Source organism: Channa argus, chromosome 21, assembly GCF_033026475.1.
Source record: "Channa argus isolate prfri chromosome 21, Channa argus male v1.0, whole genome shotgun sequence".
NCBI classification, from domain to species: domain Eukaryota; kingdom Metazoa; phylum Chordata; class Actinopteri; order Anabantiformes; family Channidae; genus Channa; species Channa argus.
Window position 1 is genome coordinate 7,573,270 of NC_090217.1, and position 242,009 is coordinate 7,815,278.

At 40.6% G+C, this 242,009-nt stretch overlaps 4 protein-coding genes across 5 annotated transcripts; 2 read left to right on the plus strand and 2 right to left on the minus strand.

Moving 5' to 3' along the window:
• Window positions 1–35,856: 35,856 nt before the first annotated feature.
• snd1 (staphylococcal nuclease and tudor domain containing 1) lies at window positions 35,857–195,474 on the minus strand. Its single transcript, XM_067489517.1, has 24 exons — window positions 195,143–195,474; window positions 192,521–192,670; window positions 191,686–191,806; window positions 191,066–191,147; window positions 186,590–186,750; window positions 185,346–185,437; window positions 184,223–184,381; window positions 184,029–184,135; window positions 183,423–183,513; window positions 177,886–177,990; window positions 168,444–168,545; window positions 161,087–161,187; window positions 159,565–159,675; window positions 157,996–158,068; window positions 153,797–153,938; window positions 142,913–143,022; window positions 94,720–94,908; window positions 73,686–73,827; window positions 60,802–60,925; window positions 59,098–59,167; window positions 57,142–57,255; window positions 52,632–52,835; window positions 38,564–38,608; window positions 35,857–36,808 (listed from the first exon to the last, which is right to left on the minus strand). The coding sequence occupies exons 1-24, from the start codon at window positions 195,215–195,217 to the stop codon at window positions 36,743–36,745; spliced, it is 2,736 nt and encodes a 911-aa protein (XP_067345618.1). The 5' UTR covers window positions 195,218–195,474; the 3' UTR covers window positions 35,857–36,742.
• lrrc4.1 (leucine rich repeat containing 4.1) lies at window positions 117,228–122,419 on the plus strand. The gene is made up of 2 exons (XM_067489516.1): window positions 117,228–118,604; window positions 118,730–122,419. The coding sequence occupies exon 2, from the start codon at window positions 119,001–119,003 to the stop codon at window positions 121,863–121,865; it is 2,865 nt and encodes a 954-aa protein (XP_067345617.1). The 5' UTR covers window positions 117,228–118,604; window positions 118,730–119,000; the 3' UTR covers window positions 121,866–122,419.
• A 4,328-nt stretch (window positions 195,475–199,802) lies between the features above and the next one.
• On the plus strand, window positions 199,803–203,810 carry pax4 (paired box 4). The gene is made up of 10 exons (XM_067489518.1): window positions 199,803–200,096; window positions 200,254–200,384; window positions 200,523–200,735; window positions 200,837–200,918; window positions 201,073–201,213; window positions 201,319–201,401; window positions 201,477–201,540; window positions 201,652–201,710; window positions 201,845–201,950; window positions 202,346–203,810. Exons 1-10 carry the CDS (start codon window positions 200,063–200,065, stop codon window positions 202,666–202,668), a joined length of 1,236 nt encoding a protein of 411 aa, XP_067345619.1. The 5' UTR covers window positions 199,803–200,062; the 3' UTR covers window positions 202,669–203,810.
• A 1,120-nt stretch (window positions 203,811–204,930) lies between these two features.
• On the minus strand, window positions 204,931–224,078 carry hgfa (hepatocyte growth factor a). 2 transcript variants are annotated; one of them, XM_067490986.1, is made up of 18 exons: window positions 223,812–224,078; window positions 220,248–220,410; window positions 220,002–220,114; window positions 219,301–219,415; window positions 215,896–216,038; window positions 215,633–215,753; window positions 215,324–215,442; window positions 213,133–213,304; window positions 212,864–213,015; window positions 211,930–212,023; window positions 210,669–210,808; window positions 209,621–209,653; window positions 209,333–209,441; window positions 209,174–209,248; window positions 208,164–208,301; window positions 207,845–207,951; window positions 207,601–207,734; window positions 204,931–207,469 (listed from the first exon to the last, which is right to left on the minus strand). In XM_067490986.1, the coding sequence occupies exons 1-18, from the start codon at window positions 223,873–223,875 to the stop codon at window positions 207,293–207,295; spliced, it is 2,169 nt and encodes a 722-aa protein (XP_067347087.1). In that variant the 5' UTR covers window positions 223,876–224,078; the 3' UTR covers window positions 204,931–207,292. The 2 variants fall into 2 exon arrangements, with proteins under 2 accessions (XP_067347087.1, XP_067347088.1); XM_067490987.1 differs by having other exon boundaries at window positions 212,864–212,997; window positions 223,812–224,072.
• Between the last annotated feature and the right edge of the window lie 17,931 nt (window positions 224,079–242,009).

Here is a 242,009-nt window from a genome sequence, read left to right on the forward strand (position 1 = left end):
TTTTCAGATCATCTGAGGTAGAGAAAATCAGATGAGTGAAATTACACTCCAAATGGAACCCCATTCATATTACACTGTCCTCCTTGCCAGCGATCTACTGTGTCCACATTAGAGCCTCTCTTGCTACTGAAATATTGATTTTCATATGGAAATGCTACCCTTTATTAACATAATAACATAAACAAATTGTGTATTTGATTTGGGTCCAAGGAACGAGGCAGTGGGGCACTTTTGGCAAGCTTACTACTCAACAGCTGTGCATCTCAGCCCAGCATGATGTATGCTTATACTGCTTGAGTCAAGAAGCTTTCGCAGCTGTATTTTTGTTTGCAAACGAATATGTGTTTTAGCGGTTTCTTGTGGGGGTGAGTGGAGTGTGATTATGTATCTATAAGCTTGTTGTCATAGTAACAGTGCCAGGCAAAGCTTACTTTTTTAAAATAGTCTAAGAAAAACAGCCCCAGGGAATCAAAAACCAAGGATTAACTGAGCTGCATCAGCCATTTAACACCTTTCAAAATTGCACGATAATGAGTGTAGCATCACGGGGGGTTAAAAATGGCTACTATTTTAACCTGTTCTTTTTACTGAGGAGGATTTGTTTTTACGCACATATCTTTTTCTAACATCTGTTCACTTAGGTGTGCACGTCTGGGTAATTGTGGTGCATAAAGCAATCTTGCTACAATTCAACAAGCATACTACATATTTAAGAGGTTACTACTTTGCTTAATAACCCTTAATTTAGCCCTTGATTCCACTCACTCCACTGGAGGTGAGCTAGCTGTTAAAGGTTACCCACTAAATCCCTCCTTGTATGGGCAAATGGTGGTGCTGGGGAAAAAAATGGTGTAACAAGTCTAATGTCACTCCTTCAAACTGCATGTTTTTATCTTTTATGGTGATGTTATTCAGCAGCCATGTCCCTCTCTCATCACTCTGTGCTTTTCACCATGTAAGTTAGAAAGAATGGGGATGTGGTCAGCCAGTCATGTCTAAGAAGACCTTGGAGAACCAGAGAGCTTTGCCACAGGGACTTGACAGCACAGAGCTGGTAGATTGGTTTGCCCAGCAGAAAAGCTCAGGCAAAAAAAGCAAGACACCATGACCACACCTGGGATATTAAATCACTCTGGAATATTATTAGGTTGATTCCTCTTGGGGACAGGCTCTAATAGGTCTATTTCACACTAAAACAACTTAGGGGAAGAGTATATCACATCAAGGTAAAACCAGGGTGAACTGCACGAGCGTGTCGTGTGGATTCCTGAACAGAAAAATGTTCAAATGTTATTGCACTGAAGATGTACAGAGAAAGCTGCAAACTGCATTTGTCTGCATAGTAAAGGCATGATGAATGCAAAGTCCCATTGAAAACGATAATGGGGTAATACGTTATAATAGAGAGGTTCAGGGTCCAAGCTTAGATGGATTATTGAACAGTCCTGCCGGGCACAGTCTCAGCCCAAAAAGGTCAAGGAACTTACTGTCTTTTGCTTGACTGAGCTCAGCTAAAACATGACTATAAAGACAAAATGACTATAAAGATGCAGCCACTAAAACAGGATGCAGGGTGATTTTGTTCATTTTGAGTCAAAATCAAAGTCTCTAAAATTAGACTCAAAATGAACAAAATCATGCAAAATATATCGCAGAAAAGACATTTCCAGGAATAACTATAAATTTACCAAAGAACAGGCCAAAACAACCCAAAAAAAGTTGCTTTGAATCTTCCCCTGTCTGTGCCCAGGGACCTATTCTCTCATAACCTATTCATGAGTCCAAGGTTAACATATAATGAAAAATATCAACAAAACTTCACCGCCGAGAAGGTAAAACTCCAATACATCTGATGTTTGGTTGATTATTTTTTCCGTTGGAATTTTTGCAAATGTCATGCCATGAAATATAAGTAAAATGCAGCAACTAAAAATAACATAAAAGACATGACACTTCAAAGAGAGATAAATTCTTTGTTGCAAAAAATGCAGGAGAAATCGCAGGGGCGCATTTGACTCTTGTGTCTCCCATTTAGAGAAGACCGCGTTGCTCCATTGTTTATCGTGAAATCGGATCAGTTTCATAAGCTGTGGAGGAGTCTGCGACATTCCCCATACGCATCAGTCCCTGTGGTGTTTCATGGAAGGAAGAAAAGTGAGAGATCAGATTTGCTAATTAGGCAGATGTTAGCATGTTCATTTTAATGCGTGCAAGTGCTATGCCGTACGCTCCATCCAACAGCTAAATGACCTGTGCTGAGGTATTAATTGCAATCTCTTAGTTATACATCTTAATTAACCCAACCTCAGCCTACACGACCACCAAAATAGAGCCTTTTTTTCTGATAAGATTGAATTTGTAGCTGGAAGTACCTCTTTTGTTCTGTCAGTGAGCGTGTATTCCAATTAAGTGGGGAATGCTTGAGAGAGACTCTGCATCAAATGTAATAAATATAACAGCAGGGAATAGTTTACTCTATCCTCCAGGATTATAATGAAATGAATATAAATGGCTTGAAAAAAAATCTAATTTGACTAATAAAATTAGTTTCCTCTTAATCTATCTGATTACATTCTAAAAAACCAAACATGTTTTCCCTTATTACAAAATGCAGAATAACTTTTATACTTGGTCTTTTGTATAAACCAAGCAATATTAGAGTCGCCTAAAGAAGTTACACAGCAGTGGCATAAGTTGTCAAATACATCAGTTATATGAATTACCTGAATTACTTAGTATGAATTAATGCAGTGTATGCAATCCTTAAAATAGATTCTGAATACGACTCCAGCAAGCACTTTCAGACATGCTGGAGCTGAAGAAGGTTTAGCACCAAAATTGGACTAATTACTCGAGTTAAGAGTTGGCAGTGCACAAGCCAGATCGTTTCAGATTTGGAGGATAATCAAAGGGCCAAAGAGATTAAGGATTCCCTAATGTAACCTCATTATTCCTGACACAGGCAGGCTAGAAGAGGCCTTTAAAATTTGGAAGTAAAACAACAGACTTATGCTGTGTGATTACAAAAGAGATGTTTCCTCATGCAGCAGGACAGGTCAAGGCCTCTGTCAAAACAGAATGTGAGGGCTGGTATTCAAGCTGACAGTATGAGCTTGTCTTGACACTTTAGAAGGATCTGCATTGTTGCCTGAATGTTTAATGACATAGCCTCAGTGTGGCTTAAATTACACAGAATTTTACAATTTAACATGCATTTACTTTATAGGATACAAATGTACTGTATGTCTATATATGGATTTTTGCCCATCAATCTTCATTTGAAAACCCATAAAGACTAAAAGTAATGGGTTATTCTGAATGTAATATCTTAGGAATGCCCAGGGAAACTTGCCCAGGGTTTGTAGGTCAAAGTTCAAGGTACCTGTGACCTCACATTTGTTCTTTCTTTTGAATGTGATGCCACAAGAATGTCCTGACAGTATTTCTTTAAATATGTTATAATTATTTAAAAAAAAAAAATGTATGATCAATGGTCAAGGTGACTGTGACCTCACGTCACGTCATTCTTTTTATTGCAATATCAAAGAAACTATTTGAGAAAATTTCTTCCAATTTGTCACAAATGTCAATTTAAAATTGGTATGAACTTACATTTTGTTAGCCAGAGGTGTAAGGTCAAGGCCACTTTGTTCCCATGTGTTTTTCATTTAAATGAACACAATGTCACAGGAACTCACAGGAATGTCTTCAGCTTTAAGCAAGCCTCCACTTGGACTCAGAATAAAATCTTAGGGCTTTGTGACCTAAGTTCAAAGGTCAAGGCCATAGGTACATCACATCTCTCCATTTTGGCCCCTTATAATACCAATTTCAAAACAACATCCACTTAGACTTATGGAGAATCTGATTACACTTTGGGGATCAAAGGTCAAGGTGTGATCTCAAATCTGTCCCATTTTTGTGAACATAGTATCACAGTAGCACCTTGAGGAACTTTGTTTAAAATTGAGACAAATGTCCTATTAAACTCAAGGATGACGTTTAATATCAGCTTAACATACGCTTAACTTCATATTTGAATGAGGACTTTGTTCCCACATCACTTTTGTTAACCATCATTTAAGGGACTCCACAAGATAAAGTTATTTTCAATATTATTTATAATATTGCAAGAAATTACCCCTATTACATAATGCAGCAGACATGTATGGGTCCACAAACGTTGACAAACAGCAGTTACAGTATATCTGTCTCCTTCAGCTAAACACCAGATCTCTACCTGCGCTTCTCTTGAACTTCTACGGTATGAACCTGTCCTCCCTCCCGGTGCACTGAGAAAGTGAGACTTTCTCTGTGGGATCAATAAAGTATCACTTTACTTTTATGAAGGTTGCCCTGGGCTTTTACACTGGCAGCTTGTTTTCAGGATCAGATGTAATGGAATGTTTGCTTCGTCGCTCACATTTGTCTCATGTGTAACTACATTGGGAGTATGCACAGTAAAATCCCTAACATAAATGCCTTAATCAATTTCCCCTCTATTGCTTTAGACTTTTAGCTTACAGATTTACCAAGTATATTGTTGTAGAGTGGAGAGTTAAAGGACATATCTGTAAAAACAGAGCACAATTTGAGATAGTAACAGTATTGTAAGTTCACAATAACAGCCTTAACACTATATCTTGATGTTTGGCCAGTTTTAGCCCACATAGACAAGTGTAGCAATGATTTTCTGACCCTACATTTAAATGCAGAGCTTGCGTGGATATTGTTTTTAGGATATTGGTTATTTTTCAAACTCATCCTTTGTATGACAAACCCATAGTTTACTATTTTATTTATTTTATATGGTTTTCTTGGCAAAAACTAGCAATGAACAGCTTGCAGTGTTGGTCCACGTATGGCTCAGCCTAATTGCCTTAATTGAACTTATTAGCATAAGTGGTTATGTTTAATGGTGATGATGGCAGCACATTAGGCAGCTAAAGTGCCCCTGTTCAATCCTGTGAGTAATACCTTTAATATTATGCCTTGCAGAAACCTTTTATTATTTGTAGTAGCTTATGTTATTAGTCACACATAAAATTGGAAAAGATGGCAGTTTTGGCTACTATAGTTTGATAAAAAAAGAAAGAACAATTATATTATCTGAAAGTGAGTAATTATTACCAAATGCATTCATCTTTGAGGCATATTTCTGTTTGGGTATTAGCATGTAAGCAACACCGTGCCTCCTGCTCATTTTCATTTTTTAAAATTCTGGTTACCATTGAATAACTCGTGTTTAAAAAAATTAACTTTCTCTTTGTGACTCATTTTTGTGCAGCCTCAGGGTTTGTTTATAGTTGTCATTCTACTTTATATGGTGGATACACACATGCACATGGTTGTGAGTGTATTTCTTTGTTGAAATGAAAATTCCTTACTCCCTAAACAGTGTCTCTCCTGCTTAGATCCTATCTGAGCCTATATGAGCTCCAAAGTGAGCATCGCTGGCCTATTCTACACCCTCGGTTTCTTTGGAAAATGGTTCGCTCAGTTGCGGTAATTGCCTCCCACCCTACCAGTGCATGTTTGGAACCAAACAGATTCATACCACGGCTCCTATTGGATTATGCTAAGCAAGGTGGGGTGTCCCAGCTGCCACCCTATACCTTGCTCTCGCAGTTTTAGGCTCTGTACTTAAATATGTTTCAACACAGGGCTCTAGAAATAAGGTCTTTTTCCAATGAGACGCATAGTTAGAACAGCAATGTTTGCCTATTTAAAAAGGGAGGTCATTAGCAGGAGACATAAAGGAGCTCTGACAAATTAAGTCAAGCCCAGTTAATGTTCCATTCTTGGAAAGAGGAGGAAGCAACTAAAAGAAGACGAGGGGGGGAAAAACTGCCCTAACTGTATATCTCGATTTCCCTGATAAGAATCCAGCTTATGAAGCAGAGCAGGCATCTTGACAATGGAGGAAATAAACAGAAATAAGAAACACAATATTTTTCTTTCATATGCCTCAAACTGCAAGCATATCCCAAACAGCCCTCAGGCAACAACTCATTTGATTTCCACCCAATATTGTATTCTCAATATATGGTGGAGTGATGCTTATTTTTGCAATTCCCTCTTAGACAGCTGTTTGTATGGATGAACAGATGGGGAGAGTACTCAGGAGGGTCTTGGTTAGTGAGAAAAATGGTTGCGTGACTTCGATCCCCCAAATACTTTAGCTTTCTCTGTACTTCTTGCCCTGGAGGACACCAGTGCGTAACTGGCACGTGGCATCTACAGAACAGTTATACACTGTACCACACACTCGCATACGCATGTTTTTATTTACATTCACTGTCATACTGTCATGCACAGAGGTCAAGGTCACTTCCTAGCTGGTGTTGTATCGTGAGTCAAACACATGAGAGTCAAAGATGTGTGAAACGCATGATTTCTTAATTTATGCAAAAGATCAAATGATTAAAACAAATAGTGACTTTATGTATGACAGGGAGTGAGAGAAGAAGGTGTGCGTATATATGAGGAGAAACAATGTCATTGCCCCCAACGATGCGTGTGTGATTATACTAATCTGCAGATCTGCCATATAGAAGTGACTGCTCACCACATGTCATAATATATAAGAGAGCTGAATGGAGATGGACTGTGTGTGCAGTCGTACGGGACCTCTCCAACAGCTCATCAAAGTAGCATATTAAAATGAAATGACTCAGACTAATGATGATGCCGCGAGAGTTGCTGTGCCAGCAGAAGAGCAAAGGATAACATGCTTTATCTTATTCACATCTCTCTTTGATTATTTTGGTCAAATGAGGATTAGACTTGCTTATTCGACTTATATACACATCCACATCCAGAAATATCACAATATCCTGGCTACATTTCACAGACCTTGTCATTTTGCTACTTGAAATCAGACCTGTATGGATCTTTAAAGCGATATGAGATCAGCAGTTTGTAAAATGAGGGTTAAATGCTCTATTCTTATAGATTTTAGTAGTACAGCCAAAGTTGGAATTGTATATTTGTGACAAGCTGAAGGTCAGGGGGTTCACATTCATTTTTACATTATCCTCTGCTGTCACAGAATGGGATAAAACTTATTAGACAGCTATTAAATGTGGTCTTATATATATTTTTATCATTATTATCAGCATTTTAACAACCACTCACCCTTTAATTTGTCATCTGATTGTAACTGGGGAGGCAGGGTGGCAGCTCGGCAGCAAGCCAACACTGATACCGTGGGAAAATACTTATTTGTTGTCTAATTGTGAGTGAGTTTGACAAGATGAATCAATATCTGTTTAATCTCTGTCCTTTTAGTAATGACACTGGCCACATGTTTAGCATAGCACAAAGACTACAAACAAAATGGTTGCTGTTTCTCTCTTTTTTTGTTTGATGTTTCTGACAACAAACTTAAAGCTCTGCTGGACAAAATTCTTCCTTTTACTTTCGTATGACATTTTTGTGAATTCACCACCAATATAGCTGGACGGGCAGCCGTATATGGCAATTTTATGGATGGAAGTCTGATCCATGGCAGGGGCATTTCAGCAGATTCAACAAGTTATTTGTATTGGCGCATTGGTGAAAGAGACCACTCTGATTTGCGATCAGTGCACAGGTAGAGATCACAGTAGTTATAAGGCAAGTACAATTCTAATGACCTCGAACAGAAGTAGTTATAAACTGTCCGGTAAATAAGAGCAGTGCGAAGTTGGTAAGCTAACGCTGCTTTGTTTACAACTTGTAAATACATTGTCTCATGTCTTTTGCTTTCTCTCTGTCTCAAGCAAGCTCAGAGCGTGCAGCGCTACATGCTTGTCCGCTCTTGTCTTTGCTGCTGTGTACAAGCACCACTTGTCGCGCCATATGAATGTGTCAGGATCTGACGCCGCGTTTGGTATTAGTCAGCGTTAGTTCTTTCATGTTGGCTTGGTGTGTCATGGACCTTACATTTGTTGAACACCACCTTCGGGCAGAGTATTTGTACTGTTGCTTTCAGTCTTGGGCTAAGCTTAATGTCTTAGAGCTATCTGTACTAAAAGCCTGGTATGGGGTCTGTATATTCTCATCTTATCCCTGATAACAAAGCTATAAGCATATTAAACCATATACCAAGCCATGACTCTCATCTCATCAAGTTTTACAATCTGTGTAAAGCACAGAAAATAATCCATGGTTACATAACATCAGCTGTTCGGGAATGTCATGGTAGTGATAGATATGGAATTAGAGTGTGAGATTAATCAATATTTAATTATATTTACATGTACCATCGGAGACAAGTATAAAAGACAAATGGTCAGCAACTGGTGACCCTGAGGTTGGTTCAATTTTAGCAAAATCTAAAGTTTTCCCACAACCTTTTAACCAGATTTTGAATTTTAAAGTTTGAATCTCACACTTTTGATTACTGCGGGAAATCATCACCAACATTTTCTCACGTTATATCTGCATATCTGCAGATTAGCCTTCTTCATTGTTGGAAGAAGAAACTGTGTTTTCCAAAATGTTTATTTATTGCCATTTCAGGAGAAAAATGTCACATCTCATGTGAAAGAGAGATACATAATTTTTGTTTTACTATTAGTCTGTTTTTTACAAGAGAATAAATCCCCCACATTAGCTCTACGTTCTTGTCATTATTAAGCTTTATTAATGATTATTGGAGTTCCTAGCAAAGCTAACACAAAAATATTCTTAATGCCCTATATTGCCTTAGAAAGACCTTTAACCATGGCTGTAGACCCAGGATGACGGGCATTAAGCACCACAGTGCGTACAGCTGTTCCACACTGATAGCGCTGAATATATATGACCTTGACATGACAAAGGGAAGTGGAGGGCTGCAAGTAGTCACGTTGCATTAGCATTGAGCAGACTTGACGGCCTGATAGGGCAGTCTCACTAGAGCCAAGTAGCGGTAAAGGCGGTGTGGAGGAGGTGAGGGGCAGAGGGTCTACCATCCTTGGGGCATTACATGGGACAGTCGGATGGGGTCAGTCAGCAAAACCAAGCAGCCACCCATTAATAATTGAATCAGTCACAGTCAATATATTTTGGCATGAGTGCCAGAGCACTTTGATGACAACAGAGGACCCCCACAACTTGCATCAAATAGGATAAATCAAACTGCTCGTTTGATAGAAACCGATCTAGGTGCTACATGGATGCAACGGTGTTCTGTAAAAACCTGCCTTAAAACACGAGTGCGGATTTATGTACACATACAAGAAGCCCCTCTGTAGCTGTCGACCTTTTTTCATTTTCGAATGACAATGGGCACAGCGAGCAGTCCATTGCTCTTTATGGAGAGGATGGCTTTTCACCAGAGCTGTGGCTCCTCTGTCGAATTAGATTAAGGGCTGCTTACTCATTATTGACAGAAGCCGCTTGCAGTAATGACCCATAGTGAGAGAGCCATTTACTTTGATGGTAAGAACACAGGCTACACTGGACATTTCCCACAGCAATCTCTTTAAGGGAAAAGGAGCCCTTTGATGGTTGTTAGATTTTTGTGAATTAATCTAGTATGCCTCAAAGCTCATTCTGCATCTGTCCAACTTTGATCTAAAAAGCTTCTGTCTGATGTGTTTCGTCTTCCTAGTCCCCTTCTTTGGTGAACCCTAAAGTCAGTTGACAGAGGTTAGCCTTCTTAAAAGCCCCTGGGAGTGTGTGTTGGCATTTGGTTTATTAGGGTAGGAAAGATGACAGAAGTCATATTCAATTACAGGGTTCTTGTGTCAACTGAAGAGATAAGGGCGTATGTTGTGAATCCATGATGCAGAAAGACTGAGCAAAGTCTGTTCTCTTATATTCCAAATGAAAACATATCTGGCCATTAGGATTCACTACTAAGCACAGTGTTGATCGTGTTTGTATTTTCCACATAGACTGCAGTTGTATGTGCAGTTCTGTGTGCATGCACGCATGCATGCATAGATGTGCCATTAGGTGCATGTTTAGATTATCCGTTTACACACCTGCTTCATTGTCTTTTGTGGATTGCTGCCGGAGAACATTCCAAAGCCTCAGAGATATGCAGCCACCCTGTTAGAACAGGAGGGTGCCCAATCAGATGCTGAAGAGGAAGTCTGATATTATGTGCAGCACTGTGTGATTAACACTTCCCAGACTGCTAGAGGAGCCAGCTATCTGCCTTTGATTAGCCATTACACGGAGAGTGAACTCTTTAAACATATCAGTTCACTTTTTCATGAAGAGTCAAGTTTGACAAAGTGGGAACTATTTTTCTCTATTGTTAAACTCTTATTCACATCAGATCTACTAAAATAGTACAGTGTGGGATCTCAACTGGTTCTGACAGTTAGGCAGAAGAAGTAGTTGCTAATCAGAGTCCAGAATCCAGAGCTGAGAGTTTGCTTAATTACCACTGACGGAGACTGATTTGCTAAGGAGCCTTGGTCCCCACACGGAATGTCTCTGCAACTGTATATTTAAATGTAAAATCTGAGATGTCTTTCCTTTAAGCCTTGGCCCGCCCAACATGCCGTGATGACTTGAGCTCTGAGACTTGAGTCATGTGTCATCTTTCCTTATCTCACTGCATATGTTACCACTGACCTTTGCATGGCGACCATCACGGTAGCATTTCTCGCGACAGCATGGAAACATGTACATGATATATTTGCTTACTGGTGACATCTGTCTTTTTTGCCCCTAAGGTGTAGTGATGTAATCTAGAATGTACGTACACTGCGGGAACTTTTCCCATTGGATTTTAATTAGATCTGGCTTTACTTATGTCTTCAGTAGCAAGTAAAAATGAGTAGATAGTTTGAGGATTATGCAACTATCTCCTTTAGTGTGAGCAGCTTGGTGTGGTCTACATAGTTGCCGTCGTTTTCACTAATGTACATTTAGATAGTTTTTGGTGCTCATTCCATATCCAGAGGATTGTTGATATTATGTTTAGAAGCAAATAAAAATACATTTGAAGGTAACAAATACTGTACCTAATTGTCACAATCGCATGTTGATATTATATCACTGAAAAGGTAATGCCTGTACACTAAGCCCAAATCAAATATCTTTTTCAAATATGACAATGTTGTGATCCAAATAGAACTTTGTTAGAGCACAGTATTTCCAAATGTCCATCACTTGGTGTGTTGTTCAGTGTTACACTGAACAACTTTCTTGTTATTATTTTGAGGTGGAATCAGATTCTTCAAGAACAGAAAAAAGCAGTCAATTGATAGATATAGACTATAGAGCAAGTGAACTCTCCCCATTTTTTGCCCCCAGCCTCAATAGCTGTACCTGTCTCTCTACATGTTCAAAGCGGTCTGCCAGGTAGAGTTAGAAATGAGCACAATGTTGTCAAGCAGAAATCTGATTTTCTCTAATCTCCATTAGCCTTAGCTCTTCACTCTCATGGAGGCCACATTAAATGACATCTGCTATCATCAGAATAACCTATGTCAGCTCTGTGACAAGACTGCAAATGCTGGGCTGCTGAGGACACAGAGGAAAGAGAATAGAATGAAAGAAAATACAGCTAGGCCAGGCATGCTCACAGTTACATCAAAGCTTGTTAGATTTATCCCAGGATATAATGAACATATAAAATCGATGCTAGTTCATAAACCAGGCACAGTACTGAGAGCGGGATGTATAACTTCGGTTCATATCGCTACTCTAATAACGTACTGTAGGACATGAAAGTGTGATCAGAAATCATACGTGTTTTAACAGGAAAATGTCTGGGGAATGTAGTGGGTTTCCATTGCCCGACCTAGTCTGATAAGGGGGTCCACTGAGTGACAGCAGACTGAGCGGATGTCAAAAGTATCGATGCGTGACCCAGATCTGGAGCATCAGCCTCAACCAAATAGCTCTCCTTATCTTCTGACAGTGCCTTTTGGAGAGCTCAGACTTTTCTATCTCTCCCTCTTGCGCTTTCTTTGCCATTGCCCCTCCCTAGTCCTTGGCAGTGCAAATTTGCCACTTTTGTTGACTCTGTAATGAGAAGATGGGTCTCTTTGTCAAAGAGTTTCTTTTCCTTCTACTACATTTTCGGCAGCTCCCTTTTGTTGACTTTCGGAACATCTGTTTCTATCTTTGTCTGTCTGTAAAAGAAATATTTATCTCATTTCACCTCTTGAACAGCAATAGCTATCTTAGCCAAACAGGTTTTTATCACAGCAATAGCCTTTAAGAAATTACATCAGGCTCTTTGAAACATGTGCATTGTGTTTCTGTTTTGAATCATGTGAGCTGCTAACCTCTGGAAGCGCTGTTTGAGCAGTCTTAGCAAAGGCTTCCTCATTGTAGTTATTGTGCTGTATAGTATCCACGCTCTTTGGCTCTCTACTTGATATAACACTACCTCCAGGCTTCTATCCAAGACTCTGCCATTGAATAGTAATCATCTGGGAAAATGTGAATTCTGCTTTACGGGCAGAAATCATTATAAAGCCTGACAAAAAAGCAGGCTCCAAATAGCCAAGGCTGAGACAACGTTGGACTAGGGCATCTGCACAGGCTCCTGATTAAAAAAGAAGCATGGGCATTAATTGGCCAGCTGATGTTAGGTTGTCAGCAGTAGCTGATGGCTCATTATGCTGCTGGCGGAGAATAGGAGGAGGGTGAGATATGAGCACGCCCCCTCACACATTCCATTTTGGTCATCCGTAAACCGAGCACACTCTGTAATTTTATCATCAACACGTCACTCAAAAGGTCTGGGGTGTTAGATAAATAAAATTAGTCATTCATATTGATAGAAGCTGGCTGCAGAGGCTGTGATGGAGTGATGTGTATGATGGTGCATGTGTTTCTTTCTGTTTGTGAAGCAGGGATTCGTGGGGATAGCTTGTTTGGCTAATGGGGTTGGCCCGCAGCACAGTGCTCTCTCAGGCGAACACCTAATTAGCAGGAGCAGATGAGAACATGGTGAGTGTGTGTCTGGGATCCAAAGACACACTGCTCAACCAACCAGAAACCCACAGTTTCACCTCTATCCAATCAGAGGCCCTGAGCTGATATTTCCCTTCTTTGTTTAGTGCCTATCCAGCCAATCATAGGCATCCTTTAACCTTTAATGGACTCTCCCTCCTCTCCATTGAAGCATCCATTTACCATGACAACAATGTGTCAAATGACTACTTAGCCCTTAGGGAAGCTCACAAAATCAGAATCTGTCAAGTTCAGGGTCATTTAACGTTCATATTCCTCATTTTCTGTGCCACAAATGAACAATTGCAATGTGAGGAGGACTGTCCTTGAAATGGAATTGAGATTTTTGTGCAGTAAGCAATGACACAGGACCAACAAAGGCTCAATGTATATGCCGTCACTCGGTCATGATGTACCCCCTGCTTCTACATTGGAGCTAGAGGAAGAAATATTCTTACAATTTTACAGGCTTGTGCTTTACTCTAATCGACCGCACTTAATAAAACAAAGGAAAAACTAGTCTGTCAAGTATCTACAGTCTTCCAAATTCATGTCCCTACACTGAACCCCGGGATTTCATTTAGCTGTGACCACCACTCTCCAAATTACTGCTTGAGTACTTTTAAATGAGACTTCTAATACTGGCACAGCAATGAGATGGTGGGTCATGTCTCAACATCTTTCAGACAGTGATTATAATGACACAAGAGCAAAAGGTGGAATATATCTCATATTTCTTGGGTAACCATGGCAATGACTGCTGTTACTATGAAAAGCTGAACAGTTTGTACAGACCAGTGCCTGCTGCAGACATGTATCATTTTTTTCTTGGTTAGAGGAATGTGGATAATGTTTTATTATGTAATTATTCAAAATAATCGTCTTTGCTGTAATTGTTAACATCTTTCAAAGAGGAGGAAATCAAACTTTCTTCAGTGTCAGTCGTACACAGCTGCTCTTTGGGCATGGTGTGAAATTACTCCCGCAGGTTTTATTTCTCTTCTAAATCACGGCGATCCTGAGACAGCGACCAAACTGACAGTTGTAGTATGGGTGAGGGTTGCACACAAGACCCTGGGTTTAACAGCACATTTATCATTCATCCAAGGTTAGCCCTAGCCATTCAGAAAGCATGGGAGAATGAGATTTTCCATGGCCTCCTGACATGTTATCGCTGCACAAGTCACATTTATTTATCCCTTTGCAGATATAAATGCAGCTCATCACTACATCTTTATTGTGTTGCTTGTGTGGGCATGAGCTGGGGTCCGTAGTTTAGTGCATTTTTTAGGCTTGCGCATATGAATCAGGAATGTGGACATATCTTTCCATTTCAAAGATAATAGATGAAGAAGGTTCAATGATTCCCCATGTTATTGGGGGTTCTACTATTAATAGGTTTGATGCACTATCTTGCCTTGAAATAACGCAACATGAGGAACGTCCTATTCATCCTCAGCCTTCTTCACTAACACACAGCTTTGGCCCAGGACAAAATCCCATCGTTACATTTTCTCCCATGTTTAGCTCTCCTCTTTCCTGTGCGCCTCTCATATTTCCAGCCACCAACAGTATACATTGCTACCTGCTACGCTGTGAAATTTTGAAGCACGTCTGAATAGACATCTTTTTCTACAGTCGTTGATTTCCGTAAGCCGGTACAAAAGATATTAGAGGAAAAGTCCCAGTTTAGATGGAAACTAGATGTAACATATTGGTGAGTGCTGGCCCACTCGTGCATCAAGAAGTATAAAAGATGAGACAGACTCATTTCAAGTGAGGTAAACCAAGCGGAATAAATCTCAAGAGAATCCCCCACAGGGTACAGTGACACATAGGGGAAATGAGAGCAGCATCAGTGTCACACACACTTACACAAACGGAGCCATGCTGTCTTCACATAGCACACATACTGTACGCTACATCTATATTTACCCAACTGACATCCTGTTGTATATTTCAGCTGTGAGAGATTCTTGATGGTAACTTTCGTAGCACAGCGGTCAAAGCAACATCACCCAGCATGTCGTCCAATCACAAAGCCTAGTTTTCACTCCCCTCCCCCTCACACACTACTGCGTGAAAATCAGAGCTGCTTCATTCTACCGTGAACACAGAGAGAGAGGGATGCACATCTATTATACATGGTATACGTGGCCTCGTGGAATGAACTGGCCGCGTCAAATTGGGCACATTTTGCTCCAATGTTGTCCAGTCTCAGAGGGGAGCCAATTACTACGTTGATCCTTGAGAGCGGGGCTAAAATAACCAAAATTCCAACATGTTCCCCTGAGCGGATACATGGAGCAATGAGGAAAATGTCCACTCTCTTGTTACCTAGTCGGTTTCATACAGACTCGTGCCGAATTCACACACCCCCTGCATTCATTACCTGCTAATGACTCTCCCTACCTCAGAGACCATTCAGAGGGAGAACAGTGAGGGAATAGAAATGGGAGGGTTTAGTGGTAAAAGAAGTATAGATGGAAGGAAAATGGGGTCCATCATCACAGAAGATGGATTGTTCCCAGGAGCAGGTGATTTCCAGACTGGAACAGTGAACGTTGGAGACATGGAAATATCTGACATCGTGTTGTCATGTGGCTGACGAGGATCCAGAGAGGTACAGAGAAAGCCGGGATGCAAACATCCTTGCTGACCTTCATCTTGATTTAGAAAAAAAACAGCGAGCAGCTTAATGTTTCAAGTCACAGAACACATTATTGTGTAATTTAGAGAACATGCGCTGAAATTCACTAACACATTTACAAACGCTTTAACATAATTTAAACCGCTGCAATAAAGAGAAAATCAGTCCACCGATAGATGCTTTTTGCTTTAGCCGGGCCTACCGCCTTTAATCCACACTCAAACTGAAGCAAACTTCTTTCAAAATGATGATTCTGTAAAGTTCTTCACACTTCTGCTGCAGTAAATAGGACCTCTACAACACAGAAAGAACTAAAGACCAGCCATACCCCTGTAGTACATAATAATGGGGTACATTGTTAACACCACCATAGCAATTTAACATTATAATACAAGGAAGGGAATAATGTAACAAAGTTTCAGGTCTATGTTTGCCCTCTTAACTGTGAGTCTATTGTTTTTCTACCTGCTGGATATTAATTCTAAGTGCGTCCACTCCTATCGCTTAGTTTTCCGGGCACGGCGACTAACACTGCTCATGTTAATTATCCACTCTCTCATTTTTATATTCCAAACAGAAAAGCCATGGAAATACATGTGCCTTCCGGAAGGATTTACAGCTCATGTACATGGACTTTAATGAGTTATCTTAGCTGAAGTGATATTGAAGTGTGGCAATGAGAGGGGTAAGAATAATGAATAATGAAGTGGAAATTTAGGTGTATTTTATTTTGAGCATTTAATATTTGAAGGTCAACAGAGGTGCCACCAGACTCCTTAGAGAAACTGTGTCTCACTGTATTATCAGCCACGCCATAGCAGATTAAAAATTTAAACTGCTTGTTTGCCTTCAATCAGTATATGTTGACTTGTCAGAAAATATACTGTACCAGTGCATCCGCAGGTGGATTTAATGTTATGGCTGCTGATCAGCGTATAGGGACACTATATGTCTTCCCCATTGTCTCTCTAGATTGAAAATAAAAGGGAGCCAAAAAGCACTCCATCTTTGCCAAAGCCAGCCAGCTGTGTTTTTTCTACAGGAGCATAAATGAACTGGCAGATTCTAATTACTCTCCACTCCAAAAAAAAGTATGAGCCACTTGCTTACAATTATAGTTTAAGTCCAATCCCCACAGATGACAGTATTATTGCCATGGATTTTCTCTATCATCAAATGAGTGTGTTTAGGGAGCAAAGTGTGTGTGCGTGTGTGTGTGGTTGACTCATACCCTATTCCCTACAGCAAGAGATAAGGCAGATGTTCACTGCGACATGATGAAATGATTGTATCTTTTCTGTAAGAGGTCCGCAGGGTGACTCAGAGAGACATACAAGCATTTATTCTCTCTGTCTGACTACCTATCTATTTTTCCTTTTTCTTTGCTTTCCTGCACATGCACATCTTAAGAACTGTGTGCGTGAGGGACTGTGTGAGCATACACACAACAGTGTGTGTGTGTGTGTGTGTGTGTGCGCGCGCGCGCGTGTGTGCGATGTAAAACCGGTCATCTTCAGACTAAAAAGTTTGCCCCTGGTTTTCTCTCTTTCCAGTGTCATTTACTGAGCTCTATCGTCAGAAAAAAGAGGCTCTTCTGCCACAGGGTCCACTTCACTGTTGAGTCTAAACACAGACTGAATTCTTTGAGAGCATTTTCTCTGAAATTACAAAATAAGTTTAACATTTTTTTCACATTTACATTTGTGAAACTGGAACATCTTAGTCCATTCAGTTTATAAAACTACATCTCTCTAAAGCCCCATGTATGCATTAAACTATCACAGCATTTTAGTGCCACACTAGGAAAAAACAAAAATAAAACAATAATAGTTAATAGATAATTCTGAATATTATGAAGTTGATGTTTAAATAATCCGAGAATTTTCTGAGATTAAAGAGAGAAAGTTTATCAGTTTATTAAACAACATTAAATCAGAAAATGTCAACTTTATTCTCATAATTTCAGAATATTTTATCAGAATATTCAAATTGTATTCTGAGAATATTCCAACTTTAAAGTCAGAATGTTCTCATTTCATTCTCAGACATTTTAGACTTTAATATGAGAACATGGCAAGAGTTCAGGGTCGCCACAGCGGATCATTGTCCGCATGTTGATTTGGCACAGTTTTAAGCCAGATGCCCTTCCTGACGCAACCCTACCCACTTTCTACCGGCCTTGGACCGGCACTGCACAGCTGGGGATGGGAACGGGCTGTTAGGGGTTCAGTGTCTAACTTCGACATATAGCCAGGAGCAGGGATCGAACCACTGACCCTGTGGACTGCCCTACCCACTGATATACAGCCGCCCCCTAGTAAATCACTGTGATATGGGACACATAGCATCCTGGCTAAAATGACATATTTTGTCATAGAAAGTGGCAATACTAGACATTTACAAAAATCCTTTCCTTTTTTTATGCCTTACAATTCTCAAATTTTTAAAAAGAGAATCCTGCTACCTGTTTAATCATGCCTGGGAGTGCACTCTATGATTACACTCAAGCTAAAGTGATTAGTTGAATAGATCTGCAATACTGATCTGCAACAAATATGAAGAGTTTCATCTTTAAGAAAATTCAAAACCCAAATGTGAGTTGCTTATTTTAACAGACACAAACTGAATAAAAATGGAAATCACACAGTCACACTTACTGCTGGCATATTGATGAGACAGTGGGTGAGATAGCATGCGGGGAAATTTTCATCTTTATATTATCAGATATTAAATATGTTTACTTTATTCATTGTTTAGACAAGATAAGCAACTTGATTTGCTTATCTGTTTTATCTGTTCAATGTTTTTCTAATATATGATACTTTATAGAACAAATGATGAAATATTTTGGTTAATGGAGAAAATCTATAAATCTATAAAAATGTCCATTTTATTTAGAAATATGTTTGATAATATATGTTCCATTGCCATTTGTTTTAGTGGTTAACATTCATGTAGAATTTGGTGTAAAACATTTTGTCTTGCTAATACCACTTTTTAAAATTCTTTTTTATTCTCAAACATAAAGCTTTCATAAGGTTTACACTAACAATATGTAAGACTAAAGGCAGAGCACATCTTTTATTCCCTTTTCAATCTTTTTCTCAAAGGAGCTGCAGTTCCAAGTGCAGCAGCCAAGGTGAAACAGAATGTGGCCAAAAAAAGAGGAATTTCTTACACTCCTACTGCTACCTTGATTTTCACTGAATTAAGCCAATCTGTTTAAACAATATGCAATTACCAGCATTAAAACAGCTAAACTCGTTAAAGTGATTAGACACTGTTTACCACAAGCAACATTTTATACACAAGATAACGCTTCTCATTTGCATATGCTAATGTTTGGTAATTAGCTATGCTCTGCAGGATAATTCCTATTCATTCTCAACCTACAGGCATTTTTGGAGCAGATTAAAAACAGCAAAATAATAAATTAATTCAATCAATCATGTAAAGGCTAATACATGCATAACAAATGGCAAGGGGACAGTTTTAATGTCAGAAATCAAGAGGCAAAGATCCAAGGCTAGTCTAAGGCATGAAAGATGGAGCTGTCACCAAGGTAGATTAATTGTGTTTCTCTAACAAATTATACCATAGCAAACACCTTGTCTTCCGGATTGTTGGATCATGTCTGTAAGATTTTAAGTTAACATTAATGCCACAAGTTTCCTGCAGCTGTCACTTAATGTTAAAATTGTTACATTGTACACTGTAAAATATGGGCTGGGCTCTGTCGCAGCTCCTGGAGTCGAGGAAATGCCTATACTAACGTAAATTACAGTCACTGACCACTTTGTTAAGTACACCTGTTCAACAGGTTAGCACAAATATCTGATGGCAGCAGCTCATAGCATTTAGGCATGTAGACATTGTCAAGATGATCTACTCATGAAGTTCAAACTGAGCATAATAATTGGACAGAAAAATGATTTTAATAACTTCGAACATGGCATCGTTGTTGGTACCAGACAGACTAGTCATGCACAACCATCTCTAGGGCTTTCAGCGAATGGGCTAAAAAAAGAGAAAATATCCAGTGACTGACAGTTCTCTGGGCGATAATGCCTTGTTGATGCCAGAGGTCATAGAAGAATGGCCAGACTGGTTCAAACCGATAAAAAGGCAACTGTCAGTCAAAGAATCACTCATTACAACCAAGGTATGTAGAAGAGCATCTTTGAACACGCAGCATATTGAACCTTGAATCAGAAGACTCCAATGGGTGCCATTACTGTCAGCTAAACGCGAAGAAACATGAAACTAAGGCTACCGTTAGCAACGGCTCACCAATAGAAGATTGCTTTCCTTCTCCAACGATTCGGACGATAGTCAGAATTTGGCGTAAACATGAAAGCATGGATCCACTCAGCTTTGTATCAGTGCTTTAGGCTGGTGGTGGTGGTGTGATGGTGTGGAAGAAGATTACTTGGATCACTTTGAATCTCTTAGTATCAATTTAGCATTATTTAAATACCACAGTCATGTGATCTATGTCAGCCATGCGATCACCTTAATTCATTTCACATGTAAATGAATTGACAGACAAGCAAATTGGAGATTGTGTTCCCCACCGTGCAGTACACTGGAGCCTTCATCAACCTGAGACCAGAAATATGATCAAGGCAATTCGGGCCCTTTGGTCCACATACTCCCGGCATCCCACCGTAGAAGTCCGATGGGGAAAGATCATTTAGATGGAGAAAGCAAACCCACTGTTAATACCGTGACACTGAACTGCTAGAGGAGCCTTCACCTACAAGATTGAGCGTGTTGTTCCGCTCACGTATGGTTCCTAGCACATTTTCTCGGTTAGTAGACCCTGTGGCCAGGGAAGTAGGATGAAAAATACTAGCCAAATTGCACTGCCACAGCTTAAGGCATTGACACACCCAATTGATGTCAAAGCACCAGTGCTGACAAAGATAAAGTGCTGACTTGGATCATGTTAGCCTCACCCGGGCCAACAAGCGGAGCTAGAGTACGCCTCAAGATGACAACTGAAAAGCTTGTAGCACTGCGCTTGCGTAAAAGGAAGAGAAAGCAGAGGTCCTGAAGCCTTGGATATTCAAACCCTAAACAAAACAGGGTTAACTTACCATTTAGCACCACTCTGGCTCATCACAGATGGTTTATAACTACTTTTAATAATCGAGTATGAACTTACAGCAACAGCTCACAGTGTACTGATGTTGTTAACTCTGATTTGCTAAGCTGAATAGCTAATCAAAATAGTCCACTTACTGACAGGCCAACGTTGCCTGATGCTGATTCAACATGTCAAACTGGCCAATCCAGCTGAAGGGGGCCCAAATAGGGCCAACAGTGCAGGACACGCCACAAAGATAGATAACGCTGACCGATGCTCCCCGACAGCCGAAGTTGTCAGTCTGCTCGGTGTGTACAGCCCCTCAGAGCCTTAATTTCATGACTCAGAGACACAGTGAAAAGTAGAACATTTTACCGTTGGTAAAGGTAATGGCAGGTATAAATTATAACCCATGCCGTTAAAAAACGGGGGAAACTTTGTTAAGGTACGGAAGAAAGTCTCGCAGAACTAAGTGGAAATTGGTAGAGAGACAGTCAGAGGGAGAGAGTGTTTGTGTGTGTCTGTGGGAGGAAGGTCTGGGATTACTGGTAAAGGTTGGAGGGGTCAATGACAATTAGCGAAACTGGCGAAGGTAAAGGGCATGCAGAAAATGAACAGTAAAAGTGAAAAATGAATGCCTTGACAAATGGATTTTACCGGACAGAACGAGTTACGAGACCAAATAACAGATTTTAGACCAAATAAAATTCGAGTAAAGAATTGTCATTAGTGATAATATTAATAAGTTGTGGCAGTTTACAAACCCTCCCTGCTTGGAGTACAAAGCATGGCCTTTTGTGCTAATACAAAGTGAATGGGTCAGCTGATTTGGAAATATTGCATATAGTTTTTCCACTTTCACATAAAAGTTGAGTAAAAAGTGATACCCCTACAATATACTTAATAAATGCTAAAAAATAAATTATTGACCACTACAAATGGCAGAGTCGGATTTCATTTTGATGTTAGAAATAAACCAAAGCTAAATGTATCTTTTTTTTTTTTATATGAATATAGATCCTCACAGCTTCTCATTCCACTCTCACAGTGACACAAAAGCAAATCTATCACATCTTTAAATGTGTATTAAAGTTCCGCCAACAAGCAGAGAAGAATCTGACAAACCTTGTTGTCATGGCAATGGATAATTCCGAAAAGACCACTCGCACAGTTTCTAATAATCTGTGGTTCTTTTCACTGTCTCACAACACCTTAGTCTTGTGCTACTTATTGACATGAATTGTTAACCTTGCTGTGCATTTTTATAGTATTTAGGTATTGGTATTTACATTATTGTCGGGCAACCACCCCTCACCCTACAGTTTAATAAAAAAAGACCTTTTAGACAAATTTGTGGGTTTGTATTTGCTTGTTAAATTGTGGAGATTTAGAGCATTTGACAAAACTCTTGAAGGTTGAAAATGTGTTTTGTTCATTAACTTGAAATCGAAGCCATCAAGTTTGAAATTGACTCGTACTCAAAATAACCTGTGTGTTTCTGTATCTGCGTGTTTGCATTTGTGTGCGTATGTGTGTTTGTGATTATAATTAAGCAGAGGAACAGAAGAATGCAGCAGATCTGCTCTGTAGGCGGAGGTTGCCTTGGAGAATCACCTGGTGTTGCTGGGGAAGCAGACAAGCTGGTGGAATATCTATTTATGTAGATCTGTTCTTGCCATGGGTGGGGCATGCATGTCAGTACACACCTGACAACAGAGAGAGTGTTGCTATGGTAACTAAGAATTTAAAGTGGATCAGGGAAAGGGGATTATTGCGGCTGCACACGAATAAAAATAAATAAATAAATAAATGTGACCAGCTGTATTTGGTAGGTAGGTCTTTGAGTAATGAGAGAATAGAGAAATTCTTAATCCCTTTTTTATATGCTAAACTGATTTGATTTAGCTAAAAGTATCGGGATGTGTGCAGACGGAACAATTTAAAGCACATCCCCGGTACCTGCATTTGGTACCTGCATCTCAGTCTGTCAGCGACAATAGCCCTCGGTATTTTATCATTGATTCAGACAGCGTGGCCGGTCGTATTAGCACACGATGAAATTAAAAGGAAGCGACCGTGACAGGATAAATATAATAGATCTAATATACTCTTTGTCCAATTCATGGCAGGCAAATGAGTTCTGGAGACTTTAACAGTAAACATCAAGTTTTTATTTCAAACAAATGTAGGATATGTGAAGTCTCATATTACTGCCAAGACATGGTCAGTGATAGCTCAGATTGGTTTTAAGTTGCTTGAAGTCTGGAGATTAGAACATGGCCATATGGGCACTGGCATTTGTTGTTGAGGTAGCGATCCCAGAACTGGAAAAAGAGAAAGTCCTCAAGTTTTTAAAGATTAAAAACACCAACCAAAAAATAACTTTGCTCCAAATCTGCTGTGTTCAGGTCACACTTCCTCGTGGAGTAGCACAGAAGAACAGTGTGAATCAGAGCAATTCTGCTGACAAGTGTTGTGCAAAACGTGTTATGCAATCATACGTGGTCGGCGCGATACATTTCAACATGCAGACTTCAACTAACAGGCTCACTTAAAGGCCTGCGATGTCCCTAGCTGCCACCTGCTGTGGCAAGCTCCCATCTCCAGAGTTGCAGGGCATTAGCATGGCATAAAGCTGGCATAACACAACATGAACTTGCATACAACCCTCTGGTAGGAGAGGGAATGGTGTTTTGTTTTTTATTTATTTATTTATTTTTTTCATTTTTGGAGAGCTACTGGGAGAGTTCTTGGGTAGTAGGCACCCCCAGAGGAGTGGGACAACAGAAAACCACAGTAGACATCAAGGAGGGTAGTTTTGCCCCTTGATAACACTGTGTCCCTTGGGTGGCTTGTGGGATTGGCAAACACATTCAAGATTGGGGCAACGGCTCTTTGATGGGCTGAGTACTTTAAAATAGATGTGTGTGGACAGAAGTGAGAGGAGACATGCACGTATGTACATTTAGCACTTGCAGTACACGTAAGTTGATAAGCTGAAGGGTAAAGAGAGTTTATGTGTACTTGTGATGCAGTGTGACTCTGCTATAAGCATTTCAGATGTGTGTGCAGAGATGTCATGTACATGTGCGAGCGTGTCATGTACTTTGCTTTTGCATGCTTGGCTTGCTCGCGTACCGGAAGTACCGCGAAGATCAGGGAAAGAGGTGGCTGGCGAGCTCTGGCGACAAGGCTCACACCCTCTGGTGTGTGCTGTCACTTCAGTGGAGAGGTTCTTCTAACAAGGTACAAAAGGAGAAGACAGGAGAGAACAGGCACTGTTTTCTCCCTTTCGTGCCTCTGCCATTTCTACCCCCTCAATCCTCCCTTGTTTCTCGTGGGTGTTGTAGCCTTAAACACAAATGCTTACAGCTCTCTAATCAAGCACAGCTTAATTTGTGTTCTCAAGCCTGAATGTCTGTACAGGTGCAGCAATTTAAATTGCCTAAGGTATATTGTGTTAAATTATACATGAGGAAGATAATTACGGCTTTGCCTCACGAAATGTCATGGAAACCTTTCTAATCAGATGTGTTTCATCTGGCCACTAATTTGCTTTTAGACAACTTTTATTATTATCACGAGTATTGAGAAAAGAAGGTGCTTGATTTTTAATTGACCGAGTGAAAGGTGAGTGTGGATAGTGTAACAGATATATTTAAATGCCCTGAAATAAGATCTTAATGGGGTCACACATCAAGACAAAATATTCTATTCAAATATTCAGTTGAAGTTGAAGCTGTTGTGATTATTTCAGTGTGCCCTTTTAACGTTTCCTTTTTTCATCTGTAATTGATTTTATAGAGATCAATCTCAAGGTTGAATTTAGACTGAGCGTTTGTGAGTAAATATGTTAATGCAAAAAAAACCCATCAAAGTGTTTGCAAGTGAGCAGTATCTCTTTCTGAGAAAGCACCAACAATCCTTCAAACTATTGGTTACTGCTTTTCTTTTGGGGTCATAAATACTATGTTGGTAGTATCCAAATGCAGACAGACCTGGACACAGGCAGGTAGTATACAATTAAAGCCGCAGTTAATTTAGCACAAGCAAAATGAGAGTCCCCACAAAGAGTGTGTATGAGGCAATCAGTCCAAAAACCAGGCATGAAATCTGAACACTTGATGATGTGGCAGTTTGTGAATGAAGGTGACTGAATGGAGTGACAAATTTCAAAGCCCAAATATGTGGATGTGGTAGAGAGTGGCAGAAATCAAGGTGGGTAAAACTTGAGCTCTGCTTTTTGTATGTGAATTATTAGGTCAGCTGCATAGTATTGTTGCCAATTTGACATGATGTTATTCCAAACCTACAATCTTAACTCAGAATATCTTTTGACTGTTTTTGTCGCTAACGCTATTGGTTGTTATTTTCAATTTTTCTGTAACTGTTAAACATTTTCTTCCGTAGCTTTATGACACCTACATCTTTGTTTACTGAGCCAACAGCACTTATGCACAAACTGCCCATAAACACACGTGCGCACACACAGCAACCAACGAAACCACTAGTTGTACACCGTTCAAGGTTGTTTAGTTTGTTCCTCTTGTCTTTAAATCTCACCTGTTTTCTTCTTTTTCTGGTTTCCTTTTGTTTTGTTTTCTGTGTCTGTATAAAAAAAATGACATGATCTCTGATCCGTTGTTGTTGCAAAAGTCACGTTGAGCTCGTTTTCCTGGCAAAATATCTGCAATGTCAGGCCTGCTCGGGAGCAGTTTTTATTTTTTGTCTCAGTCAGTGTAAACTACAAAACATGTTGGATTTAAATTGTGTTACATATGATAAGTTTACAATACAAGTATATAAATATAATATACAAGGAACTTAAGTTTAGGATGCAACAAAATCGCAGGTCTAAATAAGACAAGTAAAAAGCTCTTTTGTCACTGACAGCGCTTTGACGTGTGTGTCAAAAACAAAAAAATGTCAGTGTCAATAACTTGTTAATTGTTAGGTTTCATCTTTGCTCGTGATGTCAAAATGTGAACTTTTTAAATACAAATTGACCACATTTACTGGTTTTTGCGGTTAATCAGCTTGTCAGAGAACAGCATGCTGAAACATTGAACAGTTGGACACGTGCATTCAAAAGTCGAATATCCATAACTTTTTGTGAGTCGTGTAAATGTGTAGTCAACCAGACCATCTGTAAAACTGTATCCAGGGTTACAAAATCCGGCATTCTTAGTGTTATTTGGCGCTAGATCAATATAGCAACAGGGCCCAGATGTGAGTGGAAGAAACACAAACTAAGTCAAAACCTACACTTAAACACTCAACGTACAAATCATCTGTGTCAAAACCTGAAGTTTCCAAATCGTTTTGCCAAACTTACTCACCAGAGACACCGACTTAAATTACACTTGAACATGTCTCAGAAACATTGCGGTATTCGAAAAATAGTTTCAGGTGAAGCTCAATTTAACGTTTGGATGCCTTTTGAAAATACAAATATGCATATTAGGTCTTCAGTAAACAATACAATATATTGCCGATAGTATGTCATTTTGTCAAAGTCATGCCTGCCTGCAACAGCTAAACGAATAGATGATATTTATTTCAAGCTACCAACTAGCACATCTTTTGAATATAATATTGCGTTTCATGACATCCTTTTAAAGCAGGTTCTTCAATAGACAGAGGCTTTTTAATTTCTAATATACATTAAAAGTCTTTGCTACACTATTTATTTAAATACATTTCTTTCACAGAGGACAATTCAAAAAACACTTTATTATTTAGATTATACACACTGACGTGGACACATACAGGGATAGATAATAAAAAGAAAACCCTATACTGGGATGGGTAGAAAAACAAAGGCATATAACAACATTGCATCCTGTGAGTGCTGATATAGTACAGCATTCAGTATATCACATTGAAAGAAAAGGGCCACTATTGAAGCACCGCTGGGAAATATGATGTCCAGGTGAAAATGTCCTGACATATAGGCATAAGCTTGAAGTCAGATACTGTATACATACACACTTACAAAACCTTTTAAACTCACAAATGAGTTCAACAAAGGTGACTGAAAATTGTCAGTTGAGTCGGAAAAGCAATGCAACGTGATAAATTATATCAGGATTATTATTGCTTATCGGGGCCTCAGAGGAATCTTTGCCCTATTGGATACATGATTAATCTGTGAGCAAATTATTGCTCGGCGTCCTCGGAGGCTTCCTTTTAAATTACAGCGTAGTGCTCCTCACAGAATGCCTAACCTGGAGCCGGCATATCATTCGTAAGAATCGGGCTTGCATATTCACCTTTTCTCTCCAGAATGGAGTTACTCCCTCACATACTGAAAACCTTCTGTTTCTCCCCAATAACCAGAACCTAAAACTGCCTCCGTCACGCTGCATTGACAGCTGATGAAACATAAGTGGTTTTACGTAATGTCCGACCAACCAACAGCATAGTGCATTAGTGTCGCGTCCATGTAGTGATACTACAGTGAGACTGCGGCACTGTATGTTCAAGTAGATCCACGTGTCTGCAGGGATCAACAATTAATTGATAGGTGAAAACTCTGTTCTCTTCTTTTAAATTCGCGTCCTAATAATACAGGGAGTGGGAATGACAGCATGGCAGCAAATCTGTGTTTTTCCTATTATTCTTCTTCTTTGCACCTCTATAATTCGCCAGCTAGTGGTGACTTGGCAGCCAAACATTTTCATATTTCCCATTGCAGGTAGAAAACATTAAATGCCATCAGCATTTTGTTCTTTATTTCAGTTTTTACTGCTAGGCTGTTAAATGACAACTCTTTTGTAGTGCCAACCAGTTATACAGTAATCCTAAAATTAAAACTGAGGTAATTATGTCATTATGTCATTTCTGTTGATCAAGTAACAAATCATTTCATCTCTATTATCCTGTATCCAAAGCTGGTTTCAAATCTGCTCGGATTCACGGCCTTGTTTGCATATTCTCCGATCGTATCTTTTGATGGATTTCGTTTTTTAGGATCAGTGCTCCCAATCAATTTGCATGATCAAACAAACATTTTAACAAACATTGTAAGCGGCGATCAAATTGGATGTGTCACACATAATATTGTTACATATTGTTTCATTTCATTTTATAGAAGTCGCTGCTTTGAAAATGTCAAAATCCCAGCCCCGGCCTCTCTAAACTCTACAGAATACCGTCATTTCATTAGGTGACTCAATATCACCTTGCATACATAACATTTAGAATCATTGGAAAATGGTTATTTTATTCAATTGGGTATCTCATACATATGTCCTTCCTTTATGTAAAGATAACCAGGGCTGAATGAGCAGATGTTTATTGGACTTTGAGTCATTCTACAGTGTTATAAGCTAGAAATCATGTACAATATGCAATAAAAAGGTTGAAGGAGCATTAGACATTATTGTGATTTGCTTAATGCTAATGGCTGCATAGGATGCTTGCACAGACATCCTACTGTACCTCTCTCAGAAGTTCCATGAGTTTCCCGCATGTTAATATTGCCTCCGTGACATCCACAAATTGTGTGCAGTCTCCCAGAAATCAGATATTTCCTCTGTTGTTGTAGCAAATAGACCTGTTTATGCCTTTTGCGTGCATGTGTTACATTATCAAAGTAGCACTGCATAGCATAATCAGCACAGATGCTCATCAACGCTGCTAGTGGCGCATTAAGTGACAGGAAAGAGTGTAGGTCATCTTTGTTTTTGGAAAATAAGCCCCTTGTTCCCTGCTCCCTATGAACAGACTTGACATGTCCTTGAAATAAATGTTTTTAATATATTATTTTATTCTCTCTCTCTCTCTCTCTGAGTAACACATCCAAAATGCAGGGATAGTGTTGCCATAGCTCCACTAACTTTTCCTCTTTTTTTTAAAGTTCCACTTGCTAGCATGATCAACCCTCCTTATGCCATGTTGTACAATTGGGTGCTTAACTGCCCCCCTTTTGTTTCCACTGTTTAGTGCCAAGTTGAAATAAATGCTTGCTAATCTTTGTGTGGGGACATCACGAGGCATTTCCGACACAGTTGTCAGACCGATGAAGCTATTAGGGCTTACAGTACAACACGATACTTCCCATTCGTCGGCTCAGTCGTAAGCTGCTTGGCTACCGGCCGACCGATAACGTTCAGTTACATTCAAACAGATGAACAGAGCTGACTGTTTGTATTATTCTGCTAAATTTGCTTAAACTCATTTTGACACCCCATTCTCCACCTTTTGTGATAGCGTTTAGTTTTAGGGAACCCAAGTAAAACCTTAATTTCAGTTTTGACAGTTGCGAGATCACAAACATTATAAATTCCAGCCCTGGAATATAGCTTTTGTCTACAATAAAAAGATCAATTATTTTTCCTTTTTCGATATTTCGCTTTTAATGGCCCTCGACAAACACAACGCACGACACAGACAAGTGCATTTACATCTAAAAACTCTTCAAACTGGACTTGCAGTTTAATCAAAAAAACGCCCACACCAGCACTCACACCAACACAGCCCCTTGAAATTGTTTTGCTTCTGTGTGGTGGTAAAAGGCATTGAGATGGGTCAGTTTACTGACTCTGAGTTCAAATGTCAGCCTCAAACTGCAGCGATGATCTCACCCTCCTGTTTGTTAGTGTTACTAAAAGAAACACAGTACAGTAACATTGATTTGACAGTTTGGCATTTTACTGGTCGTCTTTAGTTTTGATCGTTTGAGGTATCGGTCTAGATTTCTGCTCTGCGCTCGCGATCACATTTCAATACAGTGTAATGGGGAAAAAGCAAATCTCAGCTCAATGGCTGTAATTAAATTAGCCTGCAGGATCAGATCCACATTTCTGTGCGCACTAACAATATCATCACTGTTTGAGACCTACAATGGAACGGACCCGAGGTTGTAATAAGAGCTTACAGAAGAAAAATACTCTGGGGTAGCAAAATGTTAAGAAGCAGGATTAGACTGAAAAACTGAAAAGGAATTACATGTAAATCTATATATTCTGGACAATGCACCTAATTAAACTTGAATTCTGGCTCTCTGGGGTGTCTTCTACAAATGGGTAATTCTTCAAATGAGGACTTCTTGCACAGTGTTTTTAAGAATTATTTTAAGGCTTAACCTGTATCTTCACTCCTTCCTTTGTGTATTCAAAACAGTAAATGCAATTTGTAACAGAATAATGAGCAACTGAGCAACTGAAGTAGAATAGCAGAGAGAGGTGTCGTATTAATAAATCCACCGCTACGAGAAGCAGTCAAGACTAGTGCGGGTCTGAATTCATTTAAATACGATGAACGATAAGGTGTAAGACGAGCTGCGGAGCTCTGTGGCCGAACGCGGACTGCGCCGGCCCAGCGGGAATATTAATGGCGGACTCGGATCCCGAAGGCCACGTCCAGCGCCTCATACTTTATTATCATTATCGGTGCGAGGATGTTCCGATATAACGGCCGGGATAAAAAAGTACACAAATGTGTCGCTGGAATTTTACCGATGAGATTGAAAAGGCAAACACCTCTCGTACTATGGATTTCAGTCCCATAGTTGCATTATTTAAGGAAATGTTATTATAAATATATTAAAATATTTAATTCATAAAGATTAGCCACAACCAGTAGAACCAGCCTGCTTGAAGCAATAGGAACGTTCGTTTGCTAATTTATGCAACAGTGTGCTACAATGAATATACAACAAATGACAAAATTGAAAACGAGCTCACTGAAAAGTATGAACAATTAAGAAAATACCAAAGAAAAGCGTCGGCCGTACTCGCAACACAAGCCATTACATGTAGGCTTCAAGAGAAATCCCACCGCGTGAAGATTGAAGAAGATTGTGTTTTTGTTCTCAAAGAGTAACGATACGATATTCAACGAACGGCGTAGCATCGGCTGCCCGCACGAGATGACATTTATCAGCGGATCTAGCAGTCGAGCCAGCGGTAGCGGGACGCAAACATTGGTGGAAAGCCTCTCGGTTTAGGCACATTGCATTCAATTTGAAATTGAGCTTTCGAGAACTGTGGACATCTGCGGAGAAGCAGTAGCGTCGGCTACCACGAGCTAGCGTTAGAAGGATACACTGTCGGTAGGGGCGAGGGAACTGTAAATATAGGCATTTTAGATGATATCTAATATGTTCATTGAAACACCACAGGGAGGTTGGTGATTCACATGCCAGACATCAAATAGCTCTTTGTTGCTGGCACTTACAGTCAGTGATTAGGATGACAAATCCTGTGTACGGGGAGCTGAGGTTATTTTGAATTCAACAAGCTTGACAGATACATGTGTTACACAGCAAGATGCTGGTTTGCATCCACTGTGATCTAACTTGTCACGATAGTGGAATATTTGAGACGATGAATAGAATGAACACTTAACACTTTGACTCTACGTAGACTTAAAATCACACGGAAACTCAATCTAGAGACACGGCAGCGTTTACGTAGAAGAGAAGAAACGAGACAAATACAAAGAGGCACTTGAAGATATCTCAGTGACACGCTGAACTGCTTGCAATACACTAGGGAAGCGGTTTAAATCCACTCCGATTTGTACAGTTGTGCGTTATCGTTTTCTGTGCTGTAATACGATGATGTGCAGAGCAAGTCTAATGCTTTTGAAATTGCTCTGGGATAAAGCGGCTGGCATCCCCCACAAAAAGCTTTTTTCAGGGTAGATTTCATCCCTGATGGTGGAAAAGTTATGTTGGTGAAAACATTGTGCATTATGTTCTACAGCAAAGGCACGCGCGCACACACACGCGCACACACGCACGCACTACTCCAAGGATAGTTGGTGTAAATGTGTAGAAACCCCTGTAAAAGTTGCTTGGCTTTCATTCTCTGTAACCTGCAGTTGACGTGGAGCCATTCATTCAATCGAACATTCGGATTCTGATCTCCTCTCTGAATTTGTCATTTTACAGAAGCCAGAGTTGTCTGTGAAAAGGAAAAGAAATTCTTAACGTGACAATTTTAGTAACCACATTCTATTTTTTTAAACCCGGGCACCTCTGTCTGTTTTCGAGGCGTGGGCCAGGAGTTTTTGCCGATTTCCATGCAGTTACACGCAAAATCAACTTCTGAATAAGACTAATATTAAATTCATACCACAAACAAATTCTGCAGTTTTTGCAATAAAGAGAGTCTGTATCCAGACTGTTGAGCTGAGAGTAAGCTCTCAGAGAAGAAAATTCTTCTACATAAAACAGAGTAGCTGCTCACAACGAGAAAAAAGTTAACGTTATTTTGGATACATGGAGCCGTATAATAATACACAATACTCATACATTTGGCTATAACAAATAAGCCAGCCTGACCACGGTCAAATATTACTAAACCACGATTTACTTCAGTGTGTAGTAAGGTCCATTTGGATCAGCACTTTGGATTGGCCTGGTCAGTTTTTTTCTATTGGAGAAAAAAAAACTTTCTAAATGAAATAAGTTAGTTATGTTGTTGCAACATCTGCGATGATCTCCTCCTCTTACTGATGATGTTTTTGCTTGAGATGACGGAACAATATTACACGCACATTTGTACACTTTATTGTTGTGGAGTTCTATGTATCTATGTATCTATCTATCTATCTATCTATCTATCTATCCAGTGTATACATACATAAATACATGCATCTTAAGCTGCATCTTAGCAATTTGAAAACTGTGTTGTTACAAAATTGATTTACAAATGAATAATTGTTCTGTCCTACTGGTATTAACAGCTGCTGCACAGACAGCGGAACTCCTTGACACAGGTTTTCATCCTTATAATTATAACTAGATCAGGAGGAGGTCATTGCATGTGAGCTGGCCGTCAGCGTTGCACAGTCTGAAATCCTGTAGGGCAGAAATGGGTAAATTTTGGACACAAACTGCCTCACTTGGGGACAGAGGAAAGGATACGAGCAGGTGTTAGTCGGAGATAAGGAACAACAGCGGAGGAAGGTACAAAATTTTAAGAGGGGAGGCATGAAATTAAGTGGCATGAACAATAAATGAACAATTCAGAAAGGAAATTGCTATTATAAATGGAATTAAATTAACTTTATCTTCCAAAACCATGTACTTTACCTGTAGTGTTAAAATGAGACTTAATCAAATATCAGTTACTTTAAGTGCTTGTAAAAGATATCAGCATTTTACAGATAATCCTGCATCAGAATGATGTTTTATATAAATTTGGTATCCTTTCTCATTTGTTTTTTTTTCCAATCCAAGTTCAAAAGTGACTCAAGACAAAGTGGTTCTTTTGAACAATAAATAAATGTGAACTGTTTGTGTACTACCAGTAAATGTGCCACTGGTAATTTATTATTAAAGTGGGTTTCATTTTCTCCTCAAATCCTTTAGCATGCCTAAGGCTCACGGAAAAAAAAGAAACATCACTGTAGCTCGTTTTGTTCACAACAAATCGTTTATTTATTTAATTTTCTTTTTTTTCTGGTAGCTGTGTTCGTAACACGTGTACGCACACGGATAGATAACAGAAAAACACAATTTGCCTGATTGAAAAGAGGACCTTTGTGAATGCTTCCTTTCTTATATAAATGCATCACAATGAGGAAACATTTCAGGGTTTAATTGTTGTGATTTTGATTTGGCTGCCTCCGATGTTGTGGAAGGCGACGAAAAATCGACATTTCTAAGCAAACAATCCCGACAACGCTTCTCTTCTGGACCTCGTTTCAGCTACGACAGCTTTAGAGAACAGAAAGGAGATGAAACCAGAACTCAAACACAGAACCACTTTTCAAAAACACCTCCCATCATCGCTTTCTGCTTCGTCCTCTCTCTCTCTCCCTTTAGTAAGCGTGCCCACCAGCTATGTGATCAGCTCAGATGGGGAAAGCACGAGGCAAATAGGCAAAGAAATGGGTGGAGGGCGGAGTGAAAGTGTAAAAGACGATGGATAATGTGCGACAAAGAAGAAGACAGGAGAAAGGACATGGATCTAAAAGACAAAGTCGTGTCAGCCAGTCCATGAGTCAGCTCATAGGAAAGACAGGATTCTTAATTGCCCTTAGAGCATATTTCTCATCCAACCTCTGGTAATTGGACATGAGCACTGGTGATAAATCGCTTTGATTTGGTGGCTCCTGACTGCTCTGTGGCACCTGGAAATAGGACGGGCATCCGGTTTGGGGGGGGGGGGGGGGGGGGAATGTTGGCAACAGCTTCTCTTCTTTTTTTTCTTTTTTTTAAACATTTCTACCCACCACATGGCAATGTTTCTTATTATTTTATATTTTATTATTATATTAAATATATATATATATATATATATATATATATATATATATATATATATATATATATATATATATATATATATATATATATATATATATATATATATATATTGTTAAATAACAGTAGCTAATTGAAAATCATGTCTTCCAGGCTTAGGTGTTTTGAAAAACACAATTTGAATCTTAAGTAGGTCCATTTCTACTTTGGTTACCCTCTTTTAGGGCAGTTTGCAATACCAACTGCTGGTCGCTGCTTCGGAGCACCTAATCTCGGGAATCAACGGGAATCAACCAGGCATTCCTTTCTGATAGAACTCTTTTGCATATTGATCTGCAAAAGAATACATATCTGCTCTTTAAATTTGACATACTGTGCTGTTTTGAGACAGGAAAAAAGTTAGTACCCCGGAGATTGAAATCATTTTTGGTTTTCTGATCCCCAAACTCCCCCCACCCCCACCCCCCGAGAGCTTTTTAGGTAGGGGCTTGCTTTTGGCCAGTTAAACGTGTGCACACTTTGCAAGGTGTTCAGCTGGAGCAGATTAAATGGGTTAATCTAATTACACATTCAAGTGTAGTTTAGGTGGTTGTAAAGTCCACTCGTATACAGTACACTTCAATACTAGAGGTGGCAACGCACTGATCCACGATTCGCACCATAAGTCCAACTTTACAGCAAACGGTGTTCGTTAGTGTCCTAACTTATTTCCCTCCGGGCCTTTCAATCATAAAAACATCGTGGCAATAAAGTGAAGAATGACTGACATTGGCTGCAGAAAGGGATGATTTCAGTAGGACTTCAAATGAAGGATTAGATGTGCAAAGGTTTAATTTAGCATGTATGAGCATTTTTAGTGCTAAATCAGCAGCTAATGTTTGCCCACATAGTACATAATGTGGTGATTTCTTTTGTCGTGGTAATTTGTATTTATACGCTTGTCTTGAGTTCAATCTCATGGGACTCAAATGTTTGTGTATTATAGCAGTCTGGTGACATATAGTGTATTACTTTACACTGTAAGCAATAATTCAAATATACACATTTATACTAATGAATGGCCATTGTGATTGAAAACCATTTGCCATGCAACAAGCAGTGTCTCAGAATCTGTTTTATTTCTCCGCAAGTTATGTTCCATCAAGGTGACCTCGATAAAAGAACTAACGTGAATACAGCAGCGTAAGTTTAAATTAACAGTATCATAAAGTGTTGTCGTCGTCGTCGTCGTCGTCTTCTGTCACGTCCGTACCGTTTCTGGGTTCAACCAACTGAAAATGGTTTAAAGCCTCTAAGTGATGAATACGAGGAGGCAATGATCTGGTTTATGTCAGATTTGGCAAAGCACGGGTGCTTTACGTTTACCAACCATTTATTTACCGTATACGACGAGCCATATTAAATGTTTACGAGCACTTCGTTGCAGCTCTGCTTTTTAACTGCAGAGAAGTGGATATGACTGCAAAGTTTGTTTAAAAGAAAATAAATCAAAACCAGTGCTGGACTAAACTTAAATGCATGCCAACTAAAAAAGAATTTATACCAACCACTTTAGGTTTAGTAGCATACCTAGAATCCCCCAGTTTAACTTTGCAACAAACACTAAAACCAGTTCTAGTTAATACTTGCATGTTGATATCCACCACTCAAACGATCTAAACTGTTGCTCTGCATCGAGATAACGCAAATGACACGCACTTAACGCCAAACAAAATTAGCAACTACTATCCACTCACGTTAAATTGTTTGATTTACGCCGCGGTTCGACGGAAACTAAAGGCCGCAAGCAGCCGATTCTGAGGCGGGCTTTGAAACACACCGATCGTTCCAAATTCATTGACGCCGACAGCTGCATTAGTCAAAGACCTACGTCGAACTAGTTAGTCCGTGTACAAATTGATTACAAACATCCAAACAGGAATGAGTCGACCTTTTACGCAAGTCCCGGTACTAAAAACAGTTTATCATCAATTTGAGAAACAGAAAACACCTTTAACTTGCTTATTGTTATTCAGCAGATTTTTTAATAGAATGCAAAGATCCATTATGTGGAAACAAATTCAAACACTGTTTCTGCAGTAGCTTACAGAGAGGAGACTGTCCGAGACAGGATCATAACCATTATTAGAATGTAAACTTTACAGAAGGAGATACAGATGAAAAAATGCCACAAGGGCATCCATATTTTACTGGTCATAAAAGTGTGACAGTGAATAAACGACAAAACACTCCCCACAAAACATCTGCAAATGTCATTATCACACAGATTTGAACATTGAAGACAAAAATAAACTCATCCTTTTTTATTTTATTTATTTATTTATTTTTTTTGTCGTCATCTGTGCGGCTCCACCTACAGTATTTCTCTAAAATAAATCCATTTACACTTCAACAAATCCTCACATTTACATGAAATTCATCAGGGAAGCATTTGTTTGCAAAAACACCCATAAGCAAAGAACACGATTGGCCGAAATACGTCAGTATCGCAGTCGTCATTCACACAGGAAGTTGCTGACAGGGTAGCGTGGCAAAGAACTCAGATTGGCAATAATGCAGGCTGCTTGATCTGGCAGTGGCCTATTAAGAAAATAAAGGATGAATGAAAAGTGCATGAATATTTGTTTTCTTTTAGCACTGCTAGCGTGATCTGTTTGGAGCTTGGGAGAAGGGGGCGATCTGGGTAGAAAACGTATGAGCAGAAGTAAGGTCGAGACCAGAAAAACGAATGTCAAAAGGAACGAGCGAGTCCATGCTTGTCGTTTAGTTTATTTTGTCTTTTGTCCAATGTGTCACTCTCTGTCCGCGTCGGTCTTTGGAATGGCGTTGATTGGATGGTCGATTTTATTTCCTTTTTTTCTCTCTTTTCTTTTCTCCTCTCCTCCTTTTAACGACTGTACCCGAACTCATCGGCATCGTCTGCACGGAAGTCCCCGTAGCGCCAAATGTTCAACTGGTGGGAAGACAGAGACAGATTTTATTCAACATAATGAAATAAACAGCCATAAAATACGGCATCATTCCCGGTCGCTTTGAACCAGGCTTCCAAGCCTCTCTAGCACATTACATGTGAAATGGTCAAGAGAAAGCACAAGGGAGACAGAAAGTCACCGTGCAGCGTTAATACCCAGAGATCCCAGCCTCACACAGCCCAGTGTGAAGGCATCATCATCACCATTTAATCAGACTCTTTGTGCGTAGCCATCCAAGCTGGAGGCCCAAGGTGCTTCAAATACCACCCAGTCTATTACTTCTCCTATTCCATTACATTCACAGGCACCGGTTCATAAACCATCACAATGCAGTTGGCAGAATGCGAGCGTGCGTAGATTAGAGTTGCAAGCAGCGTGTTGCCGAGTATTTAAACGCAATAGAATTTGTGCAGTCTAAGGGGTGTTTTGCGCGCGCACGTACGAGGGTTAATGTCTGTGTGGGATGTCTTTTTTGGCTTTCAGAGGCACGCACGCACGCTCAGCTGTTAATGGTGTGATTCATAGCTAATTAGCGACTGTGCTAATTAACACTAGTTATTAGAATGAATGAATGAATCAAGCCATTTGTTTGTATTGCTATTTTCTGTCTCTCACTCCACTGACTTTTTTTTTTCTCCTCCTCCTCCCCGACACCCTGAAAACACGCTAGCAACTCCGATCGCGATTAGAGTCTATTCCGCTTCCGAGCAACCCGCCGTCTGGGCACGTCGTAACACCACTAAAAGAGCCCAGGAGAGACGGTCGCCTCTGGGTTTCTGTGCCATCACGCTTGACATTTGCATGAGTAAAAACAAAATAGGATCCAAGCATCTACACAAGCTCCCGGGGAACTCGCGAAAGGCACCTCAGAGTTGTAAAAACATTTCCCGTCAAACTGTACGGCTAAAGACCGGAAGGGATCCAGCTTTCGCTCACGGGGCAATACTTGGAATCCCCAAATACATGAATTGTTATTCCTTCAATTCATGTTACATATTTTGTACACTGTTGTATATATTTCACACAGAGAAATAGGTTAAGATGGCACTTTGATGATGTCTTGTCCTTGACATGGATTTTTGGCTCAGTTTAACTGGAAGAGGTTTTAGATACTCATTCAATACTTAGTAGGATACATGCATTATTGGTTTTACATTTGTCAAAGGAACACTTCCTAATAGGAAAATCTGAACTATCCAGTGGCTGATTCTTTAATGAGAGTTGTACTAATAGTTATTAAGAAATCTTCTATGACACTTAATCATCTAACGTAGGTTTGAATTCCTCACGGAGCTTTCCATTCTCTTGCTTCTGGCCGGCCAAAGAGTTCACCAGTCTTTGCTTTAGACAATAAGTCAAAGCTCTATTGACTCATCTTAAAAAATGAGAACACTGCATCGAACGGCCATTTTTCTCTTCTTTCTGTCTATATTCCCTACGCACGCTTTTGCTCATATCCTCCCCCCCCCCACACATATTTTCACAGCATGGACCTGCACAGGCTGCTGGCATCGGTCCATATGGGGCCATGGTGACAGCCAATGTAACGTGTCACATCTTGAGAGAGAGAAAGAAGCAGCAGATAGGAAAGACGCTTTCTCGCTGGTGGCAGTTGGTGTAGAAAAGTAATAAGTGTTGTAATGTATTCTTGTTTTGGCAACATACGATTTCTCACATAGAGGCAACGAAGGTGACAAAGAGACACAAAGGCGGTCGGCCGGTATGAACCGTCTTACCCTGGCACTCTTGGCAGATTCTTGACTGTTCAGGTACTCCGTCACCTAAGAGAGAGAGAGAGAGAGAGCATTAGCATATCACATCACATCACTATGTTTTTTTTAAGGTGAACGAACGCATCCTTTCAACCCGCTCTGCCCCCGGAGACATTTCCGATACCCGCTCGCTCGGAAATTAACAACCCGTTTGTACAAAGTCCACTTTTTTCCCTCGAAAAGCACTTGCTCAACATCACAGCCACACTGGATCTCAGGAACGCAGTGTTCTCTGAAGATCAAGATAACACCCATAAACAGAATGGTTATGTGACTGCAGGGAATGTTGGACAGAAGCCTACAGAGCACCAAGTGCCACATTACGGCTCGCTGTTTGAGGTCATCCATTGTGAGAAAGAGCTTTATCACTTCACGCTTCACGCCACAACTCACATTAGCAAAGCCGGCGGCAAGAGAGTCGCATCTTCTCCTCGTGACCGCTAGCCTCGGGCCAACACATTGCCGGTGCGCACAGGCAATTTACAATCAAGTTCCTTTGCTGGACGCCTCAAAGAAAGTACCAGCCACAAGGCGGTAAACCCAGAGTTCAGCTTGTGTTTCATGTTGATAATCTGATCTCTATTGTACAGTAGAGTAGAGTAGAGTATAGTATAGTGGCAGGATAGGCCAGATAAGAGAGAGCATAAATGTATGAGTATTGTAAATAATTTGCCAACATCCTTCATTTAAATAAGGCCGCGCAACATCTCAAAGAGCAACAATATACCCGTTTTATGATATACAACATTGACATTGTTTCTAAGATAGTATATAGTATTAAGGTTTGTAGTCTTATGTAAGCTACAAACATGTTACAGTCATCCAAATGTGACACACACACACACACACACACACACACTCATATTTTTGTAATATAAATGCAGCATCTTGTTTTGGACAAAATAAAGATCTCTAAATCCAGAAAGAGAGACTAACAAGCCAATGTGTAGCGTTGAACATATTGACTGCTCCTGCTAGAACAGCCATTTAGCCTCATTGAACGAACAAGCGATGAGTCACAGGGCAGGGAGAACGGGCGCAGTGCAAAACTCCGACAGCACAGCGCCGGTCTGTGCCGGACGGGTGCGGTTTCTACTCCGTGAGGTTTGACAAAGAGCAAGGATTGGTAAACGTAGTAAATACGACGTACACATTTTTGGAGTTATTAAGATACAAAGATGACATTTAATCCTTTGACCTTGCCAACACATGCACTTTGAGGTGAAACAAATGTGGGCGCAATCTATGGCAAGTCTATGGGAAGTAAAAGGTGAAAACCCAAGCCGCCGTTGACCTTTCCTTTGTGACCAAACGGAGGTTGCCGGCATCTGCTCGGCGGTCGCGCACAAGCGTAAAGGCGGCTTAAACGTCGGGGGCGAGCGGGGCGTGACGTTTTGACGACGCGTCACTTTTGTTCCCCGCCACCGAGACGCTCTCTGAGGACCGCTACATTAGCACAGCTCAGGTCTTGGCAAAAGTACCGTAACCTGTTAAGGGCGGTGTAACTTTTGGGCCAGGCTAAGCATCTGTGTTTCCCAGACTTTTATGTGAGACTGTGCTGGGTGGACCTCAAACCTTCTACGGTGGTCCAGGGGCCTGCTCCCCCAAGGTTAAGAGGCTAGATCTACGATGAATTGCGTGACTTAAAGTCTACGCGCTTACATTTATATACAGACATAGGTGGGCTCGCGGGATAAGCCGAAAGGACAATCAAACCAAAAAAGGGTACTCCAAAAAAGGGAGCGGTGTTATTTATCCAGTAAATTCAGCATTAAACGTGTCGAATTAATCTGAGAACAACCAATATTAGCAGCGGCTAAAACGGGAAGCTGAGCTAAGCTAGTTAGACTGCGGAGGGCCGTCAGTCTAGATAACTAACGGGAAACACTCCATCTTGACAAAGTAGGCCGCCAAAAAGAAACTGACCACCTTCGTCAGCTATCTTTGATCATCCTATCGGTTCCTTCAGGAGTTTCCCTTTCCCTTTTCATTGCAGAAACCTGCTCGTAGGACAACAGTTCTGTGAACATGTTGTACATGATGCAAAACAACTAAGCAAAAGCACATTGAGACTTTGTTGACTACTACTACTGTGTAGAAAACAACACGGGCACCCTTCACATCCCTAGTGTCATACATCATATTACGCAGCACGCCTTTATTAAGAGCATGCCATGAGCTAGTGGCTTTAGTGTTTAGTGTAAATATGTGAAGCCAACTAAACGGGTCAGCGCAAACAACAATATGCTGGCAAGTATGTGTGAAAGAGCCAGTGACTTTTGATTGTGAACGGTCATGATATCAGATGCTCTCGCGTGCCGCTTGATAGTGATTTTTAAGGATCTCCCTCCCCTAGTAATGTAAACGGCACGCCGGCGCGGGCAGCGAGAGAGGCGGCGTTCAGACGGAAGGGCTCAGCGTAAGTGGACGCATGGACCTCCAAGCTTGAGTTGCGGAGCTGTTCTCTGCACGCTCCAATTACTATGTCAGAGTAGATAAAGAGTGATCAGGCTCCACACAGGGCCTTTAGATACAGCTCACCTCACCTCCACCAACTGTAGCCACCCACACTCACATTGTGTGTGCGAAGGGTGGTAAGCAAGACATATGCAGGAGATATTTTGAACATTGTGTGCAGCATAGCTTGTTGATTTCTAAACAGAAAGAAATACTAGCACGACGATTAAGAGAAGAGTACCTAAAAGACACCGTGCAAATAAAGAGACGTCACGAGCTCGTAACGGATTTGATGGCGCGCCACGTTTTGTAGCTCGTTACAGCAGCAGATGAGCTGGCTTTCACACTCAGGTGCACGCGCGCGCACACACAAAAACAAGGACGCCAGATGTTAAAACTGTCGAGTCTGGATGGGGCTCTGGAGTTTAATTGCTTAGCCGGCTCATGCACATAGGTTGATTTGATAGCTACACTGCACACGGCACTGCCAAGATAACAGAGCGCACGTGCGAACGTGCGGCCGGTGAAAGTGCGGCGACTGCACAAGACATCCATCAAAAGCCAACTAAAGGAGAGGCGTTTTGGGAAGGCACTGTCATACGGCACGTCCGTCCCACCGGACAGCCGTGCAGACGATGCCGATGAGTTCGGGTACAGTCGTTAAAAGGAGGAGAGGAGAAAAGAAAAGAGAGAAAAAAAGGAAATAAAAGGCGTCACCGCGCGGAAGTTGTGCCATTTGGGCATCGGAGGGAAGCCGTCAGCGCCCGTAGCTGTTCTGTTTTACACTTGGAAGGTTTCATATCTGCCAAAGTGGATTTGGCTAAATTGAAACCAAAAAGAGAAAATGACATTGCTAAGAAAATGGCAAACTAGGCACTGCTCAAGTTTAAAGGAAGCATCTTCTTATTTTCCAACTGTTACATGGCTAAGAGTCAGCCTCCACATGCAAAGTGTTCAGTGCAAGATGCAAAGTCAAGAGCACTACAGCACAATATGCACAGATGATGGCTGCTGTATTGGGACTATCACGGTGAGCCTGTTTTTGTAGTCTAGATGGGGGGGGGGGGGGGGGCTTTCCTGGCTCGTCCCCATCTTTTGCTCATTTCAGCTTAGCCAATCGGGATGCAGGGCGATGATGACTGCATTCAGATTTTGAACAGCTTTTCTATCGGCTCCAGTGGGGAGGCACAATAGCGCATTTCCAACACAAACGGGCACAAAGCTCATCTAGAGATGACTTACAATAGCAAACAAACCGACATGCTGCTAAATACAGGTGGAGGGAAGAGGATGAGAGGTTTGACGCAGAGGTTTTGGCAAAAAGGAAACACGAGGTGTTCCAGGTGCAAAGTGAGGAAGAGAAACCGGGAAAAAGATTTTGAGGTGACATGACATTCAGTGTTTAGTGCGTTAGGGTGGCAGAAGGAAGTTGATGACACGACGCTTGCCCGGACGACCCTACAGAGCTCCCATATGCCAGACAGATGCCATGTTTGGTGAGCAGTGGCCATGAATGCTGCCAATGGTAGAGGATATTGTGATTGGATGAGGAGGATAGTCTGTGGATGGGTGGGAGTTTCCCCTGAATGCATGCGATTAGCTCACAGTATCCCATTTCATTTTGTTTACAGTCTGTAACATGCACTAAAACAACTGCTAAAAGGTTTGATTACAGGTTGATGTATTCCAGCTCAGAGCAGAAAAGAGCTTCTCTGATGTATATGTTCTAATACATAGTCAATATTGAGTAACTTTGTAGTTGAAGCCTTAAGTGTGGGTAAGTGTGATGTTGGTTTTTTTGAAAGGCAAACTACAGCCGGCGTGGGTCCGGTGCTTGGCACTAGTCAGCGTGTCCGCGTAGCTGTGAATCCGTCTGCCTGAGAGCGAGAGAGAGGCCGCGTATTTGCCCGCGCCGGTCGGCACGCCTCGCCCGGGCGGCGTTCTGGTACGCGCGGTGTGAAGCTGGCGGATGTGAGCGGGAGCTAACGTTGCAATGTTTTGACAGGTTGTGCGCGTCTGGCGCGTAGGTGAGCTGCCACTTTATGATTTCACAGCATGCAATAGCGCTAAGCGAAACCAGATTTTGGACGGCACACATCTGAGAAGCAAGCGACAAATTTAAGTTTCAGCACCTTGCACGCTCTCTTGGTTCTGGCTGCCAAGGTGCGACGGCAGTCGATGAAAAAAACGCTAGAGTGGAAAGAGAACAATGAGGCTCGTCCTCCACGCACGTTGAGCTTTTCTCATTAACGGCAGTGATGAGCTCTCTCACACACACTCACACAGGGCCAGGCACTACCACCCTTTTGTTAGCGCTTGTCCTGTAGACTCCACTTTAGAAAAGTGAAAGTAACTTGCACCCAAGACAGATCAGGGCCAGCACGCTTATGGGAATATGATGTCTTGTATGTGCAACTCAAATTGTTCCAAATTGAGTGCACTTGGCTGAGCTGCGTACGGTATTTTAATCCTAAGAGAAATCTATTCTTCACCTTCACATCCATGAGTACTGCGTGGCAAGCAGAGAGGAGGCCACAGTTTGTTAGGAGTCCCTTCAGTTTGAAGGTGGTCAAAGTAATAGGAGAGGGCAAAGCTTGTCACATGTCAGGTTTGTTGTGGTATCTGTGTTAAAAGAAAACCTTGGAACAGTAAAGTGCAACCACTTTGTTTTTGTCTTGCAAATGATCCAAATATGTGTAGGACAACATCTTTGTAATGCACGTCTTTAGATACGTGTGTATCCCAAAGTCAATAAGGAGCCTTTTATACCTATCCTTAGTATGACTAACTGTTGCTCTCCTAGGTTTTTTTGTTTACATGTAGCAAGCTGGGACAGGAGATCAAGTCAGCAAGTCAGTGCTGTTTGCAATGTTGGTTTCAGAGGTAGCTGAGTTTGTGTTCTTTCTCTTGAGTCTGCTGATTTAGTCTGTCTTTTTTCCCCCAGAGTTGAGAACGGTACGTGGCAGGTGTTGCTCTGTTATTGGTGGCAGTGTGAGCTTAGTGATCACAGAGGGTTCACCCCTTTGACCTAATAAGGGCGCCCAATTGAGGCAGGTCGTAACGAGGAGGCGGTGTCAGGTGTTGGCAATTCGGCTCCAGGTGAAAGTGCAGCAGTGAGGCTGGAGCGTCAGCGGAAGCGTCAGCCCTTGCGTGAAGCCCGACGACGTAAAGACCTGCGAGTCTACCTGCGCGAGTCCACCCAGCGGGGGACACCGGGGACACCCCACTATCGCCTGGCCCACGCTGCTGCCGACAAGGCCGGGGCCCCGACCCCACCTTCTGCTACACGCTCTGCGCTAACTTGTCGCTCGCTCATCAGCTCGGGGGGGAAACTGGACTTCTCAACAATGAAACCCAGCACTTTTCCTCAACAATCTGTCATCTCTGCAATATCATGCCATCCCAATCGCAGCACCAGTTCCGCTCAGGTAATTGTGACAACTTGTGCAATGAACTGCACGTGTTGCTGTCCCACTTCCCTCAACATCCACCTGGACAAACCACAGGCAGCTCACATGTTTGTTCTTCTAACTATGCAAATGGAGCTGGTTTGCAACATATGCTTGTGTCTGACAATTGCAGCTAAATACTGAAGGGAACTGGCACCGCCGTGACTCCGCTCCGTGTTGTCCGGGTGAGCATCGCCGTCTCTTCCCCTCCGCTCTGATCTCCCTGCCCATCAGCCTACATTTCTTACACCTGTTAGCTCGCTTTCTTAAACCCTGGTTACCTGTTGTTCTCCACCACATTATCTTCCCGTTTCCCCGAGTGACCGCTCTCCGTGTCTACCTAAGATTTCTATGTGTACATTATTTCTCTGTTTACCTGCTCTGCCTATGCCTTTGAACATTTTGTGGTATTTTTTGTCCTCTTGATACTTAGACAAATTCCTGCTCTTGGACAGTGTACCTGAAATGCCCCGTTGGTCTTCGGAGCGGTAAGTGACTTTACATTTTGAATTTGGACTAAGCACCGTGAATTATTCTTAGAAGAGGAGTTTTGCACAAGCCAGACAATGACAAGTGTGTTTTGTTGATACTTTCAGTTGATTTCAGACAAAGTCTGTCTAGTTGTTAATTTGTTAGATTCCTGCTGTATTTTTCAGCCCGGGTTTTCTCCCGGCCACCCTTGGTTGTCCCGCACCTTTTGAGCTCCACATCACCCCCGCCACCGCTCTGCACTCTGGCAAAATCACTCCACCGCTTCCTGGCCAGCTCCTTCACTCACTTCACAACTTCCTCAATGTCAACCAGTCTGGCTCCAAAAGACTCCACAGAAACCGCACTCCTGACTGTTGGACAATGTCTTCGAGCTGCAAAAGCCACAGGTCAGTCTTCCGTCTTAATGATTCTACTTCATCTATCGTCACACTTTGACACTGAACCATCTAATCCTCTTGTCCACACTCTCTGACATTGTTCTTGCCTATCGGGACAAACCTCTCTCCCGGTCTGCCGCAAGGCTCAGTTCTCGGGCCTCTTCTTGTTTCTGTCTATACTGCATCCCTGGATTTCATCATTCCCTCACGTGGTCTTTTCTATCCCCGCTATGCAGATGACACACGGCTCTTCAGATCTCTACGCTGGCTTCCTGTAGCTGCTCGCATGACATTCAAAGCTCTGTCTGTTTCTTACAGGGTGATTAACTCCGCCGCAGTCCGCCAACAAACCGTGTCTGTCGCTCCCAGCGCCGCAAAGAAGACGCCGAGCAAAACTTTTTAGCGCAACGATGCCGCGATGGAGGAACGAGCCACCAGACTCTGCACGCTAGTTCCCAATATTCCAAAAACTGCTGAAAACAGAACTCTACCTATGCACTTTAATCTTAATTGTTTTGAAAAACTGCCTGTTCTTTTCTTTCTCGCACTTGCATCTCATGAAACGTGAACATTTTTCTGATAGGACTTTGCTTTGATGTTTTCTCCTTGACTTAGATTTTGGCTTGCCTTGCACCTCGCTTGTAAGTCGCTTTGGATAAAAGTGTCTGCTAAATGACTAAATGTAAAGTAATCTCAGATTACGCCCTGTTGCGCGCCGGTCCCTCTAGTGTTGCTGTCGGAACAGATAAAGCACTTTTTAGTGGCAACGTTGCGCGACGAGCCCGCCGATACAAGTTTGTGCGGTTTAGAAAGACCTACGCGCACCAAATATGCACGCATCAAATACAATAATTGACACTTTCTAAGAAAGATTCTCCAGTTCTTTGCCAGGGGCGCTGGTAAAAGAAGAAACCAAATAGCACTGAAGTACAACACGTGCCCAAGCTTACAAACACACTTACTTCAATAAATGCTGCAAGAACTTTTCTCATTCTTTTTCTTCAGTGGCCGTTTTTATATTCTGCCGTGAGGTCACGCAACTCAAAATGCTTTTAGTTTCAACTGAGAGCGATAATCTTCCCCCGTCTGGTCCATTTACGCCCTTAAGGTGTGTTGGAGGGAAGATGTAGTCTGTACATATGCGACAGTGTGTGTACATGCGCATAAGGTGGAGTGACGTTTTCATTACCGGCGCGTGTCGGCCGGGACAAAAGGGCCCTCGGAGCATGCGATTGGCGTAAAGCGGACCTGCTGTCACGCCCCGCCCCCCCCCCCCCCCCCCCCCCCCCCCCCGAATCTCAGCGGGTGAGCGTGTGTATGTGGTGGAGGTTCTTGATGGGCTGTGGCAGGCATTGGGGTTGAACAGAGAGGACAACGACCTCAAAGTGAGTCAGTCAATTGGTGGACCGGATCCAGCTAAAAGCCATTTATAGATGACGTGGTGAAAAACTTTTTAGGTTGGGGGTGGAGGTCACAGAGACAAGTTACATCATGTCGGGACGGTCCAGTGGCTCTGCGTGAACAGAACACCCACTACCACATCATTATTTGGGTGGGTTTCGTATTGCGCTCGTGCAATTATTTTTTTTCCCCCTTAAAAATGAGTGCGTCGAAAGTTTGCCTTGGAACAACTCCTACGCAATTCCAACACTGCATCTACATGGAGCCTTGTTTACTAATTAGGGCCATTTTGTTACAGCGATCTTTATTGTATTAAATCGCATTCTTGGAAGACGTATAATCGTTGTCCAAACCGGTGCTTTGACAGTATGTTGGCAGATGACCACATCAAATGAGCCTCAATACTGTATGTGATACAAAGAGCACAACCGTACTTGTATTGACAAAATGGAAGAGTCGATCCCCGGAGACGCCGTGCGCATGTCTGAACGTCGTCCTTTATCTCCTGTACGCTGCGGGTGTGCCCACACCTTTCATTAGGCCGTTTCGTCTCCGTCTACACTTTCACTTAACTGTGCAATGCAAGTGCTGCACTATTATTTACTACGCTGGGAAATAACAACAAGGTGTAAGACCACTTTATGTGACAACACACACGCGCAAAATAAATAAATAAACAAATTATACTGTAGAAGCCACAGCTCGACTCCCCTAGCAGTCCCTCAAAGCTTGGAGGTCCTCTGCTCAGCACTCGTTCATAAAAAATAAAAAGCAATGCCCCAGCACACATACTACAAAAAGTGATGATAAAAGAAGAAGGATGAGGGGGAAAAAAAACAAACAAAACAAAAAAACACATTTCCCCAGGGACCACTGATCTGCAGCTTTTGCTGTTGGGGAGCCGCCTTACAGCCGTTTTCCCTACAGTCTAGTGCACGCACAATATCTGTGATATTTTAATAAGATCTTAACTTTGTCTTCACAAATAATTGTCCAGAGTGTGGGAATACATTGCAAGTTGCGTGTAGGTCCGTTCAGCGGGCTGTGTGGCCGTTGTTTATTGGAAGTAAGAACACTCACCAGGGACTGATGCAGATACTTCTCCATTTGTAATTCACTTGTAATTAGCAAAGACGTTATTCGTTGGTATTGCTAATGAACTCTAGGCTACGACCGCTGTCGCTTAGCTGACATTACGTCGGTAAAAAGCGGCAAAGCACGCGATGCGGTGCTCCTAACCGCACGGCAATCTTCCCAATTGAGCTGTCACGTCAGATTCAGCTTGATGTGAATTAGTCAAAGATATCTGCTGCTGGCTCTCCGTGTATTCCCATCTGGTACAAAGGATACAACTCGTCTAGTAGTGGTCGATCTTTGCCGACGTCTGCGCTCGCGCTGGCCGATTGAGAGCCGCGCCCGCAGATCTCGTAGCCCACGCCGTCGCCGTTTCGCTTGCTTGTGCAACTGCGTCCGCGTCTCAGATTGGCACGTTTTATTGCCTCTTGGCGAGCGGCGATTGAGACCTGACCTGAAAATAGAGTTGGAGCATTCGTGCTGCTCCTCACCTGCCACATACCATTCAGAGCACAGGTGAGGGGACAGGTCACTTGTTTACAACTGTATGGCACTACATGCCCATCAAATTAATTTTAATTCCTGGGGATTATTGTTCAACGTGACATAGTGCTGAAAGAAAAAAATGCAAATTAGCACATGTCAAAGCCAAATGTGCTGCCTCCTCATCACTGTCTAAATGAAGTGCTCGAGCTCCGTTTGGATAACGCCAATGCCAAAGGTTAAAACGAGAAATGAGGGAGAAGAAGGAGGATGTGTGAGCGAGTGGAATAGAAACCAAAAAAAAAAGATGAAGCGCGGTAAGACAAATGGAGACTACAGAAGTAAACGGGAAGGAGGTCATTAAGTGGACAGCATTGGAAACAAGCAACAGGATGATAAACTGATATTAACAAAGTGATGGAAAGAATCGCACTCAACGATGAGTACACAGAAATGTTACTGTGGAGGAGGCTGGTAGAATAAGTGTGGCACGTTGCCATTCTAGCCACTAGATAGTTGATGGTGCCAGGACAATTTAAGTGTGGCTTTGTTTAATCTACTTTGCCTGAGGTGAAGAATGCATAGTCAGTGTTTGGGTCTAAGGTCTGAGGAAACCTCTAAATGCTGTGTCAAAAAAAGACAGCTCGTTTGGACGCAAAGAATAACCCGACAGTAGTCTTGGCAATCATCCGCCGCTTCTTGTTTGCAAAAGTTGAAAGGTTTGTTGTCGGGGTCGAGTCTTTATAATAATACTATAGCTGGGACGGTTCGGTGTAACTAGACCCGAATTTTAACTTGGACTTATTCGCCGTACGGGTTCCCTAGGGTTGATGCGAGTGCTCTCTCATTTATGCGGATGCCCTATTGATCGCACTCTACTCTTCCCATCGTTCTCCTTTTTTCTAACTGAGAAAAATCAATGCACACTTTATTCATGAATTTGGTAGATTTTTTTTTTTACTGAAGGGGGAAAAAATATAGATTTCTATTTCCAATTCAAGGGTAGCAGTTGCCATAAGGGGTAATCACACCCAATGACACTGATCTAAATCTGGCTGCCCAAGGCAAACATTATTGTTGAGCTTCGCTAACAGCTCATTTACATGAGTAGAACTTGCACATTTTATTTGGTGGCTAACTTTACCTACCACTTCAGAGTGTGTGTGTGTGCGCCTTAGGGATTAAGAAAAAAGAAAATACAGTTTTTAAGGTTTCAAGTACATTTGCACTGAAATAAAATGTCTGAATGAAAATACAGAGTACGAGCACACGGACAAGAAATAATGGCTAATGTGATGTACGACACTGACAGAAAACGCGGTGGAGGGTGAAAAAAATGATCGTAATAAACCAACCTGCTCTACGTATGGTGACGTGCCCCTTTTTTACGGTTACCGTTTTTCCGATAGAGCGATCGTCACCTGCGGGCCACACAACTGGCACGACGTGCGACACGCTTTCTGCTTTAAATTCTGCTTGATTATTAATTTCCATACCTGCGAACGCTATGAAATATGCATATTTTGACTCGACTGTTATCTGTTCATTTGTGCCCGCTTTGGCTCATTTCTAGACTGTGACAAAATGCGAGTTGCGCTTCATTCCCCTCTGTTGCTGCCCGTCCAGAGCTCTAGATGACTGCCGGTTTCCCCTGGTAATTTACGCTGCGTCGATTAATACCGGTCTTACTGCGCGTCCGCCCACCTCCTACTTCCTCTGTTTCCTGACTTCCTTTAATAATCCGCTTTCTTCAATCGGACAAACAGCCGGCGTATTGTGGTCGTTTCGCCTACTCTTTCACGTGGACTGTTTATCCTTTCCCGTGCCAGTGTTGCGTAGTGCTGGCGTCCGTATGGTGTGCATAATACGCAAGTGTGGGGCTTAAGGCAGAAATGAACATAAAACTCCAAATGGATGAATATCCCTCTCTGCTGTCCCTCTCCTGGGACAATGCCATCCTCAAAGACTGGTGTTAACCTTCAGTGCTCTTACGACTGACTGTTGGCGGTCGCCGAGGTGCCGGCGAACATTACGGCCCATCTGTTACGCGGCGCTTACCGCTACGGTACAGATTAGAATGACCGTGTTCCAATCCCCCGGAATGGATAATGAATAACGAATGGAGCCAAAATGGAACAGATAGGAAGGACAAAAGTCGCTTTCACGACGAGGCCGATAGACTGGATGAGTGAAAACGAGAAAGTGGGATAGAAAGAGCTCAGAGCGAGCTGGCTTGGATACTACGCTGTAAAAAGCACCGTGGAAACTTTCTGGAAGGGGAAAATCCTCAAAGCACAGACAGAGGGGTCAATAAAAGGCTATAATATTTACCATCAAACCCCTGCAAACCATAGTAGTTTGTCCTGTTATGCAAATTAATTGAATTTATCTGCACAATATCCCCCTCAGTTAATAGATACATGTTTTTTCTCTGAAAAATGTCAACAGCAAACATTGCCCACTTTCATCTCCAAGAGTCCAAGTCCTGTTTTTTCAGCTTACTAGTCCAGAACCCAAAGGACAGAAAGAACAAACTAAAAAGGTGTAGTCTCAGAATTGTTTGTATATTTGCTTGACAATTGCTAATCAATATTGAGCTGATAACTAATTGTTTGAACTCTAGCACAAGTCTATCACATGAAGCCAGAAATGGAGCCATTTAAGGACAATCTGTATTCTGAGTCACTGAATGGAGTCTTGTAACAATGTATTAATTACAACACAACACCCATATCAACGAATGGTAGGACCGATTACTATTTACTACATTTAGAGGTTTGAAAAGCAGCATAAGCAACCTGACCCTATGCAGTTTATAAGGCTACAAGTCATATGGTTTGGAGCTGTGTTTTTTCTAGATATTTTAGCCAGAGGCCAAAGCGCTTGCGCTCAATAATGCGCGGTTCTTCATCGACCGTGCTGGAATGTGCTTTTGTATGTGGTGTAAAGTGTGAGCAAAAGTGAGTTAACAACTACAGCACAGAACCACGTATGAGTAAAAAGGGAAAATATCTTTATATGCGTGTCGGCTTTTGATTTATCGGGATTCACGGGACATTCTGAAGGTTTCGCAAACGTTCCGGTACAGATGCGCGCAAGCTTGCCGACGACATTTTTCATTAGAGCGGTTGATTCCGACCGCCGGTACCACTGCGATTGTTCGCGGGAGTGGTCGATCGACGAAGATCACGCCGAAAGACTGCGGTGTGTAAAAGTCTGCCGGGTTGCAAGAAATCCAGGGTGATGTGTGGGAAACTAACGAGATGCTAATGAAAAGGAATAGTCTAAGACTGTAAGAAGACAAAGGAGACCAATTCACAATGTTGAAATCTTCAATCAATCTTGAACTAGAGGGCTTCACAATGACCAAATACTGCTTTCTAGCATCTGAACATTTTCCCATCTATAAAAAGGAGATTTTAAACTACAGCTGTGCAGCACTGATAATTCCATAACTCCTAATATAATCAAAGAAAAACAAGACAAAATAGAAGAAACGTAGACAATGTAGACAAAGACAAATGAGTGATTGAGAATTGAAGTTCAACGCAATGAAAGACGCTGCAGCGGCAAGTCGACGCAATGACGGCAAAGTAAAGAGCGATGCTTCCCGGTTTGACAAAATGGGCGACATCTAAGGAAAATTATAGCGGGTAAATGTATATTGTGCGGTGGTGGATTGACAAGTAAGAAAGGGCGGTTTATCTCGTGCTACGGCACACGCGCCGCAACCCCTACGGGGATTTAGTCCTATTTTAGCTTTCGTGCATCGACAAAAAAATCTATACGCGACAGACTCTTAGACTGGCTAGGTGCTTTCTAGCATGGAAATGTGGTAATTATCTAACCGTCAGAAAGCCATAGGCAACACGTGGAATTTTCAACATCAAATACCACACAGGGGACTCTTATGTCAATAAGAATGCTAAACATTTACTGCACGCTCAAAGTGAAGTAGCGCCTTTTACCATTTGATCAACCGACTTGTCAGTGACTGCTTAGAACAAATATCGATCACGCTGTGCGTTTGACAGCACTTCAAGCCAATCAATTAAACAAGTAGATTGAGAGAAAAAAGTCATCTTTTTTAAATATTGCATAGGTACCCATAATGTATGTATCGCAGCACCGCTTTCCAACTGTGGATTCGTGTCGGACGGAAAGCCCGATCTAGACAGGTCGACTCTAAGAGAAACAACGCCTCGATTTTAAGGCTTCTTAAACTGAACTCGTGGTTAAGAAAAGCCGCGTTTAACTTCGCTCTCCGATCGCCCGCAATCTCTTTGTCTTGTCGCTTACCATTTTCTGCAGGTGCTTCTCCTTGCGAACATCCACCATGACCAAGCCCTCTTTGACCAGGCCGAGGCCGACGTCGTCCTTGGTGTCTCCAAACTGTAATGTGACGTGTGGGCAGGTCACGCCGGAGTACTCCACGTTCAACAGGCACTGGATGTTTTGGATGTCCCGCACCACGCAGTCCACCACGTCCGCACGAGCGTCCTCCTACGGTAGTAACAATTGAGGTGTGAGAAGAATGAAAGTGGGCCAGTAAAGGAAGGTGGCATTAAAGCAAGAAAAAGCAGGAGAAAAGCAGGGGAAGGGAGGAGAAGATTGAAGAAGATAAAAAGGATAATTAGTATAGTGTCTGATGACTCTCACAACAAGATATGCGCACGCAGACAAAAATGCACACTGATATGACTGCTGTAAACACTCTACCCATACACAAACCTAACTGTGATCTGATTTCTCTGTTGTTGGGGTGGGGGGCCCGTCAGCAAGCTTGGTAATGCGGTCGGTGAGAAAACACCGTTCCATAATCCAGTACAATTACAGGATCGCTCAGATAGTGATCCGTCAGTACTGTGGCACAATTATCTACTCAACCAGTTCAGGGGATTTTGGTTTAGCTTATCTATCTAATGGTCTGATTTCTCCACCTGTCCTTTTCCTCTCACCCCTCACCCTGTTGCTGCACCGCAACCGTTCTTATTCCTAACCTTCTCCAATGTGAAAGGCGCCGTTTGATTGAACTCGTGTTTGAGCGGGAGGCGAACGGCTACGGTGCGATCCCGACCTCGCGTCCTTTAGTAGTCGGGGTAAAGACGAGAAAAACAAGTAAGCTGCGTCTTCAAAAGAAGGAATGCGCTCAAAAACTAAAATCGGGCCCTGGCCGCCGTCCATCCCTCCCCTACGCCCTCCGGCCCTTCGTTTCCTTTCTTTCTCGCCTTGGTCTCGTCTCCGTGGCAACCCCCTTCGAGCTAGCTGCCCTTGGGTACGTGCGTGTTTGGTGTCCGTGTGTGTGAACCTGTGTGGGCAGAGAAGCTCGTTCGAGGTACAAAACTAAGGGCCTTTTTTGTCCCCGCTCTCCCCCTGGTCGGCTTGTCGTAGGCGCTGCAGGGGAGCTTAGGGCCAGGGGGCTGGGAGGAAGACGGCCGACTGAGGCAGAGAGTATTACGGAACAAGAATGAGTTGACGGTCGTGAGGGGGCCGTACAAATTTAATGAGAGCCTTTGAGTGACCCCGTCTTGTTCACCATATGTGCACAACAAACCTGGTTCAAAAACTTAGATGCATTAAGAACAGACTAAAATATTTCCACAGAGGGATGAGTAATGTTTGAAAATGTAGGGCCTGTACATATTTTTAAGTTGATACCTTACTGGGCATAGAAACAGCTTTCTAGAAAAACACGTTTACAACACTATAAGCAAATATGTGCAAATTCAATCCATTTCAAAGATTCAAGTTTTTTTTTTAAATATATAAACAATTTGGAAAAATGTGATAAAGGGGTTTTGTGGTATTAGAAAAAAAAAAAGCATTCAGCAAGTGTGTGCTGTGCACAGTGTGTGTGTGAGTGATGACAGGCGCTACACAGGGCTAATAAAAGTCAACCTAAAAGTAAAGCGCATTAAAACAAATAGTAAATCAATCAAAAACAAAGAAAGTATAATAAAGGTAGCTGTGCATTTACAGAAGCCAATTTTAAGCCTCCATTTTGTCCTCTGTTATAAGCCTAAAAAAGTGCCAAGTACAAAGTGCTTTGCAAGGTGCAGTGATACAGAAACACAGTAACAAAATAAACAGGTAAAACCTAAAAGCTCGGTCAACTAAAAGCCTGTCTAAACGAGGTTGTCTTCGGCAGCTCTTTCCAAACAAATCAACAGATGTAGCCATATTCAGTAACACGGGCAGGGTATTCCAGAGTCTGGGGGCTACAGCCTGAAAAGACAGATCCCCCTGAGTTTTCTGACGAGTTTTGGGAACCGTCGGGCCGGTTTGACTTGAGGAAGTGAGAGCGCGCTTTGAATAGTCCGAAAATAAAACCGGAGCAATATGGGCCGTTGCCGCGAAGAGCCTCGCGGCAGCGCTTTGAGCAGTCTGGAGTCTATTTAAAGTTGACTAATCGCAGCAAGTAAAAACAGAATTATAATAATCTAGACGAAGAAATAAAAGCACGAATGATCATTTCCGGATTGGCTTTTGATAACATTTTCCTCAGCTTAGAGAAGTTCTTCTGACCGACGGTCTCGGCTCGACTGCACGGTGGAGCCCAGTAAACCAAGATGCCGTTTGATTAAAGCGACCTTTTTTTATCGGGTGCGACGATCAGAGTTTCGGTCTTATTGACGTATATGTGGAGCTAGTTATTGTTAAGCCAGGTCTTTTTTATTGACCAGCACTTTTAACAACATTGATACAAAATGAAACTCTGAATCGTTAAAGGAGAATTAAAGTGCGACGTTATCTGCGGAAAAATGATAAGACGCACTCTTAAAACACCGGATAATCTGGCTAAAATGAAATAGGTTCAACCGTAGCCCCGTGGGACTCCGTTTGACAGAACAGCCACTTCAGATATAATTTTGTTAATAGCAAGAATTAAAGTTCGAAAACCACTGGTGGACGGACCCAGAAAACCCTAGTTCAGACTGAAGCCAAATTATCAAGATTCAACGATCCCCGGAATCAAAATCGGATGATAAATCAAGGAAAACCAGGACTGTGTAGTGGAGTAGAGAGTAGAGTCCGCAGAGTGAGAAAAGGTAGATAGCAGTGAATTATATAAGATACATAACTAATAAGGTAAATAGTTTGCAAAGATGAAACTTTCCTATTCTACTCCGTGAGTAGAATTTCCATGAACCATTAGAGTGGGTATTCTGCAGCTGGACATCTTTTAGAATGCAGTATTATTACAGCTATTAGTTGTTGACCTTTTGCAATGAGTGCCCTCTCGGTATTAACTACATCCTTGCATTAGTCGACGGGGCATAATAAAGAAGGGCAGGAGGTCGTGAATGCAGGATGATCTCAACATCCACAATACAACTGCATTGAATAGTCCTAAACGTGCGGTTGCAGTTGTTGCTGTGATTTCAATACTGTTCGCGAAGCCGTGTAATTTGTGAAGACAGCCCTTTTGAGCAGGGCATCAGGTGGCAGGTTTACAGACAAAGGCAACAACCTTTCCTACGTGAAGCGGGAAAGGTGACGGCACCTTTCCCGCTACAAGTGGCACGCTGCGGTACCGTCAGGACAAGTGACGCAGTAAAAAGCCTCCGACAAAGCAGATGGCACACACGTGAAAGGAAAGCCAAGCGAGAATAGAACGGGGGAAGGGTTAGACAGATGCAGAGTGACAGAGAAAGAGTGAGGAGGGGAGGTGTAAGGTGCATGTCACCTTACAACAACTGGTGTATGTATGTGCATGTGGAGGAGGGGCTCTCTGTGTCTGGGGGCTCTAAAGTGTAGGTGATGCGTGTTCCCTCTGGGCTGGGACCAGCAAATGGGCCACTTCATCCTTCAGGAGACACTGACTCATGAGACAGGTGACAGCATGCACGCAGGCACTACTAGCTCACACACACACACACACACCCAGATTTTACAGAGGCACAAAACTAACGGAGAAAATTATTTCCATACATTTGGACTCCAGTTTTGGGACTATTAAAAATAACTAAAATTATTTTTCATAATGGGATAAATATTTTAATCATGGCCTTAAGATTGACACTGGCTGTAAAAAAGAATACAACGCAACAGGTTTGACAAAAACCGACCACTAGTTAAAGTAGATTTAATCTGTAATAAATTCAGGTCTTGAGAAATGGTCCAGCAAACATGCATTCTAAAAAAGTAGTAATGATTTAGAAATATGTAAATCCTCTTCATCTTGTCTAAGTAAAACATATGCACTTTCACAAAGCCAAATAAAGGCAGGCAGGAAAACTTTTTTATACTGCATCCGCTCAGGATGCTACCAATGTTGACCCCTGACACACAAAATGCGGAGACTACAGAGACAAGTGCACACGCCGGGACGTCAATAATAGAAAGGGTGTCTGGGGGGGGGGGGGTGCGCTCGGCTATCGTACGAACATCTACTTGCGCGTACGCATTAAGTACCCGAATGGTGATTTTCTCTACAAAGCATCAAGGACACTAAAGAAAGACACATTATCAAACTGTTCATAAAAACACATCTCTCTGCTTTAGTGTCAATTAGTCTCTCGTCCTTTGCAACTGAGTAAATCAGTTACATGGCGTCTGTCACTGCTCTATCTGGTTCGTACTTCATGCGTTATGTATGGGCGGAATGTTCACAGACACTTGCTTGGAATAAAAACTCAACCCTGTCTGTCAGTTACAGACTTATCACCTCGCCTCACAAGTGAAACAAACAGTTTTTATGTCGTGCCAGGAAAGTCTCTTTGCAAAAGCTGGCAGAAAATGAGGCTGAAGAAGTTGATAAGTTAATTTTAAAGCTTTCAACTGCATCTCTGCTCGTCGGTGCACTTACGTCCTGTGGGACCTGGATGAAGGCGAAGGCGTACTCGGTGGCCTGTGCTGGCAGTGTCCTGGTGCTGAAGGCGGGGGGAATGGCAGCCAGACGAGTGGACGACACAACTTCTCTCTGAGGGAGGAGGAAGGAAGGACAGAAATCAGACCCCATGTACAACATTTTTCCAGACGCTGTGGCTGTAGCTGGAAAAATATTCCCTCTTTGGACGATTCCAAGTTAAAGGTTTTTGAGACCGGGACAAAAAGCTCCGATTTGAGAACTGTGTGGCTTCCCTAGTTGTGATACGGATACATAAAACAGAAACCTGTACCAAGATTGCTGAAAGTTCTTGATAAAAGTTTCCTTTGCGCATTTTTGACATTACAGAGTGCATCTCTCCACTCAAAGGATTCAAGTGAAGGACATTCTCAAACAAAACTCGACAAGTACTCGGGCAGTAATTCGTGCTGCTCCCTGTAATGCGTTTGTACTTTTCCTTCGTTCTGAATCAATTCTACAATCCATATGTCAATTTAACGATGATACTTTACAACTGTGAAAAGAGGACAGATGCCATTTTGCAGCTTAAGGGCTGCATCCTTGTATACGTCACCTTGCCAATCATTTCACAGCTGTTTCTACAGCAGTACTGAGGCTCCTTTCGCTAAGCTCCATCTGCTCTCTGGCTCAGCTACAAGCTGAGAGTAAAGACGGCATTAGACGTCAAGTTGGTAGTCGCCAGATTGAAAACGTGCCAAATTGGCAACTACCGCGTAGCGTAGTGCTAGTTTGTCTTGTTTCCGAAAATAAACAAAACGCACGTGGCTATGTGTGAAAAGTATTTAAAATATTGGCTTTACATTAATTTAAGACAAATGAGCCGCGATCGCTAGAGGCTACCGACGCGGAGAGACGAGCGATAGAAGGTCGTACGCGGCCCTTAAAAGCGAGAGTTAATTTAATGACCCCCGTCTCTTAGGTTAATGTGTTCACTGGACTGTACAGTCTAGACAGAGTATACCTTCGACATTTATTAGGGATTTGAGCATTAAGATTTATTGACATCATATTCAATTTTGACAGCATATCAAATGTGTGCTTAAAAAATGAAAGACAAAAGTCCTCTGCTGTGTTTGACAATGATCACATCATAACTCAGGCACTGACTTGTAGCTTAGACAGGTGGCAATATCACCAACTAATAAGTCATGACACAGCAGCGTGATATCAAGACCGGAGTGACTCAACCCAAAATGATGCCAAACCAGCGTATGAGGTACATATCAGCTCCATTTATTTTGTGTGCCAGGTCGGCCTCGGAGAATCACACTTTCAGCAATATGCCAGGACACATCGCGTCTGCCAGCCCAACCTCGAGCCGTCCTGCGCTACGAGGTCAGTCACGCACAGTGACGCTCCACTGCATAGCAGGAAATCTCCCGCTGGCCAGGGGTTGGCTGTATGAGCCAGTTGGTGATGCAAGCATGTGTATGCTCGTGGGAGGATGCGCACACAATAACACTCTCGCAGGGGTAGAGTGCTTTCGTCATCGTCGCGGAGCGAAGGGGGTGGGGGATCTAGCGGGCGAGTTCTGGTTTCTCGTGAAATGGAATAAGCACGGTCCACTCAGCTGCGCTTTTTGCTTTAGTCGTACACAATAAAAAAGAAAACAAACAATCCCGCATCGTATTTGTCCTAAAAGCTCCAGTTGAAAGGATACGTAAAGGCCGTTGGGCTGCTTTGAACGTGGAAATAAAACTGGTGTTTTAGTAGATGTAACAAATATAAAAGAAATCCTTTTTCCGACAATCGGGTGCCTCGGGCTTGGCAAAATCACAACTTTAATATTGTTTCTGCTTTTTCAGCAGCAAACAGTGGGGCTATTTTGAATGTTGACATTGCAACACTTTTACCCAGCTCACAGTTGCACTCACATGCTCGGGCGGTCAAATTTGTGAGCTCAAAGTTACTCACGTTGCCGTAGTCGACGTAGAAGACGTGGACCTTTGCCGGTGACTCGACTTTCTCCACTCTGGCTCTGTACCTGCAGCAGCAAAGGAATAATTGAGTGAGTGAGAAAGAGACAGAGAGACAGAGAGAGAGAGGGGAAGAGAGCACAGAGCATGGGGAAACACAGATTAAGACAGAGGACACGGGAGGAAAAGGAGATGAGTAAATGATTCCGTACTTATTTCCCTGGGGATAAGGTGTTGGAGGATCTGTCTGTTGTGATCGGGAGAGAGAAGCAGGAGAGGATGAACAGGCCGGGGGAGTGAGGGGGGACAGGAGATCTATCAGGACAAACCAGGGCTGTGGAAATTGCATGGAGACCTCATTGCAATAAAGGGCAGAAATTTAAACCCATTTTTGCCTTGTAGCAAATAGCGTTAGCGGATTATTGCTAATCACAAAACCACTGCAAGTTTTTAAAGTCTGATTTTGTAGTGTATTTGTCAAATTCAGATTTGGATGAAAATAATTTCATTAGGATGTACAGAGCAATGGCAGAACTAACACAAAGTGTCTAAGATCTTCTGATGAATTTATATAGTAGCCACCAAAGAGCTTTTTTTCTTAGATTAAGAGTCTCTCCTCACCTGGCTCATCACTTGTCTGACCATTTACTCTGAAGAACAAGCAAAAGAGAGATGAATTGGCTAAGAGGCAAGGAAAGCACGAGAGGGCCTAATAAGTAGGCCCGTGTGGGCAAGGAATGAGACAAGAGAAAAAAAAGGTAAAAACCAAATGTGATTAACGGTAAGATATAAAGAGCGGCAATGAGCGCAGCGAGCGAGAGACAAAGAGAAAAAGTGTGAGTGACACATTACACGCTGATGAACAGAGGTTTGCCTTTTCTACTCACTGACTCGGGCGTTCTAAGAGATCTTGAAAGGCAACAAATTTCTAATTGGCCCCCTAGTGAAACAAGCCGACGTTCCACGTGCATCGCAGAGTACAGAGATTTGGACACAGAACAATGCGAACGGGAACACAATTAGCTTGCTGAATAGTATAGAGCTGGTAATGATAATAAAAATCTAAGTCATGAATCATGCACGATGGCCTAGGCAAGGCTTATTTACTGTTAACGACTACATTCGGGACGCAAAAAAAGGGGTGAAAACTATGTAGGAAACAATTTGTCCGTTTTTTTGGTAATTTCACTGTTGTCACCTTTTTGTCATCTCTGCACCCCCACGTTAATGACTGTGACTTCTATCTGTCCCCATTACCATCTGTGAACTCATAACATCCGGTGAGAAGACAACATGAAGAGGTGTGTGTGTGTGTGTACTTGCGCGCATACTACTGTCAAGCAAGTGCTGATTTTAAAGGGCCAAAGCAGCGGCAGTGAGCTAATTACACCCTGTGGGTGTCTGCAGTTAACGCATCAGAGGCTTAAGTAGACACAAGGTAGAAACGCTGAGATATAGTTCTTGTAGAGTCTTGTAATTTATGACGTTAGAACTCGTGTTTTTGTCAGAATAGATGCCCTAATGAACTTGTTTTCTTTAATATGCCAGCACTTCAAATCTAGCTATCTGCTGATACAGAATACTGACAAATCTGTGGATCCAAGTGTCTCTTTCCGTTTATCCTGAATAGCTACTTGGTTCTACTATCGATTATACAATGAGTTACTGCAAAGCTCTTGTGATTTTCTAAATGCTTGCTCACCATTCGCCGTCGGCGAACTTGGCTATGCAGTACTCCCCTCGACGTGCGGCGTAGGACCCTTCCACCGGTGGCTGAGCAGCAATCTCCGCTCTCATGGTCTCCATCAGACTTTCCAGCTGGGCCCCTGAAAGACATGAGGGAGAACTGGTGAGTCATACTGTATGAATGTATAGATGTAATTACAGTTTATCATTTCCTGAAGTTGCATTTCATTACATCACATTTTTTGGCTCTTGTTTTGACGCTGATGTGTTCACTGTTTAACTTCTTCCATTTGATCTCATTTAAAATGTGTTCACAGTCCCTATTAGAGAAAAAACAAAAATGTTTAGCGTCGATGGTCCAAAACGGGTCTAAAATTCTATTCTAATCTATCAGCTACATAGTTTCGAGCACTTTGCTTTGGTTTGCATATTGGCTAAAGTGAGTGAGACTGACGGGACGCGGCCTACAGCGACAACAGAAAGTGAACACACTTCAATCTTATCCCCGCAGAGCCTCTAAATAAATGCATCAACATAAATGAAATGAAGTCTGATGCAACTTTGCAAAGCATTACTGTTTCTTATGCATAGACACAGACTGTGGATTTTCTGAGGGTTGTTTATACGATTTGAAAGAAATGAGGATTACTTTACTGCATGCTGCAGACTACTTTATTAGAAAGACAGTTGGGTTCAAGATAAATCGCACCACTGCCTCCAAAGACAAAGACGGCTTCTCGTGTCAACTCAGAAAGAAAAACCTCAATGTTATATCTATTTTTTTTTAAATATAATTTGAAATAATGTGTTAAGAATGTTTTCTCCTAAACACGTCAACGCTACTGGTTTGCCACAACCTACTAGTTAACAACCCATGTTATCTCTCAAACGGCCTTTAGAAACAAACGCCAAACACGGGAAGAATAATCTGTGCTTTTTGTAGCCGGTAGCCCATTAGCACCACACAGCGAATGCTGGTTTGACCCGGTCTTAAAAATACAGCGTTGACTAAAGTAACCACACTCCCAAAGGCCCTTTGTGGCCTATCAAGCCATTATACCATACGCAACAAAACCGATTATGGTGAATTTAAGCCGAGAATGCGGCTGTCGATAAGGTGGGAGTAGGAACAATCAGTCAGTGCTCCGTGGATTCAATGGCTGCAGTGAGTGGCAGCCTGATTTGCACACATTAGCTGCGATTTGAAAGATGACTGTTGGCACTACAGTATGTACATATGTTTACAAATGCATGTCTACTAGTGCACACAAGTGTGTGTGTATATGTGTGGCTGTGGCTGTATGAAGTGTACGGAAGCAATTACAGCAGCTAGTTTAGTGAAGTGGCCCATGTGAATCCCATAGCTGTATTTTTAGAGCCCATTTTCACTTTTACCACCTGGAGGGGGTCTGAGGGCAGGAAGGCCAAAAATCACAGGTAATGGTGGATCTTTATCCACACGTTTACACAACAGGACGGCTTACATAACTAAAAAAGTACAATTTTGAATATACGTATCGATTATTGATAACAACTAACAGGTGGTTACATTGACAGATAAAGAAAAAAATGTACTTGATACCTTGATAAGTGTTAGCACGATATGGTAATCGATGGAGCAATTTAATAATACTCAAGTTGTTAACACCACCCGCTTGTTAAAATGTAAAAATATCTAATATTTATAAAAATATATGAATCAAAAAGAATGCATCATTATGGGTTAACCACCTGTTAGCACATAAAGTGGTTAATATTATCTCTAACTTTACCAAGAGTGACCTTTGACCCACATTTTTAAAAATATTGCTCTACATGTTTTGCCATGTTTACCATGATCAGTATTTGTTTTTATTCACTGTAGAGTACTTTAACCTTTGTGCTTTAAGTAAAATGTAGATAATCTGCTTAGTACATTTTTTTGTCCTCCATACCTCCATTGGTATGTGTGTATATAATAGAAAAATTACATTATTTATATTAAGCAAATATTTGCAAACATTAAGGACATACTTTCTTTTACTGTAGTCTGTTCTGTCACTGTGCCATCAGTGAAAATACTCAAATAAATATATTAACTAAAAAGCCTTAAAGAATTTTAAGTGACCAGCCTTGGGTAAAACAAGATATGATAAACACTGCATGCACTGCATTCTCAATAATCTGATTTATTGTATGCATTCGGCACACGGGTGTGTGCGCGTTTGTGTAAAATTAGTGACTTGTTTACTCTGTAACCAAACATCTTGGAAACAGACAGTACGCACACCTTTCTTTACTCCTGCTCTGCTGCTGTGAGTTGTCATTAACACCTAATATGATTTATGCTGTTAGAGAACAAGAACATATAAATAATGATGCCATTTTTTCAGGGTTATCTGTGCTAAGGGAGCCAGGCAGCTGCCAACCAACAGTAGAGAGGAAGCCCTTCATTAGCATCATGTCAAACTTAGAGGAAAATACCAATGAGGGGCACGAAGGGATTTAGAGTGTGAATGAAAAGCTGGAAGCTCAGTTTGATTGTGAAGTGGGGTCGAGACGGGGGAGGGGAGGGGTGTCCAAACGGCTCGTTGGCCACCCACTGCTACACCGGCTGCTGATGATTGCAATGAGGAGTGCAGGAGTATAAAAACACCCAAATGCACAGCAGACAGACGCATTCTCGGCATTTTGTTACGAAAACTGCTTCTTGAAAACATGTCAGGTAAATAGCTTCCTGACCCTCTCGCCTTATAGGCAGAGGTGGCGCGGTTGTATCAGTATGCTTTGGCTTTGCCGCGGCAGCTTGGAGCAAACGTAGTGGAATGGCGTCGGGCTGCAGGCATCTGACCCAGCTACCACCTTGATTGATTTATCTAATTAGAAAAAGTTGGTGTGTTGCCTCCTTCCCTCTCTGCGTGCATTTGAGTGTGTGTATTCACACTGATTTATTTATATTTTTTTCTGTTCCTGGTCCATGTTCCACTTTGGGCCTAGAGAGACTCAAAGTGACACATGAGCGCTAAGTGGGTTCTCTATACCACTATATGTATTCTGACACACGTGTAGCCTTAATGGATGTATCCTTTTAAGCTAAATAAGTCAAAATGCTTTATTCATGTAAATGATGAAGCTGATCTGAGCTTAAGTATTGGTTTGCAGTTTTAAAACACATTAAACAGGGGAAAAGGTCTCAGATGCATCATTGTGAACAGGATTAACTGATGGTGAGCTGATATGACATGCCGCATTTCTGTCTTTTACAAATATGACAGCCAATTCCTTGCTGTCAAATCAGATGGTCTGCTTAAACACTGACGTCAGCATCACGCTAGCTTAGAATTACGCGTACGGTGCAGTCGTAATTCTTCTCCCGTTACTGCATGTTCCGGTTTGTCATACATTTCCTCGTTGAACCAGCCGAAGAACATCAGAAGCCATCTCTTTCTTCTACTCTTTTTTATTTTTTTTTAAATAAAAAAATGGGGGAAAACAGCACCTTGGGTTTTTAAAAGAGCTAAAGTTTTACGCTGATTTCCACACGAACATATTGTACCGAATGCTCCCAAGTACCCAAAATGAGCATTTCCTCCAGACCCTGATCACTGCAGTGGACAGGATTTGTGGTTTTTAAATAAGCAACCTATAAAGACAGACTGTCTAAAGATATGTCCATCTGACATGTACAATTACAGACACACATACATATTGTGATTTGGTCATGGTTCACTGGGATGAACATGTTGAACCGGAATGTATCTACGGCAAGTCACTGATGGGTTTTTTACAGTCTGTTGCCTATTTCACTGGTGTTTTGTTAGGTACAGCATGTGCTACAAATGCTGACAGCTCTTGTATTCTGTTGTGTGATAGTGTTTTAAAAAAAGAAATAAAAAAAATTCATAACACATGTTCTTCATGGTCTGATAAAGGAATTCAAAAAAATCTATATAGGCTGTGGCTGGAGTGCGCAGTCAAAGGGCAGTGACAGTGCAGTGTTATGGATCACCGGTTTTAACGAGCTGATTTATGATCTGCGGTGACCCACAGATTTACTCCAATTACCTCCAACTCAAGTCCAGTCACACTTTAACAATAAATCCATACCGTCAATTCCAGCTTAAGTTTTTCCTTAGGAATAGAACGCATCCCCTAATGTCCCCCTTCTTTCATTGCTGCGTTTTGGTTGTAGTATAACACTATAATACGTATGCAAATTTCCACATGTGCGACGTGTGTTTGATTTAGTATGCAGAGAGTACTCCATTCAATACCGCGGTATTCTCTGTAGGATTTGGAATTCTAATTTGCTGTGCAGCCCTTTTTGGATAAAGGCTTTGGGGTTATGAATGTATCTGAAAGACATCATCCAGTGTGTGCAGACTTGAGCTTTGGTAAGTGCTTGTCCAAAGCAAGTGATCAATGAAAAGGTGCACATTGCAATAACTATGAGGAACGTTGAGAGGGTTCTGTGTGACCCCACAAAAAAGAAGTAATATGCATGGAAGAAAGAAAATGAGCTTTATATGCAGCAAACAAGTACAGAGAATAAAAATCTAGGACCTCTGGGGTCAAACTGAAGTGAATAGCAAAACACAGAAAAACATTCTGAATGACTATGAAGAGTTATATTAGGAAGAAAGTGCAGCTAGGACAATGAAATAACGAGGCAGATTCCCATCTAATGTTGGCATAAAGACAACTAAATATCTGCGTGCAGAAGGGGTAAATCATGTTGAGCATGAGTGCTCATTTTGTGTTGATGGAAGAGCCAAAGTGTTGATCCAAAAAGCAGCTAAACCACTGACTGCATTTGATGCGGCCCAATTTCTCTGTCTTCATCTCTTTCTCTCTTTTTTTTTCCTTTTTGTTCTTCTTCATTCTGTAATTTGTTTATACACCATTATGGCTGCAGCTGTTTGTAAATCATATATAATTATACTGTGAATGCCCAGTGCAGAGTGAGGGAGCGATTAGGCTTAAAAACAAGGAAAAACAATGAAGAGCAAGAGACAGAATAAAAAAGAGTTGGAGAGACTGAACAGCTTTACAGGTTGTTTATGATCATATTTGATTAGTTCGCTACACATGGCGTGGGAACAAAGAGGCAGCAAAAACACTGAAATGTGCCCTTTCAAGACAGATCCCAAGGCCGTACTGAATTCTATTAAGCTGTTTGCAAAAGCAATTAAACCACAGAAGGGTAAATAATCACAATATGACAGAGGCAGAGGCCAAGAGAGGAATGGTTGCTTATGAAAGCATTCTAATTTCCTGGCTTGTAATAATGAAAAAAATTAAAAGACAAAGTAGAGTGCATCTATGAAAAGGACACCTGCTGGGGTTCAAGCGACTGGAGACGGAAGCTTGGCTATAATTGAACACAATTCAGGAAGGCAACATCTAGTTGACTGAGAGACTGTCAAACTGAAGCTGAAACAGTAGAAAAAACATTTTTTTCAATCAACATTACGTCTTATCTTAGAAATACGGAAACTGCCAGGTCACACACTGTGGACACAAGGACGGCGCATCATCCACCATCTTAGAGATTTACAGCCACTGAACAGAGCCTTTGTGCTTTAGCTCACCTGTTAGTTTTGGAGTGTTAAATATTCATGAGGTTTGGACAGGCTTTATCCTCCGAGGTAGAGGAATGGCTGCGTTTCAGGACATGCAAGCAACACTTCAAAGGTAAAAAGACGCACTGATAAACAACAGAAACACAGCCTCGGTGCAGTACAGTGCGTGCGTGTGCGTGTGTGTGAGCGAAAGAGAGAGAGCAAACTCACACAGCTGTAATGAGTCCAACGCCACCCGTGGTCGGTCAACAAAGAACGGCCGCTCACCTGGGGATATTTGTACACTTTCTTGTGAAGACGCAGTGTGACAAGGAGGGAGCACAGAGAAGAGAGAGGCCATTTACTTCCTTTCCTGAGAGATGTTCAAAATGGTTCCGCACATCTGCCGAGTGTTGAGGGAGGCCACTATAAAAAAAAAACAAATGATCCCTCTACTTGACTAATGCTGCTCCACTCCCACTGGAGAGCGATACGGATTATCTCTCAAGTGATCCCCCCACCACCGCCGCCCCCATTACCTTGTTCCATTCTACTTTTCCCGGCAGTCTGGAGCCTTTTCCAGCAAATTACTGTTTCTGTAATTGGAAAAGCCATCGCAGAAAATTCTAAACAGAGAAAGCATCTGTGGCTCACTTTTGCATCGGCCTCTCCCGCTCCTCTCTGCCACCTGTCGAGCATCATTGACTGCAGCTAATGCCCTGTTTTGATTGTGAGGAGTCCAAATATACTCCAAAGATGGCCCTCTGCACATTGGGCTAAAAGCGCCGGGAGGTGCGGGGGAGAGAAGAGCCTAGGCAATTTTGACGAATTCCCTATTTGGACCTGTAAGTGGCTCACCACTGCGAAAAGTGTCATTTAGCCATTCGGCTATAGGTAATAGCCCCAGAAGTTGACATTAGTGCAAACCGTGCTTAGTAGGATAGCGAAGAACGAGGATGAAGACACTTATTTTCTGCCTGAAAATCGGACGCACGCTGCCTGTAACCGACAGGTGAGCTGACCTTTTAGAAGCTAAGTTGCGTATCTGATTTAATAATGGATGTCTTGGGAGGGGGGAAATCATCTGTGCAGGATCTGAGCTCTAAATATTGCATCTGCTGCAGTGGAAGGAAGCATAAAAGTGAAAAACGCAGCACTGGATACTATGTCTACAGAAACTTTCATTCACCTCCTTGCTTGCTTTGTTCGTGTAGGTATAAGGTCGAATGGCACCGCAGCATGACCTAGTGTGGTACACACATCAGCTGAATTAAACATGAGACATAAAAGGGAAGTTGGAAAAAGATACACGGGGCAAAATATGGGTAAAACCTCTTTTTCGGCCTAGAAGGTAGTTAGATGACTGCAAATTTTATTTAGTTTGAATTTAATCTCGTGGGCCGTTACACCTTTCAACACAATTATTAATACAACTGTCGCATTTCTTTTGTAGTTTCCTGAAATCTGATTCAATTTCTGTATTGTCCAATTAGTTTCCTTGCTTCTTTGGTTTAATTAGTCTTACTTGAGTAACAAAAAAATACTTTCTCAAATGCAAAAAAAAAAGGTTGTTTTATAACACACTGGTGTAGGAGTTAATTATCTCAACCCCTGACTGACTCTGGCTTGATGCCCACGGTGCCACAGAAAGATATCTCATCCAAATTGAAAAATATCAGAACAAACAGAATGAACAGTGCAGGCAGTCTTGTAACAACTATTCTAAATGTGCACCCTGAATTTTATTAGGCTCTAATGTATAAAGTAATCATCACTTGGCTGCCTTGGCATGACATCCAATTAGCAGACCACTCACCCTAATCAATATGAAATGCTACAGTAATTCTCACGGCCTGTTGTTGAAATCAACACCCCGAATACCAGAGTTACTGTGGTAACCTGCCTCCACTCAATATAAAGTTGGACTATGAAAAGAGTGGTGACACTGTGGGATCATTGTGGGCAGCCCATTTTGGCTAAAGTTGTTGTGATGTGGGAAAGCATAAGAAACCAACAGGAAGGAACCAGTAAACATACAAATACAAAAAATCTCAACTGGCAGTGCCTCAACAAGCTCATGAAAAAATATGATTGAAACATAACCTTTCAAAGTCATGTATTTCAATTCCAAAAGCGCCTGGTTTGAAGTCTAGCCAGAGAGAGAACCGCTCCCTGCCTGCTTTGCTCAATCAGTAGCTGGGTCCGGCATCATTAGGTGATGAACAGCTGCTATGTGTAAAAGGTAGAAGTGTGAATAATGTGGACGGAGTGGCACCTGGTTGGGGGGAATGACTCCACTCATTATGGGCCTGTGTGGGTGCCAGGACACAAGTGCTAGACAAGATGTACTTCCAACTGTGATGCAGCTGAGCACTGGGGTGGGATGAAAATGCGTGTTTGTCAGGGCTGGGCGCAGTAATCCCGTCAACGCGACGATACAATCTGTGGGTAAGGCCGGACCACGCCGGCTATCGCCTAACATCTCAGTATGTGGCAATTTATCTGTAGTGGTCTTCTTATTGATCCACATGAGGAAATTGTTGTTTTACTGTGGGAGTTCGGCATGTTCTCCGAGGACATTTGTGGCAACAGCAGGTGGACAGAGGAAACTAGGAATTTAACCACTGGCCCTTTGGTTTCTGAAGGACTGCTTTACCGTCCGAGCTACAGCCTCTGCCAATTGACTGGATTAAACCCATGACATTGAAAATTAAGATGATTTTATCAGCATTCTGAAGACATTCTGTCACGCAAACTCAAAAAGGTCATAAGACTTAAGAATTTAGTTTTTAATCCTACTTCTGTTTCCAAAGTCAAGAATAGTCTTTAATGCCTTATTATTATTTCCAGTGCCCTTAATTCATTCACGTCTTCACTACACATGTGCAAAGTATAAATTCCAATGTGTCACCTACTTTTTTATTTTTTTATTTTTTTATTTTAGCATTTAAAAAAATCCTGTTAATTATCTTTGTTTAAAAATTTAAAGGTAGCAGAGCTTCTGAAGTAACACTGGTTAAAGTCATTACGGCTACGCGCCCATAAAGAGCAGAGATACATTTTTAGCAAGTTTTTAAATATGTCAACTCTCCAACATAGTGGAAAAGCAACAACAGTGTACAGCACAGAGTCACTTTCCTTCCCTGTGCCTGGAGTGGGCTTTGTCTTTTAGTGTCCAAGGTCACACAGATCTATGCAGGTCCCCCTCTGACAGTAATTACATATAGCCTCCAGAGAGAGCAACAAATACAAGGAAAAATACAAGAGAAAAGAGAGACTGTGTGAGAAGCAGAAACAATGGGTGGGGGAAAGAAAGTGAGACAAAGAGATAAATGCATCCAACACCAGATAAAGACCCTTAAAATAAACTGAGGATTAAAGAGCACAATCCCTCAAGCTTCTCAGTGACTTGGAAAAATCATTCCTAATCGTGCAAAGATGTCCATATGAAAAACCCACAGTTAGGAGTAATTAAATGTGAGTAATTAAAATGGGAAAAAACACTTGGGACCCACCGAGATTAACATTTTACAAACTGCGTGTTCTCTAATGTTTGAGAATCACTCCTCAAACAGAGAAGATGTGCCAAGATATTCTTGTTAAAGTGCAAAACTGTTCAGAGTTCTCAGTGACCAGTGCCCTCAGCAGACAAAAATAAAAATAAATACATCCCAGTCTATTAGACAGCCAAAACTCCCATAGGGTTAATGGTTCAGAAACTGCATCTAAATATTAATGGCTGTGACCACACAGTTTTTTCCCTCTGCTTCATCTTTGTTCTACTGTAACATGAACTGTCCGTTCACAGTATACTACTAAACTGCCCAATCTCACTCCATTGCACAACATCTGCTGTCATTCGCATTAAATTCTATTGTTCTTATATTAATTTACGGTATTGTTGAGTCACTCTGCTTTCTACCTCATGTTATCAATGGTAAACTGGTGCCATTTACAGTACAGACACCCTACTCCACAATTACAATACCCTATTCTTGCTGGGGTACATTATTTATTTATTTATAGGACATTAGAGTTCATGCTTTTTAATATAAGCATTAGCATACTACTGTACTTTGAATATTTCACAACTTTTTGTTCCCTTCTTTGCCTCTGTGACAGTTTAATTTTGCTGCACAGAATCAATAGAGTTCATCTTATCTCACTAAAGCATGGCTGAAACAAATGAAAGTCTATCTGCAGAATGAGAAATGACTTCGTGCCAATCCCATTTTATTTTATCATGTTTCCATAAATACAGCTACCTTTAGTACTTCTGTTTATATCCACAGTAAAAGACATTAGGTAAATGGGCTCACACCTATCATTATGGTGTGAAGCAAATCTGTGATAATATTTTATTCCCTTGTTCAAGTTACTTTCAATGAGACTTGTTCTTGGCCCACGAGAGAGTCTAGGGAAAGACCAGCTAGACTTGCACTCCATGTTGTAAGTGTATACATCAAGGATGGTCAAGGAGTACTCTCAGTAAGTGTTTGCTCCATCTAGCAAATGGAGTGCTGGCAGGGCTGCCAACACACTGACTGAATTTTCACTCAGATCTTAGATGGAAAAACACCAACAGGAATGGAGTAAATGAGTAGGTGTTGTAGTGAACAATCCAACTCGTGGCATAATGTGGGTTTTACAAGGTCAATTTTTGGTAAGATGCGTCAAAGATGGTGTTTGTTCATCTCTGTGGTAATTTTTTAAAAACAAATGTGAGTTGTTGTGTTTGAGTGCTAATTTGGAGAGGGACATGTAAACTATCCAGGTGTAAATCTACTAGAAACATTCAAATATCCCAATATTAAGCGTTAGGTCACATTTCTCCTAAAGTACCACTGCATTATGTTAAACTGCAGTGCTGCATGAATCTTGCTGTGTGTAATTTTAGTTCAGTGTTGTAAATTAATTACTTGACAGACATGATCTGCTAGAGCCTAATTAGTATGACCAAAGAGCTGCACAGATGTGATAAGGAAAGTCGTGGCACACACGTAAAAATCGATTTTCCGTGGTTTTGGAATGTAAACTGTGGAAGAAACACATCTACTTTGTTATTTAGCTGCTATATTGGCATGTATTGCAATCACAACTGATGAATTATAAAATTCAGCTGCCGCTTCAAAGCTCATCTGAGTATATAAATTCATTCACTTCAGAAATTGAGGGAAAGGGAAGAGAGAGGGGGATGGAACATGTAGTAATATTGCAAAGCACTCAGCTTGTATGATTTTACAGGCCTTAACACTTTGATGTGCTCTTCAAGAGGTTGGTATGACTTAATGTGGGTTTGAGGAAGCATCAGCAAAAATGAAAGCGACCAAGGGAGGAACAAAAAACGAGAGTGAGAAAGGCGCGAAGGAGTATACAACATAATCGAGAGGGAGATGAGCAGAGTAAGGCAGGGGGTGTGTGCTGGTCAATTTTTGCCTCCCTGCTGAAAATAACACTATTTAAAAAAAAAAAACCCATAACCCTCTTGGCGTAAGAGCTCGAGCCAATTAAATGGAAAAAAGGAATAAAAAGTGCCCAGCACTGCTGGATCATCTAAAATCAAGCCTTTATATGAAAAAGATTAAATAACTTTACTGCTTTCCTGTCAAATTACAGTTACAGCAGCGGCAATATAAAAAATGCAGTTTGTGTAAAATGTCTAAATGCAACACTTCAGGTGCTGCTGTAAAAAAAAAGGTTCCCCAAGCCTCTTACAGATTTAAAGAATATATGTGAATATAAATACATTCTATAAACACCGATACACGTGAAAGAGCAAATAAACTATAAATGTTTTCGGAAAGTCAGGCGACTCCAGTTAACTTCAACATATCCAATCTCATAGTTCCACTCTACATCTGGCTCACACCAAGTAATGCTGAAGATCAAGTATTGACCCGAGCGTCGGATTAACGTGCCATGCACTGCGCGTTTCAGCCTCTTACCAGTGACATGATTCTGATCAGTACTAAAAACCTTGCACGTAACCTCAGCCTCACTCCTAACCGAGGGGACCGAAGGTGAAAGACCTAAAGGCAGTCTAGGAGTTCTAGACCTGAATCCACAGCTCATGGAGAGAAGATGAATAGCTCTTGTTAGTGCACACTTAATAACACCTGGAGGTTTTGAGGCCAAGGGAAAGAAAGGTAAGGGGCGTTAAATGAACAATTGGGGGCGAACTGCTTTCCACGCTGCAATATGATTGGATTAGCTGTGAATGATGCTCAGGCTCAGACTGGCAGCAAATAAAGGCAATTTAATTAAATTACGACAGGGAGGCAAATTAAGAGGTGGCCAAAGTCAATTTCATGGCCTCTGACAGTCGACTGCCAGTGATGCCAGATGTGGGAGGGGGCAGCTCAGCGGAAATCCTCCTGTGTTGCTCCCACACACAAACTGTTGGGTTTCGAAGGGACAGCAATTGGCACGAAGGCTTCAAATCTGTTTCCTCTAGTTTGTGAACGCAGACTTGAATGTAATCGTGTTACCTAATGTACAATAGTGAAAATAATTGTCACAAAGCATCAGTGACAGGTTAGCCCAATTTCTAATGCAAAATGCAGTCAAACTAAAGAGTAGGCCAAACACATACTTTGTTGCTTTAAGACATTTCTCTAAACCTTCCTAATTGATATATTGCTCAGTGAAATACGGGAATACCAGGGATAGTTAGTTTTCCCATCTCTGAACTTTTCTCTCCCTTCCTCCCCATCAGTGATGACAAGAGAGAATGGTGTGATTTATTCCTGTCATTCAGAAGTAATAACAAGTGGGACGTCCTTTGTTTTGCCTCCGCTGGTGTGAGCGATGCTGCAGCAAGGGATAAAGGGAATGTCTGAATGCTAGAGATAATTGTCATTCATAAAGTCAGCCTGGTGTTAGAAGGGAATAAAACATGAGACAGCCCTTTAACACAAGAAGATTTATGATGGCGGTATTGAGTGTAAGACTACAAAGTGTAATAAAGTTTCATCTACCCATGTATTCTCCCTCAGACTCTGTATTTAAACTGATACATAGAGTATTTGAGTCTGCAGTTCCAGCAAAGTTCAGGTATCACACATTATTCATTTAAAGTTGTCATTTGTGCCGTCTAAAGGGGGGCCTGGTAGCCCAGTGGTAGAGCAATGGGTTGGTATGCAGAAGGCAGGGGGCTCGAATCGCACCCCACTAGGTGTGGCACTGTCCAGCCACAAAGGGCCAAAAAAGCCCGGATAAAATAGGAGCGTTGCGGCAGGAAGGGCATCCAGTGTAAAAATTCACGCCAAATCGACATGCGGAACACGTACCGCTGTGGCGACGCCCCAAGGGACGAGCCTAAAGCCGTTGATCCGTTTGTGCAGTCTTAAGGTACACGTACCTGTCTCAACGTCCTGGGCGTAGAAGTGTAGGGTGTCTGTGATTTCGGTGATGTATACCGGTCTATAGTTGGCCACACGTTCCTTCTCCTCTGATACATGCACAACTTCCTCAACTGGTTTCTCCTCATAGTTGGCCCAGATCTAAAATACACACACAAAGGTGACAGGGACAGATCAATGACTGCAGCAAATACCAGACCTCTGCAATTCAAACATGGTGCTACAATAATTTAGATTATTCCCACGTTGCCGTCTAGTGTTTCTACCACTTTTCTGAAGATTGTGATCCTATAAAGAGGTTTCAATTCAGAGCAGACATTTGTAACACAATTTTGAGGCAGAAAAAGAGCAATAAAAGTTACAGATAAATCTAGTGGCCAAGATTCTCAGATGATATAAAAGCCAAAACATTATTGGAACCTGAATAATTGTCATAATGCAAAAAGGTAAATGTTTTTACATTTTAAATGTGAAATTGGTGCTGAAACAGCAGACTGTAAAAAAAATTGTTGCAATTGCTTTTAGTCAGAACATCCCCTTCAACTTTTATCACAACTGTAACGTTACATTCCTATTAAATTGAAATATGTAGCTGCGAAATGCATGATGTAACAGTACCAACAGAAACAGACCTCATGATTTCCAAGCATAATGTCAGGGGTCGGGGGGGGGGGGCTCATTAGGGAGAAGTGCTTTGCCTCTGGCCAAATATCAAACTGCATGTGTGTGTGCAGTGGGTGTGTCTGTTTGTTTATGAAGAGGAGAATAAGGCATGCTGCAAAAAGAGTGGGTGTTTGTTGAGACTGAATGCAGCATGTTTGTATAGAAACACAAGTACACTAATAGTATTAAGCACAAGACTGTCAGGATGAAAGGGAGATAATCTCCCTGCATGTAAAACACTAAGCAAGGGGAGTGAAGATGATGCACAGGTAAAGATGGAGAGGAAAGATGCATGGGGAAATCAAAAGCTTGTTACCATCCATTTCTCCAGGCTATTTGGGAAGTATTTACTTTTAAAGGTTATAGAAAGAAAAGATTTTTTTTTTAATAGCACAGTGATATTAGCTAATTAGGTTCCAGCTAATTATTTAACTGCATGGTATCGAGCTAATTAGATTAGGTAGTTTTAGTATTGTCATTTTCCCCCCACTATGCCTTAGCTCATCAACAAAGCTATGCAAGTGTTAATGCTTAGTTATTCATACCAGGGGCTTTTTTTAATGGGTTACCTATTCAGCACGCTAAGATTATACCTTACATCGCTGATGTGATTATGTGCAGTGGCACTAGATAAACAGGAGTGAACAGTTTGTGTGTGTGTATGTGAGAGAGACCGAAACAGATATTGGTAAATTAACTCATCTAACAAATGCAGCAAAACAAAGGAAGTGGTGAAAAAGACAGTGGGGGGAAAGGAGAGAGGGAAGGAGAAAAGAAAGCAGGAAGAAATTCTGGTGATTGAGGGCGAGCAAGGTTAATGAAGACCGAAAATGCAACCACGCTCTATAAACTCGAGGTGAACCCAGTATTTCTTGTACAGTAACACACAGACATGTGTCTAATACACACAATTTCACATATTATGTACACAGTCACAAATGCTGTAATACACAGTGCCTGATGCTTCCCACGTTGCAACTGAGCTGACATTCCCTGGCTTTTAATCAAACACCGAGCATCAATTAGGGACAACAAAGATTAGTGTGTCACCATTTATTAGCCTGGCGGGCATCACTGTGGAGTATGTAGGGTTGCAGCGAATGTGTGGGCCAATGGTGGAATTGGACACAAAGGCTCCCTGTTGACCTCTGGCTGTGTTGAGTATGGCTGTCACAGTAGGAGAAGAGAGAAATACATTCCCTCCCTATTAAAGTTTTCACAATGCTTTACATGTGAAGAAGACACAACAGGACAGCTACACAGAAATCTAGAGGCTGCACAACTCCATAAAAAAAATCAAAAACAAAAAGATGTATATTTGCTCCATTCACAGTTATAGAAGCAGAGCAGTAGGAGGTGGTCAGCACAAATATGGCACACCAGGTGCTGTCCCGCGCAGACACTAGGGGAACGTTGGTGCCGGCATCGAGCCCGGATAAAATCGAGGGTTGCAGCGGGAAGCGCGTCCGGCGTAAAAACTCGTGCGAAATCAACGTGCGGAACACGTTCCGCTGTGGTGACCCCTGAAGGGACGAGCCGAAAGCAGTTTCGTTTTACAAATGTGGTACACGATACACGGCAGTTGCGAACTGCTTGTTTTACTTGTGCTGTGCAGCCACAATTGCAACCCAAAGCTTATTTTCACAATTGAAGTCCGCTTTCTTGTGTTGTCTGTATGTGAGCACTTTGTATTGGGCTCTGAGTGTTTTCAAACTGCAGGTGACCTACAACTGAATGCTGTGCCTGAACGCCTCCGCTGTAGACCCACACGGAGCAATGGAGCTAATGCTGCTGCTCATGCTATGCCTTCTATATAGACACCGTGTGAAAAAAAATGCTTCAGAGTGCTACATTACAGCAAAAGTAATACTGGTTTTGCACCATCTTCAATTGATGTAACAGAATCACTAAGCCCTACATTTTTAAAGGAAAATAAAACAGAAAGATGTGCGCACACAGTGCCCAAGGCTGATGACCTTCCATGAGCAGCCAACCTCCCCGTTTGTTCCACTCGAATGCAGATATGTGACTGCTGTATCCGCTGCTGCTCTGAAACTGCAGGCAGATGCTAAAGCCACCAAGCTACCAGAGACAATGAGGGTGAGTGACAGAGGGGAAAACAAGAGACGTAGAAAGAAGGGGGGAAAGAACAGGCCATTAAACTCAGGCTGAAAGGACAACAAGTTCTAATAATGGAGGCAAAGCTGAGAGAGAGTGACCTTCACAACTCCTGAAGGATAAAACCCACTTGCATACATACAAACAGTACAGCTTAGTGAATGATACTGTAAGTGACTTCTGTGGCGTAAATGTCTTCACAGGACAATGTGACTATGATGTTGGACATGATGACTAACAGAACCTAATGAAAAAGGCTGCGAAAAGTGTTCAGGCATGTTTTCTTTTTCTCCTCCGGAGTAAAGTCTTTCGTCGGTATTTTCTATACCCGTTTCCTTTAGTCGTGCTCTACACGGCTTTAATCTTGTTTTTAAATCTTGTTTTTGGAGTACAGCACAAATTGATCAGTTGACAACTGAATATTTCTTTGTGTTTAAATACATTGTAATCAACACAGATTAGTTTCGTAAGAAAGTTAAATCTTCAACCAATGTCTGGCGCTGAAATATAAATACCTGGTGATAACCAAATTGTTGCAGCAATTCCCTAGTGTCTTAATTTCCCAGCCTGGCACAGCAGATACCTTGCTGATGCAAGAGAAGCTTTTTCACAGTTGATAAGTGCTGTTCTGCTTTTGAGAGTTAAGTAGTCTACTGATTAGCATAGTGTTGATTTGTCTGTATATTTCTAATTTGATGAAGAGCCCAGCAAACCAGAAATACTAAGGAATGGTGTTACATTCATAGATTTACACATACAAGCACAGGTGGATAAATACACAGACAGATGGATGACTGAACACACATATAGCGCCAGAACGAGGGGGTGAGGGTTGGTTGGAAGGCTGATTAAAGGTGGCAGTATGTCATTTCTAGTAGTGTGTGTGCGTGTGTGTGGTCTTTAAAGAAGAAAAACACCATTGTTACACACTGTGCACTTTGTTGGCATGCCAGGGCCCACATTTGTCAGTGAGTGCGCTTACTTGAACTTAAGTTAGCAGGTTACAGTCCCCTTCTTCTGAAAGTGGATTTCTTGAATGTAATGTTAATGGGAAAGCGGGTTTCCAAAATCCAGTTAGGGGATTAGGGAAACCTGATTTCCCCAGGTCGATTTCTGACTGAGGACTTGTATATGCATAAACAGGTTTCAAATGGGCCTTTTCCAACTGCGCATGTTTGTGTAACAAAAGGCTGCAGACAGGAACATGCAGCTGAGTGAAAGGCTAAATGAAAGGAGAGATCATTAACGGGGCCATGCTGCCAGAACATGGACAGAAAATTTAAAAGTTTCCCTGCAGAATTTGTAAATTCAGACAGTTTGCATTGTGGATCAGCTGTGGGTCTCCCCCTTCTCTGTCTACTACAACATGAATGCATTTACCAAAAAAAAAGAAGTCGGAAAGCAAAGCTTTCTGTCATATGCAGTTTAAATCTGTGCGTCAGGCTTCCAAAAAAACGACAGAAAAAAATCGCATTACTATTCTGCATGTGTATACATGGATTTGCAGTAACCAGGTTTTTCAAGTACATTTAAACACTGTTACTGTAAGTTAAGAAATACGAATGATAAATTCAAAAGATCACAAAAGTTTGGCTTTGCCCTTTAAACCATTGAGAGAATATTTGTAAAACATTTGGAAAGTCAAATCTTCAATTTTTTTTCCAATCGTATAATTTGGAGTTGAATACCTTAAACAGTTTTCTATTATTTGAGAAAATGTTGTATTTTTTACCCTGCTATGTTACACCCCTTATGATTAATCTGACACATTCAGGAAATGAGTGCCTCTTGAAAAGAACATCATGAGCATGCCCAAATACAGTTCATGTTCACAATTCCTCATTAACCTGTCTTTTGATTCAAATAGACCCCATTGGACAAGGACACTCTGCCAATTCAAGCCATAACAGTTTTTTTGTTCTGAAACAATGCAGCTGTCACAAACTAGCTTAAGCACAGGATAATATGATAAAGATGATATAATAATAGAGCGGTGGCTCTTCCTACACTGAAATTTACATAGTTCTATTGTTAATTCATTACCCTATCAAACTCGGAGAACAACTGAAATCAATAGGAGCATGCTATTCATAAGTGTGCACTTTGTAAATCAATTTAGCCCCCATTATATCCCTGATGAATCTCCTTTAGAGAGAACGCTTCATTAATTCAGTCGAGGCCACGTTTATCTCTTTCAGTCTCCCTGTGTTCATTTGTAGGTCTTGCATCAAAATGTTTGAAGCTACAGACAAGAATAACAATGGACCACATTTACTTATGATTAATATGGTCCTGTTTAGATGTTGGGTGGATGTGTTTTCATGACTCAACAACACACTACAAAATGATATCAGTTATAGTTGCCCTACAACTCTGCATGCATTTACTTTAATATTCTGAACTTCCTCTATGAGATCATCCCTGTGAACAAGCTCTGGTAAAGAATCCGAGAGCCACACAAAGTAGGAAAGATCTCATCTGGAGTTTATTCAAACAGTGATGTAATAGCAAAGGTCGTACATTCTTTTGACGGTCTGTTCCTGCACCCAAAACCGTCTTACTAGATACTCTACCCTCCAGCAGCCCTCCTATGACATCACCAACAGTGCCAGCCTGGACCTACAGTAGCTACTGTACACACTTTAATACAATGACCGTACGAGCTCAAACAATATATGTTAATGGGAAAAGAACAACAGCAGGGCTTGTTTGGAAAAAATTAACATTTTCTTGACATGTGTATTTGTACAGTATAAATGGTAGGCTACAGCCCATTAGAAACATCTGCGTCAAACAGTTTAGTACAACCACCACTAAGAAAGACAAAATGGAAAACACTTGTAGCAGAGTCCTGAAAAAACTAAAGTATAGAAGATTGTAGAATATACCAATGACTGATTCCTATTTAAAACTTAGAATGCATTGGCTTTACTAATGCCGCATCTCTCGATTCTTCGCCGTTTTGTGCTGTAACACCAGATCCAACACCTCTGTGAAGCTGCATTTTTCATCTTCAACATCTGTCCTTATAGAGCTAATCTTACCAAGACTAAAATAAGTTGGATAAAACTTTTGCTCAAGTCTGACAGACATGGAAAATGGACTAAAACATAAATGTAAAATGTAAAGGTTTAAGAATTAAATGTCCACATGATCAAGTTTCATGCACAAACTACACTAAGATGTCCAGTGTTTTTGTCACCAAAGTCCCAGGTTGACTTAATGTAACTAGAATACTGCTCTCTAAGACTAGATCTAAAAATAAGTGACCAAATCAACGGCATTGTGGACTGATCCACAAGACAGACTTACATCAGCGGTGGGGCTATGACTGCTATGACTATGCTGCTCCTCTTAAAGTTATAGGAATTATAAAATCAAGGTTTTTCAAACATTAGCTATAGATAGACAAATACTGATGACTCGCCATGTTTACATATCTAGGTGGTGCTAATATTACATGGTGTCATTGATAAAGAAGTTAAAAAAAATTAACAAAAAAAAAAAAGTTAAAATCTAAATGTGTCAATTTCAATAAAACCTTCATCCTAGTAGTGAAAGAAAGGGGAAAAGGTTCCCCTCCTCTTATGACGTTCTATTTTAAACTCCAGCTCCTGAAAGCAATATGAATCACTGCCAATAGCTGATGTGACAAGAGGTTGATGTCAGGTAAATCCTGGGAACTAACAAAGGTTCAACACAGCTTGAGTAACCGACTACAAAGGTCCCATACTTTGATTTATTGACTATTTTAGGAGTTGACTGGAGGTACCACCATCATAACATACAGTATGTGACACTCAAACCCCCTTATTCTTCCGTTATATTTGACAACCTCGAATTCAAACTAAGTAACCGCTTTGTGAAAACCATAGATCTTGACGGGATTCCGAGTTGAGTTACAGGTGTCAGGATGGCACGAACTCTAAAGAGAAAAAACATTAACACAACATAATGCAACCACCTATCACTTGACAGACCTACCTCTAAAGTAAAGAAGGGTTGGTGATGGTCCATTAACCATGATGGCTCACCCTGTCATAGTGAGCCAAGTATGAGGCAGCTGTGATATTAGAATGAAAACCCATCTACAAAATGCGGGACTTATCATGAAAGCAGTCTTGTTATTCCTTCCCCAGTTTTCTGATACCAATGCATAGCAGGCAATATATCGTGGCTTCAGAGACTATTCAGACTTTCCTTTTTGCACATTTATTGTAAAATCTAATTTAAAATGGATAAATCTCCAATCTACCTGCCGCCTGTGGCTTTTCTATGTGGAGTTTGCATGTTCCTCCCATAGTTGTAGGAGTTTCCTCCCACGGTCTAAAGACACGCACGTTAGGTTAATTAGTAACTCTAAGCTGCCCCTAGGTAAAAGTGTGAACGGTTGTCTGCATATGTTTCTCTGTGTTGGCTCTTAACAGTTTATACAAAACAATTGTCAAAAAATGAGTCTTTCTGTTGACTTTCTGTTGCCACAATCCATACGGGGAAGAGCATCCATGTGTGTGCACAAAAGCACATAACTGTTGCCTTGGGAGCAATTTATCCAGGCTGAGCTATGACGTGGTACCAACATCATACTTTCCACAGTGGGCTAATACAACATGACACACATGGACACGGAAACAAAACATGCCAGCTCCACACAGGCCTATTTGACAAGTTTTTAAAAATGAAATCAAACAAGTATATCATGTCTGGAAAGACAATAAGTTTATTACATCAAACACAAAGCAAAGCAGTTCTTTCTCTGTTTCACTACTTCTCTTTTTCTAGTGTCTAGTACTACTAAAAAAACTGAAGAGCACTTCAATTCACAGCTGACTGTGTGAAGTGGTAAGAAAAAAAAACGAGTAAATTAACAGTTTAGAATAGTGATAGAAAAACAAACACCAAACTCGAAGTCATTCAAATCAAGATGGGTCAAAATGGGGTTTTAAGGCTTCTTGATTATCTGCCTGTCAGGACCGAAGCATTTAGCAGAAATTTTGCAGGAGGAAAACAGTGAATTAAAACATTCTATCACATTTCGTTCACATTACATCCACGTGTGAAACCTTTAAAAAATATAAAGTAATCAAGCAGAAATAACTCACTGTATCACATTTGGTCAGAAAGCAGAGGCTCACTCTTTAAAAAACAAAAAAAACGGAATCTCAGTGCTGCAGTGCTGTTAAGCAAGTCTCAATCACAGGGGTTTTAAGGACACCTCTCCCTGTCATTTGAGGGCACCTCTTCAATTATTATGCATACTGTAGCTACTCATTAATTACTGTTAACACTGATGGAGGCATTTTGGAATATATAATGTATCAGTGTTGGTCGATTGTCTTTTTTCATTCTCCAATGGAGAATTCCCGGTGTTGCCACTACAGTTAAAGATTGACTGAATTTTAACAAAGAAACATCTCTATTTGAGCCAGTGTTGCACTAAAACACACACTTGGCTACACAGTACACCCCTGGAACCCAATCAACTCTAATCCACTTTAAAACCAATATTAGGAAATAGATGTAAACTTCTACAGTTTGTACCAAACCAAACCACATTGAAGGGAGAGAGGGAAAGTGAGAGACGGATGAGGGTATGAGTCTCTCGGATGTGGTTACTTAGCAGATAAATTATGCATTAAAACTGCACAGGTGGCACGGGACAGGGTTTTTACGTGAAGGGAGGGAGCCGAACAGCTGGGGAATTCATAACAGAAACAGGAGCGCAAGCCAAAGCGAGAGGGAGATGAGGAGAGAAAGAAATGCTCTGTAGCTTCGTATCACAGCCAACACATGTTCTCCCATCAAAGCGGCGGCAGGCAGGCAGCGAGGCTACTCAACCCGAGCTCAGCGCCGCTAACATGACCCCCTCTCATGCTGCCATATACACACGCACAGCGCACATACAGACATGCATTACGACACATACATAAAAGCTGGACACGACCTAAGGCTATCACGGTGGAGAATTGTTACATGTTTTAAATTGGCAGAAATTGATCCACTTGAACGTGTGCGTGTTGAGGTGGGAGCAGGTCTGTCAGCCTGCTGACAAAGTGCTATTAGCAACAAGCACTAAGTTGTACCTGACAGAGATTGGTGGTGGTATGTGCTGTGAGCTGAAGGAGGGCATGGTGTTTCCATGGAAACAGGACATGTGGGTGCATATGTAATCTGAGAGTCACATGCAAATCTACACCTATGCTCTCATGCTCATAGATGCCACCCCATGCAGATGGTATGAAAAACCACACAGTTTAGAGTGCCAAATCCCAAATACACAAACAATACTACACACACATCAAGCCTGGAGGAAAACACTCCAGCATATGGTACCTTAGGTCAAGTGGGCCTTTTTGTCTTTTTTTTTTTTTTAACTGGAACAGTGAGTGTGTCTAACTGTGGTCATTAAAAGATGATCAAGCCAAGCAAGATGTCATCAGAGCAAAACAAAAGCAACACTGGGAAATAAGCGTGCAATTAAAGCCGACCAGCTGCAACTGCGAGAGCACATGATGCGGACAATCAATCTTCAAATGGCGTAGACAGAGAGCAAGAAGAAAAGAGACAAAAGATGGAGAAAGAAAATAATTAAGTTGTTGCCAAGACAAGCACCTTTGTCTGATTGTGTGTCCTGATAACCTTGATAAAAAATGAGGTGATGGAACAACGAGAGACTGGGGGTGGGTTATAAAGAGAGCACTTATTTAGACAACTCCTTGATTGTTGTTTAATTGTCTGTTGCACTGATTTTTGCTATTTGTATGTGTGATCTCCCAAAGGACACTCTTACTGTCCTTCCATTTGTTCCTTTTGTTTCCGCCCTTCAACAGCATTTATTATGACCTTGATGCCAAATGGGTAAAGTTTGGTTTCCCTTTACAAATGAACTCACATCGCTAAACACACATCAGGATAACAGAGGCCTGAAATTAACAAAGAATGCACAGCACCGTAGCCCACCTGCCCTCCCTTCTACCCTCTTTGGGTTGTTGCCTTTCATCCACATGAATTGAAATGCTTATCAACTCATTTGGATTATTGTCCATGAGAGCACACTCTCTGTCTGATCAGGGACTTTTAAGAAACCAGAAGAGAAGGAGAAAGTGGAAAGGAAAAGTGGGTATAAAGTGGAACGATTAAGGAACAGAACTACCTCAATGTTACGTTGCAAAAGTATGCAATTAAAAGACTATTAATCAACTTTTTAATTAACAAGCCAGTCTGGCCTGGGTTGCCACGGTGTTGCCATGACAACTGGTTTTCAAGGGAGGTGTTTTCTCTCTCTCTCTGCTTATCATTTTCCCTATGATCACACCTGCCATTCCATCGTCCTTCCACTCTCTCTGCTCTCCATTTAAAAGGAAGCAAATGTAAGTATGAGAAGAGGGGAGTCAGAGGTGGGGAAGCTGATCCTATGCAGTTCAGAAAAATCTAAGAGATGAATGTGGATCAGTGACAGAAAACAAAGAGAGGGGACAAGAACAAGACAGACAGGGAGATGGGTAGAGGGACAAAAAGCTGGCAACACTTCAGAGGCACTTAATTGCTTCCTACGTCACACAATTTAGAGCCTGATTGAAAGGTCTGGTGTAGCTCTTGTGAAAAGCTGGTTTCCCAGTCTGAGAAACAACTGAGCTAGATAGCATCTTCATATGCAGATGAGCTCTGGGTGGCATTGTCAACTAAATATGGCACAAACATAATGACGAGTGTAAAACACTGACATGTCACTGTATAGTAGCCCTAAGATGTGTGCACTGAATGGATTTGTTTTTTCTTTCTTCTCACTATTAAAAAACTTAACCCAAGTACCCAGGAGATGGGTCAGAAGGATGAAAAGCAAGGCAAGAGGCTTGGTCTGATAACTTGATAACTAAATGGATTGCAGTGCCACAGCACATAGCAGTAAAGGCGTAAATGTGTGCATTGCGCAGCATGATGCAGTTGCAAAATAAAACATTTCCTATATTCTTTGGGGATCAAGATTGCATTATATATTGTCAGGTGACTGTAACTTGACTGTGTCAAAGGTCAGTTCAGCATATGGAAAGCACAAAAATGCTTACCCATACTGACACACATAGAAAGTATGACACATAATATATGGGGGGGGGGGGTTGAAAAGAGACTGGTACAACAGCAGAAATCAGAAATGCAGGAATGACGAGAGCCTGTTTACGTAACTGTCTTTCCCTAAGGCGAGAGAGAGAGAGAGAGAGAGAGATCTACATTTATAGTGTTTTCTGCAGGGTAACCAACCAGGACACAGCACAGTCAAAGTGGACTGACCTAAATCACTAGGGGATGCCTAAAGATTTCATTTGAAAAAATGTCTCAAAACCTGGATCTTTACAAAAAAAAGGGATTATATTTTGCAAAAGATAGGCAACAGAGGACAAGAATCCCATGGTTTGATATACCCTCTGTTCATAAACCCCTTCATGTGTATAAAAGTGCACATTTCTGCCAAATAAGAAAATAAAAGTAATAGTTTCAACTCGAACTAAACTGATAAAGAAAAATGATACTGTGCCAAATGATTAAGCTAACTGTCCATCTGAATACAGTGATCAACCATGACAGCATAACTCAAACGCAATCCACTCTGTCATCCTTAAAGCAATTTAACAATCCTTCCAATCTTACATCTCTTCCTGCTTCCCAGTATTTATCCATCTACTCGTTGTTTCACATGTCACTGTACGCCAAGGCTGACAGGCCATGAAAAAAGATCCATCAATTTTCTACCAAGGGCAGACATTTTTGGAGGTCTAGCAAACATGTTGAATGACTCACAATAGTTAAACAAGGCAATGTGTAATGTACTGGCATTTTTATAACTTAACTAGGGTCACAAGAACATATTTTACTCTGCTGGACAGTGTGACAATTTCATGACCACTAAAGACACGGAAATAGGAGATAAAGCCTGAGCTGACAGGTACAGCCTACTGCAGTTGGCAGAAATGTGGCTCTTATGATCCCTGTGCTGGTGGCGCATGACACGCACACAATGCAGAAAACTGCAAGAACAAGAATGTAGGACAACTTTCTATGAAACATGCACTCTTAAGACAAATGAGCATTTAAAAAAATAGCATTTTATCCAAAGAAACTTTAAATGCTCTTGCTGGAAATTACACTTCAAAGAGCTGTCTTTAGAAAGAAAAGAGGACAGTAGAAGGGATGCATCAATGAATCAATGGACTTTGTATGCTCCTCACAGTGAAATAGCATTAGAATGAGGTGTGGGGAGAGTAAGGAGAATGCTGAATTCGGGGCTCGGATTGGGAAAGTGGGGAATAAAGTAGCCAGAAGGAGAAAGAGACTGAATTAAAAACAAGATGATGGAAAAAGCAAGAGTTGATAGTGTGAAGACAAGGGCAAATGAATGAGAGGAAGAGATTGTGGAGGAGTTGAAAGGTGGTGGGTGGGGGGGGGCAGTGGTAGTCACGATGTGGTGAATAGAGGTAAATAAATAAGCAAATGCATTCACGAGTGGAATTGGCTGCTCATCCAAACCAATCTGCCAACATGTAGAGGAATCTGTGTCTGAAGCTGAACCGCAGTTGCAGCTGAAACAATAATCATTATAATTTTACAGATTTAGAAAGGTGTCAAACGCAAATATTGTGAGGCTACAAGAGATCAAATTTTGATCTTAGTACCTTGTAGCTATTAAAACTGAAACGTATTAAAAAGGGACAAGGGTTGAATATCCCCACCGAGCAGAGAGAGCATTTAAAGTTTGCCCTTAAGAAACAAATGTTTAGCATTTCATTAGACAGCTGAGAAAAGCAAGAGAAGTGGGGAAGTAAACGGGAAGCGTAAGCGACGGATATTTCGCTGATGATCCAAATTAAATAGAGTTTAAGTGTAGCTCTGAGCAGAGGCCCTAAAAAATGTCAAAGTGTGTGTAAATGACTATAATGTGTTATTTTTAGTGCAACACACGGACAGCTGACAACGGTTTCTTTCTTCCTGTGATTAAACACAGGAAGAGAGGATACCTGAAGCCAGGTGAAAACGTGTGGACTCAGTGTTGTCATAGCATCTGCTCGATGACTCCAAAAACGCATAATTGTCAGTTATCTACGGAGAGAAAGCACTCCTACCTGTAATGGGTGGTCAGATGAATAGTGGGACCAATACATCATGTTAGGGCCGTCTGTACAGAGTGTACGAGGTTACAGGAATGTCACTAATAGAAGCTCATTCAAGTCATCAACTAATTGCTTTATACTTTAAGTAGTGTATACACACATTGTTACCTAAATGATGTTTTAATGTTGACATTTAAAACTGTATTCCCAAGGCATCATTTCCAAGGAAAAGATATTTTAGATAAAAATTGGTAAGTCTATGACAACATTTAGCTAAATACGCTTAATTCGTCATCAATAATCAGCCATTGTACAAGGTAATAATCTTTACTCCAACTGACTAATCAAAGCTCTGCAGTCTGAGCCCAAATATGTCGTTTCAAAATCAAAGCTTCCTGTCTTTTTTTTTTTTTTTTTTTTTTTTTTAAGGGTTGGGGGTATATGTATAGGGTTGAGAGAGGATAGGAAGGGCTGCCTGACTTATTTCCACACTAATGAACTGGAGACTGGCGCAAACCCGCCCCTTAGGATTTCTAAGAGCCCGCAAGAATCCTGTGCATGACTGGAGAAGGGGAAAAAAGCACAGGGCCAAGGTCATACACACAAATGCATGAACACATGCCCAGGAACAAATAGCATTCACACAATTGCAGCTTAAAGGAAACAGAAGATGACACATGGACAGGACACATTATATGCACACTGCTACAATGGCAATGCAGGGCAACAACACAACGGACACACAGAGAGAACGCGTGGTACTCAACAAAAAGGGCCTACTTCCTGTTTACATGCTTCATCAAGTAGAATATTTCATCAGTCCGTAAAATCCAAGGGATTGTTCTGATGTCCTTGAGGCTAGTTGAAATTTTATAACATTTTTAAAGTCAACCTGCGTAATCCTGCATCTTCTGCAAATGTATAATTCAGCATGCAGAAGGTGAGAGAGCTGCGACAGACTCGCTTCGCTGAGTGCGTCTTATGGCTTTTAGTTTCTTGCACATCAAAACGAGTTTGTATGAGTCATTTCGCAGGTGACCGCCATGTGCATGAATGCACAAACAGTGTGTTGGATGGAGAATGAAGCAGATAAGATGGGAAGAATGTTTGCATGACTGCAACGGGAGATGACACACTGCTGAATTTGCAGATTAGAACTGGGGGTAAAGGAGGACAAAGAGAGAAAACGAAATGGGGATTGGGCTGCAAAATAACGCACAGATCAGTGGGTCCACTGATCTGTTGTGTCTCTGCCTCAGGGCACTGAAGGTCCAGCTTGCTGTGTACAGTAAGAAAGAGTGGGGAGGTAGGAGGTGTCCCCGGAGACTATGTGAATGTGTGTGTGCACCGTCTGCACATGCTCAGAGTGTGTCTGAGTAAGCAGGAAAGAGACAGTGAGAGTATGGTGTCTGCATGTGTGGTGCCTCCTTATATCTGCAACCAAGTGTGTGTGTTTGTGTGTGAATGTGTACACAGTGCACTGAAAATCATTATGTAATCTTTTAGCCATACTGTATGAAAAAGCCTTCCTCAGCTCCTTGCTTTTGTGGGGTAGGTGGTTCATTCTGTGCACACAATGCTGAAAACAAAGACTGAGGGGAGTAAACGCACGCTCAAACATTATGGCAAAGTAAACAAACAGAATAGATATGGTATGTCATCACACTAGTACACACATATCTGCACATATCGTGCACATCCAAACAAAAAGACAATGTAGACACTCAGGCTTCAGCCTGGGAGTTTTTGTATATGGCAGCCTATAGTCATCTTCATCTTTTCTAGAGATGTGAGGTCTTACAAGGGTCACCTATCCCGTTGTGGCCACCCTGCAGGCAATAACGTCCCCTCGCTGTGATTCTGCTGTCTTCTCACACTTGCCAAGAAACTGTGCAACCTTCAGCTTGCTTGTGTACTGACATACTTGCATTGGGGCCAAACATCCTATTGCTGAATGTGTTGAAGATTTGGATGGCACAGGGCTCCCTGAGCCAGTGATCTGAAAGATGATAGGCTATCACAAAAGCTTAAGTATTGTTCAGCTGCCTGCTACAGCACTGCTCCGCACTGAATGGATTCCCATTTTTCTTTTGATCCAATTTAAAATGTATTGTGATTTCACTTTAATTAAATACTTTTATTAATCACCTAATGCAGATGAATATTCAAACCGTTTCTAATTATACACTGTACTGATAATCTAGCTCTGAAGTGTTTGAGGCATATTCCTTAGATAACAACTGATATTTTCTAAGATGTGGCTACAGAGCTGTTTTGCTGCTATGTGCATTGGTTTCTACAACCATCCCCGATGAATAACCTGGATATTATATGTAATATTGGTAGAGTTACTCTGGTAAATATCTAAAAACATTGCTAATATGGACACTAATTTAGCACAAATATCATCAACAATAAAATCTGGACACAAAAACTTTTGAAACCATAGCAATCTGTGGACTGCTGCACAATGAGTCATTTAATTTAACTAACCTACTCACATTTAAAACACTGTTTTCTACTGAGTCAAAGAGAAAATGCTGAGAAGAGACTGTAATTTAGTGTTTATCTGATTAGTGATTGCTGTACTGTGTAATATTGTGGGTGCACAGCTAGCATTAATAGTCTGCCGCTGGTTGGGGTGATGTGCCATGACTTTTGTAATAGTTTCAGCCACTCGTCACCTAAAAGGAAAAATGAAAATGCTAATTGTCAAATGATTAATCTCAAATTTCTTTACCTGCTATTTAAGGTAGAATTAATATAAAGTTATTTGTATATTGAACTTTTATTATCATACATGATAATACTGGGGCAACAAGGTGGTAGCGTGATTAGTGCTCCCACCTCACAGCTAGATGGTTCCCGGTTCGAATCTGAGCCAGCTGTGGCCTCTGTGTGGCGTTTGCATGTTCTTGTGTGGGTTTCGTCCCGGTCCAAAGATGTGCACGTTACGTTAATTGGTGACTCTAAATTGCTTATATTTGTGAATATCAGTGTGAATGGTTTTTCTGTGTATGTCACTCTGTGTTGGCCCTGAAATAGACTGACCTGACCCTGACCTGTTCACAGTGTACCCCACCTCTCGACCAATGACAGCTGGGATAGGCTTCAGGTCCCCTGATGTTAATACTGTATTTAGTCTTTAAACTGTATACAAACTATAACAGAGACATTACTCATAATAATGTTTAACCAAAGTCCCACAACAGACTGTTCTGAAACGGTTGCAAAAAGCAATCGAGGAAATGCAAACATGCTGTGCACATTCATGACCCTGACAATATAACCCATTTTGCAAAGACTTTTTTTTTTTTCCGGCTTATTCCGTGAGTTCAGGGTCGCCGCAGTGGATCGTTGTCCGCATGTTGATTTGGCAGTTTTTACGCCGGATGCCCTTCCTGACACAACCCTCCCCAATTTCTACCGGTCATGGACCAGCATTGCACAGCTGGGGATGGGAATGGGCTGTTGGGAATGGGTTCACTGTCTTGCCCAGAGACACTTCAACATATAGCTGGGACCGGGGATCGAACCAATGACCCTGTGGTCCGTGGACAACTGCCTTTAGCAACTGAGCTAAGACATATTGCACTATATTAAGTGATTCTTTTCTATTATCTTATCTCAAAGCCAGGAAATGAGGGAAGAAAATGCAATTTTACTTAAGTTTTGAGGAATAATTTGTAATCAAATAGACCTCTCAAACCTCCAGGTGACATGTTTTTAATGATACGTGGTTTCATCTCGTCATAGACCATGTCATTGTTAAATGAAAGGAAACAATGACAGCGGTAAGCAAAAAGATGAAGAAATGGAAGAGAGATATAACTGAAATGGTAACACAGGTGCAATCATCCTGTTTGGCACTAAAAGCAATGAAGGCACAATTCCCCACAAGACCTAATGCAATTTGTGTGGCAAAAGTAACAGTAATGATTTCATGTTCACCAAAAATCTCTCTGTGGGGTAAGGACAGCCGGGGACTAACACCAAAATGGCTGAGGTTAAAAGGAGAGACAGTAATTTGCAGAAGCTGCACAGGGATCTGGCTAAAAAGAGATGTAAATGAGAGAAACAATAGGTTGAATCAGCCACAGTGAGAGTGAAATTTATTTTGCTAAATCTTTATTGACTTTATTATTAATCCCAGGCATTTTCCATGATACTGCATGGTGACTGCCACAGGTTATTTCATGATGATTTCAACAATGTGAAGGGAAAGAGAAAATGACTGCAACAATGGAAGCATTTTAATCGCTCCAGGGCTTGAAAAGCACTGATCGTGGTATTTATAGAAAAGGGACCATAAAAACCAAACTATGCTGCAAGTAATTCTACACAGAGTATTTACCAATGACAATGCATGACGCACACATGACAGAAAATAGTCCTTGACTGTACAAATTATGCATTTCTTAAGTGAACTGCATAAAAATCAATCGAGATAAAACACTATAATTAAGATGTCTGTACAAATGCCATTTTTGGACCTGGAAAGAATGCTAACTATAACGAATCCTTGAAACCTGTCCAACAGAGGCAAACGTCCTCTCAATTTAGAGGCACAAGCAAATTTGCTTTGCTAAAAGCCAAATTATCTTCATTCATCGACAGTGTGCTCCTGTTTAGACAAGTGTGTGTTGTGCTGACTGCTAAGAATACACAGCTTGGATGGGAGAGAAGAAACACACTGCATTTTGCACTCTTTCAAAACAAAATCAGACAAAACACACAGTGAGTTAGGGGAGTGGATTTATGGTCAGTGGAGGGGATTTATGGTTAGATGTTGGGTTTGTGAGGCATTCCACTTGACTCTTGAAAAGGAGCCAGAGGCCAACTGAACCAACATCAGCAGCCAATCACAGCAAGTCCAAGTGGTGCCCTTTGCTGTAAAATAAATAAATAAAAAAGGTTTGTCTAAGCTACCAGCTTGTGTTAAGCTATGTGTTCATGTATGCTGTATAGTGACAATCAAGTTAGCTGGACATTCAACTCTAGGTTTCACAATAAAAGGGAAAGCAGAGATAAGATTATGTACTTCAATCAGGCTCTGCCAAGGACACATCACCAGTTCAATGTCAAAACGATGCTGCGTCAAGTGCTTTGACAAGTGGCATTGATGGACGGGTGAAGTATATGGAACGGCAGCACTGGATCCCGGGTTGGTGTTTCCAAGAGATTTATTTTACTCAAAACAAGGCAAATGCCTGACTCACAGTGACCACTGTCTTTTCCAAGAAATGAACTTTTCTGCATCATCAGAAATGTAAACTAGGAACATGGGCATGACACAAGATACCTGGGCAGAACTTATTTGGGTTATAAGGATTCAAAGATGGTTAATTGGAGGAAGATATAAAAAAAAGGAGGGAGAATAAAAACTCTGCAGAGATTTAAAGAAACACTGATCTGTGAAGAGTGATGAGCAGGACTGAAGGCAAGGGGCAGACACACACACACACACACACACACACAAAAGGTAATTCCCATGATATGGAATAACTTTAATAAGGGTTGTCATTTCTTCTTTTGTTTTCTTTCTCAACTTCCTCTCTTTTCCATTGTTCTCTCTTCCTCCCAGACACCCATCAGACTGTGCCAATCTTTTTTTTTAAGGTTGAGTAAGTGTAAAAAAAAAAAAAACTCTCAACAGAAAGCTCACTGGTTATTATTGTGAGATTGCACTTCTCATAATTAGTCCATTCCAATTACTAGCATGTTTCTTTCCTCTGCCAGTTATTAGTTTGCTTTTCTTTCAAGTAAACATATGCCTTAGTAGTGTAAGTATATCAAAAACCATTCAGCATTGCAGGGTGGCTAAAGCTCTGACTTGCAGAGAAGAACCAATAGCTTCCTAGATTGATTTCACTGTTATTACCGTAACTCTTCATTTTAGAGTATTTAATTTTCCTTTTTGTTTCTAAATTTTTCAAAAAGGCCCTTGAGGCATAGCCAAATATTGACAAACCACATCTGTTCAGCCTTAGTGGAATTTAAATGAATGCTACAGCCAATGACTTTACAGTTAAAATCGCAGAACTTAATCCACTATCAGGCAATTTGCTGTTATCTTGTCAAATGTATTTCTCCCAATTGCTAAGTGAGAAGACTAAAACATCATATAGCTGCAATAAGATGTCTCATACGACAATAACAAAATGCTGTGTTTTTGCACCAAGTCTTGTCAGTTTATACAGATGCCTTGTACAGGGCTTGGGATGCCTGGAATTGCTTGGAAAAAGCTGACTCAGTCACAGACTAGTGTATACAGCATCTTTTAGCTCAATTATGGAAATCTTAGCATTAAGTGAATTACTAAAGGTTCTGACAGGGTGACCCATTTTAGAGAGATTTGTGAAAGCAATAATTTATCCATAAATAACTGTAAAGCTGAAGAGAACTAAAATGTGCTCAGGCCTACAGCTTGTATCTTCTACATGTGTGTAGAATAGGGTTTGCTCTTCTAAATATTTTTGCAAGAAATGCTGGTAAGATCAAAATGTGCTGAGCTCCAATAAACATTTTTCTTCAAACCCTTTGCAATGCTTCATTTAGAACACAATCATTTTGTCCCATTGGTCTCATCATAGCAAAAATTCATTCACTGAAGTCACTCGAACTAAGCAGTTTTGGTTCAGGAAGCCACTGCAGCAAACCTAAATCCCCCCTTGTTGTCCTGGGACCCTGCTGGCCCACCAACGCAAAATTTTCCTGTGTGTGTGTGTGTGTGTATATATGTATATGTATATATATATATATATATATATATATATATATATATATATATATATATATATATATATATATATATATATATATATATATATATATATATATATATATATATATATATATATATATATATATATATATATATATATATATATATATATATATATATATATATATATTTTTTTTTTATTTCTTTTTTTTTTTTTTTTTTCTTTTTTCATTACAACAACCTTGTTTTCTTGTAGGGACACCTGACACAGCAGAAGCACTGATGTCTTCCATATCCATAGCCGTAGGGACAATAAAGGGAGGGCAATGAGGAAGAGAGGGAGGGAAATGGGAAGAGATGCAATCTGCCCTACCTAGCCTCAGCCTACACACAACGACCAGCCACAGCTTCAAAAGATAAAGAGAAAAAGCCAAGCTCATAGCTTTTCTCTAGATGGTCTCTGTGGGTTAATTAGAGCAGCAAGTCCCACCTCATCTGCCTTCAAGTTGCATAGTATGCATTCACACACACATGCAACTTATTGCTCCATGCTCCACAACTCATTCTCCACTACACGCACACACAAACAAATCAGGCTTTGGCTGATCTGTGCACCAGTGCTTGTGGCAAGCTAACATCAAACACAATCACTGTCTGTCTGTTCCACTCAGACCCCACTCTGCCGTCTTTCCTCTTGGCCCTGTCTGTACTCAGGTTAGCTCAAGTCAAAACCTTCTGGTGAAAGTCAATCTGTCTCAACGCTGCAAAGAGGACTGGAAACCAGCAGTGAAATTGTCATCAGGGGTGTAAAGAATATGCCTGTTTGCTGCACTTAGATTTAACATGGCAGCATTGGTGTGCTCACATCACTGGCAAGATGTTTCTTTTGGTAAATCCACAAAAAGCAGGAATATAACCCTCTCTCAAAATCTCTAGCTTTCGAGCGCGAGGGATAGATGGTAAAAGAAATAACTTCTAGAGACGGGGAAAAAACGACAAGGATGACAGGTGGCCAGGCACTTTATGCATCTGGCAGGGGCAGCTTGTGGAGCCATAATGAAAATGCAGGGCGAGATCAAGATCAGTGTGAGAGGCCTCCATCCATCAAAGGACTCCCGTTGAGGAAATGAAGCTTCAATGATAGCAGCAGATGTGTAGCTATTTTCAACCCTAGATAGAGCATTGTTTTAGTACCGCAGCTTTAAATAACAAAGTACTAATTTTACATGTATTGTAGGCCTCGACAGAAATGCTCGCCCCCCCATTTAACTTTGTGTTGACAACTGCTGTTGTATTGCTAGTTATCCAAGTCTTTGAATAAATGTCTGGAAACAAAAGGTTCTTTTATCACAATTTACCACTCCAAGAGGTTTAATGTCAGGATCGTAGTCATCACTTTACAGTTCTTGTAGTGTAGGGACATACCTTTTCTTTTCTCTGTCTGCAAGCCTCCTCTGCTGAGACCAGGGTTTTGTAGTAGGCGCTGCGCTCTGCTGTAAAGTGAACCTTGGACAGAGCATTTTCTACAAGCGCTACGGACAGATTCACACCCTCGATGTGCAGCCAGCCAATGAAGTTTCCCGCTTTGTCCATGCTCTCTACTTCAACTTCCACCTGAATAGAGGGGAGGGGAGAAAGGAGAGGAAGACAAGACACACAGTTAATGTTCTTTATCCAAGATTAGGTTTGAGATTCCATTACAGCAATGAGGTAAAGTGGGTCCTTTGAGCAGACACCACAGTTAAATAGACACATTGGTGGAGGCCCATGAGCTTTCTATTGATTAGCTGGCGCACACACAGAGATCCTGTTTCATTCTTCCGTCGTGGATTTCTCAGTCAGTGAAATCTGGTCTTTGTGACAATGGCAGCAGTGGCCTCTAGTCTTTGTGCACAATGAGGCTAAATTTGCCTTGACATATTCAATTAAGCAGGGCTGTCAGCATTTTAACAGAAGCAACTTCTGTGTGCGTTTCGAAATCTTGCAGCCCTAAACTGGACTGGAAGTGCACAAAAAGAAGCGTTTTGAATTAGTGCTGAGTATACACTTCAAACGGAGTGAGTCTAAAAATTGCCAGCCAACTTTTCTGTGATGTAAATCATGCGCAATTCTTGACACCCAAGTTGTAATTTCTTTATGTTAACAAATTACCTGACTGAAATAACTCTGCTGACAAAGATGGAAAGACCTCCCAACGTTGCACATGATGGACTATATCCAAATTCTGTCTATTCAAGCTAATTATCTATTCATTACGTTTAGTTTCATAACTGATTTACGACCAGGGAAATAATAGGGTGGGGGGGTGGTGGGATCAATCGATTTTTTTTTCTACTCCAAAGCCCCAGTCAGCGAGAAACTGCGAGTGCAGGTGCTGAAGAGATAGGGAGAAGTCAAGCGATTAAGACTTGGGCTCCTTAGCCCTGCAGCCACAAGGGAAATCTGAAGGGAATTAAGTTTGTAAACTGCTTTGCCTTGTTCTTAGCCAAAGTAAATGTCCTACTATTAAGCCCAAAATTGGCAACCTGTGCATACACCAGCGACATGCAGATCTCAAACCTGCACCTTTTGGATCCAATTACTATTTTGATCAAGCCGTTACTAGCCTGACAATAGTGGCTAAATGGTAAAATGGTTAAATACTAACCCTCTGTACTAATAAATAATATCTGGGGGGCTCGGAAAAGTCAAAAGAAGAGCAAGGACGTTAGTCTAGTCTCCTATGTCCAGACCATGATACAATCTCGGTTCACTAAGACCCTTTCTATGTCTATATAATCTGCTCCTCTTACTTTCCTTTTCTCTTCCTCTCTGTTATCTCAGTTACTCACCCCATTTTATCTCTCTTTGTCTCTAAGTGCAGAAGTAGTTACATAACTAGGCTATTAGAGCAGCACTGGTCCTTCGAGCACCCAAATGTCAAATGGGGAAGTGGGCGAGTGCTAGAAAAAGGCTAGAGCCAGCTTAACTGTTATCAACTGCCACTGAAGCAGCAAATACAAAACCAAAATAAAAAAGCACTACAATTAAAAATCAACACTTTAGCTGGGAACAATTCCAATTTGGAGGAAAACTATAAACTCAACTAGAAGTTGTCTACTCTGATTGGTGCAGCCACTGCCCTTCTGTGAAGTGAAAAGATGCCCAGCTCCTAGAATCCATTCCACAAGGTGTTAGAAGATTTGATGCAAAATTTAGAACAATAAAATCTGCAGACTGAATGGTCTTGAAAGCAAAAACTGCTTATTATCCTCACAAGAAACAGTAGCAACTCCAGCTAACTTTGTGGAATAAAAATGCCTTCTGGAGACCCCCTTTTTGTCTCATCTGCCTTTACTAAGCAGTCCGGGTCTAACAATTATTCATTACGTGATCTATGCCACAAACTCAAAGTCAATGTATAAAGAGATGAGTTCATAGTTTAACTAGGGAAAATTACACATTCAAAATGTCTAATTTGATTGTCTTCTGTATTGCTTATAATTTACAGTCTCTCACACTTTGCTATCCTGAGGTCAAATATATTTTCTCTCTCTACCTCTATTGTTTGATACCCTTGCTTGGGAAAGTATAAGTCTCCAGCCCATAAAGGAACAACGTAAATGTGATGAATGTAACAAAGGTGTAGAAATGACACAGCAAGACAGATCAGATCAATCAACTTTTTTATCAGCACTAATATAAACAGGTGAGAGAGAAATTAGAGCAGAACATGTGGCCTTGCTCCTTTTATCATAGTAAATGTAATAATCTGCGCCGTCTACATTTACTCTACTACGCATAAAGAAAAAATTGATATGGTACCGGGGGGTGGGGGTTACCATATCAAATTGGGGGGGGGGGCATTCAACTGCTTAAGAGTTTGATCAGACTGACTTTAAAAATACGCTCATGAGAAATTTGAGTTACTCTTCCCTTTAAAGTAAACAGCTTTAGTCACAATGTGGAGAGGATAGGAGAGGCGGAGTGGAAACTACTTTGAGTAGAGCCCAGATGGTTCCCAGTGGAGGCCTCCTCCGAGCCAAGATGGCTCCCGCCGGAACAAAAATGGGCTCTGGTAATCTCATAAACGCTGGGATTGTGTCGACACACTGGACAGAAAAGAGAAAAAGACAAAATACGCCTACACACAGAGCCTTGCGCGTGTAAGTGCAAGCACATACACATGTGCATCCATTCACAAGTAAAAAAGACAAAGCCATTTGGTAGCACTGAAGTGAAACCTGCCCAAGGGTATGTTTTAAAACTGCAGCAGATTTAATTCACTTAGCTGTTTGCAAGTGAGGAAAAAGTAAATAAATAAATAAATAAACTAAAATATAATAATAAAGTAATTGAAAAATAAAAAAAGACTGCGGTAGGTGACACGTCATGTCAGAGCCATACCCTGCACTAAAAGAAAATGAAACTCAGTGGGCTGGCAATTAAAAAGTAGCAAGCAATGGGACTTCCTTTGATCCGTCTATCCGAAAGAAAACTATATTTTGAATACCTGTAGGGAAAAAGCAAATAAATAACCATGAGGGTACAGATCATGGCGTCAACATTTATATGTTGAGCCCATGAGGTCAAACCTGGCTCAAAGGTTAGAGGCACAATTCCTGTATTGCTTTATGTTTGCATTATGTGCTATTAATCCTCTCATTGGGAAAAGTGAGCAGGCTTTATATATAATACAAAGCACAGAGAAGATTAATCTGTCAGTCAGTGGTTTCAATCATCACTGATGGCACCTCTGCCACCACTTAAATCTGTTTTACTGCATATTCCAATTACCGAGATCACAGTTATCACCGTAGAGATTTAAGTTGGTATGAGTCAAATTACCAGTTCTGGTCGTAAAAGTTTAAAAGCTGAGGCTTTGACAGCAGCCAACAAAGCATTTGTTAAGTGTGTAAGCAAGACTGCTTGTGTGCATGTGTGAGTGAGTGAATGAGTGAGACAGCTAAAGACTGAGTGTAGGAAAGTGTGTGTGCTTGTCAAAGAGGCCCCTGTAATGTGCAGATGCAAGCAGTGAACACCAGGAAAACAGACTGGCAGGTGGAGACGTGTTGGCGTTTCTTCATTAAGCAAGGAGGCGGAGTCTGCCTTTATGTCTACTGTACACTGCCACTTATATGGGCTCTTTTCAAGTCTGTGTGAGATTCCCTGCATTTAAAAGTAAAAATCAAGTTTCTATAATCAAATGCAGCAGTAGATTATTTTTATGTAGGTGTGTACATAAGTGAGAGGACAACTGTGCTGGAGCATTTGGGGATCGAGGATTAGTCACACTGATGAATTTGGGTTTTTGTGTGTAAAAGGACCAGTTGTGAAAGCCAGCAAACACAGCAGATATCAAGGTAACAAGGTAAGTACCAAGATCAGTATTTTAAGTCAGCACGTTCATCTCTCCCGTCATTTTGGCTCACTGAAAACAAATAAGACCAACATAAAATATGTAGGAAAGTGAGAAAAAGAAAACATTAACACACAGCCTTCCTTTTGCTCACCTAGCAGAAGGAGCCATTTATCAAACCGTCGTGTAAAACATTGAATGAGTCAATTAGAGGTGTTTGAATGTTCATTCTTTTGTGTGATAGGGCAAAGAGTTCAGTTCTCCTCTTGAGCAATGAATGGATCCTAAGCCCTAATTTAAGGTGCACAATGGGGAGAAAATTTCTTACCTTACATATTAAAAAATTAAAAAACTTCTGGCACCTGATTTTAGTTTACTCTTACTGATGAGAATTACATTTTTGTTAGCTTTAGTCAAAATCACATATCCATCTTGTTCCATCAATAAAATTCTGGTCAAATTTTTTTGGGGGCCTACAGCTGTCATCGGGTCAGCGAAAACCGCCGTTAATTTGTCCTCACACACAGCGTCCATATTATCCGCAGGGAGCAATCGAGAAGCTGCATTTACTCACATTTTCACAAACAAATTACCATGGGTCTAATGGATTTCTGTAGTGAATGTCTATAGAAAGACTTAAATAGTTACTGCCAACACTAAAGTTTGTTATGCGTTTTGGAAAAAGTATCAGACTCTGAATAACAAGTCAACAAAAAAATTGAATGTTTTTTGGTTTTATTTATGTTTTTCCCCATAAGTGTTGGCATGCTGCCTGCATTTTAATAGTCTGTCTCAGCTGGTTTCGTGTCATCTTTTTTAATTTTCAGTGGACTGTTGATTAGTTGTTTTTTTTTTTTCCCCAAGAATAAGTAATGTCATATGACAGAGACAGAATGTTCTTGAATATTTTACAAGTTGTTTCTTATTAACAATAGAATGAAAGGTCAAACGACTGAAGACCCTTTCACGTGCACTGGAATCCTTACATTCTTCTAACTTTGAACAGAGCGGCTGTATGTAAGAACACAAATGTCCAATTGAGATGATTCCGACATTATCCGAACATTATTCTGCAAGCCCCCCTAGTAAGAATTATGTGCATGTAGCACGCTGCTCTGTCCCCACTTGTTGGGGGGATTAAAGCACATGCGTATTGATAATGTTTTTATAAACATTTCAATAAACTTTTTTTTTTTTTTAAAGATGCATGGCTCTGATGTGCTGTAACTAAAACACTGATTCCCACAGCCTAAGCTTTCTAATATGTTGCTATATGCCTGAGTGCACTGACATCAAGCAGAGTGCGGAAACTTCTGACTCCCACTGTGTATCACGTGTGAGACACAGCTCTGGACAAAGCCCGGAGCACATTTGTCCTGACATTGTCTGGACACCATATGTGAAAGAGGCGTAAATCAATTTTTGAATAAAACATGTTTTCAGGCAACCTGTATATTCAATACCTGTACGCAGGTTGCTGAACAAGACATTCCATGAAGATTGTTCATTATTTCATGTCAATTTGTCTTTCACAATATCATTTAGTTGTTATAAGTTAAATATTGGTTAAATACGTATATCTGGTTGTTTGTTGTACGGAGCACATTTTTTTAAGACTCAGCTCTATAGTGTTGTTGTCTGACATATTATACACTGCCAACAAAGTTGATGATTTGTCACATAGCCATGCTCCTTCATTTGGACGTATGAACATCCATTTCAAGTCCATCATCTCTCAATATTGTCCCGTATGCTGGGTTGTATGAACTTTTTCTAAATGGAAATAATAAAGAGTTTCTATATATAATATTTGTACCCTCAAGCAAAATACATACACAATTCTAATCAAATTCTAATAAAAAAAAAATCTGTACGTCACAAAGGTGCTGCTTTTAAGAGGAGCTAATTAATCAAAGCTATTGTAAACCTAATCAAAGTGTTCAAGATGACAGATGAGCATGGGGCAAAAATAAACACACAGCTAGACAATTACTACTAAAGCATTATTGGCCTGTCAAAGGTTCTAACAGTCTAAATGCCATGACAGTTATGTGAAAGGGAACCTGCTTGGCTCCACAGTGAGCAGCATGTTTGTGTGAGTGTTTGCGTGTGCGTGTATTTGCCATGACAACCAAAAAAAGTATTTTCCTCGCAGAGAGACAAAGTTTTTGAAAAATGAGGACATTTTGGCCAATTCTAACAACTTCCAAGGTCTGCTTTAGGGTTAAGGTCATAATTAGTCTTAGGTTAGCACATTCGTTGTAATGTTTAGGCTTGGTTAATTTTATGTGCTGTGAGATTTGGTGTGTAGGCACTGATTTGTAAGCAGTTGTTAGTACACCGGAGAACAAAACTAACATCTCTGTGCTGCTGTCACCGTTTTGTGAGGGCACTGACTATCTGGACAATGCTAAGCGTTAAAGATGAGGATACACATCTTAATATTTATTTTGGGTAATCTTTGCTGGCAAATAGGGAAGACAAGGAAAATGGCAAGTTGCTGAAAGTAAATACTTTTAACACCCTGAAGCTCTTTGGTAAAAGTCAAAAGTGCTGTCATTTGGTTGGGGGCAGGGGGAGCACACAAAGCAACATGCAGTAGAATTGCATGTCAGCCTCTAAAAATCATCCCACAGCCCATTATAAACAGTGTGGGGCCATTACTAAGGTCCATAAACTGCTGTTAATGGAGCACAGTAGCTCAGCATGGCCAGGAAACAGGGGCACACGCTAAATCCCTCAAAATAAACATTAGCTATTTGATTATGGTAATAGGCACTTTTCAAGTGTAGTTATCCTGATGTCCTACTGATAAACAGACCTAACCCTAACAAAAGACCCCACTTTCTTAAGTGCTACACTTGTTTTGTACATATCTTAGTGCCTCTCATCAGGGATGCCTGCGTATGAAATAGCTAAATGTGTTGGCATGTCACTGTGGTCGAATCGAGAGAGGAAAAGGCCAGTCAGTTCCAGCAGAAATCTATAAATATAGATCACCTTCGGAAAAAAAAGAGAGGTAGAGAGCCCGAGAAGAATAAATGAATGAATTCAACAAAGCACTATTGATCCCTTAATGGCACAGATCAGGTAGGGATGTAAATAGCCTATTAATGGGGCCTGTAATTAAAAATAAAAATCTTCACATGGCTAGAACAGCTGCAGCCAGTGTTAAAGAGAGACAAATCGGCAAACCTATCGCTCACGCAAGCAGTGTTACACACACTGCTGAAAGCCACAGAATAACCTGAAAAGGAGACAAGACTAGGTTACAAGTCCTGTCTGAGGCAAAACTCATTCCACAAAGCTACAACTCCAAAATTTGTGTAGTGTGGTCGCTGCAAACGATGCTTGAAGTGGAACCCGATAGTATCCCATGTTGTGCTTGTTTTCTGAGACTGGCTGGGTTGTCAGTCCTCCATGCATGCTCAGTAGGAGGTCACCCGCCTATTTTTCCATCGATTGAACACTGAGATAAATGCATAAATATACTTGAACCACCTTGGGTTGACGCCGTTTTGCCATGTAAAAAACAAACATAAAAATCTTTTGTCCTTTTGTCTCATTGTCCACATTTAACACACTCTAAAAAAAAAATTGGGGATAACAATATAATATCAGCAATACCATAACAGTGGTCAGGCTGGTGAAACTGTCTTGTCTCATATCTTAAGCCAAAAAGATGCCTGTGGGTTGTTGGCTGTTGTTCCTTTGGTGAACTATCAGTACATCTAAGCTTGGCCAAGTGTCAAACCTCTGGCACCAACCCATTTCAGTCTAGGTTGGCGCATTAGCTATTGGACTGTGGAGTCAAAAAACAAATACATTTGTAAGATGCTAATGGAGTTTAGCCTCGTTTGTGGGAAAAACAAATTTTCAACCAAGTATATTAAGATGCAAATGTGCTGAATATGTATAAAATTACATTAGTAAAAAAGTGCTTTTATGACACGCCGATGTTTATTGTACAAGGAGAATAAACATGTAGCGCAAAATGGAGGACAGAACAGAACTTGTGTTGAAAGAAGAGGCAAGATGCTCTCCATTTACAACATGGTATAAGGTGAGGTTAGGCCTCACCTCAGCAGGAACTAGCTGTACACAGCGCTCACTGCAGAGCTAAACTGTGTCTCAATCTGGCTGTCTAAACAATTTGGGAGCAGAAGGACTGTTTTGAGACCCACATTGCTACTTCCTTGCGTGCCCAGATTTTACAATCAAAGCCGCAGTTCCACTGAGGAAAACAAATATTTTACCAGCCCTACAGCCACAAACCTTTATTGTTCCAAATTTGAGTATTTTACCTCAGCTCTCGGGAGCGAACAGTCAATTTCGTTTACATCTGAGGAGAACCTAAATAACTCTGATTGCCAGGGTCTTTGCGTGAGAAAGACTCAACACACACAAACACAAATCAAGTGCAGTTATTGAAGCAATTTTTTTTTCTATTGTTCTGACCAGTTTCAGCAAAGGATGGTTTGTCAGCAGTAATACAATAACTTGCACATTGAGAAGGATGTGTTTGTGCATGTGACTATGCATGTAGAGTTTCTTCCAAGGTGATCAATGTGACTCAGTGGATCCCATACATCACTGTCAGTGCTGGGGTGGGGAAAAGTCATACGGCTTCTGGAATGGTCATTAATGGCCGGCCAAACAAGCATGATCCAAGTCATTAAACCTGCCTAATGCCCATCAATATTTTCTTTCATCAATAATTGATGTTTCCTCTCTGTCACTGTTTTGACAAAACACAAGGATACAGTGAAGTTGGTAGAGAGGGTTGAGGGACAAAGACGGAGAAGCAGAGCAGGCTAAATGAAGTTCTTCCAGTATGATTCCAGTTAATACAAGTGGCAGACAAAATTATTTGGCGTTGTTACCATCCACACCTACGACCAATTTACAGTCAACAATTAACATAATACGCATGTCTTTGAACTGTTGGACTTGTTACCTTCTAGGTGTTGTTTTTGAATCTCTTATTATTACAGCTGCCTTTCAAGAAGAGATCAAACTTTATTGTCCATTTTTCACAGATTAAAAACAGCAGATGTTTTTATAAGCCACTATTTTTCCTTATGGTTGTTAGTTGGAGATAATTTGCAGTTGATGGAGCTACCACATGTACATTTACACATCATAGGTGTTTTCCAAGTCAAAACCTAGCAAACGAGTCTGTGACACTAGGGAATAGTGCAGCAATTCTGCCAACATAAAAACTGACAAGGTACGACATCAGTCATGATCTCTCCATCAGGCCTAATGGATGAAATGTGCAGCCATAAGGCTTGATCTTTCAATGAACATGCTTCAACTCCCATTTTAGTTCATTACTTGGATCTTCCTAGTCCTGTGATCTGCTATGAATTTAATGTTAGTTATACGTGTATCCATTAAGAAGGTTTGATGGTGTACAAAGTACATATCACAAAACCTACTGTACGTGAGGTATGAAGGGGAAATAAAAAGGAAAAACTGAAAGAGTCAGCAAACCTAACCATGCCAAACCTGTAGTTAAATGAATTTATAGATCCTTTGTCGTTCAGATCAAAGAACAGCACAGCTCTCCCAGGGCAACACACCGTATTGGGGCTTACCAGCCTGGTTATTAAAATCAATAACAGCAATAATCACAGTCCATCTCAGTTTTAGGAGAGGTGACATGGCATGCTGGTCAATGGATATTGAGCTACATTTGTAATATTACTAATATCATACCATTCCCTTTAACTGAGCGGTGTGAGTGTAGATAATAAATTGGACAGGTAAAGTAAGTTATAGAAGAGATGTTAAAACAAATGTCATAAAGCTCTGTGAAAGTTTGCAACACAAGCTAAATACTACGTCTAAATGAAAAAAAACGAGGGAAAAACAAAAGGGTGAGAAGCTCTGCAGTGACTGGAATAGACACTGTGATTTGATTTTTAAGCATTTTAAACTTAGCTCCCAGAGGTACAAAGTGTCCTGGGCTGAGACACCCACCTTCGCAGGGTCCTAAGGTCTAGGAAAGCAGTGAGAGGCAAGACACCAAATTTTCAAATCACTGCCTGAAGCAATGAAAGCTAGGTGAGAGCAGTCAAGCCACACTGAGCACATTTAGCGGCGGTCAAAATGATTGGAGAGGGCATTAAGCCACATTACCTCTCAAAATGACAGCGTTGCTTTCCCGCAGATCCATTTAAACGTACACCTCTGAGTATATAACCAATACAGGTTAGTCATTGTGCAATCACTGAGCAGTACAGCAGCAACAAATATGGAGAATGACGCGGTAACAATTACATATTGAACTATCAATTTAGAACTCTAGTTAAATTCAAGTGTAGAGATTCTCTCGTGACAAGGAGTTCCATTAAGTGTGGTGTTTTTATTTTTTATTTGTTATTTTTTACATTGGGTCATACAGTATACATGGGTAACTCACCATCTTAAGAATTAACATAAGTGTGTGTGTATGTTCTGTTTTATGTATTTATTATTATTATGAATAGGTAAAAACAGACGCACATAAACATACCACCATAATGGGAAGCACCAACAGCCCAAAGAAAGGCTGGCTAGTAGCTATAAGTTACCAGAGCTAGTAACCTCAAGAATTATTGTTGTATCCATCCATATATGATTTATGACTATGTAGCACAACAGAAAGTATTGCAAGGCAGACATCTTATTGACAGTGAAACTATAAATATCAGCCACATGAGCAGCTGATTGTTTCCTAATGCACCACTGGCTGCACTTTATTGAATTGATTATTCATAACAGAATTGTAGAATTTTTAATATGTATAATTCTGAGGCCGTGATGTCCAAACTGCAACTTTGCATCATCCACAACACTCTGTAGGGACTACAATTCATTAGTGGATATTTCAGTTGAAAAGCAGCTGCAGCTCATGAGGACAAGTAAGATTTGGACGACACCCAGCTGGAGTCTTCTCAAAGACAGGAGAATGAAAGGGCTGGACTGGTCAAGTGATCATAGTTACACTATCAATTTTTATTCCTCCCTTCATTTAAAGGAAAACGTTTCAAATGGATCTGGGCACAAAGATCCAAATTAGATACTGATATTGACAGATTGAATGAAATGTGGTTCATCTCATCATTTGTGAAAAAAACTACTCAAATTACTACCGAACCCAAAAAGGATATTAGGACTACCTAAAGCCAAGCATATTGCGTAAATACAAAAAAACAAATGTAAACAAAATGAGACAAATCTGTATTGCTGCTTTAGAAACAAACAAACAAAAAAATAAAAAATAAAACACCACAACTACCACTGCAATGTTATTTGGACTTCAATGACCTCAGGGGTGAAAGATGGCACGTGAACGCCAGAAGGGGCGCGTCACAATCATGGCCAGGCCATCATCATTTGTCTCAACCTCCTTTTTCTATCCTCTTTCACCAATTGACACAGCAAATGGCATAGCCAGTCTGTCACTCAAAAAGCCATTTATGTTCTCCTACACTTTGCCTGTGCTGACTGAGTGAAAGAATAAGGGAGTAGAAAAAGGGGGAGGAAAAGAGCAGACAGAGGTATTTTTCAACATAGCTTTTTGTCAATTTCTGTGTGCTTGTCAAAATGAGAGGCAGTTCCCGGTTCCTAGGCTGGTTTGAAGAGTTGTTAGGTAGAGGTTGAAGTTTGAGTGCGAGAAAATTGGTGGAGACGAGCTACCGAAGAGGTACTCCATGTTGCTATAAACTAGTAATACAGGAAAGGGTAAACACTGCAAGCTGAAGGCTGCCAGGAGTCTAACAGGCAAATATTCCCTGATCGTCAAACTGCATTTATTTTGTTGCACATACATTTTAACTGTAAAAGGATGGTATGGTACAAAAGAACAGATGTAGTATCTAGTAGAACATGCCTTGTGACAACTATGTGGGATATATAAAAGCCGCTTTTAGCTAAAATGAACGCTTTAGGCCAGCAGGTAGTTATAGTATCTTAAGCCTGTTTCACATATGAACTCCTGACAATGTCAGGAGAAATCAGCACAGTTGCGTTTCTCACATGTACTGTAACAAAAAGCGGGAGATCACGAGTGAGAAGCACCCACACAGGAAAAACTGCTTGATTTCATTGCACAATCAGGACGCACTGGAGGCACAGCATGATAGAAAATATACGCTGTGGGAAACAGGGTTTTGTTTACAGCACATCAAAGCCATGCATCTTAAAAAAAAAGTTCTATCGCTCAGCTACAACGGCAGTCAAGTAATTAGAAATGTCATCAACACGCCTATTCCCTCGCTTTTTATCTTTCCGTCGATTCAAGACAGCGCAACGTGCCGTATGCATGAGCTCACGCACATAATACGAACATTGCACTTAGGGGCTCAAAGGATAAAGTCCGGATAATGTCGACAACATCTCACTTGGACATTTGAGTTCAGGAGGACATCAGAATTCCAGTGCATGTCTGAAAGAGGCTATAGAGACAAGAAGAAAAGGAGAGGGGAAATTATTAAATATAGGCATTCTGGGTTAGCCTGATGCTGAATTAGACAGGTAGACACTATCTCTTGCTGGTAATTTTCCTCAGCTTAATGTACAAAACACTAGAGTAAATAGGGTTTTTTAATCCCCACTTTTCCGTTGTTAACCGCGATTGCATTTGAGGCTATGATATAGTAATGACATGCCTATTTAGAGCATTACAGCAGACACACACAAGTACCACAATAATGCCTGTGTTGCATTTATACGAGGCCTTTTATAAAACCGTGTCCATAAGAAGGCACGTTTGCCTCTGTTCCTCAATCATTAAATGTCTAACCTACCACAAAGTTTTAAATGTGACACCATCAGTTTGCTAGCACTTTTCTCTGTGACTTTGTTTCAATCATCCCTTTGCTCCGTTTTCTCCAAACATTAGGGGGAGAAAAGGGGGGGAAAAAATCTGTTAAAAACAAGACTGGGCCTCTAAACACCTCTATAATGAGGAGACAAGGGAGAGAAATGGGGCTAACATTTGTGAAATGAGCAATCGAGAAAGAGAGAGAGTGAAGTCCAAGTACAAAAGCAAGGGATAGGAGGTAGAATACAGAAAAGCTAAAAAAAAAAAAAAAAAAAGGCCACAAAATGACGAAACAGTGTTGCAGGCTCAATTTTTTTTTCATTCCCCATTCCTCCTCTCTCTGCCCCACATGACTGGAGAAGCACAGATGTTGCCAATCAGCAAGATGATCGTAGAGAAGACATGCTCTGACTAGAGAATAAGCAAAGTCAGAGATGAAAGTTGCAGGACAAGCAACAAAAAAAGCTGAAGTACTTTCATTTGAAAGGCTTGAAATTTAGATCAATGTTTCCTCAGTTGACAACAGGTTTAATTGCGTTACAAATCACAAGTACAGAAACTCGAAAAAAGTAAATGAATAAAAACATACACACACAAAAAAATTAAAAACGCATGAAGATCATTCAAAAAGTAAAAAAGGTATTACATCACATATATTCCTTCTACAGCTGGGTTTTATTACCATAAGGAGAGTGATGAGTCACTCATGAATCAGTCAACGATGTCAGTACTACGTTTTTTTTTCTTTGTGCAGTATCTCTAGGGCTTGTGTCAGAGCTGCAGCACATTTTTAGCCATTTCCTTTACTTCGGTTTCCTTGTCAACTACTTGCGCAGGACTGTGAAGCATGTGCATAAAGACCATGGCTTATTCACAGTTCAATAAATTCCAATGTAAGCCAAACCCCAAGTGATTAACTCAAGAGATGACACTGTCACTGTGACAGATGCATTTATGATCTTACATACTACATAACAAAACTAGTAAAACTTTTAAGGTGGCAGCTGTACACATATTTTACATGTGCCATCATTATGGTTATATTTGTTTACCCATTACTAATCTTTTTACATTATAAGTTGGGAAACTGGTCGAAAACTGGCTTTTTTTTTTGGTTTTGTTTTTTAAATCAGTTCACATATGTGAGTGTCCATTCATAATTCAGGATGATGCACTGACAAAGCCTGTCTAATAGAGGCCCTTAAGAACTTAGATGCATATGCATGCATGTAATTACAACCAAATAGGTTTTATAAAAATAGCAGGAATATACTCTACATAAGAGATTAAATCAAATATTCACATTTGATACATTTGGCTTAGAGTGCACCATTTCCTGCAGGGTAGCTTTTAACATCACCAGGTGTGAATTATGACAATTGTGCTTTTGAATAGGATGGATAACTCTCACTTCAAAAATAGGCAGTGGCACACGCACTCTTAAAATTGAATTTCAACAATGTGACTGCAGGCATAAGCAGGCACCCCACTGCTGCATCATGCAGTTACAAGCCACAACAGTCTTCTGGCCAGCTCAACACTGTTGCCCAGACTTACTGGTTGAATACCCAATGGGGAAGAAAATCCGTATGCCCACCCACAGGTTGTTCTCAAATAGTTTGACGGAATGAATAAGCAGACAGCTCAAGTGTTTCCTCAAAAATATAATTCAAGCTAAGGTGTCACTGTGGTTTCATCAGTTTCTAGTCATTTATTGCTGTGCACAGGTGAACCACTAAAATGGATGACTGATGAGTGATGGGGAACATGGAGGAAAAAGACAAGAAGGAATGGCAGCCCTTGAACAAGAGTGTCTAGACAGTTAAGTTAGCAAAGCCATCTCCAGGCAAAAAAGGCATTTTAAAATTCACATTGAGTCTTGGCACCACTGTGTTTAACTATAAAACAACTTGAATGAACCTGCAGATCATCTGACCTTCAGGGGGGACAGAAAATGTGAAAAGGGGGGCATAAGTTACCAGAACAAAGACATGAAATCACAACACGTGTTTACTAACGGAAGATGAAAGCATGGGCAGTGTTGAGGGAAGGCCTAAAAAGGCCTTTCATTATATGAATCAGCTGCTAATACTTGGGAAACTTTCTAATTGAACTTGTGTGATATACTCCCAAACATCATTACCATTACAGAGAGCTGTTACAGAAATAGAAACGTATTACTTATTATCGCAGTAAAATTACCATTTACATTTGTGCGATATAGCAGCAATCTGTAAGAGTACTCTAAAGGAAAAAGAAAAAAATAGGTTTCAAGTCAAAATGACTTTTTGCAGCAGGATATCCACCAATGGGTGGCAGGAAAATGAAAATGAAATCAATGCCTGCCCTGGGAAATTACCACTGTTCATCCATGTGTTAAGCCAGTGTGTATGCATGTGTGTGAGTGGGTTAAGGGGTTATTACAGGAAAAAAAATAACTGGGCCATGCACACCAATAAACACAACTAGGATGCAAGTGACCTAGACTGATGCCATCAGTGGGAGAACTGATAGAACAGAGAGAGAAGCAGTGGGAGGACGAGTGGGCAGTACCCTGTGTTGATCTATAGTACATTTACCAGCAAACAATGGAAACTGGACTTTTGGTGATAATGTGAATGAAACATATGTGGGCTGCGGTGGCCTAATGTTTCTTACCTACCACCAACATGCATCCAAACATGAACATAAATAACAGCGTGTGCAGCTTTTTTCTACTCTCAGTACTGGACTCAGATTAGAAAGAATTTGACACTGGACATAGTCCATGACAGTTCTAAATCCATCTCAAGCAGTCTTTCACCAACAGACTTTTTCTCTCACACACTTTTAAAAAGAGGCATTTATATTCAAGAGCTTCTTGCTATATCTAGCTATCTAGAAAAACAACACACATGACCACACAAAAGCTTGTAAGATTACCTCACACGCTTTAACACACAAAGTTAAGCTAATGTCAGATATGTCTCCCCTCTACCGCTCACTAATTTCTTTTCCTACCCTTGCTTAAGGCAAGCCAACCATACCAATTTTAATAACCTTGAAGGTATGTAAAAGTGTTAACATGCGGAAAGGGATTAAAAGCCAAAACAGAGCTGTGTGTGCATGTGTGTCTCACATAAAATCTGCAGACATTAGCAAGATTCCTACAATGGCAATATGCAGAACAAAAGTGGTCTCACTGTGCTTAGGTCATTTGGTCTGGTTTGTGTAATTAAGTCCTAATATAGCAAACAATTTTTGTTAGATTCATACAAAGTGTGATAACAGTTGCTGTTTTGTTTGTTTTAAACAAGCACAGATTTCTAAAAGCTGACGCCATGCCTATCTTCAATGACACACCACTATTTCACCTTGTGTATTCACCCACACCAACAACTTGTTGCCATATGTAGCTGTACTTGGGAAAACTCAATCGACATCCTACCCTCGGCTCTCCTTAGTGACTGTAAGCTGCCTGTGTGGGAGGACTAGCTCTGATAGAATGAACTGCTGTGTTATTGACTACAATTTAGAAAGTGCTGCCTGCTGCTTTCCCCCCTCTTTTCATTGCTGGGACACTGCTGGCCCCCAGTCCTATCCTAGCTCCAGGGGATATCCCTGATTGCACTGCTACAGAAAATACATTTAGCCAAGGTCGCAGGGGCTGGAGTTAAAGGTGAGGTGGGGTGTGTGGGTATATGCTGTGTCTAGGGTGCTTTAGCCTGTGACCTATATTTCATTACCATCTTCCATTGCTTTTTCCTTTAACCCAAACAAAAGTCTTTTTCACAATATTTGCGAATGCCACCGTGGTTTTGCAAAAATACAGAGGTCTATTCTGGTGGAACTCAAACTCCAGCCTTGTCTATCCTACTTGGTTCAGTGAACATCTATTGAGCAGTTCTATTGTTGGAGGCTGTAGGTACACTGGCACCAACATTTGACCTAATTGTGGCTGAGCTAATAAATTAATTTAGCTTGGCTTCCCCAGTATAGGAAATGGAAGTAGAAAGACAGAGGGTATTACCCAGGAAAAATAACACACAAATGTTATCTCCCTAACACACACACACACACACACACACACACACACACACCAACCCCCAGCCACCAACTCTCTGCTACATATGAATCTAAAATGCTACTTCATGTCACAATGGACAAAAATGATTCATACCACCTTAAAGTATGCTTGACTTGTGTGTTTCTTGTTATTATTCTCGGAACAGACAACAGACACTTCATCTGAATGCAGTTAAGGTAGACAGGCTATCAGTAATGAAATCCAAATTGGAAAAAGGCCCTGTTCAGTCACAACCTCCCATCTGCTTTCTAACACATGAAAAACCTTGGAAAGGATTTTTACAATATTGTATAGTGTCTGTACCAAGATATATTATAATTCACACCAAGATGGACAAATAAACTTACAAACACACAAACATGGAACTGTAAATAAGCATTATTGGTATACACACATACACAGTGCTGATGTAATCTTTGGTATGACCAGGTGGACTTGAGTAAAATTAAATGCGGTTTTACTCGTTGCTGCCACCCTCGGGTTTTGGGAGTACCCAGTCTTGAGATGGAATTATACTTTTCAGTCGACGCAGGTAAATGTCAACACTGACCTACGCAGAGAAGAGAAATTTGGGTAACCCTAGACCGCAGATTGTGGTGCTGCAGTTTGATTAAATTACCTCTAACAGCGGATGAACTTGTTATAGTATGAAGCTACAGGAAAAGCTTAACATGCATTTGTTGGTATGCACAATAAATGAGTTAAAAGATCTGCTTTGTCATATAAATCACGTGAACTGAGACTAGTAGAAATAATGCCAAACCACAAAATGGGATTGTGCACATGCAATTTTGCAGAGTAATAGCTTCTAAGTCAGGAATTTAGTTTTAACCAAGCCAAGGACAAGGAAGCAATAGGAGAAGAGAGAGGGTTGGATCTAAATGAAGATGGTTTCTTTGCACCAAGGAGCTCCAATCTAGAAGATTTAGCTGCCCTCCATGCTGTGAATTACTATGTTTTTACCTTCACATTCTTCAGAGAAAAAGACATCCACTTCTTACACCCTGGCAGTTGGCAAGGCAACATTGTGATAAACGCATTTACAGGGCTGCACAATGAATTCTAATGAGGCCAGCTGACCAGTGACGTGGCCATGGTAAGAAATGGGGAGCATTAGCATTTGGTGATAAAAATATAAATAAAAAGGTACGAAAAGGTTACTGTATCATACGTTTGGCACATAAATAAACCACGTAGTATTGATAACTAACATTATTATATACATAGATGCATCGCTATGTTGGCTCACACTGATTGGGTTAGTGGCACTAACCTAACAATATCTTTATTCAGCTTCCAGCTAACATGGCGCTATGGCTAATCCCTTCTCTGGCAGCCAATTTGAACACAGCTCAGCAAAATGAAGCCCATTAGTCTGAGACAATAGCTGCTAGGGAAGCTCAAACATTGAATAACACAGGATGACAGAAAAAAGATGAGTGAAAACACTCTTTTTTTTTTTTTTTTTACTGTGTGTCTCAGTTTCCATGACCTGATATTACCAGGGTTTGAGAGCAAACACTTTGGCAAACACACACAACAAAAACATAGGCTGAATGAGCAAACACAATTAACTTGAGACTGGCCTGCAAATAGTAGATCCTAGGAAGTAACACTGTAGAGATAATGCGTGATGGTAGAGGGGGGGAGAGAAAAAGCAAAACGACTAAAGAGAAGAACAGTTTGAAAAGAGCAAACAAAAGATTAGGCAGAGAAATAAATAAACAGGACAAGAACAAAGTGTAAAAGGAATTCCAAATATGCAAAAAAGGCCAGGTAAAGGGCAACAGAGAAGGTGAGAGCAGGGAGGCAGAGAAGACCAAAAAAAAAAAAAAAAAAACCAACACAAGGAAGAACGAGAGAAGGATTATGAGAAGAGGAATTAATTACCACTGTTTGCTTTACTGTTTGATCAACATAAACCACAGTGGCTGCCTAAAGTGTGCTAAATAAAACTGCCAAATACATTAAATGAATATCTAATAGTGTGTTCAACACAGGATAATGTTAGAAGTGCTATAAATATTAGCATAATACATTGAGTGAAGGCCCCTACAAGGTCAGTAAAAGCAAACTAGCGAGACAGAGCAGGTATTGGGATGAAACAACTCATCTATTGTGGCCAGACGGAGGCCACTAAAAAAAATCCTATTGGCTTTTATAATCTCTTGATACGCTGGCTTACAACTGCTGTGTATATCTGTATGTGTGTGTGTGAGATGGAAAAAATGATAAACAAAAAAAAATCCTCACCAAGCAAATTAAGCTTTTACTAGGACACTGAGAGCAGTGTGCATGTGTTTTAGTGTGTGTGTGTTTGGGGGGGTTAAACATAATCTCTGGCAGAATTAATTTGTGGTAACTGAAATGAGGATGGTAAATGAAGTATCTAGTAACAAGTCATTTAACTCAAGGTCACCATCACAGAGTTTGGAGTGTCTGTATCAGTTTATATATATTTTTAAGTGATGTGAAAAGTTTAGTTTACAATACCATTGTGCCTGGGAACTAGTATGCAATTGGTCACGGGAACACTACTGGATAAATTGAAGGACATACTTGTGCCCAGAAACATGCGTACAATTTGTGATATCTCTCAAAGCACAAAAAGACAAGCCTAAAGTAGTGTGCTTATTGTGTCCTTCAAAATTGTTCTCTCAGTCCGTTTTACGCACGCAGAAACCACTTGAATGTACCGGTAATTCTTGATCTTGGCAACGGTAGAGGCAATGGCCTTATCATTACATTTATTATTCAACTGTACATTCTTCTAATTGCCATTGCTGCTATACTATACTGCAGGCCACTCTTTCAAACAGGACTACTGACACATACACACATACAAACAGACACAGGCTGCTGACCTACATGTAACTGGACACAGCCCAGATTTGCTGGCAGCCACCCTAGGGGATCAGTTCTACTGTTTGCATATACCCCTTGAACATGTTGGCTGACAAGTTGCTTCAAAGTAGGTCGTGCGAAACCCCCAAACTGCACCCAGTGCCATGCTGGCCTGGTACAGGGGTTGGCTTTATAGAGCCTTGTGTGAAGGAGGAGGTCAGGGGTCATAAAGCAGGAGCATGGTGATGGCATGACAGTGACAGGTCCAGCATAACTGCTCATCAAGTCAGTGAGTCCAGAAGATGAGGAGGTATTTTAGACCGTGACCATAAAGGAGAAATGTTTGGCCTGGGCATTATCCTGGCAAATCCAAAACCTTCAGAGAGCCTAAACTGACTTTGCCAGGTTTGTAACTTACAGCATTGGCATGAACCATCGAATTAATTTTGACCTGGAATTCCGGTTACCCCTGCAAAAAGGCCATTAGGTTGGAGAAGTGTTTAACTATAGGAAAGACCTGTGAGCTGAACACAAATCTATTCACATATACAAGACCCTGAAAAACTATCGCCATAATTATACATTTGTACAGGTGCTCTAGTGTTGGTCAGGGGGTTATTGGAAGACTATGACCAAGGATGCTTTAAATACTTAAATATGGGAAATTTTCACTGAAACAAAAATAGAGTGGAAACAGAAAAGAGAGGAAAAAGAGACACAGGCAGGAATATAGGCAAGACAAGAGAACTGCTCTTGCAACACTAGTTATGTGACCGTTCAGTGTTGTCAATCATTTTGGTTAGATTGTAGTCTGGGACGTACCATGCTGAGTGGAACACATCCCAAACTAATTCTGGGTCACTTGCTTATCAACTGGTGGCACACCTCACCCATAGAAGAGTGCAAAGACATTGTCTTACACACAAGCAAAGCTAGCAGTGGCAGTATGCTCAGTATATTACATTGGATTTTGTCATAATCAATAATCACACTGACAACCACAAGCTTGCATTTGCAGTTGGCTTAACTAACAAGATACCAATATGTTACTATTTTGAGCAGCATATCTGCATTTGTGTGATAACCTGTTTTGGTTTGCCTGTTGAAAATATGCTTGCATTATGTCAAGGTTATACTTGCTCAGAAAACACTGCAAGAAGGATGCAGCAGCGCAGCACACTTTGGGTATAACCCTCCACATGGGCACGGTGCTAGGGAATCCCTCCGGAAAGGAAAGGAAATAGCGGTTCTTTCTTACTTCAGGAAATCCCACCCTATAGTCTGGTGGCTGCCACCTCATTGTTACATGTGCTTCATTGAAGCCCATTCTTCTTCATCTGCAGTCAAGTCAAAGAAAAAGTGTGTGTGTTTATAGTATAGGAGTTTGCTCTATACTTTTTGTGCCAGTGGGAATAACGTACTGCGCTACGGGTGTGTGACCTTTTCTAGCTGCCGTGCTTTTTCTCTTCCCTCTCCACTCTCTCTTTCACACGCTTACTCTCAAGCTCAGACTCAAACGTACACAGACCTAGCAGCACTGTCGCAGCTAGCTTTACCAACCATCAATTACCCACACTGCTTTCAAGTTTAATGGACATGAGGCTTGTACAAATAAGTGGAGAAAGAAGGGTGATGGGACAGTGGGGTGCATTTGTTTTTCCTTTGCTCCTGCAGCAGAAAGGTAAAGCATGTCTTGTTTTCTCGTGCTCGCCTTCCTTAACGTGACCTTTATGGCTGTGTGCTTCCTGGAGCGACAGTTTGTGCTCAAATTGAGGGTTAAGGCCTGCCTTTTTAAAGTGCTCTAACTACCTGCAGAGGCATATATGATGGTGGGGGAATAGAAAAAATGCATAACAATTCTCTGATGTCTCATATCTCTTTATACATCTCTTCTTCAAATATGGTCAGTTTTTACATCTAAATTCTTATGGCCTATTCCAATCCCAGAGTAAGGTCAAGATGGACGTCTTAAATCTTACTCTTTTTTTTTTTTTTTTTTAAACAAGGAGTCAAAATTGAATCTGTTGAAATACACAATTAAAAAGTTTAAAAAAAGGATGCAAATGTAAGCTTGTAGGTCAATAGAGCAACGGGAAGCTGGAGATATAGTGGAGCGACACAGTAACAGACAGAGTGAGCAGAGAGGAAAAAACAACAAGGAGGTGAAGGGTGTGTGTGTGTGTGCGCGTGCGTGTGTGGGGGGGGTTAATGCACAAAATACACTGCATCGAGCCAAAGCACTGCTCCGAGTGGGATGCGTCAACAGTCCATTCTTGTTCCTCTATTTTCTCCTAAAGGACAAAAGAAAAAGCGTGAGATAGCAAAAGAAGATGAAGTTAAAAAAAATAAATAAATCAAACATAAAGCGAGCAGAAAACAGAAAGAAGGAGGAAGCAAGAGAGTGAGAGAAACACTGTCTCATCTGTCATCCTTTGTCACCAAAGCAATGCTGGAAAGCTCTGCCAGGCTCGCTGGAATGCCAGGATTATTGCTGGAGAGGAGAGGGTTAAAATCTGGTTGCTGTGGTGATGCCACTGTCCATCTCCTTTTGTTGGAACAGTCTGTCTATTCCTCTAACCCACATAAAGCCATAGAACAAGAGAATAACCATTAAAAAAAAAAGCAGAGGACACCAGAAGCAAACTGGTTTTTGAAGAGGTAGATCTCTAAAAAGGTCTGAGTGCTTTGAGCTCACCCAACTACCTCAGGACACTGCAGAGAGAGCAGGAGGGAAGGAGTGCGAGAGAGAGTGTGTGAGAGAGAGAGAGAGAGAGAGAGAGAGAGAGAGAGAGAGAGAGAGAGAGAGAGAGCGAGAGAGAGAGAGAGAGAGAGAGAGCGAGAGAGCGAGAGAGCGCGCAGCAGAGTGAGAGCAAGAGAGAGAGTGTAAGAGACAGATCCAAGCCAGCACACGCTCTCTCTTTTGCTGCTACAACGGATCCTTTTCACATCGACGCTACTGTTAACGTCACGCCTGTAAGCCGTGTGCTCACCTAGCGCTTGCCTTCCCCGTCTTGTTCCTCTCCCCACTTGGATGCTGCATTAGTGAGGGGGTTTTGATCACCACGAGGAGAGGAGAAAAAAGAATTGGAAAACAAGAAGAGAAAGAAAAAAGCCAGAGAGGAAGGAGAAACTGCGCACCACCCCTCCTTCCTTTAACCCACCTTGATCAACCCAGCTACAACACCCCCACTCCTCCCAGCACCCCATTCCATCCCCCACCTCACTCCCCCTCTGAAGAAATTGACGGATTATTGGGAAGTGCATGGGAGGCAGGCTGCAGCTGCTGCTGTGTGTGCTCGCTACTGCTGCTGTGTGCTTCGCAGGGATGATGTGTGTGTGTTAGCATTCGCTGCTGCTGCCACTGTGACTGCCGAGGCTGGAGCGTGTGGCTAGTTAAGAGGAGAAAGGAGCTAAAGAAGGCAGTGTGTCGCGTAGCCTTTTAAACCCCTGCTGAGCACTATTGGAGGAGAAAAAGAAAAAAAAAATCAAGTGGACACAACGCCACTTTGAGGGGGAGAAAAGGAAAAAGAACGAGAGAGCTAGAACAGCTGTAAGTCTCTCCAACCGACCAAGTGATTGACCACTAAAAAGTGAACAGAGGAATAAAGAGAGGAGGGGGTCGGTGTTTTATTTTTATTTTTATTTTTTTTTGGGGGGGGGGGGCGTTTCTGGACTTTTAAAGCTTCCCTCCTAACCTTTACAAACAAAAGACAAAGAACACTGAAAAGGACTGTGGAATTTTGATTCAGCGTTCTTCAATCCAACCACCACATACCTCATCATTTTGTTTTTGGGTATTTGGTGCACAAATATTTGTGCATGTGTGTTTGTAGGGTCACCTATGCTATGGAGACCTGGGTAAGGTGTCTAGCTGGGGGATCAACTGTCGGATTCCAAGGACAAGCAGGAGAAGAGGAGCCGACAGCAAGAAGAGAGCAAGGGAGCACTACTGCTTTGGGAGCCTGACTGGATTCCTATCTACATTTTTTTTTTCCCAATCAACAAGAAAAGGGAAAACTCTTACAAAGGGCCTTCAAATCTTTCTCTTTGGATGTGTGGATTTACAAAAAGGCTCATCTTGTTTAAGCTCTTTGGCATTGATGCTTGTTTTGACAGAGCAAATATAAAAAGCCGTTCTTTGCTGCTCTTGGATATACATACATCTGATCTGAATACCACAGCTCTTTCTAATTACAAAAAAGGAGGGAAGATATATATCTCAGATCAAGGACCTGTAATAATACCTCGAGGTAGGTGTCTAGTGTTTCAAACCATCTTTGTATAAATTTTTAACACTATACCGTCCCTTCTGTCTTGTAATACAGTTTTCGCTTGCTTAGATAACAATCATGTCCTTCTCATACACACGTTTCAGAAAAGCCAGTCCGCTTGATCCTCCCCTGTCCTTCTGCCCCTGACCACAGTTCATGGAAATAGAAGCATTGGTTAACTGAGAATAGGTCAAATCCTCTTGCCCCTTATCAAGCACCCCAATGTTTTTCCCCTTGTCCTCTTCAGTTTCCTTAACCTCTTTACTCCAGTCCCCTTAACACTACCACCAGCCAACCAGCTACTCCCCTGTCCCCGAAACACCCAAACACCCCATCCTCCCCCCAGATGATGCTGAATTATGAACGTGCCACATCATGAGTCTCCTGGGGCGGGTAGCTGTGCATCGTGCCAGGAAAGCCGCCCTGCTCTGTGTACTCTTTCTGATGGCGCGAGCGTGGAGCAGTGCCTCCGTGGCCTTGGCGGGGGCGGCGGTATCCCAAGGACCCCAGGGCTGTCCACCGCAGTGTTCCTGCAGTACTCAGCAGGGGAAGGTGGTGTGCACCCGACGTGGCCTCACTCGCGTGCCCCCTGGTATTCCAGCCAACACGCGGCACCTCAATCTCATGGAAAATGCCATTGAGGCGGTGCAGGCGGACTCCTTCCGCCACCTGCACCACCTTGAGGTGCTCCAGCTTGGGCGAAATGCCATACGCCAGATTGAGGTGGGCGCGTTTAATGGACTCACCAACCTCAACACACTGGAGCTGTTTGACAACAGGCTGACTGTGGTGCCCAGTGGGGCCTTTGAGTACCTGTCTAAATTAAGAGAACTGTGGCTGAGGAACAATCCCATTGAGAGTATCCCCTCGTATGCCTTCAACCGGGTGCCCTCCCTTATGCGACTGGACCTGGGAGAGTTAAGGAAACTGGAGTACATCTCAGAAGGAGCTTTTGAGGGCCTACAAAACCTCAAGTACCTCAACCTGGGCATGTGCAATGTAAGAGGTGATTTGCCAAACCTGAGTCCCCTCAAGGGACTAGAGGAGCTGGAGATCTCTGAAAATCACTTTCCTGAAATAAAGCCAGGCTCCTTCAAAGGCCTGCGCTCACTGAAAAAGCTATGGATGATGAACTCTCAAATCACAGTGATAGAGCGCAATGCTTTTGATGACCTATCTTCATTGGTTGAGCTTAACCTCGCCCACAATAATCTTAGCATTGTGCCACACGATCTGTTCTCCCCGCTCAGGTACCTGGTGGAGCTCCACCTCCACCACAACCCTTGGAACTGTGGCTGTGAGGCTGTTTGGTTGGCACGCTGGCTTAGAGAGTACATCCCTACTAACTCAACTTGTTGTGGACGCTGTCACTCACCGGCCAGCATGAAAGGTCGACAGTTGGTTGAAGTAGAACGAGGTGAGGGTGCAGCAGTTCAGTGTTCTGCACCATTTATTGCTGATGCACCACGGGACTTTAACATTTCTGCAGGACGAGTGGCTGATCTTCGTTGCCGCACAGCCCCAATGTCTTCAGTGCGCTGGCTCCTACCCAATGGAACTATCTTGACACATGCTTCTAGTCACCCAAGAATATCAGTCCTCAATGATGGCACCCTTAATTTCTCAAATGTCCTGGCAGCAGACACAGGCACTTACACATGCATGGTGTCCAATGCAGCTGGAAACTCAAATGCCTCAGCCTACCTCAATGTGAGTGCAGCTGAGCTTAATACATCCAACTTGAGTTATTTTACTACAGTGACTGTAGAGGTCTTGGGGTCAACCACTGAGATGCCCAAACCTAAAACCACTACAACCACAGCTGCTGCTGTCGGGGCTGGGGTCGCTGGAGGAGGAGGCATAGGCCTAGGGACAACAACTACAACTGCCTCCCCTTCCGTCTTTCAGCCAGTGTTTATCTCCACACCAACTGTGCTACTGCAAAGCACTGACAGCGCACCAGGTGCGGTTAAGCCATCTGTGGTGCCAGGACTTCAAGGTGCCACTGGCAAGCCAGGCAAGTCTGGCCCAAGCTTGGATGAAGTGATGAAGACCACCAAGATTATAATAGGTTGCTTTGTGGCAGTGACACTGCTGGCTGCTGTGATGCTCATCGCTTTCTACAAATTGAGAAAGCGCCATCAGCAGAGGAGTACAGTGGCAGCTGCCCGCACTGTGGAAATTATCCAGGTGGATGAGGAGGACCTTCCACCACCAGCGTCGGCAGCCCAAGAGACTGCGCTCACGTTGCCTGAAATCCGGGACCACAACAGCATACACAAACTGGACTTCATCAGTCACAAGACTGATTACAGCTTTCACAAACCCAAGGCTGAATATAAAGCCCAGCCTGATTTCACCCTTCATAAGCCAAAGGCTGAGTATACCACATATAAGCCAAATATGGACTTTAGTAGCCACAAATCCATCCCAGATTACAGCACTCACAAGTCTACACCAGATTTCAGCCTTCATAGACCAAAGCCTGACTACAGCCCATTTAGACAGGACTACAGCACTCACAAACCTAAAGTAGAGTACAGCCCCTTCAAATCAGACTATGGCACACACCCCAAAGTGAAAACAGACTACAGCCCTTTCAAACCTGATTACGGTACTCATCCTAGGCAAAAAACTGACTTCAGTCCATTCAAACGAGATTATAATACCCAACCGAAACCTAAACATGACTACAGCCCATTAAAATCGGACTACAACACCCAGCCTAAACCTAAGGCTGAATACAGTCCGTTCAAGCCAGACTTCGGCACACACCCAAGGCCTAAACCGGATTACAGCCCATTTAAACCTGACTATAGCACTCAGCCTAAACTGAGAACAGATTACAACATCCAGCGGTCTAAAACCGACCTTACCTACAAACCCAAGGATCCATACACCCCCTATAAGCCTCCAACAGATTACAGCGCCTTAAAGACGGACTTCAGCCCCCACAAAGCAGATTACAGCGCCTTCAAGTCTGACTTTAGTCCACACACACAGAGACCCCAACTTGACTACAGTCCACACAAAGTGGACTACAGCCCCCATAAAATGGACTATAGCACCCTAAAGCCCAAATACAACACCTATAAACCAACTGGGCATGGGGCTAAATGGACAGACAACAATGTTGGTAATTCTTTGCCTCGAACCTTGCCCAGCACCATCACAGCAATGGCTGAGCCCTTTGTCATAAAAACTCACGCCAAGGAGAAGGTACAGGAGACTCAGATATAACAGGCCCACAAGAAGGCTCCCATTCCTTTCCCTAGGTCCCTCGCCCCCACACCTCCTTTCATCCTTCCCTCATAAAGTCATGCAATAGAATGCACAATGAAAAGAGGACAGGAACTACTTTTTTGTACAGCGTGCAGACTTAAAAAGACTGATGATTTCTTGTTGTACATGCTTATAAATAAATATATATACAGTATATGGACAAATTGAAACTACCATGGGCTGGTGATAGAGAAACGTATATTAAAAAGAAATTGAAACTATTTTCTAACTTGTAACTTCTATTTAAAACAATGAGTTGTTTAAGATACTGTCTTGACTTTGACAAATGAGGGTAGTCTTGTTTTAAAAGGGGCATTCTGTGTGATTTTTTTCACCATGCTACAGAGAATGCAGTGATAAGAAAATATTTATATAGAGAAGACTTTCTTTAACAAAAACCGAAAGAGATCAGTGTTGATCTTTACAGGTTTATCTTGTAAAAGCACCAAGAATTTGTACTGTGCCAAATGTTATAAATGCAATAAAAAGGATTTTTGGAAGAAAAAAAGAAAGTATTAGAGAGAGGTTTTTTTCCCCGTCTTCTCTTCTCCTGGCGTATACAGTAACGATCAGCCAAATGCTTTAGACACTGCAGTAAGATGCTGCAGCTATACTTTAACCCTACATGTGCTAAATGACTCAGGCAGAATGAATCACAGTGCCGATGTGGATGGTGCTTTCTATAAATCTCTCAAAACCCCTTATTATTTCGTTATTTACACAAAATAAAAGCTCCAATTCAGTTTTCCCTTTGTACCACAAGTAAATAGCACTTTGCCAAACAGTGGCTGAACAAAAGCATGTAATTAGTCCAAGTTCTAAAGTTCTACAAGTGTGTCAATATTTTAAAAGATAATAGATAAAGAAAAAAAGCAAATTGGCGATATAACATCTAATGTCAATATAAATATTTATTACATAGTGATTTGCAATGATGCAATATGACTGTGTTACTTGGTCTCTTTTCTACATTACAAAGAGATATGTTAATCACCCATCTAATCTAATAAGTTAAGGGTGATAATGTGAAATGCTGGGGAGAGGCTGTACTTTGCCAAAAAACAAACAAAAAGATTCTCATGTCACTTTTCATTGAATTGCCAGCTGTTGTGCCGTCGTTATTCAGTACAGGAGCGTTTTATGGTGACAAATTCATTTGGGTCTCACTGTTAACTAGGCATTTTTCCTTTGTGACAATATCACCCATCTCAATTATAATAGAATTACTATTGCAACAACACATCATCAGTAGGGTAAAACCAACCTGTCTCACGACGGTCTTGCTTTTTAACAAAAAAGGACATTACAAAATGCACAGTGGTTCACAGGCGTGGATTAGACAGGTGAGCCAGTTTGTTTTTGGAAACCACCTCAGACCCAGCAGCTCTGTTCCCAATACTGCCAAAGAATTTAAATGATTGAAAGCCATGTGGCCAATATTCCCCAAGTAAACTCACCGTTTACTAACTACTGTAACGTAAGAAGATGCAAGATGTTTCAACATCCAAAGTGTCTGGCTGGCACGAGCAAGCCAAGCTTTGGACTTGCAGTGTAGTTGACAACGCCCGTTTACATAAGCTGGATGGTGAGAGTAACTGCAAGGGCTACAGCAGCGATATAAGGGCTTGTCTCTTCTGTAGCAACAAGGGTGATCATACTGAAAGAAGAATAAGAGGCTGACAAGGCTCATCACAAAGATTGCAGCAGTTAGCTGAGATTGTGATCCGCCTAACCTGACAGGCTGTGTGAGAGGAGAGTGATGTGTGTTTGTGAGGGTGAGGGCTCACAGAAATGATGAAGTGACAAACAAATAGAGAAAACTGAATGAGATACAGCATGAAATATTTGAATAGGACAACTGCTTGTAGCCGTTTTAGATAATATATTGTGAATCATGTCAATGTTGTCAAGTTGGCATATGTTGTAAATGTATAATTTAGGTGTCCACTGTGCAAACCTATGAAGCCTGGATTGCTATGATGATCCCAGCAAAGTATGGCAGGCTACTTTTAGTGTTTAAAAAAAGAACGGATATGCAAAGAGGGGAAATACATAAGAGAGATATTTAATTTAACTACATGAAAACGGAAACCATAAAAATATTCCTTCCTGAAAAAAAAAAAAACATTTGGAAGCAGCAGACTGCACTCTGAGTGCAATTTTAGGGATAAGAGTCATGTAGCTAAACAACAACAACAAAAAAAAAAAAAAAAAAACACAGCAAAAGGCCGAAGAAATTGTGCATTCACTGAGAATCACCATAAACAGCTTTATTTAGGCCTGGATATAGTTTGGGGTAAATACTAAGTGGTCACAACTACATTCATGTTTTCTACCAGTCTTCACATTGCAGTACAAATAACCTGCTGCAGTCAACCGTCACAAAAATCACACATCGTCAAATTAGCTAAAGTTTACTCTATCCTCCGTCTGTTAATGGCTCAATCTGCATTTTAAATATTAAAGCCCCTTTTCCAGGTGCAAGAAAAGGCCTCACAGACACGTCATGCAGGTCTATATGTATTTGTCAATGTACAGTATGTGTCTGCCACCTATGGTTTATGAATAGTGCTGAGCTACATTAAGCAATTAAGATTCTCCACAGCACAGCAGAGCCAAAAGGTGGAGAAGGGATATGTTAGAATCATCACAAAATTGAGAGAAATAGATGACTCATGTAAATTCACATTTAATGTGACTGTTGAATGCAATGCTGACCAATAGTCATTCCAGTGGCTCATACCTCAGACAGCATGCCTTTGTCTCCTACTCCTGGTTTGGCTTACAATTGCTTTGATAACAGACAGGGATTTCCCAGTGGCTTCTAATGTAAACAACACTCTCAACACAAGTATGCTACGTATCCTTGTTTTGCCTGTAAATGGATAATGTAAATGGGTCAGAGAACTTGTGAACAGTTGTATAAACAAATGTAAGCACTGTATCAAGCATTAAGCTGTATTATGGCATTCTATCATAAGCTGTGCTGTACTGTACTGTATAGCACTTCCTATGACTCAATATGGTTTAGTAGGATTGGGGCTTATGCTACAGCATATTGTTGTGTTATGTGGTGAGGTGTGGTGTGCTGTGCTGTGCTGTGCTGTGCTGTGCTGTGCTGTGCTGTGCTGTGCTATGCTTTCTTGTGAAAGGTTCTGTTATACTAATCAGTCAACATATCTAAAGGGTCATCAATCAGCCAATCAGCTGGCCAGGCAGGGAAAGGTCTGTCTCTTAAGGAAACACTTCATCCATCCATCCCTTCCTCCTCCAGGTCAGGTTTTTTCCTATTAGAAGTCATGATGTCATTTGAAAGATAAAGCAAGAGGGATGAAAAGAGGGGGAAAAAAGATAGGATGAGACATTGAAGTTGGAGGAGAGAGAAAAAGTGGTAAAGAAATTGAGATGTAAAGAAGAAAATGTATGAGGTAATAGAAACATGTCAGATTGCTAGCGAGAAGTTCTTAAGAAGCAAGCAAAAGTGAGAAATTTGGTCATAATACAAAGCAGGGTTAAACCAGGAATCAGATTTATGATGAAAAGAGCCTGGGTTTCTAGGAGACCAAAAGTGAAATATGAGAAACAGTGAAGAAGCAAAAGGGAATCAAAAGAGAATGTGGCAACAGGATAAGTCGGAAGCATGAATGAAGATGTAAAAACCGTAAAAGTAAAATGAAGTAAATGATGATGTAAACATTATATTATATTAAAATGATACCAAAAAAGGGGTAGAACAAAGCAACAAGAAAAAGAAAATGCAAAGGCACTTCAGAAAATGAGTAACCAGAGAGAATGTGATGCAAGAGTGCCAGCTACAGATGGAATGTGGGATATATAGTCTGGCCATCATGGCTTGTGCATGATTGGTGAATGGCCTGGACTGCACCACAAAGGGGTGTGGTGATGTGGTGGATAGAGTACGATGTTACCACAGCATAGTGCAGCAGATAAGAAGTGCTGATACCAGTAATGGACTGGACCACTGGGGGTACTTGAGGAAAGGAGAGGAAGGCAGAGAGGATGAGAGGATCAAGAGGTCAGTGCAAATGGAACTGCAGGGACAGTAACTGCTTCAGTGCAACCATGCACATTGGCATGTTTTCAGTGTGATCAAGAGGGCAATGCATTTAACAAGTCAAAGCTCTTTAACCAACAGCAAAAATGGATCCGCAATGTAAGAAATGGGCTTCCATGACATTGTAAAGTCATATTATTTTGATTTTAATTAGATTTTTTTTTATCATTGTAAATTACTGTGCCGAGGTGCAGAAGATTGTCGTATAATAAAATGTTATTCCTTTAAATATCGACTGTGACAACCACTTACCAACCAAGCCATGTGTCAGAACAGCAATAAAAATAAAAATAAATGTTTCATTTTAAAATATTTTCAACTTCTGTCAGGGAGGATAAATTATACACGCTCTAAACGCTGTGTAATAAAGCAAACAAAGTGCTTATGCTGTTTTTTAATGATTACTTGGCAAACAACCTGTTGATTAGACTACAAAAGAATATTAGTGTACAAAAAGACTGACTACAGCCCCTTTTACAACTTTAAAAACTATTACTTTCAAGTTAAAGTGCAAAAGCGCAAAACGTTGCACCCTTTGCTTTAACATGGAAAAAAAGGAAAATAAATAATGTTTTCTTCCAGTGAACGTGATTTTTAATGCATATTCAGCTATTACAAATCAGAAACTTAAAAAATTTCTTTGGGTAACCTCTGTGCAGCGTTTGTATCTTTTCAGGTGTAATTTGTACTCAATCTTCATGACATACAGTTCCTACTCCAAGTCTACCAGATAGCTTGGTTGTCTGCCATGTACAGCATTCTTCACACCTGTCTACAGGTTTTTAATAATTTACAAGTCGGGAGACTGGGAAGCTTAAGTCAAACATTTACCCTATTATTTTTAAAACATTTCTGAGATAAGTTTGCTTGTCTTTGTGCTTTGGGTCATTGTCTACTTTAAGGATCCACTGCCTCTTAATTTTTAGCTTTCTGATTGATGGTTTTGCTTAAAAAAAATTCTGAAATTGACCTCCATTTGTTCCTCCTTCCACTTACACAGAACTATATACACACCCAAACCATCAGCAAGCCCCTTCAATGTTTGACTGTGGGAATTGGTGTTCCTCTCCCTATTGGCAGCATTTTTTCTTGCCACACATAGCTGTACATATTATGACCAAGTAAATCAACTCTGGACTGAGATTTTGTTCCAAAATAATTAGCTTTGTTCACATGCTCCTTAGCATAATCCAATAAATGCTGCAATGTCTAGATGTAAGAAATGGCTTCCTGCATGCTTTTCTCTCCAGGCCTGTGCAGATTAAACGTCACTTGGGATATGTGGACTCATTCCAGTTGCTTCTTAGGACTTTGTTTTAGATTCTTACATAGCTTAAATAGTTCTTATAAGTTTTCTATTATCTCAGTTATTTTCCTTGGTCTTCCGCTTCTTGGAAGAGTCTTAGTTTCTCCATTTCTGGATTATGGTCTTCACAGTTGGTGCTAGTATCCCTAAATGCTTTTTTGGTAGCTTCATGAAGATTTTTAGAAAGCCTGGTACCATTATTTTTGTTGCTTTCAGCAAACTGCTTAACGCTGCCCTTGGAGATCTACCCATTTGCCAATTTAAAGTGCAAACCCAATTTAACACACCTCATGCCACTTATCAAGCACTAAGTGTTGACAGTCTTTTTTAAAGATCAGACACATGATTGTACATACTAAAGTATATTACCAAAGAGTTTAGCAAGGTAAATACAAGCCTTTGCAGTGATAACATTTCCATTATTTTACTACAACTTCTGATGAGAAATTGTACTAATTGCAATGTACATTAAATGTTATGTTGATGGGAAAAAAGTTTTCTAACTTTCACTTAACTTTATTTATTCACAATTGAATAAGACGTAAAGGATAGACTGACTACATGAAAAATACCTTTCCAGTTTTGCCTTGGGTTGTCTATTGCAAAATGGCACCTTGTGTAAATGGACAACCTGAGCATGTAAGAAACTAGATTGTGAGACCTCAATCAATACAGTACTGAACATAAGCTAAAACGTTGTTGCAGCAACCAAAATAAGAAATGTATACAAAAACAATATGAAAAAAATGCAATGTCACTAATGTGCGGTGCACTGACTTTTGTTGTTGCTCGTCATTATAAAATGTGTCAAACATTTCTGTTTTTTTAAATGATTTAGCTTCACTCAGTTTAAAGATGAATAAAATTGTATAAAATATACATTTTAAATTGTATAAAATTTCCTAGGACATTGGTTCCACTCATGCAGGTGGTGCATGATGAAGAAAGATAAGGCCATGATACAAGTGCTTGTATGACAGAAATAGCTAGATAAAATAGATAAAAACATGTTTCTAGCCCATTAGCTTTTTCTGTTTGATAATTCCATTTGTAAGAGACACTGTAGCTGATCTAAACAGTCAATATCGATTTAAAACAGTGCACAGCACAGTGCACATGCCTTGTTTTTTGTGTGAGGGCAACCAGTGTGCTAGTGGGGCAGAGAGGAGGCTATTCTAAGCAGGCCTAGAAGCTTGCTGCCTTATGAGTCAACATGAGTCAAGGCCACAGAACCGTTTGGTCTGAATGTCAAGCAGAGGAACTAAACAGGAAAAAGAATCAATGCTGAACACGGCCCACTACTATGCACATTAAAAGTGCCTGCAAATTAAGCTAGATAGATAAAAACTAATAATTGTTAGGCTAGTTAGAATATACTACTCTAAACTGAGAATATATTGTATATCAAACAGCTTTTGGGTTGTTCCATCAGTGGTTACCACAGTGGAACGTGTTCTGCACATTGTATATATAGTTTATTTCCATATATATATATATATAATATTTTACTATGAAATATCAAGAAACAAGAAGGTAAAGGTGGTGAAATCGCTGACTGCAACTGCAAGTTGATATTTGCTCTCTGATTTTGACCGTGTGAAAACCAACAAAAATAGCCATACTCCATGACCAGATGGTGGTGGGATATCTTGTTACTGAGGTCAACACAGACAGAAGAAAATTTTTCCCTCATAGTATAGTGTTGGAAAATAAGCCAAGAATGTAGTGTTAAAGAGGTGAATGCTAACAGATTTTATTGGATATTTATTGTGGTCAACTTCTCAGTGATTTGGCTTCTACAGCCAACACTGAATGGCAGGTAGGTTGTGTGAGCTGTTTTTGCCAAGTGGAGGACCACTCAAGTGTGTTACTCCCTGTGCGACAGAGTTTACTGCCCTTTTGCTAGGTGAAAAACATCCCTGTGTTGTCTTAGCCAATGACGGCGAAGCTTTATTTTTATGGTCAAGTCCAGAAGTTGAGGCAGAGGGGTGTGTGTGTGTGTGTGTGTGTGTGTGTGTGTGTGTGTGTGTGTGTGTGTGTGTGTGTGTGTAGTAAATTATGTCTACTGAGAACATCAAACCAGGGGACTAAGACTAAGAAAAACACAGAAAACCCTGCACATAGACATAGTAAAAAAAAAGAAATAAAAAAAAAAAAAAAAGAACCCCCCCATTGGCCATTAATTTCACTGCTTTTGTTGAGATTTACAGCCTGAAGAGAAAGAGATGCAGCATTACTAAAGATATTGTGTTCAGGTTTGGCCCCTATTCACTCACAAACAGAAAAAAAAAAAAACACTGAACAGCATGAATATAAACAGGCATACATATGCATTCATTGCCATTTTTAAGTGTACTTTAATAAAATTGTGATTCTGAGCAATTCTGACTCATGTAAATACAAGCTCTGCAGTTCCAGAGGTAGCTCTCACTGACCACAGAATGTAAAACTATGCTGACCACGAAAAATTATGACACTCAGCAAAAGTCTGTATATGTTCTTCTGCAAATATCAGTTTTACTTTCATCTAGGCTTTGTTGCAGCTTATATATTAAATGAGTCAGAGATACTAAACTAAACTTTGACAACATGAAAACTTTTCAATTTTCTTTGGTACTAATCAAACATTAACACCCAGACGATGAAAAAGCAGTAAATATATACTTTAGTATATTCAGTAGACTGTAATGATTGAAGTTTAACACCTTCACTTTCTGAGTGTTCACCAGCTATTCAGACATTTACATGTATGTTCTCATAGACACACTCCACTATTAAACATGCATCGATGTTATTCTCCAGACTGTTTTCGTAGTTTCCACAACAGTATTGAATGTTCCCATGCAAATGCAGAGTCCATAAAAAACTAGAAAAAGGCATACACAGTGTGCCAAAAAGAAAGTCTTTGCTTTTATGCTGCATGTACACACCTGGGAAAGGTACAAACACGAGGAAAACATTTCTTGCAAAGCAAGAGACTGATGCTCCATAAAACAAGTAGGGCAAGTTTGGGGGTTAGAGAGATGTTTGGGATTTTTATCTTTTTCAAGGATGACAATGAAAGTATCTGGGTGTAGACATTTTGGTGATTGCACGGGGTGGAAGTGGGGTTATAAAATGGCCTCCTGCATTGCTCAAGCCATTAAAGAAGGGAAAGAAACAGTCATCGGTACGTAAATAAGGGATTGAGGGCAACATATTATCTAAGACATCCTGATTTACCATGTCAGAGAACACTGGTGCTAGATGGAGCAGGGATACAGAGTGAAAAGAGAGACCAAGGGCAGAGAAAAGGAACAAAGTAATGGTGATGGGAGAGAAAGAGGGGAACTGAAAAGTTGCAATAGATCAGTTCCTATCTAACACTTTGTGAAGAGCTCAGCATTTGTTATGTTGTATAGTAGGCTCACACATTTACCTTGATGCAGACTTCAAGATGACAAGCAGTGTGCTAATGTCAAAGACCTGCTGATAAAACGTGCATGCAAAGCACAGAATAGCACATGAAAGCAACATTGAGATGAAAGCTCTGACAAAATGCATGAAGCATCCAGCAGTTGGTACAGTTTTCATGTGATGGCAAAATTATTCAGCCTCTGCAGCAAATTGTTATGTGTGTGAGCGTGTGCATGCACAGTTGGGTCAGCATGGATCTTTAAAGATGCAAAACAAATCAATAGCATATCCGTTTGCAGTGGGCAAGTCGAGCCTTTCTCCACTGTAGGTAGAAGTTTTTTTGCCCCCAGTTGAATTTTTATTTTTAAAGCAAAAAATGATGAGAAATCAGTTCAAAGGCCATTTTTTATGAGGCTGGGAGGTCCAGGCACTGATCCCAGCCACAAGTTTTAATGGATCTGAAATAAATGATGCCACTGAAAGTGCTTGCTTAAAATACAGTCACTACTTAATAGAAAAGCATCTGGGTTTGCTGGCAGATCTAAGGCAGCAGTAAAACAATAAGCCTGTTAGTAGACATTTAGCTCCTAGCTTCCTTTTTTCCTCTTTAATTCACAGTTCAAAAATGCGGTTGGAGTTTAGTATAAAGAGAAGAAGCATATACATGCTCTTAAATGTCACATTTATGTATTTGTGTGTGGTGTAGAGGGTGCATTTAGTTCCCTATGCGTGTTAAAATATTCTGAAGTTATTCTGTAGCTGTTGTTCAGCCCTTCTAACACCTAAACTACAGATGGGTAATGGTGTGTTGCCTATGTGAATAAGGATGTATAGCAGTGGCTGCTGGTGTAACTGTGCCACCTCCGCCAAAAATACTGATCAAAGCATATGCCATCCCGGAAAAAATATAAATAAATAAAAGACAGCAACAAATTTTTAAATTCAGTAGCTGCTTATTTATGTCAGATGAGTAAAAGCAAAAAAAATAAAAATAAAAAAAATGTTTGAGTGATTTCCTAGCTGCACTGGGACAAACTAAAGTATGTCAGTGCAATCGTATGAACTAAACAGAACTAAACTAAATAGAAGTAGGATCCTGTAACCTGCTAAATTAATACTATTCCGCATTTCCAGTAAGAGAAAGAACTGGATCTGTGAATTTCCTAAAGACATAGCTAAAACTAAAGAAAGCTTTAGAGCCAGGATAGATCTTGCATTGCTCCAAGCTTGGGGTGCAAACCTATCACAACTGGAGACTCTATAAGCAAAATTGATTTACAGGTACATGTAAAGCATTTCAGAACCAGTAATTTGTCTTCAAAAAGATGAATCTAAGGTACCGCGTGGCCCCAAGCTGATCGCGACCTTATCGGCCTGGCTGATATAGTATAATACGAGTTCCTGGCTGATAAAGTACGATATGAGTAACTGCCCAAAAGGGGAACCAATAATTAGACAGCCAGTTATACTGCCTCACCCATGTTCTTCATTCCAGCTAATTAAACATGACCAGACACATCAAAGGCGTAGATGTGCAATGCAGGCTTGTGTTTGTCCATCAATTATAGTTGGTGCAGTAAAATCACTTCAAACCAAGTCGTGAGCTAGTTAGGGATCTACTCCGAGTGTAAACATCAGGGACCACTGCTACAAGGCAAACAAAATATGATACAATTAGGTGGTATCATGCAATGGTGATATGAAAAGCTGAAGGCCTATAGAGTATAGAGTTACTACTCTAATGGGAGATTAATACTGTAAGGAGGAGGGAGGAAGATGTGCCATATTTCATAGGGGGAGTAAGCATAGGGGGTAGAGGAGGAGAGGGAAAAGATCAAACAGACAAAGAGAAAGAAAGGTGGGTAAAACAGGATGGGAGAGGAGAAGAGAGGACAAATAGGAGGAGGCTCTCGATAGATGACACTTGGCAAGCATTCCCTCCTCCCACTCTGTTGGCAGCAGAGGGACAAACTGTTTGCTCACAGCAGTACATGCATCTATTAGTATTGTTCCAGGAGATAATAACTCCATGTGTGCATGTGTGTTCGGGCGTCAATTCACAGCCAAAAGTGGCAAACGAGTGCAATGAGGTGGCAGACAAACAATATGGAGCAGCAGTATAAGATGTATGCATGCAATTGTCTGTCTGTGGGTGTGTCAGACTATTGTGCTAAATGTCAGCTATAGAAACACCATGGTGTAAACATCAACTTCCATGAGTTTTTGCAATAGAAGACAGGCTTCCAAAACTTTACCTCTAGCTGTTGAACACCAGTAAAGCATTGTTATTGTGGCAGTAACAGATACCCATTCAGGTAAAACTGGGATAGAGGACCCATACTATCGCATTTTAGCTCTCTACGAAGAGTAATGATTGAAGCACTCTACTGAACAGACACAAATCTGATAATAATCCAACTTTGAGAGATGGTGGTTTACTGGTTTTCTTGCTCTAGTGCATATTCTCATCAAGACGTCATGTGCTCCCAAACTTGCAGATAGAAAAGCTGAGCAACGTACAGACACATCTAATATAACAAAAACTACTTTATCTCAGAAGTACTGGTCACTTTTCAGGCGAGCCTAACTGAACACACTCATGCAGAAGCAAACACTCTCACTTTAAGAGTCAGCTGGCAACGAAAGCATTTTAAGAAACTGCAGTGCCCCAGCAAGGCTTTCTTGGAACTTCCCCTGCATACACCCCTGCACATTCAGAGAGAGATTCCGCCAGCAAAGGGGTTTAAAGAAACTACATTTCTATAGATGGCCTCAATTGAAGCTATGCCCGCACACATGTACACACAGCTTCTTGCCTGTCGCCCACTTCTGCCATTAGCTTTATCTCTATGAATTCAAAGCTGAGAGCCCAATACCCGTTGGTTTCTGAAAAGATTTTGCCAGGCTTGTTCTTCCCTTTATGGCCCGACTCTCCTCTGGGAAAACATAGGGGGAAAAAAGGGTGAGGGAGGGTGGTGGTGGGGGAAAGATGCTGATCGCTGACACAGCCGCTGAGATAGCCTCCCTCTTGTTGGTAAGGGATATAAAGAAATGGAATGAGAGGAGAGGTAGATGGAAGGAGATGCTGAGTGGGGATAAGGGTGCAGGCGTACGGACATTATGCTGGGGTAAGCTGGCAAAGGATTACCATCTAAGTCTCACCTCTTTTCGGCCTTTATTTGCTTCTTATTTATTCAGATCTATGAGAGTCTCTTCTTTCATGTGCCAGGTACATATACATATGGACACAGACATACAAAGGGGAGGCTTGTGAAAGCAGAAGTAAAAGGTGAGAGGAAGAAGTAATGGATCAGACAAGAGGCAATGGGAGGTCTAGGTAGGTGTGCCCTCTACACAGCAGGGGCCAAATGTTGAAAATTCAATAAGCGAACAAGTGACAGAGGACTGATATGAAACATGGAGAAATACATACAAAATGTGTGCAGAAAGGAACAGGTTGAAAACAATGTATCTGTTGTATGTGTATGTTTGTCTGCATCAAATACAGCTATATTCTGCAACCGTAGAAAAAGTCGAGACGGGGAGTGTAGAAGAAAAGGCAGAGACAGGCTCCTTTTATCGCTGTGTGTGTGTGTGTGTGTGTGTGTGTGTGTGTGTGTGTGTGTGTGTGTGTGTGTGTGTGTGTGTGTGTGTATTTTTGTTGTACAGCCAAGAAAACATTGATGTGTAGCAACTACTGTGTTGTCAAGGGAACCATTAGCACGACTGAGAGGCTGGTATCTGCTCTGCGCTTGCCTGTAGAGACACACACACCTAGTATTTTGCATAGATGTTAGTTATTACTGAGAAAATAATTCCTCTTCAAAGATGCAACATTTTAAGCTGAGATTGTAAGATGCTACAAGTAGAGCTACCATTTGTTCTGACAGCAAACAACTGCATTAATAGGATGCTTTACATTTATCTATGCATTTGTTGTATGCATGGCCAAAAATGTCAATATAGTGTTGTGAAACCATCATCAACACAAGGATTAATCTCAGAATCAATAAACTCAAAGGCTGGAATCATTTCTTCAGAAGAGCTTATCAGAGATTCTACAAGCTTGTGAAGGACAGGCTGCATTGTGTTTCTACGACCAAGCATTATTTAGGTCAAAAGGGATAGAGAGATTAAAATCTTAGTATTAAAATGTCAGCAACACATTTCTTTTAAATATAATTTTATGTAGAAATCATTTAAACAATCCCTCTATTGCCATCCCTATGTGACTCTTTATTACTCTGTCAAACCGTATTCATATTTAAATAAACACCTAGCCTGCAGCAGCACAGAAGGTGGTGCTGTAAGGGGATTTAGGCAAGAGTTTGTTAAAGTGTGGGCATGTAACTGAGTAAAAGGGTTTTCCTTGTGGGTTTGGTTCAAAAGGGGCAGAAGCACAAGAGGCCACTTAAAGTTACAAAATCACAAAGAGTGATAAAGTCACAAAAATCACAAAGAGGGTGATAAAGTCTAGGTAATGAAAGACAAGTGCTGCAATACAAGGAGAATGCATGCCTGTGTGTATGCATGTGCAGATGGCAACACTAATTTCTTGAGGAACATTAAATGCCAGTCAAGTGAGAAGAATGGGAGGCAAGACAACAATAATAGCAAATTAAGAAATAAGAAATAAAATTGAAGCTGACTCATGGGGCAGAACGAGAGATGAAGGAGAATCAGCTGACCGAACTCCGGTCAAAGCAGAAACATTTTCGAATGCATTTCATACCTTTGGATTTCCTGCCTTTTACGCAATCATTCAAATATTGCCTAGAATCGACTTTGTGTGTCTTACTTTTATGAACAAACTTTTCATATGTCAGCATGTATTTTTTGCCACATTTCCATCTCATTTCTATTCCTCAAATTTCTTCTGCAAGATTTTCTATTAGCAAGATTTTAAATAAGCCCCTTAAATACCAAAGAGGGTCACTTATGTAACCTCCTTGTTAGTAATAAACAAAAACCCAAGACCAACATTTGTCCAACTGTCAGGCTACTCCAGTGTTCTTCAGTGCACTGGCCTGTTTCAATAATCCAGTCACCAACATTGATTAACATTTCTTTTCTTTTCTCCTCTGTTTATCATCTCTGACTAGGACAAGCTGGACTATTGACTAATGGAATCAAAAGGGAGAAATAGAAATAAATCCCAAACAAACTGCTCGTTATACTAATAAAGAGCAGTATAGCAGGTAGAAAAGGTGCAAAATGTGTGAGGGACTACAGTATAACTAGGGTAAGGCAAACAAATACATGGCTAACACAATATGATGCCCCACTTTGACTTCCCTGCAGCTCCAACCACAAATACAATCAGTCTGCTGGCCTCAGGTTCAATAATAATTTTTCGAAATGTGTTTGTCTAAGAATGTGTGCACCCCCACTAGTGCCTCATGCCAATGTTGCTTTCTGGAAGTAAAATAGCCTTACAATCTACCAGAAAGCCAAACCAAGACCAATGTGAAAATTAAAGTGCAAAGCAAAAGAAAGGGAAGGACAAAGAACAAAAGAGAATTAAAAATGAGATGAATTCAGTGAGTTATATACTGAGAGACAGTACAGAGCAAGTGCACAAGAGAATTATACTATTGCCGTCAATGATGTGGAAGAGCACTGCAGTGCCCTTCATGTAGAGGAAAAGGCTAAGAGGATTCAGCTGGTCCCAAAGCACAGTGTGTGCCTGTGTCTTCACTGTTTGCAGGCTATGCTTATCAAGGCGGATGGTGAAGTTGCAATTCCATCACTCACTCACACACAAACACACATGTGCCTGGGTACGTACACACACACACGCGCACACACACGCGCACACACACACGCGCACACACACACGCGCACACACACACGCGCACACACACACGCGCACACACACACGTGTTAAGGGCAAGGTCGACCTCGTAAACAAATTGAGGTGATAAAGCGGTGAGCAGGTTTCTCCCTTCCTCTCATCTCTCCATCTCTATTTAGGCTGACCTATCTCTCTGTCACTGGGATGGTGTGAATGCGTTTATGTGGGTCACTCAGTTCACCTTCAGGCTATAATTCACAATTTCGAAGAACAAAGCCGCCCCTACTGTGACACTGATACACTTAAATTGGCTGAGCAGTACTTCATTTGCAAACTGGTAGAAAATGTAAAGATGAACTCTACCTGTGACACTAACTAGTCAAAATACTGTTGAGATGGGTTATTCTGAGCCGCAGAAGTACAAACATTTCATACACATACACTAAACTATTTAAATGGTTTGATACTGTTGTATTTCACTTTCTACCATCAAAACAGAAATAATCACTGCTGAGTTGTAATGTGACAGCAAAGAAGTATACATTTTCAAATGTATTTTTTCCTTTTAGGTCTATTCATGTTTCAGGTGACAAAAGCATTAGAATTAACAGAAATATGGTTGATTAAATATCTTCGTATGGAAGTGCTCATGCAGAGTTATACATGTATTGGGACAGATCCTGTCTGTGGCTATAAAGCAGCAGTAATGTGGATGTGGGGCTGGCTTCTGCACTCGTAGTTTGTTTAACTACAGTCTGTGGTGGGCAATAAAGGGCTCATGGGGCAGTTCACCATCCCCACAGTCTGTCTGTCTCGCTGACCAGGAAACCACACCATGCATTATTCATTATGGGTACTCACTCTCTCTTATTCTCGCTACATCAAACACAGAGCAAATATATTCTAAATTAAGAGAAACATGCCAATAAAATACAAAAAAACTAATAAATTCATATAAATGTCAGCAAAACAGGAATCCATCCATCAGGATGTGAGTTGAGTGTGTGAAATTCTGCGGGAAAGGGGAAGAGGCATGGTCAAAAAGTGCAAGATGCAGTACTTGTGTAACCGGCCTAATGCCAAAATAATTCAAGCGTGTTCAAAAATCAATGTGAGCCCATGGAAGCTATGAAGAAATCTGATGCTGTCCTGCGGCACTTAGCAGCAAAATAATACATATAAAAAGAAGCTCAAATACGTTAAGGATGCATTCTGCATGCCTGTAAGTATAGTTGTGTGAAAAATCTAAATGAATTTATCTGAAGGGCATTAACTGCAGACTCACACAGAGACAGAACAAAAAAAGATAACAACTGAATAACTCTCCAATTATTAGTTGCCACACTGTCTCTCTCTATGCCTGTGGTAGTGGTACAATAAAAAGATCACCACACACATTCACATAGAACTGAATGTAAAATCCTCCTGATATTACAAAGGTGTTAATTTTATTAGCATTTAATTAAAATGCTCACCAAGAACAGTTATTAAAGCAGAGAGCTCTAAGATCTGTTGAGGAAGGAATTAGCAGGGCATCTGTGATGCCACGCTGGCACTGTGACTCATCAACACTGCACAACATGACCTCCTGCAGGTCTGAACGCAGCCATGGCAGCCTGGTGCACACAGTGTTTATGTCATGAGGTGGGGTAGGTGGATGTGGGAGAACTCATTCTGAGGGGCAACATGTACGCCACATGACACCTAAAGCTGCAGAGAAGCAGTAAGTGCCTCTGTGTGTTTCTGTGTATGAAGGCTATGGCAACCATTTTAAAATGCTAAAATCCAGTTTAATTGGTCTTTTTTTCCTAATCAGTACAAATATATTCCTCATTACAATTTATTCATATTGTAACTATTTTTCCAACTACAACACAAGTTTTAGGTGGAACAAGTAGTTTTTAAATGTTTTAAAATGAACCACTAAGTGATAACTTAGCCTTAAAACACTGTCCCCAGTCCATTAAGACACTATAAAATAGAATGATCGGGAATAATGATGTATATATGTGTGTCTCCTTTGCATGGCAGCGAGGGAAAATATAAGCTGTGGGCAATTCTTTTTTTTTTTTACAAGATAAAGGGAAACTGTTAGTGAGTAGGCAGTCAGGGCAGTACAGTAGATGACAGACCACCCAGACTGAATGAGGTCAATAGGACTAACAGTGTATGTAGGAGGAACAGTATACAGCATATTACTGTCCACTTAGCCCACTTTAATCCCCGCTCAATCAAACACTTCATCTCTGCTTCAACCTTTACTCATATTCTTGCTTCCTCTCCTGGACGGTGATCGGTTATGTATAAAATAAATAAATAAATGTATAAAACCAGTGGCGCCAATCAGCTGTAGTTGTAGTGCTTATTAATATAAGAAAAGTATTTTAGAGCTGGAGCTGGAAGGGCATCCAGCGGAAAAAACATGCCAAATCAACATGTGGACAAATGATCCGCTGTGGCGACCCTGAACTCACAGGATAAGCCGAAAGGACAAAAAAAAACAAAAAACTAACAAACAAATAAGCTAGCACTACAACATTAATTATGTCTCATTCCTAGCTGCCAATATAAACACATCAATGCAGTAAAATTCTCTTGTTCTTGCTTGGGCTGAGCTTTTGAATTTGCCACCCAAAAGCACAATGAAAATCAACAGTGAGGCTCAGTTTCTGAGATAGTAAATGGATGTTTTTGTCAATGGACGGTGGGAGGTGAGAGAAATTAAATGGAGGACTTCAAAAAAGAAAAGGGAAAGTCTGGGGAGTGGTGTTTACCAATGCGTTTTCTTTTTTTCCCCCTCAGACTTTTGTGCTGCTGTTTCGGTTCCACGCTGGGAACGGGAGCAGTGTCTGTCAGAGATTAACACTACAGAGAGAGCGGGGAGTGAAGGAGAGTCAGACGGATGGAATGAAGAGAGAGAGAGAGAGAGAGAGAGAGAGAGAGAGAGAGAGAGAGAGAGAGAGAGAGAGAGAGAGAGAGAGAGAGAGAGAGAGAGAGAGAGAGAGAGAGAGAGAGACAAAAAAAGGAGAGGGCAAAAGAGAGGCAGAGCAGAAAAACAAATGATTTTGAAAAGAGGGGGTCTAAAATCGAGAGAAATATTTAAAAAGAAGCAAAGAATCACTAAAGGGAGAGGGGAATGAGTGGAGAAGTTGGTGGTGGGTGGGAAGGGGTTATAAATAGCAGAGACAGAAACCAGGGCCTCTCCCCTCACTGGATGCCGTATTAATTATGCGTGTCTGCATCTGGAGAAATTAAGACATGGCTGTGTGGCAGTTTAGAAATTGAGAAAGGAGGAGATGGGGAGAAATGGCAGGCGAGGAGGGAGAGCTAAGAGCAAATGTCAGTGCGAGATTTAAAATTGGACAGTAAGGAGGGCGAGGGAGGCAAGAGTAAAGGACAAATCAGTGAAAAAGGCGACAGGAAAGAAAAAGGGCTATTAGTGACTATTAGTGACACCAAAACAGCAGTGAAAAAGGAAAGAAAGAGATGCACTCATGCCGACACCCAAACGCTACTTCAAAGGAGACAGGAAACACAGCACAGCTAATTACAGAGTAGTGAAATACAGAGGGGGGGATATAATGACCATTGAGTCAACATGTTATTAGATCAACAAACCCCTTAAAAAAACAAAACCAAAAAAACAAACTTAATATGGCTGTCAAGAAGTGCACGTGAGACAAATATTTTATGAATTCAAATAAATACGCCATCAAAACTCAAATCAAATGTTATTCACGTGAGGCCGTCTTAGGAATTTTGCACAGTGCTCCCGCAATCAGATGCTATTCAGAGCTGAATCTACAGCAGAATATTATGCTAATGAAATCAAATGATCCATATTCATGTGTGACACACCTTAATAACCTGTTGAGATTACACTCGCTATGATCTACAGTGAAAAGAAAGATGGAGAAGGGTAGACAAAGGGCACAGACCAGTTATTCCTCTCATACATCATGACTTTATTTCTGCTGCAAATAACTCCTAAATAACGTTCTCTGCTCCAACTCGCTCTCGTGCAGATCTATTGTGTTTTAATGCAAGCCAATATTTGGGGTTATACAAATTTTAAACTTTTTCCCAGCAAGATGGAAGTTGGGTGCCGTGTTTCACATCTGTCATGTTTGTTCTCCCATTTTCTATCCTCAAGCCTGCTGAGCAATTTGTTTAACTAAGGCAGGAAACCACCAGATTGACACCTAAACTGATTTTCTGAACCGGTACTAGTAAGTTTTAGATGATTTTAGCTTTTCTTTTGTTTTTGTTTTTTGAAACATCAAATGTGTGAATGCTTAACTGTGTCTTTTGTTATGTGGCTTGGTCCTGACTGCATCTCACACCTACTTGTGAAAAACTTGCTGACACCAGTAATGACTGGCAAGGGAGAAAATGTGTGAGTGTGTGCACATCAGAATATGGATCAAGGAAGTTATTTCTCTGATGTATGTGCTGTTTAATCTTAAATGACTGAGGAAACTGGCAAAGCATAAAAGTCTTATTAATGTTATTAATTATGCATCTATGTGAAATTAAATTTTATTCACACTGATATTTATACTTACACTGAGATAGATATAAAGAAATAGATATAGAGAGAGAGATTTTGGGATATTTGACTTTCCGGTGAAATTTATAGAAGATGAAAATGTCCATGCTACTAATTTCTTCATATCAAAAAGCTTATTGAAACAAGAGCTAACAACATTGGTGGGTATACCACAACTACAAATGTCAGTATCAATAACTTGTCAATTGTTAGGTGTTGTCTTGGTCTCATGATGTCAAAATGTGCACAGCACGATGAAGAAGACTGTTTAAACACAAATTGTCATTGAACCAGTACATTTAATCATGTTGGGATTTTTGTGGTTAATCACTTTGTTGGAGAACAGCAGGTTATGCAAAAGTACTGAAACATTAAACACTTGGATATATGCATTCAGAAGTTTAGAGAAAGTCAAATTAATTAATGACCTGTAAAAGGTCATAGTGCATTTTAGGTGCACTCTGAAAATGTTTGGACCTGAAAGTCAAATATCCTTAACTTTTTGGGAGTAGTGTATATATAAATCTCTTTCGGTGTAAGTATAAATATCAGTGTAAATAAAATTTCATTTCAAACTGTTCCTGCTGCGGCACCTCTGCCTAACTCAAGCAGGAAGGTTACTATCGCTGTCAATCAAAATCAACTGTTGCTTGCATCAGTTACTTCAGAAGCAAGGCTTGATACAACCTATATTACTGGCTTGCCTCACACGCTCGTGCACACATACACACTGTTAACACTTGTGCACATCTAACACTGGCCAATGATACATTTCCATGACAATTAGACACCAGAGGACAGTAGAGTTCTCTGGTGGAGGGGGGTTAAGACAGCAAGAAAGAGGGAGTGGGTAGCCTGGATAAGTAGTAGTAGGATTATGGGCTAGTTCCATCATGGCTTTGGTCTGCTCACTGCTTCTTATAAAAACCCATTACCATGTGAATGAACAGGCCCATAGTGGATGAGGTTTAAAGCCCAGGAGCACTGATCCACTATCAGTTGAGCTTTCCATAACCTGGAAGTAAGCAGGCAGGAGTGTGTGTGTGTGTGTGTGTGTGTGTGTGTGTGTGTGTGTGTGTGTGTGTGTGTGTGTGTGTGTGTGTGTGTGTGTGTGTGTGTGTGTGTGTGTGTGTGTGTGTGTGTAGGTTATAGGGTTATTCTATTTGATTGTGGCTAATTTCACAGGACTCAATGTACAAATAATGCGCTTTGAATGCTGTACCAATGCTCACCTGAAAGTAAACTATTTAAAATGCAGTCTGTGGCTCTGTCCAAGTCCAAGTATTGTAACAACATAGCCTCATGACATTTACTTCGATCAAAAAGAAGATGCCCACTCATCAGAATCAAACCCTTAAAATGTTTTATTCTACTTTTGAAGCAGATATTTATGGAGAAAACCTGCATACTGGTGGAAACCTGCACATTTTTCATAGATATTCTATGTTATAAAATACAAAATAACCAGAAATGTACCCACTACATTATTTATTTGTGCCTACTTATGACAAGTTAACTAGAATAAGCATCCAATGTTAAGATAAAGTGTGGGTATATGCAGTGGTGTATGTCATTTATATGACGGGCAATATTTCTTATTTTGTTAAACACCAAATAAAATGGGCTTGGATCTTCACAAAGGCAAAGCCAGAATGCGTGACAAAAAACATTTACAAGCCAGTGAAGCTGCCAGGATTACCAGTAAATAGTACAATACACTAATTTATCACACTGAACCAAAATGATCTTGTGTTCAAACTAAATTTAGTCAGTAAAAAGTGTGAAAGTAAAATGCTGCAAATTAGGTTCCACAGTATTAGTAAATCAAGAATTACCAATATGGGAATGGGCATTGCACCAAAAGGAAATTAACTATATTGCTTACCTCCCTTTGCAGCACCAGCTCTTTGGTGAACAGTGTGGCCTCGTCACTGAAGGGTTCAGCCACCTGCATGCCCCCAGGCAGATTCCTGGAACTGCGTGGACATTCAATACCTAGCCAAAGAGAACAGTTGCAGGAGTTAAATGACAGCACAGCAGCTAATCAAAGCAACAGTTAGATGTCCTGATTATTACCATCATGCATCATAAAAGACCACAAAGACATATATTGCAGAAACACTAGAGAAATTAACATTTATTTCAACAAGCCACTGAACAGATTTGTAGCCACAATTTTCCCGACCTCTAGTGTTTCTGACAATTGATGACGCATCAAGCATCCTACTCGTCCCTCTTAACTGGGCAAGGTCAGAAATCTGTGTCATCAGTACCACAATACAGATTTGCCAGCACCACTATGATCTGTACTGAATGGAGAATTGGTCATCAAGGGGTCAATCCTGAGTGCATAAAGCACTTCTGTAAAACCCATTTTTGCTGAATAAAAGCCTTAGAGAAATTTTTGTCTTTGGGGCCCTTCTACATTCACTACGGACAATTTTTCTATAGAGTTTGGAAAGAAATGAATAAGCTTCTGGGCAGAGGTTGAAGGAATGTGCAGAGGAATGTGTTGGTATTAATAGTCTGTAAGACTGTACAATTCCACCTCTTCACCGGGTGGAAAATTTTACCTTGAGGTGCAAGAAAGGTAGAGTATATACATAATACAAAACTTCTGTAATTTAAGAAGAATAGGCTGTAAGGTAGAATGCACGTGTTGAGGTTCGACTTACAGAAAGCTCTGCAAAATCTTTGCACACTATGAATTTTGCATGTGCAAGTGGATAATCAAGTAGATCCAACTGCAATCTCCCTATAACAAATATTAAATGATTCAAAGCAATACAGTGTTATAATAATGATATTATTTTGATTTTGAAGTGAAGGGTATTTGATATTATGTTGAATTAAAAACAAACAAAGTTTGATAGACTACATTGAAGGTACAGGCCCCAAAGTACAACCTCAATTTATCAGGAGTGATTACAGCTACTATTTTCAACTAAGGTCAACTGCTTACTCGGTTTTCGCTTGACCGTTTTTAATACAACCTGTCTCCATATGGTAAGGAAATGCCTAAACAAGTAATTTACCAGATTGTGAGTTCTCATAAAGGCAGGGGAGGGTACAAGAGCATCAACAGTCTACTGAACATAAGATGAAACACAGTTGCAGAAGGGGGAAATAAGTAGAGCCATACTACCAATAAGCACAGTGGCCGTCCTCAAAAAATTACGCCACGCACAATTAGTTATTCATGCCACCCTGCATTGAAAAACAGATGGGTAAGTGCTTCTAACTTGGCACAAGAATTACCTGTGGAACACGATTTATTCTGACTGTTCAGAGAGTGTGAAGGACACTGCATGAAGTCAACCTCTACCGATTATTTCCAAGAGGAAAACTATTGCTCACAAAATGCAAGAGCAAGATTAAACTGTACCAATTATCTCATGAAAATAAGATGAATGTTGGTTTTACATTTTTTGATAAAAAAAAAAGCGATTTTTTTTTTTTAAATGACAATGATTCTAAACATACAGAAGAGACAAAAGTACAAAAGTAAAAAAAGTACATCCAGTCACTTGAATCCAACACTTTTAACATATTTTAAAGCACAAAGTAGAGCAACTAAACCTCTTCAGCCAAGCATAACTGAAAAGTGTAGGACGGAAAAACATCTCACCACTGATTTGTGTAGGGCTGATATCCAACCCAGGAGGATTCTGACATCAGAAATAAAAGCAGTATACCAATGAACCATAAAATTGGGACCACCTGCCTAATATGGTGGTGATATTATAAGGTTCCTGTGACTAAAACAGCTCCATCAAGGCGTTAACTCTATAAGGCCTCTGAAGATGTTCACAGGCATCTGAAACCAAAACATCAGCAACATAGCCATGAAGTCCTGTAAACTGCAAGGACTTGTTTTAGCAAATCAACAAGACACTTGCTCAGATTAACATGTGCTTTGTTTGTCAAAGCAGCACCTTGAACTCTCTTGAACCTGAACTAGTTTTGCACTGTGATTCATCAGATCAGGCCTTTTTCATTGCTTTATGGTCCAGTTCTAGCTGTGGACGCTCCCGTGTTCACTGTAGGCACTTTCGGTGTTGGAAAATGGAAAGCATGGGCCTTCTGACCAGTCAGAGACAAGACCTGTTGTTTTGTAGTTGCAGATATGTTAGGCCTTCTAGTGAACACAATTTGCCCATTGTTGTTAAGAACCTTACTTATGCCCATTTTTTCCCATCTTTTTTTTTTCAACTTTTTTAAATGGTCTGAGGCAAAATGGAAAACTGTTTTATGCTCAAATGAATCAAAATTTTAAATAGTTTTTGGAAACAATGGACGCTGTGGACTAAAGAGGAGAGGGACCATCCAGCATGTTATCAGTGGACAGTTGAAAAGCCTGCTTCTCTGATAGTATGGGGGTACATTAGTGCCTGTGGTGTGGGCAGCTTACACACCTGGAAAGGTTCCATCAATGCTGAAAAGTACATAGAGGTTTTAGAGCAACATATGCTCCCATCCATACTTCTCTTTCAGGTAAGGCCTTGTATGTTTCAGCAAGACAGTGCTAAACCACTTATTGCATGAATAACAACAGCATGGCTTTGTTCTTATTTGCATTTTACACATCTTCCCAACTTTTTTGGAGTTGGGGTTGTATTAGGCAGTTTGATGATTTGATGATTAGTTAACCTAGTAATAGTTTCAGTATGGAGTTAAACCTTCTAGCGCTGTATAAATAAAGTAAGAGCTCCATTCTATGGTGCTTTTCTCCTCTCTGACTCCATCATTAATTTAATGAGCTCAACTGGCAAGACAGACAGACATGCGGCTATACTGCATGAGAATGAAGTCACAAATGCATGACAGAGAGGTGCTATCAGATGTGTTAGGCCACACTGATGACTTGCTAGTTAACATATCCACTCCTCAGTTGAAAAAAAAAGATTATGGTTTGGATCTTTTTCCTTGTAATTTTTGAATTCTCTCCTTTGTTTTCATCATAGGCTGGTGAACCACCAATATAAAAACACCCAGACAAATGCTCCTGTGCTTTTGTTTCAATGCACCATAATGAGGGAAAAGAAATGTGTGCGCACCAAAACTATTAGATGACGTGTTTCAGGTTGTGCACAGAGCCTCCCTGTTTTTCTTAAACAAGAACACACATTTTCCAATGGTAGTTACCAATTCAACAGTGATTTACACTGACAATCTGGGACACAGTGTACCAGGTGTGTCTAAACTTTGGCTGCATTTCTCTTTATATGCACAGGGAATCTCTCAAGATCTGCTCTAGAAGCCACATTTGTTTTAATATTCTGTGTTTACAGTTTTCTAAGTGGAAAAGTCATGTAGAGTTTGATCCAGGCACTTATCAAAAATACAACTGGGTTTTGAAATAGACAAAATCTAAAAATCATTAAAAGGACTTAAATGTTTGCTTATAACTTTACAGTTTAACAATGAAGTGATTCAAAGGGAAGATGGATGTATGCATCTATATTTGGGAAACTAATTCTCATAACCATCCATAACCATAACCAGTAAAAAATCTGACCAACCCTTGCAAATAATCCTTGCATAATGAGGAAGCCAGCCTAACATGCAAACATTAGTTTCCTTGCATAGTTTTACAGCTTTTGTTTAGAACTTTCTGTTCCCTACATGACCATGTCTGTCCTATTTATGAGAACGAGAACAAAAGACATCAGCGTATTCACGCTGGCAGGGAAAGCAAAATGACCCAGGAAAGGCAAAATGAGGCTGCAGGACAGTCAGCACCCAAGAGCTATGAATAACTGTTGAGTCAACCTTCTGTAAGACATAAAGGTCTTCAGTGGACAGCACCAAGCATTACACCCAGTTAAAAAAAAGCCTAAAAACTTTTCAAAACACTCAAAATAAGTATGTCTGGATGGGATGTCTGTTTTGTACTTCATATCAGAGAATGAATGTAAATAATTTGATTTTAAGTATTCTATCCATCTATAGTCAAACATTAAAGACATTAGAATAAAAATCAAATCTTCCCAAAGAGCAAAGAGGAGCGGGAGGAGGAGAAGTTAGAGACACTGATGGCCAAGATCATCTTAAAGTATTTATAGAAGTGGACCAGGACAGGGCTTCCACGTGGGACACTGAATACAACAGTGCCAGAATATAGAGAGGATGAGAGATAATGGATGCAGAGTAAAGGAAAAATACATGAGGGAAGGCAATATGAGGGACATGCGCAGTTAGCAAAACGTGGTATATAAATTAATTGCAGAGGGGGAGATATTTGAGTTTCTGCTTGGGTTGGCTGGAGCCAAGATAAGGGCTGGAACTGCACTTTTCTCTGGCATAATCCACAGAAAAGACTACTCAAGAATGTAATACACAAAGAAGTTTAATTATATAGCACATACTGTAAAATGTCTCAAAAGATTTCACAGGCTTACAGAAGGAACATTTCCCCACCAATATCAAGCTCTTTAAGAAGACAAAAACATTCCACAAAACTTAATACACAAAGGAAAAGTAATAGAATTATAATCCACAATGGAGTTTTAATAGGTCAAATACTAATGTATTAGTCCTAAATAGGAAGTTCAAAAAATAAGCTGAAGACATGTAGGTCTGTGTCTTTAGTTATATGCACACATTCCCAAGTCAAAGGACCTACAGTTTTTCATAGCTGCATTAAATATCCTGCAACTCACACCGACGCACACTCATCTCCTCCCTGCGGCATTCAAACCGAGGCAGGGAGTCACTTATGACCAATTTTATCCTGCACCATGATACAGAAGTCACACACCTGCCACAGAGATTAACATCTGGGTCAGACTACAGGATATCCATCTTATCTGATCTCAAAGACAAACAAGACAAACACCGACTACTCCTGACATCACATTGCATTGCATAGCAGCTCCCCCATCAGGGTGTGTGTGTGTGTGTGTGTGTGTGTGTGTGTGTGTGTGTGTGTGTGTGTGTGTGTGTGTGTGTGTGTGTGTGTGTGTGTGTGTGTGTGTGAGAGAGAGAGAGAGAATGGGTGAATGACAAGCACTGTAAAGCGCTTTGAGTACCAAGTGCAGACAATTTACCATTTACACCGGCATCACATTTGTGACTTGAAAAAAAAAAATTGTATAGAAAACAAAGGTAAATTAGATAAGACAAGAATAATAAAAGTCCCACAAGGCTTCTTGTAGAGCACAAGCTCAGGGACAGGTGGGGAGGTCTTGTGGAGAAGATGTAACATTTTAATCTAAGTTGTGGTAAGCCCTGAAATACTGCCTGTCCTCCTGGCTAAAGCACACAACTTACTTGCTCAGTCATACACACACACACGCTTTTGTTCCATGGCCTCACTCCAGAAAACAGTCTGTTCCTAGTACATCGCCTAGGATCCACAAATTGTCTTCTCCATTAGTCCCACTTTCAAACAAATACTCTCCTTATCACTAACAAAGCAGTTTCTATAATTTATAGATATCTATAGGACCATCTATTAGTTCCCCTTTTCTAACAAACTTTTTTAAAATGTAGTTGCAAACCAGCTCAAAACTGCTCTAAATGTGTACACACACACCACACACTCTTTGCAAAACCTCTCTGGTTCGTTTACAAGTGATTTTGAATACTGCTACAAACCACTTAACCAGATCTTTAAAAGAGGAAAGCTGTAACCCTGATCTCTTTACGTAGGCACTTAATCAGATTCAGGATCCAATACAGAATTCTAGTGATAACTTTCAGAGCCTGCATGGTCACACACTCGCTCTATTTTCTTGCACAACACTTAAAAAAAAAAAAAAGGAGATTTTGCTTTTGAACTTGTGGCACCAAAACTCTGGAATTATCTCCCCTCTGTGATCTTTGTAGATACTTTTTAAAAGCAGCTCAAGACCCTGTTTAGTAGTGAGTGACTACGTCCTCATCCTACTGTGTTTTTATTGTATCTTCTGTCTGACTTTTATCTTTTTCTTTGGAAGATGAACTTTCTGACATCTGATTATTTCGTACTACTATACATGTATACATAGTACCTTGTGAAAATGCCCCCACCTTATCACAGAGTACCTTTTTTTTTTTGGTGTTAAAACCTACTTTTATATATACTTGGCAAGAACTGGTCTTCATTCTTGTTGTAGCGCTTCTCTCAAACCAACGCTAACTTGATGAATTCATATGCATTCATTTCCGGTAAAGCCATTTTTTCTAATATATTTTTTATGATTTGTAATTGAATGCGTTTTCAGTTGACCAAACATATTGTGAGAACAGGATTGAGTCGACCTCTCTTCCTCGGCCAACCAAGCATAGATAATAAGGTTTTTCCTGTAGAAATGGGTCTGGGTTCAGAAATTGGTCCAGAGGGAGAAATGCGGTGATGTGCAGCTGCTGTATATTAGTGTCATTACTGCAATTTATACAAATATACATTATGTTGTAAATTCCTATACTAAAAAAGTGTGAATATTGATCAGCCACTGAATTTTTGCTCATATTCTGCTTTGCACTCTCGCCTGCAGCATGTCTGCAGGTATAAATGGGTAGTCGCAGGAGGCATTCAGCTCAGTATGAATGCCATTAGTGTCTAACTTTTTAATGCTATTAAGTTCCTAATTCTTGATTTTTGACAGCCTGTTGACAGGACATAATTAGTACTGCGACAGGCAAACAAACAAAGACCTAAAAGCTGGGAAGGTGCTCCACTTTGCAATTGTGCGTTATCAACTCCAGCACTCAATTTTTCTTTTTTTTAATCCATAAGCCAACACAAGTCAGTTCTAAGCAGGCATTTCAGCAATGGGAAAAGATGTGGGTGGTAAGACAGAGGTTAAAAAGGGGTGATGAGGTACAGGCAGTGAATGGGAGGCCGACTAAAGGAGCACGTACTGTACATACTGTATATACTGTACATCAATCAATAAGACTGTTTGAATTTGAACTTTTTTCTATTTTTATCTCCATCATCCTTTAAATCCAAAACTACTATTTAGCATGATCTGCTGTCTAAGCATACATGGTAATGAAATGGAGGCTATGATAAGTTACTAGGCTCAGTAAAATTACAGTTTTCTTGGAGGACCCAATTCACTCAGCCTTAGATCTGGTAACACCTTCACTGCATAATAACCTATAATTATTCTCACGCCCAGCACACTCCATTTTTCATTTATTTAAGTTAAATATTAGCAGTTAGGTTAGATGAGAGTTTATTTCCAGGGCCTGAAAATGTTTTTTCCCCTCCAACAGCAGCACAAAGGGGCTGTGGTGGATGGCTAATTTGTCTGTAGACTGATGCAGCTCTTAGTCTGTTTACATTTAGGATTTCATCTTATAGTGCACTATATTTAACACCAAGAGGTGTTATTAACCAAAGTTATTATTTCTTTCTCAACAGTGAATTTATTGTGGCAGGGCTGTCTCAAGGCCTCCAAACAATTCACCCTAAGGTTCTTAATTTCAATTAGATGCAGTGCTGCACTTACACACAAGAATGCCAATATTTAGAGGCCCCAGCATAAGATAACATTTTATTTTGAGCTGTTTTTAACTGACTTTCTATGTTAAGTTTTGCATAGAAATATTTTATGTCTAACAAAATTTCTGCTTCACTTCATCTCATGCAATCTCACACTGCAGGAACTATACACAAGCATAACCACACACACACACACACACATCAAAATTCCAACAAATGACACTAAGGCACATACTGTGACAGTTAATGCTTCTTGCTGACAGTGTAATTGTTTGTGTCCAAATGATGAGCGTTTTATCTTTTTAACAGACAGCTGTTCAACATACACACTGAGCAACTTTCCAAGTAAACTTCACCTGCTGTGGCCTCCATCTGAAACTCTGGGAAAGCTATTGAAGCTAGTAAACTTTTACAGCCTTTTCACTGCTTGGTCTCCCTTAGCTTCAACAAGCCTTTATACCCTCATACCGTACATCTATTGTACTTTTTGTATTTTCTATATCACACACCCCCCTTCTTTTTATCCCTCCTCTGTCCTTTCTGCCTCCACACCTCTTACTTCACCTCCTCCTCCTTTCATCATCCTTCATTCCCTTTTACCACACTCCCAAATCCCTTTCCTGTATAGCACCCCTCCTTTTCTATTCAGAAATAAGTTGACTTCTTTACCCTTTATCAAACTTGCATACGGAAGTGGCACAGCACGGGATAGCAGTGAGCGGAGAAGAAAGGAAAGGTGATGTGTGAGGAGAAAGGGAACTTCCCTTCAGCTCCTGAAGGAGACCTCCGGCCTCCTTTGAAGCATGGACTTTACTTGCTATTCTTTTTTTACTTTGACCATTTTTAAAGCATTGTCCTATCAATCAGGGAAAATTCTGGGACAGGAAGGAGACTATGTGCAAGATAGATACTGAGGCTTTGAGATGCTTCAACAGAAAAACGAGTCATTGCAATGAGTGGGGTTTATTGGTAAATCAGGAAGAGTAAAACTCCCAAAACAAGGTGGGAAAAAACCCTGCTGGATAAGCAGGCTGGGAGTTCAGATTCAAGGATGCCTGCACTGTGTTTTGGTATTATAATTTTGACTTGAAGTGTTACATCACTTGCTGCCTTGGGACCATTTCATCTGCAGCTCTACTGTAAACAGTTTGTTCCTCAATGGCCTCCTACAACATTGCTGTAGAAAAAAAAAATTGGCCATGATGAATGCAGTATAAAGAAACCACTGAAAACAGATGACTAATGCAGGACAGCAGTGTCATTTGAATAAAGTCTGAATATAATCCGTATTTACACATTTATAAAGAAACATACTAAGAAATGTTAACCTTTTAACATTTATTAAAATAAATGTAGCAATTCTAAGTAATTATATTTTACTTTGCAAATGCATTAGAAGATTCCTCACTGTTTTTGAGTCAGAATGCACTATGATGGCTTTTAGCAAAATTTGATTCTGTGTGTGTGTGTGTGTGTGTGTGTGTGTGTGTGTTTGCGCACACACACACAGCCATGTAGATTAGTCTTTAATAGAAGTGTCAAAGGAAATCTTTTAAAAATCCTATCAATTGAAAAGCTTCATAAAACACTTCAAACACAGCTATTTCTTTGACGGCCTATTAAACTTTAAAATAGTAAGCCTACCTGATACACACAAAAGGTCTGCTCTTATTTTTGAGCTAGATAGATAAGATGCTATTGAACTGTAAGATTCATAGTTCCTATGAGCTTTTAGAAAAAAAAACGTGCAATCTGTAAGAGGAGAAAGTCAGGAAAACAGTGTTGTGAATGACAAGTGAAACCATATGCACATCTGTAAGGACATATGTGTAAGCGAGCCCATCGGGTAATACAGAGGACTAGAAGATATGCAATATGAAACTGATCATTTTTATCAGGAGGTGCTAATTCAGCCTAACATCTACATTGTAGACAGTATGTATGGACCCATTTTCAGCAGACAAAGAGTTTCTTCCAGGAACAAACTTCATCAAATCATTACTGAATCTAATGGGCTTGCCATGATTTGCTAATAACCTGAATTTACTGAATAAAAATGATAGAATATATTAATATCATATCACACATTCTTAAAATCTGGTTGAACACAAAGTTTGCAAGTGTTTATACCAACCATTCATTATTAAAGGAGGATTTAAAGGAGGAATAAATTGGTACTAATAAAGAAACTATAATGGGACTATATGCAGATTTCTTACTGGCCTAGGTAAGGACAATATATCCTTTAGCAGGCAGGGGACAAAAAAATGTCATTACAAAAAACATTACTTAACCAAAGACTATTAGAGGCAAATTACAACATTAATTAATACACTGATGATTCAGTCACACATAATTAAACTGATTCTGAATGCTTGTCAGAAACATAGTGTTTGAACTAATAGGAGAAGAACTTTAAGGTGGGCAAATGTCTGACTGAAATAGAGAATGAAACTGGTTTGTATTTCAACAGTAACCAAAAGAACATCATCCATTGTGGAAAGAACAAGTGTTCTCACTTTCCCTATGATTTGAGAGGATGCTGCAAATCATTGTTGGCTGCCAAAGAGAGAGTCTCAGTGTTTTTATTACAACCCCAAACTGTAAAAACAGTCAGAGAGCAGAAAAAATTAGGTGACCTGCTATCACAGACAGTATGCATTTCATTCCGTCCGCATCTTTAAAAACACCCATAAATTGATGCTGTTTTCTCACATTGAAAACCAGTAGAAAATACAAGAACAAAAAAAGAAAATAGACTGCTCCCTCTAGGACTGCAGAAAACCATAGTTTAATTATCAATCAACTTTCCTATTATTTTTCAAATTAATAAACTGATTACTTTGTTTCCTGTTACCCATGGTTGATGTATTCAACTTGTTTTATATAACCATCAGTCAAATAGTTTTGTTAGGAAATAAGTAAAACGACAAATCTATTATCAAATAAGCTTCCATTTCACTTCTGTTAATTGACTAATTGTTTCAGCTCCATTTCTTTCCTATTTATTATCAGTCCACTGTGACTCTAAAATGCCCCTGAGAAAGGAGATGATGAAAACAAATCATGGCAGGAAGGATAAACGGAGTCTCTGAATGACAAAAGTATAACATTTTACAATCCACAACACTTTCATGCTCTATTTTGAGCTTGCAGGTGTCACAGCATGGTGCATAACATATGTATAATAAATGCATATACTTTCAATGATACTAAACAATACTATGATTAACTTATCCAAAGCAACAGCTAATGCCTCAACAGAAGTGAGCCATTTAGAGGACTCGGCATTAACTGACCTACTAATCAGAAAAGTAAAAGAGCTCTACCCACCAGCGAGGAGGAATGTGATGAGGCAGGTTTCTTTGGGCATATACAGCTTCAGACGGGAGCCGCTGAAGACATATTCTACCACAGCTTCTGATCGGCCAGCCCTCTGCAGAAAGGGCAGGAACTGCTTGGCCTTCTGTGTCTCCTAGAAAAAGGGAGAATGATGAGGTAAAAAAAAAATAAAAAAAAAAAAATGCATAAATTATTAAAAACCCAATTTCTGTTTTACCCACCAATCAGCCACAACATCTGGTGGTTTTAATATTAATCATTATTGGTTAACCACCTGTCAAGCACATCAATTGGTTAATAAATTCCACCTTATATAACAGTGACCTTTGAGTCTTGTTTTTTTCTCTCTCTCTTTTTTTTTTTTAAATCAATTACTCTAAGGGTTTTGCCTTAATTACCATGACATGATTGTTTAAAATATATTGTTTTCTTAGGGGAGTACTTTTATTCATGTACTATGTAAAATGTTGGGTAATATGTAATTAATCTCTTTATTTCTTTTACTGGAGGAATTATTGATTGATTATTGGGGGTTGTGCACATGCAGACTGCTCAGAGTGGCCATGCTGACTTTTATATTATACACTTTTGATAAAGTACAAATAACTTGGTCAACATATACATACATGTTTTTCCACCAGTCACAAAACAAAAAGCCGCCTATAATCCTAAGTACAGGAGACTTTGCCGCTTGAATGCCATGAGTACTAAAAAACTAAAACATAGAAATGTTTAACCAAATCAACCTGAAGGCAGCATCAACAAAAACTTAGCCAAATGAAAAATAACCAAAATGGAAAACACAGACAAAAAACTGTTTATTGAGGATGAAATCTGTGGGCTTTTTCCAACACATCTTTAAATTCTGCTCTGGCCTAATGAAGTCAGTTTCGCTTCTAAGCGACAAGTCTGGAACCTCATGCAATCAAAAATAATTCTCTCCCTTTCTGCCTCCATCGCTGTCTGCAAGGGTGAGTCACAAGCTTATTGGTGTGCCCGGGCCAAAATTACAAGCAGAGCTAAATCATGTGTATTCAAGCAAGGCTGGTACTGCAGTGGCAGAGGAAGATTCATAAACGATAAAAAAAATAAATAAATATTTAATATATGCCTACTCCAGGCATGAGCATGTAGGCACAACAGACCAGTGAGTCATGCAGTAGTGTAGTGTGTGAGTGTGTTTGTGTGGCAGTGTGGACATAGGAGTAGGAGCAAAGGCTCGGAGGGAAGGACGACATTCAAACAAGGTTAGTCAGAACTAACAAATGTGTTCTCTACTGTACATGGATGTGAGAGTTCAGAATGGCATAAAACCAGAAAACAAACAAAACAAAAAAAAAACAAACAGATACAACATGTTTTAGAGATAATGCAGAAAACACAAGGGACATGATGCGACAGGCGTTGCAGGTGAGACTTAAACACATGACGTGAGTAAAGAAATGTGCTTTAGCCATGAAATGCACCTCCTGAACTCCTCCCACTAAAGTCCAAAATAGCCCCTTGAGTGGGAGCCACCAGAACCAAACACTCTCGTTCACACAAACACATTTACAGCACCTGCAGTGTGTGGGCTGTGCAGTCTAACTTGGTTTAGAAAAAAGGAAGAGACATGAGAGGGGAGAGGACCTCATTATGCAACCTTTAAAAGTATAAGGTGAGTCAAGTGCTTTAGCCACTCTCCTCCCACCAACTCTATTCATCTCCTACACTATACGTTACAAACATATCTGTGCTTTATTTTTGACTGCAACCCACCCACAATGTACATAATCCCTTTCAGTAAACCAGGACCATAAACCAAAAATGTTTATGTACAGGACTATCTCTGTCTCATTTGTGTTTTGGGATGTGCTTGTGCACATGTAGAGCTGTGTTCAGGCATGTATCAGGGGCCAAAAGAGGAAGAAAACAGGGAGAGGGAAGGATTTAAAGCTGCTATTTTGGTCCTTTTATTAGACTGCTCATTACATTAGCCTAGCCAAACAACTGGTGCATGTGTGTGCACACGCCTACTGGCATTGAATGGCAGCCATCCTAGACTGGGCTGCAAATCCTGTGTGTGGCCTTTTGGTAAGAGCAATGTTGACAACGGGGAGGAGCTGCAGCTGCCTATAATGGCACAGATCTGAACCATTGACAGTGCAGCACTAATAAGGGAGAGCTTGGAGGGGGCTCCACAGAGCTGATGTGCAGGTCGCACACAAACACATGACACAGCATGATCTTGTTGAAATGTACAGAACACTGCAGCCCCTGGGGGGTTACTGGGACCGTTTTTAATGAAGGAGATGTGTGAAATCTCCAGTTGGATGTAGGGTGTAGCATATATTGCTTTTTGTTATTAAAAGATAATTATTGAGCACCTGCACCTATAATTACTCCCAGGTTATTGCTGCACACACAATGTGGTTAATTTAGCCAGTTTAGTTGAGTGGAGGTTTATTAAGTATCAAATGACTAAAACCCCTGATGAAATAGCACAGGGCAGCTCAGTCAGCACACTAACTCCCTGTCATAATTATTTTTACAGGGTCCAGTATCTTATTTGTCTTGCTGACACAATAAGACACAGGGAGATTACAATGGTGACGATGCGGAACAGCATGACATCAAAGAGAAGCTATCCACAGCATTGTCAAACTTATTAGCCAGACTCCAAAGTCGTGTTGGTGCTAAAGAGCTCTAATAACTTGGCTGAAAGCCTCCATTTAAATGTAAGTCGATGACACTTTAAAAAGCAACTTACAGAGCCTGTACATGGCTAACAAGTCTCGTAGACCAGACTGAGCACAAAAAAAACTCATACATAAAGAGAGAGCCTGATTAATTTTACCAAATGTCTCTGTAGAGCCTACAAGTACAAGTACTACAAAAGAGCTCAAGTGAGACAGACAAAGAGGGCTAATGTTTCTGAAGTTCAATTTTGAGTCATTTACAGTAGACCATCTAGTGCCTTATCAAAATGTATAAGAGAGAGCTAGTCGACAAGTGCAGAAGATACATAAAGGCACTTGAATTATTCTGATCAAATGAATGTAAGAACTGTGGCATGTAGCTTTCTGTTGTGATAAAATGATAAAGAACCATCTCCAGAGTGGTAACATGGCGATCAATACAGCAAGCAGACGTAAACTAGAATTGTTGAGACATGCTCTCACCAAGCAGAGGAAATTAGAGACATAGGTTGCAATAAAATAAAAACTGGCTATTTGAATATGGGGAAACTAGAAAAGACATTTAAATAATCTAAACTGCAGAATCAAATCTGATATTGCCAAGGTACAGAAGTGTGAATTATCCACTATCTGAATAGCTGACTTCAATTCCTCTCTTTGCTGGGGGTAGAATAAAGCAATTTTACAAATAAGCACAGACAGTAGCTAAAGAGTAGCTATGTAAGGTCATATAACTCAGCTACTAAGTCACTTGGACTACTGCAAACCTACAGCGTGCGGCATGTTAATTAAGACTGCACTTGAGCATAAAAGTCCATTTTGTCTTACTACATATTTACGTAGGAGCACCTTAAAAGATTGATTTGCACTCAGAAGCACGTAAAAACACAGGTGGAATGGCAAAAGGTCACACTAGAAAAGATCTTCACAGAACTACAGACTGAAAGAGGGATGAACCGAAGACAAAAACACCCATCATAGAGAACAAATTTAAAAACCAGCTTTGTGGGTCGACAAAAATAAAATACATGCTTAAAAAGAATGTGGCCCAATCACCCATTACTTGTTACAGAGAGGTTTTATGGGTGCTCGGCACTAATGTTCATTTGGTGAGCACTCCCAATCAGGCTTCATTAGCCAAATGATGCCTCTATCAAGCCCCTGGGCACACGTAAACAAGCTAGGACCAAGCACCCCTGATGGTTTTATTAATGGCACTGATTATTTTTAGAGGCTGCTTAGTTTCTTTAGGAAACCGGCAGCGAAAAATCAGTGGAGAGGGAGAAAGAGTTGAGGATTATAGATTGTCTTTAGAATTTTAGAGTTTGATGAAACAAGTCAGTGACTGAGTTATAAGCAGTCAAATGCCCCTCAATTCCCCCTCAATCCCCTCATTTTAAGGGGGTTGTGTATAGATAGATATAGTTTTATACAAAGATGTTTGTAAACGTATGCACATCACAGTAAACCTAAAACAAATTAACAAAAAGTAAGATAACCAGAGTTACATACCCCAGAAATATCTGCCACTCTGTGGATTGGAACCTCCTTCTTGCTGTGCAGCCCTTTGCCATTCTTGATGGCCCTGCAGTCAAAGACATCACAAATATACTTGTCACCAACTTAGTCACAACAGTGTCATACTGTCACTGGTAAAAGCTGGAGACCTAACAGGTGTGCAGAAATGGGAGGTCTTTGAGTAAGTGCTGTAAATACAGAGTGGGGGACATAGAGACTTTGGGAAGTACGAGGTATATTTATATCACTTTCTTTTCTCTGAACCTGCATTATGGATTGACTACACGTGCTAAAGGGAGTTTTATTTTGAACCTAGACATTTTATATGCAGAGGAGAATGTATATGCATTTATATTGCCAGTGAAATTCTAATGAAAAAGATCGTGTTAGAATGAAGGGATGGGGAGAAAGAAAGACATTGGTCGCCTTTTTAGCACCATCTAGGGGGTTTAACAATGGTGATGAGAGCTGCTTTAAAAAGCTTTGAGGGCCATCTGGGTCATCAGGATGCAGACCACTGCCTCTAAGAAATGCTTGTACTCTTATGAACGCATGTATACATGTGCATTTAAGGGGTAGGAGGAGGTTACTTGAAGGCTGCAAGCCACTGCCCTTGTGCAGTGGAAACTAAAAATAAAACCAAAGCTATAGACAGAAACCTCTCATCATCTCTAATAAGACCCCATCAGGGATGGAGCGAGAGTGAGCAAAAAAGAGAGAGAGACAGGGAAGGGAGAACGAGAAATGGGAGATGAAAAGACCGAGAAGAACAATGCCAAAGGAGGACACATTTCAAAACCACTAAGGTGGAGAAATAAGGATTAAATATGAAAAGGAAGACGGTAAGCAGGAATGGGGAGAGTAGGAAAATAGGGTAGGTGGGCAGTGAAACTTGCATAAAAGAAAAGGGAGAAAGAGTTGAGCTTTTAAAAAGAGGCTGTGGCTGCATCTGCTCTACCTATAGCCAGCAGATCTTAATCTATGGCTGAGTAATAAAGCCTGTACTAAATCTCTCCACTGCACCTCCATATAATTATATTCATTGGGCCTGTGTAAAGAGAGCTTCAGCTTTACAGTCTAGCTCTTAGAAAGGTGTATGTGTATCTAAACATGGATGTATCTGTGTATAAGTTAGAGCAATGACATGTTCCAACAGTTATGATAGAATGTGACTTGTGATGTTGCCACTGAATATAAAAATTCTAAAAATAATAACAAGTGAGTTACTGTGTGAAAGCAAGGTCATATTCAGTTATCTTCCACTTTCCAGGATGAGATTTGTCAAGGTCATGCACAACTTGTGGATGGTAGAGAGTGAGTGTGTCTGTGTAAAAGGGTGTGTGTGTGTGTGTGTGTGTGTGTGTGTGTGTGTGTGTGTGTGTGTGTGTGTGTGTGTGTGTGGGAGAGAGTATTGTAGTGTGTGCAAGCATGTGCCTTTATTCGACGCAAACAAAAATGGGCATTTATGAGAATGAACGTGCTTTTGAGAAAACGATTTTGTAAAGTGTTGCTGCGTAAAAAGCAAGGGGTGTGTTTTGCATCAAAAGGGTGTGCGCTCCTCACCGAGCCTCTGCGGCAAGCAGCTCGTCGTAGTGGGAGGAGCGCTGGTCGTCATCCTGCCTGTATCTGATGACTGTGGCCAGGCCTTTGCTGACCAGAGCCTCTGCTATGTTACTGGAGAAAAGAGAGATTACTTTAATAAAACTGAGCAAAACTCCTCATGCAGAATTCTGTTAGCTCAACAACAACAACACAATTGCAGGCATGATGAATCCCTAAGTAGCTGGCCTAAGGAACAAAGGTCACTTTAATGTTGCACAATTGAATAACCACTTCCTCACAGTTTTTCTAATTTATTAATGAGGGTGAGGGGCAGAAAGAGGGGAGTATTTTTACTTTTCCTTAAAGTAGCACTTAGTAGCTTGTCTTTGGATATAAGTGTAATGAGCGATATCAGTAAAATGTAGGAGTAAGAAATAAAGGGACCCTAATACTTTACAATATCATTTTGTGTCAAATGTCTGTCCCTGTCCTTTTTTCCCCTGATTATTGAAACAATTTAAGTGCTTCCTGTCTGCTCCAAGTCCCTTCACTTTATCACCTCCACACTGCTGTAAGTATAGCATGGTTTTATAACTTAAGTAGGTGTCGACAAAATCTTGAGCAGAGTCCATTTTTTCCAAATCATGCTACTGAGTGCCAAGTCTCCTACAACAAGGAAGGGAGTTGTGAATAAAACAATATACCACAAGACGAGGTTATACAAAGTCAAAAGCATCCAACCAACTGCCAACATTAAAAGGAGGAGATGCCAACAGCTCTCTGTAGAGCAGAGAGGCTGGAGTAGCTGGCTGATGGTAGGTAGTAATTGGCGGGTCACGAGGGCGGGTTGTGACCTCTTCACATATCTCATACAAAACTGCTGGTTTAATGACAAAGGCAAATCTGTTTCAATGTGTGTAAAAGCTTTGTGCATTGTGGGGTACAGAATGTGAAAACCAAATGATAAGCGTAGCTTTCAACTGTTTGTTTTTGGGGTTTTTTTGAGTGAGAGGAGACTTCTGAAGGTTTATTTCAAGGCGTGTTGCATTAAAGATCTTTTATCCAGTTATGATTAAATTTGAACCTCTGAGTAGTTTAATCCTATTTCTATCTGTACAAAATACATGTTTCAAACTGGAAATCCTTTCAAAGTAGTGTTTGTAGATAGAAATAATTGCTTGCACTGAGGAGACCCTTCTTAGGAAAATTAAAACACAAAGAACTTTCAGGTTACTTTGTGAATCATAGTGAGATTGTTCTAAGCATTTAAAAATGATTATTCCGTGTCATCTTACATCAGATTCACTTAACTTCAGAAGTTTTACACAGGGACACAGTAAGGGCTGCTAATTTGTAACAAAGTTCAACCTGAAGGTTATGGTGATGTGAATTGTAAATACGGAAATAAAAAGGCATCTTTCATTCATCATTCATGCAGAAAGCAAGACTTAATTGCTGAAATGTATCAAGATATGAACCAAAAGAGAATGGGATAAACCTTGGGGGGGGGAGTGGACGTGGTATGATGAAGCCCATTACTTACATGCCGCCAATTGTGACTGTAGCACAGGTGCGTTCTGGGAAAGCAGGGGTGCCTTCTCCTGGACCCGTAGCTGCTCTGATGTAGTCCACTGTCACATTGACCTGAAAGACACATTGGCAGGAGAAGGTCAAACAAAATGCCAAGAGTACAGAAACAACCTGACAGCAAGACCTGTTATGGTATTACTTAGTGTAGGGAGTGTTTTGACGTGTGCACATCTATGTGTTTGTCCCAGTTCATAAGGTCACCCCCAGTCAATGTGAATCACATCAGGCAGCACTGTAGATCTCCCCAGAGGAGTATAAACACACTGTGGTTGGGAATACACACACACACAAATAGGGGAACCATAATAGAATCTAAATGACTGGGTGTTCTCAAAACACCTCCCCTAGGGACAGATTCCAGTCCACCCACCCTGAAGATACAATTCTGTCACTCAGCTCTTTGTGTGTGTGTGTGTGTGTGTGTGTGTGTGTGTGTGTGTGTGTGTGTGTGTGTGTGTGTGTGTGTGTGTGTGTCCAAAGGCATGTGACGGGGAAAGCCTGTTCTGCGGGCTAGACACAGGCAGACAGTGCTTACAGCAGGGTTGCAGCCATACTGGTACACGCAATCGGCAGATGAAAAGCTGTGTGTCAACCAAGTCAGACAAATGTGATGGGAGGCTTTATAAAAAAATAAATACATTAAAAAACACTATAGGAATTTGAATCTAGATCAGAACATAAGCATAAGTCAAACAGACACATGAAAGACATGCCAACCTGGACAAAGAACGACATCAACTTGCCATTAAGCGGACAGGATAAGGACATGGTGATGTGAGCAGGGAAAGAGGGGAGCTTCTGCCAAAGCATGATGGATGTCTACAACACAGGAAGTGCTGTCTACATGTTAATAGAAAGAGATACCAGGACATGAACTGTGGTTTCAGAAGCTATAGTTGGCTGCACGACTAAATTCAAATAAGTATGTTTTTTTAAACTAACTTTATGTGGTGTGAAATGTGAGAGTATTTTACAAATGTCAATCAACAATGTTGTCTAGTTTGGTATTTATATTCACCTCTCTTAGTTGCATTACATAGAAAAATCAGTAGTAACATCACACCAGCTCAACAAATTCTATTTAAGCTGAACTAGCAGTTAAAAAATAAACCCCCTTTTGAACTGTAACATATATTACTGGTATCCAATTCTGACTAACCACCATATTATCAGCACAATTGGTTTGAGATCCTCTCAGCCAAAGAATATTATGCAATATCCTGGCTTTTAAAACATCCAATTTCATTAATTTTGTAACCGTGCAAATAACCCATTCTTATTGTTGTGAAGGAAATTATTTTATCCCAACTCCAGCTCATCAAAGCTTTTCATTTCCTCATAATGCAAACATGACTGAGTTTCATGTCTATCCAGCATTATTGAAAAATGAAGGAATTTAAATGGGGAAGAACAAAAAAAATGGTGTTGTCCTTGGTTACATTCGTCGTTTAATAGCCTTGTGTGGTCATGCACAGGTAATTGAAGGATAGGAGACAAACAAAGGAAGGAAAAACAGGAAGAACAAGAGTAAGCAAGCGTGGACAAAATGAGATAAAAATAAATAGGAAAATGGGAAAGGAAACAAAAAGAAGATTTAAATACACAAGCTAAATATAATACTGAATGTTATAGGCTGTGAAACTAGAATACCAGTCATTCCCCATTAGGTGAGGTGTTGACAGATTATAAACTTTGATCAAGCAATGTTACATTAGAGGAGTTCCAGGTCCATTCTCCACGGGCCATCTAACAGATCTCCTGATAAGGTAAAGCTATCCATAAGAATCCCCCAGAGCACAGTGAGTAGGAAAGGGGAAAAGGCGGTGCATGTAATAAAAGTAAGGGAGAGAGGAGGACAAGGACAGAAGGACAGCAGGGACACACTGCTTAAGGAATCATGTTCGTAATATGTTTCTGACACATGGCATTAAACATTCTCTTTTATGTGTAGCATTTGTTCATGTGGTTTATGTACATATATATTCCTTCAGTAAAAACTGTTATTGTGAAAACACTACTTTTTATGTTTTATGCCAGTTTTGAATTGTATGTTTCAGTTGAGAAATACACATTTTAAAATTAATTAATTAATTAAAAGAAATCTATTCATTTTCCCTTAATAACCAAGCAACACCACACATGATTTGTTCTTATATGGGAAATAGCAATACTGTTCACAACCATCGCAATGCAACTTTTTAAATCAAATCCTAAAATTAGGTGTTCACTGGCAAGGCATTCATATTTTAATAAATAAATAATTAAACAAACTTATGTTGAACTATGATAGAGTAAGAATACCTATGCCAGTAATCACAGCACAGCAAGGGCTGAGCATGAGTGGGTTACCACACAGCAATGCTGTGAAAGGCTGCATACCATGATAAAGTGTGAGAGGTTTTAGGTGGAAAAAGAACTGTCAGCTGCACCTTCTCATCTAAACCAGTTCGTTTTGGCAGTATTATAAACCATCAGACAACAAATAGGTAGAGAAAAATAGCAATACATTAGTGCACACCACTTTGTAATCAGAGCGCTCATTTAAAACAGTGAGTGTTCTCAGTGGAAATGCATAGGATCAGTTTAAAATAAGTAAAAAAAGAGGGACATTAGACATGAATGCACACACGCACACACACTGCAGCAGTCTCCATGCGCTGTGGATTTTAGCAAACTGCAAACTAATTTTGGAATGAAACATAAGAAAATAAATCAGGATATCTTTTAAGCCTCAAAACAAAGACAGAAACACGGGGAGAAATATTGGTTAGAAAAATGAGCACAAGAGAAAAAGCAAAGTAAAAAGACATGGTAGTAGATTATGAGAGAGAGCGTGCGCACACACGCATGAGAGAGAGAGAGCGAGAGAGAGAGAGAGACAGAGCGCAAACAAATGTGTGTGCATAAAAGAGGTACTTAAGTTGCTGCTGTGTTTTAGCAGGCTGTAATCGCAGCTGGCTATCATTTAATGAAGAAGGCTGTGCTGGAAAGAAAAAAAAAAAATCAGGCTGCGACGGCACAACACAGAGAGGAAGAGAAGGGAGTGAAGGAGATGGAAAAGGGAGCCCCATCAGGATTTTCAACCATGGGACCTGGTGACGCATCTGCACACACCTAAAGCTTCCTCCCCCTCAAAAAGCTCACTCGCATAAATACACACCACATCGAATTCCACTTTGCACACATGGCATTCTCAGTGCATGCACTCCCTCACACGCACACCAATAAGAAGGGAAAACTCTAGTGCTAACAGTACTACACAAGCAGCTGAATAACAGGAGCCACTTTGAGCATGCAGGATTATTCGAATGTGCTCAACCCTGATAAGTGGCTTAATGCAACATTTCCAATGGACTTTTTTTCTGCTGAGGCTAAGACCCAGGCGCACAAGAAGCACTACTTATAAAGTTAGCCAAATCAAGCTTTTTAGGATTATGTCACCATGCAAGTGCTGCCATTTCAATGAGGGTGGGGATATATACAACAGAGACTGACAGAGAGAAAGGAGAAAAATCAAAATGCCTCTGCACATATTTATCCTACCTTAAAGTGATAGTTTAGAAGTTGCCCGGGCATTAGGTAGAATGACTTACTGTATTCAGTGACACATGTCCATGTTAATCCCAACAAAACAAAAACTTTTTTTTTTTTTAAGTTCAAGAATTCTGTTAACCTGAAACTGATTAAAGGATTTCATAAAACCTGTAGCTGTGAAGTCCTATCAAAGGCCAGATCAGGTATCGCACCAGTTCTTTTCTGCTTCTGGCAGCTATCAAATATAAACTCAGCTTAGCCAAGAGGGAAAAAAGCAGTCTTTTGAATACGGATATTAGATATGCTTTATTAAAAAACACATTCTCCTTATAGAGATGAGAAATCAGGGGTTTAATGGGAAAAAAAAAAGCATTTAATGCAGATTTATTCTTCTAACGCGTAGCAGTGCCATGCAGACTGAGCTTTAGCTCAGCATACTGAGACTCCTAGTTAATGCTTAGTCACGTCCTAGAAGGTTTAGGCAGAGAGAAGATTGCTAGTTTCCTCCATTCATACAATGTAATGCAATCTCTGGGCTTTGAAAGTGAATGTTGTCAACAGGAATGTCTGTAGATCTATCTTATAAGTTAACCAGGTAAGTGGACAGCATGATTAGCTTTGGTCCAGTTCAAGCTGGATTATGTGAAGGTTCACGTGTTATGATCTAACAACACATCTTATGTCACACCTCTGTAACTGACTCAAGTTCCATCTCCCTTCTTCTTCCACGAAAGAAGTAGAGCATTCAGGTCAAGCCACAATTACCCCACTAATGAGGTAAAATATTAGTCTTGGTTTGTGTCAGAGAGGAGGGGAAAAAAGAAAAGAAGTAGAGCTCTCGGGAACAGAAATTCAGCTGTGGTCTTACAGTAGTCTCTAATGCTTACTGCTCCAAATCTGTCTCCACAGAGCTTAGTGTTCACAGACAGGATGACGGTAGGTCGAATAAACTTCTTTCCTTGTTGAGTGTGCAACATGCATCTGTACACTTGTGCATCTACCTGCATCCAACTTGACAAGTCAAGTAGGCCAGGGTAGCACAGATTAACATTAAAGTCTTTAAGGGTAAGTATCATGCTTGCAAATAAACATTCACCCATAGAGAGTGTGTGATTATTTCATCCAAACAAATTCTTTCTTGTTGCCAAGGCAGCTGTAAGGTGGCGCTGGTACATTTAAAACCCTGCAGTTTTAGGGCACTGCAATTATTTAAAAAAAGACAATACATGGTGACAGATGGTTTAATTCAAAGCTTTAGCCTTGTGTCCTAGCAACAATAAAGCAACGGGAGTAAAGTAACGCTCCAGAGCTGTTCCGTTATTGATTTTTTCAGAATGGGGGCTATAACGCTGGCAAATGTGCAAGAGCTCTCTTCTGAAATCTAACTCACTTTAAAGAGCCTATAAGCATGCCGCTGGGAGACCCAACTTCAATAGTAATCAAATGCAGAGGAATATACTGCTGTATACTATATATTCATACAGAAAAGTAGGGGCTCAGTAGAGTAGCTCAGTTGGTAAGGCACTCGTCCACGAACCACAGAGTCAGTGGTTCGATCCCGGCCGGTGCCGGCTATATGTCGCAAGACACCAGTGAATTATTCTACTGAACCATTCCATACCGTTCCGTAGAATAATTCCCATCCCCAACTGTGCAAGGGCATCGAACGTAAAAGCTGTGCCAAATCAACATGAAGACAGTGATCTGCCGTGGTGACCCAGAACTCCCGGGATAAGCCGAAATGGACAAAAAATAAAAAATAAAAATAAATGTAGGTTTGATGGTAAACTACATCTTGATGATCATCCAGCATTTAAAGGCAGGTGGAACAGAGGGAACGATGAAGCACTGCAGTAAAAACATGCATTCTTTTATCACACTTAAGACACTAAGTCATTTTGACACATACACAATCATGCATATTTTCCCCCAACAATAAATGCTACAAACAGCATTTTGCCTGCAGCTTAGAAAGGCACGAAACATTTTAGCTGACTTGACTTTTAAAAACACCCTAGAGTCTAAGCAAGCAATAGTGTGAAACTCAGCACAGATTGATCTGGCAATATGATGTTTTTAATTATTTTATGCCTTATGATTGCTCCGTTTCTTCGGGCTGCATGACATTGGTTATAACATATGTAAACAAGTAATGGTCAAAATAGACTTGCATGTATTTATAAACTCCTAATCCTATACATGTTTCAGGTTCTAAATGTCCATACATAGAATAGGTATTGATTTCTTTTAGATGCGTGTACCCATACCATACACACAAACCACTGTGGTATACAATACAGGTATACGGTTCTATATAAAATTAAAAATAAAAATAAAAAAGACCCTGTACGGTACTTTACACTCTAAGGCTATGAGGTTTGGTGTTATAAACCTGAACTACACACTTTGCACATTATTTGTATACTTTGACAAAGCTATAGTCTTTTTAATCCCAACTCACTCACTCTCACACACACACACACACACACTTTAACCCTAAACACAAAGACAACAAATAAAAGCTGAATCAATATTCTCGCTTCACTCGTCAAAAGCCAGCTTACAGATGAATTTTCTGCGATAAAAAAAACAAAAAAAAACCTTAATGAGCGTGATTAAATTGACTGTGATGAGCGGCTGGGCCAGAGATATGAATCTCACTCCTGTACTGAATCCCAAAAGGAACTCTTAGATTTTGGCTTGGAGTGGGTGCATGTTTTTGTGTTTATCAGGATGCACTGCAAATGTTTTTTTACCACTGTATATTTATAAAAGTGTATAAGATGCAAAAGTTTGTTTAGGTTCAATGTATTATCTAAATGTTGTAGTTTACACTCCTGAAATCTCTCAATTTCCTCGGTATGCCCTCAGCCTGACAAAAACACAGGCTGAGACATTAAATAGACACAGAAAATTGATTTGTGAAGATCTAAGATCCAAAATCTGATAGTTGGAAAGCAGCTGCAAAACACCATTGAAATTATGAGGTAACTACTGGCAGGGAAGACATTTTGTCAGTATGATTGTGCATAAACGTGCCATTTTGAAAGTTTTTCGATCAATCTGGGAGTTTCACTCCATTTGCATTTATATTTTTGCAAGACAGATTCCAACCTTTCCAATGTGGTTACCAGTATCATGTAGAATCAGACAAGTGATCAGGTTTGTCATTTAGAAAAAACGTAAAAACACAATTCAGATCAGGGAGTGGACAACAGTTCTGGGCATGCCCTTTCTCCATCTCACATAAACTAACTAAACGAAACGAAACGAAACATGATCTCAGGTGTTTCTTCCAATCTCTCAATTCATAGTTAATATTTTTAAATTTGACAAAAAAAAAAAATTATTTGCTCAAATAGAGGTGTGTGACTAAAGTGCTCTCTAGCTTAGTGTTGGGTTCTCCTGGGTCAGATGTGTGTAAATCATAGCAGGCCCCCCAAGGTGTACAGACCCAATCAATCAATACATACAAGAGGGGGAAATCAAAACTGTTTGTTTAATGGGTGCATCCGGGCCAATACCATGCCCTAGGGCATCTACCAAGAGTGCTTGGTATTCACACTGAGACTGGGAGAGAAAAGTCTATCTAGCTCAGGGCTTTAGAAATGTATGTTAGGCTACCAGTGAGGGGTAAAAGGGCATGAGAGCATATGTACAGCCACTGGGGAATTATTGTTTAGAGTTAGTGTTTAACAGCTACAATCAAGTTGATTGGCAAAATGGCACACACACACAGTAATTGGGAGCTTTTAAACTCTATCATTGGCTCCTACCTTTTTACCAATGAGCTTCTTCCTCAGGAACTCCCGGGCTTCGAACATGTAGGGGATGTCGTAGAGTGGACGGAAACGTTTGTCTTTGTCCTTGTTCTTCTCCTGTACAAGGATAAATGGAGAAAATTTGGGAGATAGGTCACGAAGAGGAGGTAGGGAAGAAGAGGACCAAAAGGAAGGGGAAAGAAGAAAAGGGAAGGAGAAAGTTATTCACTTTTTTCCAAAGCAGTGTAGCCTACATATCTACAGAAGACACAGACAAAACAAGGACACAAAAACACAGACATAGAATCACAGTCACCCTCGTTCCTCGTTTCTCTTATACTTCAGTCCTACAACAGGGAGAATAAATATTCTGAACCTAGTGTCAAATATTAAACTGTGATCAGCTGAAATGTACACATGCGCGCGCACGCACAAACACTTTCTTCAAACATCTTTCTTGCTGTAAATGACAACACACTGCAGTTACCAAGGACACACAGATGCAAGGTCAGGGCAAAGACGCTGCATTAAACAGATGCATAAAAGTTAGCTGACAACATGGGCATACACTGATGTAGCCATATCTCTCTCTCTCACATACACACACCCAAACATAAAAACTTCCCTCAATACGCTCACCCACTCTTTGACAGGAGTAGGCCACAAATAGAACCTATTTGCATCTTCAAAGGAGGCTGAGGTTTTGTGTTGCTCCCACTTTGAAGAGACAAGCAGATACACACACACACATTGACAGGTGCCGTTTTTCTAGGAGTGACATAAAAAAAAAAAATACAGCAAATGACAATGACGCAGTGGGAAAATAAACGACAGGCAGAATAAGGCTATGAATGACAACACCAGTGTGCTCGCCACCACTGCGTCTCCCACACTCCTCTATGAACGCCATCATTATCTGTCATACAAACAGAAGTAGCACTCTTCCAAATGAACACACAGGGTTGGATTAATTCCTCATTTGCTCTTCTCTTTAATGCCCCTTCGTTCATTTTAATGTCTCTCCAGTTGTTCAGAGCTGCCAGGTGTGGCACACAGCTGGGCAGATGGATCTGGAGAGCAAAGGGTGTGTGAGTATGTGCTTATGACAAACTCCACTGGTGTCAAACAGTAAAACCCTACACCAAGCAAAGTGTAAGTAATTCTAAAATACTGTTTATAGTTTAAATGTGTGTCATATGGCTTGCACAGAAGATCCGTTGGATTGGCTCCAGTCAAAGAGCACTGCCAAATCTACCAGCCAATAGAGCTCCTTTAACCATAGCCGAATGGTAGCAACCTTGGAGTTACATAGCATTTCTTTCTCTTCTTACTTCCTCACTTTTTCACTAGAACAAGTCAGTATAGTATGTAACCTCCAAGGGAGGATAAGCTCACACATGGCCTGTAAAAATCCTGCACTACTCTGTCATGGGTTGGTGTCCTCCATTTTGTGTCAGCCAGGGCTTATTGTCATCATCTTTCCTCCCTTACAAGTCAGTTGCAGTAGGATGATGGGACCTTTAAGAGCTGTGGCAGCCATGAGTCCAACCATGTTGTGCCTGAGCTGTGGACCAACGTAGCATAGCTCGGCTTAAGACTCTTTTGGAGCTTACTTTCTTCATGTCATACATGAAAACAACCTCAGACACTAGGTGGTGGTTACGAACAGACTATTCATGTTAGTACACTGTTTGATAGACACAAGCAAAAACAACAGAATAACAACAGAAAAAAAAAAGAATGCACCTAAGAGGAGGGGGAATGAAAAATCATTTCTACTAATAAGCTGTTTCAAAAAGGAAAGGGAGCCATGTCACTGAGGGCAAAGAGTGTAAATGTCAGCACTCTATGCCAATTAGGCACGAAGAGTGGAGAAGACGACAAGGAGGACAAAAGGTACAACTCCTACATCTTTTCGAAGGTCTACAGGGAATGGAGTGGGAGTGAGCAAAAGATGGCAAGGTGAGAGAGTCAGAAAACAAGAAAATTAGGCAATGAGAGGAAATGTTACCAGTCGGGAATAACACACTAGTGATGACATTCACGACACTGAAGTGATGTCCAACTCCAGTGTGTGACAACTTTAACCTCGTCTTAGCTGATAGATATACACTTCTTGCTAGGATTGCGACAGGTGACAAAACAAAAAAGCTTGTTGAAAGTAAAGTTTCAGACTTAAGCTTTCATTCTGTGCTCAAAATGCTTACAATGAATTGGTCATGTTTTGTGTCTATTTAGAACCATTTGACTGAATAAAATTAACAAGAGGTAATAAAAATACATAAGAGTGCAAGTGTTTACAAACTTTTTGACAGTGTGGCTATAATTAAAGAAGGAAAAAGCCTGGCAGACAATAGCAAACTGATCGAATGTGTTAGTGGTCCTAAAATGTACAATAAACCAGGGCACCACTGAAAATGTCACATCACAATTCAAGGAGTTACTTTTCAGTCCCCCTATTTAACAGTAGTGTACCTTGTCTTAAATGTGACCACAGGTAACAAGTGCATGTTACTCTGGAAATGTTTTATCATAAAAACCTATTTTTATCCAGATTATTTTATCCAATTGGTTGTATGTAACCTGATCATTTGATCCATTTTATCTACAACTTCTCCTTCTGTGGCCAGCGATGGTGATGAATGAATCATTCCACAAATATTACCTTTAGTGAGGTTTTTAGCATCTCCAACAGAATGAAAGCAAATGCCGCTTGCAAGTACTGCAGCGTTCACAGACCACCTGTGGGCCAGTGAGGGCGAGGCTCCGCACTGTCTTTGGACCCAGCAGCCTACGCAAATATCGGATGCCATCATGAGAATATGTATCTGTCAGATATAAAAAAAAAAATCCCCTACACTGATTATGGAAACCAGGTTTCCCATTTACATGAAAAAACTGACTATATCCTGGTTACCAGCATGTAAATTCACTGAAAAGTGCAAGTGATCCAACAAGTGCCCAATCCACTGTGTTTTCCAACTACAAAAAAAAGTGCCTACACCAGCTTCAGTGTTACTGAAAGAGCGATTAAGCATCCTCTCAGTTAAGTGAAATTGTCCTACCAGTCAAACAAAACAAAACATAAACAAGGATGCTCCACTCCAGTGTGTGAAAAAGTAGACTGTGACAAGTGTAATTATTTGACTATGGAGACAATTTCAACTTCCGTCTCCAGACACAGATAAACTGACAACATTAGCATCATTAAATTACTTAGACAAGACAAGCACACTCACTGAGGACAGTGAGAGCAAACTCACTGTCCTCAGGGGGAGTTCTGTTCTATTTGGGGTAAATTCCCTTCGTTCCAAATTACCCACTAAAGCTCAGGAATCATCTTTGACTATTGCAGAGGCATGACTCTAGCTGGATTGTGCAGTGTTGCAGGGCTGCAGGGGCCAGTAACTGTGTGGATGCTACTGCTAGAAGCATCTGCAGCTTCTGGAACTTCAAGGGTGAAATCATGACTCACAAGCATGTCGTGCTTTCTGATTGTTGGGGGAGTGTAGATTGTTCGGTCTTAGTTTTACATTAACTGATTACCGTGTGTAGCCTATCTTTTGAAAGATGCTGTTAGATCGGACAAAGTGGACATGTTCTTTGATTAACCAATGCACTGGGAGCCTTAAACGGTCAACATTCACTATCGTACGCAACAACAATATTCAACCGTGCATGCATATTCATTCAGCTGGTGAGGGTAGACAAACAGAGAAAGAGAGAAAAAGAATACACTTTGTGAAGCAAGAGCATGAAGGATATTGCTGGTTATGGTACAATACAGAATCTAATTACAATTACAGCCTTATTACCTGTACAGCAGAATACAAATAGGTCCTTACTAGAGTGACTTGAATTGATCCCCAACAGACACGAACTGGATTTCAGAATGAAATTACCTGTAGTACCATAAAAAACAAACAGCTCTACAGTCATGATTAGCTGCTGCCAGGCTGATGACGGTAAATTTATTGGGACAGCTGTTGCAGCCTATGTTCGGACTGTGCTGAAATTAATAAGGATGTCATACAAAAATGAGAGCTAAATCACCACACTGGCTGCCTGAGCAAGGCAGCAACAGTGCTGCCACTTAATATGGGCAGCTCTGTGCTTATAATTTTGGGGCTAGACAGGTGGACAGACTGGCCTTGCAGACTGACATAGTGATGCAGTGTTAGGCTAACCGCAGTACCTCCTGCTTTTTTTATATATTTAACACATTAACTCCATTTAGAACACAAAGTTTTATAAATGGCCTATAACAAAATAGATTACATGTGGAGGCTACTTAATGATTTGGATAATACTCTAACCTACATATTTCAAAGGCAACATGACAACATCTTCTAATGCAGGTCTCTGTATAACTCCCTCTCCTATACCAAACAAACTCAAACAAGCAAAGCCATTGCTTGTTCAACAGCGAACGGTGCAACAAAGCCAAAGCAAAAATATGCATCCAGTAGTGAAGAGGGATGCTGGCTACCATTCCGACTCATCCAGCCAATAGCACACAAGTGAAACTGCAATGTGGGCGACCCGCCTCCCTTGGGATCCTCCTCCAGACATTAGTTCAAAGCATGTCATGCCGGGCAGTGGGCATGCTGAGGGCACACACATGGTCAAGCAGAAGATATGGAGGATGGGGACAGAAATGAGGAGGAGGGAATAGACAAATAGGACAGTAGGAGATGAGAAATAGGTCTTAGAAGAAAACAAACAAGAGAGCAGATTAAAAACAAAAATTGAATTTTTACAATTCTTGAGTAAGGCTAAACATTTATCAGCACGCATTATCGGGAATGATGTTGCCTATTAAATGTTTGTTACATTACAATCAACTGGCCATGGTTCCTTCCAAATTATGTCCTTCACCATGCTGCTTAGTTACTCGTTTTTCGCTGTCATCTTCTACTCCATCTGTTTGTCTTGTTGTTCCGCATGTTTTTGTTTTTTGCTGGGTATGGTGTCAATTTTCAGTTTGACAGGATCTGCGTAGTGTCAACATCATCTTTTTTTCCATTGTATTGGAGCATCTTAAATTACATAACACTTAATAATTAGCTGACTTGCTATAACAACATTACAACACATTTTCTATTTCCATATTCTACCACCTTTTTGACCTTGATGTCTTGACTTCACTAGTAGATGTAGAATAGAATAGAATTAATTAACATATCGTCACAACCATACTACTCTATAGCCTTTGTTTCAAATTATATGTAAAATGACAGCAGCTGAGCAAAAACAATAAATAAATACAGTACGTTGTGTCATGACAAGCATTTCAAACTCATCCACATCCTCCAATGTACTTCAGTTATGAAGATGTGGAAATTCTGCCAACATACTTCTGCAGACTTTGTAGACCTGTGCTAAAATAGCCATATTTGCAGAAATGCTAATCAATGCGCAGTATTCCAGTATAAAAATAAACCTAATAATGTGAAAGTAAAAATAAGTTGGAAACAGATGAGAGGGGGGAGAGGTAAAGAGACACACAGATTGATGGTTTATAAGAGACGGAGGAGAAGGATGGAGAAAGATGTATTATGAGACTAAATAATCTAGAAAGTTAAGACACACAGAAGTAGACTATAGACAGGTAAAATGAGTAGGCAGGGCTGTAAGAACAGTGAGAGGACCTCTCTGTGTGCATCATCAGCACAGTCCTTAGCCCTGCTTAAACCACATAAGCACACATATTTTACTATTCAGAAAGAGAAACACACACACACACACACACACACACACACACACACACACACACACACACACACACAGGGCTCAGTGCAAGTGCATCACCTAAGCAGATACACACAAACATAATGAGTGCAAGTGAGTGGGTGTAACAGTGAGTCAACTGAGTAGCAAATACATTTCTCCCCACTTATGTTTACGCTGGGCTTGTCCTGCTGCACATGAGGGAGAAATCGGAGAAACAGTCCAAAAAGGGGGGAGATGTCAAAGAGGGAAAGAAGGAAAAGCTGACACCAACTCCTAAGCTCAAAATAACTCACATCTAAAGATATGCCACAGCAGTAACACTGGGGAGGAGAGAAAATGAGAGAAAACAGGAGGGAGAGGAGAGCAAGTGATGAAATTCATGTCCTATGTTTTGCTACAGCCACATACTATTGGTCCACCAATCTGTCAGTCTGACCACAATTAGTATAGTTGTGGGGGGGTGTTAGGAGGCTAAAAGGAACCAGAGGAGTTGAGAGGAGGAGGAGAGGGGCTTGGCAGGAGCTGTCACAGTTCATCAGTGTACTGGTACATCGCAACTGGCCTTGGTACCCCCTAACATGCACACACGCAGACACACCCATACAGACACAAATGGCCCTGCATGCAGAATGCACGGTCAAACATTGCACAGACACATTCAGACAGACAAAGATAATAATGACAACTGGCAGAAGAAAATCCCAACATTCCTCTAGAAAATGCAATACACACAAACAAGTAGATGCGCACAGTAACAATAAAAAATTACAGACTTCTCTTCTCTGGAGATTGTCTTAGGAGGTTCACTGAGAGGCTACAATGCTACACATATGGAGTTTCTACATAACCCCCTCATGTTCACACAAACAGAGCATATCTGTGTAATCGAACTTTGTGCACATACCGGTGACATTTCCAAGAGGTTTTTGACATAGGGTAATGTGTGGGGTTTTGTGGAAGCTACTGTATGTTTTAAATCGCAAGAATTCTCTTTGTGTCCATTTGCTGCACTCTAAGCAAACTCATGACGGAGTTAGGCAGGGTGATGTCAGTGTGTAGAGCACTGGACTAAGAAATACTGCTGTGACTTCTTACTGGCTTGACCAAAAGCAAGAATGATTCCCTGCTGCCTACAACTTCAAAAAAAATTAAAATAAAGCCCCAGATGTTTTCAGTCTTAAATGCCAGTACACTATTTAACAAATGTGGAGGGGGAAAAAAATACTATGCACAGGTTTTAGCTGTGGCTACCACGGGGTTCTTCTTTACAAATACAGGTGTTTCAAGCTACTTGTCAATACATTTGACTGGCTTTGCAAACTGTTAAAAGGTACTGTAATGATGTGACAATTTAACAGATTACAATAGCTTCCAGTAACATAAAATGCACTACTATAACTATCTGTTAAGAGTGTAGACAAGGCATGAAATTAAGTTCCCCTGCTCATCTAAGGTAACGGCTCACTTGCCTAATTTACAGATCAGACACAACCACACCTGGCAAATGAGACTGGACGAAATATAAAAATGCATTTAGCTTCAGTCTGTCAATTCCTTTTATTCTACCTTCCACTGCAGGAGCTCATCATAGCCTCAGTAAAAGTATCGCAACTCTGCATTGCTACCATAGCGACAACACTCAAAGCTGAGCCAACAGCATTACAGACATCCAGGCAGCTCTTAAGCTCACAGACAGAAATAACTAGCTAACAACACCACCAGCAGCACCATGAACAACCCTTATTAAAACAAAAATAAAAAATAAAAAAATGTAGCAACACTTTATGTAACAACACCTCCAATATAACTGTTCTCCAGCAATCACAAAAAGGCTAGTGCTGCCTATAAGAGCTATGGCATAAAATCATCGCTAGTCTAGTTTATGATGAATATTATAATTAAATGGATTGTGATATTTAATTTGGGGTAGTACAAACTATACGTTGCAAACCCAGTCAGCTGGTGCCCAGGCAGACTTTGACATATATGCAGGTTATTTACTTGAGAAATAAGACACAGAACCACGCAAGTGCAACATTGTGCCATACAAACAATCACATCTGGGTTTATTCTCTGAGGCTCCCAGTAACATACGATGGTGTAATGAAGCACACAACACATAATGTTGAGGCATCTGGAGCAGGCAAAGACAGAGTGACAGAATAGAAATGGATCTGAAAGAAAAAAACAAAATGTGGGGGGAGAATAAGAGACAAAAAAGGAAAAAGAATGCAAAGGTAAAGGAAAAAAAAGTAGGACGATAAGGTTGTAGAGTCATGGCAAAAAACCAAAGGACCAAGCCATTAGTATTGGGAGAAAAAGCTGTGCATTAAAAGGAACAAGAGAAAGGGCAAAAAGACATAATGGAAAGATGTTTTTGCCCACAAGCTTGTAACCACAGACAGCTAAGGAGAATAAACGCACATGAAGGGCTAGGTGCAGGTCAGCAATCTGACCACAATGTGCACACCTGGAGGAAACGAAACTGAAGAGAACAGTGAGTAACAGAGAAGGGTGGAAGCAGAGAGATCTACAACACAGTATGTTAACGATGCAAAGTTCAGACAACAAACAAGGGAAGACAGAAACGAGGATGAGGCAGAGTGGGGAGAGTAGACAATAAAAAGTAAACTAAACAATAAAGAGGAAAAGACAAAAAAACAAGAGTAAACCATAAAATGGAAAACCAGCAGAGACATGGAGTCAGTAAAAACAAAAACAATCACTAATGAAAAAATAAAGGACAGTTACAAATACAAATACCCATCTCACTTTTACGACCATTTCTGAGACAATAGCAGTCCTATACCCGTTTAAACGGGAATGTAAGACATGACTTGGGTATCAATTGATACAACAGCAAACAGTGAGTTAACTAGAGAAATGGTTGTCAAACTGTCTCAGACATGTTAAACAAAAAGGGAGAAATTGATTTCATTTTTTAAAAATGGAACCCAAAAAACATCACTCATGTTGACACTAAAACTTTCTAATTAATGAAAGTGACATCTTCAGTTCTTTACTTAATGTTTGATACCATTTTATAGGACTCAGACAACTAAGGCAACTGATCATCCCCTTTTACATAGGGTTGAAATGAAACCTTCTGGGATCATAACTAATGAAAGTTTCAATTGTACTGGAATGAAAACGGCTTTATTTCAACCAATAAAGTCCTTGATAAATTAGAGTAGGAAAGTGAGGAGGTGAGTGACGGGGAGAGAGTGGGACAATGACAAAGTGCAGGAGACGACTGTGTCTAGGTGTCACTGCATACACACTGTTCTTTTTTCAGACAATTCCTTTTGTGCCAATAAATATGTCTCCCTTGTCGTCACTAGATATGTGTGTGTCAGTATGTGTGTTTTCACAGTCTTTCTGAGGAAAAGAGGGTGTGTGGAGGGGAAAGGGAAAAAAAAAATCAATCTGCCTCACTCTCTGCAGTGCTGCAACCACTGGGTGTGTGCAAGTGTCTCATTTTGCTTCCATGTGCCCCCACTACAGGGGCGCCATCAAGTGGTCAAAATTATTCCTATGGTCATTTCGAGAAAACTAATATGCAAATGAAGAGTCATCTCTGGACATTTAATTACACGGCCGACCATTAGACCACAAATTCTGCCATGTACCACAACTTTCAGACACCTACCTACACAAGTTTCAAACATACTCTGTGCAAAAATGCCCTGACATTGAAAAATAGAGAAATACAGGATCATTTTACCTCTCCCTCAATCCTGGGGGGCCGAATGCTGGACAGGTGGATGGTCTTATATTCTCCAGAGTTTAGCTTGACCACCATGGCATCAGCATTGACAACCTGCATCACCTGTGGGAAGAAAGAAAGAGGAGGAGTAGATTCAATAAATATTCTGAGAAAGTTCAGGAAATGTCAGATTTAAAATCACACAAATAAAGAAGAAACCTAATGAGAAATTAATTTAAAAAAGGTCCGAAAACCTGTAAACCCTCTAAGGAAATGCAAAACCCTGCAGGATGGATGAATGTTGGAGCAAAAAGACTGGCAATGCATTTTGTACAGTGAGAGAGAAGAGGGAAGAAAGATGGGAAGTGAAGGATTAGGTAAAGGATAAATTGAGAGGAAGAGATCTATTCAAAGGCCGAAGGAGAGTGACAGTGCAGATCGTGTGCTGTCACTAGCAGAAGGCTCTGAGAGCGAGGTAAGAAAGAGTGATCCTTGAGTGACTGAGTGAGTAAGTGAGCTAAATCGTCCCAGCAGGGCAGCAAGGTTTGGAGGACAGAGCGAGGACGTTTCGCTATCTGGGGGATTGGCACTGGGAGGGAGGCTGGGAAGGGGAAAGAGGGAGACAGAGTACAAGAGAAAGAGTTTTAAAACACAAACACCCTCCTAATGATAGACTGGTAGAGTATTACACAGCCCTCGGCTCAACTACTGGCTGCCAGCACTTTGTTCTGGAGACCTTTACAAGTGTAACTGAAGACACAGACTAATTTATGTTTGGCATTTAAATGTTCTTTCTCCATGTACTAAAGGTAGCAACCACAGTTTATAGCAGGTACAGTTCAGAAGGATATCTGTGGGTGTTCAAAACCACAGCTGGTAAATTACATGTAACAAGAGCTTCAGTCAAGTACAGGACTATAGCACTGGTTCCCAATGAAGGGCACCTCATACAGGGGTTATCATGGACCACAAGTTACATAAAACTCTTGCTTATCTTCATGAATAATGTAGTGTGGACAAGGTCAACTAAGCCTAGTATGTATGCGTCTTGCTATGCATCTGTCCGGTCCCAAGTAGGAAGACAGGCTCAGAACCTTTAATTAGGCCGCTTGCAGAAGAGTGTGAAATCAATCGCCCTTCACATGTTGCCACCCACATGTGCATTAAATGGCCTCATCACTCAAACCGTAGCTCACATGTAGGCTGAGCTCAAGCCAAAGTCGTAAAAGTGAGAGTTATAGGTAGAGTTTGGACCATGTGGGGTTTTGTGTTTTTGAAGAAGAAAACCAAACATTCTTACATTTATTAAAATTAGGTTAATTTTATGATACATTGTACAGCAGACACAAATCCAGGTGTATTAGGCTCTTAGGGAGATTCGTTATTCCACAAAAACAAACCAGACTGGCATTGCATTTGCCACCAGAGAACAAAAATTAGACCAGCCCACATGCTAAATAGGCTGCACACAACGCCAGCCAAAATACATCATATAGTAATCACTGGGCTGAGTGGGAGAGATACAGAGTCAGAGAGCACGCACGGAGGGTGGGACAAAGGGGGGGGGAGAGGTGCAATGAGTAAGTGCAAGGGGGAGCACACATGAACACGGAGACACACACACACACGCAGGCACACCAGCCTACACAAATTCACACTGTAACAAGGTCATTTTGTGGCCTGCCCAAGTAAATAAAGTGCAAGAGAGAGAATGTGGCAGGAGCAGGAGAAAACGGCTCAGCGTTTGCTGGCTAATTATCAGCCGGAGGAGGCGAGACATGAGAGGCGAGGAGGACAGATCAACACACACTAAGACAGAAGAACAGAACGTTGGAGCAAGCCAAAAAGATGGAGTGTAATCTCTCGGCAAATATCACCAGAACTGAGGCACAGGAAAAGATGGTGAATAGATAGAAAAACAGAGCAGAAAAGTCTTTGTAAAGTAGCTGCCATGAGGGTCGCAGAGAAGACAAACAGACGGGCAGTATGACTCACTGGTCTAATCTAATACTTGAGGTGGGGATCTACTGCCACCCTCTGCCCCATGGCGGGTATGACATCGGCAATGGCCAAGATCAGTCATAGTGCAAGGAGAATCTTGGCTACTGTCAGAGAATGTGTTGGTTGTCAGACAAATCCATTATGTTGGTTTAACCAAAGGGCTAAGCATGCACTAAGCCAGCAATGTACTCATTACTCATGACAGATCATCTCCCTCAAAAGCAACACCTACGGCACTTTAAATGTTGCTGCCAAAGGAGATGCTCTCTCACCCAAATTAAATGGTTTCACATCATCAAAAACTGCACTAGTTTATAAGATAAAAAACATAAGCTGGCACGTTCCTGTCCTGCTGAAAAAGTGCCTAATAAGTATGTAATGCTGAATGAGGACATTATCCTCATACAGGTTCCAATAATATTATAGTAATGTTTCACACTGTTGCCCTTCTACTTGACTGACCTGAACTAGGGCACAAAACTAATTTTACCTTTTCTCATCATCCTTCCCAAAAGTTTTTTTTTTCCATAAATTAAAGCCATCTGAGATTGTAACCATTTCATCTAAATTAATTTAACTGGGGAACTAACGGCAAAATAAATAATCATAATCATTTCATCTCTTCACCTCAATGTAAAGCTGTAATAATTATTAAAATAAAACTTGCAGCAAAAAAAAAAAAAAAAAACTCTTTTATTTCATGTCTTTGAACAAGTATTTATTTAAATTATTAATGATCGGCCAAGATGAGGAACATACTTCACTCTTCATTGACTTTTACATTTTAACTATCGGATCTGTTTTAAAAGCAAAGGTGCCTGAAAAGCTCGCAATGAGAGGCTAGTTAAGAGGTTTACACCACGTTACCCTTTATCCACTACCTTGCTGGTCAGCAGTTACCCGGGGGAGAGGAAAGAAAAGGAGGCAAGACAAAGACTATTGGGACATGGCCTACATCTGCTTCTACAGTCCCAGTAGAGGTGGGAGGAGAGAGAGAGAGGAGAGATGGTCAAAAAGGAAGATGCATCAGCGGGATTGACTTGTGGGCATTGGAGCTGCTCTGCCTATCCACTATATCCATCACTCAAATAATGAGAAGTGAAAAGTAGAATGGACAAGGAGAGAGGAGGAGTGTATGATGATGGGACTGATGGATAGCTGCGTCCCTGGGAGAGTCTGTGCATTGCAGTATCAGGTTCCAACAAATGTCATGGGGACAAGTACAGACTGAGTACCCTTAGCCCATATATCCATCTATATAGTCATCCATCCATCTATAGAGATATAGATAGATATATATAAAATTAATAATAATGTTCCAAGTCACCTTTGTGATAATACATCTGTAAATTAACCCTAATTAACAGATGTGTACATCTGTGAATTTGAAGACTTAATCATCTACCTCTCTCATAAATACAGGATAAGTCAATCTGTTTAAATAGTGAAGAATGTGGCGTTTGAGTTCACATTACTTTCAGGTTTGTTGCCAAATTAGCGCATTTATCACTGGACTTAGTGGGTTTCGACTGTATCTGGAATCTGGAATGTTGTGTGTACTGCGTGTGCCCGATCAGTGTACTGCCCCATATATGCAGTCAACCAGGCACTGCAAACTATACATCCCTGAAACCATCATTCCATTGGCTAAAACGTCTTTGCGTCATCACACCCCACCATTAGTTGGCTGTATCAGCAGAGAAGTGTTCAACCAGTTAAGTTGTGGATTCGTACAAAGAGAATAGTGTACAGCGATTGAGGATTCAATAACTCTGTGCCCCTGCAAACATCATAAAACCTAAGATTTCCCATCTCGCTGAGCATGAACTCTTGTTACATTTTGAGAAACTGTCGTTGCTGTGTTCCTTCAATCTTACATTAGTTTATATCATTGGAGTTGTGACGTTATCTGCTTTCTAACATAGTTTGTCGAGTTTTTTACAAAATAGACTGGTGCAATTGTGAAATACTTCAGGTGATTAAGTCTTTTTTTCCCCCCGCCGGCGGCCCAGTGAATACTAACGAGTGGGGAAAATAATCTATAGATTAATCAGAAGAAAAAAAAAAAACATTAGATGCAGCCCTACTTATAAAATAAGTCTTTAGGCTAAAACATGCTTTCCAAGGAACTATTCATAGTTTTCAATTCCAGGAACACAAACAATCTGAAACACATAGCAGCAGCTGAGTGAGCACAAGATTCCTCAGTGGATCTTTTGTGGGAGAGCGATAGCAGAAACCTAAGGACAGAGGGTGGAAAACAGTCCTAGACTTCAGAGACTGCATCAGGGTTTAACTGCTTGGGATCAGCGGTGCAGTACAGGAAAATGAGAAATACAGTAAATTCCTAGGGATCTTGATTAAGTGTTTTCTTCTTTAACCCCATCCCTCACACTGTTTTTCACTCTTTCTGCTTCTATTTCAATACACCCTTGAGTCTGCAACCAATTTTTCCCCAACCCTCCTATTGCCCATATCCAGCCCTCTTTTATCCAGAGCTTTCTGAGAGATCCAAGCACAGCGCACACTGATGATATAAATTTTTTATCCTTCGCTAGCCTCTTCCCTCTGACTCAGGAAAAAATATATACATATAATTTTGCGGCTTCTTTATGTGTTTGCAGTTTATCAAATTCATCCTGTAAGCAGATTCCTAAAGCAACACCTTTTATGTAACCCTCAGGCTAGGCACAAATTTTTTTAAAGTCTTAAAAGTTCAGAGCCCATAGGGAGCAAACGCAGACAAAAGGAAAAAACTTTTATAAAACACTATTAAAACTTCTCCCCCCTCACTACTGCTTGACAAAAACTGAGGGGGTCACCATTTAAATTCACACAAAGGGGACCATATTTAAAGCTCATGTTTTAGGGCCAAGGTTGCTTTACTTTGTTAAAGTGGCAGATTGGAATCTATAATATGTAATTTCACAGTAACAATAAGGTTAGTCTGTATTACCAAAATGTATCGAAAAGTCCGTCTCACTTGATTTCAAGTAATGCATGCTGACAACTTGGAGGGAAGTGCACTCCCTTGTACTTCATATTGAGGACACTTCTCTTCCCCTGGGGCTCTGCCCAATAACCTCCAAAGCTAATATCTCTAGTTCTTGGCTTTTGAGGGTCATTCCGTGCCACTGCTACAACATACGGCAGCGATTTGGCCCTTATTTGACTGGGGAGTGCTTTAACATTGCTTTTAAGCATTCCTCTTCATATCTACTTGGAAGGGATCTTTATTTTTAATTTTTATTCAATGGGGATGGACATGTGAAAATAAGAGGTGTCAGGAGGATATATTTTGTTAGGCCCCTAAAGCTGGCAGATTTTGCTGCCGTGCTGGGAGAAAACGAAGTGTTGCAGTTTCCAGTCGAGGAAAGCGCATGTCCAATGGCTGGCTTCCCTTAACCAGTAAAGCCAAGTCTTATTCGTGCTGTATAATGTCTGCATCTTGTGCTGAAAGATTTGTACCTTACTCATATGTTTTTCCCGGCAATGTTTGGAGGCAAGTCATAACTTTCAATTGAAGCAAAATTCTGCATTGGTAAAAACCTTACCTTAGCAACAAATTGTCTGTCCTTCTGGTCCAGGTTGGCTGTGGGGGCCACATAGTCCTTCCAGATACGGACCTTGCGCTCTTTAGCAGATCTAACCAAGAATACATTTTTAAAAAGAAGGGGAAATAGATAAATAAATTAAAAATACACACATCCACATGAGTGGAGGTCCTCAACATCAGTGAGACATTAAGGCACACAGAGCTTAATCAAGTGCCTGAAATTATCCATCTGGCTGGAGAACACTACAAAATCTCATTAAAGTGATTAGCTTATACTCATTGCTTTAATGACTGTGGAATCTGAATATCATTGCAGCAGAGTGAGATTGTTAATCTGAAGTAGTGATCTCACACGTACATTATTGTTCTTATGTTTTTTTGTTTTTGTTTTTTAATTGTACCATTATTTCCAATACCTCAAGAATTTGCAAATAATTCCCTTGTTCATTCTGTTGTGGATCAAATCAATCACAAGTGATTAACAAAATCAAACATATAGTTAATTGGATTCCATTCCATACTTTTGTCAGCTGACACAGAAGATTCCATTAAACAATTGTTTTCTGTTGACAGCTAAATGCTTAGTGTGACCGTGGCTGCATACCGTTCAGCAGCTCTGAGTTTCTCAGCCCCCTGGGAGTAAACAGCCATGGACCAGTCCACACAGCGGGCAAAGCCTTCCTTCAGCAGGAGTTCTGTTATGTTACCATTCTGACACAAAGGGAAACGGGGACGGTCAAGAACAATTAATGATGCAGAAACTCTTAGACTTTACATATTACTGTGGCTGAGTGGTACCGGGTGAAGGATGGTTCCCAGTATGACTTGGTTGGGGCAGCTCTCCAGAATGATCTGTACATCTCTCTGCAGAAGTCGGGATTCGGTAAAAAATTTGGCCTCTGCTGCGAATGCCTCTGGTGTCTCTGTGCCATCTGGTTCCCGCTTGAATGTGGGACACTGAACAGGAAAAAAAAAAGTAATACTAATGTGTTAATCTAAAAGGTATTTTGCACTGAAAAACGTTTTATAAAAAGGTTTCCAATCTGATTGATAACATCACTATTACAAGAGAAGCATTTTGTTGACTCCAATTCCCTGTAGTCAACCAGCGCCTTCTTTTTTTACCCCTACACTTTTGATATAATCTGTTTTTCCTGTGTAGTGCTGTTATTCTCTTTTAACCGATGTGACCTTGCTGCACTTTCTATCTCTATTCTCATTTTGAGTGTGGCAAAATAAAAACAGACAGATAAAAAAATAAAACTGACTTGACATGCAGACAATCCTTTGAATAACGGTACAAAGAATGCATTGAAATTGATGTAATATCTTCAAGTGGGAGATGAAAAAGATTAGATATCTTGAGAGATCCACAAGCAAAGCTGGCTTGGTGGAAGATAGATGGAGAAGTTTGCTTGAACAGATATGACACTACTGGAACAAATATACTTCAAAAAGTTGCTAAAATGTATTTTTTGTCTTACAGATGAGTAAAAAAAAAAAGTTTGCATTCCTTAGATTTTATTGGTAAAAAAAGTATAACAAGTAAAGCCTTTTTCTATTGACATAATATTTAATGCGCACTTGGCTGCTACTTATCATCCTTCATCAGATGTAACAAAAATGGTCAATGGGTTACATAAAAGACCAAGAGCATTAACTGAAAGAGGCACAATGAAACATGCTTGAGAGCTACACAAGACTGGATTGAATGTAGTCTAAACATGGTGGAGGTTTACAGGTGTTTTAGGGGGTTATGTTTTTAAACATTTTTAATTTAATTATTTGTACTAGCCAAATAGATAAAAAATAACACTTTGTTTTACTCTTTTTGCCATTTCGAAATAAGGGGATACGGTTGCACTGAACTGCACATGTATTTTCTCAAAAAACATCTTATGAAATTATTGAAGCAAGTTACCTTGATTCCAGACAGCATGACAGTGACCAAGTAGTAGTCTGGTAGCAGTAAGGCACGGACAACACTGCCGTCACGCACATGCTCGATGATGGCTGGAGAGGGAGGTGGGATAACAAAAAGTATTACCGAACACTGAGATGAAACATTGTTTGAACACGTAGAGGGAGGACTCTATGATTAGGCCTCTCAGGGTTAAATCCCACATCTGATTCCTTAGGAAATCTGCCCTAAGGGTAGCCAGACCAGACTAACAACTCGCTACATTTATTTCAATCTTCCTTCTTTCTGGAAAGATGACCATAGCATGCATCCTTCAGCAATGCCCTGCATGACACTCACTAAAATGAAAACAACACCACTTGTGATCTGCTTTACAGAACTACAGTGCTTTATTCAGCAGAAGAATTGAAGTGTCTTGCTAGGAATGGCTCTGTGGTACTTTTCAAAAGGAGAAAGTCATGGCCTTCCTGGGAGATTATGTACTCCACTTACAGTGATACAACCAAAACCTCTCTTTATCAAACACTCCCTATAGCCATGAAAGGTGTCTCAAAAATAGAGTTTTCCTTCCTCATGCCTTAAAAAGGCTACACTCAAATTAAATCTACTTTGTCTTCAATGAAATGCCATCAGTATGCCAAGTAAATTCAAAACCATTTAGCTAAATATCTACTAATACAGCACATCAGTATGCTGACAATCAGAGAAAACTAGTGTATTTAGCAAAGAAATAAAAATAAAAACAAGTCTTTGAAATATTTTGTCCCTTTACTGATGCACAGGCATTAAAGGCTGTTGCCTGCAATTCTGAACCACACTTGCCTGTCTCTCATGAATGGTAAAAAAGAGAAATAAAAAATACAAATAAAAATAAATAAAAGCATTTCCCTGTACATTTTCCCCATTCAATTAAAGGGTGGTGAAATGAACTGAGCCACTCTTAATGGCAGCCACCTGGAAATGAATTGAGTGGCACATTACACCACTAGTAGGGCAGAGAGGGGAGCCTGGAGAAATGAGCCAGTGAGGGCTGATATACTGTGTGCCATTACCTGCCCTGAAGTGGAATTTTAGAGCCATATATCTTAGCCAAAACTGTGGATTTCTGACATAGCCTGCAAATGTGAATTTTATGGGAAAATCTGGGTTTTGGGTTGCCTTTTTACTTGCCATGTGCCTTTGTTACCTAGGCCAAGCTCTCTCGGTGTGAGTGTGTGTGTACATGTCCCTCCCAAGCTCATTACCATTGATGGGTTTCTGGTGCAAGGACTCAACAAAGTTGCGCGGATTCTCAATAGTGTACTTCATGTCGCGGATGGTGTGTGCCCCGCCGCCCTCGCTCCACATGCTCTTCTTGGAAGCTTTTGCCTGGTCCTCCATTTCACATAGTCTGGCTTGCTCTGGACTGTTTACACAAATAAAAGCAGTTTAAGATACTGTAAAAAAAAAAAAACACCACAAAACATATTTTAAGGTCTGTACAATATGTCAAAATCAATGTACACTGTAGCTAGTGAATAGAGTTATTAACCAGATCAACTTAAATCCATGAGTTCTTACTGCTGTTTTTTCAACAAACAAATGTAAAAAAAAAAAAAATTAAAAAAAAAATAGAAAATATATAAATAATAAATATCACAACTATTTTCCCTCTTAAGGTCACAGCCTTCACAACAACTTTCATGCATCCACATTGTGAAGGTGAATATCTTAAAATGGAGATGGACTTGTATAATTTTAACAGACACTTAGAAATGGCATTTTCTGCAAGAAAAACCAAAACGAAATCTCTGCAACTATATTAAATGCACTTAAGCAGCATGAATCCTGACCTACTACTGACACCTGCAGCTAAACGAAGTTCAAATTTTCATGTTTTGGAAAATGTAAATGCTGCGAAAGAGAACAGGTGCACTAATGTTACAGGAGCTCAAGTTAAAACATTGTTCCTAAGGTAGGTAACAAAGAGCAGATGAGAGGAAGAGATTATTTGACAAACAAAGTTATAAAAAGTACTGGAAAAGGAAAGGACACACCATATTCATTATCTAATTTCTCTCATCAGGAAGAATCAATGTGGACAACCCAAAGCCTTGTTCCAAGGATCAAATCAACATTGCAACACTCCAATTACAGCTCTTTTACACTGGCCAATGTGAAAGGTCTTAACTTCTCTTCACTGAAGTTTTACAGATACAGTTTCTGGTAGAACAAAACTGTCACTTGCTGTGAGCTTTTACATGTACGATTTAAAAGTCAAATTAAAGTGTGTCAAAGTAGAGATTTGGTAAGGTTCCAGCTTTGTTGAATTAAGTGCTGGATTAAATGCTGTTCCTGACAAACTACACAGTTGTGTCAGCAGCAACCAGATGATGAACAGATTACAACTGCTTTAAAAAAAATGCATTTGAGCACTCTGTGAAGAAACAATAACCGTGTTTGACAGCTCCTTCAGAAGCAACCACGCAACTGGCTACAAATGCCACAATTAATTCCATGCTGGCTCGGTAAATTGTGCAGCCTAATGCTTTTTGAGGGCCCTTGTACAGCTTTAATTATTTAGAACTTCAAATGGCTGAAAGGCTTTTGTTTTTCTAAGAACCAAAGGGTGCCCAATTGATATGAGAGTAGTGATGGTGACTAGAGCTTTTTAAAAATGAACAGGGCATAAACTGAATTTTTCTCATCTTACTGCCTACAAGACACTGTTCACTTTGGAGAGGCAACAAAGTGGTACTCAATTAAAATGCCGCACACACCACACACAGTCTGTTTTCCAGCTGTGTTCCTAATTGTGTTTTTGGACCTATGCCCAAAATGCCGTCAAGTTTGCTTTCTCTACAGTGATCTAGCTACCACCTTCAAATTGAATTGAAACAGTTTCTTGCTTACTGAGCAACAATAGTGAAACTTTTTGTAAGAAGCCAGTTGTGTTTAAGCTACTCAGAATGTAAGTCCTGAACAGCAACAGAAAGCTACAGAGATAGGGTGAAACACACCAACAATGCAATCAAGGAGAGCAGCCATTGTAAAGCCACAAAAATAAATGGAAAGCAACACGCAGGCAAAGATTGGTTAAGATATAGAAATAAGTCCATGTGTGGAGGCAGATGATAGTGAACGTATCCATATCTCAAAATAGACTGTTGCTTTTTAGGTCAGCAACTTCTTTCAACCACAACATTTCTTTAAATCAAAACACATATTGATGGGTAAGAAAGAGCAATACTGAGCAAGACTACTAGAGAAGTGAGGGCCAAAGAAAAAAATCTTTCCAATTCCCTTATATTTGAACATGCTGTAGGCTACATCTTTCATCTCCATATAGCTCCCTTGTGCAACCAGAAATACTTTAAAAATGCTGTAAAATGCTGAACCCTAGTCCGCCTTTTACAGCTCTCTATAGTCTTTGTCCAGTTTGAAGAGGGTGTAGGGTGAGGTTCCCCACTGTACTCCACTGGAGGGGTTACACTCCTAGTGTGAAGTTCACCCTCCCAGACTATTACACCCTTCAACAAGCATTTCTCTGGAGCTCCAGTTAAAAAGGTGCAATGGGGGGTAATAAAGCGCAGTGGGTATCCATATTAATGTAGCTCCTGTCTGGTCTTGTGGGAAGGCTTAACATACAATCAGCCAATCAGCCTCCCTGTGGTTTTAATTTTTCAACAAGGAACATGTAGTGTATTGCTGTGGAATCTGAGCAGTTGTCAGCATCTATCCATTTAAATAAATAGTTTAAATTCTTTTAAAAGAAAAGCAGTCAGACTGATTAAAAAGAGCTGAAATACAAGACTGAGTAGAATATGGTTGGTTCAAATACTGGAAGGATACAAACAAACAAACACATGAGCCAGCATGAAAACAGTGATATTACAATTTTTGCAAATACGATGTATCAATGAAAGAGCACTGGCTTATTACTGTTGAAGAATTTGAATCCATTGAACGGATCAGACACCTTTTGAGAATTACAGAACATGTTGAGACAAACAAGGAAAATTGGATAATTCACATAATATCAAGATGCACAAGAAGTACTAGATAACGGTTCAAAATTACAGTATTTGTTTTGTTAAAACAGAGCTATTTTCATATTACTAATGTAGGTTATTTGTCCTGGTAACTTGAAATCAATAATGTCTACGTATGTGGTAAAATTGGTACAATGACATTAATTCAGTTGAATTGAGTGAACAGGAATTTAAAGTGTTTTTCATGGTCTGTCTTCAAGGGATTTTAATACACTTGAAACTGCCTTTACGTGCAAAAAAGTGTTGCGTATTTTGTTCAAAATACACAGAGATCCCATGAATTTGTAAAAATTTAATGTCAAGCTACAATTCACACAATACGAACAAAAATAATAACTATAGACAGGCATAGAAATCTATCTACAATGTCAAACACATAAAATAACAGAAGTGAACAGTCATTCAAATTTGCATTTTCTTTCTTGCTCCAATAAACCACCAAAAAACAGCCCCTAACAACTGTGCCTCTGCCTGCTCTGGTGGACTGCTGAGCACTGAGCCCAGGCTGACCACTTTCCCAAAACGCAGTCACCATCAGAACACATGTTTAACTGCACTGTCCGAAGCCATCATCATTATCATCCCCCTCATAATTCTCATCACATCACATAGTTAGTGTGATTAGCATAGCCACTTACAATGGATAATTATGGAGGGTTGTGCACTGAAGGAAAAACGTAGGCCTAAACCCCTTTGCTGAATAATGGCCCCCCTACTTTGGCCAAATGATGCCCGCTTACACTTAAAGCATCATTTACATTATTGCTTGTTCTAGGCCAATGCACAGAATGCTTGAAATGGGTCATTTGTGGCAAAATATTCACATCATCTCTGTTCATGTTGGAAATTACAAATGTAGCAGCATGAGTCAAATTGCTTGTAATGTGCAAATACTGCCACTGGGGGGAATATACAGTACTTTGTCATATAGTGCTGGGTGTGCAAGTGTATTTAGGGGATTAGTACTTAAGGGTAATGTGGCAGAAAAGGGTTTCAGAGGGACAACACAGTTGCAACAGAGTAATACTGCCACCATCCGGGAGACCATGGATTTGTGTCTTTTCTCAACTGTCTACCAGTTGACAAACTTATGTATATCTCCCAACAGATTTATCAGTGTTGTACTGCAATAAGCTTTTGGGAAGCAGAAGCTTAAATTATGTTGCGAACTATGATTTCCTCTTTAATCTGTAAATAAAGTACCGGGCTGCAAACAAAGAACAAGTTTAACATCATAAATTACTTCAGCAACACTGACAGAATAAATACACTTTAGAGGGTAAATATTTATTCTACCGGTCTCCTGCATAATGACAACACAAGGTCAGCCATGTGAACTCATTGTGGAATCATAATAAATACACTACATTGCACAATAATCTGATAGGCAAGAATTAATTATCCCAGTTTGAATGTGTGACATGTGGCATCATCCGATATAGACATTTACATCTAGTCATTTGGAAGATACTCTCATCCAAAGCAGCTTGCATGCGAGGTACAAAGCAAGCAAGAATTCAGAGAGAAAACAAAGCACAGGGCTAGTGCTTTTTTAATTTAAGTGCAATAGTGATTTTTTTCATGTTTAACAAGATAGTATTTGGTACTTTGGCTTGTACCTGAAACCTCACGCTATTTACACCTCTAAATATCAGTAGAGTACAGGCAACATTGAAGAAAGAATCTTACTTGTTCCCTCTGATTCCTTCCCTGCGTACTGTGGCAAGACCCTCGATCACCAAAGATTCAGCAATGTTCTCGCCGGATGTGTCTAAAATGGGAAGACAAAGGGAAAAACAGATCTCATTTTATGAGTTCAATTGCAAGTACAGAGGTCAGGTATTTGAATGCACAAGAGAATGATTCTTGGGAAAAAGAAACACTTACCAAAAACACATACAGTAACTGATAACTACATAATTATTAGTTTATTATTGTAAAGATACAATTTCCTTGAAAAGGTTATGAATTTTATTTAACAAAGTCTACTTCTACTTTAACACAGGAAAACACAGTCACAAAACCAGAATTCTTTCTTTGATACCGGAGTAGCATATGATTCTCAAATATATGCATGTTGAATTCAATTTCAATTTTGTCTCGTGATATGGTTTGACTCTTCTAAAGGAAAATTAAACATTTATATCTCTCTGTCTTTAAAGTAGCATTCATGTAGATGTTGTTCAGTGCAGAACTGGGACAGACTCCAGCACTCCCACAACTCATGCCAGAATAAGCAGTTCAGAAATTGGATGGACTGATCAATGTTCAGCGCCAGTTTGTGATGTCAGAAAAGACAGTGCACTCACCTTTACCCAAGTAGACCATGCCGTACTCTCTACCCAAAGCAGTCTTGATTTCTACAGTGAAGCACACTTCCTTTCCGATCAGCTTCTTCCGCAGGAACTCTCTGGCTTGAAAGGCCCATGGCTTGAAGTCAGAATAGAAATATTAATTAACGCCATCATATAAACGTTAATTATAATCAGCTAATCCCAATGTATTTTGACTCATTCGAATCATTTACTATGTCCTGACAAAATGACAGTATGATCACAGCTGGTGGCCTGAAATGCTAGTCCACTGTAATGAAGAGAATTATTATCCATTATGCACAGTAACTAGGGACATTTATAAAATGAGTATCAGGTAAGCAAAAGCTACAATAATATACTTACTAATATACTTAATATACTGATTAAAAGTTGTATTCATTATTAAACCTGATAAAATAAAGCATAACTGTCTTCCCAGGGTGCAATTAAAAAATACATACAACAGCATTATTGTGTCTTCAAATACTAATTGATTGGTTTTAAACTGGCAGTGACAATATCTGGACATTATTAAAATACCACTAAATGAATTCAAAGGCATGTTAGGTAAAATGTAAATTTCTCATCATACTGAAAGAGAAAATCATCTAAATATCAATTCATCCCTAATTTCATTACAACTGTTCAATGGAAATAATGACAGTAAAGCCCAGTGAACAAAATACTAAAACAAATTCTTCACCTATCAAAATAAAAGAAGCATACATCAGCACTCTTCCCCAAATTAAGATATCATGGCATGCTGCTGCACTACAGGACCTTAATCTGCCCTTGCCAAACACACAAACAATAGGATAGAGCCACATACCTCATCAGGGGTGTCCTTGGTGTCAGGCTGGCCCTGGGCAGCTCGGCGAGCCATGGCCCCAGTTCGAATGTTGCTGAGGTTGATCTGACGCTCCGGGGGTGGACCTCCTCGAGGCTGGCCCCGAACAATGATGGCACAGCCCGACAAGACCTGGAGATATGTCAATGCAGAATGTCAACTCGAAAAAGCAGATCAACAGTAATAGTTTCATTCTGCAGATGCAAATAATGTCTTCAAATACTCCCTCTTCTTGCATATAAATTTCACAGACCATAAATAGTCCATCCAAAACACTTTATTAAAGAAATCAGTAGTAGCTTTTAATTTACATTTCCTGTCAGACTGTAAATGGACTCTATTTTATTTGCATTGCAGGAAGTGGCAATCTGATAAACACTGTCAGAGAGATAAACTGGAATTGACCTTAAATTGATGCAACATAAACAGTAGTAGACAGATAAACCATCAATTAAAGCAGTTAATGATACCCAAGCTCATGGTATGGATGCTAATCAATTACTAATTAGCTGGGGGGAAAAAAACTTAAGTGTTTTTGCTGAAATAGCTGAAAGTTTTGCTTTTGCTGAAACAAAATTTTGCTGCCTTATATAATGGTTAGGCAAACTTCAATGCCAGTTAGCCTTAAAAACCTTCTATAATTATGGGATGTGTGTGATGTCAAAAGTATAAAAATCTTAGAAAGTATAACAGTAACCGTCTGTCATTCAAACTTGAGATGAGATTATGTTATCTAATACCACAGCTTTAAAAAACAAAAAAAGGTTTGGATTTGACAACTGTGGAATTTACACGAATCTGAGCAAACGCCTTTTATCTGTGGACCCTCCGCTGTCTCTGCAGGGGCCATCACTGGGGATTGTTGATCTTAGACGTGAGCTAGATAAACTAATCAAATCAGCGCCATTCACCGCTTAACGATTCCATCCAAGTATGGGCTAAGCAGAAGGTGGATGGAGCCCTCCCCTCTTTGTCTGACAGCACAAGGGCAAAGTTCCACTTGTACTGTACTATATGACCTTGCTTGGATCTATGGTCATCTTCTACGAGGCGCAGAGCTGCTCTGAATAAATCTGGTGCACTAAGGGATGCTATTATTGAATGTGATTAGAATAGTCAATTCCTTTAGCAATAAACTCACAATAGCCATCTTACTGACACACTTTTCTCCAGGGAGGACAGCAATAGATAGAGGTTTACATTGTAATACAAGTGTAATAGTTCTCCGAATAAATTACCTTTATTAAACAAATCTCAGAACAACTTAAAATGTTCGAGACAGTAACTGATTTTAACTTTCGGCTGACGTATGCACCCTCACGCCCACAACATATTTAATCTAATCAATTCCCAGCACATACAGATCCCAAAAACAATATTCAACTAGGAATGCAGATACTGTGGGAAAGAAAAGGCCAGCTCAATGCTAAAGCACATTTGGAATATATGGGAAGAAAAGGTTTCCTTCATTTCCCCCTAAGCAAAGCAACACTATTGTTTCATTGAAGTTTTGTGGTGACTGGCAGTCAGTGGATCTACAGGGCACCTTCAAAAAAAAAATGTAATGTCAAACAGGAAATCTGTTCACTGCATTTGGATGAGTAAAGATTAACTTGCCTTTGGGAAAAATTGTGTGATGTCGTCTAAATGAAAGACGCCTAAGTAACGTTAACATATGCATGTAGACTACAGTCTACAAAACGATGGGGAGATTATAGGGGGCAGGAAAGTTGCAGCTACGTGTCAGTTTCCTGTGGTCGGTTATAACCAGCACACTGAGAAACGATTCTGCCTGTCGAAACGCATCATCCAACTCTGCTACTAGACAACACCGTGTCGGCTGAAACATCAACAACGTTTCTATAGGAAACTCCAAAAAAAAGCAAAGAAAAAAAAAAAAAAGTTACCAAAAGTTAAACTATATAGTGACACGCTTTTCATGTTAGCGTCCACGCTAGCTGGGCAACTGTTGAGTGTTCAGCAGGATAAGTTGCAGGTAGCGGTTAACGGTGTTAAGCAACAACGCAGACCACGAACTTTGTTCATATCATTTAATGTTTGGTGGACAGTGACGTAAATGGTGCGTTAATTACCGTAAGCTAACAGTTAGCTGGAAAACTAAACATCTGTTAAGATGGAACAACGGCTCACAAGCTTCGAAATGGACATATATTCTAGCCATCTTGGCTACTGGTTAGTAGATGTAAGTTAAATAAATCTGTCTAATCAACGAGAACTTTTGACGGTCTTAAAACCGCACAGATACACTTTCCTCTGAGCCTAAGCTAAATACCAAGATAGCAAACATGTGCTAATGCCAATTGGTTTCAGCCTATTAGCAGGCTAGCAAATGTAGCAGCAAAGCAGCTAAGGTTAGCTGGCATGCTGCCGCATTCAGTTAGGTTTAATTTTAATGACAGTCGTTAGTATCACAATGCCAGCATCCACGTTCAACAGACGTTTTGTATGTATATTGTTAGATGGGGTAAATAAAAGTTGCATGTTAACGGACCACTAGTTTTGCCCTAATTAGCCGTTGACTCACAAAGCTAACTAGCTCCTTGCCTACACTCACGTAGTGAGCTCTTGTGTTAGGATTCCTACCATTTTCACAATTCCTCTTTGAAGAGGAGCAGCCGGAGCAGGGGCTGTCTGCGATGGTGCCGAAACAGATGCCATGTCCACCGGTTTGAGATGTAACGCCGTTGAGGGGTGACCAGGTGAGGTAAGGGTGCTGGGACTCTGAGGTGAATGACTGTTCTACTGAAAGCCAAGAGAAAAAGACTGAAGAGCGATCAACACACACGTTATACCGGAAACACACTTTACCATGCATACACACACTGCTTCAAAATTTTTCCGGGTCTAAGGAACCAAGTGAATGGAAGTGAATGGAGCAGCTTCACAACCGCCTAGACGAATTGAAAATAAGGCTTCCGGAGCAGGAGGTGCGACACGTCAGCATAGTGTTACCCCAGCGCACGCTGCCTTCGAGTTGTATCGGAAAAATGTACATTTACATTTACAGCGCACCAATAGCAATATTTGCAACTGAAATGCAAAACATCCACGAAAGAAAAAAGGAGATCGTGTAATTATCACGTACTATATGAAAGAAATACACAATTTTCTCCAAATATACATTTTTATTTTTATAATTATGAGAAAGCTATTTAATGTGTACTAATGTGGCACTTTTGATAATGTTACGTTTAGCATTTTTTTATGGAGCCTATTAAAGTATTCAGTGATAGATGCCTAAAAATATATATGTGTAAAAATAGTGTACTTTAAATTAGTTTATTATACAATGTAATTAGTTTTAAGAAGGCAGTCATATTGAGTTATTAATGATATCAACTAAATTGGGTACAGTTTCAACTATTATTTCCAACTAACATGCAAACACAACTCACAATATTTACAGACAAAATATAAGTGAATCTGTTCTCTAGAATAGACCAGCACATTGATAACTAATCTGTCATGGCAAAGCAAGTTAAGTCCAGGGCTTGATCACTGTCAAAACCTAATGAAACAGGCCACTGTTAATGTTTCTGCATAGGAAAAACAAGCAATTTGCATGAATTGACAAAGAAAAACAATAGGTTGTAATAAAGGGTCTTTATCTAGAAATTACATTCTATAACATGTCCTGTACATGTGTTGCTACATCTATATGCATATGAAAAAGGTAAAAATGCATTTATTCAGAGTAACATGAAACTGGCTACTCGTACACAGCTGATCGGGAGACTGACGGCTTGCATCACCAATAGTATATCTGTCAATTTAAACTTGGATAAGGCTCTTGCTAAGATGATGATTATTATAAAGTATGAAATACGAAGATGATGAATAAAAAGTCATCAAAGTGTCAAAATCAAAAATGAGGACAAATCATCAGACCAGGGATGATCTTACATCAGATGAAACAAATATTTTCCTTGTTCTGTTATGCTGCTGCTTAGTTGTACTTGGCAACTCTCGGATGTGATTGTGAGTAACTGTGAGTGGGAAGCAGGGCATTGCTGAAAAGAACATTCATGCTCAGGGGACCTGCTCTAAATGTTTGTAGGCCAAATACCTTGCGATGTGTTTATATATATCAACCGTTTTATTGCTCAGAAATCAATTCCCACAAAGAGAAACGTGTAATTACGGCATGCAAACTGTGTGTGTGTGTGTGTGTGTGTGTGTGTGTGAGAGAGAGAGAGAGGGAGAGAGAGAGAGCTGTCACACATAGATAAAGAAGAGAAAACATAAGCATCTTTCTGGAGTGTCTTTGTTCAGAATATACAGTAACTGGAATAATATGGGTGGGAAATTCAAGAAAATAGTGTGTTAAGCTTACTATAAGCATGTGTGACTACAATTTAGACACAGATTAGTTCCAGCTGAATAACACAAAATTGTCTGCTACAAAACAATCATTAAGTTCATCTACAATTTCATGTTTTCTCTTCTCTTTTTTTTTAATTTTAAATTCATTTTACATATTTGGTTTTAGCTGTGTCAGGTCAGAGGCTGGTCTCATCACTAAGGGAAAAAAATCAATTTACATGACACATTAGATCTGTAATTGTCTCTACATATTTGAAAAGCAGGTAAAGATTAATTTGGAATTAGTCTAAATTCCCTGGTTCGTGTTTGGTGATCAGTGTATGCGACCTTACACGCTCCTTGGATAATGGGCGTCATAACATTATAGGTATGTTTCAATCTATTTTTTTTTCACCTATAACCTAAAGTAGAAATATTGCTTTGTTGTCTGCCGTTGCCATTTTCTATTATTGAGATTGTGATTAGGCAAACTACTGCCATCAAATAAAACCAAGGGCATTATATTTTAGATGTATTATGAGAACATATAGAGAAAAATAAAATGTAGCATGTTTGGAAACGTTTTTATATGGTCTGCTTATATGGCGCTTTTACCCAAAGTGCTTACAATGTTGCTTATCATCCACCCATTCACACACACACCGATGGCGGTGGCTGCCGTGCAAGGTTAACCTGAGACACCGGAAGCAACTTAAGGTTCAGTGCACTTCCACACAGACGAGAAGGACCAGGAGTCGAACCACTGACCCCGTGGGCCATGGACCCTGTGGACCTTAACGTTACGCGTTGTTGAAAAAGGGGGTGTACGCCGTTCAAAACGATGTTGGAACACTTGGTCAAGCCTACATGCCAGGTATTAAGTTATGAGCTATATAAAACTAAGATAAAGAGTCTGCCAGTAACCCATATAGGGTCATATCTTTTTACGTGGTTTAAAAACAAAGCATTAAATTTGCTGATTTTATATTGAATTTCATGATAACATAGACAGTTTATGTGGCGTAACCTACAGCTGAATCAACACGTTTGGATAAATGGATGACAGCTATTCATAAAGTAGTAAAACATGTCTCGGCGATCACAGTTTCTTTTTATAAAATTCACTAAAGTATACATTTAAGAAGTTAACAGCTTAAGATGTTCCGTGCTGTGCTTTATCAGAGAGAGAAACAGTTGCGCACACGGAACCTCGCTGCGCTCTGGAGAGGTTTTGGTAACCTTTTTACGCGGCTACATTTTTCACATTTCCCGACGCTCTGGGAAACAACAAAGCACCACTGTACGCGTTTTATGTACAAGACAAACACACAAGACACGTAATCTAAACCTATAGTCGTTCTATGCCATTATTTAATCACTTAAACTCCCGCACCGGCCTTTGGCGAGGTTGAGATTAGAATTTACGCACCACAAATTTGTGGTGCTGTCTGGATAACACAACTTAAACACGTTAAAAGACCTAGTTTGGCACACACTGTCCGTGCAATAAAGTAGTATAAATCAATGCCCACATCACTTCCTCGGTAATAAATACAAAGGCTCGCCTTATTTGTCCTTTGTCTCGTTGGCAAGGAGATGATGGTGTCCAAAAATGGCTGTCCTCTATCTAACCTGGCTGATTGTACACAGAGAGTATTATTGTGCTCTAACTCATGGTTAATGTATAATTTGGGCCATATGGCATGTTAAAATCCGAGCCTTTATTTCGGTGGCACTTCGATCTGTGTGGACCCAACTAATGATATTCAATTAGTCATTAAACAGGCCAAAAGACGAGGCTTGTGTGGGTTTTCACATAGGCTAATATTTGCTCGTCAAATATTTCCCTTTGAAACGTTTACAACGCATTTTTATCTGCTGGCTGCCCAAGGAACATCTGTGAGGGTTATTTTAGCCTCCCTCTTCTGGATAAACGAGCTCCCCCAATTGGCCCCTTCCTTGCGCTCGTATAGGAGTCTATTTGTTCACGTTTAGAAAGAAAATGTAATAAAGAGATGGATGCGTGATGGATTTATGATTTATCAAAAGCACTTTACCATATGGCAGTCGTCAATGGAGCAGGTTTCCAAATGTTTGCTTTATGAAAGGAGACCAGAGATCATTTTAATCTGAGCCACTTAACCTGGGAGAGGATGCTCAAGTCACGTGACCACGAGGCCCCCATAAAGAGTGAGAGAAACATACCGGTGTTGATCATTTAGGCTCCTTTTACTAATTTTGAACTTGTATTTGTAGAATAACGTGCACCAAAGGAAAAGCTTCAAAGACTGAAATGTGTTGCACTGAAAACTGGGTTTGTCTGATTGAGATAGTGGCAGCCACTGCGCAAAAGTACACTAGTATGAATTCCCAAACTGAAATAGTCTATGAACACGTTGACTGTCTGATTACAGCAGTACACAGAAAATGTCAACACAAGAACACGATTTAAAAACACCCAGAAGTGGGAATATTTGTTAATGGCGCAGAGGAAATTTGGAAAAAAGCTAGTAGTAGCCTTTGGTCTGGTGACATCATTCTACTTTTAGTTACAGCAAACACTGTCATGTGTCACCAGAATATGTCATCAGAACAAGACGGCCCGAAGATAATATTTTACATTCTTGATAACTGGTGTATTATTTGGCTGAGTTGATGAAATAAATGTGGGCAGCGCGTTCTTTGTAACTCACACTCTGTTATTTCTACTTTAAAGGTGCTCAGAATGGGAGGAAGTCCCACGCTGGACTTATTACATTTACTTTCTAAATAAAGACTTAATCAGTTTACCATCTACAATGTGTCGCTAATAATAATGATAATCTAATCAAAATGCTATCAAAAAAATCTTCTGACAAATATAAGCGCAATGAAAACCAGAACACTTCTGGTTTGTGAAGACATCTTGGCAGCATAGACCTACCGATCTGGATCCTATTTTAAATTTATGACGAGTCCATTCAGTGTTGACACTTCTGGCATCAGGCCACCACGTCATGTTGAGGTCCGCAGGCCTATAAATTTCTGCTGGGGCGTGATTCCCCTCATAGTCGTTCACCAGAGGTACTCGGAGTTACTCGGACTTTTTTTTTTTTTTTTTTTTTGCTTGGAGGTTGTTTTTGTTTTTTCTTGGGCACATTTTCACACTACGAATTTTCCTTTAGTAATCCCTGTCATCATCAAGGCTGGGAGCTAACGGGAATGTGCGGAACAAATATCGATCTTCAAAATAAAGGTGATAAATACGTTTTTATTATTCAAGTTAATGAGTTAAATTGACTTTAAGACTATTAAGCCACCTGATTGGGCTTTGTTGTGCAATAATCCAGCCTTTTTTCAGTGAGTTCATTATTTAAAGGCAAATGAACAGTATAAACTGTCCCAATGAAAAGGTGGTGGAAGTATCAACCAGCTAGGAGGGATTTTTCTCAATGGCAGACCTCTCCCAGAATCCAAGAGAAGGAAAATGATTGAACTGGCCTCGGAGGGGGTCCGTCCAAGCCAGATATCAAGGATACTTCGGGTACGCATAACTCTTTTGCAAACTTTTGGCACAATGGAAATCCATATTTAGATCAAAATGTGGTTTCCATGAATCAAGAGTAAACCTCGCTTATATGTTCAGGATTGGAGAATGTGGAAACACCATTGTGTATTTCAGGTGTCCAACGGGTGCGTCAGTAAGATCCTGAGCCGTTACCGCTGCACAGGCCTCCTGGAGCCCAAAACCATTGGAGGCAGTCGACCCCGACTCCTGACCACCGGTGTCATCGCCACCATAATCAAGTGCAAAAGGGAAAACCCGACAATTTTCGCCTGGGAAATTCGAAAGCGTCTGGCAGCAGCACGGACGTGCAGCTCAAAAGTGCCCAGCGTAAGTGAGACGGAAGTTCTACCTTTGGTTTCATGTAACCAAGAAAGAAAAAAAAAGATCCAAGCCATTTAACACGCGTTTGCCATAATGTGTCCTGCAAGGTGTCGTCTATAAACCGGATTTTAAGAAAGATCCAAGGACCGATGTGCATGGAGTTGAACGCGCACATCAGAAGTGAGCAGGGTGAGTGACTGAAACGCAGAAAATAAGTGTGACCTCAAAGTGATCATCACTACAAGGCCCATTTTCCAAAAATGTAACCTAAGCCTGTTGAATTTCCATCATGACATGATTGTCTAACAAGGTGATGTTAAATGTATGCACTCATCATTTGCAGGTTTTGATTCTCTGATTCATGAAGAAGTGAATGATAAAAAGATGTTCGAGACAGTGAGCAGTAAAGACCAGAAACCTAAAAGCGTCCAGTACAGAAACCGCACCACTTTCAGCCCAGAGCAGAGCAGAGCACTAGAGCAAGGTGACGTCAAATCTTCCCTGTCCGTGCTTTTCACAAAGTACGACAATGTTACATTTCTCCAATCAGAAAAACAGCTGAACACACGTTTCTATCTCCCCAAATCAGAATTTTCTCACAGCCAGTATGCAGATATGTACACGAGAGAGAAGCTGTCTACTGAAATCAAACTTCCTGAGGACACCATCAAGGTAGAATCTCACTTGTTTTGTCAATCACATATTCCATCTTTCTTCTACACTTACATTATTGTCTGTCTCCCAAAGGTCTGGTTTTCGAACAGACGAGCCAAGTGGAGGAGGGAAACCAAACAGAGGAGTAGCACACAGAGTAAGTGTGTGTTTGAGCATGTACTCATTGGATGTGATTGTGCATGACAAGGCCTGGAAAGATTATGCATAGCACTAAAGTCCTGTGACAAAGTGCATTTCTCCTTTGCAGCAGCAGAACAGCACAGAGACGTGAATCCAACAATGCCACACAGCTTCGCGTATGCACAGGTACAGTGTAGATTCAGCAGCACTGCTTGTTTAGTGCCTGTAATACCATTCAAAACCTGTGGCTTCTGGTTTCTCACAGACGACAGAAATAAACTGTAGAGTCACAGGTGGACTGTGTTTGTGTTGATTTGAAGGCAACGGGAGAGTCGAGAGTCTACAGCGACCACTCAGATGTGTCCTCTTCATACAACACAGTTGCCCGGAAGTTGCCAAATAGCTACATTTTCCCAACAGAAGCTGGTAAGTTGGTTCTAAAATGCATTGTTTAATGATGTCGAGTTTATAAATTTGGGACTTTTCATGGACGCAGTATGATAAAAATGAATCCATAAACACACTTTGTTTTGGTCCTTTTGAATGTGTTTGTGGTCATTTTATATTTGATTTCTGAGGTTTTGTGTCTGTTTGTTTGTTTTGGTCATGTGATATTTGCTTTTAGTCATTAGATGTATATTTTAGCCTGTTTTATATCTGTTTTTGGTCATTTTTTGTCGGTTTTTGGTTCACGTCACTGTTTAGCCCTGTCCTATTCCTTTTCACACTTCTGAATGTTGCTCTTTTGCAAATACTGGAGCTGCAGCTTGATTTCATGTGTACCAAGTTAAAACGAACTAATGTATTCCTTTAATGCACAGGTTTGAGGAATCCTCAACATCTGGCATCCATCTCAATGTCACCCTTATTCATCCACCAGCCCAATAATGTGGTGACCCAGAATGCAGACAAGACTACCCTAGATCTGCACATTAATAGATTCACTTTTCCACTGGTTCATCATCCTACAGACACAAGGACATCCCTCCCTTTGGGAAGTGAGACCATAAGAACTGACTGTCATGTGTCTCAGTGCTGGAACCAGCAGGGAATTGCCTTTGCTTGGAGCCAGCGTCAGACAGATGAAAGTTTTCTGTTTGCCCATCAGCCCTGGGATGTGAATCCACATCACTGCCTAGACTGAGTGAGACCCCATGTCTGACATTATTCAGTATGTTTTACATTCAGGGTCCTCATTTGATCAATTACAACAACCAGCTCCATTTCTGGGCTGTAGGGACCCGTTCTGACCAGCAGAGTGCGACATATGACAGGAGTTAAAATCTTGTCCTTTACCCTCAATTTCATCATATGCACACCAGCTTTACAAATCACTTTGAATCTGCACTATTGAAATGTCATTAGCAAAGTATCATTTTAAATTCTTGCAATTATTGATGGTTACATCACACAATCCCCGCAGATCTTTAATGAATCAGCAAACAGACAGTTTGAAAAGGCAAAGTTAAGGCAACTTTATAAGTCATAAAGCAGTGAATTAAGCTGAACACATGAGATGGTAAGACTTTTTTAAGGAGCTGTAATTCGTTTTATTGACTTGTCTCCAGGAAATAAAGTGTTACATGCCAAGGTGTGATGGATCTAATAAACAGGTTCTGCTTGAAAAGACGCACACTTCAGAGGGTGGAATTAGTGCTGACAGGGACTATTATATTATCAATTTGTTTTGCATATAAGATCATAGCTTTAACTGGATGCTCATCAGTGATATGCCCTGAGACATAAATCATAACTGCATGGATCATTTAAGGTTACCACTGGATAATATGGATGTTATCTTTTTTTTATAGTCTTGGGCCTGCTGTTTGTGCGGAAGGAGGTTTAGGCGCTCTTCCAAGATTTCTTTCCAGGGATGGCGAGTGGGAAAATCTATAAAAGCATAGCTTCAAAAAGTCTAAACATGACCTGATATCTGCTCTGCTCGGTATTAGTTTTTATGACTGCAACAGGGCAGAGGCATTGAGTTCCTTTATATCCCTTTACTGCAGTGTGGAGATGGTAAGACTCTGAGTTTCTTGATAATTGGTCACCGGAGGGGAAAGATTGGGAGCAGAAGGCAAACAGCTTGGTCAGCAGCATGGAAGTGGCGTACTGGTAAAATGGCTTGTTGGAATTTAAGCCAGATAGGTAAATTATATCTCCATATGACAGCATGTCATGCGTCCGCTTGTCATGTAAATCAATAGTGAAGCTTTTGAAGAAATGCCGCTTTATACTGTACTTCATGCTAAATATTCCCATTGTTACCGTGTCTAAAATTATTTGGCAACTGTATACTAGTTTTTATGGATTACAATTTTACATTAAAAAAGTTTTGATTTATAATATACAATCCATTCAAATCGATTGTGTCCATGTTAAACCAGTGACCCATTTGGCTTTTAGGCCACGTATAATTGAGGCCCCGTGTCCCAATGCTGCAAACTGTTTGTGTTCCACTTTCATTTTGATGGATTATTTTTCTAAACTCTTCACATAATTTCATAATTGTTCAGGAGTCAAAGCAAAACAATATTTTGCCAAAAACAAAGTTTAGGAAAAAACATGACAAAAATACTTTTTTCTTCTCCTTCTACCCCATTAATCATATCATAGCCCCTTTAAATTTGCCTTGTGAGCCTTTGTAAGGGCCAGACCTTAAGATGGGAACCATTGGACCAAACTACCTCTAAGAAGCACTTAAACCGGCTCCATGTTTATCAGCTACAGCAGTAAAATGCTGTTTAAGGATTCATACATCAGTATTACGAATCTACTAATCTACTAAAAATATTTCAGTCACAGCAGGGATTTTCTGCGGAACAAGTACTCGTCACATAGATACTTTGAGTAAAGTTTGATGATAATACTTACAAAGATGACTTTTTGAATATAGCGCTTTTCATTTTAACGGTGTATTTTCACATTGGGGTATTACGTTTTTCAATTAAGAAAGATTTGTGCACCACTAGTTCTTAAAAACCTTCCCATGTGATTTTTTTTTTTTTTTTTTACTTAAATATGATTATTAGACACAGTAATTAATCTTACATTTGGAACATTTGGTATATCTTATCTCATATTGAGCAACCAAAAAGTATCAGAGTTGCTGAAAACTCATCCAAGTTCAACTGTATATTACTTATGCCTGAGATATCCAAATTTGTTATCCAAATGTTTCTTAACACATTATTATTTATCTCTTTCAGTGGTTGTATGGATGACCACTGATGCTTTCAGCCACTTAAGCATATTTATCATGCACTACATTCTGTTGCTCCAAGTGACACAGGGAGTAAACTGCCAAAAATCGAGTAAACACATTCTGAGTGTGTGTTGCTGGCGTATTCCTTACGACATATTGCACAAGGAAAATGTGAAGTTAAGGGAACAGCGGTAGTAATTTGTCAAAGTTCTTTATTAAAATAGAAATAATACAGGGGCTACAAAATTCAGAAAAGGTCATAGAATAAAAAAGCCCTCACTGACACAAAATAGCAGCTGTTATAAAGTTTATATTATACAAATATAAACAGATTGATCATGAAGTAAAAATACTTACAAAAATTACACTTTGCAATTTACAGAATGCACAAGGGTATTTACAGACCGTTAATTAAATAAAAGTTTCAATGCCGTGAGACTATGGTCGGCAAGAAAACTGATCACATTTCATTACAACAATATGATTTATCATATAACTAAGAGTATTTGCCATTTGAAACTTCTTTTCGTGAAGTTTTCTTCGTTTAAATTACTGCTTCATATATACACTTTCACCTTAGTTGTAACCTGTGCAAAGAGGATCATCGTTCATCCTGAAGCACAAGGGAGACTACGATGATACTTAAGCTGCTGCTAATGAATGGGGATCACAGGGGGCCACTAGGGGTCCAAATATCCATTATCTGTCACTGCTTATCCTATTTGGTTCGGGGGGTTGCTGCAGTCTATCCCAGCTGTACACCCTGGAGAGGTCGCCAGTCTATCGCAGGGCCACAGAGAGACATACACAGACAGACAAACATTTAAACCTAGTTCACACCTGCGGGCAATTTTAGATTCACCAATCAGCGTAACATGCTTGTTTTTGGACTGTGGGAGGAAACTGGAGTATTTGGAGGAAACCCACGCAAGCACGGGAAGATCATGCAAACTCCACACAGAAAGGCCACGACCGGCCTGGGCGCGAACCCGCTGGGGGCCAAATATGAATCAGAAAATGTTGATGTGATGTTTAATAAGCTCATTCACATTCCTAATATATAAGTGCTCATTTAGCATGTGATATAGTTAGGTTTGTTTCTTAGTGATTAACAAAGGTGACTCAACTTTAACTTGAATTTACGTTTAATTTGTAAATCCGTGTTTTATGTAGTTTAACAAAAAGCCTTTAACAGTAACTCAGACAAATCAGCCACAGTTTTAATACCACCCAGTGATACTAATGTTGGCTGATGGGTGTCTAAGACATACTGTCTGTGTATGTTGTTTTACGGTAGTTTAACTTCAACCCTGGGAAACAAACTCTTCGCTCAACAATCCCATAGCTGGATTTGTCTGCAACATATTCTCCTGGCAAAAAAATAAATATAACTCAGTAATATTTACAAGCTACAACTCTCTTTAAATATTAAACATAATCTGAAGCATGAAGAAGCCAATCTGACATTAATAAGCGAACCAAAAATATTCCAGATCTATAAGACCTATAAAATCGTACAGCACGGCAGAAACATACGCAATAAATCAGCTGTTATGTACACAAGGAGTCACTTGCCATGAACAAACAAAAAAAGTATAAAGTAAAGCAAAATATCCTACTGACCACACACAGCCCGCCAGGGGCCACAGTTCCCTCCTAACTGGAGACCAAATAGCCATATTATATTTGGCATGACTCTCCTCTCTCTAATGCTACAAATTTAAGCAAAAGATTTGGAGCAGTTCTCTCAGTCCTGCTTAGACCTTCTCATAGCAACAGTTACAGCTAACTGGGGAAGGTGTAGCCCAGCTACTGCATGAAACTAGAACTGCATGCTTTGCCAAGGCTGAAGGTAGATTTACACACTGATCAATACTCTCAATATTACCAATATTTTCTCTTTGGGACATTGACCATCTGTGCTTCCTAAAATTAGGTTTTCAATAACACACCATCTTTTTAATATACCTATCGGTTTTTTGTTTTTTTTTGGTTGATATTTTTATTTGCTTTGATTTTTGGAATCCATCTAAAAACTTATAACCAGATAAGTACATATGTTGGCATTATGGAACATCACTTCTGCACATCCACAGTACTCATGTTGGAAGTCATGTTTCGCAGTCCAGCTCAACACAAACAAATCCCAGTCAAGTAGTAACCACAAGAGAACTGGGTCCTGTTCATATTCAAGTATATTCCAGGCGATAATACTGAGTCAGAAGTGCCAGTCTGGTCTTCTTTGTTTGCATGGCTTCAGAACGTCTGAACATGTCATGTAATTAACATCCTCTGATGTGCCCAAGACTTTGGTTGTGAAAGCGATCTAAAGGTTGACAACCTGGATATCCAGTCTTCAATCACTATTTTCTGTCCTCTCCGTAAAATGATAAATTCAGCCACGAAATAGCAAATTGGCCAGTTTCCATAAGGTGTCTTTGCTCATTTCTCCCCGGTGGTCCATGCTGGAGAGGTCTTGGAATTTTCTGGCACAAAGCAGGTTTCTCATCTCGAAGGCTGTGGTACAGTCCTGTGTGGAGCTGAGATTCACACTACAGCATTTTTAGTTCCTCTCCACACTGGGGTAAAATTTGAACACTTTATATATCCACTCGGAGTAGAAAGCAACGTTAACAAAAAGCGCAGGCTGCGATGAGGCACATTTTGTCCTTTGTATGCTCACGCCGACAATGACTTTGCGCTCGTGTTCCTGGCAAACCAGTGGACCACCATAATCTTTCTGCATTAATGACATATAGAACGACCCATCAGTAAGAAAGCACATGGTCACACAGTTGGAATGAATCATGCACTGATACAAACAAATGCACTTTCATGTGTCTGTTTCATGCACTGATCTGTGGCCCTTACATCACATACGCCCTCTCCTCTGTTGCCACCGGCACATATTCTGCTCTCCCCAGCGTCCCCCTTGATTTGTGAGCACATGTCATTGTTGACCATGGGCATGGTTACAGTGTTCAGTGCCTCATCCCGCCCTGTATCTGCACAGGGAAGAACACAACAGGCTTGTTAGGTGTTGCACATGTTCATTTTGTTTGAATAACAGGTTAAATGGAGTGTGCCATTGCATATTGGTGAAAGAAGGCAGTACTTTTGGTTTCCCCCCATCCATACATGGTGCAGTTGGTGCCTTCTGTGATTTGACACTCTTTTACTGGAAGATGAATAGTGGAAGCACCCTCAGACACAGGGGCAGGACTAGAACAAACATAATTACATATAGTTATACTCAGTGAAACAGTGAGGGATCATTGTAAAATTGGTAGAACAACTAAAAATATTTTTTTGCATTTGTTTCATGCATTTAGTAGGCAAAAGATATCCAAATGGTGTTTTATACAACACATTTTTTTCCCAAATATTAAGTTGTTAAGCATTTGCAGAAACCTTGCAGGTGGATGTGAACTTACTCTGCTAGTTTCAGCATAACCAAGTTAGACCCCTCAGGGCCGCAGATCAGGCGAGAGATATGCAGTCTTGGGTGGCTTGATGACTCATTGAGGTGGCGTAGACCAACTTGCACGCTGTAATCTTTGAGATCTGGAACACTGATAACAGCAGGGAGCAGTGTAAGCCAGACACCTGCAGTATTTACAGGTGGGCACAAAAGTTTGCATCCCTTATTTTGAAATGGAGTTTTTATCAGAAATTGTCAAAAAGTTTATAAATAAAGTTACAGAAAATATCAACAACAATATTAGTGCAAACTTTTTTCCTTGATAAATAAATTCAAAATAACTTTATTAATTTCTGCTTCAAATATTATGCTTATGAATGAAATGTTTTTGTTTTACTCTTTTTTCTTGCCATTTCAAAATAAGAGAATGCAAACCTTTGTACCCGCTCTATGCCTTGGGCTGTTGACTGCCAAAGAAAAACTTAAGTGATCTGATGATCAAACTACTTGATGAGCAATCCACAAAGAGACATTATTGTGTGATTGTACAGCACGTGGGCAGTCTACTGGCAACTAGCAAGCCAAAAAAAGTCACGTATCAGCATCACGTAGACACTGCACTTCAAAATATCAGCTAAAAGCTGCTGCTCTGCATGTAGGCTACTTCACTTATTTCAGGGAGGCCGACAGGGAGGTTTTTATTAAAGCCACTTCTGCATTTGACAGAGATACTGAATGTAAATTATATAAGTGGCTCAAACATAAACAATTATAGATGTTAAACAGATCTCCAGTCGAAATACTTGGTTCTATGTCTTAGGTCAGGCCTGTCTCAGAGTAAGTAACTCTCACTTAAGACAATACAACCTGCATCTTCACTTTAAACTATATTTGATAGACCCAGCGAAAGAAGCTTGTTGGAAACATACTGTATGTAAACGGAGAAGATAGGGAAGTGGTAAATGTGAAAATGATTTAGTGACGAAGAATAAAGGAAATTAGAAGGAGGAAGTGGACCATTACCAAGAGGTGAAACACTGTTGGTCTGTCAAAACCCAGTCTTCTCTGATGAGAGAGCCACCACACAAATGAACTTTCCTAAGATCATTTGAGAAGACACTTGTCACTAGTGAGTAAACAGACATAAAACAGGACAAATTACACAGATGTAGGATGACTTACTCTCTTTGGATGCTTACAACCCAGCTGCCGTCTGTGCCTCTCACTTGGTGTCCTCCAACTATCCGTGTGTTGATGTGTACAAAGCATGAAATCTTGGGTTTGGTTACAGCTAAACAAGAAAAAAGTTTGTGAAAAGGTAAATTAGATAGATGTACTATTTACATTTCAAAAACGGGCAAAAAAGGCAACCATAAAATACGATTGTTGAGTTTGGTGCATGACAACAGGATCTAATATGAAGAGTAAAAATGAAATGGAATGAGATGAGAGTATGAATATGATACTCACCATTTTGTTGAGGAGCCACTGTAGCTGATTCACCTGATGGATGTAAAAAAAGGCAACAGTAAGAAAGAACAAACTGCACAGCAGCACGAGTAATGTAGTGAAAATCTGACCACTGACTGCACGCTGACCCGCAAAGCATGAAACCCCATTTATAAAGACACCATTCTATACATAATAAAGACTTATCTGAATCGGAATCTTTGCTGGAGACTTTAGCAGTCGGCAGCAACAGCAAGTAAATTTGCTCAAGACCTCAAAAACTTCACGGAGGACATGTTTTATATTATGGAAATGAATGTGCGACCATTTGAGAGAGGCTCTTCAATGAAACCCAAATGAAAGCAGCCAAAGAAAATGTTGGGTCAAGCCACTTGAGTGTATTTCTCAAATAAAATGATGGCAGCAAAGACCTGCATCTGTTTGCTGTTTAAGCATCACGTATCCTCTGCCAATTGGACAAAACCACAGCGAGCTAACAGATTACATAAGCCACATGGCAAGCTGTATAAAAACAGTTAAGACATTTTTGTTAAAGTTAAATGAATGCTGAAAAGCTTACTCACTTGTGTTATTTTATTGTACTGTGCCCAAACACCAAGACAGACTTCTACTAGTTTCTTTTTTTTGGACAATGTGTACAAAGACAGTCAGCTGGGATATGACTGGCAGTGTCCACATACAGTACTTGTCTATGTAATATATGTGTGGCTCCAAGATTAAAGAGGTCAACAACAACTCTGATGAAATATACCATCTCACAGTAGAACTGAACTCTCACAGCTGGAATTGAACATGCGACTCTGCACAAGAACATAGAGTATCTACTGCACATACTGTACATGAGAGTGGTATCACTTTACCGAACTCTCAACAAGTAATGTGAGGGTACTGAACTACTCATCTAAGGGTCTGCTAAAAAAAGATCACTAAACCTACTGTATCGTTCACAGAATTTCTACTGTCCTGAACCACGGGGTCTACAAATATTTATGGCTGACAGAACAAACAGATGGACATTAGAGAAGACAAAGTTATTTAAGCCACTCACAGTGCTTCAGTTTGCAGTAGTCCCAGGCCAGGCGGTTATTTGGATTGGTGTAACACCAGGGGCCATGCTTATCCCGGTCTGGGTTCCGGCAGTAGTTGTTCTCCAGCCCTACATGGGACACTGTAGAGTGAGAATCCCCACTGTAAAACACACAAATACAGATTCTCATATTGTGTTTGTTATTTTGCACAGAGTATGAGAACTAACACTAGGTCGTGTCTCATGAAGATTCACGCACACTCTCACACTCTAAAAATACACAAGCACCGGCATACGTGGAGTTACACGTGCACTGTCACGCACATACCGTACATACACACTGTTAGGGACGTGGTATGCCTGGAAAGTCTGATTCTGGCTTTCCTATAGTGCAATGAATCCTCTGAATTTGCTGCACAGAGGCCATAGAAGGAAACACAGAGTTTTGTGAAGAGTGCTCATGGGAGTTTGAAAGTATGCACTCTAAGCGTTTAGCAGGGCTCAGACCAGCAGGAGCCACATCCTCCATGGAATGATTTGGTTGTGCTCCCGATTTATAGGAATTCACCTCTAATCATGTGCCTTTTTGGAGTGTTCCACTTGGCTCTGCAAGAATTGTAAGTAATCTTCTCAGATATCCAAAACATCCCTGAAAAGCAATTACTACAGTAGGTAAGACTCGGGACACACGTGCAGCAATAATGCTAAGCGATGGGTAACAATTTGTCAGGTGGTGAAGATAATTCCACTTCCCCAGAGAATGTTAAACAAGCTGTGGCTCTCAGCAGCTTCTCCTGGGATGACCTTTGACCTCGACTGGGGTAGACTCCCTGGCTGCAGTCTGCGCGAGGGAGCTGATTGGCTTTGATCTACTTTTCTCAGAAAGCACTTCCTTGGGTCAGGGGTCGGCTCTGGAACATGTCCATCTGTCTGTGCAATTTTGGCTTTTAAAATTCCTGTAAATTAAGTAATTCCAACAGCCCGATTCTGGCAGTGGGCAACCTCTACGTCAGGATGGGTCACTTGGAGAGCATCCCAGGGTTTCCTCTCGTCAGTTAGATGAATAATAATTGGGCTCGGTACTGACCCCTGAGGAACCCCCCGATTTCCTCTGGCTGTTTGTTTTCGCTCCTTAGCTCGATTCATATGAGAGGGGTTTTCACAAGGCAATGGGAGCTAAGTTGTCAACAAACACTCAATTATCAAGTGAAGTGAAAAGAGCGTCACTCTCTCTAGGAAGGAAACATTTCCACTTAGCAGGAGATTTAAATGACTTTGTTACCTGTTTATGTGATGGGCCCAGTCTGCACAGGGAATGCCCGATCGAGTTATGGATAACGTGCCACGGTACGTCTCTCCTATGTCCTCATAACACTCTGAGGGAGTAGAAGATGGAGTTACTTTAGCCCACGTTTAGAAATTACACAATCCAGCACCTAAATGCAATCAGTAAATGGGTAAAACTGATTTGGGTGGTGCCTTCCTTTCTTACTGATGCAAGCATAACATAATTAAGTTTCTCCTTGCGGTTTGGATCAATTTGATATCGGTGGGCCTCTGTCTAAATGGTGCTTCTCCAACTTAAAGGGAAATGTGAAACTTACGATGTCTGCTCTTAAACAGAATGAGAAGAGGGATTATAGAAAGTAATTGACGGGCTGCATTTTGACATGTGTGGTCTTCTGAAATGTAAAACAGAGAAACATGGGAAATGACAGCGAGCACTATTGCCAAACTCTGATGTTTTTGTTCCTCCATGAAATGGAATTCATTGGGCAGCACACTGCCAAGTGGCCCAGTCCTACGGGAGTAATTATGGGGAGTGTCTGTGTAATTCCACTTTGCACATGACATGTCTTTTCAAGCATTTGTAGTTCTGCGTTTCAATAATATTATTCCTGAAATAACCTACAGAATGTAGTAATTTGCAAGATGCCTGCCAACCTTTTGAAGTGTGGCACCTACTAAAGTCTTTGGAATAGTTTGGAATGTTTTGTGCAATCCACTTATTCGCTTTCTTGATGAGACTGAGATGAGAAGATCAATTTCAAACTCATGTCTGTGTGGTGGCAGCTGCATTAAGAAGTTCACTAGATAACATTCTCGTTAGTTAAATCCTTACAAAAACCTAAAGGTAAAAAAAGAAATGAGAAGAAAATGAATGGGTGCATGGGTGTCACTGTCCCTTTAACATTGAAGTTGTACAAAAAGTTTACCTATTTTTTGTGTGGCATCAGCATCACACCTGGGGATGTGGGTGCAGTTGGCTCTCCTCTGAATAGGGTCTGTGGTGAAGCACCATGGGTAATCTGCACCATCAGGGTTACGGCAGTAGTTCTCTCGGAGGTCTCTGTAACACACACACAAACTACGATTTAAATGATGGTGCAGATGAGCAGCGGCATAAATGAAGACATCATCTCCTTGACACAGCAGCGAGAACTAAATCTGAGCCGTAAGGAGCCGTGTAACAAGCATTACTCACTTGCATTTAAAATTCTGAGGAAGAAATGAGTGGTTATGGGGGAACTGAGAGTCCCAGCGCTGACATGTCACACCCTCTGGAGTGACATTCATTGTTCCTCGGTAATCCGTCCCCTTCCCCTGGACACAGGATGTCGTTACGTTGACATCTGTGTCCCCACTAGGCTCTGACTCTGGCAAAAACAGAAAAAGACACAGGAGTGTAAGCATGAGAGGGAAGGCAACGGAAATATGACTTTCAAAGAAGATGAAATCAGGAAGGACACAGGGAGAGACGGAGGCAGATGTTCATTCCCAGAAAAATGTGTCATGTTTAATCCAGAGACAGATGATCAAATAGTAGCACTCCCCGCTTATCTCGACTACGATAGGAAACTTTCTGTGTATTCTTCTTATAGAGACCTCCACAACTATTGGCAGATATTAAACATGCTGGCAACACACACCGTTATAGATTGTTGCAAGAAAAAAGCTGGAGCCTGATCATATTTATGCATAAATCTTTGCCTCAACATTAAACATCGCCGTTCTGCAACTGGTGTATTTGTTTATTACAGCCCAACATAGGATATCACATCAAACCCAGGCTGCCTGGGGCAGCTTTATCCTCCAGAAAACTATTCCAAACATCTTCCAATGGAATTCTGCTTTTCAGCAGAGCGGGGATAGCAGTGCACAGGGAGCGACTTCTCCCCTCTGGATTTCTGTCTCTGTTTCTTTAGCCTTTGACAAATGAAATGGGAGAAGATGGAGGAGGAAAGGGAATGTTTTCAGGCAGAGATGAGAAGGTGAGTGGAAAAGAGGGATTCTTTGCCTTGATGTAATGCATGCCAGTGTCTGTGCGGATTGTGTATTACAGGTCAGTGGTTTTTATCTTTCTGAGGGAAGGCATTGAGGGATACACACATCTGGACAAATGCAGATGCTCCACCCTGACTGTAAATCATAACGTGTACTGAAAAGTACATGTGTGTATGTGTCTGATAGAGAGGAAAAGAAAGATGCTCTGTGTGTCTGTGGGTGTGCATGTGGGAATATTTCAATGTGCTTGTCAAAGGTCTGACCTCTTTCTGACGTCCGTTCATTTTCTTTTGTCTGTTACATGATGTACTGTTTGAAGGCAAATGTTCTCTAAATTACAACACTGTCAGAGTCTCAAATATAAAATGAGTGTATTTCAAGCGAAGTTACATTAGTTTACATTTTTATTTTAAATTCAGTTGATCTAAGCAACTTACAAGTGAAGTGCAATGAGAAAAAAAATTGTGAAAAGCTCCCTCACATAAAGTACCTTATCAAATGCATCAGGAGTGCAATTGATGATTGCCTGCAGAAGTTAGAGTAAAAAGAGCAGTAAATAACATGCATTCTAATTTCCGAGAGGACACTCATGGCAAGGTGATGTACTTTGTATTTCAAACAGAACTTTCTGTAAAAAACAAAGAATCGTGCAAAAAAATGTAAATAAAAATTCACCAGTTCCTTTCGGTAATAAAATTGATATTGGTGATGCTTTAAGGGACATAAAGGTTTTACTAAGGTGTTGGGCTACCACAAGCCTCTGAACTCTGGAGGGATGAGCCCTGCATGGGAGCATATGGGATTGTTTTTAGTTTTGGTTTTTCCCTTAATTTGTCCCTTGTTCACACCACTATAATACCTTCCACTGGCTATATGAGGCATCTTGGATAAGTAGCCTCTATTGTAATTCACCACTTCATAGCCCAGTTGTCATCTGTTAGTGGTCTCAGGAAAACACGTCTGCCTCTCTGAAGTCGGACCCTCCCCTTTACAAACAACCTATTTACTCTTCCTTGTTGAGGTAGAAGGATTTGAAGCCGAGCACCACATTAAACACAATGTCGGGTAAACAAAAGTCTTATGAGACTCTGCAGGAGAGAAGAGGAGTTTTTTTCACTCAGCTGACCACACGTACCCCCCAAACCACCAAAGTTCTTTACACAACAAACCCCCTGGTGCACTCAAACCACTTCCTAGTAGTTGTCTGTCTGTCTGTCCAAAAACAAAGCAAGACATCCTCCAAGCTGTGTTCAGGACTTCTAACTGTGTGATGCGCACTGTGCATAAGCGTACTAGAGAAAAACTAGCTACAGACTCATAAATCACAGTAATTTGGCCTTCTCATTTCTGGGGCCTGAGATTTGGAGTATGTGCTGTACACAAGCCCTTACCACACTGAGTGATGTTGCAATACTCCCACGGAGTTTTGGGATCCATCGTGTAGCACCAGGGTTGCAGACGATTATCTGGGTTTCGACAGTAGTTGTCCTTCAAATCTTTGTCCTTATACCTGGGACAGGAAGCAGCGACAACAGAGGAAGGAAAGAAAAAAAAACGGGAGGAGGAAGAGTAACAACTGGTGAGGTGAGGCTTTTCTTTAATATTAGCGTTGTTTATTTAAAAATCTGTCATGGGTGTGTGCTGGCATTGTCCGTGAGAAAAGAAAAGTCAGTGTGTGATTATCAGCTTTTGCAGCTTACTTTTTGGGCTGGAAGTTGTGTTTGTGCGGCCTTGACGAGTCCCACCTCTGGCACTCCTTGCCGCTCTTTGTATGGTCCATTTTGCCACGGTAATCCTCCCCGTTACACGACATACAGACGTCTGTCCAGAAACAAAAAACACTCGTCACCTTTTCTACATTAATGGATGAAAACGGAACTCATGACTTAATATAGAAATTCAATTCTCAATCACCTCAATTTGATTTTCTGGGCTGAACTTTCTTGCCGGGTAAGGTTCTTACCTTCTGAACACTGTGGTATGCCACACTCCTCAGCCCGTACATTGGGGTCTGTGGTGTAGCACCACGGACCACCAGGATCGTTGTTGGGATTCCGACAAAAGTTGTCCCTCAGGTCTTGTGTTGGGTACCTATCAGGATAAAACCTGCAAGAGAGTAGACAGACATTAATGGAAGTGTTAACTTTACTTTGGATGTATGAATACATTTTAGGGAGGACATAAATTAGTATCTACATATTGAATGGTGCGATGAACAATCGTAGCAAAAACTGTACTTCAGTGAGACAGTCATCAATACATTTCTCTGGCCCAGATTTACACCTTTTGCACGAAAGCCTCACTGATTCCTACCAGCTCCAGCATGTGTGAAGCAGCCAGACTCTGTCACAGCACAGTAACCATCAACAGCACAGAACAATGCTACGAACCACTTGAAGCAGCCCATGCAGGTCCTTTGATGGCAGCCTTTGAGCACATTTAAACCTAATCCCTCTCTGTCAACTGCTACATCACGTGAGTGTGAACAAGCGACCGCAGCGCCGTAAGAAAAAGCACCTGGCTAGTCCACACATATGTGGACGTAACAATGGGGAGCAGCATGGGATCAACATCCTAAATGGACAGTGTGTGATTTCTTCTGTCAGAGCAGGATGATGAAAAGCCGGCGTGTCAGCACCCCCCCCTCCCCAACTCACAGATACATACTGACCACATTCCCGCTCCCACCCAGGGAGTCGGAGAGGAAACACCGGAGAAAGAGTTTTGGGCCTGGAGGAAGGATGAAAAGAAACAAGTGAAGTGACTGACTTAAGTGCTTAAATAAGAAAAAAACAAAAGTGATTGAGCAAAAAAGAGACGACCTCGGTGTTCAACTTATGACGTAAAAAGAAAAAAACGTGCAGGAAAAGAAAAACGAAAAAGGAAAATCAACCAAAAGTCCACCCTCCCTTCAGCAGCTTGTCTGAACACTCTACCCCAGGCAATGACTCTTTTCTTAGGGGAGTCTGCTCTGCTCTCCCCTCTGTGCCCGGGGGCTTACGCAAGGCTGCTACACTAATGCACAACATCATTCAACCCAAAAGTAGACAAAATCTCAGACATCTAACTTAGCACGAAAGAGACAGAGCACAAAGCAGGAAACAGAGGAATACCGTCCAGCCATAGAGTGATACCTTACACGTGTCAAAACACAACAGTCTAACACCATCGCTTCACGTAGGCGTTTAACTAAAACGAAACACTTGTTCTTTCCCAAAAGCTGGACTCAGCCAAGCTCCAATCTCACATCTGTTGTGTGCATCAATATATTTCTATCACACTACAGTTTGCTTAATTTATAAATGGAATTACAAGGTCGATCACTTTACAAAAAAAGGGGGAAAAAAAGAAAAGAAAAAAACTGCATCTGGTGAGAGTCTGTAAAAGGCCGCGGCATGGGAGCAAGTTAGCCATAATGATGTTGTGCTAACAGATGTTGGCCAGTTATTCATCTCCTTGCCAAAGTCTATTCCCATCGGAGCTCAGGCAGACACTATGCACACATGCTTCGCTCTGTAGACCGACTAGATATTTTGGATATCACTGAAGATGAAATCTAGACCTGAAGTAACCGCTGCGAAATGTCGAGCAAACATGCACCTGATGACTATGAATCAAATACATCCATGATTCAGTGCTACACCATCCAAATGCATTAAGTACTTAGAGATTAAAGCAAAGCGAGCGAGGACTTTATGAATCTGCAGACACACAGTAAATAATGTCTTTTGGAAGCAGTGTGTGGGACAGTTGACAAATGAAAACTGCTGAGGAGAGCTGAAATGAAGTTTGAGATTTTGGCAAAGGCACTGGATCACTTTCTTGTTGAGAGTTATGTGAGAGGTTCAATGACACTATAATTTCTGTTTGTTAAATATGAAGCTAGGGGACAGCCAGGAGACACTTACCGTAGCAATCCACTTATTTCATTTTTAATCGGCATGAAAACATTTTTTACCTTTGCTCACTGAGACTCCATCAAAATTATTAATATATGAACATATAACAGCCTTGGCAATAAATAAATGATCCCAAGGTTATCTAGTAGTTTTATATGAATAGTGAGTTTCTATTTCATCCATTTCTTCATCGGTTCAAACACTAAATATAGAAAACAAGTGGAATTCCCGCTCCTGGGAGGGAACCTCCTGAGAAATCACCCCTGCCCCGTGGTGATCGGTCAGGCATGAAAATAATAGTTACCTGAACCTCTAATGGTGCGTGGTTCATTACGGTGGTAATTCTCACACAGCGGGACAGTCCCATGTTGGCCAACCCTGCAGTGGCACTAAATCTCTCTTACCTAAAGCTCCCTTTGACCCTGTGGAAGTTAAAAAAGTTGCTGACAAGCCAGGGCAAATGTTGCTGGACGTTACATTTGCCATCTGGAAAGGGGACGGGAACTGCGTGTCAAATAAACAATGACAAAGGAGCACTAATGCAAAGCTTCTGGAAGTGGAAGGGAAGTTTTTTTGGAGGGGGGTGGGGGGCGTTGGGGGCTGCAGGAGAGGAAAAGAGACCAGAGGAGAGGGACCAACACTGCAACATGTTCTAATTGTGGGGGCTCACTGAACTTGTGTTTTCCCTAAGCATGTCTGTGGCTTTGTGAGCTCAGCTGGACAACAGACAGAACATGACTTCAGTCTATAAATCTGTACGCTTTCTTTCTTTCGTTAATTCTACCTCCCCTCTGTCTATTTTTCACTCTGCACTTCTTCAAACTCTTATTACTCTGCTCCCCCCCCCCCGCCCCCCCCCCCCCCGCTGAAGTTAAACATCTTGTAACTAATGAGCACCACTAATGAGATGCTGGCACACAACCATCTTTGCAAACATCACTGATTTTGCCTCTCTCATAGCCATGAAAAAAAAAAAAACATCTTTGGGATACACCTGATGGTCATCAGTGCAGCAATGAAAAAAAAAAAAAACCTCATCGGGGAGGACATCCCTGCATGTGTTGAAAGAAATCTGACTTAACTCTGGATAAACGTTCAACTGTCTCTGAGCCTCCACCTTCCCTTAACCCCCCCTGAGGTGCAAGGGGATGATTTGCACATCAATAAATCAGCTGCTGGGGCCTGTTCAATATCAGACACAGAGAACGAGAGCAGGAGCATCCAGCAAGGTGGCAGGAGCCTAAAGATTAGAGACGCAGGCTTTGAAGGGTTGCTGGTGCCAATCTGCAGGAATGTGGCTAAAAGGAAGTGAATGATTAACACCTTTGCCTCGCTAAAAAACAATTACCGGCGTGTTGCTGAGCAAGGCACTGCAATCTTAAGGTGACGAGTGAACATCTGCAGCAATTTTTCTTCAGTGCTCTCATTCCAGCACAAAAATTTACTTTTTAGTTGACGTTCTTACTCACGTGTGCTCATTGATGTTATTATCTGACCAAGCTTGGCAAGTGATGTTTGACCTCGTCCAAGACCTCCTCCCTCTGTAGTTGTCCTTGGTGCCGATGATACACTCCCTTATATAATCTGTGTATGTGCAAAGGTATAAAAAGCATTTGAAAACATCCATTCATGCTCTCACTTTGATACAAGCTCTCCCTGTGTACTCTTTCTGTGCCAATTTATACAACGTTCAAGCAATTAAAAGTTTATTTGTGCTCGCTAACTTGACCACCTGGAATATATTTTCCCATGTATGGTCAATAAGACTTTTTACAGCATGTGTTTAAGTGCGTCCCAGTTTGTGTGTTATTCCTAAATCAGACAACTCCCTGACGTTCATTAAATGTCACCGGGGGAGTTTCCGTAAATTTTGCAGTAAATTCTAAAGTGCTAGATTCCACAGGCTGCACTGAAGAAAGCCTTCGCACTCGACTGTAAACAATGATTTTTTTTTTGTTTACACTTCACTTAAGTCTGCTGCGTGTTGTGCGTGCAACTCTCCCCGACAGAGTGGTTAAACAGCAGGGGCACGAAAGGGGGTGTTTGCTTTTACCGTGTCAACAACAACAACAAAAAAATAATAATTAAATCAAGGAGCTGATGCAAGAAGCACGACCTGCAATCATCAACAAACAACCCGCCTGTGTAACCTGTGTAAATCCATTTGTACCTTTTTTTTCATACAAAGTAAAGTTGACATTGGCCTGCTTCTGCACACCGTGGGTGAAACGGTCAAAGGGAAGCAAGTGGCATTTCCTGTTGTGCCTTTGAAAGTTGAAAGCCCTGCAGAAACACACGCAGGAAGTAGTTGAGAGATGAACAAATGATGGACAACAACAATATATAAATACCAGAGAGCCATGAGAAAACGCTGGTGCTGGGCTGCAGAGAAACACAGAAAGAAAATGAAGCTCACCTGCAGTTGACATTTTTCTTCACCTTCTTGCACTTTCGGGCGCAGTGCTCCTGCGACCGGCTGTTTCGTACCAAAGGGGACTGAGGACAGTCTGTGCAAACCAACATGTGGTTCTCAGTCTTCTCATACCTTTGTAATGACTGATGAGTCCTTCTACAGCACCCTGCAAGAACATGCGAGACAGCCATTAGATTGGATTAGATGGGCTGGATGTAACTCACATTTGAGATACTGTGAGCTGTGACATCAGCTGTGAACAAATGTGAGGTAAATAAAACCCAGATTTAAATGATATAGTGCCACAGTACGTTGTCGACGTACAGTATTTCTAACCACCTCTGTCTTCACTCACTTCTTGTCTGTATCTACACTGTCAGCTATCAAATGAAGGCAAAATACAACAACAACAAAAAGTCATGGAAAACATTTGGAATTCCTTTGTCTCGTCTTCCCTGACAAATCAGCCAACATTTCTCAAATACTGGGAGACATGAACAAACATTGCACTGCTGCTGTTAAGGTGCAGAGGATGGTAAAAAACTTGTACGAGGGTTGAGAATTTTCTTCTCCCGATGGTTTGACTATTGGTTTCAGGGTGTTGGCACAGAGTAAGTGAAAGAAAGATGACACTGTGTCACTATCCCACACTGAACGTGGTGCCCCGTGGTGTTTGTGTAAGCATCTTTCAACAGCGGTTTGATTCGAGCCCAGTGTTTGTTGGCATCTTAGCATTCACCCCGCTGAATCATGTTGAACCACCGTTGTGCAACTCCAACCAATGCCGTTCTGCAGCACTAGAGAGAACTTGTCTTCCGATCCTGCGTCAGCTGTGTCGGCCAGACTGAGGTCTCAGTCTGGTTTATGTGTCAGAGAAACCCATTGTGAAATGTGTCCGGCATCAAAGCCCGGCTCCGAATGCCCCTCGGCACTCGTGCGTCGAACCAGGGTAGCTGCCTGTGAAATGCAGAGTGGGCGCTAAACCATGTGGACGGCCAAGAGAACAGAATGATGTCCGTCCAACAGGCTGATGTGCTCCAGTGCTGCAGTTGGAGATTTGATGCTCATGAAAGCATAGCTCATATTTTACTGCATTCACAAAGAGCCAAAAATCATCTTTTTTCTATAGTTTTACTACTTCATAGGATTTATTATAGTACAGTTTTATGTTGTTGTTGATAAATCGAATGGATTCCTACAGAAACCCATTGCAATAACTTGCTTTCATGACTTCTTAACGCTCACGAAAGTGTTATTAAAACCCCTGCTGCCACAGTGACATTCACTGTCTTCCTTTGCATTTTGAGGAACAAAGGTCGACACACATCTATATGTTAGGAACAAACCAAGATGCAATCAGAACCCCCTGTTTCCTGGATAAGCTTTACCATCACTCATCATTTGTACTAACTAATACATTTTTATGTATATTTTTATGTACAGGATTCTATCACGGCACAGACATAATTTATAGGAGATCCAAGTGGGTTCAAGAACAGGACAAAACCATATTTTCTATCGAAATAATTCTCAGCCCCTGGAAAATGTTAAAAGCCGGTGCTGAAAATGTAGTTCCTGAGGACAGAGAAACGATGTGTTATGAGTTTAGTTAAAATATTGCTCTGTTTATAATTAGGGGCAAGGGTGATAAAAATGACAGGACAATCTTATGCTACCGAGTTACAGTAACGCGCTCCTGCGCCAAGTTCCGACACAAGTCGTTGTGTGCGTACTTAGGATATTGTAAACTCTGGAGCGTTTAGAGGCTCCTCATGGTTGAAAATGGTTTTCGGGGAGGACATGTTATTAATGTTTAGGCTCCATTGGATCACATCTGGCACTCATCACGGTGTTGTTCCAGCCCTGATGTCTGGCCAGGCTGCTCAATTAGATTTCACTTAGTCTCTTCCTCTCCCTGCATTCAGACTGCTGCTATCTCCCAATCCCAAGTATTTGTTGAAGTTACAGATTTTAATAAAAGGTATCTCAAGAATGAGAGAGATGAGATTTAACAAGAAGAGACAGCAATAAGGTACACGAAGGAATATCTAGTTCAGCATGACCACTGTAGGTGGAAAAAGGTGAATAACCACCACTCTGACCTTCCACTTTGGTGCCCTTGAGGAAAGATCTTAAGTGCCAGCTGGACAAGAGGCTTAACACTGACAAAAATAACATTGATTACCACAAATCAGTCTGAAGGGAATGTAGGAAAAGTAGGCGAGTGTATGAACAACAGGAAAGTAGCAGGTTAAGAGGTGTGTCTCTGTCTGGGAATTAAGCAGACATTACATCTGCTTCAGAGAGCTGCACAGTGTGGAACTGGGCTCAGAAGCCAGATGTTACCCCCCCTCCACCCACTCTCACACACACACACACACACACACACACACACACACACACACACACACACACACACACACACACACACACACACACCTCTCCCTCGTTCCCCCCGCACACAGACACACACACACCTTCTCTATCTCAGTATTAAACGTAAAATACCACAGTGCCCACAGTCATAATGTCAGGCGCGCGTTTTACTTTCCCCAACTTGGGGGCGATCAGAGGTCAGGGTCGGCAGCTCTGGAGGAGGTGGCATGAATCCAGTGCTTGTCTCACTAACATGACAGCAACGCATGTAAGCCGGGACAGTCTCTGCGACCACCAGGGCTTCTGTGCTTCACAAAGAAGCGGTGCGGACGCGACCGATGGTCACTGTGCGCCCCGAGCAGAGGTTGCAAGAAGACGTGCACTGCGTCCTCTTACCAGCTTACGTCACTCTGAAATATGCAAGAGTATCTATTACTAGAATGACAACGATCTGTATTATCAACAGTAACAACAGCAGATGTGGCCAACTTCAAATAAAGCGCTTTGGCACAGGTTGGCACGGCGCGCATCCTTATTCTGCAGGAGGAAACTTTCTGATAATGCGCAAGAGAAGTGTTCTTTGGACCTGCTTAGTGGCCGTTACTGAAACAGGGCGACATGCAATGACATCAATAGGTTCCTATAGGGAGGAGCAGTTTAATGAGCCGCTCAATTACCACATTGAACGTTTAATAGTACAAAACCGTCATTGAATGTTTGGTAACTGACTCTCCCTGATCTTCGAAAAATAGCCTCGAGCAAGTTCTTTGCACCAACCTCAATGAATTGCCGCAGCAATTCATCAAATCCTGAGCAGAATCAACATACAAGACAGGGCTTGTGACAAAGTTCATTTAATGTCACCCCACGTCAACCTCTATAATTAGCCCAGAGACGCACTCGGTAGCCTATATAACAATAACTGATAAAACCCAATTTCCAAATGTGAGAAAGGGGTTAATTATTTGGATCAACCCCCCGCCGTCTTCAGGATTTGCTTAATTTTCTTTTAATTTGTCTTCAATGTCATTTACAAACTTTCTGCCATGTATATTTCTCACTTTGCTGCACAGAAAAAAAAAAAAAAAAGGAATCAAACTAATTAAAATTGAATGTGAGACCAATGTTAATCCCAGCAGTCAATATGCAGATGTTCAACATCCCTCAACAGATCACTTCTTCTTCCCTTACCTGTGTCCAATATAGTGACCACTACACACACCAAAGCTTGGTAAATCCATACGTTTATCCTCATGGTTCAGAACTTGGGAGCAGGTCAGAACCCGAAAGCCTCGGTTGTTGTAGAAAGTCCAGAGCGGCTGATGACCAACACAAGACTCGCTTTCCTCACCCAGATGCCACTTTTCCAAGAAATCACTCGTCCTTGGTTCAACCCCCTTTTCACTTGAGTTTGTGCTCCTCTCTATCAGCGTCTCTCCTCACTGCTGTCAAGCCCTGAAGAATAAACAGCAAAACTTCCGACTGGTATTTTCAAAATAAAACTGTGAGGTCGTCACGTGCCGGCATTATTAAATTTGACAGTTCAGTGGAATTACATGCAATACATTTTTCTTTTGTTAATATTTTTAAACTGAACAAACAAACAAACAGCAATGAATAACATATTTTCTGGATAACCAAAGACAACCATAGACCGACAGTGTCTTTTCAGTAAATATTAAAGCTTGCAGAAACCCACATCTAAAAAAAAATTAAAAAAAACTTTATGTTAGCTCTTGTGGTACAGAAGTTTGTCCATCATCTGCAGGGTCAGCGGCTCCATCACCAGTTCCCCCAGTCCACATGTCAAAATGTCTCTGGGCAAGACGATGAATTTCCGGTTGCTGCTGTGCATTTGTCCCTTCGCCTTGTAAGTCACATTGGATAAACACATCTGCCAAATGGCCAAATGTAAATGCTTTCAAAAAATGTCTACAGTAACAAACACAACTTCCCTTTAATAACATTTCTTCCCCTTATCAAACAAGACATTTCAGCATGCAGACTTAAGCAAGAATCCTTCAATCAAACCTAATGCTAATAGAAATAATAACAGAATGATGGAGAACAGTTGTGGTGCAAACCCCAACAATTTGTACAAATTTATTTGCTTTTATTTTGAAAGTAACATTGCTCTTTGCTGCCCTCTTTGTAGTTTGACTTGAACGGATATGAAGCATTTATTAACTCCAATAATAGCTTTATAAATAGTTAATAAACGATTTAAAGGACCTCTCCATCACGCATTAAGATATTAGAAATGACCCTGCTTTGAATAATAAACTGGGTCTTTATGGCTTTTGTAGAAAATGGTAAAAACTGAACAAAACAAAAACAAGATTTCCACTACTACATCACACCCACTCTCATGTAATGATGTGTACTTAAAGTTACAAAGCTACATATCCCACTGTTAATTAATTACTAGACTGGGATTAACTGTCGGAAGCACATCTCCGAAGCTTCATGGTGATACCAGAGAAACCTTCCTTGTAGTGTCAAACTTGGCACACACTGTACTTTGTTCGGACCAGACGCAGTATAGTTAAAAACACATTTTAAGTTGAGTGGAATTTCAATAATATTTTATAGATCAGCTGTAACCCCTTCAGACAATAATACAATCTTTTTACAGCACAAAGAATTCACTGATGGCAAGTGGTGGTGGCCATGAAAGTATGTGATGGACCCTACACTGGGCTGATAATCATCAAACAGGATCTTTTTGACAAGGTCCTCTGTGTCTCGCTTTACTTTGGCTCAACTGAAAAGGCAGATGGGATTCTTTACATGGTGTGCCAAAGAGCACTTGGCGCAAAAAAAAGTCCTTGCGTCCTCAGTGGATTAGCCAGTTGCAAAATGCCTAATGCAGAACTGACTGGCCCAAGTGCACAGACATAAAATTTATACAAAACAAATACAAACTTCATCAGTGAGGTGTCCTTAAGCGTGACACTGAAACCGCACTAAAACCAGATGAAGTTAGACTTTGGCCAGCTGAACCCACTGAGCTAAAGAGGCCCAGGGCTTCATTCAGTCACAACTTTACAGTTTATAAACGTCAGGATAAAATTCAGGACAGGAAATGTCTCCGTCTGCATTATAATATGTGACAAATCAGGACACTGACCTGCACAAACCCAATTTAGTGATGCACTGCTCTGCCACACAGAGACGGCTTTTTTTCCTTCTGCTCTTAGCAAATGAAGACCAGCAGGATCAACTGTTCTCATGAAAGTCAAATCATGACAAAGATGAAAAATGTCTGTCAGGGACTAAGGGAATATTTGTGCAAACTGTCCCCATGAGAGCAACTGGTATGAGGGCACAACAGGGCCAAATGCCTATTCATAGCATATTCCAGTACTGCATCTGAGATTGACCTGGCACAGCCTCTTTATAGATACCATTGATAAGCGCAGATTACAGCACACATGAATATTATTAGGTAAAAAGTATCCGTAATCACACAATAAAGTCGCTATAAAGACAACACGAAGCACCTTAGACTGGGTTTAAATCCCTACAGGGACATTATATCACATGCTGTGTGTGTGTGTCTGTTAGGTTGGGCAGCTGGAAGTTATACAATTTAGGTGCCAGCGTACAGACCTTTTGTCGGGCCCTAACCCTTATTTGACAGGAAATCCACACTTCAGCCGTTAACGGGCGGCTGACTTAAAGCCCTCCAGAGAGAGCAGCGGGGGGAAGAAATGGCTGGAGGTAAATGCCAGACGCCCGGTCCTCCCTCATTAGGACGCGTGCAGGTCATTCGATTTTTTTTTTCTTCGGTCCCTTTTTCCTCCCTTTGGTCTGTGTGTGTGCGGAGGAAAATACCAGCAGGTGTAGAGGTGTGTTGAGGCTCTTGGCCCTGGCAGCAGGCACATAGCTGCACTGCAGTCTACACACATCACACCCGCAACGTCAATCAGTGTCAGGGCAAAGAAGAAATCCAGACGCTCACAAAATGTGTCTTTTTTTTTGTAGAGTGGTACCTTTTGAACCGCAGCTAGCCCTGTCCCATGTGCTTCAGAAGCTCCGGGTAAATAAGTTAGGTCTGACAGCTGATTATGCATCAGGGGAGAAGATGTTGGAAGTGGGAGTGCTCTTTCATAACAGGCCATAGCAATGGGAGTATTAACTTCCACCATTTATTTCTTTCACTCCAAGTCCGGGGCCTGTCATTACGGATTTTGAAATGTTAGTCATTCTGCAGCAATGGTAATTAGAGCACGGGAAGTTTGGTAGCACTGTGATGTATGACTGATGAGCAACTTTATTTAAATACTAGCTTAAGATCTAATCAGTGTAGCTGACATAAATTTCACAACTGCCAGTAACAATAGAGCACGGCTCTTGAAGAGCATGATCTAATCAGATAGCAAAGTCGTTCCCAGATGATTTCCAGCTAATTTGTGACTGCCCTTAATAAATTCCTGCAGCCTTCTGTCATGACAGGTATCCAGTGACATACCTTTGATGATAATATCTATACAGAGGTGGCTTCAGGAGGGCTTTCATTCCTCTACTTTCTTAAAGCATATGGATTAAAAAATAATTACACCACTATGTCAGTGGCTTTACCACACTGACTTAAGGGCTTTGAACTTTTGCGACAGCAGTGAGCACCAATGCACTTCGGTCTCAGTCTGACCCAGGGATAGTAAAATCAGTGTACCAGTGGTGTTGGCTCTTTGAGCTAATACAGACCAGGTGGATTCAAGCTGATCTGGTGTCCAGTCTTTGAAGTCCACGCACTGATGGCGTTTGGCAAGCGGCTTGGAAAGCTCCGCCATTGGTATGAGCAAAGCTCTGGCTGACTTGTCCTCCTTGGCTGTTTTTTTCCTGTTGCCGCACAGTAGCACACAAACGCTTGTATTACTGGAAGAGGAAATAGGTAAAGATAAAAAAATAAATAGTTCAAATGGGGCCTATTACACAAGCACCAATCTAGAAGAGGAGTTTTGGCATATTTTTTCAACACACAAAACATTACGGTTGAAAAATTGTTATCAGCATATTTTAAGCAAATTTCCCTTTTTTTTTTTTTCCATTTTTCTCACTATTTATGTCGACATAAACACACACCTATTTGATGGCCTGCTGAGCCATGTAAAGAGGTGTGGACAGGGGAAGTGTAAAGGAGGAGGGGGACCCAGAGAGATGGGCAGCGTTCATCATCAGGGAGAGCTGGGAGGAAGACAGGTTTCTGAAATTATCAACTCCCAAGGCCACAGCCTGTCAGCACTTGCAAAATGCAACATCAATTGACTCTTTTTTTTCTGACTCGCTCCTTGCTGCACTGTGCCAACATGTGCGATTTCTGAGATCCACCCGTTTTTGCACACAGCTAATGTGCTTATCCAGCTGACAGCTTTAATGACTTAAATGAATAATTAGGAGCAGACATTACCAAATGCATGTAACTGCAATGTGTCCCTACATTTATAATAAAAGTAAATAAAACATAAAAGTATGGAATAAAAGTCCAGGGCATGCACAGATGCACATTTACATGCACTGCCTTCTCATCTTAAGCAACTCTTACTCTATTTTAATGCATTTTTTTAGATATTGCGGTCATTTTAGCTGGGCTCCCCTTGTTTGGGTCCAGGTGGGACATTCTCAGCAGCAGCACTGAAGGATTTTATCCCTTTCCCACTAATCGCTTTATACACCAGCTGCCTAGCAAATAATCTCCCTATCTGCATTTCCCTCCATTCCTACACAAGAAGGAGCCTAATCACCGGTGTGATCGCCCCCTTTTCACCTCTGACCCCACCAACACTAGAATAACAACATCCATACCAGCCCCCTAACCCCTCTACACCCCCCTCCAATTAGGAGGGTGCTTTTCTCCTTTCAGATGACAGATGAGGGGTCAGGAGGTTGTCAGACCGCCTTGCTAGTTTCTCTCCTTGTGACTACCGATGGACGGAGAGGAGGACGTTCCTGACTTGGAGAGTGACAAGGAAAAAGGTTTAAGTGGTGGAAGTCACACTGACATAGATGGATGAATGTCGTAGGACTCTGCGCTGGAGTCCAAAGAGTATGGTGAGCAGCAGGGGGAATGACCAAACCTGTTGGATGAACTCGGACAAAAGAGGAAAGAAAAGCTGACAGAAAGACTTACAGAAATAGTATGAACCTGCAACGAAGATGTGTCTGAAAAGACCCCTGCTACAGCAACACTGACAAACTAAAGATGTTCACAAAGAGACAAAGGGTGGATTGAAGGTTTGAACGATGGAAGCGTAAACTTAATGAAACAGAGAGCAAAGGGGAAAACGATGGAGAGAGATAAGGCAACACTTGCTGTGCTGAAACGCAGCAGCAAGCCTTTATCCTCCGCTGCAATAAAAGCCGAACTGCAGTCCAATGAATCAAGGCGTTGGGGGCTTTCCCCTCTCTGTTGTGTGTTATGTCCACTGCTAATGGCCAGCAGATGTGGAGGTATTTCACAAGTGTGGCTTTGGAAAACATTCCCGCACATAAATCCAATTAGGTTGGATCCTGCACACGAGCTTGCTAGGGAGCAGGCGGGTGTGCTCATGGCCGCCCAAACACTCCACACACAGTTGACTTAAATAATCAGATTTTTCACAGCAGGTAAAGGAAGATGTCGAATTACTAACGGTTAAAGACTTTCTAAGCTTAAATAAACCAATGTTCTAATGCAGGATTTTGGCTATTTGGGTTTGTCTGGTTTTTATATTGTGGTGGGTGATCAGTTTTGAGGGCTCAGCGTTCGCTGTCAGGATTTTCCTTACTCAGGTGGTTTTGAAATGGTTAAATGAGACTGGAGCCACACAATGCGTGATAAAATACCATAAACTGTTCCTTAATAACAAATGTTTTGAAAGAAGAATTGAACAAAGGGACTCAATGCTAATCCAAAGTTGTATCATCAGTTGGAAACGCTCCATGTACCCAGATCACTTGCAACTGGAGCAAATAATGCAGATTAAATAAGCATGTAGGAACTTTGAGCCAACTTAACATGCTGTACCTTAAGGCAACAAAACGTCAACATGATCGTGCTTCCTCAGAGAGCCATTGTAGGAAAGAATTTTCGAAAAAAGTCACCCTCCCAGAGTCTGTTATTTGTTTCTGATTTGGACAAGAGATTGGTAGCCATGTGACCTCTGGCTTATATCTGTGATTTCAATAAAGATATAATTTTATAGAGTGAAACAAATGGCTTTCAGGCCATCAGGATTCAGCACACTGTTGAAATCATGCAAGTGGCAATTGTACCCCATTTGCAAAGTTGGCACACAGATTTTTTTACTTCATTCACAGTGGGCTGACAAGCACGAAGAGGACATCTGAGAAAAGTGGGCATCTTTTCCGATTGTCCTTTCACACGACCGTCTGCTAATCTCCACACTCTTCAGTAACTGTAGCTCCAAAACTAATGTCAAATTCAACGTGTGAACGGGAGGAGCTGGAATTGACTAACCACTGAGCCACAGCTCTGCTGGGCTTTGTAATTTATCCAGCTGATCTGTTTTAAAATAAACCCTTGTGAAAGAGTGTTTTAAAACGCTCTTGCTGCCTGTATGAACATGTATCATGTACATACAGTACATCCATACTGCTGCTGTTGCTGAAGCTGTGTAAACTATGCAGCACTCAGCATAATCAGTTATGAATCCATGGGAGCACAAGATAATAAAGAAACAACGCTTTTGCACTTCATAGTACAGTATTATACATTTAAATGCAATTAAAACATGTTGCGCTGTAAACGGAGTGTAAATGCCCAAATAAAGAACAGAACAGAATCACTCTTTAAACGCTGGGTATTGCCCCTGGAAACCAATGCACAGCGTCTTAACATGTGGAGAATGCTAAAAGTTTGATGGCCTGCTGTGCCTAGAAATGGATGGATAATCATAGGAGCTGCAACATATGGTACCATCAAATTATCCTCACATTATGCGTTGTACTACGAATGTTTTATTATATATATATAAACTTGAAAGATGGGAGGTGAACAGCATATATTAAAATACAATTAAATTATATAAATGAAATGTTTTTATTTGTGAACTTTGTAGTGATATGATTCTTACCTTATCCTAATGATGCACCTTTAAACACCATTAAATTGCGGATAGAAAACTCGACATGGGACATTTTTCATGGGAAGCCTGCGAACAAAAACAGTGAAAAATGTTGGGTTAAAGCTGGTTTGGCATGGTGAAGATGGCTAAGATTGGCCTTTAACCGGCTTAGACAGTCATAAATGCGTCTCAGGTGCTTTTTGTTAAAATCCAGTTATTGTGCAAACACAGTGTAGACCAGGTCACGAAAGGGAAGAAGCGTAGACGTGCTGACCACAGCCAATAACTGCCATTTATATAAATTCAAGAAAGCAGCAAACTAGCCGCAGTTCACATAACCTGGACACTAACAATCTCAGTAGTTGCAGTCTGGCCTAGAGTCAGCGCTCAGCAGTGACTGCAGCCTACTGCGTCTGGATCGTGAGCTATTGTTTCTAGTGTGGCAGCTGCTGCATGCTTGTCTGGCACCTCATTCACTGCTAACTGGCTCCATGTGTGTAAGGACAGGTCCACATACATTACATGCACTCTCTGCACACACTCCACATATACAGGCGTAAATGTACACCTCGCCACACTCCACACACACACACACACACACACACACACACACACACACATTAATTGTTTGGCTTTAGTGGCACCGCAGGAGTGTGGTAGTCTTGTGTGGCTTCATTGACTGGGGTGGGGCAGGGAGAGGTGACATTGTAGGGGGAGGGATGGATGGTTGGAAGGATGGAAGGGAGCGGGGGTGGGGGAGGACAGAGCTGGGGAGTGTGGGGAGTCCAACCAGGTGCTAATAGATTTCCTGCAGCTTTGAAACGTTCGCTTGTGTTGGTCCCCTGGAATGGAGTTGGGTTTCATCTGTGGCAAATTATCCGGACCGAGGTTTGACCCCCCTTTAACACACACCCCAGACACACGCGTGTGACACACACTTACCAAGTGGGACAGATGTAAGCAAACACACACACACACACACCGCATAGCACTACTAACATGCACCCTTTACACATTGTTCTCTCTTTCGGGTGTTTGTTGAACATTTTAGGAAAGACACTTCATTGCAGCTGGAATCACATGAAGACTGGAGGCAGAGGGAAGGAGCCGCCCTCTCTCCAAATTTCAATTGGGTGCCTAAAAGTGTACATCTTTTTTTAAAGTCACAAAGTCAGGGAAACAAGAATAAGACCATAAGACTATAATTTTTTCATAGCAATTAGCTGGTTAGTTGCTTGTGCAGGGACCAAACATCAGCTAATATCTCTAAACCTACACAATCTCTTCACTGAATATAAACTTACGCCTCCAAATTGTAAGTCTGGCTTAGCATAAAAATGGGAAGGTTTTTAAAAAGAAGCTTTTTAAAATCTACCTAAAAAGTGCCCCTGAGCTGGGCTGAGCAGCAGTGCTGCACCTCACCCCATTAAACTCAAATTTACCACATTTAGACTATTTTATTTTGACTAAACAAATGAGACTTAACATGCTAATTAGTGAGCTTAAAATGTGTTGGCAGAAAAGTTTGTGGTGAGAATCAAGCTGCAGTGGCTGTTTCCTCTCATTTCAGACTTTATTCTAAGCCGAGTTAACGGCTGCCCGTTCGCATTTACAGACTGACAGTGATATCATTCATCTCATCTAACTCTCAGAAATACAAGGTGTAGCTGACAATTAGACATTTGGAGTATGCTCAGACTTGCTTGGTATCACGTTCTGATTTCTCACATGGGCTAAATGGAGAATCACAACTTTTGGCCTGTAACAGGTGATTTAGAGCCGATCAGTTTAAACAGGTCAGGCCGCACAAATCAGTATAAAATGTTGCTTAACCAAAGTCAGTGTGGTGTTAAAAGAGACCCAGTGAATATGTTGTGTTACGTAAGACCGATATGAGTATTAGGAGTCTTGTATAATTGTTGCACCGTGTGTTTACTTTTGGGACGGAAGTGACGTAAAATGCTTAAATAATTTCAGTGTAAGCTCACATGTACATGGCAAAATGTTGAACGAACCCTCACCCACATCCTCTGCACTAATTATGCTCACACACATTTGCACTTACGCAGCATCTATTTAGTTCAGTGCCACACACACGGCAACTCTTTTCATAGTTGTAGTGGGAGAGGTGTGTGTGCTTGCGTCATTTGAGTGACCTTTGCTCAGAAGAGTAGTGTACGGAGTATCTGGAGTGTTTATTTATAAATGTGTGCATTTTGCAGCTTGTGTCCGTGTTGTGTGGTTGTCTTTTTCTATGTATGCATATATGTGTGTGGGCTTGTTGGAATTTGAACATGTGCATATTGAGCTGTTTAGTTGTGTGATGCAGATGTAGGTTTACCCACAGTAGACAAGGCTTGGCGTGTCAGAAGATCTTTAAGAGAGTCAGCTTCTTGTGTGTGCCAGACCATGAGGCTTAATCACACACAGTGTTATTGTCATGTTGACTCTGTGTCCTGATCAGACACCTGGGGCTCGCAGCAGCAGAGGAAATAACTCACTCCCTGCCCGAATGAAAGGCGTCTGCCGGCTTCACGTCTGTGCTATATAATTGACTACTATCTGATTTATCTGATATGTGTCTGCAGAGCAAGGGTCTCGTAACTGTTTGTCTGGCAGCGTTAGTCACTGACCGGCTAAGAGCTTAAACTCCTCAGTCTGTTGATCAGTGAGGCAATCAGCCAGTGCTCAGTAGATATCTGTGTGCGTGTCGATAAACAACAGAGGGTAACAATCATAGCAGGGGTCACAAGCTGACAAATTTGTGACAATCCAATTTATTACAAGTTTTTAGTCAGACTGATTCATGCTGCATCACTGCTATGTCAGCAGTTTAGTTTTTTGCTTTTAAGAGTCAGCTCAGATACCCACAACAAACCAACAAACACACACAAAAAATATCTAACTTTGCGTAGTCGTATCTTAACAGCACAACAGTAGTTGTAGTGTTATTCACTAACGATTGGAGATACTGTGTCTGTGATTTCTATGCCTCTATCACATAACCTTCACTGAGAATTTTATTTGTTGTCTCTGTGCTGCTTTTTCTGTGTGTGAAAATCTTGGAACGTGTCCATGTACTTTTAGTTTTTAGTAGTTTTAGACGTAAAGTTTCAGTTTCATAATTGAACGTTTTATTTTATATGTTATGCTTGAATTGCTATTTTATTGTATTGCTGTAATGAAGTTAACAACTCACAAACCTTTTAGTTTTTGTTGGGAGCACTTTACGTGTCATTAATAAGAGGGTTATAGTGGGGAAATAACAAGGCAATATCAGGGGCAATAACAGGGTAATAGGATTGTATCTTGGTAATAATAATGTAAGAATGTGTTATTTTAGTAATAAAGTAATAGGACGTAATATAATAACTAGGTAACTTGCTTGGAATAGGCAATATCTAGGTTAGAGGAGGCCAAAACTAAATTGATAATAATCGATAAATTACACACTAAGAGCTGCAGTAACTACCTGGAAACACACCTGGTAGTTTTTGTTTTGTGAGACAGAGCTGTAAACGGCAAAACTTCCTTTTTCTACTTTATTTCATGTGTATCTTGAGCACTAAAGATGGATGTGTGGTGAAGTCATCTTTACTAATACAGACATTACAAACGTTAACTAAGTACAAAACAAACAGCAATGTTTACATTTATAAATCTATTGCTTTTACCAACCTGTTACCTGGTTACTATATTAGTAATAAGCATAATATTATCTTAGTAGCTTACAGTATCAACAGCCCTCTTACATTGTTAATACCAAGACATTACTTGTTTACCTTGTTACAACCTAGATATTATGTTATACTACCACCATTACCAAAGAGTACTATTGTTTAAATGTTGATTCATAAGAGAAACGTCTGCACTGGGCTAGACAAGCTTTTTTATTCTTGTCTTTATTATAAACTGTCTCTAGGAGACGGTGGCTGAATAAATAAGTCTCCAAGTCCAGAAACCTCTGCAGATGAATCTTCTCCATCAGTTTTGAAAAGTAGCTTAATATTTTTTCCTTTTCCTGTTGGGGCGCCATCATTTAAAGACAATGTTTTGACAGCTTATTTCTTTTTCGACTTGAGTCTGTCTGCAAATTTGTCTAAGCGCTGCTCTGTTTTCTCCACTGCTCTGCTCTCCTCTCCCCTGAGATAAGGACCACTCACATTTCCAGTCAAGGACAGCTGATACAAAACTACGGCTGATGCTGGTGATTCAAAAACCACATTAAACCTCTGTTGCTGGTCACAGTTCGTCCCGATCAGGGAGAGGGGCCCACAGCTGCCCCGGGTATTGTTTTGTTTTCCTGATGCAGACGGGGCCTCCTCTTTAGCCTCACTTTCTCTGAAGCCAAAAAACATGAAAGAAACTTGAAAAAGCCAGTGATACCAGACTGTAGCAATTAGAACAAAGTGAGTGCATAAATGACCAGCAGATGAGTCACAAAGTAGCCGAGCACCCAACAGGGATCTGAAGTAGGGAAAAAAAAAAGTGAGCAGGTGGACGATATTTGGGATTCAAGCTGTTTTGGAGATACAAGGTGAAGGCGCCATTGAAAAGAAGTAATTGCAGGTTTGTTTTATAGACAATTTTCCTGAAGTTCATTATACAATTATATCTCATCTTCTATCATAAAACTAAATTTTGCTGACGTGGAAATAAAACTACTCCTCCATCGTTTTTCTCTTACTCATATGATTTATGATTTCATATTTTCGTCACTTCAAATTTTATATAGACTGATTTCATTTCACGTGAGACCACAATTCCACGCTACAATAATTCTAGCGTTATTGCGCACATTAAAATGTAACAGGACACATTGACTGAATGACATTATTCACCTTTCAGCAGAAGGCTGTGTGGCCCCCAGCAAATTACATGAGTGTTCTTGAAGTGAACCCCAGACCACTGTGGACTGTGGGCTGCACCTGGATTCCAGAAGACACTTTAACACTTGACAAAATGTACCACATTTCAGGACTAACATTCAGGAAAAACAACTGTAATGATGTGTGTAAACCTACTAAGTTTCAGCTTTCCAATAGAAAAAAATACAGTTGGGACGTCAGCGTGCTTCAGACACTTTCTGTACAGCTGAGTGCAGCACCGTGGATCCCTTTGGGGAGAGGCTGCCCAAAACTTGGAACTGTTATTCCCATCGGTTCCACTGAAACCAGCAAGACTCTCAAAAGACTACGTTCTGGTCAAGAGATCAGGGAGGTAGTGTGATACAAGGTTTTCGGTGCCCTGGTGCATTCTGGTTTCATGGTTGTTGAATCCTGCACGAACACTCTTACATTCAGATTTGCTCGTGTGAGCTCTTCCTCATATGGAACCTCTAAAGTCAAGGAGCCGTAGATGGATTATGAGAAAAGACAGGTAAATGCGCCTAGTTTGGGCCATTTTTCATCATCTTATACCTGTTTTGGATCATTTTGGGCTTAGTTTTGGTAATTTTCGCTCTTCGGGGATTTGTATGCTTTTTAACAGATTTTCATGACTTTCAAACAAGAAATATTAACAGTTACTTCATAGAATCACAGGCCCATGGGCCCCCTGACCTCCGACCTGGTCCTGCGCCCAGTAGGGCTATTCAGTAATCCATCCATGGAGGCGATTATCTTACAGTTGAATATTAAAGAATCCAGAGACAGGTCACTGAATTTGTACCGAAGATGATAAATAGCTTAGGAAAGATATTACCATCTATAATTTTACATCAAATACAATGTAATCAATATATATCATATTTCCTTGTTCCAGTAGGTTTTCCTCAAACTACAGGCTACCTGGACCTCATTATCATACGTCTATACGATGAAACGATGCCATAGTTTTACTGTAATCGCCTGCATCGCAATCTAATATCTAAAAAAAGTAAAAGAACGTAAGGAGTTCAATGCAGTTGACTGCTGACCCTCAGGGCACAGACTTTGTGAATAACAGAGGCAAAGGGAAAAGAGAAAATCTGTGGGGAAGAACAAGATATGCTAAACATATCAATGTCAGCTTCTCTGAAACGAGATCCCCCTGTGCTTTGTAAGTATCACAAGATATTTATTACAGCACTTGTGATTGGCTTTTGAGTCCGTGCCAAACAAATGCCTTTATGAGATGTTTGAAATTTAAATGAAGGGATAGAAACTTTCGCTATACATTCGGGATCAGGGTGGTCACACATGTCCCTCCTGAGCGCAGAGTCAAAGTAATAACTTTTAAAATTACACAGAAGAGCTAAAGGACAGGAGATGTGGAAACAAAGCAAAACCTCAACAATGCCTTGGTGGTCTTACCCTTGCTCTTTGTTGTCAGTTGAGGCTCAAAATGCAGTTTGTTTCAACCACAAGCCATAAAGTTGTTCTTTCTTCCCAACAAGCATGTGCCTACTGGATCCTTTGTAGCCTGCATCTGTGCACAAACAAAACTTTCTCAGTAGTGGTCAGCTGTGTTTGTCTGTGGGCAAAAAACAAGTTTCGTGTGGGGACAATGTACTCTTCAGTAATCCAAAACCAGTTATACTGCAGAACTGCTTCCACGGAATTGGAGGGGAGAATACGGAAACCATATCTCCTTCATCTCGCACGATGAGGAATGCAAGCGTAGGCATTAGCTGGGAAGAGGGTTTTGAGAGCAGTTCACGCATATAAATGAAGAGGTGAGCTGCAGTGTGTGACTGCTGCCGCTCAAGTTTGTGGGATCTCATTTTATTCAGCTCACTCTGTGCACATAGGATATGCGACACCATCTCTATACTCGTTGGAAAGCCCATTTTGGAAAAACAAATCTGCTGCTGTAATGAGAAGACTGTTAATACTCACAAATGTAATTACTTACATAATAAACTTTTCATATTTACTCCAAAGGCGGTTTACTTATGGGACTCCAGGCCAGATAGCAATCAGTGACAGAGGGACACAAGCCCACAGACTTAGGATAACAATCAAAATCACAACAGGAGTGAACTCCCAGTGTAAACCAACTGGGTCATCTTGTTGCCAGACGTGGAATCCAGAGCCCCCCCGGCAGGAAATCCACCGTGTGCTGTTGACATCGCAGCTCATCCATGACAGACAAGGAATAACACTTTTGCAGAGGAAGAGCGTTGAGAAAAGAAAAAAAAAAAGAAAAAGAAAAGTGGCGTCCAAGAAAGACAGGGTGCTGTCACCGGAAACCCGGTTTTTAGTGTGGTCATAAATCTTTCAAACAATATTCACCCAAGGAAAGAGAAGGCATTAAAAACAGAGATCACACATAGTGGAAAACATGTTGTGGTTAAACAGACAAGGCTTATGAGTCAAAAGCCAAGAGGGCAAAAAAAAAAATCTACTTTGATTTCTTTACATCAGGTTTTTTATTTTTAAATTGGTCTTCAGTTTCTTCACTCATTCAGAGCATCACATCAAACCTGCCTAAATGTAAATCAAAATTTATTCCGTTGATTTGGTCACAGTCATTTTCTGTCACAAGGTCTGTAAACTATGTGATTTCACATTATTGGTCTCTGTATAGTCATTTACCAGCAGTTCCACCAACCATAAAGAACATTTTTAATAAAAATAAATACTAAAGACATCGTAATTGGTCTCATTTGAAATGTCCCCAAGCACCAAAAGGATTTTTTTTCTTCATGTGCGAGCAGTATACCATATAGAACTAGGCTTCGCTTTAACGTCCATAATAAAGAGTAAAATGAGCCTGTAGTTTGTCTTTGGGGGGCAGTGAGCATTAGCGGCTCCGAGAATCTGGACTTCAGCGCAGCTGGTTTCAGGTTCAAGTGTAATGCAGACTGCGGCTAAAGAGAAAGTCGCTTACCATTTGATCAACATGCAACAGGGAAAACAGGAATTGCTGTAAATTTATGACCAGAGGCACATTACAGGTCGCTGTTAATGGATGTATCCTTGAGCCAAATGCAATGTTGCAGAGAGACGTGGCTGGACGTTTCTTTTCCTAGACATTGTTAATTTTGGCTTGATGTCAATTTCTGGTATTGGCTAGACACTGGGAGAGCAGGCTCAGGGTGCTTCCTCCTCATTCTCACACATATTTGGATTTTTGGATGGGAAATGTTGGCAGCGTATCAAGAACTAGTAACACAAATCTGATCCACTGTGAAAAAAACCTTTTGCAAGTAATCGGCATCAACCAGAACTCTCAATGCAATGCAACAGATAGTAATCATAAACTTTTATTCTGAATATACCTTATTCACACATGAGTAAACACATTTTTCCTCTGTGATTATAAACATTGTTGTTCTTTCTTTTTGTTGCGAACATTGGTTTTGTACAAATTTTTACATAACTGATTTTTCTTTTGGAATCAGGTTCCACCAAAGTGTAGCATATTAAAGCACAGATGAGGGAGACTAACAGGGAGGCCCACCAAGGCACCCCGAAAGTTGGACGAAGGAGGCCTTGGTAGACGTCTCCGTCAAGACCCCGCCTCAAAACCAAAAGGAGAGGAAGATTGACTGACAAGCCGCCACTCGTCTGCCGAAGACTGGCAGCAAAGTGACAGACATTAAAAAACATAGTAAGCAATCCTCAAGATTCCAGAAATCAAAAGGTCAACCCACACGATCCATACAGAGAGCACCAACAGAATCAAAAACACTTCATATCACATCGAGTGTATAATATTCCTGAGGTGACAGCATCTGATTTTAAGCACTTAAGAGTAGTTTGGAACATCTGGACAACTATGAAGCTCATGGTTACTCTCCAGTGGTTTCTGCACATTTCTAAAAGGTTCCAGGCGGAGCATTTCAGGTGGGAATTTCACTCACTTCATATCAACTCAAAGACCAAACCAAAGATTTAGCTCTTAGATGAGTTAAGTTCATCTTTATTTCACAGCCCAGCACTACTGAGCATTTTGCAGCTATGTAAAATTTAGATGTACTTTTTTTTATCTTTTTCAACCAGTCACTGATTTCCACTTAATTTCATGAAGTTAATCAACATTCTTTGTGTGGTCATGTCTGGTTTGATGGTTCCGTACTGTTATGACAATATTAACACAGATTTTATGTTCACTGTGGTGGATTAGAATGATGCTAAGTCTGCCATTTGCTTATCCCACAGTAAATAAATGAATGAAAGCTAATGGCTGCCTTCAATGTAGGAAGATTATGGGTTTACAGAAGGCTACTGGCTGTAAGACTCTAATTAGGAGCAGCAGAGCTTTGAGCTAATTGCTGCTGTTGGCATTTAATTTGCTCACAAAGGCAACACCTAGCAACAACTGGTAAATTGTTGATGTTAGCTGGCACTCCACTTCAAAACATTTTGCTAAATTATTGTGGCTTCCGTAATGTCAATTATTCATAATTGGTTGTTTATTGGCTAAAACTTACTAAATCACTGGAATGGTCTTTAAATCATAGTGAATTATACACAGCTTGAACCAATCAGGAAGACAGACAGAGGATTTTTGGATTCGAGTATCACTCTGGTCAATCAGTTGTCCCAGGTGACTCAAACCAGGGTTGAGCCAAATGCTGTCTCCCCAGGAGAAAGGCAGTAATAGCTGATCAAACCTTATCGTATAGTGAAGAAAATGCCCGACACCCAGATTATTATGCATCCCAACGAGACACTAAAGCAGGAGCACACTGGATATGTTTTAACACATTGGCAGCCACTACCATGCAGCACAGGGAAACAATTTATGAGACGTACATGATGCCTTAGTAAGTTTGCATAAATGTTGTATTAGGATAATAGCTTTCTCCACAAGAGAATAAGAGTCCTATATGGCACTTGATATTCTTGAGTGTTAGTAAAAGGAGCATAAATACAGTTGTTAGTTTTACCACATTTTAAGGTTGGAAGGGTGTTGTCAAAAATGGAGGAAATGAATGAGGGTGAAGTGTGCACCTTAAACCACTTGGAAAGTCCCTGATGATGGTGGTTTAATGGAAGTGGTGGAGCTTTGGGACAAAATGACCAGCATTCCTTGCTCTGACTTGGAGGAAGGCTTCAAAATCCTGTTACCTAAAATCATTGTGAAGAGAGCGAGAGACAAGTGTCGTGGTGATTTTAATCATGTGGTTTCCACTTTCCCACAGAATTGAGTAGCTTCCTGCAAATGTGTCACTGTTTGCAGAATATACTCCCTGGTTTTGTTTTACTGTTGTTTATAGTGTCACTCAAAATCCCCAAATTACTTGTCCTGCTGATGTTTTTGACTTTAAACAGTTGAAAAGGCTCATTTGAGGTCTAACAATATTTGGTGATTGGGGTTTTGTGATAAGGCAGTAAAACCATGGAATGTACCCTAGAAGTATCTGATATCACTAAGACGTTGTTACATAATGGTTTCTTTGTTGGCAGGTTGCTGCATTCTCAGTGAACTAATATGGTCCAAAAAGTGGCCTACATATGAATAATTTAAACCTGTGATTGTCAGTTCTTAACTGGAACAAATATACAGTATGTTAAATAAATAGTGCTGTACAATAACTGACAGCAGTGTTAAGTGGAGCTGCTTGAAGTAAGAATGACACTTAATATGAATGAATGAAATGAATGAATATGAGTTCATCACACCACATGCTAACCACCCAGGCAAGTTTATATAATCATAAAAAAAAAAAAAAACTTGGATAAAAATCAGCTCTGAAAGGCTCGGGGCATATCTTGTGAAAGTAGATCTAACATGGATTCATCCACATCCATTAAAGTCACCAATGCGCCAAAGTTATTATTTCAGCGAGCTGTTAACTGTGTAGTCTAAAAACATCTATATAATAATATATATATATATATATATATATATATATATATATATATATATATATATATATATATATATATATATATATATATATATATATATATATATATATATATATATATATATATATATATATATATATATATATATATATATATATATATATATATATATATATATATATATATATATATATATATATATATATATATATATATATATATATATATATATATAATATTTTAATTATGGCTCCAGTGTGTCAATTGAGCCATGTTGCCTGGTCCAAAAAATCCTGAACCCAAAGTATGATGAAAAGCTGTTTTATGTTCTACCTTCAAAAGTCAGTACTACATAGATCACAGACTTTTCACATGCTTTCAGCATTTTTTTGAGCCAAATGTACAAACAAATAATCGATTTTACTCTAGACAAACTTTAAAGCTTGTTTTTTAAGTATTCAGAGTCACAGTTGATTGATTATTTCCTTTCTAATTGCATTCTCTTCTTCCTTAATACTGAGTAAATACATAAATTAACCACAAAAACACAGCAAGTCATTTTGTCATTTGGGATTTAT

What these genes read in the sequence shown, in the direction of transcription:
- lrrc4.1 (XM_067489516.1), top strand. Translation starts at nt 119,001, where the DNA reads ATGAGTCTCCTGGGGCGGGTAGCTGTGCATCGTGCCAGGAAAGCCGCC.
- snd1 (XM_067489517.1), bottom strand. Translation starts at nt 195,217, where the DNA reads ATGGCATCTGTTTCGGCACCATCGCAGACAGCCCCTGCTCCGGCTGCT. An exon ending in CATGGTCTACTTGGGTAAAG is followed by an intron (nt 191,148 to 191,685) that starts GTGAGTGCACTG and finishes TTCCCATTTTAG; the next exon opens with ACACATCCGGCGAGAACATT. An exon ending in TCATCCAGGTCCCACAGGAC is followed by an intron (nt 52,836 to 57,141) that starts GTAAGTGCACCG and finishes TTACTACCGTAG; the next exon opens with GAGGACGCTCGTGCGGACGT.
- pax4 (XM_067489518.1), top strand. Translation starts at nt 200,063, where the DNA reads ATGTGCGGAACAAATATCGATCTTCAAAATAAAG. An exon ending in AGATATCAAGGATACTTCGG is followed by an intron (nt 200,385 to 200,522) that starts GTACGCATAACT and finishes TGTGTATTTCAG; the next exon opens with GTGTCCAACGGGTGCGTCAG. An exon ending in ACAGAGGAGTAGCACACAGA is followed by an intron (nt 201,541 to 201,651) that starts GTAAGTGTGTGT and finishes TCTCCTTTGCAG; the next exon opens with CAGCAGAACAGCACAGAGAC.
- hgfa (XM_067490986.1), bottom strand. Translation starts at nt 223,875, where the DNA reads ATGAGGATAAACGTATGGATTTACCAAGCTTTGGTGTGTGTAGTGGTC. An exon ending in CATACCACAGTGTTCAGAAG is followed by an intron (nt 215,754 to 215,895) that starts GTAAGAACCTTA and finishes GTTTCTGGACAG; the next exon opens with ACGTCTGTATGTCGTGTAAC. An exon ending in CCTCAGAATTTTAAATGCAA is followed by an intron (nt 213,016 to 213,132) that starts GTGAGTAATGCT and finishes TTTAAATCGTAG; the next exon opens with TTTGTGTGTGTGTTACAGAG.